General features: G+C 41.1%; 1 protein-coding gene across 1 annotated transcript; it reads left to right on the forward strand.

Moving 5' to 3' along the window:
* The first annotated feature begins 8,569 nt into the window (after positions 1 to 8,569).
* SPON1 (spondin 1) lies at positions 8,570 to 222,148 on the forward strand. Its single transcript, XM_075837782.1, has 16 exons — positions 8,570 to 9,226; positions 32,277 to 32,383; positions 55,567 to 55,700; positions 89,708 to 89,781; positions 91,641 to 91,763; positions 103,886 to 104,034; positions 173,791 to 173,855; positions 185,728 to 185,929; positions 197,552 to 197,692; positions 199,023 to 199,098; positions 202,832 to 203,014; positions 203,315 to 203,485; positions 205,051 to 205,218; positions 208,194 to 208,358; positions 209,390 to 209,653; positions 210,752 to 222,148. The coding sequence occupies exons 1-16, from the start codon at positions 8,794 to 8,796 to the stop codon at positions 210,913 to 210,915; spliced, it is 2,619 nt and encodes an 872-aa protein (XP_075693897.1). The 5' UTR covers positions 8,570 to 8,793; the 3' UTR covers positions 210,916 to 222,148.
* The last annotated feature ends 66,210 nt before the right edge of the window (positions 222,149 to 288,358 follow it).

The raw sequence follows: 288,358 nt of genomic DNA on the forward strand, positions 1-288,358 counted from the left end.
CTCCCTTCCACCTGCTGTACACCCCGGCCCTGCCACACCGTGTACAGCGATGCCATTCGTCAGAATGGCATCAACTCCTCCTCCTCACATGCACTCTGCGCTGTGAGGAGGAGGAGATAGAGAGCAAGAGCCGGAAAACCCGGCCGTCACTCGGGACACATCCCGGTGATGGCCGGGTATTACCCGGCCCCATAGACTTCTATGGGAGCCGGGCGGCCGGGTACCCAGGCGAAAATAGAGCATGTCCTATTTTTTGACGGGCGGTTTTCCCGGCCGTCAAAAAATCGGCCGTGTGAATAGCCCCATTAGGAGTCTATTATTCCTAATGCAGCCGGGTGCCGGCCGATTTATGAACGGCCGGCACCCGGCCGGGAAACCCTGCCGTGTGAATGAGGCCTTAGACTGTTAAACAAATTTAGGCTATATTCCCACGACAGGGTCCAATTTAAGCCGATAACAATGTCCATTTTGGTCAGTTTTTCTCGGCTGTTTTGCATCCGTTCCGGACCAGTTTTACATCATTTTTTTGCCTGGTTGTTTTAAATTTCCCCTGAATACAGCACTACACAGCCCCGTTGAACACATCGCTACATAGCCCCGCTGAACACAGTGCTACACAGTCCACTGAACACAGGCCCCCTGAATACAGCGCTATACACCTCCGTCCGAAGTCAGAATGGCAATCTCCTACTCCACACTGCCCTTTGAAGATACTGCCACATGTAGATAATGCCACACCACGCACCTCTATATAGCGCTACACAGCCCCCCTGAACACAGCCCCCCTTGAATACAGTGCTACACAGCCCCCCTGAACACAGCCCCCAGAACACAGCGCTACACAGTCCCCCTGTACACAGCCCCCCTTGAATACAGCGCTACACAGCCCCCCTGTACACAGCCCCCCTGAACACAGCCCCTCTTGAATACAGTGCTACCCAGCCCCCCTGTACACAGCCCCCCTGAATACAGTGCTACACAGTCCCCTGAACACAGTGCTACACAGTCCCCTGAACACAGTCCCCCTGAACACAGCGCTAAACACCTCCGTCCGAAGTCAGAATGGGAATCTCCTCCTCCTCACGTGCACTCTACGCTGTGAGGAGGAGGAGATAGCTAGCCGGAGAAATCACGGAGCACATTCAAGTGATGTCCATGTTTTAACCGGTCCGATAGACTTCTATGGGAACTGGACGGCCGGGAGGATGCCCCTGAAATAGAGCATGTTCCATTTTTTGACGGTCCGGATTACAGGACCCTGGAAAAATTAGGCCGTGTGAATAGACCCATTTGGGGTCTATTGCTCTATCTGATGGCAGCTGAAAAAACGACCATCGCTTGGCCGAGGATCCCTGGCATGTGAATGGGGCCTTATATCAACTTCATGCTCTCTCTCCTAAATTTATCTGCCTCTGTAAATGTCAGTCTTTGGGCGGATTTACATGAACGTGAGAGTTTTGCGTGCGTGGCAGCAGCGTGACAGCTCCGTGTGTCATGTTCATATGGTGCGCGGCTGCGTGCTTTTCGCGCAGCCGCCATCATTATGACACTCCGTTTGGATGTTTGTAAACAGAAAAGCACGTGGTGCTTTTCTGTTTACATTCATTCTTTTACTGCTGTTGCGCAAATAACGCGTGTCCCACGGAAGTGCTTCCGTGTGGTGCGCGTGATTTTCACGCACCCATTGACTTCAATGGGTGCGTGATACACGAAAAACGCCGAAATATAGAACATGTCATGAGTTTGCAGCACTGCCCCATAGACTTGTATAGGTCCGTGCGACCAGCGTGAAAACCACGCGGGCTGCATGGACGCAAATCACGTTCGTGTAAATCCGCCCTTTTATGTACTTATAGAATTTTATTCATAACCTAGGAAAATTAGCCAGATTGAGGTCTGTTGGGACAAATGGACAGTCATACTGCCAAAATACTGTTCTACACCGTGGCCATATAATACCGCCAAACAGTGCCAAATAACAGTATTATAAAGCAGAATATCGTAAAGCAGATATTGGCTACACATTAGTGCCATAGAATTAACACATAATAATGCCATAATGTGCCATCATATAAGTGACATAAAGTGAATTCTTAACACTGGTCTACCATGCCTACATAACGCTGCCAGACCCTGCCTAACAGTGCCATATAGTGAACACATGGCACTTCCTTATTGTTCCTACATAACATTGACTAAACTATCTTAAATAACACTGCCATACCCTGCCTACATTACACTGCCATACCCTGCATGCTTAATAATGCCATACAGTAAACACATGACACTTCCATATTGTGCCTACATAACACTGCCATACAGTGGACACATAACACTTTCATATTGTGGCTACATAACACTGCCATACAGTGGACACATAACACTTCCATATTGTGCCTACATAACACTGCCATACAGTGGACACATAACACTTCCATATTGTGGCTACATAACACTGCCATAGAGTGGACACATAACACTTCCATATTGTGCCTACATAACACTGCCATACAGTGGATACATAACACTTCCATATTGTGCCTACATAACACTGCCATACCTGCATGCCTAAGAATGCTATACAGTGGACACATAACACTTCCATATTGCGCCTACATAACAGTACCATACTGTGAATACCTTATAAAATAGTGTATGGTAGAAAATAAATAACACTGCCATACAAGACCTACATACATGCCATACAGTACCCGCATATACTACCATATTTTGCATCTAAGACCACAGCTGGGCTCGTGACATGACCTAAAATCTAACCTAAATATCCATGGTAAACAATGTCTCTTTTGAGGCTGCAATAAATGAGGTGGACTCTTCTAAAAATGCTCATTAATTAAATATATATATATATATAGCGCGAGAGAGAGAGGATTACTAAATATGAAAATACATAATATGGTATCTACATTCTGGCTTGCATTACTCATCAGGGCACTTTTTCTGAATAATATATATATATATATACTTCCAGTTATACGAAATGATCAACATCAACACCCACTTAATCGAATTTGAAAGTTTAACCTACAAAACATCATGAAGCCCTGTTAAAAAGCGTACACCTAAACTGACAGGTGTTCTCCCCATTCTGACACAGTAGGACAGGACCCATGTGACCTTTCTCCCAATCCCCTTCTTCCCCCATTGTTCAATGCTTGGGTAGTATTGTAATAATGTAATTAGCCTGAAGGTAATTGTATTAGTGCTTAGAGTGCAGCTGCCGGTATACACCTAAAATACCCGACGGCGTTCTTCAGCAACACACAGTTATGTTTAGGCTACCATATTCTTCACAGCTGGCTAGCAAAAACATATAAGCCATACATAACATGGCCTAAAATGATGGGGGCACGTGGGGGTGTATTGAACTCAGGGGCATTTATAGTCACTATCAAAATAGTTACATAAAATTTGCAAAGGACACTTGAGAGAGAGAGAGAGAGAGAGAGAGAGAGAGAGAGAGAGATTAGATAGATGATAGATAGATAGATAGATAGATAGATAGATAGATAGATAGATAGATAGATAGATAGATAGATAGATAGATAGATAGATAGATAGATAGATAGATAGATAGATATGAGATAGATAGATATGAGATAGATAGATAGATAGATAGATAGATAGATAGATAGATAGATAGATAGATAGATAGATAGATAGATAGATAGATAGATAGATAGATAGATAGATAGATAGATAGATAGATAGATAGATATAGATAGATATGAGATAGATAGATAGATAGATAGATAGATAGATAGATAGATAGATAGATAGATAGATAGATAGATAGATAGATAGATAGATAGATAGATAGATAGATAGATAGATAGATAGATAGATAGATAGAAAGATAGATAGATAGATAGATAAATAGATATGAGATAGATAGATAGATAGATAGATAGATAGATAGATAGATAGATAGATAGATAGATAGATAGATAGATAGATAGATAGATAGATAGATAGATAGATATGAGATAGATAGATAGATAGATAGATAGATAGATAGATAGATAGATAGATAGATAGATATGAGGTAGATAGATAGATAGATAGATAGATAGATAGATAGATAGATATGAGATAGATAGATAGATAGATAGATAGATAGATAGATAGATAGATAGATAGATAGATAGATAGATAGATAGATAGATAGATAGATAGATAGATAGATAGATAGATAGATAGATAGATAGACAGACAGATAGATAGATAGATAGATAGATAGATAGATAGATAGATAGATAGATAGATAGATAGATAGATAGATAGATATGAGGTAGATAGATAGATAGATAGATAGATAGATAGATAGATAGATAGATAGATAGATAGATAGATAGATAGATAGATAGATAGGCAGTATGGACGCTACCGGTATAGGGGGGGGGGGGGGACAGGGCTAGAAATGGATGTAAATTGGTCATAACAGAGGCGCAGACTCGCCTCAGGCTTCCTAAATCATTGCTCTAATTCAATTACTTCTTCCAAATGTATAGAGAGACAAGTAATACGAGTTTGTCTTCTGAACTAGATGAATGGCGGTATTTATCCGCAGAATAAATGTAAAGAAAATGGATTCCTGGCTATTCCGTGCTTGTCAATTCCTTTGCTGTAAAACACGAAGATGTTTCAATTACACTGTATGCAAGTTTATTATGCTCCTCTCTGTACGACCTTGTGGGCAGAAATTAAAAACATGCAATGAAGGGGAAGCAGATGCCAAGAGCTAGGATTACTCTAATGTATTTAACTCTTGAGATAGAGATAAATAGTTGTCGGTATGCCAGAGGTTCTGAGACGATTACTGATGTCTTCTTAGGATATGTTCACACGGCTTATTTTCGGCCGTAAACAGCCAAAAAAACGGCCAAAAAATCGGAGGCAGAACGTCTCCAAACATCTGCCTATTGATTTCAATGGGAAAAACGGTGTTCTGTTCAGATGGGCCGTTTTTTTACACGGCCGTTTTGTAAAACGGACACTTAAAAAAACGGCCATGAAAAAGACGTGCAGGTCATTTCTTGGGACATTTTTGGAGCCGTTTTTCATAGACTTTATTGAAAAAAGTTCCAAAAACGGTCGTCAAAAAAGCAGCGAAAAATACGAGTGGTTTAAAAAAACTTCTGAAAATTATGAGCTGTTTTCCCTTAAAAACAGCTCCGTATTTTCAGACGTTTTTGAGTTTGCGTGTGAACATACCCTAAGCGTATTGGGAGCTTTTAATCTTCTGTATTTTTTCCCTATGGATCAAGGGATCATTGATCCCTAAAAATAAAGCCCAGCACAAAGGTGTGTTCATATTTTGCCACCAGATGGCGATGTCAGCTCTTTTTTTTTGTGTTGCTTGCCTTGTTGCATACATATAAGAGAGGGGACTCCATGGCAAGGATGAAAATAGGTCCCCATTATGGTGCTGGGTTTTGCCACCCTACAACAGAATGATCTATTGTTTGTTTCCCCCTCCACTCCCTTTCCATGACTCTTGGGCCAGCTCCGCACCATCATGTGAGTCATTGGAGTCCTACACACTTCCATGTGACCCAGTGACAAAGGGGAACGGGCCACCCAGGACTTGCCGCCTTAATCGAAGGCCCCATAGCATCCATATTGATGGGCTGAACGTCTTTCAACACAAATCTCCTCGAATTAAGGTATAGTTTGGACAACACAGATTCACTCTGTTATGCCTAGTGCAAGACATGAGGGGGCGCTACACCAAACAGTCATTCTCTCTTTGGTGTTCTTTGAATCCTTGTTACATGTGATGCCCCCTCAAGCCCCGCAGTAGGCATAAAAGAGTGAATCAGTTTTGTCTGGAGTCTTCCTTTAATAACACTAAGCTGGTAGGTGTAATAGCATCCATTGAGCGGCCCCCTCCCCCCATCCAAAACACCAGATCAGGGGGCTGTACGGAAGCTGGCGCTGTACGTTAAGAAGAGTAGTGTTACAGCTGGCCTACAGCTGTTTCGCGTTGAAGCTTTCCCAAGCCCTCATGGGAGCAAACATATTGACGTCATATATTAGAGAGTGTAGAAGCAATAATGACATAGTTGCATATACGCATACAATATATCAATAGGTAGATGACAATACAAAATTACTAAACGCACAAATGCTTATAAAAACAATGCGAAATCATTCAAGCCCAAGGGGCCCAATGCATTTACTAAACTATAAAAAGTTACAGGGGCCAAAAACGACATAAACAGCAAGGTCTGGGCGACATCTTACAAAGTCCGTAACTTTAAGATACATTCTACAGATCTGTTGTTGTGAGACATTTCTCATCTCTGGACAAAACTAACAATGTCTATATTCTTTTCGGGATAGAAATATTTAACCAAGTGCCACACGATTGCTCACAATCTTTCTTTTAGCAAGTCATCCTTAAAGAAGTTTTCTGGGACTTTGATATTGATGACCGATCCAGCTGATTGAAGGTTCTAGTGATTGCTGCGGCCTCCACATTGCTTATCAGGCACAGCTCCGTACATCCAGTAGTGGCTGTGCCTGGTACTGCAGCTCAGTCCCACTCAGTACTCATTATTTTTCCTTTCTTTTTTTTTTTTTGTATGTAGCAACGCATTACAATCCATTTTCACTGCATTTTCTAAAGCCTCGGCAATAACAATTTTTGGATATCCCCTTTCTCATAATCTATCCATTAGATCTTGTGATTGAAGGAGGAATTCATAGCCTGTTTTAAACACAAAAATTCAATATGTGATTTGGATAAATTTATATGTGATGATGACTATTATGTAATAATGGGTTAGTAGCAATCCTTGTTTTTATAGTCCTGTGTAATAATTCTACAGTCCTGAGCAGAAATGGTGACATTCAAGAAATAAATCTCGGAGCCACGAAAATCCATTTTAAATGTTATTCAAGTTTTTGAAAATTCACAAATTCAAAAAATTCTTCTTTCGATCCAGTGCACATCATCATCATCACATCAGCAATAAATCTACTACAATATTTTCATGTTTGTTCTCATTGAATGCCGAAAGAAATGCCTGTGGTTATTTCCTGTGATTTCCATCTTTGGGAACCTTAAAGGGACAGTGCCGATTATTATTTACCCCCTATATATGGAACTTTTACAGCCCCCCCTGCTAGGAGTATGTGGAGTTGCTCAGTGATCAAAGTAGCCCCCACTAAGGAATCAAATAAATTTTCCTAAAGGAAGCTCTGACTTTAAGACAGATTCTCATAATAAGGCCCCATGCACACGGGCGTAAAAATCGTCCACAATTACGGACCCATTCACTTCTATTGTTCCATTTATTTACGGGAAGGTGTCCAGACCGTAGAAGGGTACCGCAAGAGATTGGACATGTCCTATGTTTCGCGTTTTTCGGGCTGTGCTCCCATACTTTGTATGGGAGCACGGGCCGAGAATGCTGGTGGCTGTCCGCAGCCGTCGGCGGCCAGCAGTGCCCGCAATAGCAACCCGTGATTATGGGTACGACCGTGTGCATGGGGCCTAACTAAGGACTTCCACAATCCGGGGTATTGCTACCGTAGCAAACTGTCCATCACTCCAACCCCCCATGGTTCTGCTGATCTGAATTTGGGTCGCCATGGTATTCAATGGCGACCTAAGTCTGGTTATGGATAGACCGTGTGTTAGGTCTGTGATATGGGCTATTAAATATGGGTGGGATACGCCCAACTGTGGAAGCCTAAAGAAAGATACTTGTAAGTACATATTAGGGACCCGTGATCCTGAGCAAAACTGATACAACAGGTAGATTAAAGGGTTGCTCCCATCCAAGACACATTTGAGATATCCACGACGTATCACTCGACCGCCAACGCACTCAGTGAGACGACCACCGGTCACCAAATCCAGGCGGATTATCAATGGATAGGTGACCACGCACATGCACGGCTCTCTCTAATGATTTCCTACAGAAACAGCTGAGCAGCCGAAAACTATGGCTAATTTTGGAGATAGGTGAGGGTCCCAGCTCTCCCGGTGATGGGAATACCCCTTCAATAGTAGATGACTTTGACATATCTGACCTGCCTGGACTCACCCAATGCTCAACTCAAACTTAAGAAACTTGTCTTCCGCACTTATTGATGGGATTATTGCTGTTCTATTAGTATTGCCCTAGAGGAAAGCCCTATCTTACCCAAATTCTGGAATTGGAATTGGGGTCAGATTCTGTATGGCCAACTCTGTTTCCTAGTATAAAATTGAACCACGCTTAATTTGCCTGAATGGTCAAAATATAACAAAAGGAACCTATATAAGAACCTATGGGGAAAAAAATCTTTCACATGAACCTTTCTGAACCACATTTCTTAAATTTACAAATGTAGCAGAGCTGAGTTTATCAATGCTGTAGAGATCTGTGATTTTAGAATTGCAGCATTATTACAATTCACAAGAAACAATTCCAGCCCTGCTACATCTCTAGGCTTTATCATGCATCCCCCCCCGGCGTTGCTATAGGCGGGTGTGAGAACAAACTTTTAAAGTTCCTCTCGTCCTCCTTCTATTGATGACAGCTCAAGCTAAACTCAACCTCCTTACAAATCAGGTTTTCTTTCGGAATCCTACATAGTAAATAGGTTGCTATGTATCCTTCGCTTCCAAAAAATTGGATATAAGGGACTGTATGCAAACCTAAAGTCGGAAAAGCAAAATTGACCTAAATCTATATAGTAACTATAGGCTCTGGGAGGAATGTGCATGATTAATTCTCAGTCTGTTAGCTCAGTCCATCTCCAGCAGATCTTTGCTGGATGTCTAGGAGACAGCAGCGTCCCCTGTGCTCTGCTATTTCACCAAACCCTGTGAATTCTGCTGGGCTAAGTAAACATTACATTGCTGCTAATCACATCCAGGGAAGGAAAGCAGCACTTCAGTCCAGGATCTGTGAGGATCACAGCTTTATTCCTCCCTATTCCCACTTGTGGACCCCTCTCATTCTTGCAGATTTTTGGGTTCCTGAAATGGGACTGTCTATGCAATCTTTATTGTTGCATTATGTGGCGGTGACTTGTTTAGTGGTCAATGGATTTATGGATGAAACTGTAGAAAAAGCAGTGAAATCTGAAGGATATTGTAGCCGGATTCTAAGAGCACAAGGAAGCACGAGAAAAGAAGGATACAATGAATTTTCCCTGAGAGTAGAGGGAGACCCGGAATACTACAAGCCAGGGAATACTTACAGGGGTAAGTGATAAAGGGGGGATCCTACGCTGAGGAGCTCAATTCTTTTATTAGGTTCTTTCCCCATGACAATATATAAGCCGGACCATTTATACAGTCTGTATGTTAGTCAAATAGCCTTTTCTGTATGCTTTATTTTCTCTGTAGAGATTTCATACATGTATATGAATGTAGCAGAGCCGAATCTGTTATTTTCTCGTTTTGAGTTACGTCATCATTTAGTTATAATAACTGATACTAATGCCGTTGGTTAAACTGTAGTGCTATGCATGAAAATGTACATTGTGATATTCTGATGATTTAGCCAAATGACAAACTCTACTCTGCTACATCTGACTTCAGCGGAGCAGCTGGTGGAGGGGAGGTCTGCATCTGTTATATGCCAAAAAGACGCTTTGACTTGTCCAGTATTTAGATACAGGGCTAGGGCAGCAAATTGATTATTGACAACCTAGCTCCGACCTTGTTTGACTCAGCTCTGCTATGTTTGTATGTGGAAACTTTATAATAACATCTTCTATGAAAAATATAATTATCCTGAGTGAATTTAGAAAAAGCCGAAATGAACCTACCATCTCTTTCCTAGACTTAGGTCATCAAACCTAATCTTTTTTTATTGAATCTATTGCTCTCTGTTGTCAGCCATTCCTTTCGGATGACAGGCTGCTGTCTGTAGCGTTCTCCGAAGGAATGAGTCCTAAAATGTGTCTACCCCCATGATCTCTACTTCATCTGACATATCTCCAGTTCTGAGACCCTCCTGGTACATTTCCATACATGTGAGTGAAGGATACTGCTCCTTTAAGAAGCATTACGGAACTTTAGCGCCTCTTTAAAGCAGGTGAATGAAGTATAAAGGACTGTTCCTGAGATTTTAATTACTAAGACTCATCGCCACCAGATATCCTAACAACGAGACGTCATCGATAGATGGTACAGCCATGATGGTTAGAAACCGCACATTTCTGGTCCGACTCTACACCCCTCACCTGATGAGCTCCAGAATGTCATCCCTTCTAAACTCTGACTGCCTATGGTTAGACATATCAGGTGCATTTGGGTTAATATAACTTGTATTTAAAGGGACAATAAAGTTTTTGCTGTGTAGCTGTATGCAATCTATTATTCTCTGTTATCAGCCAATCCTTAAGACTGCAGAGACCTCAACTAAATCTTATCTTAGTCAGGTCCCAAGAGGATTCCCCCCCCCCCCCAAGAATCTTAACCACTCTTTATTGCTTACAAGTTGGGGTTAATACCTACCGCCACTGGCAACCTATGCCCATAACCGGTCACCCGGTGACATATCGACGCCCAACGGACTGATCTCCTTTTACCGCCAGCTGTGAATGAACTCGTCAAATGACAAATGAGATCAACCACGAAAACCAATTGACAAAAAAATCCAACACATACAAACAATCAAATAGGGGAACGCGGATGGGCAACCTTTAAGTTGGCAACCATAGGGGATGGTATGCAGCTGGAGTGAGGATACCCAACCCCACTCACCCACCTCTACTACTTAACCCCTGCTTTACCATCAAGTCAGAGTCATCTATAAATCACATCTCCAGAGCTGAGAACCTTCAGAAACCTTTACATACCTAGATGCGAGGACGGAAAAAAGGTTTCTCGGTGCCCCGGTGAGGGGTCTCAGTTCAGTTTTTGGGACTATTAGCCCACAGCTCTGATTTACCTTTTAACAAGCATGTTTGGCTCTGCTATGTCAATGCTTGTAACATTCATGAATGTATATTATCCGCTGCCAAGACACTGTTATCGAGCGAATCTATTCCAAACTAATCAAACACGGTCGGAATTTCCCCAAAGTTTCAGATTTGGCGATGACGTTCAGCGCCCATATCTTCCTCGGCTCATGTTCTGAACACAGCCACTGACGGCACTGCACATCCACTAGTTTCTCCTGCCGTGCCCAGTGCTATTCAATGGAGGCCACCAATGGACGTGCCAAGTCACATGCCCTTCCATCACCGGCCATGTTCAGAACGGGAGCGCCGAAAAGTCAGTGGAGAAGGATGTACTAACAAGGGGGCGGCGCTTCACAGGAGAAGACATCGCCCTTCAATCGAATTGGACCCGAAACATATTTCTGTCAATTCGCTCATCTCTGTGTATGTGGCTGTGGACAGGAATATAAAGCAGTGCCATAACTGGGGGCAGGCTGGTGGGTCATGTGGCCCAGGTGCCACGTAGGATACCGACAAACTACTTCGCCTTGTCCAGGTTATTTAGATGGGCAGCAGACTGAATCTTTGCCCCCGGTGAAGGAAAGCCTCGCCACAACACTGTAAATAATCAATTGCACCCTATAGCGCCCTAGGCAACAGCCTACTCTGCCTACCCGGCACCTATATAGATGTGATATTAGCTGCTCTCCCAATAAGTCACACTTTTATAAGCTGTTGCTTTAGGTTTAGGGCTCCTTTAAATTCCTGATTACAATCTGCTAAATCCGGAAGAGAAGGTTGATGGATTTTTCTTTCTGGAGATGAGATAAAGCCGCAGCCCGAGACTTTTCCCCAGCTGTTAATAACCTGTTAATGTTAAGAGTTCACTGTTCGCTGCATGTCTTTCTGCTTGGTGTCACTAGATGCCATCACGCTAGGATTTCCCATTTCAGTATGGCAATTTGCCCTCTTTTACGGAGAAAGTCTCACCACTTTGTGACTAGTGAGGCTGCTGTATGGCCGCGAAGAAGAATCCCGAGCCGCAGTCAGAGCCGGCAGTGAGTTCCTGTGTCATTCCGCGTGATTGTAGATTATTATTCTCAATTTGGGTATAAGTGGAGCCGATGAGTAAAATGATAACTTTCTTCTGTGTGAGTTTAGGTGGAAGAAGAAGGAGCTGGAAGTCTTAGTGCAGTGGAGCAGGGACTCCCGAGACAGACATAACGTTGATGAATTTCTTCAATATACTTTTTAATACTGAAAATCATAAAGAACTTGATATTAATCATAAGTGCAAAGACTACTCCAGGCCGGAGGCAAAACCATGATTCAGTATTAGCACCCCTAGAGTCTGTCTCAAATATATTGCATTTCATCCAGTTCCCAGAAGCTGGAACGATAGAACCAATATCGGGTTCTTAAAGAGGCAGAAGAAAGAATAGATTCCTATGGAGTACTAAACCTCGCCTGACATGTCTACTTTAGTACATACTTGTATTTCCCATGAAATAACAATTCTGGAGCATCTTTTCTTAGAACTCTGCATTGCGCCGCTCCTCTGTTATTCCTCCTAGAAAAGTATGAATAAATTGACAACTGGGTGTTACCATTCCCCTTGTCAAAGAGGCGTGTCCCTACACAGTCTCACTCTGTCAGCACTGATTGGACATTATTTGTCTGTGTAGAAACACGCCCCCAACTGGTAACTCATTTTATTCATACATGTTTAGGAGGAGTAACAGAGGAATAGCATAACACAGACATCTAAGAAAAGATGCTTCAGCATTGTTATTTGATAGGGAATGCAAATATTTAAAAAAAAACATTAAGAAAGTTTGAAAGGGACAGTAAATGTAAATATAAAGCTTATTAAAAGCAGCAAATATTGGGTCTTGGAACTGGAGTGATCATGGGGGTAGGAACTTTTCTGGACTCCGTCTCAGTAATCCCATTAAAAAACGCTACCGTCAAACTAAAGGTAGCTTATCGGCAGGGTAGGCAACTCAGGGTGTCCCATATGGGTAGAGGGCACTTAAATAGCCCTGACTCTCTGCTACATTAGCGAGCAAGGAAGGAGGAAAAGCTTCTGCCAACTCTGTCTCCCACAGCGGAGGGATAGTGAGGTTGGTGAGGAAGCATTGGGAATTCTTGCCCCCTAATGGGTGACATGTGATGGCACGAGCTATACCATGGAATGAGTCCCAGGTAAATTTTTACTAGAGCGCTCCCTCTTCTATGTGGTCAAGCTCTCCTCAGATGAAAATGGCTGATAACAAGGAAAAAAAGATTGCATTCAGCTACCCAAGAAAATGTAGATAGAAGATACACTTAGGCTGCACAATTTCGACAGGTATTACCGGCAAAATGGTGCGGCCATTGGCCACTGCAAGTGAGCAGGGTTCCGGCTACATGGAACCATTCCCTTAAGGGTCAGCTTGCCTTTAAATAAAGGGATATAACTAATTTTCGGATGATGAGTCCACTGAGGTGTTGCATCCGGGTTGATATATAGATAAGCAATTAAAAGGTTAATATCATGCACTTGATGCATTGTTTTAAATACAAGAACTACTGAATTAATTGGGTCATTAGAAGTTAAGCCGTCGGACATTAAAGATGAAGGGCAGACCCCCATCAATGACCCGATGCACCTGGTACACTACGTATTGGATGCGAGCTTCCTCATTGATTTTCTATTGCCGTTAGCAGTGATGTATGAATTAATTTGCTGGAAAACACCTTCTCTCATCAATTAATTTGGCGCGGCAAACGGCAATAGTAAATGAAGCGAGAAGTTCATAAGCAGCAGAGCCATAACTATAACCTATTCCTGCAACTTGAAATCACTATCCATCTGTGTACTGCAATATAAGGCAACTCGCTCCCTAAATACGTGTTCATGGCCGCAGCCGGCTCCGCTAGTAGATTACACGTATCAGCCGCCGCTCCGAGTTCAACAGCTGAAATTCATTCTTAGTTCCCAGATGAGTGAAGCAAGAATATAAGACGTCTTGTGCAGTAAAGTTTTGCTGCGTTTTTTGGTGGCGTTTTTAATGGCATTTGGGTCAAAAATGCTGCGACCATAGCAAATTACTTGCAGGATGCTGGAATAAATTGGAGGTGCCATAGATTTCACGGACAGCACAAGATGCAACTAATTTATTAAGACGTCTCTTAATAAATTTCTTGCATCTTATTCCTATGGGCTTATGATATCTAGCCCTTTGTGTGTAATTTCTTACCATATTTAAGATCTCTGCTTGCTGTTAGTGTATAAATCAAGTTTGAATCCATAGATGGAAAACCTGTCCTGATTATGTCCAACACTTAACAAGGCATAAACCTGTGAGTTGGACCTGACCGGGTGAGGCTTTCAGTCTTTAGATGTAAAAAAAAAAGACTGCGTCTATTCAATGACAGCAGGCAGAGATCTTTAAAATGACAAATTGAGATACAAAGTGTATTAAATCCACTAGGCACCGATGATTGGGGAAGACCTAAATGACACGGCACATTTCAGAGGACCGAGTGAGTGGATTGCAGCCCTTGGGGGCTCTGCCCCTGATATTCTAGATGGCTGTATCTAACTTGTCCCTGCTTCATGACAGACAAGAATGGTCTTTGTTCGGGATCTTTTTTTTTTCTTCTGTTGCTCATATAGCACCAACATATTTTGCAGCGCTGTACATAGATTATCACTTTTCTCATCAGTCCCTGTTCCCAATGGGGTTTATAACCTGTAGTCCCTATCTCAGACAAATCCAGTAGGGACAATTTCACAGGAAATTTAAATAGCCAAACTACTATGTTTTCCGAGCATGGGATCCCCTTCTATTAGCCAAACTAGAAGTCATTTTTTCTCTGGAGGACCTGACTAAAGGACTTGGCATCACCATGTAATACATAATCCCCCATTAAATGGGCACCGATCGAGTAATACAATATTTCCTCTGCAACTGATCATTTGGGGTTTTAGCAGCCGGATCCCCCATCTATTACCATTAGTGGAGCTGTTGCATTAAAGGGGTCGTCCGGACATATAAGCAACAAGTTTGCAGGTAATCTGACTGCACCACGTCAAATCTACCCAATAACATAATAATATACGTAATAAAACCTAATACTAATCATTATCATACAGCAGCAGGAATGTATTTCATGGACTATAAGACTCATATAGTATATAGGGTAATAGTAATGTAGAAGAAAGTCCATCTGCAACACACCAGGTTCAATGACAAATGACGCAGTGCTGGCAACCGACAGTAAAAATTGTTAAAATGTGTTATCATATAAAATGATATATAAAAAGACATAAAGATTTACACAATTTCACACAATGGTCGATCATGGTTGTCTGCTGAAGGAACTCCACGAGCCTTGTAAGTCAACCGTCATCAATATCCCCTGCTCCGGTTTGCCCCTTTCATAAAGTGATGGCATATCGCTAGGATTTGCCATCAATGGGGGTTAGACTGCAGGGACCCTGGCCGATCCTGAGAATGATATATATCATACAGGAAAAAACAGGGATTCACAGGACACTACCATATCAAGGCCGGACAGGCTATCTGGCAGTTCTGGCAAAAGCCAGATGGGCCGATAACCAGCATCGGATGGTGGTCCCTGCACAACGCCCTTTTGCTGAGCTGCTTACCGCAACACAGCCCTGTTGAGATGAATAGTTCAGTGCTGTAGTTCCCCCGCTGTTGTGTAGAGAAAAACTTTGAAGGGGATGGAGCATCAAACTAGCTCTGCAGCCCCTTCATTCTCAGGATCCGAAGGGGTTTTGGCAGTCAGACCCCGCCGATCAGAAAGTGATGCTTCCTCAAATCAGCTACATAGAGTAAAGAAGCACTCCGGCAAAAAAAAAAAAAATTTTTTTTGCCAAACTGTAAAGATGTGTAATTATTACCAGCGCTACTTTCAGCACAAAAATCTGGGTTTCTGTATAAGCCGGGGGTCACCATCAGCCTGCGACACCCACTTCCTGTTCCCGACCGCTTAATTTGGTAAAATAAGACTTACTGCAAATGCATCCATAAGTAGTAAACATTTAACTCTTTCTTTTCTAAATTGCTAAACTTAAAGGGACAGCATCTCATCTACCCTTATACATGTTACAGTCTATAATCTCTATTGTCAGTTTGGATGCATAAAGTATATTATAAAGTTGAATACATTTATTGGAAATGTTTCTTGGGTTCAAATAAAACAAGACATTATGGAGAAGAAGAAAAATAAAAAATGCCCGGGGATGGGGAATGTGGGAAGAATGGATGTGTTATGGTAGGAACTAGAGATGGACGATTATATAACCAGGATACCCACAGTGTGCCCTGCCGTTCTTTATCATGTGGCACCTGGCATAGGTAGATAGGGCTACATTAAAGGGGTATTCCGGTTACAACAAGTTACCCCCTATCCGTAGTGTAAGGAGTAACTTGCTGATCGTTGGGGATGAGGAAAAACCTTATAGTTCTGAAACCATTTCTAGATCTTACAAGCTGATCAAGGAAATGGCCTAGGGAATTGTGTTATTCTTGGTAAGCCACAGGGCACATCCCTGGTCATACTGAAGACTAGGGAATCTGACAAATGTATTTGTGTACCTGGCAGCATTGTCAGGATAATTCAGGTCACAACTGAGGACACAAAGAGGTATGAAATCAGTAGTCGGCATGGTACCAAAATCGAGGATCATCAAGGATCAGGCAATGAGGTCATAAACTACAGGGCAAGAGGCAGAAGAGTGGTCAGCGAAAAAAACTGGGTCAGAAAAGAGAATCGCAGATGAGACATCACAGTTTAAACTAATTTTTGCTAGGATTTGATTCGCAAACCAGGCAAACTGCCCAACTAAGGGTACTTTTATATGGTCTGGCGTGGGCCGTGTAAATGAGCGCCGATCAACGAGACAGCTCGTTGATCAGCGCTCGTTTGCTCCTTTCATAAGTAGCTAGTATGGTGCCGATCGCCGATTGCTCATCCCTATACATTTCTATCTTGTCAGCAGCACATCTCCCTGTTTACACAAGGAGATGTGCTGCCGACAACGATAATAATTTGGTCGTTCAACGGTTGATCGTTGCCCTGTTTACACAGGGCAATTAACGGGAACGAGAGTTTTGTGAACGCTCATTTGCCTGATAATTGGCCGGTGTAAAAGGGCCCTAAGGTAACTATGCATAAATCACAGAGGGGGTCGTAGCTGGGCATTAAGCTGCATACACATAAGATAGCTGTAAAAGCTGTCTCCCCTGAGTTCTCTATCCAAAGGCTTCTTTTTGGGTCCGTTTCAGCATTAAACGTTAATATTATCTCATTACTGCCCTCTGCTGGTGATTTAGGTTGTAAAATTAAAGATCTACAGTGATAATATGTGATGGCCGTGGCAGACAGTAAAATACATAGTCTGATTGTGGAACTGAAATATCATGAACTTAAATGAGAGAAAATAAATATAAAGTCGAGGGATACACTGTGGATACAGTACCCACAAAATCCCAATGACGCTTATATCTATCGATGAGCGGGATTAAGCAACCGCCAGCAACGGATATATTTTTCATTGGTCATAAAGGGGTTAGTAAAACTGGGTGGTTTTAGTTTGCTCCTGTGGTTCCCATCCTCGGGGGCCTTGCCCTACTTGCCACCTTGTGTAGGGCAGGGCCTAATTCTTCCTATTCTGGGATGGTACAGGTGTCGTGTTGGTGCTTAGAAAGCCCGGTCATGTGGGTCTCTAAGGCGTTAGGCACACGACCGTAGTGGTGTGCCCGGGCCATGACTTGCGGCTCGGACGGCCGCGGTGTGACACCCGCGGCTGCCCGCAAATCACCGTGGAAACTACGGTCGTGTGCATGAGCCCATTGAAATTAATTGGGCCGCAATTCACCTGTGAATTTTAGGGCATGTTCACACAGCAACGCCAATTACGTATAAAATTACGGAGCTGTTTTCAGGCGAAAACAGCTCCTGAATTCCAGACATTTTGACAAGTGTACGCGTTTTTCATTACAGACATAATTGGAGCTGTTTTTCTATGGAGTCAATGAAAAACGGCTCCAATTACGTCCCAAGAAGTGACATACACTTCTTTGAGGCGGCCGTCTTTTGACAGCGGCGCGTAAAAAAAAGTCCGTCTGCACAAGAACACCGTAAGACTCATTGAATTCAATGGGCAGATGTTTTCAGACGGTTTTGAGCCGCTTTTTCGGGCGTAATTCCAGGTGTAAAACGCCTGAATTACGTCCGTAAATAGGGCGTGTGAACATACCCTTACTGTGCATGCGCTGCTTCGTTCTCAGGCCGGCCATTACTGCTACTATATGTTAAATATTTGCAGTTTTAAGGCACTTTTACGTGGGCCAATGATCAGTCGAATGAGCGCCCATACAAACACTGTTTTCTGATCATTGTCTTGTGTAAACATGGTCAATGAACCAGCAAATGTTAGTTCGTCGGCTGATCGTATATTTTATGCAGTAAGAAAACAAGGAATGTGGTGCCGACAAGATGCAAAGTGTATGAGGACGAACAATCGTAGTAATAATCGTTTGTCCTTATACATTTCTTCCACTGCTCCATGTAACTGGAGCTAAACAAGTGCAAATCGACGTGCTATACCGTCAATCGGTGCTCGTTACCGGCAAGAAAATCCAGCCATGTAAAGCCATCTTTAAGCGGTTTGTCCTACTGAAGAAAAATCATGGGTAGGTCATGCTCCAGTTTGAAAAAAAGACAAAAAAAACCCACAAAAAACAAATAGGGGCTGTACGGGGGCGGTGCATGACACAAGGTTTGGCTCTTTGGTGTTCTTTGAATCCCAGTGTCCTGTTTCGCCCTATTTAGGCATTAACCAGTGTATCCGCTTCTCCACGAGTATTTCTTTAGAAAGGATCCGTCACCTCTCCTGACCTGTCTGTTTAAGAAAATACTTGTATTCCTCATGAAATAATAATTCCGGAGCATCTTTTCTTAGAACTCTATGTTATGATGTTCCTCTGTTATTGCTCCTAGAAAATGAAGAATAAATTGACAACTGGGTGTAGCCAGTTGGTGGTGTGACCCTTCACACTGTCTAATCAGTACTGACACGGGGAATAGTAACACCCAGTTGTCAATTTATTCATACAATTCCAGGAGGGATAACAGAGAAACGGTACAACACAGAGTTCTAAGAAAATATATTACAGAATTGATATTTCATGGGGAATTCAAGTATTCCCTAGAATAGACATGCCCACTTTTATGTAATAATTTTGCCTTTAGACTAATAGAAAACCCCACATTGTGATGTCAGAAAATATTGTGCCAAATGACAAACACAGCTCTGCTACATTTATATAATATATATGAAATTTAACTCTTTACTCTGAGCTAAGAATTACAACTCCTCTATGATATATGTACTAACCCCACAGCCTAAGATTTACCACATTTGCAGGAGGCAGAACTACTGATCAGAACTCAACAAACTACTCCCTTTTCTTAAGAAATACATTTTATAAATCTTTTTGATTATCCCTTAAAATGACTCCTCACATTATGCCGGGAGTTTCAGAGCTCTCTTAAAAATCCATTTAGCCTTTGTGCAACAGCATGGCGAGGAATAACAATATATGCCAGCTATATAAATCAGCCATTACTTGCTAGAGTCAATCCTTCAAATCCTTCACTGGTAATAAGGTCCCCTGCCCACATATAGCAATACCCACAGATTGCTGATCAACTCGCCACTAGGGGCAGAATTGAGCAAAAGAAACAGCAGCAACAAAATATTCAAACATAATTATTATATTCTTCAAAAAGAAAAAGACGTGAAATGTTCGAGTATAACGCTAGTATTTTCGCCCAAGGTCTGCAGAGTTTGTCATGAATTTATCTAGATTGTCATCTTGTTCCTGTGATGGAAGGACATGGATTCAGATCATTATCCTGCGCTAGATGTTTTTCAGACAGTCAAGACGAGACGATTCAATGGCAGTGATTTATTTTGATAAAATCACAAAGCGAGTAAACAGATTGATAAATACACTGCACATGACAAGTAGAGGTCACTTGTATCAACGGAGACGTAATTCACAATTAAAGTTAAATGAGATGGATGTGGTAGAGTGCACCCATTACACAGACTTAAAGAGGAATGGGGAACGTCCCTATGGAACTTGTCAACCAATATAATCAAGGTTGCATGGGGCAGATTTGTTAGATATAAGTATTTTTAGATTTCTAGTCAAAAATATTAAAGGGGTTGTCTCATTACGACAACGCGTTCAGCTGATCACCAGACCGGCGATCAGCTGATCACATGGGTCTGTAACGCTTGACAAATATGGGAAATAAAGTATTACATTCTGGCTATTAACACTAATGTCCGGCCATGTAATACACCGCCAGAGAGCTGCTCTCATCTCCACTCTGGCTAATAGGGAGTCAGGTCACAAGCAGCGGACCCGCTATATCATGTCCATGAATATACAAATGTCCAAGAATAGATAATTATCACCTATCCACAGGACTGGTGATAATTGCTTGATCACTGGGGGTTCCCACCACACTGAGCCCCCATTTCTCCTTACTGCTCAAGCGCAGTGAGGAGGAATGTAGCGGTGGACGAGCATGCGCGGTGCCGGTCCATTCAAAGTCGATGGGAATGACAGAAACAGCCGAGTGAACCGCAGTCCCATTCATGCATGCATGAGTGGGGTGTAGTGGGGAGGAACGGGGGATTTAGAATCCCCGTTCCCGTGATCGGTGGGGGCCCCAAGCAATCAGACAACTATCACATATCCTGTAGACAGGTGATAATTGTCAATTCTTGGACAACCCCTTTAAAGAGGCTCTGTCACCAGATTTTGCAACCCCTATCTGCTATTGCAGCAGATAGGCGCTGCAATGTAGATTACAGTAACGTTTTTATTTTTAAAAAACGAGCATTTTTGGCCAAGTTATGACCATTTTTGTAGTTATGCAAATGAGGCTTGCAAAAGTCCAAGTGGGTGTGTTTAAAAGTAAAAGTCCAAGTGGGCGTGTATTATGTGCGTACATCGGGGCGTTTTTAATACTTTTACTAGCTGGGCGCTCTGAAGAGAAGTATCATCCACTTCTCTTCAGAACGCCCAGCTTCTGGCATTGCAGACACAGCGTGTTCTCGAGAGATCACGCTGTGACGTCACTCACAGGTCCTGCATCGTGTCAGACAAGCGAGGACACATCGGCACCAGAGGCTACAGTTGATTCTGCAGCAGCATCGGCGTTTGCAGGTAAATCGATGTAGCTACTTACCTGCAAACGCTGATGCTGCTGCAGAATCAACTGTAGCCTCTGGTGCCGATGTGGCCGACACGATGCAGGACCTGTGAGTGACGTCACAGATCTGCACTGTCACAAGCTGGGCGTTCTGAAGAGAAGTGGATGATACTTCTCATCAGAACGCCCAGCTAGTAAAAGTAGTAAACACGCCCCGATGTACGCACATAATACACGCCCACTTGGACTTTTACTTTTAAACACGCCCACTTGGACTTTTGCAAGCCTCATTTGCATAACTACAAAAATGGTCATAACTTGGCCAAAAATGCTAGTTTTTTAAAAATAAAAACGTTACTGTAATCTACATTGCAGCGCCGATCTGCTGCAATAGCATATAGGGGTTGCAAAATCTGGTGACAGAGCCTCTTTAATGTAAGACGGGGACACACATACTTGTTCTTTGATTGGGCCAATAGTTGGACCATGTATTTGGAAATATTGAACACGTCAGATAATCAGAACAGCTTGATTATAAGGGTATGTGCACACACACTAATTACGTCCGTAATTGACGGACGTATTTCGGCCGCAAGGCCCGGACCGAACACAGTGCAGGGAGCCGGGCTCCTAGCATCATACTTATGTACGATGCTAGGAGTCCCTGCCTCTCTGCAGGACAACTGTCCCGTACTGTAATCATGTTTTCAGTACGGGACAGCAGTTCCACGGAGTAGCAGGGACTGCTAGCATCGTACATAAGTATGATGCTAGGAGCCCGGCTCCCTGCAGTGTGTTCGGTCCGGTACTTGCGGCCGAAATACGTCCGTCAATTACGGACGTAATTAGTGTGTGTGCACATACCCTAAAGAGATCAACAAGAGATCTTTTGCAGTCTTTCCATTTCTACATAGAAACAGAAAGAAACCCACCCCTTGTGTACCTCTTGCACCAGAAGCACAGGGGGTAATCTTAGAAAAGAGCAATGAATGTTATAAAAGATTGGTTAATTTCTCAGCAAAATTTACTTTTTGGAGGTTTTAATGGTTGGTATGATCCTATAGAAAATATTTATCCTTTACAAAGCTCCAAAGCCTCTGCATAGAATACTGTTAAATAATATTCATTCTGCCTGCACCCACCACTAGGGGGAGCTTAGTAGTTTAGACAGAGTTTGTACTAAATAAACAGTATTCAGCAAGCTCCTAAGCTCCCCCTAGTGGTAACTTCAGGCAGACAGAATTGCATTGTTTAGATTGTATGAAGGCAAGCAGGGGGATTTGGTGCTCTGTTTTTGTAAACTGGACCTAAAATTTACATGGTGTTATAAAGTAGATATTCACTGTGAAGGGAATAAGTAAAATGTAGTGATTTGTAGAAAATCAAATACATTTACAAATTAACTCAATGAACCCTTCCAAAAAATTATAAATGTCTCAGTGTCCTGACTTTTTCGGCCATTTAGATAATTTCTTCAACCTTACAAATGATAAAGCACAGTGTTGTACACACTTTATGTGCACTCAACTTATACTTAATATCGAGGTCAATAAATCAATGTCCAGCAGCAGGTATTCTGTAATTCATTCAGAGAGAACATTACCCATGGACAATGCAAAACCTTGCAGGGCTCCTCCACTCGGGAACTGGTCCAGGGTCATAACACTTTTCTCTCCTATAATGGATGTGAAGGGAGTGAAAAATAGGGACACAAAAACTGGGTTCTCCTGCTCTGCCTTTAAAGTTAACAACCAGTCAGAAGCATTGCTTAATGTGAGTGTCCACGTTTTGACACCTTATACTTTTTAGGTCCCAACATTCTGTGCTGATTTATTTCTTGACATATAGATCAATGGTAAAATCATGGTTGCCTGCAGCCTCCTCTAGGTGGAGCTTACTGCATACAGTTTTACTATTGAGTTCAATTTATAAATGTATGCAGTAAGCTCCTAAGCTCCCTCTACTGGTGGCTGCAGGTAGCCAGATTTTTTTTTATTTTATTTCATGCTGGGGATTTGGAGCTCTGCATAAAAAAACAGCTCTATATAGGTATAGTAAGATTTCATTGGTACAAAATGTTGGACCTATTTAGATTAATAAAAGTTAAAGAAACTAGTGGTCAAGGGTGGACATTCGCTTTAAAACTGATGCAAAAGGTTGCCTGGGTGCAACACGTAATAGGCAAAAAGGCTGTATAGGGTTCAGATACAATACAACATTAAATATTTTTGTGTATAGTGAGAAGGTTGGTATTCCATGACTACATCACTGTATAATTAGCATTGTAAGTCATTGTACCTCAACAGTCATTATACATAGTGCTTTTGCTTTTTTACATTGGTAGCCTACATGTTCCCCTAGAGTAGAGCATGTTGTGTCTGCTACCTCTATATCCACTATAGCTTCAGCATAACAATCAGCCTTTTTTTCCTTAAAGTTGTTGTCTCATCCCAGAAAACCCCATTAATATGAATCAACTGATTGCCTTTGGTGACTCATTCACCATGCAGCGGCCTCTACAGGGAAAATGTAGTATTACATGTAGCTCATAGAGGGTTACCCGAACAGGGCATATGGAAAAGGGTTTGTTTAGATGAGGACACTCCTTTAATTAAAAACAATATTTAGTAGTATTATATGTAGGAGACACAAAGATTAGACAAGGGTATATATAGTGTTGGCATCTTCAACAACCTCGGCCATAAACACAGCTTTAGTTACCTTACATGGAGGCATCAGCTGTACAAGGTATTTCTGATTTTAGGAAATACATTATTCAACCATCCTCATAGGCAGTGTCTCCCTAAAGCGTAACGTACACAGCCAGTGAGTTCATATTAAACTCATTAACTATTTCACATATTTCATTTAATTCCATAACCTGCCTGCCAAAAATTCTGAATATAGTGCACAATTCTTCCACCGTTCACTCATCGATAAGGGACTTATTCAAGAGAATCCCCATAGATTGCAGCTAGAGATGCGACATTGATGATAATTACTTTTTGCTTCTTTTAAAGTCACCTTGCCATTTAAATCCATGAACTTCAGCATTCCCCTACATGGGAGAGATCTTGAACATTGTTCATCCTGCTCCTCCTGGTTCATGACTAGAATGTCCTCCAACTAGCAGAAATATTCTGACACCTATACAGATAGGAGAGCAGCAAACGCGGTCAGGGGTGGAAACGCAGTCAGGGGTGGAGCGAGGGGACATGTAAATTTTTAACACTCTCCTATAAGTGTAATGTGTATAGCACTCGTTATCCCGAGGTCCAGTGTCATGTACTGCATGTAAAATTGAAGTGAATACTTCCATTTACAGAGGCAAATTTACAGTGGCCAATTTGTTAGCATGGTCCTCTAATGATAAGCAGATGACAGGAACAGACTGGGACCCCAGTAATCATCTGTAATCTATGTATGAAGGAATCTGCTCAAATCCAATGCAGCGCCATCACAGGGCAAATTAAGTATTACACAGTTCCAATTGAGATTAACATGTTGATGGACTTGTTGGGTCCTCCAGAGCAAGAGACGCTCTTTGTAGATGCTTTCCATTTTAATAGATGAGGATCCTGAACAGTGGATTTCCCTCTGAATACCCTCATAGGGTATTTAAAAATAGGTTTTCTAAACCAGACAACATGTTTGACTGCACAGCAATTCAGATTCAGCTGTCATTCAGAATCTGTGGGAAGTTGGAAGACAACCTCTAGGGGCAGTGTAGTGCCAATTTACCTCCATGGTTGTCACTTTTGCAAATCTATCATTAGAAGAATATTAGAAGACTTCACTTTAAGAGACTCGAGGGTACATATTTAGAGGGATGTGCTCTTTCATTTTCGGGAGGTATACCAAAATACAATAGACATTACAGCAGATTGCTGTAAATTACAAGGACTATTGATTTTGTCTGAAATCTCATAGCTCATAGTTGGTGCATTATAAGATTTTTGCTCACACAATATTCCAATGATACATGTACAAAGATAGGCATTTCAATTTCCAACCAGTGATTACAATTTTCATTAGACTTCGCTTTGATGAGGCTTCTTTTTTTTATTGCACATGTAGCGGTAGATAAGAAGTTCAGTGTATCTTACCCATGCTGCGTTCAGCTTTCTGAATATATTATATTTCTTTAGATCACTTCGTAAGCAGCAAGAATCCTACAGCTACAGATACGTTACTGTTTATACTCTTAGGGATGAATCACGGTATTATAGCAAATGAAGACAATGCAATCAAAGTTTTCCATGAATGTATAATTTCCCGCTTATGGACCATATCTTAAAGAAACAGACTCTTTTGTTTGTATAGCGTGAATGTATGGAAAAGATCCTTTGCTATCTGGTCAATGAACAGTACCATAAATACTGGCAAAACATGTATTAAAGGAGTTAACTTCAGTCCTTATTAGGACATATGAAGATAAAAGAGCCTCTTAATTGTTCCCCCCCTCTATGAACAAGGACAGTGAACGCCTACAAAAATCAGCTCATGTTTTAGAGGACCGGCCTCTTTCGACATTACGTAGACAGCCTTTTTTATTTGGTGTTTTTTGCAGTGGAAATGATCAGTCAGCAGAGCACCTATCCCAGCAGTCATATCATCAAATTGATGATTGTCCAAAAAGGGCCACCAATCTAAAGTGCAGGTTCACTTTAAAGAGTTTTGTGAAGTAGTAGCTGGTAAACCTAAAACTACATCATATATCGTTTCTTTAGGTTTTGAGCTTTGTTTGTTTCCTGCAGAAATGAGAAAATGTTAAATGAGTTTGATTGCTGTACAGCTTTCTGTTTTTGTAGTCTGGACCGCCCCTCACAACTGTTAGAAGTAAAAAAAAAAACAGTTAAATAAAAGAAGTCAGGAAGGGGGCGGTCCAGACTACACAGGCAAACTGATGTGCATCAACCAATTGATATTTTCTATTATTTTATTTCAGAGGGTATTGCATAGACAAAAAAAAGCTCAAAAGCCAGGGATGAAGCTAGATTTTCATTCACCCGGAGCCAAGAATATGTTTGGTGCTACAAATTACTGTGTACTGATCAGTGCATACATGGATCTGTAGTTCAGCAGCTCAATAATTACCCTGCCCTGCTCCAGCACTGCCTCTGCAGGGTGGTGGCTCTTCTCTTTTCCACCATGCATAGTGAGGGCTGGATTATAGGGAGGGCAAAATTGGCAATTGGCCAGGGACCTCCACCGCCCAGTTTCTTCCAGTTCTTCAAAAAAATGTTTACTAATACAGTATACTGTTTATTACTAAGGGTCGGAGCTCTGTTTTTGTTTTATTGCCATAGGGAGAAGGTGATAAGCAGCTGAGAGATAGCTCCGGCTTCTCTTATCCATTTAGGATTATGCATGTGAAAATCCAACGGGCCGAACCTTGTTTTCCCCTACACAGTCATCGAAGGACCGTGGGTCTGCTCGCATACGTTTTTGATTGAATGATCAAATATTCATGTGCAGCTTTAGTCAGCCAAGTGTTATATGGCTCCGGTCCTGGGATGGGGGGCCCCACCACATATTTTTCCTTAATGGTCCTTTTACACTGGGTGATTATCGGGCAGACAAGCTTTCATTGAACACTTGTTGCCTATAATTGCGCTGTGTAAACAGTGTAGCGATCAGCAGATGAACGAGCAAACTCTCAATCATCTGCTGATCATATCTGTTTAAAAAAGTAAAATATTATCCTTGTGTAAACCTTGAGCCGTGCTGCCAACATGATAATAACGTATGGGGACGAGTGATCGGAGTAACGACCGCTCGCCCCATCCATATCTCCGTGTGACAGGAGCAAACGAGCGCCGATCAACGATGTCTCGTTGATCGGCGCTCGCTGCATCGGCTTCTACCAACCTTGATCTGCCCCTGTATATTACTAAAACTTTATTACTAACTCTAGCTGTGGATGCCAGTGGTGTCCCCCTACACCCAGTCTAGGGGAAAATGCCCCACCAGGTCCCCTTCCCCCCTCTACACCCTTGCATAGACTTTAGAAAGTATATTAAAAATATTTAGATTTTTTTAGTTTTTCCTACAATTTAACTAGAAATTTTATAAATGAATTTGCCTTGATTCAAAATGACTTTCGTATATACTGAAGGTGTTATGTTGTGTTTTGAGAGTCAAATACTGCTCCATGCCTCTTGAGGAGAAACAGCAAAAAGATTCTTCGGACAATAACATTGTTGTCATATTCAATGGAAGCAATACAAACTAGATCAACAAAATCATTGTGACAACTTAGAAGGATAAAATAGTTTAGCTATCCGCAGGATCAATGCTATCCGCAGAATACTTAATGGAGTCTTCGTGAAATAAACTAATTTAGTCATAGCTAGAATATTTGATGTGCGCTACTAGAATGAAACCTCCACATTTAACCCTAAGACCCCCAGTAAGAAAAACAATCTAAACAAGAGATTGCTTTGTGCTCGGCAATAAGTTATTGTTCAGCTAGAGAGTGCTTGATAATTGGAGGTTTGTGGTCTGTGCGATCCTTTTTGTGATACTTTTTGGTGATCTCCGTGTTATCGTCCCTCGGAGTGCTGTCAAGATGGAAAGAGCTCTGTAAATTATATACTGCTTCCATACACCTGGCGTCTTTATATAGCAAGTGTAGAGATAAATTAAGGTTCATTATAATGCAGGGAGCTTGAATCATTGTCGTGTGTTTTGTTGCAGTAAATTCGCAGTCAGTTTTTGTTTTTGACATTTTTAGCTTATTCCTGCATAGATTGTCTATTTCATAAGAAAAGGACATTTTTATAGAAAATGGGGCCTGACGCAACAAGCAAAGTATGGCTCGCCATTTTTAGACGACTTTTCTGGTTATTTCAAAAGCTGCATATATAAGTTAAAGCATGCAATGCATAAATAATACCTCCATACAGTATCCAAATAAAACTACCATTCAGTGTCCAAATAATACCATCATACAATGCCTAGACAATGAAACTTGTACTCTGCCGACTACTGTAACTGATGGCGGAGAGGAATGTTTTTCTGCTCCTCTATTAGGTTGCTCGTGCGGGTCCCAGTCCTTGAGGACCTCTAGGACACGGAGGCCCAGGGCAGTTGTCCAGTTTGTGACCTCCTATAACCGATCTATCCTCTAAGGGATCATACACACCGCAATGCCATGTGTACAGACCCGGTCCGGCAGCACTTGAAGTGTTTTTGGGTCTGAATTACAAGACCTATAGCCACTTTGTTTGCTGACGTAAAATGCTTCCACGAGGCACCGCATTTTCCCTCCGAAGCAATAACTATCTAATACAGAATGCACATTTTTTTACATGGATTCAGTAAAAATTGTGTCAAATTAGTGGTACAGTATGGGACTACAACAGGCTATTGGCACCGCATTTGGGATCCATGTAATACGAAACCTGAATACAACCGTGTGCATGAGGCCTAATTTCCCTACGTAAGGCACATGACAATGCCTACGGGTTGGGCCGGTTTAATTCGATGAGATTTTAAATACTGGGAAGAATCCATTTTAGTATTCAAGTTGTTTCTTAACTAAGCATAGACCTACATTGTTCTCCACTACAGGTTATATGTACTGTATACAGCTAATTCCATTTTTAAAGGTAAATGCTATCTAAGGTACATTTGCGTTATGCTCTATAAACAAAGTAGAAAAATAAATCTGGGTTCCTATAGCGCCCCATGGGGGGCAAAGCAGGAAAAGGCAGCTAATTCTTAAAGCGGTTGTATGAGGCTAGGGAAAAATGTCCTTTTGTTCCACAAACAGCATCACTCTTGTCCATGGGATGTATCTTATATTGACTTGAATGGAGCTGGGCTGCAATACCAGAGACAGACCACGGAAAAGAGTGGCGCTGTTTCTAGAAATATAATACTTTTAATATAACCTGTAGCTGTTATTGTTGTAGAACTTTAAAGCACTATGAGTGTATGCCTACAACATGCGATTCTTGGACTTTGTTCTTAACATGAGGCATCTTGAAGATACAGGGACCTTTTCATTCTCCTCTCATACAGGATATGCTTATCAATGCCTTCAAAAATTCCCCTATATCCCAATTTAATAACGTAAGGGTCTGCTGGAGAATTGCAAGAGTTTCAAAGCCTTTTGGTTTTGGGAACAAGCAAAGGAAAAATATCTACTCACATCCAGATACTGAGGACCACAATTATATAGTGTAGTTTGATTCTGCAGTCAATCTGCCTTCCACCCATCCCTTACTTTTTTAGCCGACCAAATGTACATTACTAAAAAATAGGGGACAGATGGAAGGGAGGGTAACTAAGGGACCAGACTACAGAGGGTTTGTTTGTAGTCTGTTTCCATGGAGACACTTATGTTTGCATAAGAACTGTAAACCTGGCACGGTAGTAGATTTTTGAGTTTAAGACTCTTTGCAAAGTTGCTTATTAGAAATTATCATCAACAACCTACTTAAAAAAGTGTGTTAACATCTTACTCACACGGCATCACAGAATTATTTTTGAGGTTGTCATTTTTACTGGTTTTTGGACGGAAGACATTTGTTTAGTAGATTTTTTTTCTAGCCATCTGGATCAAAATGCATCCGATAATACTTTGTGTACACATAACATTAAATAATCCACAGTGGTAGCCAAGATGCTAGATCACCCGTTACTGTTTAACTGGAATTAATGTTTATTTAAGTGGTAGTAACGGTTCTGTAGGACGTTGTGTGATGAACCGTAAATTATGTGAGCGCTGACAAACCATCGCCCATTAAGCAGAGTTGCTGAGCTCATTTTGGATCGTACGCTATAGGGATTTTATTTTGCACAGGGGTAAATTCTATCCTTAGGAAAACTAGAAACGGAGCTTCAGTCGTGTTGCTTGGATGACTTTTTTGAAGGCTTCTGTTTTGAGAAGGCTGAATGTTGCCTGAATGAATTGCTGTTCTTACAAAGTTACACTTCACAGGTCCTCCTCCTCATTTACTTATAATTCACTTTTATAGGTCTCTGCCAAATTTGACAGGACTGTCCAAAAAATTCACTCACAAGCCTCAGTGGGACTTGAGCATACACACAATCTAAGCCAGTTTTATAGGAAGTCTCATCATCAAGCACCATCTCAACCTTGTTGGACTAATGCCTCATACCACTAGTATCAGGTGGACTGGAGCATACACACAATCTATGGGTCCTCTTACACGGCCCAACGTGGGCCGTGTAAACGAGCGCCGATCAAAGAGCCTGCTCATTGATTGGCACTCGTTTGCTCACTTCACAAGGAGCTATGTATGGGGACGATCGCTCGTTACTACGATCGCTCGTCCCCATACATTTCCACTATGTTGGCAACACATCTCCCTGGGAATTGTGATGCCATAAACGATGCAATCAGCCGATGAACGAGCCTATTCATCGGCTAATCATTGCCCTGTTTACACAGGCCAATGATCGGGAACGAGCATTCTGTGAACCCACATTTGCCCGATAATTGGCCCGTGTAAAAGTTCACATGTGGGGTAAATACTACGGATTTTAGTTGCCGAAAATCCGCAGCATAATACATTGAGCAGCAAAGTGAATGAGATTTGAACAAATCTCATCCACACGCAGTGTAAATGATGAGTGGAAAAAACGCTCAGAAATTGACCTCCAGTGCGGTTTTTTAATCCGCAGCATGTCAATTGTATTTGCGTAATCGCTGCTTTTTTTGTTGCAGGTTTTCCCCATTGAATTCAATGGGGAGTTAAAACCTGCAAGAAATAACAGATGTTGCGATTTTTGCAGCGGAAAAGCTGCGATTCTCCCACCAAAGATCTTATACTTACCCAGAATTCTGTGCTTCTTCATCAAGGCCAGCCTCCTGGAATGACGTTTCATCCCATGTGATTACTGCAGCTAATCAAAAGCAGCGGTCACATGGGATAAAACATCATCCCAGTATGCCGGGCTGCAGGATGGCAGAGGGACGCGTCGCCATGGCTACGTAAGTATGAAACTTTATTTTTATGCTCAGTTTTACGCAGCGGACATTCCGGCTAAAAAGCTGCACCACAATTTGCTGTGGTTTTTCGGTCGGAATTCCCTGCTGCACCCAGAGCGGATAGGCTGTGTGCTTTCATGCAGAGTATCCGCCCTGTGTGAACATAGCCCTATAGGAAGCCTCAAAATCATCAAAAGCCTAATATCACTAGTATCAGGTGGACTTCAGCATACACGCAATCTAAGCCAGTTTTATAGGAATCCTCATCATCATCATCATCATCAACCATCATTTCAACCTTGTTGGACTAAAGCCTCAAGGCCCCATAACATCGGCCAATTTTGGCCGGTGCAATAAGTGCTGATCAATAAGACATCGTTGATCGGCGCTCCTTTGTTCCTGTCACAAGGAGCTATGTATGGGGACGAGCGGTCGTTACTACGATCGCTCGTCCCCATACATTATTATGATATCGGCAGCGCGTCTCCCTGTTTACACAGGGAGATGTGCTGCCGTCAACGATAACATTTTACCTTGTTAAAACGATGCGATCAGCAAATGAGCGTTTGCCCGATAATTGCCCAGTTTAAAACCCCCTTCATACCACTAGTATCAGTCAGACTTGAACAAGCACACAATCTAGGGACTAGCCCCCTCCCTCACGCCCCCTCATTGATTGCTGTACAGAAACGGTGGAATAGATGTGGGAGGCGGCTGTCAATCACAACCATCCTCTAGCGGGTGATCGTGTGGGCACAATTTCTGATCCCCACATGATCACCATCACGTACATGTACGTCAGGACATGGGAAGGGGTTGAAGATGGACCTTTGGATCCTTCGAATAGGCCCGCTGGATCTCAGCAATGAAATCCATGAATTTTTGCACATATTCTTATCTTCACTAGACAGATTGGTTGAGATTTATCAATAGTGTCGTATGGGGCAAATCGATAAAGCAGGAGTAAAAAGTGTAAAAACAAAAACACAAATTTTGAGCTGGCCTCGTACTTTATGTTTTTTATGCAATGTATGATACAATGGTGGCCCATTTTGCTTAGTAAATCACCGTCATATGCTTTGTAATACTTTGTGTTATACACTATATTGTATAGGTATTTTCTCAATGCATTTTCTTTATCTTTCAGTAACACTTGCTGCTGCTACTCCTGCATACTTTAGAGGATTTACTCTCATTGCACTGAAGGAAGGTAAAGATGGAGAAAAAGAAGAGGATCATGCCGGGTCTTTTCAGGTAAGAAGTTCCTGTTGTCATCAATGTCTTGACAGTCAGTGCTCGTCCTATTTCCAGTCAATCATAAGTGCCTCGGCTACACTGCAAGATGCACTTTACATTTTTATGCCCAGCTTCAATTCAGTGGAAGAAAATATTAAATGAGAGATTGTTAGGTTGCAGTAAAGTCTTATCTTTCCCCTGGCGCTTGACGCTGTTTCGGGGCATTTGACTGGCACTATGACATTATTTGGGATAGCATTACTTATTTTAAGCCTTTTTATATATTTTAATGCTAGAATATATACCGTATGGAAGTAATGTTCATATTTTTTTTATATTTTTTGTAGTATCAACAACAAGATGATTGTTCATAAACTAAAACTACCAGATATGCAATTTTTTTATTAGCTTCTTTACATTTCTTTCGGTACTAAAGCCTGAAGAATCTATGAAAAAATAAAAAACAAATGCTTAAAGTGAATTTTTTTTCAGAAGTGATATATGATACTCATTTTACTCTCAACTAAATTAGCTTGGGTAATAGACTTGATTCTGAAAAAACGATAAAGTTCATTGTCCCCTTTGGAAAATGTGCCAGCACTGGAGCCAAACTGTCCTAGTTGAAAACGGGTGAAGATTGTCCTACTGAGTTGGTCCATGATTTCCCTCAGAATAATCCATTATTCATAGAATTTGATCCCATTTCAATCAGTGGCATACATAAAAGAGAGAGGGCCCCATAGCAATGACTGTTCTCGGTTTTGCCACCCAGGACAGAAGGCTCCAATCCACCTTGAACCATGACCTTTAGGCAAATTTCACACTCCTGTGTTTGAAAGTAGTTCCTCTGGAGAGGAGAAAACTGAAAAGGTTCTCACCACTCGAGAGTAGCGAATTTCCCGAAATTTGTTTCGGGTCTGATTTGATCGAAGCGGACATCCGATTCAATTCAGTCCAAATCGCGAGTGCCCCGGTTGTCCTGAAAACTCGTGTCTGACTCTCTAATGTCTTCTATCCAACCAGTAGCATTTCTTGGTTAGGCTTTTTATAGTGGATATGTCATCCCCCTATACTCCTCATGATTGGCTGAGCTAGAAAGATGCATAACCGCCGTGCATTTTGGGAAGGCTGCTTGCAATACATTATGAGGAGGCGCTTCCGAGGTCATGTGATCCTTTTTCTAGCCTGTAAAATAATAGCCGGTGCTCACAGACGGCCACAATTTTGCCATGATCTGTGCTCTGTGAACCACAAAACTTTTGGATTTTGCCATATCCGAAACATTTGGGGAATTCGGACCCTTAAAGTTCAACCCCTGGCTTTATATGTAAAACATCAAAGTTCATTGACATGTACTGTAAGGAATATCAGATTTTAATAAGAAGTAAAGCACTTTAAGAAAAGGGTTGGGACCACTCTTGGGCTAATGAATAAGGGCCTGAAATTAGAAAATACAAGTGTATTTGTCCAATGCATCAGAAGAAAATGAAGAAAAATGTATATTTTCCATCATTGGGGACACAATTATAGTATGACGTCATAGACTCCACTGTGGCTAAGAACATGCTTTTGCGAGATTATCTAGACTTCTTCATTCTTCCGACTGGAACTATGTTTCACCACAAATAAACCACAAAACCATCTTCGGCGTGTTGTTTTAGAGATGGGAAGATATTGAAAGAATTCTTTGGCAGGATTAAGTTATTTTCAAAGAGAACTGTAATGGGAAAAGTAAAAGCTATAGTATTAAATGGAAAAGCCTCAAGCTACAGAACTTACTGGAAACACAAGGAAAATAAAAAATTTTTTCCATTTCCTAAAGCTCTCGGGAAACAATTGTAGATCGAGGAGGCAGAAAAAGTCATAAATATCCATCTTTGTCTAAATATTTTTATTAAAGAAATTTGCAATGACAATGTAAATCAATATAAAGAATGACTAAGAAGCATTGTCATGTCGGTGCGGTGTAGCTATTAAGCCTGCAGTGGGTCATCTTACAGTTCAGTTACATTTTAATTGGTAGTGCGGCAGCTCGAAGACTATAAGTGAACCTACTGAGCTAACAATAAAATCCCATGTGAGTTGGCTCTAGTCAAACTACTTTAAAGTAGGCCCATATATTCATACCCACCACCCTCCAATACAGACCACATTGTAACAATTAATGTTTTCTATTTTTCCCCATGAATTCTCTAACTTGCATCTGAGGTTATGTTCACACGCAGTGACCAAAAACATCTGAAAATACTGAGCTGTTTTCAGGCGAAAACAGCTCCTGATTTTCAGACTTTTTTTGTAGCAACTCTCGTTTTTCGCGGCGTATTTTACGGCCGTTATTGGAGCTGTTTTTCAATTGAGTCAATGAAAAACGGCTCCAAAAACGTCTCAAGAAGTGACATGCAATTATTTTTCGCTGCGTTTTTTTACGCGCCGTATTTTGACAGCGACGTGTAAAATTACACCTCGTGGGAACAGAACTCCGTAAAACCCATTGCAAGCAATGGGCAGATGTTTGTAGGCGTATTAGGGGCGTTTTTTCAGGCGTAATTTGAGGCGTAAAATGCCAGAATTACGTCTGAAAACACTGCATGTGAACATACCCTTAGAAGAGTATTGTCCAGATTTTGTCCACGATCTTGATTGTAGAAATCCCTGTCTACAGGCTGTAGCTCTGATAACTGTTACCTTGCCCACGTCCCAAGGCTGAGAAAAAAAGCACAGGAGAGGCTACCTGTGCAGCAGCCTGTGCAGCCGCATGCATGTCACAGGCACAGAAGAAACTCTAGCCCAGAAGGTGTGAAGTTGACTGATCAGAAATGGATGTACAGGATTTACAGGTGGGAGGCTGACAAGATTCATAGATAACAGCAAAAAAAAAGACAGGACAAAGCAGATTTATAGTTGCCTCTCAATTCTTTCCTAAATTTTTCCTATGCAATGGCCCAGACACATTCTGTCTGATATTTTATTGTTCAACAACCTACAAGAAACAGCACTGACATTAGACATCATGATTGCAGAAGAGAAAGGAAACTGTGATTTTTACTGGAGTTTCCCTTTATTCATTAGTTATCTAGCTTTGGAAACTTGTGCCGTCTTCACTTTTTAGCAGATAAAATCCAGACGTGCTGATGGTAGTTCTGTATAATTTAACCTCTGTAGGGTCCTAAAATGCAGTTATTGAATTCATAAGAGAGATGCATGCATATCGTGTCAAGCCAGAGATTGATGGATAGGCATATACACAAACACATATACAGAGATACACAAACACATATACAGAGATACACAAACACATATACAGAGATACACAAACATGTATACAGAGATACACAAACACATATACAGAGATACACAAACACATATACAGAGATACACAAACACATTTACAGAGATACACAAACACATATACAGAGATGCACAAAAACATATACAGAGATAAACAAATACATATATAGAGATACACAAACACATATACAGAGATACACAAACACATATTCAGAGATACACAAATACATATACAGAGATTCACAAACACATATACAGAGATACACAAACACGTATACAGAGATACACAAACATGTATACAGAGATACACAAACACATATACAGAGATACACAAACACATCTACAGAGATACACAAACACATATACAGAGATACACAAATACATATACAGAGATTCACAAACACATATACAGAAATACACAAACACATATATAGAGATACACAAATACATATACAGAGATACACAAACACATATACAGAGATACACAAACACGTATACAGAGATACACAAACTCATATACAGAGATACACAAACACAAATATAAACAACGTGTATACATGCATTCAATGTATAAACCTACACCCTGCCTTGACCCAAAGTGCATAGCAGTCCATGTGGGCCACACGGGTCTTTTGGACTACTTGTTGGGTATCATCACGCTACTGTATATCCTGCTTGCATATTTCCTCTAATGATAAAATGTCTATATTTGTGGTCAACCCTATCCTACAATTACCTCTCAATAGCAAACTATAATACCATGGTTCTTTGGCATAATTGTATGAACACAAATGTGCCGGAACCCAAGCTCCAAGGGCACAAAGGCTGGCAACACGACATTAACTCCCACAGAAGCAGAAATGTTTTCCGGGCTTTGTATACTGGCTTTTCATGCTCTGTATCTCACTGCAGTTGGAAACATGCAGAAGTGCTTTTCTTCTATACGCTCTTTAATAGGATTCTTATGGATTGAACAAATGAACTCGATGAGAAAATATGTTTGTTTAGTTGGCAGAATCCGGTGGTATTGCAAGGTGGGAGGCAATAGACAAATTGATTAATGGTTTAGTGAAATCACAGAAAAGCACAAAGGTGCAGAAAATACAATTTAATAACAAAAGTTCAAAACAATACAATTAGGTCACACTAATCCGGTGGCACAATGGAGGATTAATGGCAAAGTTGTAACCTCGGCAGTAAAAATACAGTCATTATTTCAGATGGATTGTAATACTGAAATACTGCAGAGGGAACCTGGGGGATGTTAAGTTGTGTATTGTGCTGAGCAGCAAAAAGGGAGGATTCTGAATTCCAAAACTAAAATGAGTCTATTATATGTCGTCCAATGGGACATCATGAGTTAAATTGAGTTATAGTTTAGCAGTAGCTTCCAAGTGTGCTCACAGCAATGTCAAATGACCATAGGGGGTTAAAGTCAAGTCAAGCTTGAACTTTTTGAGAAACAATTTTTTGGAACTGGTCATTGGTCAGTCATAGACACAGTGCTCCTAGTGTTTCATGCTGGAAAGCAACGTGTGACCTGTAGGCCTCATGTTTTTGTATTAATAGACCCAACTTTTCTCCATTAAATGGGTTGTGGAGGATTAGAAAAACTGCTGACTTGGTAAAAAAAAAAAAGTGCCACAGATGTTTAAAAGTTGTGTGTGCTAATGCAGCTCTGCCCCACTTAATTCAGAGGAGCTGCAGTACCAGGCACAACCTGTTTAGAGATGTGGCACTATTTCTGGAAGAAAGCAGTCAAGTATTTCCGAACATGTACAACCCATTTAAAATCAAACTTAGCTATTTAGCTTCAGAGCCATAATACAGCTAAATAGCATCAACCACTGTGTTGCGAGCAAATGTAGAATACCTAAAAACGGTGTATTGACGCTTGTCCATATGTAGCAAAGAATAGCTTCCTCTTGGGAGGACTCTTGGTCTTCATTTGAATGGGTATCATGTAATACCCCATTTCCCCTGTAGCGGCCACTGCAGTATAAATGTGCAGCCACCCTAGCGATCATGACTGATCACCAGGGGTCTCAGTTGCCAGCCCTGCAGTGATCATTTTATCACCACCAGGTCTTCATTTAGAGAAAACCTTGTGTAGATGAGACAATACCTTTAAGGGCGGGTTCACACATAGCGGAATTTCACTTAAATTCCGCTGCGGACACTCCGCAGCGTTAATCCGCAGCGGAGCCGTTTCTCCATTGACTTTCACTTTAATTTAGCAGTGTTCGTTTACACGATGCGTACAATTCCGCTGCGGAGCATAGGCTGCGGAGCGGAATTTGGTGTCCGCAGCATGCTCTGTCTGTTGCGGAGCAGTGGCGGACTCATGGCGGAATTTCTCCATTGACTTCAATGGAGATTCAAAGTTCCGCAATGAAGTCCGCAGCTGTCATGCACATGTCATGTGTGCTGCGGATGCGTCTTGCTTTTTTAACTTGACATTTCTTCATTCTGGCTGGACCTATGTATTTCTAGGTCTACAGCCAGACTGAGGAAGTCAATGGGGCTCCCGTAATGACGGGAGCGTTGCTAGGAGACGTCAGTAAATAGTCACTGTCCAGGGTGCTGAAAGAGTTAAGCGATCGGCAGTAACTGTTTCTGCACCCGGGACAGTGACTACCGATCTCAATATACATGTATCTGTAAAAAAATATATAAGTTCATACTTACCGAGAACTCCCTGGGTCTGTCTCCAGTCCGGCCTCCCAGGATGACGATTCAGTGTAAGTGACGGCTGCAGCCAATCACAGGCCAAGCACAGGCTGCAGCGGTCACATGGACTGGCGCGTCATCCAGGGAGGTCGGGCTGGATGCCGAAAGAGGGACGCGTCACCAAGACAACGGCCGGTAAGTATGAAAGTCGTTTACTTTCACTAGGGAAAGTGCTGTCCCTTCTCTCTATCCTGCACTGATAGGGAGAAGGGAAGCACTTTTCCCGCAGTCCGCAGCAGCTAGTCCGCATCAATGTACTGCACATTTTGTGCAGATCCGCAGCAGAATCTGCAACGCAGATTCTGTGCGGCATGGATGCGGACAGTTGCGGAGGAATTCCGCCATGTGTGGTCATGCCCTTAGAGAACAATACATTTACTTTCAGTCCCTTTGCAAAACCAAGCCTCTGCCAATTGACAAGCTCAACTTTGCTGCATTGACAAACTTAGCTCTACTATATCTGTACTTTTATATAATTTAGCAATAAAATTGCACTACCTGAATATATTTTTCATGGATGCCGGGAACTTGACACACTATATATCATAGACTTTTATGTACCCTGAACAGCTGGAGGATAACTCGATCATTAACATATATCTTGAGTTCTCATTAGATTCAATATTTCCATGTTACTAACAGTAACTCAAAGATAAAATTAATGTTTATCTTGCAAATGAGTATGTAAATTAAATTTGATGCCCGTTCCTTCATAATTTAATTTTGTCCATTGCAATCTTCCCATGTGTGTAGTGCACGTCCTATTCTTATCTGCTCTCACGGTCTGGTGCAATTCATCCTATGTCCCATTTAGTGTTGCATATATGATAATATAAGTGTGTTAGGGTATGTGCACACACACTAATTACGTCCGTAATTGACGGACGTAATTCGGCCGCAAGTAGTGGACCGAACACAGTGCAGGGAGCCGGCTCCTAGCATCATACTTATGTACGATGCTAGGAGTCCCTGCCTCTCCGTGGAACTACTGTCCCGTACTGAAAACATGATTACAGTACGGGACAGTTGTCCTGCAGAGAGGCAGGGACTCCTAGCATCGTATATAACTATGATGCTAGGAGCCCGGCTCCCTGCACTGTGTTCGGTCCGGGACTTGCGGCCGAAATACGTCCGTCAATTACGGACGTAATTAGTGTGTGTGCACATACCCTTAGGGGTCACTGTGCTTGCTCTTCCTCTGAATATTTCTAGGAACTGGTAAACATTCTTTACACGGTTTCTTTTGACCTTACACAAGTCATGATTTTTCCCAGAGAACATCTATGTAATATGGAAAATGTTATTCTTGTAACAGAAGAATATGCTCCAAGTTCTGTAAACTGTGTCTACCTCGTACATGACTAATGTTATTATAATGAGATACAGAGGTTGTAATCGCATCCTGACAAAGTTCACATTCTACAGCTCCACAAATGACGGAATATTGGAGTATTTCTTCAATGCACTTGCCCTATAATACCATTCTGGTCACATCTAAAATATACTGTGTGTTTAACAATAGAAGATAGTTATGTCTACTGAGTAGTGAGAAACCTAAAACTAAGAATAAATCTCCACCTTTTATCACCATGTCGTTTGTAGGTCCAACAATCTGTGCTAATTCATTTCTTAATATATCTTTAACGCCACCAGAGCTCCGTATTTCTGATACAGAGCTTTGAAGCCCTGTATATAGATAGAGTTACATGATAAATTCTGTCTGCCTGTAGCCACCACTAGGAGGAGCCTAGGAGCTTTTATCATACTGTCTATCGCAGAGTTAAAAGTATAGAGTGTATGCAGTGAGCTCCTACACTCCCTCTAGTGGTAGCCACAGGCAGACAGAATTTCATCATTTAATGCTATGACTATGCAGTGGATTTTGGTCTCTGTTACAGAAAATTGGAGTTCTGGTTGATATAAAAATATATTAAGAAATTAATAAGCAAAATGTCATGTCACATGATTGCATCATTTTTCTGAGTGATGCCCCCTTTTGCGCCAAATGATGTCCTCTTGTCTACGTCTGTCAATTAAATGACATCACTTCCTGTCTCAGTGACCCCAGTCTTGTTTGTCTCCTTACAGACATAACTATCGTTACGTCGAGCAGGTTGTGGACCCAATGGGCTACTCCACCGCTTTGGCTTAGTGCCAACTCTAAGGGCTTTATCTAAGTAGCCTCCCCAGTTCTCAACCTTTAACCCCTATGCAGGGATCTGGTCTTCGGTCCGGGGAGGCTACCAGGTCGCTGGAAGCTGTTAGCGGATTGCTGGACACTTTTGTATAGCAGATGACTGGACATAGGCAGACAGTTAACTGGATACTGGCTGACAACAAGCAGCAATAGCAGACTGGATACAGACTGGTAGCAGGTGACTAGCTGAAAACAGGCAGCAATAGCAGACTGGATACAGGCTGGTAAAGGATGACTGGATACTGGCTGACAACAGGCAGCAATAACAGACTAGATTCAGCTGCACACAGGAACCTTCGTAAGATAACACTAGGTTGTTCCAATATTGCTCAGGGACAAGGTGGATAGTGAAAGTGCCTTAAATAGTTCTGGGGGTAACAGCTATTGGTTGGGTGACTTTTGAATATTGTGTGCTGGCCCTTTAGGAGACGGTGGGACAGTGCGGCTGGCAGCGTAGGACAATAGAATACACTGACGACCTGGGAGAGAGGCAGGCCGCTGGAGGAGGTACAAGACCCGGCTGCGGGGACCATCGGTAGGACTACAACAATTGTGGTCACAGACAATAGTTCACATAGGGGCCTGGGATGGACCAGGGCAGGGAATCCACTTATGAAACCATAGGTAGTTATAGACGATGAAACCATGGAGACATATCAGTCTGCATAAGAGCTGTAGGCACAAAACAGGTTCTTTTTAAGACTATTTGCAAAGTTTTTTATTTTTATTTTTTCCTATTTTGATGCAGTGGAATAATAAAAAATAGTGTTGCAAAGGAGGACGTTCCCTTTAAATTAGGAATAAATGATCAAAATCAATTAATTCAGAACCACATTGAGAAGAGGTTGGTAATGTTCACCATGACTATAGAGGTCATCATATGGAAACTAAGTAAATGAAATCACATCGCATTGTCTGTTTAGCACCTAATTCATCCAGACCCACAATGTTTTCTCCCTCCGGCACACACAAAACATTTTGAAGCAGTGGGGTCAATATTTCGTTGGCAGAAAGTTGTCAGTGTCTGGGATTTAACGACAAGCTTGAACTTACACTGTAATTTATTTCAGCCGCAAACATCCTGAACCAGAACATGTCACAAGATGATCCCAACCCTGCAAATTGTGAAAACTTTGTTCATTCTAGAGAAAGATGACTGCAGTTAAAATAAAAAGTGTATTATATAGTGAATGGGGAGATTCTTCATACTCAAGAGGTTATTGCCATACATTTTCTGCGTTACAGATAATATCAGGGTGGAACTTTTTGGGTGGGTTAAGATAGGAGATGGGCCCTGGTGTCTGAGAGGGCACAAAGACCCTTCTGCCCATAAGAAGACACCAGTATTATAAATGGCACCTGGTATGTGGGGCCTCGTTCACATCTGCGTTGAAGGCCCCGTTAGGGGCATCAGTCGCAGATCCGGCTGAGAATACAGGAAACAACAGTGCAGCATGCTGTGCTATTGTTTCGGGTAAAAACAGGGATATCCCGACAGAACCCATTAAAGTCAAAGGGTTCCGTCGGCTGCCGGCTGTGTCCGTCGTGCAACAGACCCGGCAGTTCCGGTATTTCCGTTCTGCTCGTCTCATGGAGCAGAACAGCGGAAAGCGAATGCAGATCGGAACGAGGCCTAAAACCCAACTCCACGGCAGTAGTTTCTTGAGAAAATATCTTTGTTCATAAATAAGACATAATGTCCAAACCTTGGCAATCCGTCGCTTCCCACCGTCTGGCTCACTTCGATTGACAGGTTTCTCTCTTCCTATTTGCGTCTTAGAGTTACAATAAAGCTGATTATAATCATCAGACTGTCACTATGGGTTCTTTTATACATGCAGATTTACTGGCCGGCAAACGAGTGCCGACCGATGATTTACATGGAGAAATGATGGATATGTATGGGGATGACGATCATTTATACAATCGTTCGTTGTCATATATTTGCATCTTGTCCACAGCACATCTCCCTGTTTATACGGGGAGATGTACTGGAGACTACTGACCATTTTTTTTGGCCGCATAAATGATGCGATCAGCCAATGAACGAGCTAGTTCACCCGAGTACAGCCATTAGGCTGGGTTCACACGTGGCGGAATTTCACTTAAATTCCGCTGCGGACACTCCGCAGCGTTAATCCGCAGCGGAGCCGTTTGTCCATTGACTTACACTTTAATTTAGCAGTGTTCGTTTAGACGAGGCGTAAAATTCTGCTGCGGAGCATAGGCTGCGGAGCGGAATTTGGTGTCCGCAGCATGCTCTGTCTGTTGCGGAGCAGTGGCGGACTCATGGCGGAATTTCTCCATTGACTTCAATGGAGATTCTAATTTCCGCAATGAAGTCTGCAGCTGTCATGCACATGTTATGTGTGCTGCGGATCCGTCTTGCTTTTTTAACTTGACATTTCTTCATTCTGGCTGGACCTATGTATTTCTAGGTCTACAGCCAGACTGAGGAAGTCAATGGGGCTCCCGTAATGACGGGAGCGTTGCTAGGAGACGTCAGTAAATAGTCACTGTCCAGGGTGCTGAAAGAGTTTAGCGATCGGCAGTATCTGTTTCTGCACCCGGGACAGTGACTACCGATCCCAATATACATGTATCTGTAAAAAAAAATGAAGTTCATACTTACCGAGAACTCCCTGCTTCTGTCTCCAGTCCGGCCTCCCAGGATGACGTTTCAGTCTAAGTGACGGCTGCAGCCAATCACAGGCTAATAACAGGCTGCAGCGGTCACATGGACTGCCAGGGAGATCGGGCTGGATGCCGAAGGAGGGACGCGTCACCAAGACAACGGGCGGTAAGTATGAATTTCTTTGACTTTCACAAGGGAAAGTGCTGTCCCTTTTCTCTATCCTGCACTGATAGGGAGAAGGGAAGTACTTTTACCGCAGTCCGCAGCAGCTAGTCCGCATCAATTTACTGCACATTTTGTGCAGATCCGCAGCAGAATCTGCAACGCAGATTCTGTGCGGCATTGATGCGGACAGTTGCGGAGGAAATCCGCCACGTGTGGTCATGCCCTTATACTGTGACCGAAGTCTTCTGCCTCCGGCACCGACCATGCAGACTAAGAAATATTATATTGTAGTAGTTCAGACTTTTATAGATGTGGCAATACCAATTGTTTTTCTTTTTTTTTTACAATACTTTAACTTTTAATATTTCTTTGTATATAACATTTTATTAACTGTTTTTTAATAGTCTCCCTAGGGCACTTGAACCAGCGATCATTGATTCACTTGCACAATGTACTGTTATTCTTATGTATTGCAGCATATTGTGTTGCCTCTGGCAAGGCTTAATAGGAGCACAAAGATGGCAGACCTGGGGGCCTTCTATTAAACTGCTGGGATTGGAGTTATCTCTGACCAGGCGTTGCAGCCCTGAGCCTGCTCCATATTTCTCCTTCCCATCTATGATGTAGCTGTATGCCAAATGTCGTGAAGAAATTAAGGCAGCATGATTTTAGTGACATAATTAAAAGGGGTTTTCCAACATTTTGGACTCAAATAAAAAAATGAGAAAACGATATAATAATAGGGCAGTATGGTGACTCAGTGGTTACCCTTGTTACCTTGCAGCACTGGGGACCTGGGTTCATATCTAACCAAGGACAACATCTGCTACTATTGATCCTATAAAATTGTCCCTAGTGTGTATGACTGAGATTGGAAAATCAGATTGTGAGTCCCATTGGGAACAGGGACTGATATATATATGTATAGCGGTTCTCACCGGTTTGTTCGTGGATCCTCGGTATCGTCTGGGAGATGGTGCTTGGAACCCAGGCAACGATTGGCACAGCGGGTAGAGGCGGTCGGATGGATAGGCAGAAGTCAGGACAGGCAGCAGGCGTCGTAACGGGTATGGCAGCAATAGGTCAAGGCAGGCGGCAGACAAGGATAGTCAAGTTCAAGCAGAGGTCAGTAACGGGAAATCCAGACAAAAGGCAGAAGGGATGGAAACAGGGAACCAGGGCACAGGGAAATTCACGGGGAACTTGGTTGAACAAGCAGGGATGCAAGGGAGGAGGATCCTAAAATAGGAAGTCTTAGGAATTAAGGCACGCGCTGGCCCTTTAAGACAGGACGAGTCAGCGCGCGTGCGCCCTCTAGTGACTGCAGAGGGAGGTAATGTATGCACTCACCTGACGCTGTCCAGGGCCAGTAGAGCGTCCGGATCGGGTAAGTGGAGCCCGGGATGAGCAGCTGTTGATGGAGGGCGCCGGAACCGGAGCAGAGGCCGTGGGGACGGCGGGGAACGGCGCGGCAGCCGTTACAATAGGATAATACATTACTGCAGAATATAACGCTATATAAGCAACAGATATAAGTAAATCGATAAATAAGAATACCTACCTTACCGATTCCTCTCTGGTCCTCCGCCGCTCATAACTGATGCAACATTATTCTCGTTTAGACTCATCAATATTGAATCTACACTTTATAGTAGATGTATTAATAGTTGTATGTTTCGAACGTGTCATTATTTGTTCTATAGAAACTGGTACCATAGGAACCAAGCGTTACAATTTACACTGTAATGTAGGTAGCTAAGATACCGTCCCTTTAAGCAGAAGTAATGTACAACCTTTTAGTGGTACGAGCAGAACATTAAGTCAATAATTAGTGTGTCGCGTTCCAGAATTTGCTGTAAATTACTTCCCAGCTGCTGCGGAGCCAAATTTCCAGGGAGAGTCCACTATCCAGATGTTGCCTGTTTTCCCAGTGTCTGCAACCTTTAACCTCCTTGCTGCGAAGAGGTCTCGGAAGTACAAGATAATACAAGCTTAGCATAGTCCTTGTGAGTCCCACAATCTGCCATCGCCAGATTCACCTAAATCCCAAGCGTCTGAATCCAGAAATAAAACTGAACTTGTCATTAAACAATTAACTGGAACAGAATAGTGGCCTCATGGTTTACATAAAGGATTGTGTTCTTAGGAAGCTAAATATTTACCGAGCACGTCTACCCTCCCATCCATTCAGGGGAATCTGCATATGATCGTTTTATAATAATCAGTCTTAGAATTGGGATAAGGCTGTTTTTACAAGTCCGCATTTATGATGGCCACAAATCCTGCTCATCATTAATGGTCCGGGGGTAACAGCCATAAAGCGGCTGTGAGAAATCTGCCTAGGGTATGTACACCTTTTAATGCAATTTATTGTTATTAATATCAAATCAATGTCTTTTCCGTTTATTAAATCACTTTTCTATTTGACTTTTATTTTCAAAAAATCATACTTTTTACGATACAGCTTCTATGTATCCTGTATACATAGCAGCTCTATCGTTCTCTCTCAGCCGATTCCGTCAGTTCAGCTGAACCGACGGTTCGGCTGAGAGGGGGTCCTGCGCGTCTCTGTTCTTTGAACAGAGTTCATTGAAATTAATTGGCTGTAATCCACGGACCTGTTGGTTCCTCCGGATCGACTTTTTGTAGCCACTTTCAAGTTTGCTTAATAGATGAGGGTCCTAAACTGGTGACCCCTCTTTATAAGCTCATAATTTTCTCTTTGGATTAAATCTCTAATTGGATATTTGCTTTTTTTTTTTGAATCACTAACAGCACTTTTTTTGTAGGCATTAACATAATTATTTTTAGGGTAACGAAAAAAAACATTTGGCTTGTCATAGTGACATGTCAGAAGCTTTCATCGGTGGGGGTCCGAGCACGGAGACCCCGACTGATCACTAAAACAAAGCAGTAGAAGCGCTCGGGACAGCACTGTGCCATTTTATTTCTGAGTTGCTTTCTTCGGAATGCTGAGCGAACGGTGTACAGACTCAGAATTTCTATTGAGCCCGTACTCCGCTCCGAGGAAAGCCAATCACAAACAAAGCAGCACAGCGCTCATCCGAGCCATTCTGTTGCTTCATTTTAACGAATCAGTGAGAGTCTCAGTGCTCGGACCCCCTACCGATCGATACTTCTGACATGTCACTATGACATGTCAAAAGTTTTTTAAAAGTTTAATTACACTTTAAAGAGGCTCTGTCACCAAATTATAAGTGCCCTGTCAATACTGAAGTGTTTAGACAGTGAATAGACATTCCACGGGATGTCTATTCACAATCCCTGCACTATGTTACTCTGTCTGTGGTAGTTACAGCAGAGGAAGCGTGATCTCGCGAGATCTCGCTGTAAATGACAGGCTACAACGAGATCTCGCTTCCTCTGCTGTAACTACCATAGAAACAGTAACGAAGTGCAGAGATTGTGAATAGACATCCCGTGGAATGTAATGTCTATTCACTGTCTAAACACTTCAGTATTGTTAATGTGTTAGTATAAGACAGCACATAAGGATCTAACAAGATCCCTATGCGCTGAGTAAATGAATGGAGAGGAGTGCATGAGGCTGATTGGTCAGCGTCATACACTCCTCTGTACAACGCCCACTTGGTCTAAAGTAAAAATACGCCCACTTGGGCATTAAGCAACTCATTAGCATAAATATAAAATCGCTAATAAAGTGGTAAAAATAGATCGCTTTTTTAAATAAAAAGCATTACTGTCACCTACATTATAGCGCCGATCTCCTTATGTAGGAGATAGGCCACTTATAATGTGGTGACAGAGTCTCTTTAAATGTCTTGCCACAGATTCATCGAAAATTGTAAAGATTGTGATGATTTCTGGTTTAAATTCTTTGTTTCATTTTTTGTGCTGCACATGACATATGCTACAGCTGAACATACTAATATGGAAAATTATAAAATATCACGAGCTCCTTTGAATCGTTCTGCTATAAAATGTCACGAGCCACATTGTGGGAAAGTTCTGCTTGTTGGTTTTGTATGACAACATTTTGCCTTTTCATTCTCTCCGGGATATTGCCAATTTGGCAAGCACACATTATAATAAAAGTAATCCTAAGTAAACAACACGGAGAGATAGATTGTAGGGTTTTTTACGGAACAGGCCTGGATGGAAAACTCTGCTAACAGAATGCATTAATATCTTGTAACAAGAAAGGCTTTGAAAATAATGTTTTAACTGGCTTCACAATACAGATGTAGTGCACTCTAGTGCTACATTATGCTGAATATTATTTTTTATTCTTCTTTAATATTCATATATGCACCTATCCTTCCGAAAAAGACAAATTAAACCAACAAAAAAAGTCTCAAGGGGGAAGACTATATACTGTCCCATAACAATGTGTCTATAATAGTGTGTAACTATAATTACCCTTGGTGGAACTGTAGACATTTTATACAGGGATATTCGGTTGCATTCAATATGAGATTTGGTCCAGAAAAAATTAGAAGAGGTAAAATGGAAATAATATATTGAGTGGTTTGTTCCTTCGATTTTAAGGTACAGATGACTAGAATCTGAACACTGGGATATATTCTCTGACATTGGGGCTGCCTGCAGTCACCACTAGAGGGAGCTCTTAAGAATTCTGCATACTGTTTATACATTGAACTCTATAATAAAAAAACTGAATTGTGTGCGGAAATTGTGCAGCATTTACAGTAGCTGCGGGGAAAAAAACGAGAAAAGTCTTGCGAGAAGTGTCCTGCGGTGCGACTTTCAATTCCGCAGCATGTTAACTTATGCTCCGGGTTCTGTGCAGAGATGCTGTGTATTTGGCCCATGGATTTACCAGTGTTTTTCTTGAGACTCTGCTGCAGATTTTCTGTTTCAGAAAATCTTCAGCGTATCTTGTGTGTGGGAACATACCCATAAGCTCCTAAGCTCCCCCTAGTGGTGGTTACAGGAAGCCAGAATGTTATCATTTAACTCTATGTCTATGCAGGAGATTTGGAGCTCTGTAAAAAAAATGTAGTTCTTACTCCTATAAAGATATATTAAGCTATTGAAATAACGCAGAATTTTCGAATTGGTGTTTAAAAGGTGGAAAATTCAAGTGGAATAGAACAAACAAACATATTTAGGCTTTAATTCAATGTGTGCCGCTAGGGGTGTAACTAGAAAAGGCTGGGCCCCATACCATACTTTTGAATGGACAGCATCAGGATGTTGTTTCCTAGGCCATACAGGACCTGAGGTGCCAGGGGTCCTGAGGGTCCTCTTAAATTAATAAGTGGCCCAGTCGCAACTGCGCCCGCTGCAATCACACGTGATGATGATGTCATATGTGTGGTGCCAAAGCCCATGGCCCAAATTCTGCAAAGCATCAATTATTTGTCAAATTATATCTGTGACTGTCACTTACCAGGGGTTTGGCTGTAATTTATTGGGGTTGTGGCTGTTGTGGGGACGCTGGCTGTTATGGGGGTCTTGTGGTTGTCGCAGTTATGGGGGCCCTTCTACTTTTACTTATATGGGAGTCATGTGGCTTTCACAGCTGTATGCAGTTCTGTAGGTTCTGTGGCTTGCATCGTTATTAGGGTCCTGTTGCTGGCATTCTTATGGGGGTCCTGACCTTAAAAGTTATCCCATGTCATCATTTTTGTGTTTATTTTTAAAGTTACTTGAGGGAATTTTCCAGAAATAGGATCGTCAAATTAGGTATACTTAAAAGGGGGCCCATTAGCCAAAATGCACACAGCCATGTGTGCCGCCCGAGTCCCATAGAGAAAATTCTATCATTCCACGTATCGGAGAGTCGAGTTCATTTTCACGGACCAAATTTACCCATTAAAGTGAATGGGTCTGTGAAAACTATTGGGTGCCACTCGGATGCCATGGAAAATGGCCCAAGTGGCACTCGTTCGTGTGCAAGAGGGCTTATTGTTTTCACATTTTGCCACATACCGATCAGTACAAAAAGTCCAAAAACTAAAAAGTTCAAAATTGCTGCATAAAAGCAATACAAATAAGTAATAAAACAAAAACAAAATCATCCACATGTATAAAACGTCTGACTAATATTCTCAGGTATGGTAACTATATAAAATATTAGTGGTCCTATAAATCAACAAAGGAGACGTCACATTTTGGAATAGATCCTCAGCAGAATCCACGCTTCTATAGTTTCACCTCTCAGGGCCATAACTAAAGACTTATAAAACCCAGAGGCAATCTAATCCTTTTCCTTGCTGCCCTCCCTCTGTTCGCTGTGGTTTTAATACTTGCCATAATGACTCCTCCTTGGGATATGAACACAAGCCAGAACGTAATATACACTATTATAGACAATTTAAAAGAAAAAGTCCCTACACTCGGCTTCCATGTGGAAACGGCTGCCTGTAATAGCCTATTTGATTCTAATGCCTCTCTACATATTTATGAGGAGCTCATTTGCGATGTCATTTGATATTTTTCATACAATCAGTATACAGAACATGATGAAGATGTTGGTTCACACAGCACCCATACCAGTGCTCATATATTACCATATGATTTGGAGAGAGGTGCCAGGCTTTGTACAGTGTAATTCCACATTCTGCAGATGTAATAGACCAGCAAACGAGGCCCAAAAAAATTGGATGGGATTACTAATCTCCGGCATCTGTACCAATTGCTCTGTCCTTTTGTCTTGATATCGCCCAACGTTCGAAATGTATGGCTGGAAATGAATTCAGCAAAATGCTAGAAAAATTTTACAAACCTGATTCCGGGCCGTGCAGTACTCCACGCAAAATTCAGGACTGCAGATAAAATATACAGACGTAGCAGAACTGAATTTGTCATTTGACTCTTTGGCTCTGCATTTTTTGTGCATCATAGTTCTCTAAGTTAAGATAAATAAGTGGTTGTTTTACTAAGGCAACCCCACGCCATATACCCTATAGGGCATAAATAGGTAATAGATGAGGGGTCCCCCTCTACAAGCCAGAGTGCAGAGCCACTTAGAGTTAGTGGTTCCTGCTCTGGTAGGCCCGTCCAATCAGCTTTGTTAGGTAGCGCAGTCCAAGCAAGCAAATGAGATTAACCTGAAATACCACAGTCCATGGACAAGTGTAGTGTTCTTTTTGGCTGCCATATTTTTTTTATTCTAATACCACCCTCTTTAAAGGGACACCACAGGTTAAACATATAGACTAGTTATGCATAGTGTCGGGCCTGCGGGGGCAGAGCAGAACACAGGGATTCAAAGAGCACCAATGAAAGAATCCTTGTGTCACGCTCCGCCCCCGAGGAGCCTGCACTAGGGTAATCACATTGTATTACTTTTACCTAGAGTGTTCCTTTAAAAAATAGGAATGAGTAACCATGTTAATATTGCTTTCTTTGAATCTCTGGAACTACATCTTGAATCAGGTGCATCCAAGTAGAAAGCAATTCATCATTTTGATTAGACTCATTCCATAAAACAGAAGTTATGAAGTTTAGTCAATAATTGTATAATTCTGGTTATTGCTTCTTTTAATTGCATTGCAGAGATAAGTTATAATATATTTCTTACTGAAGACATCTACCGCACAAGTAAATATCTAATCATAGGCTAATTGTTTTCAATGTACATCATTTATTGTCCGGAAAATTGAAGAAAAAAGCTGTCTTCTCTATTCTCTTATGATCCATATGTTCAAGAATTTAATTTAGTCTTCCAAAATGAAAATTCATGTGATAAATTCAAATAATTGAATCATTTAAATGTCATTTAAAGTGGCATGCTGTAAAAATACAGATGTCATAGTGTAAAAGCTGGTTTAATGAAAACTGGAGATGAGCAAAAGTTTGAAAACTCTCTTCTCCATTGAGTTGGTTTTGTTTGGTTACAGGGGTTGGTCACTTTAGGTAAATTATTTCCAAAGTATGTTAAACATTAAATAGGCAACTTACTAATAAATTATTTTTAGAAGTTCTGCGTAGTTTTCACTATCTGTGCTACCACCCCCTCCGGCTCGTATATCCTGGGATGTGAGAACCAGGGACAGGGTTGCCAAACGTCCGTTAATTCACAGACAGTCCACAAAAACCGTGTGTTTTTTTCTGCAGTCCGTAGTGTCCAGCAGAAAAAACGCCGTCTGTGAATTTTTTTTTCCTGAAAGTTTGCACTGCGCATGCGCCAAATTGATATGTGCAGTGTAAACAAGAAAGTGACTCCACTACATTAGAAGGCCAAGCACGGACCGCCGGACTCCTCCTCCACCACCGTTAAGACTGTTCTCTGCCTTCTTCGGATTCCGCTGTCAATCATCTTACTGGTCCACAGAGCCCTCAAACTCCAGCCCATTTACTCCTTATTACCTCAATGAACGCGCGCCACAGTGAAGGACAGTGCTCCCGGATGATGGGAGTTATATACAGAGATGCTTGGGGGGTTAAAAACATGTATTATAGAAGTTATATACAGGATTGAGGGGGTAATATACGGGGATGATGGTGGTTATATACGGGTATGATGGGGGTCCCTGCATATAACCCTATCATCCCTGTATATAACTGCCACCATCCCTATATAACCCCTATCATTCCTGTATATAACTCCCGTCATCCCTGTATATAACCATACCTCCAAACTTTCAAGTATCACAAAGAGGGAGAACTGATGTGGTGCATGCAGTGAGTCACGGCAATTTTCTTTCTTTTAAGCCAAGCCTTTAATCACACCCAATCCCCGCCCATACACACCCGTTTCAGTCCACACAGTATCATGCTCTCATAGTGCCTCCCACACAATATAATACCAAATAGCTGCCCCCACACAGTATAATGCCCCCATAGCTGCCACCATACAGTATAATGCCCCCATAGCTGCCATCATACAGTATACTGCCCCATAAATGCACCCATACAGCATAAAGCCAACACAGATGCCCCCATACAGTATAATGCCCCATAAATGCACCCATACAGTATAAAGCCAACACAGATGCACCCATACAGTATAATGTCCACACTAATTCTCCCATGCAGTATAATGCCCATATAGATGCCCCCATGCAGTATAATGCCCACACAGATGCCCCTATACAGTATAATGCCTACACAAATCCCCCATGCAGTATAATGCCCATACAGATGCCCCCATGCAGTATAGTGCCCAAACAAATTCCCCATACAGCATGCCTCATAACTACCCCATGCAGCATATTCTCCCTATTGCCCAAACAAATTCCCCCATACAGCATGCCTCATAGCTGCCCCATGCAGCATATTCTCCCCATTGCCCAAACAAATTCCCCCATACAGCATGCCTCATAGCTGCCACATGCAGCATAATGCCCACATAGCTGCCCCATACAGTATAATGCAATGGGTTATGTGGAGGGATGATGGTGGTTATATATAGGGATGATGGGAGTATATACAGGGATGTTGAGGGTAATATACAGGGATGATGGGGGTTATATACAGGGATGATGGGGGTTATATACAGGGGGGATGATGATGGGGGTTATATACAGGAATGATGGAGGTTATATATAAGGATGATGGGGGTTATATGTAGGGATGAAGATGGTTATATACAGGGGTGATGGGGGTTACATACAGGGCTGATGAGGGTTATAAACAGGGCTGATGATTATATACAAGGATGATGGGTGTTATATATAGGGATGATGGGGGCTACATACAGGAATGATGGGGTTATATACAGGAATGATGGGGGTAATATACAGGGATGATTGGGTTATATACAGGGATGATGAGGGTTATAAACAGGGATGATCGTGGTTATATAAAGGGATAATGGCTGGTTATATACAGGGATGATGGCTGGTTATATACAGGGATGATGGTGGTTATATACAGGGATGATGGGGGTACATTAGGTACAAAAATTTGGTCTGTCCGTGATTTTTAGCTCAGTTGTCCATAAATTACTGAAGTGGAGGTTGACCAGGGGGCGTGGCTTCACAGATAGCAAAAACGCAAAAGAACTTCTAAAAATCATTTATTAGTAAGTTGCCTATTTTAATGTTTAAAATACTGTTATAGAATAATGTACCTATATACACAATATATACCTATATACCTTATATACACCTATATACCTAATATATACCTATATACCTAATATACCCTACACGATTTTCCAGATTTTTTATTTGTTACGTATCCCTCATATTTATGAAGAATAAAGCTTCGTTCAAATCTGCATTCGGTATTTCCATTGCTCTGCTCCGTCATAGCAAAGCAACAAAAATATTGAAAGCACTGGATCCATTGCCATTGACTTTAGTGAGTGCTGTCGGGTTTTCGCCACGTTGTTAGACTTTTTACTAAAAAAGATAACGCATAATGCTGCGCTATTTTTGTCCCGCATTTTGACCGGATCTGTGACGCAGGCTCCAGCGCCAAACTTCAAGCATAAGAAGGCTTTCCCATTATATGTTTTAATAAATAAGACCTCCCTGCCTCCAGCGTACGCTGACGTGACTACCGCTGCATGTAAGCGGCAGTCTCATAGAGGAGTGTATCCCTGTCCCATATGTGTCAGTGGGGACACTCTTTATGCCATGTCCCCTTCTCAGAGAGTGAGTGCATTGCACAGAGAGTGAAAGTAGAGAGACCTGAGCTCCACTGCAATGTTAAGTAGGCGCTGCAGGGAGGGAGGGGATAGGCTAGCATATGTTTTAAAATGAAAACTTTCTGTAATCAAGGTTCCAAAATTGACAGCCGATTATCTTCAATTAGGGGCAGACAATCCAATTGTTATGGGGTTGTCAGAGGGATCCACACTAAACTGCTTTTCTTCCCTCTCAACACACATTCATAGTGTTTTTCTGCAGTCACCACTAGAGGGAGCCCACTTTTATAGCTACCATTGAGTTCAAAGTGATTGTTTAAATCTATATGCTGTGAGCTCCCCCTAGTGGTGGCTGCAGGAAGCCAGGGTTTTAGAGAAGCATGTAATTTAAAGCTCTATGTGTGAAAAACAGAGTTCCAGCCCTTTACGAAGATATCTCAAGATGGACATTAATTTTCTGTTTCAATATGTCTTTATTAAACAGTTGAGACATCAGAAAATATATGTGAACAGTTCTTTCTACTCGCAGGTAGAAGAAAATAGTTAGTCTCAAATAATAAATTAAATCGTTAATTTCTATAAGTTTTAACATTTTGAGAAAATGGGATTCAAAATAATATGGATAATAAAAGAAAGGTAAATAAAATAAATGTTGTGAAGAACGTATACAGGTCATAAAGAAAAAATAAAATGTATACAACAGACAACGTATGATCTCCCACTAGAAAGGGAGTGGTACGGCATATACAGAATTATTCCAGCACATCCAATCTTTACAGAACCGGTCATGTCTTTGTCTGCTACAGGCATAAATATATTCATGTTGATAGTTTGTATTGACTTTTTTAATGATGTCTGTGATGGTCGGGACGTTAAGGGTATGTGCACACACACTAATTACGTCCGTAATTGACGGACGTATTTCGGCCGCAAGTCCCGGACCGAACACAGTGCAGGGCGCCGGGCTCCTAGCATCATACTTATGTACGACGCTAGGAGTCCCTGCCTCGCTGCAGGACAACTGTCCCGTACTGAAAACATGATTACAGTACGGGACAGTTGTCCGGCAGCGGGACAGTTGTCCTGCAGCGAGGCAGGGACTCCTAGCATCGTACATAAGTATGATGCTAGGAGCCCGGCTCCCTGCACTGTGTTCGGTCCGGGACTTGCGGCCGAAATACATCCGTCAATTACGGACGTAATTAGTGTGTGTGCACATACCCTAATTTTAATAAGTAATACACTTTTAGAGATTTGAGTTTTGCTATGATTTTTGTGTCCTGGCCATTGACTATACTTTAGTTCCAAAAAGAGATTGACTACTAGTGATTTTAGTATTACGCTGCTCTACTGGAAATCTTTCATGCAGCTAAGACCAATTATAATCAGCAAGGGGTTAAAATAGAACTATACCTTTGGGTCTGATTTGACACATACATTTCTATGATATATTAAAATTTTACTAAAGTGAAAAGAATATAATCAGTAAAAGCAACAACACCCGAAAATGTATGTATGGCAATAATACAGGTTACTTCCCATCATCACAGATACAGTATTACTGATGCTCAGCAGTTCAATGTTCAGTAATGATCAAGTCTATTGTCAGTATGTAATTAACCAAGAACTTTAATTTGCAGATAATAGATGATGAAGATACTCAGTTCATGAGTAATTGCCATGTAGCGGTCACAGAAAGCACTCCAAGGCGAAGAACACGGATACAAGTTTTCTGGACAGCGCCTTCTATTGGTACAGGCTGTGTAGTACTCAAGTGAGTACAGAAACATAAAAAAAGTTTTACGTTTTTATCATTTCTAAAATCTTTGATTGCTGTCAGTGATTGTAATTTTTCATGTTTACATCCAGCGTCTAAAAACCTGTCCTGACCCATGTCTAACTGACATAAGTGCATGCTTGTAACAGGAGAGAACTCTGATATATACAACATGCCATGCATTTGTGTCATCAGGACATGATCAGGACCGGTGTTCAGCTTCCATGAACAGGAGACCTGCAACTTTTGCTCTCAACATGTGAGAAGGTTTCAATATATCAATGACTCCACTTTCAATACCCAAACACATTTTGGGGGATAAACCTTTCTTCACTGGAATTGGGAGTAAGATGATTTATCAGACTATATAGGCCATTTGACCTTATCCCTAAAGAAAATTTATAACCTACAGATGTATCCATCCTTACCTTTACTTTAATTTGGTTAGGGACTCCAAGTTCTCATGAAAGAAATTCAATACAATATTGCAACATGCTAGCAAAACCCTTGATAATCTGTAATTCACATCACAACCACTGGGTGGCCAATCATAGATACATATAACATAGACATCTCGTGACAGAGTATGACAAAATCATTTTCTTTTAAAAGGGTCATCTCATGCCATAGATTTCAGGATATGTTGAGATCTGAGAAAATGTAAGAAACAATATATATACTAAATAAAGGCAGATACAGATACATATTCATTTTTTCTAACCTGTTTTTATTTTTCGTTTTTTAAAAAAAAATTATATTATGCCTTACAGCAGCCACATGGACCATAGGAAACATTAGTCTAAAACGGACCCCTTGACTTCTATGGGAGAGTGTTTGTGGGCATGCTCTGTGACCTGTGCAGAGAGAGGGAGGAGGGGAGCGGTGACCAGCACCTATTTTCAATGTTATCTATATATATGTGTTACCTGTCAGTGTAATCCTGCCTGTGATGATAATGAGATGACTCTTTAGAAGTAATCTCTACAGAACAGGAGGGGTCAGTCTATTATGAATGGTGGATCCTGTGTTATCTATATAGAGGTGTTACCTGTCAGTGTAATCCTGCTTGTGATGATAATGAGATGACTGCTGAGAAGTGATCTCTACAGAACAGGAAGTGTCAGTCTATTGTGAGGCTCAGTGGTCAGAGTGAAAACTACAAGATTTTAGGATTTTTTAAAATATAATGACAGAAAATAAAAATAAATAAATAAAAATAGCCACAAATTATTGAAAAATATGTTTAACATAAAACTTGATACAGGACTAGTGCAGTGAACTTTATCTTTGCCCCGGGTGAAGGAAAGCCTAGCTATGATTTTGTTTAGTACTGTTCGACACATTGTACTACTGTTATGGTTTACACTATGGGCAATAGTTGCTCAAGTGGGGTTTCCCTTTGAATGGGTAACATTTTTTAAACATTCGGCTAAGGGCTCATGCACACGACCATTGTTTTTGTCATTTTTCTATCTGTTTTTTGAACGGCAAGCAGACTGACCCATTCATTTCTATGGCCCCATGCACACGATAGTGGTTTTCACGGGGGCCGTGGGACCGAGCCACAAAACTCAGAGCATGTCCTATTCCTGCCCGTGTTTGCGGCTCAGTCTCACCCATTTAAGTGCATGGCGAGGTGAAAATTACGGACAGCACACGGATGCCATCATTGTGCTGTCCGTGTCTTGCGGACCCAAAATACAAACAGTCGGGTGCATGTGCCCTAACTTCTATAATTGATAATACAGCATTTCTTAATATGTTCATATGTATCCCGACAGACAAAATATTTTACAACAATTTGACATGAAAATAATCATGGAAGCCCAGTCTGGTCTCCAGATGTTGAGCAGAAATAGTGTAGCATTCTCTATTCATTTTGCTCTCACTTGTTAGCAGCGGTCATTGGTTTTCTATGGATCCCTGGAGTTAATAGGATGTGTTTATACATGTACACAATAAAATCTTACAAAGGCACCACCATCCTCTCTGTCTTGCCTTAAGCAAATGAAAACCACTGTGAATGTACAAGTCAGACAGCTGGATGGCATTTCTCAGTCTCGAGCATCTGTCTCCAGGAGCCTGGTTTATTTCACAAACAGATGTTTAATGCGACTTCACTGATATAGTCAGATAGTTACAGAACAGAGAAAGAAATAATCTGAATATTCATGATGACTCCTCTTTTCAAATCATAAATCAAAGTGACAAATGACATCAAAAGTCCTTTTTTGTTACCGTGTGACTGCAATCTCCATCATTTCTTCCCCGTGGTTGAGAATTTGCATGTCTACTGGCAACCAGTGAGGAGTCGTTTTGCAATATACGTAACTGGGAAAAATGAAATACAATTTGTGTCAGATTTTGTAGGGTGAAAATGTTCACTTTAATTCCATCATAAAACCAAGAAATATTCTATTATTTTTGTGGGATCATAAAAAAAGATTTTTTTTTTTATTGTTCAAAAAGTTCCCCATACACAAATGGTATCATTAGACTTTCTGCAAGGTGGGAAAGTGGGAGAGTAGAGTCCAAAGGGTGAACGAAAGGTTAACTTCTTGCGTGCATGGGTGAGACATCTATGGCATCCTTCTTCTGGGGTCTCTCTTGAGTGACTGTATGGAGCTGGCCGCCGCACATGTGCACTCTCTTCCGTGTTGTTTAGCGATCACAAAGATGAGGTCTCCAGCAGAGGAGATCCATTACTGGCATCAGTTTTGATAGAGGGCAGCCGAAAAGGCTTCAAGTACAACTATACGGGGTGCAGATGTAGCAGTCGCACCAGAGCCCCTGTGTTTGAGTGGCCCAAAGGTCCCTCTGCCACATAAGAAGACACCCATATTATAAATGCCACCTGTTAGCTAGGGGCATTGTGATAGACTCTCCATCTAAATTCCTCTTATACAGAGTCTGCAATAGATTTTACGTCATGTTCCATCTGATGCCATATACCGGACTAGGTCCTCCCTTAGAAGCGCTGGTTTCCAATATTACCCTACACTGAACTATACAGCCCGTAATTTGGTGTGTAATATGGTCCCTGACACAAGTCCATAATAAATGTGGAGCAACCATCAAAAGTTATTTATCCACGTCCATTAGGTTTTTCTTTTCTCAAGTCTCAGAAAAAGGTTTTAAAACTTTCTAATATACTTACCTTACAAAGTCTCAATGCACGTTTTTTATTTGGAAAGCCGCGTCATGACATGTCGTCCGGCCAATCATGGGTTGTGATCTCCCCATAGATAACATTTCACTGCAGCAGGCAGCAATGGGCGACATACTGTAGTAGACATGTCATGACAGTGAGAAGCGAGGAGTTTTGTTGAAAAAGACACCACTTGGACAACTTATTAAAGAATGCCTAGAATAATAAAGTTTCTATGTACCAAAGCAGCTATGGGGCGAGGGGTAAACTGGTAGCATGCTATATATAAGGAAGCAGCACCTGGTCCTATTACTAGTCTTGGAGCACATTTTATTTTGTATAAAACCCCAAAGGGATATCTAATCAAGACAAGCACTTTTTAAAGTGATACCGCCCCGGGAGATCTGCTGATTCCATGTCTTTACTTGAAGCTCCTGGCCCTCAATGCAAAAATTTTGTAACATGGTACAATCTTTATAATACTGGAGACTTCTAATGCGACAGAGGGACTTTTGGATTCTCTCAGGCACAAGGGCCCAGGTGTGACTGCTACCTCTGCCCCCTTAAACTGTAGCTACACCCTGGTCACCACGAGTCTTCCTTCAGAGACCCTGTAAATCGCCTGGGGAATCTGAGGCTGTCCATACATCATATGCAGGGGAAATGTAGTATTACATGACGGCCATTAAATGAATGTCCGAGTCCGACTATGTAATATATGGAAGGGACAGGTGCACCAGTATGAAAAGTGAGAGTCTTTGTTAGCGGCTCTCTGTTCTAGCTAAGGCTGGGTTCACACGTGGCGGAATTTCACTTAAATTCCGCTGCGGACACTCCGCAGCGTTAATCCGCAGCGGAGCCGTTTGTCCATTGACTTACACTTTAATTTAGCAGTGTTCGTTTAGACGAGGCGTAAAATTCCGCTGCGGAGCATAGGCTGCGGAGCGGAATTTGGTGTCCGCAGCATGCTCTGTCTGTTGCGGAGCAGTGGCGGACTCATGGCGGAATTTCTCCATTGACTTCAATGGAGATTCTAAGTTCCGCAATGAAGTCCGCAGCTGTCATGCACATGTTATGTGTGCTGCGGATCCGTCTTGCTTTTTTAACTTGACATTTCTTCATTCTGGCTGGACCTATGTATTTCTAGGTCTACAGCCAGACTGAGGAAGTCAATGGGGCTCCCGTAATGACGGGAGCGTTGCTAGGAGACGTCTGTAAATAGTCACTGTCCAGGGTGCTGAAAGAGTTAAGCGATCGGCAGTAACTGTTTCTGCACCCGGGACAGTGACTACCGATCCCAATATACATGTATCTGTAAAAAAAAATGAAGTTCATACTTACCGAGAACTCCCTGCTTCTGTCTCCAGTCCGGCCTCCCAGGATGACGTTTCAGTCTAAGTGACGGCTGCAGCCAATCACAGGCTAATAACAGGCTGCAGCGGTCACATGGACTGCCGCGTCATCCAGGGAGATCGGGCTGGATGCCGAAGGAGGGACGCGTCACCAAGACAACGGGCGGTAAGTATGAATTTCTTTGACTTTCACAAGGGAAAGTGCTGTCCCTTCTCTCTATCCTGCACTGATAGGGAGAAGGGAAGTACTTTTACCGCAGTCCGCAGCAGCTAGTCCGCATCAATTTACTGCACATTTTGTGCAGATCCGCAGCAGAATCTGCAACGCAGATTCTGTGCGGCATTGATGCGGACAGTTGCGGAGGAAATCCGCCACGTGTGGTCATGCCCTATTAGAGGTAGGGTCCAAATCCAAGTTGGGGACCCCTCTATGATGTCCATATTCTCATTAGACAATCCCCTTAGGTCAGGATCACACACACACACAGTTTTGATGCAGTTTTTGGCTCAGTCTTTTGAGAAGTGGATCCAAAAGGAAGAAAAGTTATAAAGAAAAGATGGATGCATCTCCTTTCTTTTGTTTCCACTCCTGTGTTTGGCTAAAAGAAACTGCATCAAAACTGCATGTGTGATCCAGGCCTTAAGATGCTTTTCAAAATGTTTCCAACATGTATCCTGCGTTGGCCATCATGAAAATTGATGTTCATTTCCACACAAATCATTGCTATGCCCCATAATTATCAAATGGAATTATAACATAGTAAGTTGATAGTTGCAGTATAAGGCTATGTTCACACGCTTAACAAAAAACGGCTGTAAAATACGGAGCTGTTTTCAAGAGAAAACAGCCTCTGATTTTCAGCCGTTTTTTATGCATCAAGCGTTTTTTGATATGTTTTTTATGGCCGTTTTTGAGCTGTTTTTCTATTGAGATAATGAAAAACAGCTCCAAAACCGTCTCAAGAAGTGACATGCACTTCTTTTTTACGTGGTGTTTTTTTTATGCGTCTTTTTACAAACGGTCGCGTAAAAAAAAACGCCCTGTGGGAACGAAACACAGTTTTTCCCATTGAAATCAATGGGCAGATATTTGGAGGCGTTCAGCCCCTGTATTTTCAGCCATTTTTCGGGGCATTTTACAGGCCGAAAAGCGGCTAAAAATAGACTGTGTGAACATACCCTGAGGCTAAGTTCACACGCGGCAGATTTTGTTGCAGAAACTTCTGCGACTGAAAATCAGTTCTATTAATCTGAATGGAATTTGCAGAAACAACCACACGAAGAACTGATTTTCAGTCGCAGAAATATCTGCACCAAAATCTGCCGTGTGTGACTGTGCCCTTACACTCCACAATAAATCTAGAACAGACTACAAATTACACTGATTAACAGCAGATTTAATAATTATGTTACGGATCTAATACTTGTTGTGGAATGGCTCTAAATGGAAAGAAAGAGCTCATCGTTCCCCATAATTACTCTTAATGTAATCATCTAATGGATAAAGAGATTATTATCATAGGTACGAGGAATGATTATCATCTTTTCAAAATCCTTCTAAGAAAACACAATTATAATAAAATTACTTTTCAGAATAAATTACTAAATGCTCCTGGAACTGTTTAAGGCCCATGAGTTCATGGTTTAGCGTCAGACTCATTACAATGTTGTACATCTTAAACAGGTGCACTACAGCAACATGGGAAATTCTACAGGTTACTGTAAAGGATCTGCCAGGCACAACTTCTGTGTATACGCCCATAGGTAATCAGTTTGCACCTGAGTCTATGTCTCTGAGACTGACTCCATCTTCCACCACTCAGGATGGCAGGCTTAGGAGTGGGAGAGCCTATCGCAGCCTGGCCAGACGGAGCTAGCTCCCGCCCTCTGTCTATTTATATCCTGCCTTTCCTGTTCCTCCTTTGCTTGTGATTCTTCTCGTGTGGTTTCCTGGCCCAGCTACAGCTTCTACTATTTATCCTGCTCCATACTGACCCTTGCTTACTGACTACTCTCCTGCTCTGCGTTTGGTACCTCGTACACTCCTGGTTTGACTCGGCTCGTTCACCACTCTTGTTGCTCACGGTGTTGCCGTGGGCAACTGCCCTATTTCCCTTAGCTTCTGTGTACCCTTGTCTGTTTCTCTTGTGCACTTATTGAGCGTAGGGTCCGCCACCCAGTTGTACCCAGTCGCCTAGGGCGGGTCGTTGCAAGTAGGCAGGGACAGAGTGGCGGGTAGATTAGGGCTCACTTGTCCGTTTCCCTACCCCATCATTACAGTTACTATACATTAAGATTGAGGAGTAAAGAAATCCACGGATTCTACAGCTGGCACCTGGAAGTGTAACGTAGGCTTGTGGACAGGATGCCACAGCTGTATCTAGAGCTGCAAAAGACTGGGCACCACTTAAAGGGGTTATGTGGGGACCAAAAATAATGAGCAGTGTACTCCCTGCAATATGTGAGTGCACTCACTAATATACATTCCGGTCTCCCGTAGCACTGATTCTGCGATTTTCATAGATTTTTATAGCGCTGCCGGGGGAGCAGAAGTCTAGTTGCACAGCCTTTTTTGATGACAATACGACTCTTTGTCATGTGACCAACCCCCGCTGTACTCTATGTACAAGCAGGCGCAGTAGTAACGAAGGTCACGTGACGAAGAGTTGTATCGTGATCAAAGAAAACTCTGCAACTAGACTTGTATAATGTATATTAGCGAGTGTACTCACATACTGCAGGGACTACACTGCTAATAATTTTTGGTCCCCGCATAACCCCTTTAATAAATTATAAGACAGTGAGCGGTGCAAACTAACAATGCCCAAAAAAGTATGCGACAAAACTCAAAAAAAAAGGTGGGCATTTTATAAGAAGTTCCTCAACTTCTATTGTGTCTTATCAGCAAGGACAATCTTTAGTCATAAAGCAAAGAACAAACAATTTAAAAACCTACATAGTTCGGGGTCTATCATAATAGGAGGGAACCTCCCCTGAAAATAAGTTTTGTTGGTAAGTTATATCACAAGGATAAATACAAAAAGTACAAAGAGAATAATAAAGTGCAATATGCTAGGAAGCCTGAATAGGCTCTAAACCCAACAGTTAAAAATATCTGCAAAAAAAAAAAAAAACAGCACCAGAAAACACACAGTAGAAACAACAATAAATAATTTCATGGGAAATATAACAAATATATAAACCACAGTGTGCGAAAAAAAAAAATGAGCCCGAACAATACGTCACCACATGTATCTAGAGATAACGTGGATCTATAGAGGGTGCTAAGGTAGCAGTTGAATCTGGCCCTGATGCCTAAGGGGATCCAAATGTCCCTCTGCCACATAAAAAGGAACCAGTATTATAAATGGCACATGGTAAGTGGGGGCCCTGTTACACATTTTGTATTGGCCGGAGGAGCGCTTGAGTTACCCCTCTGGATGGCACTATGAACAATATTATTGTTGTATCTAAACAGTGGAAGCTGGGAAGTGGGTGTTCTATAAATGGTGGCTTCCAAGAGTCTATCTTTGATTGGTTTGCACAGAATGGCCACTATATTAGAGACACCTGCCCTTCCACGATTGGAGTTTTGCTCTATTAGACCCCGGAGTGCAGCACAAAATCAAGTGAGAAAGTTTTCAATGGATCAATTTCAGTGGGAATCCACATTAGAATGGGAAAATCCAGAGATCGGAGCGACTCAGAATGATACATTGTCACCGGTGCTCGAATAGCCAGGGCCAGTATTTCGAAGTCTGACAACCTTGGGTGATTTCTCGTACAACGGTGTGTAGCGTATACAGAGAATGGTGTGATCGAGGAAAAATATCCAGCGAAAAGAGATACTTTTGGACGTCAACAACTCGTCAACGAAAGGGGTCAGAGGAAGATGTCAAGAGTTGTTCTGATAAACAGGATGTGCACATTCAAGCAAATTGCGGCTGAATACAACGCTGGTGCTCCAACTCATGTGTAAGAATGCAAGACTTGACGTTCCTTAGTACTGATGTGACAGTTTGAGTGCCATTGCTGTCTAAGGGAAACAGAAAGGGAAGATTCCAGTGGATAAAAGAGTGCAAAAATTGGATCAGTGAGCAGTGGAAAAAAATCGCCTGGACAGATGAATCCAGATTTCTGTGTTCTGTGGCACCATGCCGAAGGGAGGGTCAGAATTTGGTGCAAGCAGCATTACTTGATAAACCCTTCTTGTTAGGTGTGGACAGTTCAGACTGGTGGAGGTGGAGTGATGATATGGGGAATATTTTCTTGGCACACCCTGGGTACCTGTGGATGGACGATTGATCAGTTGGGCTTACCTAAGTATTGTGGCCGACCAAGTTCATCCCTTCACGGCATCTGTTTATCCTATGGCAGACATTTCAGTGGCAACTCTGAGAAACTATTATGTCCGCATGGATCAATATTCCTGCAGAACTCAACACCTAGTGGAATCTATGCCACATCGATTTGCTGTGCTTCTGAAGGCAAAGGACGTCCAATGTGCTACAAGATGGATGTCTCTTATAAATTGGGCACTTAAGGTATGTTCTTCATTGGCATAATTGCCTTCATAATCACCCTGTTTAGCATACAGTGGTAGTATACTTTTCATACGGTATATGTTCTCAACCTGTAGTCACTCAGACAGGAAACAGTGGTTGCTAGGCAACCTGAAGATCTCTCAGAGGAGACATTTAGATAGATTCTATAACTGAGGCAAAAATTACTCTCTAGGCCTCATGGAATCTGAACATAGACACACGGAGTCCCTTGCGGCTTCATACTATAGAGTTGTCAGCACGCCATGTGCCACCATATTATGCTTCCAATTGGATGTTGTACTACGATAGTGTGCATAAGCCCTTGTTGGTATCATAGCAGTGTTACGTCTACTTATATGTAACAGATAGTATGGGTACGGTCCTATATAGTGGCAGCCGGAAGCCACGGCCACGTCTGGTTTTGAAAGACATTGTTAATTGGCTGCACGATTTTGCAGGTAAACAAATTGTTAGTGGACGCTCGGTTTTGCGCTTAAAACTGCTGTTCACCTGCAAAGTCGTGTGGAAAATAAACATTCTGTTTGTAAACTCCACCCTCCGCATGTGGCCGCGGTTTGCTGCTGCCGCTATGTAGCACCTTGCCCTTATCAGACACATAGCGCATTTGTTAACACCATGAAATACTTATTTTAATTAGACATTCAGTAAACATCTTGGAAAGCAGAAACATCTGGGATAGAGGTTTAGCTGCAAGTTTGTTTGGAAAAAAATTACTACAATTCTTCAAGATGTTTCTTTTCTCCTTTGTTTTCCACAATTGCGCATCATTTGTTTGAATAAAGCAAAGCTGGCCAGTGTTTATTGCAGGAATTTGTAGCTTTCGTGTGTTTGCTATAGTTTTCTTCACACTTTTGCTACTGTACTTTTTGATGTAGATATCTTTACTCGGTCACTGAATTCGCTGACTTTGGTTTTCTAATTAGAATAATAATTAACCCCTTGGTGTACATTGACATTTATATGTCAAGAGCCTAAGGTAGAGTAGTTGATACCACTGACAATGTGACCATGTGATCACCGGTGGGAGTGCAGCTATAACAGACAGATGTTCTTTTAACACAACTACTGGGATTTGACTAAACTTTGATCCCGACTGTTGACCCCTTAATTGCCACAATTAAACCAGAGCTAGAGTGTCCCACTAAACGGAGCCAGCTTATTAATACTACCAGCACAAAAGTGTCCCAATATACAGTCCCTTAGCTAGAGGGCATCTTCATAAACAGTCCCAGGAAAAGCCTACTTTTTTAGGCCTCATGCACACGACAATTTTTATCCACAATTACCAATCTGTAATTGCGGATAAAATACTCAGCATTAATTTCTGTTGGCCACAGACACCTTCCCGTATATATACGGGTGTGTGTCTGGGCAGAAAAATTACCCGCAAAAGTAGGACATGTCCTATTTTTGGCATTGACGGACCGCGCTCTTATACTTTTTAATGTAAGCACAGCCCGCAAATGTGGGTTACACTACGTGGCCCACCCACGGCCTGTCCGTGCAGTATTTACTGACCGTAAATACTGCACTGTTGTGTGCATGAGGCCATAAACAGTGTTTTGTTCATAGAGGAGCTCAATAAAGAGTACCCCAGCCGCTATATGGTGCCTTCAAACCGCACTGTATTATGGGGGTATCCTCCTAACAAAACCTATACTTCCATGGGGTCCAAACGAACATGGCACTTTTTTTTTCTGTTGGATTCATACCCAATGTGACTGAAAAAACAAAAATCAGTATGCCTATATATGAAATATGAGGCAAACAGAGCTACAGTAGGGCCCCATAGAAGACTATGGGTGTCATATTTCGGCTGCGTACAACTTGGGGGTTGTAAGGAGTCATGAGCCCTAAGTCTTGACCAAGGTTAATCAAAATGAAGTGGAAACCGAGGGCAAAAACTAGATATGCAGGCCTGGTCTTTTTTGTTTGCAAATATTATTTTGCTAGCTTGGGAGTTAACACAAGGATATACCGTTTTGGGTTTTTTAATGCATGCTGGGAAGTAAAACAGTTTGCAGCACATTTCTTTCATAATGTGCTGATCTCTTGGCCCTTAGGAAAAGAACAAGCCAAGCTTTATATATCACACATTTATATAGAAGAAACTGAGCATATGGCTGAATTTATATAATGTTCCTGTGTTTCGAGACTATCGCAGTTTACTAAGAATTTTTGCATAAATATGGCTTTTTACAGATTATATCCTTTGGAATGATATTGCCATTATTTGATTTAAAGACTTAATGATACTTGGAATTATTGATGCCCGCTCGCATAAAATGACTTTTTTCCTACATAATGAGAGGATTATAGAAATTGTTTTTGTGCTCATGAAGTAAATGCATTTTATTTATAATGATCGGTGGAATTTCAGCTGCAGCAATCTCACACCTGAGCGTCCTTTAAATCCTCGGCTCTATATTATGAAAGTGCTCCAGGGCATTTAGAAATGTGCTTTTGTAGAGAACAGCTAGAATGAGCATGGCTTAAACCATCAGGATTTAAAGAAGAATTCCATAAAATGGTCTGCAGATTTAGAAAGTAGTGTGTAAATGACAGTAATCTGGATTCTCTATTAGTTCAATAATTATGAGTATATGTAGCACTGCTTAATGGAATACTTTTATGTGTGTATTATCTGTTTGAATATCTCTTAAAAACTATGTACACTCTTTGAAAACTTTTTTTTAAAATAAAACAGTGTATCAGTGTATTTGGTGCAACTTACTAATTACTTTTTGTTAAAAATGATTTTTACTTTTTGAGATACAGCTTCTTTGTATTCTGTATACAGAGCAGCTGTATCTAGCGCTGAATCCTGCATCCGTCAGGCAGCAGGACTGACGGGTTCAGTGACATCGGGTCCTGAATGTCTCTGACGCAGCACCCGCTGTCACTGAACCCGTCAGTACCACTGACCTGACGGATTCAGGTCTCAGCACAAAATATAGCTGCTCTGTATACAGGATACAAAGCAGCTGTATCTCAAAAAGTAAAAATAATTTTTGATAAAATGTAATTACAATGTTGCATCAAACACACTGATACACATTTTTATTCTAAAAAAAAAACAACATGTTTTCAAAGATGTACATAGGCTTTAAAACGGGCCATGATAATAAAGCATAAGGCATTTACACAGAAGTAGCACAAAACAGAGTGAAACTAACAATTCTCCCAAGCAGTGGCATAGCTATAGAGGATGCAGAGCTTGCAGTTGCCCCCAGGCACCAAAGAAGTCCGAAGGCTCTTCTTCCACTGTAGATGCCAGAAGCATCAATAATGGCATGTGACAGTTCAGAGAGCACTGGTACATTTTGAATTAAGGTCAACGAGCTTGGATTGGTGACAAGTGCCGTCATATGCCTCAATGTGCAACACTCAACTGATCAATCAGTGCTACAAACAGTCAGTAGAACAAAAATGTATCTGCTCCACTGACATCTCTGATCCTCTGACAAGCTCCGCCGTCTGTTGGTACACCCTTCTGCAGTACCTGATTTCCTAAAGGCTTATTCACACGACAGGGATAATCGGCACATGGCTGCATTAAAATCAATGCACGTCTTTGGGGCTATTCACACAGCCATTTTTTTTACGGACCATGTGAACAGCCCGTAAAAAAATAGGACATGTCCTATTTTTGCCCGTTTTCCTGGATCCCTCAATAGACTCAAGTCTGAGGTCTCCGTGAAAACGGGTCCCGCACGAATGCAAATCGGCCGTGTAAAACGGCCCTTTTTCACAGCGATTTCACACTCGTTTGTGTGAATACGGCCTAAAACTTTCTCTCCAACCTGTCAGCATATACACCATTAATAAAATCCTGCATTCTCCTGGTGTTCTAATTCCTGGTGGGGAGTTGGTTTTGTATAGCAATGTCCTGCTCTTTTATCATTTCACTCACACTCAGAAGAGCAAAGGCGATATTACATGGCCCAACGTGGGCCATGTAAACGACGGTGCTCGTTTGCTCCTTTCACAAGGAGCAAGTACGGGGATGAAAACTCGTTACGCCAATCGCTCGTCCCCATACATTTTTATCATGTCGGCAGCGCATCTCCCTATTTACGCAGGGATATCGCTAGTGCAGTGTAAATGAATGGAGAGGAGTGCATGATGCCGATTGGTCAGCGTCATGCACTCCTCTGTAGAACACCCACTTGGTCAAAAGTAAAAGTACGCCCACTTGGGCATTAAGAAAGCTCATTAGCATAAACTTAAATCGCTCCTAACTTTGTGAAAAAAGATCGGTTTTTAAAATAAAAAGCATTACTGTCACCTACATTATAGCGCTCCTTATATAGGAGACAGGGCACTTATAATGTGGTGACAGAGCCTCTTTAACTGTCCTTTTTATGGTGAGCCAGCCATCACTGTCTACCTGCCTGAACCAAGTCAACAAGTATGTAACGTGGCTAAGAAAAACTGTGCCTCTCATAACTGCTAAAATTTTTACTGTGTTATTGCTGTGGCCAGTTGCGAAGTAACACCGGTCTTAGTAGAGAATTTGTTAGACGTCATACGTGGTTCTTCCTTCCATCTTTTTCATGACTACCCTACATAGGCCTTATACCATCTCAGGCCTCACCTTACAGGCCCATGGTGGTCTGCGTACCCATGCTGTATTGTTGTGATGGTAAGAGAGGCATATATAGGGGGTCATACACCTGCCCCTAACCTTTATTGCCTGAGGACCCAGACTGCTGAATTCCCATAATAGTGAATTTTCATGTAATAACAAGTAGATCAACAACAACATTAAGGTTTTCTCAAATCCTTCTTTGGCTGGCCCACTTATCCAGTTAAATCCATATTTTTTGGACAGATAAAAATTTTGCGGCCGCTGCTTTAGGGCTCATTTTGTGACGCTGGCAGCATAAACTGTGAATATGTCCATGTTGTTTTGAGATGATTACAGTAGAATAGATCAAAAGACCAGGTGGAAAGTGAAGCTTAGCATTAATTAATAACGATTACCCTGAGCTTGCGTTCCCTGTTCTGCTTTAAAGGCTCCGATGTCTCCATACTGACATTTAGATGAAGCTGAAAGAAAAATTAGTACAGGAATGGTGGCAACAAACAGAGCTTGTTAATGAAGATAATGATGTTCCTCACAATTTCCCAACTGGAACAATCAATTGAAATGACTGTATTGTTGATAACATTTAGAGCGGACACAATGATGAATCACAATATAAGTTATCTGTCTTCTCCTTGCCAAAAACATCTCTCCGCTGACCCTATCTACGCACATGACATGAGATGGACATACAGAAGTAGACTTTAAATGATGACATACCTGAGTCCTTTTGCATTATAACATGGCAACACACCACAATTAGTGTCATGGAGCGATCATAATGAAGGATGGAATGTTAATTATCATTAGCATTTTACAACTATAGTTAGATGAGTGTAGACAGGAATTATTTAATATAGATCATAATAAGGAATAGGTTGGCTAATAATTCTTACAGTGAATTGACTTAAATATGTTTTATTTATTGTATGGGTCATGAAAAATTAACAATGTTTACTGGTGTACATGCATGCTCAGTAAATCTCCAGGTCTCTACATAGTGATTTTCTGTTCACTGCAGAGCAGCCAATAGAAATAGCTTTTTGCCCTTCTTGTCAGGGAAGGAGCAAAGCCTCTGTAAAAACATGGCAGTATATCAGAGGAGACTCCTTCTGCAGTGTAAGTAAGAAAGGACTATATAGTCAGCTGCCATAGAGGGAGAAGAGTGATTCTGCTTAGCGCCTCTACCCCCAGTAGAACAGATTAGCAGCAGCACCAAGGGGGCACATGGAAGAAAAATAAAAACTTTTCTATTATTTTTTTTATGCAAGAAACAATGCAAATTACTTTAAATAGCTATTAGCAGCATTTTAGGACTTTTAGTATGAAAGTAATTAATAGGATAATCGGTTTAAAGAAAGTACCCCCCCCCCCCTTTCCCACCCCTGAAATATTGTCTACACTTGGGACTCCATTCCAGACATGGACAGAATGACAGTGCTCTGGGCTTCCTGCCAATAATAGTCTTAGGTCCCTTACCAACCCCAATAATTACCAACCACAATCATTACCAACCACAATCATTAAATTAAAGCATGCCATGGTCTCTTATGCACAACCATGTTGCCCGAATAGTTAGTCCAAGCCTAGTTATATGAGACCTCCCGCAGGGTAGTCCTGCTTATTCACTGTGCCAATGTGTGGGGACCACACCTGCCTGAATCTATAAAATTATGTAGGCACCACTTCTGCAGCAATTAAAGGTCCCCCTCCCAATGTCATGTCTTACTTCACTACTGCCCTACACTGGTACAGCTGGACAGTGAACATGCAGGGGCTGCCGCAGCCGTGGAGCTCTAGATAAGCGCCACATCAACAGCTAATACAGGAGTTCTACCTATAATAAAATAAAAATCTAAAATGAATGGAGAAATAAGCCTTTGAATAATCCTGATATGTGAAGTATTTTAATATTCATATCAGATGTGTCTGTCTTTGTTACCTACACTGGTAACAGATGCTGGATGACAACCACTAATGACCGCCATTACAGTGCCCATAGGGGTTGTCATTGTCATTTGTCACCCACTTCCCTTATACAGCATATAAATCTGCATTGCTATGTATGCTTTCCTTCTGTCTACTCGTAACAGTCATGTATAGGCCACAAGAGAGCTGCAAAATTTATATTTCATGCTCCATTTATTTGTTCTTCCCACTTAAAAGAGGATTTTTCCTACAACTCTTTATTCAGAGAAACAACTTAAATCAATTGACTGAAGTTTTCCAGGGCTCTACGTTATAAGCCCGCCATCTAAGGAGGCTGGAGGAGCATCACATGTTCTACAATGCTTTAGAAACTTTTGCATTTCAGAGGCAGTAACATATGTTCTTGCAGATGTTCTCATGCACAAGGGTAACCACTAGGTTGGCTTCATGGTTCTCCTTTGGCATCAGATGAAAGAAGATTAATGTCTACCTGTCATGTTGCAGCTTGCAAGCAACGTTTCTTAGACCTGACACTACTTTATCTCTATCGTATTACACTCCTTTGTAATCCAACACTGGCTACAACACAGACACACTGTGCCGCAACTGTCCTACAAATTGCATAATCTGGTCAAGATTTTCTTGATTATCATAAAATATTTCAGAAGTTTTTGTTTTTCCCAGGAGACTCAATCAACCACTTACATGCCCAAATAATTGAAAGCTTCTAATCATCAGTAATGGTCAAAATTATATTGTCAGATACCGTGCCAAGGGCATTTTTTTTTGCATGCCACTATATAAGATCTTTTGCAGGTGTCTGTATGATAAGATGAACCTACCTTTTGCTTTATATGTCTTAAATTCTATATGGCAATGGCTATGGAAGGATGGGACATGTACCACAGATTTATGTAAATTTGGACTCTGGAAAACTGGGTGAAATCCCCTTTGGTTATTGTAGAATAGTCAATTGTAATCTGTGGTGAGAAACGGCACCAAGTTTCCAATTTCCACACAGTGCCATCGCAGGTGAAATTAAGTATTACACAATTCCCATTTAAATCAATGGTCTTTCCATGTAATATATGGATGTTTCGGGTCCTCCTGGAGCATTAGATTACCTTTGTAGATTAGCGCGGGCTAATATATAAGGGTCCTGAACCGGGGCCCCCTGTATTAACTCAGAATTCCCTAATAGAGTATTTTAAATGGGTTTTCTGAACTAGACAAACCCTTTAATATGCTGTATGTAATACTTACACTTGAGAACCCGTAGTACCCATTTCGTCACAAGTATAATAAGGCAAAATGAACTTTCATCCCCAGCAAAACAGCTAAAATTTTTAAGTTGTCACTGACTATATAGTGGGACACCTCTACATTATATGCCGGTGTATTGATGGTACTAGAGTACTGAGCGCCTGTTTTTAATCAGTCAATGTGAAGAGGTTTCATCGCACTACCCAGAGCTCGGTGAATAAGTCTCCCTAGAAAATGGAAAGCTCTTGTCAAACAGTTTGATTTAGACTTCCAATCTAATTATGAAATTGAGATTTCTTTTCACTTCAACTCGAAAGATTTAATAACTTCTCCACATCCACAATTTCAGGCAAATCCCAGAGTGTTAGTTCTCAATGGAAACTGCAGAACAACAGCGAGTGCTCCGGGGTTCATACATTTTCTACCTTCTCTGAGGATGCTTAGATAAAATAAAAAAGTCGTACAAAATGACAAGGAAATATCAGACCATACGGCAATTAAATCAGAGCAGGATCTTGCTTATTATTTGTTAAACTTTATATTCATTTTCTATTATATATGGCAGCTGAGGACAAGCGACCACGAAGTCCCAGCACTGGCTGCCAGGAAGCAAAAAGAGATAAAAATGTTATCTTCCCTATAAGATAGTTAGTTACTGTAGAATACATCGCTATTCCAGTTCCCCCATACAAAAAGTATGTCCCAGTAGGGACCTTCACAGCATATAAATGCTGAGTACTTTAACCTTAAGGACTACCCTAAAGAGGCTAATTTTGGACCTTCGGACCAGATACATTTTTTGGGGTAATTTTACCCTTTGTCATTCCATACCTTTTTTTCCCCCCATATAGGTAGCTGTATTATGTTTTGTTTTTGTAAAAACAATATGTGCATAAAAAAACAATTCTGGCAATGTTTTGTACTTTTTATTTTTATACAGTTTACTCGCTAAGTTTGTTGGAACTTTATTGTTATGTTAACAATAATAATAAATATGTGTATGCTATTATCTGCCATAGCCACGCGATAAAAAAAAAAAGACAAATATCCATCAGATTAAATTTCTTACAGATTTAGCTATTTGATCTAGAACAGCACAAAACAACTCTCTGGGCAGTTTTTGGTCAATCTACCTTTTGGAGGCAAAAAAAAATATCTTATTGACCCCTCTGGTAACTGAACAAACTCTTTGGAAGCTTCTTACGGAAGAGGCGTAGCATGCGATCTAAGCTGTTTCCATAACTACCATTCGGTTCTATGGGACTTACGGAAACAGCGTAGCTCAGCGGTCGGAAATCACACTTTTCAGCTACAACACAGAGCAGTAGAATGTGGTTTAGGGGGCCCCATTTTAGAGATAGGTGCAAGTCCCAGAGGTGGGACCCGCATCTATCCGACATTTATGACATATCCTGTGGAGAAGATGTATATAAATACAGATGGAAACCAACCAAAATCAACTTTAATCTGCTTATACTGGGTGCTTAAAATAACTGAAAATTCCAAGCAGAAGGATATTATTTAATGAAAAATTGTGGTTTACTTGATCTTCAAATGCTATATTTTGCCATTTCTAAGGGTTTTATGGAAAACTTTCAAAGGATAACCTGGACTATTTTTTTTTTTTTTTTTTACATCTTGACAGTTCTTATAGTATAAAGAAATTCATGCAATTTATTTTTCTTATAAAAAAAAAGAGATTTTTTTTCCCTTAAATTTTGCTGCTATATTTTCCCCAAGTCAAAGAAGAAAACGTTTCATATCACTGGTTGCACAAATGACACATAACCTCTATCCACAGTTTTCTCTCAATGAAAGACTTTAAATCAAACAGAATGTTTTCTTTCATCTTCCAAAAGGAGTTACCTAATGCCACCTGGATGGGGATCACAGTGGAGAAATTTAAAGAGAGAATAAATATGAGAGGAAAGCTATAGAAAGGGCAGCTCAAATTGGAAATAACGATCTTCCCGGGCCAGATAACAATAGGAATGTTCTATAAGGCATGAACCACTCTTACCGGGGAAATATCAAACTGGTAATTCCCGTGTCACGTCCCCTTGGTTCTCATTTTTCTGCATGGCTTACGTGAAATTGTGTGTAGGGATTTGAAATGTGTATTTATTCTTTATCCTATCGGTTTTACTTTCATGCATAACTTTTCTAAGTTTTCTGTTGATTCATGAGGTCGTTTAGGGCTATATCTGAGTTTATGGTCACTGGACAAGTAAGACTGATGAATCTTTTTTGCACACCAGTAAATCTTTGATTCCGTTCCCATTTTTGCTTCATCCATTACATTGTGTCATTTATATGCTGTACTTTATAGCTATCTAGATGTTTTACTAAATAAATGCTAAAGTAAGAACATAATACATGCATATAATTTAGCAGTAATTCCTTTTATTATTTCATGGTAGCATTTCTTGAATGTAGAACCTGATGGTCCAGATGTCTCGGTAATCCAACATTGGGTAATAAAATGACTCCTAGAGCGAACAATAGTTAATTTGTCGTCAGTCCATATTTTACATATAATATCGGCAAAGAAGAGCGACAACACATTCCAAATTTATCTTTAAAGTGGTTGTCTCACCAGAGACATCCCCTCTCAGAATGGCGCTGCTGCAGCAAACAGCTGATAGAGCTAGGAAAAGCTGTGGCCAGCCCGGCATTTCTTACGGACCGGCTCTCCATTTTGGCTCATAGAGGGGTCTCAAGAGGGAGGGGGCACTCTATGACATTCATATGCCCTTTAAGGGAATACAGACAAGGATTGTCTTCATGGGACAACCCCTTTAATTCATCAAATTAAAAAGCCAAACATTAAAACATTAAATACAGTGAGTAAACTCATCGCTCGAAGACGGTGTTACAGAGAACAAGTGGAATATGAATCCATATCGCTAAGGGTCAGTTCGCTCGTTGCGTGAATACTGCGGATTTTCCGCAACGGAATTCATTACAGCAGAGTCGATGAGATAATACAAATGTCATCCACATGCTGCATAAATTCTGAGCGGAAAAAACGCTTAGAAATTTACCTGCGGTGCGGAATTTTATTCCGCAGCATGTCAATTGTATTTGCGTAAATACTGTTTTTTGTTGCGGGTTTTCCCTATTGAATTCAATGGCGATTCCGCCGCAAAAAACGCAACTGAGATAAAAAAAAAAATCATACTTACCCAGAAGTCTGTGTTCCCCCCTCCGGCGCGGCCTCCTGGGATGACGTTTCATCTCATGTGACGGCTGCAGCCAATCACAGGCTGTAGTGGCGGTCACATGGGATGAGACATTATACCAGGTGGCCGGCTTGGATGACGTCAGAGGGCCGGCCTCCTGGGATGATGCTTCATCCCATGTGACCACCGCTGCAGCCAATAACGGGCTGCAGCGGTCTCCTGGGATGAAACGTCATCCCAGGAGGCGAGCCTGCTAGCAGGCCGGCCTTGTGCTGCAGTTTTCCGCAGCGGACATTCCGGGCGAAAAATTTCGCCACAGTTTGGTGTGGTTTTTCACCCGGTGTTCCCTGCGTGATTTTATGCAGCCTCGTGTGAGCCTAATAGTCACTTTGGGTACCGTATATGCTGAGTACAAAATAAGCATTTTAAATAAGCATTTAGTAAAGTGATTCTTAAAGGGGGTACCTTGAAAACTTGTCAGGGGTTTCAGAGAAGATAGTAGTAGCAATTGTTGTTACTTTTAAAGTAGGGATGGTAAATTTAGTCTGTTCATGTATGAGTGCCATCTGTACTGGCAAAGCAGTCAACATCTCTCAGCCAAAATATAATAACTGTAAACCCCCCCCCCCCCCCCCCCCGCCCACACACCTAACACCAAGGTTCTTTTTAGGCAATAATGGGAAAAGATGTTTGAGGGAGTAAAAACAGTTTTCAGGGCTTCCCCCACAATAACAAGGTTGGAAATCAATGCCTTACAGTACAACCTGATATTAATCATTATATAAATTGTCAGTGCAAGCTCGTATCAGGTACAAGACCAATCAAGATTTCTCAAACATCTCCCTGTCATTTTATCATTGAAATTATCAAACCAATTTACAAAAATTCACTGGTCCTGGACCATCGCTTACTGTGTTGCGTGTTTCCCTTTGTAAGGGGTTAAGTTTACTGTGTCCGAGTGCCCTATTTAAACCAGGTGCCCCTAATCTGAATCTAACCCCCATCAACAAACATGACAAAATTAGTCTAATGGCTGGAGTGCCTAAATATTACCCAATGGTTTTGAAGGACCATGCTGAAGAACCTCAGTGGACAAAGTTAGATAAGTCCCTAAGTGTTGCCTATCTTTCCTTCATGGCCCACTTCTCGGGATTCTTCTTCCACGGAGACGTTGCAGTCGATGCCTCCATGGTGGGGAGTTTTAGATCTTAGGCAGGGCCCAAATAAAACATTAAGGACCTGGGTATGTGTTTTCCACATTGTTCTCATGTACAGTAAATACCGATTTTGGTCCTTTCTGTTTTCTCCCCAGGTCGGTCTCCCCACTGCTACACTGAGGGGGAGATTTAAAAAAGCAAAATGCAGGAGAGTTCTGGCTTAAATTGTGACAAAAAAAACTGCGCACGTGCACCAATTTTTTTATGTGTTACGCACTTTTTACACCTCACTCGACAGTGCCTATAAAACGTGGTGTGGCTAAGAGGAATTGTAAAATTATCTCGTTTTAATGGCGTTTAAAAAGTTATTGCTCAAAAGTATGCCATGAAGTGCCGTAAGGAAAAGTGCCTAACATTTTAAGCCAGATGCACCAATTTTATGATCTAGCGTGCGCCTTTGTGATGAATTTGTTGCAGTTTCTGACTGTCTGGTCTAGTTTTTAGTATTGACAAAATCTTCCCCTGTATATAGTCTGGCATTTTTTATAATCCGGCATCTTGGTAGTCCTAAAATTGTCAGATTATTGAAATGCAACTTTTTCTGTTATTACGGTGAATTAAACTCGCCATAAATTAATGTTTTTATTTTTTTAGTCATCTTCCCAGTGGCAATCGCATAGTAAACTCCACTCATTTCAAAACTAGTGGCACATTTGGTATGAATTTTCTAACATCAGTGACAAAAGTTGGTTGCTTAGGCCTCCTTTACATGACAGATCTTCCATGAGGAAAAATCTGACATGGATTTTTCTGAAATTCTACAGCAGAAATTCTGCCACGGTTCTACCGTACAAACATGCAGATTAGACCCATTAAACGGGGATAATCTGTGTGTTGCTACCCAACGCTCACATACCACTTCTTTTTATTAGCGAGGCGATTTGCAATTCTGCCCGCTGGAAATTCTGCCCTGTTTGAACAACCGGGCGGTCTCCAATTTAAAGCAATAGGAGACTTTTCACAAGTGGAATTCTTGCTGATTCCGAAGCAGAAAACACGTTAAAATCAGCGTGGTTTTTTCGTCATGTGAGCAAGGACTTAGAGTGGTCCCCTGGCTTAATTTTGCAATACTTAAAGTGACCCTCTGGCCTCAGGACAAAATTATAAATGTGATGGGGTATATGGAGTGATATTACCTGGTACCCTCCAGGTGTATCCCTCCGCAGTGGATTCGCCGGATTAGGGTCTCCTATGTGTGGTCTCAAAATGGCTATAGCGCTTTTCAGACTGTTCACGGATTGGACAGAACTGTTCATGTGAGCAGCTCTGGCCAATCCAAGGACAGTGGGAGTGTCTCAGACTCGTAGCCTAATAAACACTGAAGCAATTTTGGGACAGCACATAGGGGACCCTAAAACAGTGGATCCAAAGCAGAGGGGCACAACTGGAGGGCACCAGGTAATATTACTCCATATAGACCATAATATATACGCCATATACACCTGGACTGAAGGGTCGCTTAAAATTAAATTCGGTCTTCTTATGATCATCTGAATACCCATTAAAACCCTCATATCTGTTATCAAATTTATTTAACCTTTTTTCTAATCTTCTATTTGTCTTGAAAGATACATGAAAGATCTTTCTGTGTCAGCTACTCAAGTATTTAGCTGCTCTGCCCTTGGTGAAATGTTAATTCCAGCTTAGATTTTTACATAATTAAACACACCTCGATCAGAAGATCTTAAATACATTAAAAAGTGGAATTTTATTGAGCGGCATTGAGGTCACCCGTTACAGCTTCATGAAATGATACGTTTGGGAAACAAATTGTGGAAACATTAAATTTATGGAGTTTTCTTCTATCGCAAGACTAGAGATGTCTAGAATGGAGTGGTGTGTTTCCCCATAGGATCACTAAATATAGTAAAAAAAACAAGAAAAATCCCAGCAATTCCTCCCTTCATCTCCTTCTCTCCCTTAGTTATTTTTGTCTCATTTTGGAATCAAAACTCATCATGTAAGGCTCTTAAAAAAAATCCATAAACTTATCAGAAGTTTGATGCAATTGTAAGAATAATATAAATTAAAGGTTATGTACACCTTTAAACATAGATGTGATCGCTATTAGCTAGATCCTGCGTGTCAGCGACACTCAGGACCCACTTTCAGCTGAGCCGTCAGTCCAGCTGACCTGACGGAATCGGTTTTGACGGCAGCATATAGCTTCTATGTATACAGGACACATAGAAGCTGTATCTCAAAAAGCGGAGAAAAAAAATAAAATGTAAAAGTTGCTTAAAATCACTTAAAACATTGTTTTATTAAAAAATTTATTTTAACATTTTTGAATTTCAATGTCACCTACAAATGTTAACAAATTAATTTATATATTTCACTGTTTCTGACTTGCCAGTGAGTATGTGGAATGAAGAGTTTTTCCTTTAGCCCCATACATATGGAAATTAAGACATCAATTCTGGCCCAGTTAATTGTTGTTTCAGGGTGACATGTGAGAGTTTGCAGTAAAACATGAAAGTGTGTTATTTTCTCCCACTTTATGAAATGTCTATTAATAAATAATCTTGACTTCCAGTGCTGTTTCAGGATAAAGGGAATGTGCCATTTAGAATTTGATTGCCATATTAATAATTCTGTGTCATAAAAAATGAGTGGTAAATTATTGAGGAGACATTTGAAAGGTTAAGTAAAGGCCCATAAACATTAAAGTATTTTTGTGGGATATAAAGTAATTCTGGTTAAAGCACTGTGCAGTGGGATCAAGATTTATGAGGATCTACTATTCAAATGGCTTCCTTTTCTACATTCTCCGTGCTACAAACCAATCTCCCCTTTATATCAATTAGATATACTCAACAACAGCTCCTCCTGTCCTACCAGGTGCAATCTCCTTCAGACCAGGTTCTCAGTGGAAGGTCTATCAGATAGCTTTACTTAATGTAGCTCCCACTTTCTCATAGACCTAATTGACCACTACTCATTTAAAGGGATTATCCCAAGATGAATTTTCTTACCAAAAGTACAGAAATGCTGTTGATATCTGTTTTAGAGTAATTTTCAGTGTTTCTAGCATGTGAAATACCTTTCTCATATGTTGTGCTTCCCTGTGTCCCTTTTGGTGCTGCTGCTAAGGGAAGGGGCCGTGCGCAGAATCAATCTCCTTCCACCTCTGGCAGCTGATAATATAGTGCCTTTTTTCTATCCCTGCAGATAGATAACATGGGATACAGAGAAGTGATGATATATACCGTGTGACATCCACAGTATGCACTCCTTTGAAAGCAGTAATATAACAAAACAAAACAAAACAATGAAGGCGAAGTGGGCCTGTGCAAGGCAGGAAGTAGATCTTTACAGTCCTAACAAGCAGAAAAGGAGTAGTCATACAGCAGGAATGGGGAAAGTCCGGCCCGCGGGCCGTATAAGGCCCACAAGGTCATTTGGTCTGGCCCAACCTCAATCAGACCGCGCTGCCACCGCGTCATTCGCTACTTGGCTCCGTCTGCCCCACTCACTCACATTTAGGAGTAGGAGGAGGGCAGGCTGAGGCAAGTATGGCGGCGGCGGTCTGAGTGAGGTCGGTGAATGCCAGCCCGAGAGTGGACCACTAGTAGTGAATGACAGTACTTGGCTCCATCTGCCCTCCTCCTGCTCCTGAGGCTGAGGTCTAAATGTAGAAATTTAGCTGTAGTGTAGACATAGGACCTGTCCTAAATGCATGAAGTGAGGTCAGGTGACTTAAAGGGGTTTTCCAGTCAAGGACATTTATGATATATACACAGTGTCACGGTGTGTGGGTATGTGGACCCATTAGGCCGCACCGCCGTAGCAGGGAGGCAGCTGGCTAAACAACAGGGTACCCCAGCAATACAAAGTCCCGCACAAGGGTACCTGGATAGTCCAGACAGTGGCTGCAGCTCTGGCACAGATGGAGGTTGGTGCATCAGGTAACGCCAGACGTGGCGGATGTCAGCAGGTGCCGCAGGTTGCGCCAGATGTGGCGAATCCCTCTGGACGTGGCAGATGACACAGGATGTGGCGGATGACACAGGACGTGGCAAACAACAGCAGGTACAGTAGACACGACTCCAACTAGTAGGCACAGGAAAAAGAACACAGCACGGGATACAGGAACAGGTAACAGGAAATGGGTAACAACTGGAACGGGAAACACTAAGGGACCATTTACAAGACAAACTTGGGATATACTAACAACGCTCAGGCAAGGATCAGAAGGGCTGGGGCCTTATTATAGACCAGGAGATCATGTGAGTTGATGATGATGATGATTTCCTTCATGTGCATGCGCTGGCCCTTTAAGAGCGGGCACAAGCATGCGCACGTACCCTACGGGACACAGTGGACCGGAGCGGAAGTGAGTGCTGGCGTCTCCTAGGAAGGAGATGGGGACCAGCGCTCACAGATCCATGGCTGCGGCCGTCAAGAGGTGAGTAGACCTGACGTCCCGCGGCCATGGACGCTACATACAGGATATGTCATAAATGTCAGATATGTGCGGGTCCCAGATCTATCTCTAGAACGGGGCCCCCTAAACCCCATTCTACTTCTTTGTGTTGTGGCTGAAGCTTGTGATTTCCAACCATGAATAAGAAAACAGCGTAGCTAGCTGAGCTACGCTGTTTCCGTAAGTCCCATAGAACTAAATAGTAGTTACGGAGACAACATAACTCGCATGCTACGCTGCTTCCGTAACTGCCATTCACTACTATGGGAGTTACGGAAACAGCATAGCTCAGCGAGCTATGCTGTTTTCTTCTTCATGGTCAGAAATCAGACGGAACACAGAACAGCAGATCAGGGCTTAGAGGGCCCCATTCTAGAGATAGTTGCATGTCCCAGAGGTGGGATTCGCATCTATCTGACATTTATGACATTTCCAGTGGATATGTCATAAGTGTCCCTAATGGGAAAACCCCTTTAAGCAGTGGCGTAACTACCACCGTAGCAGCAGTAGCGGCTGCTCGGGGCCCGCGGCATGAGGGGGCCCGTGTCGCCCGCCGGCACAGGCCCCCACCATGACCGGAGGCTCCGCTAGCAGCCGCTATGGCTGCTACAGCGGGACACCACTGAACAGTACGGCAGAGCAGGGAGGTATCTCCCCGCTCTGCCATTAAACAAAAGACATGTATCCCCTATCCACAGGACAAGGGATACATGTGTGATCGCTGCCAGCGATAGGGAGAACGGGGGACTGAAAGTCCCCTGAAGTTCTCCATCACAAACCTCGGACTTCCGGGGTCTGTGTCGGCAGCTCCGGAGAAATGAATGGAGCGCCGGTCCCGCTTGTGCGCATGCGTGACCAGCGCTCCTTTCATTTTTAGTGAGCTGCGCAGACGCCGGAAGTCAGAGGTTAGTGATGGAGAACTTGGGGGGACTTTCAGTCCCTCGTTCTCCCTATCGCTGCCAGCGATCACACATGTCTCCCCTATCCTGTGGATAGGGGATACATGTATTTTATTAGGACACACTGTAGGTCGCATTTTTTTGGGAGGGGGGACGCTGTATGGCGTTCTCTACAGGGAGGGGCTGTATGGCGTTCCCTACAGGGGGGTGACGCTGTATGGCGTTCCCTACAGGAGGGGGGGACGCTGTATGGCGTTCCCTACAGGGGGGGACGGACGCTGTATGGCGTTCCCTACAGGGGGGGGACGCTGTATGGCGTTCCCTACAGGGGGGCTGTATGGCGTTCCCTACAGGGGGGGCTGTATGGCATTCCCTACAGACCCCCCTGTAGGGAACGCCATACAGACTCCCTGTAGGTAACGCCATACAGTCCCCCCTGTAGATAACGCCAGACAGCCCCCTCTGTAGGGAACGCCATACAGCCCCCCCTCGTAGATAACGCCATACAGTCCCCCCTCTAGATAACGCCATACAGCCCCCTCTGTAGATAGCGCCATACAGACCCCCTGTAGATAGTGCCATACAGCCCCCCTGTAGATAGCGCCATACAGCCCCCCCTGTAGATAGCGCCATACAGCCCCCCCTGTAGATAGTGCCATACAGCCCCCCCCTGTAGGGAACGCCATACAGTCCGCCCTGTAGGGAACGCCATACAGTCCCCCCTGTAGGGAACGCCATACAGTCCCCCCGTAGATAACGCCATACAGCCCCCCCCCCCCCCCGTAGATAACGCCATACAGCCCCCTCTGTAGATATCTACAAAGGGGGCTGTATGGCGTTATCTACAGGGGGGCTATATGGCGTTATCAAAAGGGGGGGTTTGTAAAAAAGGCACTATCTACAAGGGGGGGGGGGTTGTGTGACACCCGGGAGAGGGGGGCCCCAGTCAAAAGTTTGCTATGGGGCCCTGTCTTTCCTAGTTACGCCCCTGCTTTTAAGTAAGTAAGTCTGAACAACTTTTTTTCAAAACTTACCTTTGTGAAAAAGTCGACTGCGCTCCAGACTGACCGACGCAGAAGCAACATCATCAATACCGGCTGACATCACACGCCTCACCAAAGAGAAGCAGTTCCAGCCATCACATTAGGGGAGAGTTAATTAAATGTTTAACCAAATATAGCAGGCAAATTTTTAAGTTGATCATTTTGTATGGCCAGTGAATGATGTTATGAATATCGAAATGGCCCTTGGCAGAAAAAAGGTTCTCCATCCCTGCCATACAGTAACATGGCTATACTGCCATGTTACTGTACTTGCAATGGCTGTGCTCTGTGAAAGTGAGTAAAATGTGTTTAAAGAGGCTCTGTCACCAGATTTTGCAACCCCTATCTGCTATTGCAGCAGATAGGCGCTGCAATGTAGATTACAGTAACGTTTTTATTTTTTAAAAACGAGCATTTTTGGCCAAGTTATGACCATTTTTGTAGTTATGCAAATGAGGCTTGAAAAAGTACAACTGGGCGTGTTGAAAAGTAAAAGTACAACTGGGCGTGTATTATGTGCGTACATCGGGGCGTGTTTACTACTTTTACTAGCTGGGCGTTCTGACGAGAAGTATCATCCACTTCTCTTCAGAACGCCCAGCTTCTGGCAGTGCAGATCTGTGACGTCACTTCCCCAGGTCCTGCATCGTGTCAGACAAGCGAGGACACATCGGCACCAGAGGCTACAGTTGATTCTGCAGCAGCATTTGCAGGTAAGTAGCTACATCGACTTACCTGCAAACGCTAATGCTGCTGCAGAATCATCTGTAGCCTCTGGTGCCGATGTGTCCTCGCTCGTCCGACACGATGCAGGACCTGTGAGTGACGTCACAGCGTGATCTCTCGAGAACACGCTGTCTGCACTGCCAGAAGCTGGGCGTTCTGAAGAGAAGTGGATGATACTTCTCATCAGAGCGCCCAGCTAGTAAAAGAAGTAAAAACGCCCGATGTACGCACATAATACACACCCAGTTGTACTTTTACTTTTCAACACGCCCAGTTGTACTTTTGCAAGCCTCATTTGCATAAATACAAAAATGGTCATAACTTGGCCAAAAATGCTCGTTTTTTAAAAATAAAAACGTTACTGTAATCTACATTGCAGCGCCGATCTGCTGCAATAGCAGATAGGGGTTGCAAAATCTGGTGACAGAGCCTCTTTAAGTGTACATCAGCACTCAGCTCATTAGGTGGACCTGAACATTGCTATACACTTCGAACACTAGGTGGCACCATACTTTGTAAATAAATGTCATAACTCTTCTCTGGATCGTTTTTTGTTTTTTTACAGCATGTAAATGGATAACATTGTTAATTTTTTATAATCTATACAATGTGCATGATAGTTAATGGTGAGACAATCCCTTTAACCCTAAGACTTAGCTATCTAAACAGGTATATGGAGAAAGATAACTCCTAGGCTCCCAGCAAAACAACTGGTGCAGAAGTAGTAGCGACATTAATTAAACGTATCAGAAATGTTGAAGCATCTGGGATTTTCACCAGTACCCTGAACTTTGCAGTTGCACAGAGACCCAGTACATACAGCAAAGGGAGTCCACTCTCGGTTTAAGAGCAATTTCCTAATCTTTATTAAACTTCATGTAAGGGACTGGAACTAATTAATTTTATAGTTTACAAGTACTGGTGGATTGTGGTTTGAAAAAAGAGACTTATGGAGGGTATTGTATGTTGACATATTCGAAAGCAAGGGTTGATATACTGATCTTGCACTGGGGCCTGCTAAGGGGTTTGGGCAATCAAAGATTTGCAGACAATGCTTCTCTGAAATCAATGGGTATTACAGACCAATGGTCATCCCATAATGGAGAAACTGTAACAGCTCCTGGATTCCCATGAAAATCACTGTACAAATCGGTGTTCATATCTGTCCTTTAGGTTGTTATTGTGCCTTAGTGCCACCACTCTACCTATTTGGCCCAGGGGTTTTTAGCAGGAGACTACATAATGGCTTAGCATTAGCATTTCTACCTACATGCTCTAAGTCTGTTGTGCGGTCACATGGAAAGGTGATCTTTTTCATCTGTTCACATGGTTGCAGTGCTGTTTGGGGGTCTCCGTTGCTGCAATGCAAAATCTAGCTTAGAGCCAAAGGGTCATAGCCTGGCAGCAAGGATGCTGTTGTGCTATTTCTTCTACAGATACTTTGTTTAGGTGGTGCAGTTCTTCACCTAATGTTAAAGTAGGTACCCCGGGCTAGCCATAGCGGTGTGCAACAATTCTAGTCGCACAGGATGCATTCCCTATCATTACTGAAGGGGGAGCCACTGGCTTGCCTAGTTTATTGATTCAACAATTTTATTGTGGCACTGTTTTATTGTATTATTTTGACACTATACGGTGCACCATTTGGGGGAAGCATCAATGAAATATACTGCACAGGGCACCAACAGGCCTAATGCTGGCCCAGTAGGTACCCATTTACTTGAGGTCCACGTGAAGTGGCAAGTGGGCTTCTGTAGTTTGATTAAACCCTTCCCGCGAAATTATGTGCCAGGTACGTCATGGTGCGGGCGGTAATGTATGAAGGGGGCTCACGCACTGAGCCCATGCCATACGCTGCGGATGTCATCTGTGTAATACAGCTGACACTCGGGACTAACGGCCAGGAACAGCGATTGCACTAAATTGAGCTGTATTTGTACTAGTGCTGTATTTATGTAGAGAGCTTGGTTCTGGTGTTGTATTTATATACTGAGCTTTGTTCTGGTGCTGTATTTATGTACTGAGCTTGGTTCTGGTGTTGTATTTATATACTGAGCTTTGTTATGGTATTGTATTTATGTATTTATGTACTGAGCGTGGCTCTGGTACTGTATTTATGTACTGAGCTTGGTTCTGGTGTTGTATATATGTACTGAGCTTGGTTCTGGTGCTGTATATATGTATGAGCTTGGTTCTGGTATGGTATATATGTATGAGTTTTGTTCTGGTGTTGTATATATGTATTGAGCTTAGTTCTGGTGCTGTATATATGTACTGAGATTTGTTCTGGTGCTGTATATATGTACTGAGCTTTGTTCTGGTGCTGTATATATGTACTGAGCTTGGTTCTGGTATTGTATATATGTACTGAGCTTTGTTCTAGTGCTGTATATATGTATGAGCTTGGTTTTGGAGCTGTAATTGTATAGGATATATTTATAATAACAAAATGGAATTGTTTTCAATTCATTGTATATTTAATGGAATCTGTCAGTTAGTTTTAACCCCTTGAACCACCACCATGCAGTACTACATGACCTGACAATATTTCCAAACATTCTCTTGTATGGTTTTTTTAGATGAAGCAAAATCTATAAAATCAACTTTTAAACCGGCGCACACTATATACTAATTATTTATTATAAAGGGTCATAGGGTGGTGCCGCTATCCTGAAGAGTCACATAGTCCTGCCTCCAAACCCAACTTCCCATGCTTGATTGAGATCCCCCTGGCTGTTATACATCACTAGCAGCCTCCTACAACTTTCTCAGATTCGCGATTGCCTTTTACTACTTGGGCATGCACCCTCTGGAGAGATGTACTCTGCCCGGCTACATCGCTGCACCACGCATGCCAGGGGAGTACAATGCAATGGCACATTCGTAAAAGTTGGGGGGCGCCATTTCAATTTTCGCCTCAGGCAGCTGAAAAGTTAGAATCGGCACTGCACTGATAAACCCTGCCTCTAGCAGGGCTTTTAGGGGTTGTCCACGACGGGACAACTGATGACCTATCCACTGGATAGGTCATTAGTATATAATCAATGCAGGTCCGACACCCAGACGACGCAACGATCTGCTGATCCGGCTGCCTCTGGTCGCCGGATGATTTGAACGGTATGCTGTAGTTGGGCCTGGAAGCAGATGGCTCTGGTCCCGGAATAGAATTTGAGCTGCAGTACTGCATCTCTGCTCCTACTGAAATGAATTGGAGCAGAGCTGCCGTTCCGCAGAACGGCGCTATGGAGTGGTCGGAGCCATCTGCTTCCGGCTCCAACTACTGCATACCATTTAAAACATTAGGCGCCCGGAGGCATCCAGAGCAGCTGGATTAATTGAGAGCCAGAGAAGCTGAATTAATGTTCATTTTTCCAAACATTTGCTTAGCGGCGATAAGTCACTGTTGTATTTGAATCTGGGACCACGTCTTTCTATTTTTTGTAATTCCCGTCAATATGATTTTCTGAAAATTGTTAGTCTACCAAAAATGGAAAACCCAACGCAATTCTTTCAATTGATCACACTACATTCTGCATTGTTGCAGTTTGTATTGATAAACCATCTAGAGATCCAGAAAGTAAGTTGGAAATTGAGAAAGGTGGCACAATAGGCTAGATAGAGGTCATTAAACAATTCCAACTTAAAGCGTATCTGTAATGATGGGGGTAGGGAAACGGACAAGTGAGCCCTAATCTACCCGCCACTCTGTCCCTGCCTACTTGCAACGACCCGCCCTAGGCGACGGGGTACAACTGGGCGGCGGTCCCTACGCTCAGTAAGTGAACGAGACAAACAGACAAGGGTAACAAAGCTAAGGGAAAAGGGGCAGTTGCCCACGGCAACACCGTGAGCAACAAGAGTGGTGAACGAGCCGAGTCAAACCAGGAGTGTACGAGGTACCAAACGCAGAGCAGGAGAGTAGTCAGTAAGCCAGGGTCAGTATGGAGCAGGATCAAATAGTCAGAAGCTGTAGCTGGGCCAGGAAACCACACGGGAAGAATCACAAGCAAGGAGGAACAGGAAAGGCAGGTATAAATAGACAGAGGGCGGGAGCTAGCTGAGTCTGGCCAGGCTGCGATAGGCTCTCCCACTCCTAAGCCTGCCAGCCTGAGTGGTGGAAGCTGGAGTCAGTTTCAGAGACATAGACTCAGGTGAAGACTGATTACCTATGGAAGTTAACCCCGAAGCTGTGCCTGGCAGATCCTTTACAGCATCTGTAATTTCATCAAAAACCATAGAAAAGTATGGGCTTGCAGCAGGGGCGGCTTCATGTTTATGTGGGCCCTTGGGCGACTCAGACTCTGGGCCCCTTTGGAGGGGGGAGTCATGACGGCAGAAATCAGCAGTTTGCGCCCACCATATAGAAGTTAGGCCCTGTTTATGCCCCCATATAGAAGTTAGGCCCCCATGTTGTGTCCCCAAATAAAAGTTAGGCTTCCTTTATATCCCTATATAGAAGTTAGGCCCCCAGTTTGTGCCGCCATATATACAGTCCCCTCTGTATATAATGCCACAGTGCCCTCTGTAGATATTACCACCCCCCTGTAAAAAGATACATGGTCAAATCTGTTCTGTCGATATGGTCTCTATGGTGCAGATCCAAATGCCTAGTGCTACACACACCCCCTGTAGATAGTGCCCTACACACCCCCTAGTAGATAGTGCCACACACACACCCCCTTGTAGATAGTGCCACACACGCCCCCTGTAGATAGTGACACACACACACCCTTGTAGATAGTGTCAGACACACCCCCTTGTAGACAGTGCCACACACGCCCCCTGTAGATAGCGCCACCCCCTGTAGGTAGCATCATTGAAGCTCCCTATAGGAGTGGAATTCCCATCCAGAGCATTGCAGACGCTCTGGTTGGGGATTCCTCTGCTGCAAGAGCCCCCGATGTCACTGTCCATATATGGATAGTGATATCAGGAGCTTCTCCAGGAGCGGAATCCCCGGCCAGAGCGTTGCCAACTGGCCGGGGATTTCGGTACCGGTGGAGCCCCTGACATCACTGACCTATATGGACAAGTACGTTAGTGGATCCCTCTAGTAGCGGAATCTCCGACCAGAGCGTTGGCAACACTCTGGGGGGAATCCACTCCTATAGGGAGCCCCAATGCACTATCTACAGGGAGAGGGGGCTCCCTCTAGGAGCGGAATCCCAAACTTGCACTTTGCTGTATATTCCTATGCATTTCTTTCTATATGAGGTTTTTAGTATTTACGTGTGAGGATTCTTGCATCAGGGGTTTGTTGTTCCATTTTATATTCTGTATTTTATTTTTCATCTAATAAAAATTTTATATTTTGTGGTCATCTTGCCTGTATTTTGTGATAGGAGTATATAATTTTTGATCAATAAAGTATATTGCATTTTTGTTTGTAGTTACATCACCCATAATATCGGAACAAGTTTGTTGAAACGACAGTGACCATTTAAAATAATCCTTCTGCATTTATGTTTGTAAATGTTACCAAACTTGGAATTTGTTGTTTTTGTGCATTTCTTGTCTAATCTTGTACCTGAATTATGTCATTAATACCCAGTGAACTAACGTCATTGCCTATGTGAAGATATAGATACAGTAATATGAACTCCAACCAGTAATGAATATGTACCCCTATTCCCCTATGTTCATTCAATCTTTTTTTTTACTTGTAGAGCAAGCATTGTACAGAAGAAAATTATTTATTTCCAGGATGAAGGATCACTTACGAAAAGAATGTGTGAGCAAGGTGAGAATAATACTTTCATACATCTTTATCTTTTGAGTTCAGTGTGATATATGGTGCCAAAATAGATCTTGAGAGCGGCACATCCAATAAAACGTACCGTTTATTCCAAGAAATCCATTAAAACAGGCAAGCGTTTGCTCTATTTTTTACTCTATGTTGTAATGCTGCTTGTTGTAAAGGGACTGTGTCATCAGAAAATGACCTATTGTTAGAATTAAGTTTTTATTTTTTTCATTATCAGTTTCTATGTCATTTTATATATAGGTATAGATATATCAATATATACATATGTATATATATATATATACTGTATATATATTTATACTGGAATTTTACCATTTTCCCTCTGGCTACTGAGCTTCAGAATAGACTGATCCTTCCTGTTCTGTAGAGATCACTTCTCAGCATCTCATTATTATCACAGGCAGGATTACAATGATGTGTGACGCTTTCATTATAAAGCTGGAGGCAGATAACCACGGATCCACTATTCACATTAGGAGAACACAGCTCCCCTCTTCCCCCTCCCTGCACAGTGACCTATGCACAGGTCCATACTTAGAACACTCTACTATAGAAGTCAATGGGTGAGCTCCAGACTATTGTTTATTGTAGCCCATGTGGCTGCTGTAAAGCATATCTCTTAATGCTGCTAACAACAGGAAAGATGGCTGCCCCATAATCATGTACAGAATATAGAATAAAAAAAAGTCTAAAATAAAAAATTAAAGCCATTAGAAAACAAGAATATGTTTGACGATCTGATTTTAATTATATAAAAAGAATATAGGCAATACATGCTCTTTAATGGATTGATTGGAATAAGCGCTACTTTTTTGAAGTGCTGACCCAACAACCAATGAAATCGTATGTCTGTGCACTCCAAGTAGAAATATGGATCTGGCTTGAATCGAGGGTGTAGCATGTGTGAGCAGATGCATGTTTGCCATATGCTACATGATATTTAGGCACATTAGGACACATTTATTAGATTAAATGCACCAGAATATGGTGTAGTATGATTTCGAAAAATAAGTGACGTGCACCATATGTATAAAAGACTTGTTCCATCTACAGTCTTAAAGGAGTATTCCCATCTTAGACATTTATGGTATATTTAAAGGATATGTCTGATAGATGCAGATCCCATCTCTGGGACCTACACCTATGTCCATATCGGGGGGTCCCCTGATCCCATCCTGCCTGGTGGCCAATGGCCGCTGCATCCATGCAAAATGTCAGTGCAGAGATGACCTCAAGATGGCCTCAAGTGAGCTATGCTGCTTCCATAGTTCGAATACTAGTGAATAGGAGTTACGGAAATAGCATAGCACAGCGAGCTGCGCTGTTTCCGCATCCCTTGTAACTATTGACTAGCACCATTTTTTGGCTAATATGCAGGGCAGTCATAAGGTGGAGTAGATGTGGCTAGTATGCCATGAGTTGCAAATATAGGACTAAATCTGAGACAACCTCTTGCCAAACCCCAACAGTAATGTGTTGCCCATAGTGACGTCACTGTTCCGGCCAAGGTTGGCTCCTCTGGTCACATTGTTGTGGACAAGAGATTTGATGGGTGGCCCTGGTACCAGAGCTGCCGGGACACCATTAGATTTAAACATTAAATATATAGAAATAGTTTTTTTAGGCATTTATAGCCAGGCATATTTCTTATTGGTGGAAAAACTAAATATCTATGGAAGTTTTTGTGTTCCATAAAGTGAATCTGTCTCTAGTCTCAGCTACTATTGCTCCATTTCTTTGATCAATCTGAGTAGAAACTAGGCAGTCAATGTCTGGTGACGTAATCCAATTAAAAAAATCACAGTATGAATTAACATTTTTGTTGCTTTTTTCAGATGCAACATTCGATGGCGGAAATGAAAAGGCAATCCCAGAGTGTTGTGCATGTGGAACAGCTAAATACAGATTGACTTTCTATGGAAATTGGTCAGAGAAGATACACCCTAAAGACTATCCAAGTAAGTTCACTTATATCTTGATACTTTTCTACGTGGTTCAATAATGGCCGGAAATGTTTGAATTGAATGGATTTTTTTTCATCCAAGTCGAGTACGTAGCTATATGGATGCAGAGATGCCCAGGCTATGGTGCCTGAGGTGGATCAAAGTCTCTCGACCACATAAAAAGATATTAATATTATAAATGGCAAATGGTAAGTGGGGGCCCTGATACAGGAGCTTTGAGTTATAACTCTTATCCAAGCTGGATATTAGGAAAAATGGTCTGTGCATCAAACAGGCAGCCACAACAATATCTGCTTCCAAAGGACTATTTGATCTCTTTCAGTTGTGTTATAGAACAAACAAACTCTTGTATGATGTATTCTGTAGAGCTACAAAAGTGGTCCCAATGGGTCATCTGTCAGCCAAGGGCTCTGCTCATTGAAATATCCATCCATGTAATTACTACCCTCGAAAATATGATTCATTGTTGCCCATAACAGTTCTGACCTTCCATTCTTAGGAAGGCAAAAGAAACTCTTTAATGAAATGTCTTATCTATAGACTTCAATATTGGATGACAGAATCATTTTCCGACACATTTTTTTTATTGGCCTTTTCTTTCAAATCGCCAATTACACACAGGTCTCATATAACAAGAAATCTACTGCTGGGAACACGCTGACAGCGTTTTTTTTATGGAAGAGATTTATTTAAAAGTGCGATAAGGGATTTGACAATAAAGGGACATTAAATTGTCAAAGACAATATTGCACAAAAAGCACAATTTAATAAACTTACATTCACGGTGTTGTGAGATGTCAGAATAAAGCGTGCTGAAGTATGTGTTCTCTTATTGTAACTCCAGTATTATTTTCTCATCTCTTTTTGTTTTTTACTGTGTCATTTAAAACGAAGAAACTATCATTTGTGTTGAGTATTTGAAGGAGTTTTCTAGATTAATAAAAAATTGTTTAAATCCACTGAATAGTTGGTTAAATTAACAAAATAGTTGAAGATACTTTTCAACCCCATCGCTGTTCCCATGCAGATCGTTCCCTAGTCCCCTGCCAGTCTTTCTTTACTACCATGCAGCGATGATGTGTGATCTTGAAATGCGACTGTGGCGACTAGTAACCTTACTGATGTCACTACAAGGGCCAGCGATTGGTTTTCATGATAATGTGTTAAAACCACGTGTCATCACTACAACAGAGTAAACAAAGACCAGCATGAGAATGGCTGAGAGTTTAAAAATTAAGTATAACTTCTTGTTCCCATGGTCATCTAAGTTTGGTTCAGTACGACCACAGTTCCTGTATCACACCTGTCGGAAAGCAATCTTTACTACATTCTGTCATTAGATAATTTTTAATACTTATCCATGCTTCATTCAACTTCTGTATTGTACCATTTTGAAAAACAACACATTTTAATAACAAAATCACAGCAATACCTTGTTTAATATGCTCTTCTAGTTTGATCCTACCCTGTTTTGTATTGTAGGTAAAATCATAAGAAACATATAACTTATTCTTGTATATGAGTCCCAGGAGATCAAAATTTTTTCCCTCCAAATTTTCCTAAACCTGTGTCTAACTGTCAGGCAACTGGCTGCAGCAAGAGCCCTTCTCCATGACTTTGTCTGCAATAGGAATACTTATCCCCTCCCTTTCATTAATCTTAATCCCTCAGTCATTTGCAAACCAAAAATGTAAAGAGATCAGAAGGAAGTTAATAGCTGTGCTCTCTGCAAGATTTTTATAAGACTGTGGCCAAGCTCTTCTGTCTACTTTTATCATTTATTTCTAGGTTTAGTTTCCCTTTAAGGAAGGTTAGTGTTCCTTTAAGGAGTATAGCTTCTCATTAATAATTATTTGATTAGCTGCTTTAACAATCAGTATCTACACAAATTTAGGCCACAATATTTACAATCCTTAGTCTACAATGCAAGCTGTGAAGAACCATGGGACCCCAGGATGCAAGTGGGGTTCCAAGCCATAGTTGAACACGGCAAATTTGCAGTCTTTGAAGCATGTGAAATCAAAACTCAAATGTGTTTGTGAAATGAATAATTAATAATAAATCTCAAAAGTAAAAAAAAAAAATCATCAGTCATGCTGTATAATGTTGTAATCTGGATATTTTTCTATATAATTTCAAATGGGAAATTTTACTTGCTTTGTCGTTCCAAGTAAGAATTTATTTTATTTTCTTACACTGAACAGGTAATATATCGGTCCAAATATGTATTATGTGGATTCTGTATTCCTCAAGAAGGGCTTCAAAACCAGATGCAATGTTCTTCTGGGCTCTGTCGGGACAGGGGATCTCTTGTGGCTGTCTGGGATTTTAAACATTGCTCCTGAGTCAGTGCTTTATAAACCCCAAGATTGCAGTTATTCTGGTCCTTCCATCTCAAAGATGTCATCAGGTCTCATTCTAATATTTTTGTTATGATTCATGATTTCAAAAGATTCCTAACATGAACTAGTACTCAGGGTGTGGAGATCTTGCTTTGATCTTTTTTTATATTTTATTTTTTATTTTATATTTTATTTTTATTTAAAAAAACAAAAACATAGTAAATGTTTCTACCATCTCTGTGCAGGTAGATTTAGATAGTAGCTACCTTTCTAAATATAGTGGATCTAAGCATTTGAGCTATGTGGAGTCCTCATAGCTATGGAGTCCTTACACTGAAAAGCTGGTGGTCACTAATTATTTTCTTCCACTAAGATACCATATAGCTGTGCTGGGTCAAAAATCCATTTAACCCCCTAAAGGCAAATAGTCATAAAAACAGGTTCTCATTGTAAATGTTCATTAGGGAGTCCTTCAGCAAAATCAGGACTCCATCGTAGTTCTAGTTCACCATACTTGCCGTTGTATTCAGATACCCCCTTCTCACCATTTATAGGACAAAATGTGTTACCCACCACAGATTCTCCTCCATAACCTGCCAACATAGCATTCTAGTGAATAGGGGGAGGTCTACACAGGTTTACACCACCCATGGGTATTTGGGCAAACCTGAGTTGTACTCTACCTCCCCATGGGCAAGATTCATTTATGCTTGACTTAAGCAGATCATGAAATATAAATTCCCCTCATCTTATCTACACATAAAATGGTTTTTTTTAAATTCTCCTATAACTGGTATGGTTTATTCTTCTCTTTTCTTTGGGCATTCATTTTTGACATGCTTAAGAAATGTGTGAAATTATCTTTATGATCATTAAACCAGGGTCAGACTGGCTGACCATAGTACAGAGGGTCTTCCGGTCGGCCAGGCTCTGACACCATAATGAACCTCAAAGGTCCAGCAGAAGTCAAACCCATTTAGAGCTGGCTTTGTCGCCAAGGGTCTACTTCTTATGGGATGATTTGCAAATAACCTATTAGACCTTATTAATGGCATGTCCTGTGTATGTGGAATGATAAAGTTTACGATGCAATTAAAAGTGGATGTACACACGTTCTGAATAGGTGGACCCTAAGAATTATTTCCTCTTCGGGACCAAGGAACCTTAAGGTACTATTACACGACCCGACATGGGCTGTGTCAACAATCGCGGATCACCTCGTTGATCAGTGCTTGTTTGCTCCTTTACTAAAAGAGAAGAAAAAACACACGGCGCCACATAGTGCAATTATCCAAAGGTCAAAGAACAACAATACTAGGGTATCTTGCTCTCACCTAGTCGGGTTATGCTGACCAAGCACAACAATGTTGAAGAGTATGGAACAATCTCCAGAGAGCACAACGCTGTGGAGATGCGAGATAAGGAGACACACCCAGGGTGTGTGCAACCAAGTGAGAGCTGAAGCTGCTGCCAAGGTCCAGAGGCCAGTAAACGGAGTTCACCGTCAATAGGTAAGTGGGAGGTAGAAAAAAAGGGGGACCAATGTGAGGCGCTGCTTAGTAACAATTGGGGTGTTTATTGAAGGTAGGCTACGCGTTTCGACGCAGGAATTGCGTCTTCATCAGGCCAACCGTTTGCTCCTTTCACACGGAGCAATGATTAGATATGTGTTATATTGTTACTATACTGATTACTACGATCGCTCATCCCCATACATTTTCATCCTGTCGGCAGCGCATCTCCTTGAGTACACAGTGGGATGTGCTGCCGACAATGATGATTTTTAATTCTGTATAAAAGAGCAGATCAACCGATGAAAGAGTGTTTGCTCATTCATCGGCTGATCGTTGCCCTTATTACACAGGGCAATGTTCAGGAACGAGCGATCATATGAACATTCGTTTGCCCGATCATTGGCCTGTGTAATAGGGCCTTTAGTCCATCACTCCTTTCAAACCAATTAATAACATGTTTGATCATCCTTTAAATTGATGCAACAAAAAGTATAGTTATACCACGACACTTCATCCATGTTGATTAAAGTTGCTTCTTTAACGTGCAGCACATACTGCTAAATCAAAAAGAACCTAAATGTGTTTCGACTTATTCTTTAAAAATGAATGGGTGAATCAGGACCCGCATTATTTGCCATTTGTGTCTACGTTCATTGGAGAACGGATCAGAGCCTGTACATATTCCAGTTCCTCCTGCTTGGTACAGAAGAGAACAAAACAAGCAGCAGTTGCTGAGAGGCTTTGAATAAAAACTCTGAGGATGTGCTCAGCAAATGTTGTTTATCACTGAAACCTTTATTCTGCTTGTTTCTGCTGCCTTCCACGTACCTACCGTGCCTAGCGCAGGCGATAATCGCTGGGTGCCTGGAGTGCTCTTTGTTCTCTGAGTCTTTTCCATTGTGTACATAGAACATATGTTCTGCTAAATGGGATTCTAGTCTGAGACTAAAGAACAATGCACTCCCAAGTCCAACTGCTAACGGTGTTTATCGGTCTTCATTACCCATGGTACAATATGGAAGATATTATGCAACGATTATGCACCAAGAGCTGGATAGGATAGACATAGACAGAGTGCTTTGTGCCTCTCATTATATTTGCCTGTGGTATACAAGCCTTGCAATATTCCTATTATACAAATAAATGTCCATGCCCTCAGCTGCAGAAGCTGTTCAGGTACCTGAAATGTATATCGTAATTACAAAATCTTACTTTCAGACCTTCAGGTCTCTTTCAAACTTATGTCGAATTGAGGTATATGATATATCATAAATGTAAATATGTTGCACTATTTCATATGGATAGACACAAAGTACCTATGTGCATTATGCTGGTGGACCATTCAAAAAACAATATTTATTTATATATATATATATATATATATATATATATATATATATATATATATGTGTGTGTGTGTGTGTATATATATATATATATATATATATATATATAAATCTATAGCCTAAAACCTATAAATGTAAATATACCTGAAGTTAACCCCAACATTCCTTGAATCCACAAGGATTCATCTCTCTGTCACTTCATACTCAAAGGAGTCCAGGAAGCTAAGTTATGGGGTTATTATTATTTGGGGTCCTCCTACTGTAGAGCTCCTTAGTTGAACCTGTGCCTGCAGTTAATATGGAAAAACACTATTGTAACTAATTAATTTCTTTCTGTAACAACAAAAATGAAAACAAAAAACATACAAATTGATTAATTTCTTATTATATCTTGATAGCGGTTGGATCTCCATATTGTTGAATCAGAGCTCCAAATCCCCTGCATAGAGTTAAACAGGGCCTGTCATCTCTCCTGATATGTCTGTTGTTGTAGTAAATATGTGTATGACGAAATAACAATTCTGGAGCATCTTTTCTTAGAATTCTGTGTTTTGCTGTTCCTCTCTTATTCCTCTTGCAAATGTATGAATGAATTAACAATTGGGCATTACTATTTGGATTGGACCGTGTCCAAGGACATGTGTGTAAGGACTTTCGACAAGGAGTTTCCAGTTGTCAATTTATTCAGACTTTCCCAGTAGGAATAACAGATGGAAGGAAAGATGCTCCATAATTGTTACGTCATGGGGCATACAAGTATTTACTACAACAGACATTTTAGAAGAGCTGAGAGACCCTTTTTAAATGCTAAAATGTTTACTGCCTGCAGCCACCACTAGAGGGAGCATAGGAGCTTACTGCATACTTTTATAAATTGAACTCAAGAATAAAACAGTATGCGGTATGCTCCTAAGCTCCCCCTGCAGGCAGCCAGAATTGTATCATTAACTCTACGTCCATTCAGGGGTATAGAAAAACAGCTGCAAATGCTATAAAGTTATATTAAGAAACTAATTAGCTTAGAATACTGGACGTAATAAGAGCATGATTTTAAGAAAAGGAGAGTCACTTTGTGATAAAATACTCATTACATGTCTGGCACGGGGCTAGCTACTGATTCGTGTATTTGATTTGTTATAACAGTTATGGTGTGCAAATATTTGGAAGAAATTTAAGATGATAATTGGCATGCATGAACCCAAGAAGATTTGCGTTGATTATTTTGGATTTATAGTTTTAATTGCTGATCCTTTGCTTTGGCTTTTAGAGTCTATTTATTGTAATAATGTGTAAGCATACATAGAAAACGGTGAGCCCACAGTAAAGATCAAAATGCCCCCTCCCTTGTTTCGGTTACAAGTTTTGTCACTTAAAACAAAATTTCATCTAGTGTGATAATGTGTGAGCATACACAGTGGCAGACATAGTAAAGGGGGCATGCCCACCCCCGTTACGGTTCCAAGTTTTGTCATTAAAAACAACGTTTATTTTCTTCCTTCTCACTTTTTTCATCATCCTTGGAGCATTTCCCCACCTGCTTGTTTGAGAACAATGCAGATCCTCTGGACAGGGGAGTCCTGCATAGGTTCTCGTCACTCAATAGTAAAGGCGATGGGACCAAGGGCCCATAGCAGCGACATGTTCGGTCACTATGATACGCATACATACAACATACACAATCACATATTTTTATAGTTTACAGTGACCAAGCTGTCTAAATATCCATTTTTATGAATTAGCCAGGTAAATATGAAACAAACATCCCCCCAACGAATCATACAATAAAGGGACCATGTACCTTTATAATATACAACTTATTATATTAGTTAGTGTAATTGCGATATTTATTTATCCCCAACTGATTTTTAAACATCTGCAGTAGACTACAGTATGTTTGTTCCATTCCTGGTATTAGAACTAAAGTTAGAGTTTTTGCTCCTTGCCAGTAGAGTAACATTTTAGTTGTCTGTGTAAGTACAGACTCTCAAAGGTATGTAAAATATCTCTCCTCCAGAAGGAAGAAAATTGTCTCATAGGCTGAATTGAGACGACCGTAGTACACATCCGTGTGTCGGCCGTTAAAACAACGACCAACACATAGATGCATGTATTTCAATGGGGTAGTTTACACGGACATTGTTTCAACGTGTCCTATTTTCTTCCATTTTCAGGGATCCCTCAATAGACTCAAATCTATGGAGATCTGTGAAAACGGGACCCGCATGGGTGCAACTTGGATGTGAAAAATGGCCGTTTTTCAAGTCCACGTTTCCCCACATTCATCTGAATTCGGCCTTTGAGAGGTTTTCCAGGAGTTAAAAAAAGTTGCCTCACGAGGAAATGTAATAAAATTTAAAAATACCCAATACTGGATCATGTGGATGAACGGCACATCTACACTGCAGGACAAGTAAACAAAGATAGGCGGGGACCAACAGAGCATCGGCGTTGGAGCAGTGGGGGATACTTAACAATTGAGCAGGGTTATTTTTTTTTAATTTTACCCCATTTCATTCTGTCAGGCTGATTTCTCAGACTCCTGGAAAACCCCTTCACCTACTCAGAAAACTCCTCTATAGGAAAAGTTTTTTTTAGTTCCCCATTATAGATCTTCATCTAGCATCTCCTACCTTGGCCACCACTTGTCAATATACTGTATCTTGAAACTTCCAGTCATTTGATCTTCAGCAGATCAAATGGGTTGACTGTTGGGGAGCAAACTTTGGGTTCTCATAGGAGTCAACCAGAATCGGATATTTTTATGTCTAATCTGTTTAGCAGAAAGTATTTTCTTCTACGTGAATAAAGCGAAGACCGGGATTTTATTGGCTACTATCTCACCTCCATTGGCATACACAAAAAACAGGGGGCCTGTAGCAAAGATGAAAAAAAATTTGACACTATCATACTCCTAACTACCAGGCACAAGAGTTCCTCATCCCATTTTCATAAATCACATTTCCCGCTTGCTAATATTGCACCCCCTGTGGAGACCACATCTGTGTACAGGTTCTCACCACCCAACATGAGGGGGTTATGACCAATCTGGAATGGGTCCCCTCTCTTCACGACACCCATACCAGCCTCATGGGCTGTCTCTATGGTACATATGCTCTTACGGCGAGTAAGGGCATATGTACCATAGAGACAGCTCCTGTAGCAGTATATCAGAAAAAAATATTCCTACTGTTTCTCAACCTTTAAAATACTGCTCAATTTTGTTATCTAACAATTTTTCAAATTTTTAGGATTTGGATTATCCAGTTAAACATGACACTGTTTAGACGTTTAGGTAGCAGTTCCTCCATCTCAATTAACCTTCAGAAATGTTCCTCAATCTTATATTCCATTACACTATTACTCCCAGATGAGGAACGGTTATAATAGGATTAATAAACTAAAAAATGTTTGTATAAATATCCAAAATCTCACTGAATATCCAAACTCTAACTCTATTCCAAGGTTGTAATTCACAATGACAAGAAAGGATGGTTAATCTTTTCATATTTAGCCTACAACATATTACTGTTTGACTGGTACTCGAAATATTCCAATTTTTTTAATGTAAGTAATGAAGTAGATCACAGAATGTAATTTTTGTGTTAAATCACTTGTAATACTGGAACAGTATATTACTGGGAGAGATGAGCGTGGCACTGCAGAGGTAGCAGCTGTAAAGATGCCTCTTATGTTGTGCCAGGTTAAGAAAATTAATGTCTTTGCAGATGAGATGAAAGCAAAGAGAATCTGGAGGATTTTTTTTCTGATTTTGTTTTCTTGGCTTCCCGTAAGAGAAAAGGAGTTATAATTTGGCTTCAAGGAGGTCCAACAGTCGCAAACTTGCTGTTTATGAAAAAGTTCTTTAGAGGTTGTTTATGTCTGTCAAAATAAATTTTTGTGGTCAGCTTAAAGGTTGTTCGGGCACAGGGCGGTTTTACATACTGATGATCTATCCTCAGTATAAGTCATCAGTACGTGATCGGTGAGGGTCTGACACACGGAGCCCGCACCAACCAGCTGTTCCAGCTGATCCCGGGCACCGGATGTTATGCAATGTTCAGTGCCGGAAGTAGATGGCTCTGTACACTGTATAGCAGCCGTGCTACAGTACTGCAGCTCTGCCACTATTCATTGGAATAGGAGCAGAGCTGCAGTACTGCAGCATGGCCACTGTACTGTGACCGGAGCTATCTTCTTCAAGCACAAATATCCGGTGACCGGAAGCCGCTGGAACAGCTGATCAGGCGGGGTCCAGGGGTTGAACCGCCACCGATCCAACATTGGTGACCTGTCCTGTGGATAAGTCATCAGTATGAAAAACCGCTCCATGCCCTGACAACCCCTTTAAAGAGAAACTGCATCTGAGAAGAAAGTTTACATTGAAAAATCTGCAGGTCCATCCAAGAGAAAAAAAGTGGTAACTGGTCTGGACACCATATTATTCAGTTGAAGAGGAATGGATATCTCCTAGCCTGGTGAATGTTTCTACTTCAAAAGTTGTTCTGTAAAGGGCTGCTGTCTTGGTTCTGTAACTTCAAATGGATAAATACTTGTGTTTCCAATGAAATAACAATTCTGGAGCATCTTTTCTTAGAACTCTGCATTGTGCCGTTCCTCTATTATTCCTCCTGAAAATGTATAAATAAATTGACAGGTGGGCGTTACTATTCCCCTTGTCAATAGCAAGTGTGCCTACATACTCTGACATTGTCCAATCTATGCTGACAATTTCAGACTATATAGAGACATACCTTACGAACAGGGCCGCCATCAGAGGGGTATTAGGGGTACTACTGTAGGGGGCACGGCCAAACTTAATTGAAAGGGGGGCCTGTTATTTTCACCAAAACAATGTCGTGAGCTGCGGGCCCCCCTCTCGTCAAACACCGCCGTGAGCTGCGGGCCCCCCTCTGGTCAAACACCGCTGTGAAAAACCACCCGCTTGCGCGCGCGCGCTCGACCGCAAACTCGCGCACGCGCGCACTCGACCGCACAAGCACGCACGCACGAAGGACCGCAGAAGCGCGCCCAAGAACATCGCCGAACTACTGGCAAGGACAGCCACACAGGGAGAGCGGCGCACAGACTAGTTACCTGCTGGCCCTCCTTCTCCTCCGCCTCCGCCTCCACCTCCTCCTCCGCCTCCGCCTCCTCCTCCTCCTCCACCTCCAGAGCGTAGCTGCGTAAGGAGAGGGGGAGGAGTCCAGTTGTTTTGCGCGGCGGCATGAGTTCTACGATCCCCGCCATTTTCTGGAGCCTGGAGGTGAAGGACTGGACATCTGGACATAAGACATCGCCTGACGAGGACTGGAGTGGGAGCAGCTCTTCTGACAGTGAGTAAAGTGTCTCAAAGTGCTGATCATGTATGGCCCTGTTCACACATAGTATTTTGCAGGCCGAAAAAATCTGGCTCAAAACAACTTAAAGAATTTTGAGGCAGATTTTGACCTGCTCACACTATCTTGCCACGTTTTTGGCGATTGAGGACAGCAGACAAAAAACGCAGCACGTCCTTTCTTGCCGTGGTTCCGCCTCTGACCTCCCATCGAAATCAATGGGAGGCAGAAAATGCATTTTTCGGTGTGTTTTTTGTCTGCTGTCCACAATCGCCGCGGGCAAAAGACGCGGCAAGATAGTGTGGGCAGGTCAAAATCTGCCTCAAAATTCGGTGCGCGGTTCCAGGTGGTCGCGGGTGCGCGGGCAGTCGCAGATGCGTCCGGTCGCGGGTGCACGCACGCGCGGGAGTTTGCAGGTGCACGCACGCGCGGGAGTTTGCGGGTGCGCGCGATCGGTCGCGCGGGCGAGCGGTGTTTGACGGCCCCCAGGACGACCCCCATGCTACCAAGGGCCACTATCAGGGGGGGTATTAGGGGTACTGATGTGAGAGGCCCGGCCAAACATAATTGAAAGGGGGGCCCGCAGCTCACGACATTCTTTTGGTGAAAAAAACGGACCCCATTGCAGGGGCCTGTTTTTTTTCTACCAAAGGCAAGTCACGGCACTTGCCTGGCCCCCCTTTCAATTAGGTTTGGCCGGGCCTCTTACATCTGTACCCCTAATACCCCCCCCTGATGGCGGCCCTGGGTAGCATGATATAGTGCTGGACAGAGTACCGTTAACAGGCGGTGCCACGGTAGGGGGGCCCAGAAAATTTAGCTGTATGGGGCCCTGAAATTCCTGATGGCGGCCCTGCTTACGAACAAGGGGAATGGTAACACCCAGAGTCAATTTATTCATATATTTCCAGGAGTAACAGAGGAACGGCACATTGCAGAGTTCTAAGGAAAGATGCTCCAGGAATTGTTATTTTATGGAGAGAAAAAATTACCTAAAACAGACAAGTCAGGAAATCTACTGGTCTTCTTTAACAAGGCCATGATTTCCTAGGAGCATATATAGAGAAAGCAAGTTTCCGTAACAAAAACGAAGATGTTCCTCAAACCCCAACCTCATAACACCATACTTGCTGCCCTAGGTAAGGGATTAATTTGTCCTTGTATCTTCATGGTAAAGGATGAGGTACACCAAAATGGTGTCTTTTGAGAGATGGAGCAATATAATGGTTCTGGCCACTCATGGGAAATGGGGTTAAAGCCAACCTGGCTCCAGCCCCCTCTTCACAGGGACCAGGGCCTTCCTTGCTTGGCTTTAAAAAACAATGTATGAGTTTATAGTTGTTGGTATCACATTGACTTCATCTCAACTTCTTCACTCTCATCCCTTATATTCCTATAGTAAATAATTTTACCATCGACCATTCTAGGGCAACAAAATAAACTGCCTTGACTTTTTCCCTTTACAGTAGATGGTATGTGATTTTACATTCAGATTTATTCTTCTGTTGTGCTTGTTTCTTTCATCTCTCAATCCGTACGTTCAGTTGAAATGAGATCAAATGCTCTTGTTTCTTTCAGGGAGAGCCAATCACTGGTCTGCCATTATTGGTGGGTCACACTCTAAGGAATATGTACTGTGGGAATATGGAGGATATTCTAGTGATGGAGTCAAACAAGTAGCAGAATTGGGTTCCCCAGTCAAAATGGAAGAAGAGATACGTCAAAAGGTAAGATGTAAATGCATTCAGTTAACCGTTCCATGTTGTTTAAAGAGGACCAGTCACTAGATGATACAATGCAAACTTATCTGACCTGAATCAGGATCTTGCCAGAACAACCTCATCTCGCGAGACTATGCTTAGTCAGCAAGTTTGAAGCTGCCATGCACTGATTGGACAACGTCAGGGGCTGTGAAGCTGGATCCACCTTGGTAGAATCATGGGCTAACTACATGGAATTAGCATATTTTAACATATAGAGCGCCAACACAACGAGGAGCCATATCTCAGAAATGGGAAGGGGGGCAGGAACAAAAGAATAATGGTGCTGGCAACAGGGGGACAGTAGGATTCAGATCAAATAAACAGTTTGCATTATATGACCTATTGGCTGGTCTTCTTTAAGATAATTGCACATGAATCGATCGAGGAATCTACCACAGGATCTTTAGTATTGAGGGTCTTGATCTCTGTGTAGGCTCTGTGCAGTCTTATTTCATTATAGTATATTGAAAATTGTATCTATTTTCTTGAAATCTTTTTGGAAAATGTTCAAGGTTTTGGGATACCTGGTGCCAGTTACCCCCCTCCAATGTTATTAGTCACTGCCCCAATGTCAGAGTAGGACTATTGAATGTGTCATACATTTTCCCACATGGTTCCAAAGACTTTTGTCATCATTTCTAATACTTCTCTGCTCATTGAATGACTTCTCCCCATGTTTGTGGACCAATGGACAGCTTTAGTACACCACGAATGTGACCAATGTGGGCAACCTTTGTTTTTTTGTTTTTTTATGGACCAGCCAAAAAAACAGATGACCAAAATTTTAATGAACAAATTTGAACAATATCAAAGCAATCAGATGCAATCACATAAAATCTTTTCAAATTGTTAGGAAAAGTTAATGGATGTGATTTTACAATTGTAATTGATCACGTAAAGTATTTATGTAATTGCGACGGATTTTGCAATATTTTCAGTCGTGAACGATAACTCACTGTGAGGCACATTGAACAAACCACTCATTGATCTGTTGTAATGAGGTTCTCTAGTTTAGGACTGGGCCGGTGTCAGCTACGTCCTGTGTAGATTCTCTTACGCAGGACATTAGGAAGGGGACCCTTCTGGCACTGGGAATCAGAAACACTGAGGCCGAATTCAGACGACCATAGAATACGTCCGTGTGATGGCCGTTAAAACAACGGTCGTCACACAGACGCATGTATTTCAACGGGACCATTCACACGCCCGTTGTTTCAATGGACCGCGTGTTGGGTCAGTTGAAAAATAGAACATGCCCTATTTTCTTCCATTTTCACGGATCCCTCCATAGACTGAAGTCTATGAGGAAACAATGAAAACGGGTCCCACACCGGTGCATATTGAACGTGAAATACGGCGGTCATCTGAATTCGGCCTTACAGTGAGCCACCGGCTACACTGCTGTCTATGAGAGGATTTTCTCTGTCTAAATACCTCAATAGTGGTTACTAAAAAAGGTGAGAAGTTATATATTTTTTTCAGTAAAGTTACCAAAAATTAACAGTGTAAAAACAATTACAAACATTTTTTTTTATACACTTTATTAAATGAATGTCACAAAACAGTAAATAACATGGACATATTTGATATCCTCATAACCATAACAACCCGTACAATACAGTGAACACATTATTTATGGTGATTGGTAAAAATGGCGCAACTGCTTTTTTTCTGCAATTGGTTACTTATGTGTATAGCAAAATGGTGCCTAAAAACTACAGCTTTTCTGACAAAATACAGGACCTCATATAGCTATGTTAACGTGAAAAATGTAAAAATGTAGAAAGGCAAAAACCAAAAAATTATTTGTAGCCATCTGATCAAGTATACAACCGCATTTCCACAAGTAAAAGGATTAAATGACAAACTTTACAGCATACAGCCTCTCTCTTTCTTAGAGTATGTTCACACATGGTGGGGTATTTTTTGGTGTTCATTAGTGGAAATGATAAAGAGATATATTTGTGGCATTTTTATAAAAAAGGAACACAAAAAAATGCAACAAAAACCATGAAGAAAATGTCACTGGTGCCATTATTGGTGTATAGTATACAAGATGGATGAAAAACATTGAGACATAAGGGGGCCAATGGTAACTCTATTGCCTAAGGGCCTATGTAAACCGGGAGACGGCCCTGCTTTAGGAACCCTATTTTCAAATATCTTATTAGGGAATTCTGAGTTAATAAAATCAGGACCCTCTTCTATCAGCCATAGTAGAGAGTGGTTACAAAGAGCTTTGGAGGACCCGACACATCCATTGATTACATAGACAACCCAGTCATTTCAATGAGGACTGTTTAATACTTAATTTCACCTGTGGGGGCGCTGCAGAAAAATGAAACACTTTCTGCTGGATTCCCTCACAGATTACAGTTTATCTTTGAGGGATCATACTAACAAAAAATGAATTTTCCAAAGTGGACAACCTCTTTATGTAATTAGTCAAGTTTTTACAAAATCCTTTATATTGTTACAAATAATTATTTTATTCATGGGGACAATTGATTATTATCAAATACCAGATTTAAAAAAAAAAACAAAAAAAACTTTTTACATCTGGCCCGATCTATGGTAGCTAAAGTAAAAAATAGTAACTTTTTTAACCCAATACAGATTGGTTCCCTTTGATTAGTTAAGTGCTGGACTTACAGTATAACCTACTTTCGTCTCCCATAATGTACAATAAAAGCCGCCTGGATCACTTACAGACATAGCTAAGGTACTCTCCCTTAGGCTTTATTCCATCTTACCCATCACTATAAATATATTGTTTGTTTGTACCCAAAGGCAGTGATTATCTATAGAGTAGCGCTCCATAATAGACTGAGTTCTAAGTGAGTCTGAATCTCGAAGGAACGCAGGAGAAGCCAGCTGCATTTCTACGTCTGTAATTGGTGCTTTTAGTAAAGTAAAATCTGTATGTAAAAGGCGCCTGTTGTTATAAAACAAGTTGTAGGCAGTGTCCTATAATGGAGCACGTCCTGAACGAGACAACTGTGAGATTAAAATGTTCTTTTTATTTATCATTTAGCTTCTGTGAGTTCTACAATTTGAGTCATTCTGCATTGTTACACGGGCTTTGGCCTGGATAAAATGTACAATTTAAAGAACTTGAGGCACAATAATAACACACTTGCCGGACGAACCACTTTTTGAAATTTTAAGCAATAGTTCTAAAGGGCTGCCATAATGGAAGGTGTTGGGCACAATACGCCATTCAGAGCTATTGTGCGGGATAAAACCCATAGAGATATACGGTAATGATAGAGCATGTGTGGTAGTCGTTGAAAAGAGTGTTACCTTTAATCCTACTCTGAGAAAAGTGTTTTTGTATTTTGTGATGGAAAGTGGGAAAACGTAAAAGCAAAATGTTGTACGGAGTTGTAACACAGCACCCATACAAGTCTATTGGTTCATAAAAGAATGTGTGGCATGCTCCATCATATGTCGTATTATGGAGGTATTCTCTTGCTTCGAGGAGAGAGTACCACCTTAATAGAGTGCCGAAAAGAAGCACCATATAGTGGTAAATAATGTTGTAGGATTGTTTCTTTTTTCTTTTTTGTTTAAGTGTTCATTTCTTTCTTTAGTGTCCTTTTAAGAGTACTAGACAGACAAAAAATGGACAGAGGCAGCACTTCCAAAAAGTATCAGCAATTTATTCAACCATGCTTGCACGGGTGAATAAATTGCTGATACTTTTTGGAAGTGCTGCCTCTGTCCATTTTTTGTCTGCCTGATATTGAGGACCGTGGACCAGGTCCAATTGAGGCGTGCACCCAGTTGCGGTCCAGTGCTGTGGAATCTCTTTCTTTTAAGAGTACTAGACACCTTTCTTAAACTGGTTTCTCACAAAACAGTCCCTTTCCACATGCCAATTCCATATGGACGTCATAGAGGAGAATCCGCTGCTTTGGATATACCCCTTCTTTGAGTCAGAGAGAAGTTAACAAAAAAGAAACTCTCACTCTGGTGGACCCAGCCAGTCCAGGAAACGAGAGTGGGGGGAGATTATCCTCGATTTCTCCCTTCTGGTTACAATACAAACCCATTCAAACCCACAGATGGACAAGTAATTTAGCCAATATGGCCAATATTAAGTATTTGTAGTAATAATCCAAGTGTCAATTTTAACAAAACCATCAATCTAAATCTATAATGCAGAAACAACTAATTCTTCCTTTAACCCCTTTGGCAGTCCCTTTTATTTGAAGGGTTCACTGAAAATATAGTAATCATGTCCTACTGCTAGAACCCTCAAGAGATCAGCTGTAATCTGTGTGGGCAAGTGTTCAATATCCCTTCAGCGCCACCACAGGACAAATGAAGCATTACATGGTCACCATTTAAATCAATGGACTCTACATGCGATGCATGGAAAGTTGTGTCCTCTAGAGAGGGACGAGCTCTGTCTAAATGATGGATTTGTATTGAGTGACTCCCCTCTATTAACTCTTCGTCACTTTTTATTTTTAGGAAACTATTTAATTTCTAGAATTTTTCATTTTATAGATAACTTCTCTCCCCAACTCTTCCAACTCATTAGTGACATTTACGTTATGGCATGCATGCATACAATTTTTCAAATATTTTATCCATGCAGCCTACATAACATCGAATAATCCAGAAAAAAAATTTGCTAATTCTATTCAGACTGTGGTAATAAATGGCGGCCAGAAACTCTTGATTGTAATTGTGTCATGCGAAGCCTGCAGTCGTATAACACCTTATGTTAGCTCTGCTGAGGCAGCATTTCTTTGTGGGCAAAATCTGTAAAACTCTTTACAAATTATGTCCGGCGGATGCTTAGACAGGTGATAGGAATGCTGGTCAGACATTTATGAATACTACATTTTTCTTCCCTACAGGCAAAACCACTTGCTTTACTACTTGCTTTGCACATTTAACCATATGGGATAAACGGAATCTTGTGCATATTGCAATTTGAAGATGGAGCAGACTTTATATTAAATGAGAGCGCATGATCCAGGGATTGATTTTTTGTTTTGTCCCCAGAGATGACCTACAAATTCACAATTCTTGGTTCAATCCATAGAAGAGAGCGTGGATATTGATTTAATGATATAACGTAGCATCAAATGTACAATACTGAATCGCAATTCTCTGAAATATATTTTTGCAATGGCCTCTAAGTCTGACGGGTGTCCCCCTGATCCTCTGCCGCATTATGTCGGTGCTGTTAATGGCAACTGCTGCAATAACACATGATGGTGATTATACAATGATTTCATTATGCCAGACCGGACTATCCCATTATGTTCATATATTTCTGTAGGAGAAAGAGCAAAAAGAGCAAAAACCACGGCGCCACATAGTGCAGATCAGTAGGGTAGGCTGATGAAGGAATAAGAAAAACATGCTCACCATTTAGCCATAGGTAATACGCAAAATAGGTCCACAAGTGCTGCTGCCAGATCCGGGCCGGTTTCCAACGGTAACCGCTTGGTATGATATATTTCTGTGTATTTGTTACAATGTAAATTTTTCATATACAGTGGTGTACTAACTTATCAGCACTGGTGCCAGGTTATAGCTTTTATACTGGGGGCGAACAACTTTGGGCTACTTCTCTGTATACTCAAGAACCATCATGAATATTAATTGTTTTTCACACAGGTAACAGCCCCTGCCCAATCGATGTGCAGCCGGAAACTGTGCCATCATGCTTTTTTTTTTCTGCCAAATCGGCACAGTTTCCTAAAAAAAAAATAATGTCTGCGTCGTTTTTGCAGTATTGGCTGAAAAAATTGCACCGGTTTATGGTAAATCCTCATGTCAGCGAGGTTTTTGGCCCACAATTTGGCAGTACCGGGCCGCTAGGTTTGTCTGTACCCTCTAGAAACCTTGTACCAGGTTAAATTGCGTTAAAATTTGAAAATGAGTATGGGTAAATATGTCCTAGGTAGGTTAATAGTTTTACCATAGAGATTTCCAATGATAACTATGTCCACTTTCTATGGAGGGTCCAGGCTAAATAGCAACTTTGAATGTCCTCTGATATACAACATCCTATATTACGCCCATAGCAATGCATGAAGCCACACAAAGTGTGCAACTCGATTTGACAACTGCAACTTCTGTGCAACACATCCTCATAAGCGAGTAAGGGGCAACCCATGTGGCTGCTATGGGGTCTTGGAGAGAAGGGCACAGTCCTGGTTGGTCTCGTCCCCTTTGATATAAGTTGGTAAGAAGCTGTGCAGGACTCCCCTCTCTAGAGGGACTACATTATTACCAAAAAGAGAGAGGGGTGAAAAGGCCCAAGTGTCATAGAAAGAGCATGAAACACCAGGACCTTCTGTCCTTCGTGGCATAACCTGGCACAATAATAGGTGGTCTAGTTTTATCCTTGCTATGGGGTCCCCTATCTTCCATGTATACCACTGCTTGCAAAACCTCAATAGAACATAATTGTAAATGTCGGAAGACGAAGACAGTTATATGACAATCTCATGAGTTTATTACATGAGTAAAGGTGTACAAATCTACTTGGCAAAACTGCCCAATGTATTTTATGGCTGATATTGCTGTGTACACATGGCCAAAAAATATTTCCATAAAAATACGGATTGCTGATATTTAAATTGAACTTATAATTGGCTGGTTGGTTTATGCCACCTTGTCAAAAAAGTGTCCAGTGGGTAAGCGCATGGGTATGATGACGATATATCGGGTTATATTTCATAATAATATAATTACACTAGAAATATCATCCTCACTATGCAAATGAATTCTTCAATTTTATAGCGTATATAAGTGCTATACATACTGTATATTGGCACGTGTAATTCTTGGGTAAGGGATCGTTCCTTATACATGGAGTAGATGCCTTAGTACTTAGCCCAATAGTATATACAGAGGATAGAAGGGTCCTTAACACAAATCAAACTGGGTTGATGGTTCATCACACCATATACTACCAATCCTTTTAAGGAAGAACGGTTGAGTATGTTTTAGGCCTACCATGTTCGCATAGGCTGTGCCACCGCACGGTGCTCCTGTATCTTATTATGGAGACATTCTCTACTAGAGTAGATTTGGAGGCAAATCTCTTGGCGTCATATTACGTATCTGTACAGCTCGTGTGATTGAGGTCTCATTTCCCCCCTACTGTATCTTGTTTTCTAATTTTGCTTTGCTTGTAGAAAGGAGAATCCCTATGTAGCTTCACAGTGTCCATAGAGATGAGGATAGGGCCTAGAAAAAATACCACTCCCATCCAAACGGCCCCTTTGCGTCTGCAGGGTTCCCTAGTATGCTATGTACATCCTCAATATAGTTGAAACATTTACAAAGTATTTTTTATGGTCCATGGTTTGAATATTAGTTTAAAGGGAACCTGTCACCAGCAATTCACCTATTGAACTCTCCTCAACCCTCGCTGGCTGCTGCTGTCAAAAGACAATTTCCGTTATCCCCGCTCCTAAACTCCTCCAACTGTAAATAACGGTTTGCAAACATTTTGCGCATTTTATGGTAATAATCTTGCAGTGTCATTCGTTCCCCTTCTTATGCCCGCCCACCGCTAAAAACTGTCCTGCCCAGAATGCAGAAATCTTGTCTGAGATAGCGCGCATGCTCCCATCATGTATGGTCCGACACTCTTCCCTGCATTGTTCCGGTCCTCAAATCTAGTTACTGCGCATGTGCCACCATGGGGTCCCGTTGTGCGCACGCACCAGAACAGGACATCGATGCGCAAGCGCAGGATTTTGTGTGCTCGGGAGAGGCGAGGAGCTGCCAATCAAAAGAAAGGAGGCGGGGTTACCTCGGAAAGGCTTGAGGAATGAAGGTATGACTCTTTTCAAATGAAGATATGACTCTTTTATGCTCATTAGCATACGGTGCAGGAACACTAAAAAACGGAATACTAAAGGTACAGAGACTACTTAGAAGATAATTATAGGTTACATAAAAATGATTTTTCACCCACTACCACCAGGTACTGCTGATTTAATAGGTGAAATGCTGGTGACAGGTTCCCTTTAACTCACAAAGTATATTCTTCCGTCGATTTTTGTTGACAGATGCACATTACAAAAATGTATACAAGCCATTCAGATAGTGGTGGGTAAACTTGGGGCATGAGATTAATTACTTTAAGGTGATAGGTTACAAACTTTTTACTGATCAGGACCATTCAATGATCTGAAAAATATAACAATTGCTTCTAATTCCCCTATTCATTTCATGGTGCGATCATTCAGCATAAGTCAACATAACACAAAGCAAAGCTCTACCGACTACATGACACATTAGCAGTTAGAATAATATTTCCAATCTATACAGAAGCCTATAAAGCCCTGAAAGGAACCTGCTGGCATTGAACCAGTCTGAATGAAAATCATTTTAAATGTCAAATCAAGTGTATTTTATGCATGTAACTTTGAGAACCAATTTACTGGAACTCTGATTGCGTGATTATGGTTTGTCATTAACATCAGGAGTGAAAAACAGATAAACAAAAAAATTGCTAAATTTTAACACAACAATAGATGAATAAGAAATGACGTGATATCCTGCTATATAATATTTAACTACTTTATGACCAGAGTGTTACCTTCTTCAGTTTTTAGTTTGGGAATTGTTCACTTAACGAGTGATTTTAAAGGGAACCTGTCACAAGTTTTCAGGCCCAAAAACCGCCACCATGCCATTATACTAGACGGTAATAGTATTATAATGATGCCCCGGTATAATCCGCCTGATGCTTCCTTCATAATGTATAAAATTAACTTATAAATAAAATAGGCCCTGTTGAATGTAAAGTCGTTATTCTAGACAGTAATAGCATTTTACAGATGTCCCTTTATAACTTGCCTGATGCTGCATAATGTAGAAAATATACTTATTAAATAGCGCTCGCTGTATATAAATTACCGTTCAAGAGTCATCTGGGCGGGGCTGCTATCCTGAAGAGTCATACAGTCAAGCCCCTAGCACACCCTTCCAGGCTTTATTAACATCCCAAGGGTCATGGCCCTTGGTAAAGGTAGGCCTTTACCCAATCGATTACAATTGATTACCACATCAGGAATTTTTACAATTTCCTTATGTTTCGTGTTTTTAGTGTTTGAGACATTTGTAATTATCAATATGATGAGGTCTTTGTAATTCCATATGTGATCTTTCAAAAGTGTATTGTTCATCCTTTAAGAAAGTAGTCTCCAACCTGTGGCCTTCCAGCTGCTGTGAACTACAAGTGATTCCCTCATTTGGGCCTCCAAGCTGGGGAGCAGCTACAAACAGTGACTCTCTTTCTTTGGAGGACCCAACCTGTATGAGCTTTACATGGACAGCCCATTCATCTCTATAGGCTACATGCAATGCATTATTTCTCCTGTGGTGGCACTGCAGGGAAATCCAACACGGCGGGATTACAACTGATTGCTGTTGGTCCCAGAAGCAGGAATCTTCTAACAAAAGTTTTAATAAACCGCAGTGTTGGCCGCTTTAATACTGTAAGACCTGCAGCAAATCACAGTACAGATTATATAGAATTAGAAAGCACTTTTGGATGGAGTAGCTCTTTAATTGCTGACGTCTTATTAGGCTTTTGATGGCATGGGACAGTTTACTTAATCATTTCATTGGTTTTAAGATTTGAATAACATGCAAGAAAGTAATTATTTTCATCCATACCTTTCTATTTATAATCAATTTCTTCTCTAGGGTCTTTAATCTTTGTTTTTCAATTTATCTTCATTACCTTCAACTTCATTCATTGCAATATGAGAGCACTAAGATAAATGATCTGATTTTTAATGATCTGCACACCTACTGGAAAACCAACGTACCAACTCTCATAGGAATGTTTATATAGAGCACTGTCCTGAACTCTAAGTAGGAATGATTTTCTATATTCGAACACCTCAGAAGATCTAATTGGTCTTTTTGCTGGTTGTTGTTCGTTGTATTTGCTAAAAATGTTGTCTTTTCTGATTTGCTGTAAACAAAGTATAAAAAAAAGCTAAGTCTGCATAGATGATAACTGCAATATCTACCACGTCAATCAATTATGAGCAGTAGAAGACTAACTGTTGACCAAGGTACAAGTCCCACACTTTAATGTAGTGCCACCTATGTATTTACCAATGCAAAACTTGTAATAAGATAGTTTAGCAGATTATTGTTTTAAGTATAAAGTTTGTGAACCCTTAACAATGTACTGAATATTTAAAAAAAAATTGGCCCAGCATGGGATCAGATCTTTATCTAAGTCCTACCGCTAAAGAGCACCAAGTAGATGAAATAGCTCATAGAAGGACATACCTTTTCATACATTTATTGATCCGGCATAACATATATTTGCTGTAAAACATTTATGTAAACCTATGGTTTCAGCAACTTTGGAGAACGCTTTAAGCAATGATGACTTCCAAACCAAATATCTGTAGTAGCTACTGAACTTGCACATTGGCTTGGAGGAATTCTGGCTCATTGAGTCTTACACAACTATTCAAGGCATACATGTTGGAAGGCTTTATGTATGGACAGGATGCTTCCGGTCCTGCCACAACATTTCTGTTGGATTAAGACCTAAGCTTTAGGCGTAGCTAAAGGTTAGTTTCTACTGGACTTTTATGTGTGGGTTCTCTTGACTCATAGTAACGGCAGCCAATGAATACTAGCAGATGTAGAATAGAAGTGACATGGGCCCCTCTTCCAATCACTATAAATACTCCATTGACTTTAAGTCAGCCATGCCAATAGTTTTGATGCAGAGCTGTGTACACGGAGACTGTATGGAGGCACAAGGAATTACTTTTTGCTCCTTATCACAGTACCAGCCGCTGTATGGTACATGCTTCTAGAGGAGAATATTTTCGTAATATGTCTTCCGATTTTTTTTTGTCCTTTCCATACAGAAACTGACTGAAAAAGACTCCGTTAGTCCCCTTTACAAATCAGAGGCATACGCAGGTACGGTAAGGCTCCAGAGAAGTCTATGCGTTATTATTATGGCTCCATACAGCTCAAAGATTGCACAAATCCAAAATACACCATTTATGCTTAAGGCCTAAGGAGAAACAAGTAAACTAGTATAAAACTAATCATTTCCAATGAGCAAATTGATACTACGCAATTCGGATTCTCTCCGAATTTCCCACAAGTTTTGGATTCTGCGACTTCCGAAACTTTTGAGATTTGTGATGCACGGATTGTGGCCGGCACATTTTACAGAATAGAAAAAGGATCACATGGCCTAGGGTGGGCTTCTCCATAATGTCTTGCAGGTAGCCCTCTCAAAATGCACTGCGGTTGTCCTTCCCTCTACCCATATACTGTATGTTGCAGTTGCTTTCACATTACTAATGCTCTCTTGGTGTTATGAGCTTGAAACAGTTTGAATACAGTTCTAGAACATATCAGCGAGTCAGACACAAGATTTCAGGGCAATCTCGGCATTTTCGATTGGTGGCAAATTTATTCGGACCAAATCAAAGCAGACGGCCGATTCGAACAAATCGGACCCGAAACCAATTTTTGGAAATTCACCTCATCTATACTAATAATACTTATAATACCTATCAACTGTAACTAATAATTGAAGTGTATTTCCATCTCAGACAATTATGGCATATCCACAGGTTATGCTATAAATGTCTGAAAGGTGCATGTCACATCTCCGGTCCCTCGACTCCCGTCTGGATTGTGAGGATGTGGCAGAGGACGCCACGGCTCCTCGGCTGTTTCTGTAACTCCAATGTAAGTTAATGGGGAGAGCCACAAGGCCACCTTGGCAATAACTCTCTCCGAGAGAGAGAAGCCTACCCCACTATGCCGGACGTGGGTCAGAGGACAACCGATAGGTGCAGGTCCAAAAAATGTTAGACATTTTTAGCATATTCACTGGTGGTAGGAATATCCTTTTTCATTACGGTTATCTACAGCAAATACAAGTTTACTGGTTTTGCATAAGGCTTCGTTCTCAAGAGCGTATTACGGATTCGTACAACCACCGAATTAATTTCTTACATGCAACTTGTAACTATTCCATAACGAAATAAAATGAAATGAATAATTGCAAACACACTCGCACTCCTTTCTGACAAAGTTACTCTTTTAGCGACTACTTTAAATTCACACCTGATTGATACTGCCCTTCAGCATTGACTTCACGGTGTATTTTTTTTAAAAAGATTTATTCTCGAAAATGTCAAAACTCTCCGAATCTGATGAGTTCCATTTCCTCACCTGCCCAGGCTTTAGAATTTAAGTGCAAGCTGCCAAAGTGCCTAACGGTGAGAACTGGAAAATGGCAAACTATAAGACTTAAGCAAAATGACTTTATGGCATTATCGATGATAAAGTAAGCTGCCAGGTGCACAAACACTGATATATTTTTGTCTTTAGACTAAAGTTTTTCAAAGATTATATGGTCTTCAGATGAATTTTGGCGACAGACATATTGGCAGATTTATCAACTTTCCGCAACTGTAAACCTGCGTGAAGGTCCTGCATGCTGACACCCATGACCTTCATTAAACAGATGGAACATTTATAATGGCTTAATCACACTGTGTTGTCAAATCGTGGTTTATTGCCATGATTACCAAAGAATCGCGGCATAACACAGCGTTGTTTTTGCAGTTTAACCATACCATTGTGCGCCTCCATACAGTCTCTGTTCACATGTTATGTCATGTGCAAAACCATACTGTGGATAGGTGATAAATATATGATCACTGGGGACACTGTTGACACCACACAATCACTACAATGTGGGTCCAGAGTCGGAGTCCACCTTCCTCCTCACCGCATGACTGGAGCTCGGCGGTTTCCATCAGTCCCACATCCTCTACTGCCTCTCTATTCACACTCCTCCGGTTGTATGGTGAAGAGAAATGGGGAACTCAGGATCCCTATTTTACTGATTGTGGGTGCCCAGTGATCTTATCTTATGTTCTAGCCTGTTGATAGATAATGCATTTTTTGTGTGGAATAACCCCGAAAAACATGACTCGATCAGTACGGCAGGAAGCTGCACCTCTAACACAATGAAAAGGATGGTTTTCTCACCGTTTTGCAATGACCAGTGGCTAAAATTTCTGCAGCCAAATTTTTTTCATTTTTATCTGTACACTTTCCAACAACCATACCTTTTTTTTATATTTTTATTGAGGTCTCGTTTTTTGCAGTTGTATTTTTATTTTTTACATCATTTTTGTGTGCATATGACATTGTGTTTAATTTATATGAAATTATTTTGGGGTTAACGCAAATAATAAAGCCTATTCCGCCATTTTTTAAGTGCAGTACACCGTGCTCATCGGTTCTTACGTTTTTGGGTTTTCTTTGTCAACCAAACTTTATTTTTATTTAATTTTTTCAAAATTCCACTTAGAGACTTTTGCTCTTGATTGTTATTTTTTTTAACTTAATCATGTATTGGAATATCTGTGTAGTCCACAGTGAAGTCTCACATAGGCAGAGTATAAGGAGAGAGGGTGTAGGGACATAACACTGCATAACAATGCAGAGTTCTAGGCTTCACAGGGTTTATAAAAAGCAGGGTGCCAACCTGCATTTGGCACTGTAATAGCCATCTTTAATGGTGTCACCTTTGGAAATGCCCCAATATACTGCCTGTCAGTTTTACACTGACAGGCATACTACATTGCAATACAGAAGTATTGCAGTGTATTATGTAAGCGATAAAACGACCGTATGGACAAGTCCCATAGTGGGACAAAAAATAAAGTTAAATAAAATGTTTCGAAAAAAATTCCAAAGTAAATTAAAAAAAACTAAATCTTATTTCCCCTAACAAAATACTTTATTATCGACAAAAATAAAAAAAAGTACACATAAATGGTATCACCACAACTGCAATGACCAATGCTATAAAATTAACACCTAATTTATCCTACACAGTTCCTCCCCCTCCCAAAAAAATAGCATTTTATGGAAGTTAAAGGGGTTGTCCACTACTGGACAACTGATGACCTATCCACTGGATAGGTCATCAGTGTATGATCTGTGGGGGTCCAACACCCGGACCCCGCACCGATAAGCTGCTCCGGTGGCCTCCGGGCACCGGACGACCATGACGGAAGCATTTGGCTCCAGTCACGGAGTGGCATCCAAGCTGCAGTACTGCAGCTCTGCTCCTATTCAAGTGAATAGGAGCAGAGCTGCAGTTCCGCCCTATGGCCACTATGCAATGTACGTAGCCAACTGCTTCCGGCTCTGTACATTTCATACTGTGCAATGACATTCGCTTCCTGCAGGTCACTAGAGCAGCTGATCGGTGCGGGGTCCGGATGTCGGACCCCCACAGATCATATACTGATGAACTATCTGGTGGATAGGTCATCAGTTGTCCGGTAGTGGACAACCCCTTTAATCAGTAAGTCGTATGTACCTATGTAAAAAGTGTTTTAATTATGCAAAAGTAGTAAAACATAAAAAAAATATAAATTTGGTATCACTGTAACTTCAACAACCCACACAACAAAAGTTAACAATCATTTATACCGCACGGTGAATGCTGTAAAAAATAGAACCCAAAAAAATATGGCGAAATTGTTATTTTTTGAAAAAAAATGTAATACTTTATATGCATACCAAAATAATGCCATTAGAAAATACATTTCGTCCCGCAAAAAACAAGCCCTCATACAGCTTCAAGTACAGCAAAATTGAAATGTTATGGTTAGCAGAAGACACTAATAATAAATTATAAAAAATTGTAGCGTCCTTTAGGCCTCATTTACACGAGCGTGTGCGTTTTGCGCGCGCAAAAAAACGCTGCGTTTTGCGTGCGCAAAAGGCAATTGACAGCTCCGTGTGTCATCCGTGTATGATGCGCGGCTGCGTGATTTTCGCGCAGCCGCCATCATAGAGATGAGGCTAGTCAACGCCCGTCACTGTCCAAGGTGCTGAAAGAGCTAACTGATCGGCAGTAACTCTTTCAGCACCCTCGACAGTGACTGCCGATCACAATATACACCAACCTGTGAATAAAAAAAGACTTTCAAACTTACCATGAACTGCCTGCTTCCTCCAGTCCGGTCTCCCGGCCGTTGCCTTGGTGACGCGTCCCTCTCTTGTCATCCGGCCCCACCTCCCAGGATGACGCGGCAGGCCATGAGACCGCTGCAGCCTGTGATTGGCTGCAGCCTGTGCTTGGCCTGTGATTGGCTGCAGCTGTCACTTGGCCTTAATTGTCATCCCGGGAGGTCGGACTGGAGGAAGGAGCCGGGACTTATCGGTAAGTCCGAACTTCTTTTTTTTTTTACACGTATATGTATATTGTGATCGCAAGTCACTGTCCATGGTGCTGAAACAGTTTAAGTCTTTGAGCACCGTGGGCAGTGACTGTCTCCTGACGTCGCGTACCCGAACATTTTTTGCCGGGTTCGGTCGAAAAGAGTTCGGCCGAACCCGGTGAAGTTCGGTGCGCTCATCTCTAATTTGACACTCCGTTTGGATGTTTGTAACCAGAAAAGCACGTGGTGCTTTTCTGTTTACATTCATCCTTTTGACAGCTCTTGCGTGATTTTCGCGCATGCAACGCAGGACCGTCCGTGTGGCATGCGTTGTTTTCACGCACCCATTGAAGTCAATGGGTGCGTGTTGCGTGAAAAACGCAAGAATATAGAACATGTCGTGAGTTTTACGCAACGCACTCACGCAGCGCAAAATTCACGCATCGTCTAAACAGCCCCATAGACTATTATAGGTGCGTACGACACGCGTGAAAAGCACGCGCGTCGCACGCGCGTATAATACGCTCGTGTAAATGAGGCCTTAGGCTCAAAAAAGCTGCATCATTTAGGGGTTAAAAGGAGATAAAAAAACAAACATACAAAATGGTGTATTTCTAGAAATTGTTCCACTTTTTAATTAAGATCACCCACATCTTGTAACATATGAGAGAAACCATGATGAAAAATGATGACCAGTTCACACCTGAGTTGGAGGCTCTGATAGGGACCTCAGTTGCAGATCCAGCCGAGATTACCAGAAAAAACAGTGTAGCATGCTGTGCTATTGTTTACGGTAGAATCACAAGATTCCCCTTTCCCATCCCACTTCCCCTTTCCCATCCCTTGGTTGAACTTGATGGACATGTGTCTTTTTTTAACCGTACAAACTATGTAACTATGTAACAGACACCCTGACGGAAAGCCGACGAAACCCATTAAACAGGACAAAACAATGGAATGGCGAGCGCCATTGTGAGCGGGCCCTTATACTGTAATTATAATGACCAGAACCAGGGATAATGAATAAACAAAGCAATAACAATTTCATAGACCAGAAGTGGACACTCAGCTCCATCCTCATCCCACGAAGCAAATTTCAGTTCTTAGTAATATTCTTTTCTCAGCAGCGATGAAGGTCACCATATTTTACTTCTCATCGCACATAGACCCATTATCTGTGAAAACCTCTGCACTCAGCGACCTCTTAGTTTAGCTATTAAACTAGAGAGCACATAAGCTCCAATGTATGATATTATACAACGAATGGTAGAAACATTTTATTTCTTGTTGATGGAACTTGTCCCCACCATAGGCAATGATTCTGAGAGCGCACCTCACAATTATACACAACTGGTTCATGGCGTTGTCCCATTGTACTGTAATACTGATAGGTCGGATATAAATGATTATAATCCAAAACCTTTTTCGCTTTTAAAGGCAACTCATATGCTCCAAGGTCAGCTTCAGAATGGGTTGCCTTCTACTGGACCTCATGGGCTTTGTTGTTGCGAGCCCACTTACTGTGTCAAGACATTGGTCCATGGATTGATGATTTGGTTCTCTCAAAAATCAGTCTGGTCCTAGTGTAAAAATCCTATAAGCCTCTAAAATGATTACAATAGTTTGCTATAAACAAAAACAGTTTTTCGACTTTATTCGGCAATAATGTTGAATGATATAAAGTTCGATTTGCTAGCGCCATACTTTCATTTTAATATATAATATGCCTGTATTAATATACGTGTAATGTATACCAATATGTGTGACGTCTGTGTGTATGTATGGATATATATATATATATATATATATATATATGTATATATATATGTATATATGTATATATATATATATGTATATATATATATATATATATACATATACATACTGTGTATATTTATTTTTATTTTAGCTTTTTCTTTTTTCTTTTTTTCTTTTCTTTTTTTACAGTATCATTTTACTTAGTGGATGAACCCATCGTGTGGACCATATCAATTAAATTAAAAGTCATTAAAACTTAGTGGAATTACTAGGGCACATAATTCACTTACTTCATTCCCAGATAGCCAACACTGTTTCTGGCAGACTAAAAGGACATATGGATATCTTAGAAGAGTTTTTCCTATTTGGGACATCAATCTTTTATCCACAGTGTAGAGACCCTAAGTTTAGAGCAGCTCCCGATCTGGTGGACTTGGCCTCACAGCATATTACATGGTTGCCCATCCATTTGACACTATATTCTTGGCCGGACTAAACTTCCCTCAGCGATACCTACTAATTCATGAAGCTGGACCCCTGTTGATCACTCATTGCTTGGGCAGCTGTTTTTAGAGAATGGGTTTTCTTGATGACACAACCCCTCTAAGATCATTGGAACCTTAAAAACTATAGGCATTTTAACCAGACATGGAAGTGGGGAAATTTTCAAAAATGACAAAGTTGAGCTTGTGATGCTTTATCTCCAGTTTTACATAGTACTGCAGGTAAATTTACATCCATTTTACAATGCCCAACCAGTGGTGTGCTCAGTATGTTGGTATCTTAATACTGCAAGCCCTAAGGTTAGAATATAATAGTCAAACGTCTTATTGTTCTCTCTCTTTGATAAATCTTTTTAAAGTTTTTGAAACAGAGGAACATATGCTCTGGAGGATATGGATCGCTCTTGAAAACATATTAGAGGAAGCTTAAAATAGCAGAAATGTAGAAGTAACGTGAAATCTGTATTTATTGTGTAACACTACATGAGGTAATAGCTGCTCGGAGCATTGACTGCATCTGTTCGGCACACTTTATCCAGACCTTCCCCGGGCTACTATGATACTTAGCTGCCTCTTGGGCTACCAGCATTTTCAGGAGAAGGGTTTAGTCTGACAAGTTTAAATGTAATTTTGGTATCTTGACTCATAATCATTCAACATAATGTGAACATCTCAGGACCAGTATTGTTATTTTCTTGGTAGTTTTTGTCTGAACTCGAGTAATATCTTCAATAGGGTTCTCTGTGGGGATCTTTGAAGTTGTGCCTAAAACAAATAAAACATACCCATAAAACAAAATATTAGATTCACTTTCCAAGAGAATTTAGTGTTAGCTACAAAGTGAATACTCCATGTGCCGGTTCTCCGTGTGAAGATATTAGCTCCGTAATATGGTGTCCGATAGAACGTGGCACAATTCAGTATAACTCCAACAGAAAAAAAACCTCTGTTAGCCTTCATATGAAATCAGAGCCATACAGAGCTACAGTAAAGCCACATAGAAGTCTATTAATCATGTATTACAGCTCCATACAACACTGAGGTGTCCATCTCTGAGGTGTCCACCTCATCTTACTGAGGTGTCTCATATAAAAACTACAATCAATTCACCATGTTACATTACTGGTCCACCTGTAGGATACTAGTGATGATAGAGATTGACCCATCCAATGTCCTCTTGAACCTACTAGTTGTCAACCATCTTGAGGACCAATCTAAAGCGCTGTTCACATCATGTTTTTTGCCTACGTTGATGTATAGGTCATAAACTCCCGGCATATACGATAAACGTAAACTGTGCCGGGTGCCAAAACAGTGGCATTTGTCACCATAGATTTTAATAGTATCTATTAAGGAGATAAGTAGCGAACTGGGCTCACGAGAGTTCAAGACGTATCCGTTATACATATACCATTATAGCCTATGCGTGATGGATGCCAATATATGGAATCCATTTAACGGACCCGTCACCCATAGACTATAATGGTATCCATTTAACAGATACATCATAAAAGGCTATAGGAAAGCTCATGGCGTATCTGGTAAATGGATGCTTGTGACGTATGTCATATAGTGACATACGTCACCCATTGGCTCCCATGTTAAAAAAAAACATATACAGCATGGTACACATATTTTGGCAGGATCCGGAGGGATAGAATAGCTTAGTCTACTATGCTTTTCCATCTTTTTAAAAAAAAAAAAGGAGTCAGTCGGAAGCTAAAAGGATACACTTTTGGGCTCCGTCAGGCTAATGGAACCCTATGGACATGTTAAGCGTGTACGTCAGGAGCTCTCCTAATGTACACGCCTTAGCTAGCAGCACACCCAATAGCCTAATAGTAAAGGTCCCTAAACCCTCACTAAGGAAAAAAACAGCTACCCCTGACTGTATCCCATGAATATCTAAAATAGACCCATTAACTGAATTTTCCCCATGACACACAGCCCCTGAAGTTCAGCATGATAGCTGTCAGATGGACAATTATTTAATTAATTGCTCCCCGTGTCTACCGTTATTTTTTTTCCCAAAAAATCCCTAAAGTTCTTATTTATAAAACCTACTCCCCATTCTCATGCACCCCATATCCTGTGAATGGATAAATATACACTGACACCAGGTGCTCACTCTTCAATCAGCAGCTTCATTCTACGGGGGAGCACCGACTGGGTTTTATTGTCGCCTCTCAGACTGTTAAAGTCTATTCCTATGTGATTGGCACCTTTTCTTTAGCAGTAGACTAGAGGGACGTGCTCGTCATACAATGGCACTTACGGTCAGCTATATCAGCGGGTTGGACAAAGCATCCAATTGGTTATACAAAAATTTTTTAAAGACGAAGAATGTTTTTGGTTTTTGAATTCCACTCACTGCCCCTTCTCCCATGTGCACTAGGCAGCTGCCTACTTTGCCTGCATCTATAGGTGATGCTTATCTACTATTTATTCACTTTAGAACTGGCTGTTCAGCAAATATTAGCTCCAGCTTAGCTGCATTATCTAATGAGAGTCTGAGATAATCTAAAATTGCCCTCCTGTCTTCTTAGAGGTTAAGGTTTCTGCTTTGTCCTTCCCCTATGCTTTACACTGCAATTCTGCTTTTTCAGATTGGATTTAATTTTTACAATTTGCAAATACACAACAAATTTAATCTCTATACAGCAGCTGATTTATAATAAGTCTTTGTAAAGGGATAACCATCATTATTATGTTTGATAATTGTAGCGTTGGTGAACCCTTTGCCCTGAGTAACCTAGTGCAGCTGAACAGCCTGCACATGTGGCACGTCCCTCCCTCGAATAAAATATTGAAAACAGTAACAACTCTACCCAACTGTAAATATAGTATACAAACTCTGGAAAGCTTCTACGTTTTCATTCGCTAGTTTGTATATCTCAGATATGATTTGAGGACATCTCATCAGAGTTAGGATGATTGCATACATCAGGCTGTAATTGCCGTATCACTCGAATAAGGGACATGCGTCATGGGTTTAAATTAATATGGCAATATAAAAAAAATCAAAAAACATCAGTGTTGAGCTTTACCTACAATAAAGTGCTCTCAGCCAATTGAAGTCATTTTAAGCCAGGAAGAAGCAGCATTTCATCGATGACAGTAATCTTACACAGAGGCAGACCACCATATTGCTGCAGCCATTATATATGTATTTTTTTGTTATTCCCAAATGCTCAAAGGAAGGATAATTGCCACATAAACTATCAAAGTGCATAAAAGTAGCTGTACCCAGGAGACATTGTTATCTAAGAGGCACTGCAGGGACTCTATTTATGCCAAGTGGAGGAATCTTTGCAAAACTAAAATAAACCAGCAACTTTTTGATTTATGTTTTGTGCTTCAGTGGAGGAAAGAACTCCTTTTTAAACAGTAGAACCTGGTGCGACGTGACCTATTTGGATCGCAGTTCAGTACATATAAGCATTCCAAAAAGTTTTTCCAATTCTAATAAAATGTACGTTGTTGAACCAAACAAAACCTCTATTTTAATATAGTATCTAGTACTTAAAGAGGATGTCCGAGACATTTAATAGGGATGTGATGAAATAACAAAATAGGTGCGGGTAGTCGTAACGTCATCACTGCTGGACACCAACAGAGACCGGCGGGGATCATCAGGGCAGAGGGACTAGAGTTGTGGGGGATTTACCAGGTGAGTACTTTTTTTTATATTTTATCACATTTCCTGCTTGCTGCCAGTCTTTTAAATGCCCTGGGTAATCCATAACTAGGGTAGACAAAAAAGGTGTAAGTACCATAGATTTCGCTCAAGAAGCTTCTATGAGGTCCATGGCGTCCCAGCCCTGGTTGAACCCATTCCTTTGCTGTTAGGTGTCCAGAACCTGTGCATGATTCCCCTCTCCACAGTAACAGCATCGTTAGCAAACAAACGGATGAGGAATCGGCTCAAGGATCATAGAATGGGTGTGAAAAGGAAATGAACACCAGACTTTTTTGTCCTGGGTGGCAAAAACCCAGCATCAAAATTGGGAATTTATTTTGATCTTTATGAGCAGTTTGGATATCCAGAAGGGGGTTGGAAATCACATCCTCTGTATGCAAATATGTATTCCACAGTTTTTTTTATGAGGCCAGTCAAAAGTGCTTATGAGACACCCCATTACAACTTCAAATGACTTTTTAAAGAAGGACTCCAGCAATGGGACTGGATTTAAGATACCTTGCGTCAATATATTAGTATAGGACCCCTTTAAGAACCAATAAGTAAAACGTACAAAAGAAGTTCTTTACACTGATGTAAATAATTAGCATGACATATTTTCATCTTCCTATTTTTGGATTTTTACTGGACGCTTTGAACAAATTTGTGCAGTATTTATTTAGGATTTATCTGTTAAGAAATTCAGTGCATCTCGTAGAAGACGATTTGCTGTTTCCTGGACTAGGCAGTATTCAGTATTAATATATACATTACAAATGCTAAGGAAATTAGTTACAGAATATTTCACCAGCAGGACATGGATTACAAGTGGTGCCAATTAGCAGAAGACAATTCTACCATTATATTACAAATGTTAGAGAAGCATTTACTCTATTGAAAGCGAGGCCACCATAATAAATGTCGTTTCCTATTGTAGTTATTAATAAAGGAATGTTTTGGACTCCTTATGAATATTCTATGCAAGCACCAATCCTGCAAGGTAGTGCTTATGTGGATGCTAAGCCATAGACCCGGCTGCCAGAAGCAAAAGTGCACTACTTGGCTCCTCATGAATGGCTCAGCGGAGGGGTTTCAGGCACTAGGACCCATCCTCCCTCAGCCATTCTTGAGAAGCTATGTTAAAAAATAAAGTCACTAGGAGGAGCCCACTGTATATACGTATATTTATTAAAGGGTTCAATAGGAGCTTAAAACGCACAATGCAGTGAGCTCCCTCTAGTGGCGACTGCAGGCAGACAGAATTATATTATGTAACTTTATAGCTGTGACAAGGGATGCAGGGGATCTGGAGCTCTATATAAGAATAACAGTTATTTATTATTTATTTATTTCAGTTACTTATATAGCGCCAACATATTACGCAGCGCTGTACAGAGGTCCTTTTTTTTACTGTCCCCATTGAGGCTCATAATCTAAATAGATAAAATATAATTCAATTATAGGTATCACAAACCACCAGGAAGATTAGATGTTAACCAGGGTTACCAACCTTCCAGAAATTCCTGGTGGGTCCATCTAATGGAGGAATAGGTGGCAAATTTACATCTCTGCGGGCAATAACTTGCTGAGACGTGAGCATGTTGGATCTTATTTATTACAGTGCCTTGTGGGAGATGGTAGGGAAAGGACAAGAACTAGATACAATATATCCCTGCCACTGGTTTTTGTGTTTTTTTTGTCCGAAATTATTTTTAATCTAAATAGGTTCAAAATTCTGTGCTGATTTATGTCTTAAGATATCTTTTTTTGAAACGTAATTTTTCTGACACAGAGATCCACATTACCTACAGTATATATAGACATAAGGTTAAATGGATAAAATTCAGGCTGCGTGCAGCCACCATTAGAGGGAGCTTTGGAGCCATCTGCATACTGTTTATACATTGGACTCAATAATAAAACAGTATGCAGTAAGTTCCTAAGGTCCCTCTAGTGGTGGCAGCAAGCAGACTGAATTTTATCATCTATGTCTAAGTAGGCGAAAAACGATAAAGCCTATAAAGATGTATTATGGAATTAATCAGCACAAACTGCTGAGCCTAAAGATGATTAAATGCGTCCATTCACTTTAAGTATGGTAACGTTATGTAGCTATAGGGGGTGCAGAGGTAGTAGTCACAACTGAGCCCAGGTGACTTAAGGGGTTCAAAATCCCCACTACTACATAAGAAGACAACAGCATTATAAATGGCACATGGTAGGTAAGAGGCCCTGTTACAGATTTTGCATTGTGGCCCCAGAGCATTAAGTTACCCTTCTGCATAGTAATGGGGTTACCTAATAATGAAAAGGATACATTTCTTCCAGTATAAATGGAAAATTGCCATTACAGTGCACTATGATGCAGAAGAGGTGACACATTATGTCTAATGATGAAAATTGTTACTCTGTGTGACAAGCTGCAGATACAAAATGTAATGGGTCTCCTGGAGGTGCCTTAAATGAAACTCTCAGGAGGAGAAAGTCTTAAATGGTTTTCATTATATGGAATTACTCTTGCAGTCTGTTGCAATCCAGTGCTGTACGTGGTCTATATGTATTTTTGTAAGGATCACTTTGAAGTAAAAAGAACCTATAAAGTAACAGTCGTAGAACACCTGGTGAATTTCAGAGAAATTGTTACAAAAGACCAAGAATGTCCGTGCTCAGAACAACTGAAGAACTGCAATGATTTGTGAATAAAACCATCTTGAGTGCAGCTTTGAAGATGACAAGGTGTGAGAACACGTAGGGAAACTCTGATCCAGCAAAAAAATAACTTTTAAAGCGGCAGTAACCAGCTCTGGTATAAATGTTAATGATTTCCTATAACACATTCTGGTGCTGCAACATGCCAAACTCACTATAGTCACTCGATATCCCATCATTCTGCGATCTTCTAATGTAAACCTGTGTAGCTGGCCATGTACATCAGACCTCTATCTCCCCTAACCTCCCCATAAGCATGGACGCCAGGACAACAACGCATGCCTATTTCAGTTGGAAAAGGAAAACAAGCCATGGCGAACACCTCCAGCAACGTCTTATCTCCCGGCAGGACAAAGGATCGGACATATTGAAATCCAGCATGCCTGATTTTCATTTCCATGACATCCGCCATTGGGGGACATGAGGGTGCCCCACAAAGACATTAGATTGTCGATGAATCCCAGGCATTATTCCAATGTGTATGGACAGCTTAGAGTATGTAAACCTTTTTTTTAGTACTTGGAGAATAGTTGGAGAAGAGAATTTGCTCATTGTAAATATTATAGATGAGATGAGATTTACCCCTTTTGAGATCTGGGAGGTTGAGAAGATTGGTGAAAATTCACTGGAGGCGAATCACATGAGCCAATCAAAAGTCACTTTTCAGGACATGTGATGTATAAAGTCGGTGTAGCCCAGTTCTAGTGCCATTTCCAACCAGTCAGTTCAGATACTATAAGTCCTAAGGTCAAAGATCAAAAGGCACACATTCACTAGCACAACAAAAGTACTATAACTGGTACCATCAGCGTACCCTTTAAATAAAGGGGCCAAAAAAAGGGCAAAAATATAATTGGTTAGATGAGTTGTGCGAAATGCATAGGCATAAACCGCCAGACCAAAGATAACTTACCAAATGTAAAATTTTGTGCCTACAGCAACTCTGCAGACTTATATGTACCAATTGTGACTGAACTCTCTTCTTTCTGTCCTCTAATAATTGCTAACCCACCTAATATATGTAACCAAGAAATAGGGGATAGGTAAAAGGGAGTTTGCTGCAGTATCAGACTACACAGTGTTTGTTTGTAGTCTGTAACCATGGAGATGCAAAGACCTTCCTAGGCCAAGTAGACATAAAATAGTAGGAGATTTGTAATGAAAACTATTCGCAAAGCAGCTTATTTTTTATTTCACATTTATTGATGTCAGATGCTAATGATGATAGATATTTGTAAATGGTCAGAGTGACTAGATAATCTGTATTATCTAACCTGTAGAAAATCTTCTTAATAGTTTTGTTCTTTATATGGAGTGCCAAAAAATGGACTAAATGGAAAGCCCCACTAGCACGGATATTTTGCTTTAATGGGAAATCCTGTACCCATCCTGGCAAAATATATCTGTTTGAATGGCCAGCTCAGACTTGACTGCGACTGGGGTTGTGTGGCCCCCACAGAGGCAATGATAGTGAGGGCCCACCCTTGCACTATGCAGAACATGTGCACATCCATGTTTAATTGCATAGTAAATTAGTGGTTATAATTATACACACGGGACATATCATCAATTATAGGTCTCAAATATTATTTGTGGATCAGTCCCTTAAGAAATAGGCCCTAGTAGCAAGTCATTGGCCCCAAAGTTATCTTCTGCTGGACCTTTGTGTCTTATTATTGTATCAGATTGGGTCCAGTCCATGGCCGAGAAGTCTGTTCAGATGTTTTTCTGATCATGATCAGCATCGTCACATACAGTATAACCCCCACCATTGACTTCATATAATTAATAAGGTCAAAGATTGAATATATAATGAATCTGTGCAGTACAACTGCTGGGTAGGCAAAATCCAAGCTCTATGCAATGTAAATTATTAATGATATTTGACATTTTCAAATTATAACAAAAATGTATAAATTATATATTAAACAAAAGCAGTATTAAGTTGCTAATGTTCCTCCAAATTAAATGCTAATTATTATTCAGCGCTGTCTTAAATTGGAAAATTTTCTGTCAAAGGCAGTTGGATTCGTTTTTATAACTTTTAGCTCCCATAAGTAATTTGAGCAATTGACATAATTTTTAAGAGAACCGTTCATGTCTATTGTATTAATTTACCATAGAAATGGCTGTTGTATTCTCTTCATGCCTGTAAGTGATTAAATATGTGGATCTTATTTTACAAGCTTGCAATTCTATCATACAAATTGATTCAGCTCTTTAATAATATAACAACTTATTATTCAATTTCGCTTCCCAAAATCCTTTGTTCTGATGATTCCATTGTCATGGGATGGTAAAAACCAATCAACGGTGGAATAGTATTTGTCACCGGTAAGACCAAAAATGGTGGAGACTCCTGGGTGAAAAAAATAAATCTATCCCTATGTTTTTTTAATGGGGGATAACTTACTTATTACATAATTCGATACTGAAATTATTAGAAGATTCCTTATGTCAACAGGATCCGACAACAATCTTATGTCTATGAGGGAAGCCCCACCGTTCCCTGTTGTCTCCTGTTGAAACAAGGTTCAGCAACATGCCCACTCCTTTCTCCAACCAGGAGATAAGGACTTCCAGAGATATCTTGCAGCTGGACTTCCGCCTCTCCCTATGGCAGTAAACATTGGAAGTGCAGACAGGAGAATGGACCCTTAGTAATAAATATTAGTAACAGTTGTACAATCACCTCTTGTGCCACTGTAAAGGATCTGCCAGGCACTACGTCTGTGGATACTCCCAGGATTAATCAATCGACACCTGAGGCCAGACCTCTTAGACTGACACCTGCTCCCACCAATCAGGGTGGCAGGCTCAGGAGTGGGAGAGCCTATCGCGGCCTGGTCAGTCGGAGTTAGCTCCGCCCCCTGTCCATTTATACCTGCCGTTTTCTCTTCCTCATTGCTTGTGATTCTTCCTGGTTTCCTGGCCCCACTGCTGCCTTTCTCCAGCCTGCTTCTGCCGTGCTTCAGCCTTGCTTCAGTTCCCGCTTATCCTGCTTCGCTCTGCCCCCGGCTTGCTTCCTGCTCCGTGCTCTGCGTTTGTATACTTCATTACATCCTGATCCTGACTGCTCGTTCACCACTCCTTTCCCTCACGGTGTTCCGTGGGCTACTGCCCCTTCCCTTGCTTGTTCCCTGTTTGTATCCCCTTGCACTTAGTCAGCATAGGGACCGCCGCCAAGTTGTACCCCGTCGCCTAGGGCGGGTCGTTGCAAGTAGGCAGGGACAGGGCGGTGGGTAGATTAGGGCTCACTTGTTCTCTTCACCTCCTTCCGCCATTACATAATCACAAGCCAATACCTAGTCTACCATTTCTCCTACGCTGACGCTATCATGGACCCCCTTGAGACCCTGACCCAGCAGATGCAGGGCCTCTCCCTACAGGTCCAGGCCCTGGCTCAGAGGGTCAACCAGTCTGACGCTGCCATAGTAGTACCACTCACCTCACCTCTAGAACCTGACCTCAAGTTACCTGACCGGTTCTCAGGGGACCGTAAGACTTTTCTCTCCTTCCGGGAGAGTTGCAGACTTTACTTCCGTCTAAAACCTCACTCCTCAGGTTCCGAGAACCAGCGGGTGGGAATCATTATATCCCGACTCCAGGAAGGGCCCCAAGAGTGGGCCTTCTCCTTGGCTCCTGACGCCCCTGAACTTTCCTCCGTTGATCGTTTTTTCTCTGCCCTTGGACTCATTTACGACGAGACTGACAGGACTGCCTTAGCCGAGAGTCAGCTGGTGACCTTACGTCAGGGTAGGAGACCTGTTGAGGAATACTGTTCTGATTTTAGAAAGTGGTGCGTAGCTTCTCGGTGGAACGACCCGGCCCTAAGGTGCCAGTTTAGGTTAGGATTATCTGACGCCCTGAAGGATCTGCTTGTTAGCTACCCCTCTTCTGACTCCCTAGACCAGGTTATGGCCCTAGCAGTACGACTTGACCGACGTCTCAGGGAACGTCAGCTTGAACGTTTCAGTGTTTTCCCCTCTGACTTCCCTGCGATCCCCCCGAGGTCCCGTCTCCTCGCTCTTCCACGCAAGACTCGGAGGTACCTATGCAACTCGGGGCCTCCATGTCCCCTCGACAACGTAGAGAGTTCCGCAGGAAGAATGGTCTCTGCTTCTATTGTGGGGATGACAAGCATCAACTGAACACCTGTCCCAGGCGAAAGAATAAGCAGCCGGAAAACTTCCGCGCCTAAGTGATCATCGGGGAGGTCACTTGGGTGCACAGGTATTTCCCGTTAATATGAAACGCAATAAAATTTTGCTTCCCTTTCAGGTCTCGTTTGCTGGCCGGTCTGCCACTGGCAGTGCCTTCGTGGATTCTGGCTCATCTGCTAATATCATGTCTGTGGAATTTGCTATGTCTCTAAAAATGCCTTTTATTGATTTGCCTTATCGTGTCCCGGTAGTGGGTATCGACTCCACTCCTCTTGCTAATGGTTATTTTACGCAGCATACTCCTGTTTTTGAACTCCTTATTGGCTCCATGCATTTGGAGCAGTGCTCTGTACTGGTGATGCAGGGATTATCGTCCGATCTGGTATTAGGTCTTCCCTGGTTGCAGCTGCATAATCCCACGTTTGATTGGAATACTGGGGATCTCACCAAATGGGGTAGTGAATGCCTGACGTCATGTCTTTCGGTTAACTCTATTTCTCCCCGTGAGGAGGTAAACACGCTACCTGAGTTTGTTCAGGACTTCGCTGATGTTTTTTCTAAGGAGGCCTCCGAGGTGTTGCCCCCACATAGAGATTACGATTGCGCCATCGATTTGGTACCAGGTGCTAAGCTTCCTAAGGGTAGGATATTTAATCTTTCATGTCCTGAACGTGAAGCCATGAGGGAGTATATCCAAGAATGCCTGGCCAAGGGTTTCATTCGCCCCTCGACTTCTCCTGTAGGTGCTGGCTTCTTCTTCGTGGGGAAGAAGGATGGTGGTCTTAGGCCATGCATTGACTATCGGAACTTGAATAAGGTCACAGTAAGGAACCAGTATCCCCTTCCTTTGATTCCGGATCTTTTTAATCAGGTTCAGGGGGCCCAATGGTTGTCTAAGTTCGATCTACGGGGGGCGTATAACCTTATCCGCATCAAAGAGGGGGATGAGTGGAAGACTGCGTTCAACACGCCCGAAGGTCATTTCGAATACCTGGTCATGCCCTTTGGGTTGTGTAATGCCCCTGCTGTCTTCCAGAATTTTATTAATGAAATTCTGAGAGAGTACCTGGGAAATTTTCTTGTAGTGTACCTTGATGACATACTGGTGTTTTCCAAGGACTGGTCCTCCCACGTGGAGCATGTCAGGAAGGTCCTCCAGGTCCTCCGGGAAAATAATCTGTTTGCGAAAACCGAAAAATGTGTGTTTGGGGTACAGGAGATACCATTTTTGGGTAAAATCCTCACTCCTCATGAATTCCGCATGGACCCTGCCAAGGTTCAGGCTGTGGTGGAATGGGTCCAACCTGCCTCCCTGAAGGCGCTACAGTGTTTTTTGGGGTTCGCTAACTATTACAGGAGATTTATTGCCAACTTCTCGGTCGTCGCTAAGCCTCTTATGGACCTTATGGCAAGGGTGCTGATGTCCTCCACTGGCCTCCTGAGGCCGTCCAGGCTTTTGAGACCCTCAAGAAGTGCTTTATCTCGGCCCCCGTGCTGGTTCAGCCCAACCAAAGGGAGCCATTTATTGTGGAGGTTGACGCGTCCGAGGTGGGAGTGGGGGCCGTCTTGTCCCAGGGTACCAGCTCCCTCACCCATCTCCGCCCCTGTGCTTACTTCTCTAGGAAGTTTTCGCCCACGGAGAGTAACTATGATATTGGCAACCGCGAACTTTTAGCCATTAAATGGGCTTTTGAAGATTGGCGTCACTTCCTGGAGGGGGCCAGACACCAGGTAACGGTCCTTACTGACCACAAGAATCTGGTTTTCCTAGAATCTGCCCGGAGGCTTAATCCTAGACAAGCTCGATGGGCGCTATTCTTTACCAGATTTAACTTCTTGGTTACCTATAGGGCTGGGTCCAAAAATATTAAGGCTGATGCACTGTCACGTAGTTTCATGGCCAATCCTCCTTCTGAGAAGGATCCTGCTTGTATTTTACCCCCTGGTATAATCATTTCTGCCACTGATTCTGATTTAGCCTCTGACATTGCGGCGGATCAAGGTTCAGCTCCCGGGAACCTCCCTGGGGACAAGCTGTTTGTCCCCCTGCAATACCGGCTAAGGGTACTCAGGGAAAACCATGACTCCGCACTATCTGGTCATCCTGGCATCTTGGGTACCAAACACCTCATTACCAGGAACTATTGGTGGCCTGGGTTGCCTAAGGACGTTAGGGCTTACGTCGCCACTTGTGAGGTTTGTGCTAGGTCCAAGACCCCTAGGTCCCGACCTGCGGGCTTACTACGTTCTTTGCCCATTCCCCAGAGACCTTGGACCCATATCTCCATGGATTTTATCACCGATTTGCCTCCATCTCAGGGCAAGTCGGTGGTGTGGGTGGTAGTAGACCGCTTCAGCAAGATGTGCCACTTTGTGCCCCTTAAGAAACTACCTAACGCCAAGACGTTAGCTTCTTTGTTTGTTAAACACATTCTGTGTCTCCATGGGGCCCCAGTCAATATCGTTTCTGACAGAGGGGTACAATTTGTTTCCTTATTTTGGAGAGCTTTTTGTAAAAAGTTGGAGATTGATCTGTCCTTCTCCTCCGCCTTCCATCCCGAAACTAATGGCCAAACGGAAAGGACTAATCAATCCCTGGAACAATATTTAAGGTGTTTCATCTCTGACTGTCAATTTGATTGGGTCTCATTCCTTCCCCTCGCCGAATTTTCCCTGAATAACCGGGTCAGTAACTCGTCAGGGGTCTCCCCGTTTTTCTGTAATTTCGGGTTTAATCCACGGTTCTCCTCCGTTTCTCCTGGTTGTTCCAATAATCCCGAGGTAGAGGAACTGTGCACAGTCTGGGCCCTGGTTCAGAAGAACCTAGAGGCGTCCCAGAGCGTACAAAAGATTCAGGCTGATAGAAGACGTTCTGCTAACCCCCGGTTTGTCGTCGGGGATCTGGTGTGGTTGTCGTCTAGGAACTTGCGCCTTAAGGTCCCGTCCAGGAAGTTTGCTCCCCGATTTATTGGGCCTTATAAGGTCATTGAAGTCCTCAACCCTGTATCCTTCCGTCTGGAGCTGCCCCCATCCTTTCGCATACACGACGTCTTTCATGCCTCCCTCCTTAAACGCTGCTCCCCGTCCTGGTCCCCCTCGAGGAAACCTCCTGTTCCCGTCCTCACCCCTGAGGGTGTGGAATTCGAGGTGGCCAAGATCGTGGACAGTAGGATGATCCAGGGCTCCCTCCAGTACCTGGTCCATTGGAGATGATACGGGCCGGAGGAGAGGACTTGGGTACCTGCTCGAGATATTCACGCTGGGTATTGGTCAGGAGGTTCCACCTTCTCTTCCCCACTAAACCGGGTCCTCTTAGTAAGGGTCCGGTGGCCCCTCATAAAAGGGGGAGTACTGTAAAGGATCTGCCAGGCACTACGTCTGTGGATACTCCCAGGATTAATCAATCGACACCTGAGGCCAGACCTCTTAGACTGACACCTGCTCCCACCAATCAAGGTGGCAGGCTCAGGAGTGGGAGAGCCTATCGCGGCCTGGTCAGTCGGAGTTAGCTCCGCCCCCTGTCCATTTATACCTGCCGTTTTCTCTTCCTCATTGCTTGTGATTCTTCCTGGTTTCCTGGCCCCACTGCTGCCTTGCTCCAGCCTGCTTCTGCCGTGCTTCAGCCTTGCTTCAGTTCCCGCTTATCCTGCTTCGCTCTGCCCCCGGCTTGCTTCCTGCTCCGTGCTCTGCGTTTGTATACTTCATTACATCCTGATCCTGACTGCTCGTTCACCACTCCTTTCCCTCACGGTGTTCCGTGGGCTACTGCCCCTTCCCTTGCTTGTTCCCTGTTTGTATCCCCTTGCACTTAGTCAGCATAGGGACCGCCGCCAAGTTGTACCCTGTCGCCCAGGGCGGGTCGTTGCAAGTAGGCAGGGACAGGGCGGTGGGTAGATTAGGGCTCACTTGTTCCCTTCACCTCCTTCCGCCATTACAGCCACATTGGATGAACTTGGAAGTTGGAGGCCCGTTGTTGTTGAAGGCCACTGGGCTATTGCCCAAAAGCTGGACACACAGTGATCAACTGATCGCTGGACTGGCTTTATTTGGTAAAAGGGTTATCATGATAGAGCAGTGAGGGGAGAGCTCCTTATGCAGCTAATTGTATTATAGACGGAGACAAGTCCAATCTTAGTTTTTTTTTCTTTCAAGGAGTGGGGAAAATGGATGAAACACATGTGAAAACAATTCGTTCTATATTTCTCAGTTTTGATTGCAATATGAGACAGAATTGGATTAAAATAAAAGAAGATATTGAAGGAGTTGTTCAATTAAGAACACTCATTATCAAACACCCTATGGGGGTATTCTGAGTTAATAGAGGAGGTCCTCTGTTTAGGATCCTCATCTCGTCGGCAGATTGGAGAGCGGTTACAAAGAGCATCTCTCATTCTGGAGGACCTGTCCTGTCCTGCATTACACATTAATTTCCCCTGTGGTGGCGCTGCAGGGAAATTGAACACTTACTGGTAGGTTTCTCCACAGAAAACAGGGACACTTTATGATCAATTTATTGTCAAGGAACCCTTCTAATAAGGACTGTCAAAAGCGGAGAACCCTCTTAAGGGAATAATTTCTGGGAATTTTTTTTGGTGTGTGTGCATTTGCTATATTTAGTGCAGACTTATTTAGGTAGCTACCCATCGGTGGCACTGGAAATATAGTTTTCTTCTTTCTGGGGGAGAGATATTTTTCTCACTTTTTCCAGGAAGTAATGCCTTAAAAACTTCCTACCGGCTGAATCTTCGCTTCTCAGAGTTCAGGTTCTAATTTTTTTTCAGATTGTGTTTCAGATTAGAATGATGAACTTAAACAAGCTGGAGTCTCTGATGCAACAAATGCAATTTTTGGCAGAGCATTTCTCTATGCTTTCAAGATAAATGCTTGTTTTATTTACTTGAAAATCAGATACCAGGAAAACAATTCAATTAGTCTTTGCTTGATGGTAAACAGACGCTCATGATTGCCTTCTATCCCTCTACTGCACGGATGTAGCACTAGAACTAGATAAAAGGAAACATCTGGCTGAATATGTCTGCTAAGAGGATCTCAGAAAAGCTATTTTGTGTGTATGTGGACACATAGCGGAATCAAGGGATAGTTATCGACCAGGATGTAAACAGTGAGATGTACTCATCATAAATGCTTTATTCCTTTTTACTCCCTTTCAATTTTCATGGAACCACGTACGTAGAGTCAAATCTGATCCAGAAAATCCAACATCAAGAATCTCAAAGCACAAGAAATAGACGACTAAGCAGAGATAACAATATTATGGCAGAATATTTTATATTAGTCATTTATTTGGGTTTGTTGTTCTAGAGGTTCTCTATGTGCATCTAATAAACTGGAATGTACGATAATCTGTCAGGTTTTATTAAGGCCATTTAAAGAGGACCTGTCCCCTCTCCTGACACGTCTATGTTAGTAAATATTTGTATTTCCCATGAAACAACAATTCTGGAGAATCTTTTCGTAGAACTCTGTGTTTTGCCATTCCTCTATTAATCCTCCTAGAAATTTGTGAAGGAAATTCACAACTGGGTGTTACTAATCTCATTGTGATAGGGGCATGTCCCTACACAGTCTCACTCTGTCAGCGCTGATTGGATAATGTCAGACTATGTAAAGACACACTCCCAACTAGTACTGTAATGACGGGGGTGGGGAGACAGACAAGTGAGCCCTAATCTACCCACCACTCAGTCCCTGCCTACTTGCAACGACCCGCCCTAGGCGACGGGGTACAACTGGGCGACGGTCCCTACGCTCAATAAGTGCACGATAGACAAACAGACAAGGGTACACAGAGCTAGGGGGAGAAAGGGGCAGTTGTCCACGGCAAAACCGTGAGCAACAAGAGAAGTGAACAAGCCGAGTCAAACCAGGAGAGTAGGAGGTGCCAAACGCAGAGCAGAAGAGTAGTAAACAAGCCGAGTCAAACCAGGAGTGTACGAGGTACCAAACGCAGAGCAGGAGAGTAGTCAGCAAGCCGGGGTCAATATGAAGCAAGGACAATGGTACAAGAAGCTGCAGCAGGGCCAGGAAACCAAACGAGAAGAATCACAAGCAAAGGAGGAACAGGAAAGGCAGGTATAAATAGACAGAGGGTGGGAGCTAGCTCAGTCTGGCCAGGCTGTGATAGGTTCTCCCACTCCTAAGCCTGCCACCCTGAGTGGTGGAAGATGGAGTCAGTCTCACAGACATAGAAGCAGGTGCAGACTGATTATCTATGGGCGTTAACCCCGAAGCTGTGCCTGGCAGATCCTTTACAAGTACACCCAGTTGTCAATTTATTCATAAATTTCTAGGAGAAATAACAGAGGAGAGGTAGCAGGTCCTCTTTAAGGGAATAAGAGTAGCAGCATTATAGAACACTAAATCCTTAAAATACACAAATGAATTAGTAAAATCCCAGCAATTCATCCCCTAAAATCTTTCTAATCTTTATCCTATTCTGTCTCAAATTACAATGGAAACTGAGAATTAAATAAATAATTCTCCTATATGTGGAGGACATTCACAATTTTCCCCTACTCCTCCTCACAATCCTGTGTCTGGCTGTAAGGCAACTGGCTGCAGCAGGAGCCCTCCCCCACTGCTATGTCTCCTCCCTGTGAGCTAAAACATGCCTTCTTAATCATTTGTCTGACAAATATTGAAGGGAATAGAAAATTAACAACTGTCTTCCCTACAATACTTCTAAAAGACTGTTCTCTTCAGGAACATGTAGAAATCAAAACAAGTGATAACAATGGAAGATATAAGAGTAGAAAGTACAAGTTATCTTTAACGGTTTTGCCTCAGCATAGAGCTCCCAGACAACCGATTTTGCCGGGGACCAATAATTTCCGCTCAGATAAATGGTCATCCATGTATTGCCCAAGACCCTCAAAACGAGAGCCGCAGCTTGTTAGCATCTCTCTGCTCTGGCTCATAGAGAATAGTCCAGAGTGGGAACAATGCTATTGGTCAGGAGCTCTCAGCAATGCTGTGGTTGAAAGTAATGCATGCTCTTTTTGAATAGTGAATGATCGGGTAGATTAATGAGTAATGAGTGAAAAGTTGGTCATTACATCTATCTTATTTTGCTTAGGCTTCATTCACATCTGCATCAGGGCTCCGTTCATGAGTTCCGTCTGACCTTTCCATTAGGGGAACCCATGAACGAAACCCTGACTGAAACCATAGGTTTCCGGTTGCATCACCATTGATTTCAATGGTGACGGATCCGGTGAAAATGGTTTCCGTTTGTCACCGTTGTTTAAGCGTTTCGTCATTTTGACAGAATGAATAGCGCAATCGACTACGGTATTGATTCCGTCAAAGAGATGGAACCCTTAAACGGTGGCAAACGGAAACCATTTGCAGCGGATCGGTCACCATTGAAATCAATGATGATGCAAACAGAAACCTACGGTTTCCGTTTGTTTCAGTCAGGGTTCCGTTCATGGGTTCCCCTGATGGAAAGCTCAGACGGAACCGATGAACGGAGCCCTGACGCAAATATGAACGAAGCCTAACCAGGGCAAACAAATTTCAATTCAAGTACCATCCTTGGGAAGGTGATCATGGCTGGTACAGGCTCCCGGAGCTTGATAGGTACAGAAGGTTGGTTGTAATTTCCCGTACGCTGTTAAGTGGTTGCAAGACATACTCATTCACTTGTAGCTGTGGGCTCCTGGTTTTCTTACTATACTCATACAGCATTTACAGACTAGCTCTCAACATAAAATGCACCACATCTCTGATGTTTGGTTAATGGAGATTAATTTGCTAATTCACTTAGGAAGCTGCTAAAACTGTTCAGTGCCAGTGAGCATTTAGGTTCATTCCTGTTTTACAAAACCCTCTGGCACTCTGCGAGTGAACAATCAGGAACAGACATTTGAAGAATGTTTTTCACATTAAAGCTGTCAGCTTAATGATCAACAAAGGAAGACTATTGGGGATATGGCTTTGTAGGCAGAGAAACCTCAGAATAGTCTTTCCACTAAATCTCAGTCATCTCTTCATATGTCTGCCGACGTCTTCATTGTCTGCTCATCCATTCCATAAGGCTTCAAAGTCTTTTTTGGCCGCATTCTAACTCAAGTATGTGGAATCTGAAAGTATAGCTAGAACACAAAAGAGGATATATCCAAAGTACAAAGAAATGTTAGCCAGTAAGTCATAGTTCTCATAATTATTATATAATGTAGTCATATAGTGTGTGCACTGAGCATTGAGAGTCAACCCTCTGTCTTTTAACCGATGCTTGTTGGGAGGAATCTCAAATTATCTAATGATCTACAGATGTGTCCACCCTTACTTATGCTTCAATATCCTCAAGGACTTCAATTTCTCATGAAACTCATTCAATACTATATTGTGACATGCTAGCGAAACCGTTGACAGGCTGCAATTCACATCAAATTCACTGGGTCGCCTGACATATACACATGCAGCAAATACATCTTGTTTTTGCCTTGTTTATGGATCCTATAAATGAAACATAGTGTACCAGGGAGCACTTTTTTAAGATTAGCTGACTATTCTTGTCTGCATTCTGGTTAAAAAATATGTGTAGAGATCAAATAACTGGAATAGTTACTGACACCACCAGCTGGTGACACGCCACTCATACTCAGATCACCTATTCGCCATTAGTACTCACTCAGATGACAAAGCCATTTGCAGAAAACCTGTATGGTGGCACATGAAGTCCCTATGGGTCCATGAAGCATAAAGTTGGGGGAACATTATGTGCACTAAATTATGGGCACATTGCAGGCTATCTTACAACTCTTACAACATGAAAGAGTAACTAAACTATAAAAAACTTGTCATAGTGACGTGTCATAAGTTTTGATCGTTGGGGTTTTGAGCACTGAGACCCACGCCGATCGCTAAAATGAAGCTGCAGAAGCGCCCGGATGAGCTCTGTGCTGCTTCATTTTTGATCGGCTTTCCTCAGAAAGCCGAGCGGGTGGTGTACGGGCTCATAGACTTTCTATTGAGCCCATACACCTATCCGAGGCAAGCCGTACAGAGACGAAGCGGCACATCGCTCACTCGAGCGCTTCTACCTCTTTGTTTTAGCGCTTGATGGGGGTCTCAGTGCTCGGACCCACACCTATGCTTTACTCAGTTCACCTTTACACTCTCCCTGCTGTCATCATCCATACCCAGTTTCGGACTGAGGTTCCTTGGGCCCACCAGAGAAGATGTTTTGAGGGCCAAGCCTCCACATATACAGAGCATGTGCATGTCCACTTCTCAATTGGGGTTGTCTTCTACTAGATCATTGAGGCTCATTATTGTGTCAGTGCCAGGGCCCACTAGGGATTTCCTGGTACCCTTGAGGGCCAGTCTGAACCTGTCCGTACCTATCACTAACTTTTTCTTACTTCGGAGGCTTGTTTAACAGTAAAGTTAGGCTCCCCTCAGCTGCTAGACCCCATAGCAGCTGCTATGCTTGCTAGATGGTAGTTATGACTGTGGCTAGTAGGAGGTACTGTGACATCCTTGCTAATGTTGGATCAGTCCTCAAAATTTATGTATGCTGGCTGTAAGTTTATGATAAGCCTTCCTTAATCTACTATACAGAGCTTAGTTTTCCGGCGAATCTCATGTGATTTGGGATTTGACTCAAATGACCAACTCCCAGGGCATGATAAAAGTGTATTTCCCTTCTTAGGGTTTTTAATTAATATGTCTCGTCTCATTCAAAAATTCAATTCTGGCGCAAAGTAATTTCAACTGGCTCTGCTATCTTCACAAATACTTCAATTTTATGCTAATGGACCAGCAAAAAAAGTGAAACAAAATAGTGTTAAAACACTTCTCATCTTAACAGACACTGAATGGGAATAAAGTGATTTTGTGGAGAATATCTAAGTGATGGAAAGTTCTTATATACCTAATAACCTCATCTCTGTTAAAAAAAATAAAAAATCAATGCTACTAATAGGTTGTGCTAGTGACTGATGGGGATAATTGTCCTACGTTATTACATGTACAGTAGGCAGCCTTCTGAACACGAGAGATAGATGAAGGTGCTTTAATTTAGACAACCCCTTGTAATAAGTCCTATAAGGGCATATAATAGAGATTGTTCTTTTGTGGGTCTTGAAGACTGCTTTGTTACAATAGATGTCTATAGATTACAGTCAACATCTGTTGTTCCTGTAGTGCTCCAGAAAATACAGATTCGAGGGGGATTGCAAGGGGTCCTTCTGCAGAGAGCCTTTTACTACATGGTCAAGCAATGACACCACTCCACAATGACTTGTCTAAGAAAGACCTTTAAAACTGTTGGGTAACCAAGACAATCCCTTTTCAGATCGAGCCTGGCCCAACAATAAGCTAATCGTCATTGGTCCAGCTTCAAAAACTTCCCATGACCAGCTGTTATAACCGGGGACAGCTGGGACCATCCATATATTTCCCCCATTTCTCCTGGAGCAGCCACTGTCTGAGCAATAGACGCGTTTTGGGAGCAGCACTTAGTTTTGGTTAAAAAAAATGGGGAACCCCTCACTGTGATGGTCATATGCCCTGATAGGTTTGTCTTATGCCCTAATAGGGTTGTCTTATGTCCTAATAGGTTTGTCTTATGCCCTAATAGGGTTGTCTAATGCTCTAATAGGGTTGCCTTATGTTCTAATAGGGTTGTCTTGATGAGGCAACCACTTCTTCCTGAACTGGATTGTCCAAACTGGCCAATGGAGCAACCATTGTTTTCATGCCATTAGAAAGAAAGCATTTAAATAACTGGAACCTATTATTTAACACGACTTTGATCGTGTTGTGTAGTGTTCTCACGAATTTCAAATCAATGGTGGTATTTTTGTGTCAGCACTGAGTCAGATCAGCAGAGGCCGACAAAACTACCAACTTATTTTATCATTCTCTGGAACACATCTCAAGGCTTAAAGCTTAGTCATTAAGTCTATATGATCAACTGGAGTCCCCAAAGTGTCCACAGTAATCGCATATGCCACTGTGGTAATTACTCTAATCCATCTGTTTGACACAGGTGCTCCGCTCATGATAGCCAGTCTGGTGTCTTGTTTTATGGGAAGGATGAGAGCCAGGCTCAGCTTGGCCATCGGTCAATTCTAACATTTGTCAGAAGAGCTTGAGTACAAGGGTAGGATGAATTTTAATAATGCTGGTTCAGATATATCAGTCTCTATGACCTACTTTCAAACTCTTTACTGAAGATCTACGTCAATTTGATACCTATGGATTCCATAGTACAATGTTTTATGATTGTTGGAGCCATTGCTGCCATTGGTAGGCTTAATATCTGAGTCTTGTCTTGTTCTGTCACTCAAGAACTGAGTCCATATAGGCTGTATTTTATTTGTAAGTGCTTCTTTACGCCCCAATTTGCAACCCCGCCGGTTGAGTGTTTAGCTTGTCCTGCTTTTAGCAATACTACTATTACAATTTAGTGGCTCTCATATGAAATTTACTAAGAACGATGTACTTGACGTCTACTAAGCCATTGCATCAGAGGTGAAGAGAACTAGTAAAAAGAACATATTAAAAGAGAAAGACATGTGGTCTGTGAAGATCATATGGTGTAAAGATATTTAGGGTCATCAAATGTTTTAGAAAACCATGAAAATTAGCAAATATGTTACTGGTCTCTCTACCCTCTTGCTATACTACCAAATGATATTGGTAGTTGTGGCAAAAGACTATTGTTTCATGGTTGAAGCGTATGGTCATGAGAATATGGGTCATGATAGAAGCACAACTGATCTATTATGATGACCTCCTGTAAAATAGATTCACAATAACTTGTGCAGTTAATGGGATAAGATGGTGCCATTGTATGCCATAACCATAGTAAGCCAATTGTTATAATTGTTAAGTTGCACCTGTAAAGTTGAATGCAACACAATGTAATGGGGCAGTTTCTGGGAGTTGTACTTTGCTGTGTCAAAAATGATGGGTGGACAACCTCAAAAAACAACAAGTCGCTCAAATAATACTTGCAGATACTATGGAGATCTGTTATAACTAAATTTTCCATGTCAACAGTGGCATAAATAGAAAAGAACAGAGCCCTTTAAATATGAAAATTATTCTGCCACCCATTATCGTGCGGGGCTTTGAAGTTTTTTTTCTCCCTCCACAAACATGTTTGCTAGTATTGCAGGTCCTCCGGAGAGGAGAGTCTTGCATAGGTTCTTGCCACACAAAAGCAATGAAAATCGAACCCACCAAGGCTGGGCCCTCTCCCTCCATGGACCCCAAGGCAGCTGGATGGCCTGCCTCTATTGTTTGTACGCCCTTGCATCTCGGAATACAAATGTTACATTTGCAAAACATTTTCTGAAAAAATCAAACGTGAAGAAATACAAAAATATCCACATGCTTCAGTTTAATCTGGGAATGTTGCCATTCCTGAGTTGTATAAATTACTTTTAGATTTCCATTTTACATTCTGATTTTAAAGCTATAAATCTTTATACATTTCTGGACCGAGTCCCTAGCTGTGTTATTGTGACATTAGGTTGTTAGGCTGTCCAAGGCCGGTGCACATAGAGCCAAGACCTCACTGGTGGATGGAGCAATTTCTTGGCTATTGCTCTATTAGAGTAGGTGGAACATGTCATGTTGTACGACGCTGCCTGTGCCTTGGGTTCTAATGACTTACTCGGAGGAAAAAAGCAAAAAAGAAACACCAGTCGTGCTGTTTAATGTATAGTCTCCCAGTAGAGATTAAGTTTTCTTATCTGTTCTACTTGCTTAAACATGCGTTCTGTATGGGAAGGTTAATTTGCTTAAGTGTTTTATGATTGCCTTATTAATTCTCAAAATTGTTTTGAAATGTGCTATTTGTAGATAATGACCCATATATATGTATATAGAGGATTATGACTACCTGCATATAATGGATAGAGGGGTTTATAGAGTTATTGACAGTCATGGCTGGTTTGTTTCTTTTATATCCATTGGGAATAACTAACAGAATGAGAGCTAATCACATTATTCTTACATGCAATCTTATGATATCCTCTTCAAGTCTACGGCCTAATGTTCTGACTTGATTAATATAATCATCTGGTTGTCGTTCGCTATTCTCTTGAATACGGTAATTTTCCCCCACCCCTATTCCTACCATCAACCTGCAACCACATTCCCAAAGATCAGTGCTCAGTGATAGTGGCCCTTGAGCATTCACTCTGTGGCCCCTGACTCCAGTTTTTAAGCTGTATTCACAGCTCAATCCTCCCACTTTGCTTTCTTTGTGTACATGCACTACTTTCTACTTTATGCCATAAATATTGGATCATTGGGAAGCCGACTACTGGGATCTCAACCAATAAGGAGAAGAGGGATCCACATTTCCCATCTGCAGTGGAGAATTGGCTACACATATGCAGTCACCCTCCATTATATTGAATGGGAGACATAGAAAAAGCAGAGCATCCTCACTCGGCTGTTGCTGTATCCATAGCCTATAATGTAGAGTGTCTGTCCAGGTTCCGCAACCTATCCACTGCAACGGGACGTTGAATGTGATGCATAACCCTCGAATAGGGTCAAGGGCCACCGCTAAGGCTCCTATAATGGGATATGTTGACCATTACTGGTCTAAACTTGTTTAAGGGTCTATCCACAGAGATGAAAGAGATGGAGTTTATCAACTGTGCACCTACAATGGGTAATCGACTTCTGAATTATCGCTTTCTGTAGGAAACGGATACAGCTAGTAATGCAATCACTTCAATGTCTACTACCATACCTACGACATCATGAGGGTGCAGACAGAAGTTTTCATGAGAACTGTAAGTGTGGAACGGCTGGGGAAATAAATGCTAATTTATCTCAAATAGTAGGAACACTTTTGACTTTGATCAATTGTGACTCATTTTGGCTCTACATTAGTGAATAGCTCTTGTAAGCCGGTATTATTTAGGTGGTCTACTGAGAGTCACCTATCAGAACAGCACAATTAGCCACATAAACTCTACAGGGTGCGAGGTCGAAGGACTGTGAGCAGTGAAATTAAATTGCTAATTTTTTTTACCCCCTAAATTACGCTGACCAATCAGCGTCATACACTTCTCATTGTTCCAGCCCAGCTCCTTTCACTGCACAATCACACTGTAACAATGGGCTGGAACAATGAGAAGTGTATGACGCTGATTGGTCACTGATTGGTCAGCGCCATACACTCCTCTGTACAACGCCCAGTTGGTAAAAAGTAAAAACACGCCCAGTTGGTCATTAAGAAACTCATTAGCATAAAGCTAAAATTGCTCATAACTTGCTAAAAAATTATCGTTTTTCAAAATAAAAACCACTGCTGTTATCTACATTCCAGCGCCGATCATATTATGTAGGATATAGTGCACTAATAATCTAGTGACAGAGCCTCTTTAAGGTCATTTATACTGGGATGTGAGGATATACTCAACATTAGCTAGATTCACTTTCTAAAACACTCTTGTGTGAGTGACAACCCCTATGGAAGTAAAAATGGTGCCCATAGGTAATGTCACTGGGGAGACTTATGCTACAGTTTAGAAATTGCATTGTAGAATAATAGCACAATCTGCCCCTAGGTAGCCATGTACCATTAAAGCATGAATCTTTGTGTATGCCAGTTTGGGGATATTTTCCGTAACTTACCATTTTACCCCACTTGCGAGGTTTAGTGCATATAAGGCTGCTTTCACATTTACGTTGTGGTTTTCATTCATAATGTAATCCACAAAGCTCTTCCAGATCCGTCGAGAAATGGATACCATTGGAACCAAACTTACCCCATTGACTTACAATGTTGGGTTTTAATGTGGTTACAGAATTCACTGTCTGCGGGTAATAGCTGCATGTCCCATAATGCCCTGCTCAAGCGTCACATTGGGAGTTGTGGCCAGATCACATCTATTAGAAGCAGGAACGTGGTGTAGGTGATGCAGAGGAAGCAGTTGCACCCAGATGCTGATGCCTGTGGGAGCGCAAGGGTACCATGAAAAGCCCAGCATTATAAATGGCACATGGTAGTTGGGGCCCTATTACGGATTTTGCATTAGGCTCAGAAGCTTTGTTATGCCTGCGATCAAAATCTGAGACATTGGAGAGGCTGAAGTGCCTTGTGCAGCAATCTGAATGTGCCAGTGTGCAAACTCTTGCCCACTGCAGGAAGAGGCATGGGTGACTGGTTGACAATAACCTTCCATGTACAGGAAACAGGAGGCAGCCCGGACGAGATTCAGTGACAACAGCAGAACACACGGGACTATGCAGATTTGCAGTTGTCACTCAGCCCAGTGCATTTCTGGATTATTGCTATACATACAACGGTGTAGGCACATTTTGCTTGATATCTTGAGAAAGCTGCAATACACAACAGCGCCATCAGACTTTATCATCATGATTATAGACTAGAATTTACATGGGAAACTACAGTTTTCACTGGAGCTGCCCTTTAACCCTTTCAGGATGCAACCATTTTTGGGATTTTTGTTTTCATTTTTTCCTTCCCACATTCCAAAATCCATAACTTTTTTAGTTTTCCGCTGATATAGCCATATGAGGGATTGTTCTCTGCGGGATGTTTTTGTAGTTTTATAGGGAAAATGAAAAAATAATTGTTTGTGGGGTGGAATAGGGGAAAAAACTTTATTTTATTATTTTTTACACATTTTTAAAAAAAATTCATTAGTCCACTTAGGGGACTTCAACCGGCGATCGTTAGATCGCTGGTACAATACACTGCAAAACCAATGTATTGCAGTATATTATCACTTTTAAAGGCCAGAGGCACGGCTTAACAGGAGATGAAGAAAGGCAGCCCTGGGGGCCTTCATTAGGTCCCTGGGCTGCCATGACAATCATTGGCACCCCCCAATCTCATTGCAGGGGGGCGATGAGCTGTCAGAGGGGGAGCCCCCCTCTTTCTAACGTCTTAGATGCTGCGATCGTGCTTAATTAAATGGCCAGGAACAGTGCGATCGCTGTTCCTGGCTATTAGTCCTGGGTGTCAGCTGTAAAACACAGCTGACACCTGCTGTGTACGGAGCGGGTTCAGCGGGTGAGCCCGCTCCAAACATCACCTCCATGACGCGATAGTACGTCGTGGTGCGCGAAGAGGTTAAGAAAAAGCCGATCATGATAAAGAGGTTGTCCAGTATTCCCTTTCCGGTCTATGTTAACAGTAATGACTGTATACTGGTATGTGACTGCTGCAGCCTATCACTGCAGTGGTGATGCCGGTATGTACCACACATGACTACTGGGGTTACTTCTCATTGTATACTGATTGACAGCGATGAGTTCATCAAGTGTCGGCCGCAGCAGTATAAATCTGCATTATCTGTATATAGATAACCTGTACATTAAACAGAGCAGCATGTTCTCTATATACATTGTACAGATGCTCAGCATCAATTGACATTATACATATTAAAAATAAAAATCAGTGGTTTCCAACGCCAGTAAAGGAGTCCTTAACAATGCAAGAATAGCTGCAACGATCACAGGTTGGCACAGCACGTCATCACTTCTGTGATATAAACGGAGACCACCTGGGCACCATGGGACCATCGGCTCTGGAGCAGCGTGGGATTTTTACTAGTAAGTATAGCCTTTGTTGTTACTTTAGTCCCATGTTCCCCAACCAGTGGTTCGGAAGTCACATGTGCCTCTCAGGCCACCTGTATGAGGCTGCCCAACTTGTAACAGCCATAAGTCATTTTGTCCCCTATGATGTCATAGTATTACTAAATCTTGGCACTAGTCAAAAACATATCCTGGGTTGCAAATACTGCTGTACTTTCAATTCATAGGAGCGTTTGTCTTATAGCAAGTGACCAGATGCTTGAGGGCCATTGCCTTGTTTAAAGATAACAACGTGTAAATGTCCGGAACAGGCAAAGATTGATCTTAATATTCTGCTTATTTTTTCAAAGTTTTGTCACTATTGCCTCATGCAAAAAAAGTTTTACATACTTGCTATATCACATTAAAAATAATGAATACAAATGATGTGGCGTACTGTTAGAATCACAGTGGTAGAATATTTCAGTTCTGCTCACCATCTGTTAGAGCTGTCTGCGTTCGCAATATTTCGCATTGAAGGCACTAGATGTAATTGAAGTCATTTTATAAAATCTGTGGACAAAAACTTTGTTCTTTGCATGATATAATTGTTTACAATGTATTCAGTCTTTTCTGAATTTTCTAAAGCCAGTGATTAGGATTGTGTAGTTCACTGATACATTAAATATTATGATTTTGATGTTTATTCTAGAGAGGTTACACAAAAGAAGACTAGCCAATCAGAATCATCCTTTACGGCTCTCGCTCCTCATAGGCGGGGTTCCAACTGTTCCCTTTTCCACACATGTGTAGCTCTATTTCCTTATGATTCTGTCTGCTACCTTATTTTTTGCTCTCTTCTCATTGTTTTGGCTGTGCCTTCACATTTTGTCTCTATTCATTTAATGTTTTTGACTGTTTCTCTACAATTTTAGCCCTATTCTTAACAAGGTTTGTGCTCTGATCCACTCATGATTCTGAGACTGTCCCATCATTGTTCTATTCTAGGACCTTCTTCTATTCTTCTTCTAATCTTCTGTCTATTTTCACTTTTGGTTTTGGCCCTATTTAATTAATTGTTCCCTTCACATGTCTGTCTATTCCTTCATATTTCTGCTTCTTCATATTTCTATTTCTGTCCCATTTATGATTCTCACTGTTCCTCTACCGTTTTACCTCTATTCCCCCCATGATTCTGAGACTATCCCATCATTGTTATGTTCTGTGGCTTTGTTCCTACAAGGCTCTGTCTATGTTCACCCTTGGTTATGACTTAATTCTCCACTACTTCTGCTTCAGTTCAAGTTGACCCCTTAATTTTCTATTTCCTCATAATTCTAGATTTGTCCTCACAATTTTGGTTCTATGTCCCTTATGGTTCAAACTCTGTTCAAACCCTATCTCCTCATGATACTGACTTTTCCATCATGTTTCAATTCTGTTTTCCGGTTCTGGCTTTGTTCCCTCCTGGTCCTGTTTCTGTTCTTTTTTTCCTTTTTTGTCTCAGTCCCCCTTCTGTTTCTGGCTCTGTCTCCTCATGGCTCTGACTTTAGGCTTGCTCAGTTCTAGGTTTTCTTATATTTCTGGCTTTGTTTCCTCACAGTTCTGTCATGGTTACCTCACAGTTATGCCTATGTACCTGTCTCTGCTTCCCATCCATTGTACTCTTGTTTTGAGCTTGTCCTGCCAACAACGTTCTTTCCTTCAGGTCCATTAGGAGTATATTTTCTTTCTACTCCTGAGACAATTTCATAGAATATGAAAGCAATATTAGCTTTCAACCAAAAAATGGCGCATGGCTGGTACATTGTGTAGATTTTCACTATATATAAGATCCATTGATTTCTGGACAAAAAAAAAAAAAAAAGCAGAAGCAAACAATACAAACCTCTCCAATTCCCCGCCGAACCAGCGCAGACGGTCTGGTGGCCTTTCCAGTCTTTGTGGATGCCACATGACCACTGCAGCCAATCACTGGCCACCGCTGTTGCATGCCGTACTACTGGCATAATTTCTCTCATCACTGAACGGTGATGCCAGTAGTATTGCCCGTGGCCACTAAGGACACTGATAGACTGCAGCGGTCACAATCTGGTCGATTGTAAACAAAGACCAGGTGGACCGCCAGACCATCTGTGCTGGACCGGCGGGGGATTGGATAGGTGAATATTGTTTATTTTATTATTTTCTAGCATTTGCTGATGTTATTATTTTTTAAGAAGTCGAATAACCACTTTAAATATAATAACACAATCTCTAAGTAATACTCAGAGGCATTAGCACTTCTATCTATTACAAAATCGCCATTACACACTCACTAATGAAACCAATTAAAAAGTTGAAAAACTTTAATAATACATAAAGTACCCTGCAGCCAAGTTTGACTTGATGAACTAAAACAGATTATCACTTATTTCACCGTCAGCATTCTTCAGTCTCCCACAACTAAGTAATTAAAGTATCCAACATTGGTTTGTAGCTGTAAGAGCGGGCGAAAAAATATATTTTTGTTGTCTAATGAGTAATTATTCTAGTTAATAATAAAAAAATAATCTGTAGCAAACTATAATTGATGCAAATTATCTGACACAAAAGAAACACAAATTCAGTAACGATGCCAAAATTCATTAATGTGTTAGCTTGAGTATTTCCGATTACATTTTATTATTGCCATGGGAGACTAATAAAACGACTGTACTATGTGAGTATATTAAGCAACCTACAGGGGATTTTAGCAGTTAAACCATTCAGTTGGCTGATGACAACCGGATATATTTCTACTGTTATATAACATATACAGTGAAGGTCACACATTTATTTCTGAAGTACTCTACTTCATACTGTATATAAACCATTGCTAATCTACTTAATCTATCAGTAATGTTCTCGGAGAGACCCTGAGAAAGAGCCCTATCGAACAGTACAATTCACCTGTAGGACCCCTTTTTTTCATGACTATAGTTTAGATCCCAGTACTCTTGATGACTCTCGACTTTGGTGTCTCCAGGCAGTGGCGTAACTACCACTGTAGAAGCCATAGTGGATGCTATGGGGCCCGCGGCATGCCCGGTGGCACCGCTAGCAGCCGTTATGGCCGTTACAGCGGTAGTGACGCCACATTCTATGGTGTCTGCATCCTTAGGACGCAGATACTATTGAACACTATGGCAGAGCAGGCCTATGCAAAAAAAAAACATTGGCGATGAGGATGCTTTGGGCAAGCTCCGTTGATAGCGGGAACGGGGCATAGGTGAGTATAATTGTTTTTGTTTGATTTGTTTGGGTGGCTATTTACAAGGGGCTGTATGTCACTATCTTCAAGGGGGAGGTGGGGGCGCTATCTGCAAGGGGAGCTGTATGGCACTATTTACAAGGGGGAGGTGTAAGCACTATCTACAGGGGCAGCTGTATGGCACTATCTACAAGGGGGAGGTGAGGTGCCCTATCAATAGGGGGCTGTATGGCACTATCTACAAGTGTGAGGTAGGGGTCACTATCTACAAATGGGAGGTGTGGGGCAATATCTACAGAGGGGCTGTATGGCACTATCTACAAAAGTGTATGACACTATCTACAGGTGGCTGTATCACACTGTCTACAGGGGTGCTGTATGGCACAATCTACAGGCATGGCTGCATGGCACAATCTAGGGGGGGCTGTATGGTGGGGTCTATGGTGGGTCTGTATGGCACTATCTACAGGAGGGCACTATCTACAAGGGGGGGTTGTGTGTGGCACCCAGGGGAGGGGGAAGACTAGTCAAAAATTTGCTATGGGCCCGGTCTTTCCTAGTTACGCCCCTGTCTCTAGGGATTAATGTAGTTGGGACCAAGGCAAGAAAACTCACCAAAGCAAAGGGTTACCAGTGGCAATGGAACAGCTCATATTCATTTCTCATCGATCTAGCTCATATTTATGTATCTCTCTCTCTCTCTCTCTCTCTCTCCCTCTTTCTCTGTCTAAAAATTATACAAGCATAAAAGACACAAAACTAACAACTGCATAAGAAATACAATTTCTATTAACATAGGTCATCTTATTATTATGTAAATTACTACTAGTTTAGAAGTTGTGGGTACCCCTGAATGTTGCTTTTGAGAAGGAGACACAGTTCTATGTTGAATCTTGTTAACAAACTTTATCTTGAAGAGAAGCAGGGAATACTTTTCAATTGCTCCTTCTATTTAAACTCTTAAGGACAAAAGCCAATTTTGCCATTGAGGACTGAACAATTTTTTCATATTTCGCTCTTTGCATCCCAGCGTTTTCATTTTTTGTCCGGCGTAGATGTATGAGACTTTGTTTTTTGCGGGACAAGTTGTACTTTATGTAGGTACCATTTTTTGGTACATTTACATTATCGTTTAATTTCTATAAATTTTTATTTTGGCAAAAATGTAGGAAAAAGAAGCAAATCCGCTGCAGTTTTCTTTATTTATTTTTTTACACCATACACCGATTATCATAAATAACATTATACATTTATTGTACATGTTGTTGCGGACGTGGCGATACCATATATGCATATATTATTTCATGTTTTGGGACTTATATCCTGAAAAGTTTATTTATTGTAAAAAATGTGTATTTCTGTGTATTTTTTTTTACTATTTTATTTTTAGTTAACAAAACTTTTCTTTTTTTTAAATTAACTTAACTTTTTTTTTTAACTCCGTAGAAGGATTTTTCATTTTGATTTTGATTTTTGAACATTAATGCACTGGCATATATCTTTATGCCAGTACATTAGCCTGTGTACTGATTGTACACAGTCAGTTGTTAGGACATACCTCAGTATGCCCTAACAACAGGAAATATGGTCAGACAGTCCTGGGGTCCTTCAATGGACCCTGGGCTGTCTGCCCATACTAGGTATAACCATTGATCCCATCACAGGTATTTCCTGTGACGCAATCAAAGAGGAGACCCCCTTCTCTTTAGATTTGAATGCTGCGATCAGGTTTCTCTTCTCTCCACCGATATAGTGGGGCTGCTGCTGTGTATTACAGCCGATGCCCCGCTCATCATGGCGCGCGTACACTGGCTGTCACACAGGACGAGAATACTCGTCCTGATGCGCCAAGTACCCGTCGCTCAGGACGAGTATTCTCATCATGGGTCGGCAACCAGTTAAAGACGATCAGTCACTTCTCCTGACATGTCCGTTTTAGTAATAACTGTACTCTCCATGAATTAACAATTTTTAAGCATCTTTTCTATGTTGTAACCTTCCTCTGTTATTCCTCCTTACCAGTTGGGGGTGTGTCCCTACACAGACTGACAACGTCTAATTAATGCTCACAGAGTGAGACTGTGTAGTGACACTCCGCTTTGACAAGAGGAATAGTAACACCCAGTTGTCAATTTATTCATAAATTTCTAGGAATAACAAAGGAACTGCACAATGCCGAGTTCTGGGAAAATATGTTCCAGAATCGTTATTCATGGGGTGTATGTTATGGAATCGCTAATTGAGCAATTGCCAGAGTGATCATTTATGCAATTACTAATGGATTCCCCAAAAGGCTGCTAGAGACTGTCAGGATGAAGCGAGCAAGTAAATCCGCAACCTCAAATCCATCACAACTCTGATCAACAGAGTCTAAGGCTACTCTATGGTTTTTGCCAGAGCCTACCGCAAGGCGGGATGGTTTTTGCTGCATATAACCAAGGTTGTTTTAGCAGAGTTCAGCATTGGATAAGAGGTGCAATGCAGGCAATACCAGGACAGGTAACAAGACAGCCAGAGGGTAAACAGATAATCCAACTCACAAAGCTAGGGGATGTCAGGAATAACAGAGGTCAGAATCAACCGGAAACAGAAAGTCCGAGGTCCAGTTCTAGGAAGTCAAAAGCCAATGGTACAGGGGATAGTCAGTAGCTTGATCAAACACAGGAAACCAGGAAATTCACAAGCAAAGACACAGAAGCAACCCAGGTTTAAGTACTCCACCCTTACACCTGAAGTGAAGAGGAAAATGAGATTTTAACCGCCTGTTATACCATGTATTACATTCTCAGGTTACATAGGCAATCAGTCACATTCCAAGGTAGGGGTAGACTACTTCTCCAATAAGATTAATTAGTTAGAATTTGGACAGTACAAATGAGTTTGGTCTAGTGAGACTGATGTGAACCATATGTTGATCATGAGAAGACCACTATAGAATCACGAGCTGTGCATGCATGTATGTGTCCAATGGGATAAAGGTATTGATGTTAGCCACCCAATCGGGGAAAGAATTTGATGTACAACTCAAAGTGTAAATGTATAAAAGTAGAGGGGCCCTCCCCCTCTGTGAGCATTTAATTGAAACTGTATTAGATGGAGAAGTGCTCCCGCCTGGTCGTGGATACATTTTATATTTCCTGAATAAAAAGTCTTTTGTGAGTGGTACTCTACAACAATAGGAAAACAGACAGAAATGGGATAGGCTCAACACTAAAACCAGAACTGCCTAGAAGCTTGACTAGTAGTCATGGTAATCTTAAAAGAAACAGACGTTTCCTAAATGTGTATTTACAAAAATAGATATGTCAGGAGAGATAACAGGTCCTCTTTAACAATAAGAAAGTGCCAATCAATAGGAAGAGAGAAGGAAGAAAGGGATATGACATAAAGGTTGGTGGGGCATGGAGACAAGGTGTATATACGGTGAAAAAAACGATGCACAGGTTTTCTTTGTTTTTGTTTTTTGCAGAAGAATGACTAGTAAAGATTAGGTGGGTTCAAAGACGGGCAACCAAAGTAATGAATGCAATGGGTGGACTGCAGTACCCCAAAAAATTACCAAAATTGGGGCTTTTTAGTTTAGAAAAAGACGGATAAGGGGTGACCTAATAGCTATGTATACAGTTAATAGGCAGATTGTAATTATTTATTTTGCTCCTGTCTGTAAATTAATAAAGAGCACAGAACATTAAGGAACAGGAATCTGCAATCTTTACATTTTCATATATTCTGTGTGGTGGAGTCCAGTAACCATAATATACAGTATACAATAAATGTCCCACAATACACACAGTAGAGTTGGTGGGCAACAGTCTTAGTTGGTTCTAGTTACAACATGATGGCTTGGCCATATTAGTTGAGTATTAAAGGGGTTGTCTTATCATAGACAACCTTTTTCAGAATGCGGCACCTGGGGCGATCAGCTGATCGCTCCTGGTCCCGCTCTTGACAAACAGCTGGTTGTGCCAGGGGAAGCCATGGCTAGCCAGAAATTTGTAGTATTACATGGCGGCCATTCAGATGAATGGCCATCCTTGTAATACAAGGATGGTTTGAGTCCACTAGAGCAGGCGTCGTTTGTTCAACTCTATATTTAGCTGGGAGGATCATTGCACAGTAGGAGAGGATCCAATGTCTATCTCGAAGTATAGTAACCATGTCTTCCATTTCCATTGTAGATTGTTGTGTGGTCAAAAATTATATGATATTTCTCTCAAGTCAACTGCATTTATCCACCATACCACATAAACGTTCGCATTTGGTTTAGGATCACAAAAGTTTTTAGATTTTTATTTGACAGTGACTGTAATATTACTGTGTATATTGTCAATTATAGTGTTTGAAGTCACAAGATATTGAATAAATATAATTCAGAATAAGGTTTTCACCTTTTCTATCACTGGGAGCATGCAGCTCTTCAAGTTATTTGGGGAGTAAGAAATGAGCTGTTGAATGTTCCCAATCTAAAATGTTTGTTTAGAAATATATTAAATATTGTGCACCAAATTGCTTCATCTGCAAATTAATTTTGTCATCACAATGCAAGATGTAATCACTGAAATAACAAACAGCTCAATATGGCAGCGTGCCTGTCGGCGCCTATGAAAAGTCTGCTATCTGGTACGCCGGAAAATGTGCTCACAATATAGCTGCCTACATCCCCTATTAACCTGTGTATGCACTCACCGAACAAAAACACTAATGGGCCGCACAGATGCGTGGCCAGCTCCCAAAACTGTCTTGACTTTTGGACAGCCCTGTCCTGTATTAGCGTATATTTTTATATTTATTAATTCTTGAGATTATTCATATTCTTATCAATGTAACTCATGAGTGTAAGGTAGCTTAGATTAAAGGGTGGTGCACTATAAATGTAAGGGTTTTGTTTTACAAAGACAATCTCTGTCCATATGTCCTTTTAGGACATATGGATATCATAAAGAGGGAACCCTTGCTTGGGACCTTTCTCCATGAGTCAGAGAGGGTAGCCGCTAACTAGCAGCAGCTCTCACTCCGGTGGACTACAGCCATCCATGTATATGGTTGCATGAAATGCAACGTAAATCAGGTGTCAAAAGTCAGACCCACAATGATCAGCTTAAAGGGGTTGTCTGTGCATGTACAACTGATGACCCACCCAGACCCCTCACCGAACAGCTGCTGGATGTTCTTCAGGGTATGCAGTGTTCAGAGTTAGAAGCAGATGGCTCCGTACACTGCATAGCGGCTGTGCTGCAGCTCGTCCGCTATTCTGTGACCGGAGCCATCTACTTCCGGCATGGACATCCGGTGCCCGGAGGCAATCAGAGCAGCTGATCGGTGCGGGGTCCGAATGTCAGGCCCCCACTGATAATATATTGATGACCTTTCCTGTTGACAGGTAATTAGTTGTCCATGCCCAGACAACCCCTTTAACATTATGGCAACTGCAATTTAAATAATGTTGTCTTCGTGTGGTAACCCCTCTTAGGCAAAGTCTACATTGTAAATCTATATTTCACCGATGTGCAAGATAATGAAAAACCATTATGGGTCATCACATCAGTCCTGCAGAATTTCAAGATGAATCTCATGGGTGGACAACAGATGTGTGGGTCATGCTTTGCCACAATAAAACATCTAGCATAAAGCTACATTCACGAGAAGGGAGTATATAGCATAAAGCTACATTCACAAGAAGGGAGTATATAGCATAAAACTACATTCACGAGAAGGAAGTATATAGCATAAAGCTACATTCATGAGAAGGAAGTATATAGCATAAAGCTACATTCATGAGAAGGAAGTATATAGCATAAAGCTACATTCACGAGAAGGAAGTATATAGCATAAAGCTACATTCATGAGAAGGAAGTATATAGCATAAAGTTACATTCACGAGAAGGGAGTATATAGCATAAAGCTACATTCACTCGAAGGAAGTATATAGCATAAAGCTACATTCACAAGAAGGGAGTATATAGCATAAAGCTACATTCACAAGAAGGGAGTATATAGCATAAAGCTACATTCACGAGAAGGAAGTATATAGCATAAAGTTACATTCACGAGAAGGAAGTATATAGCATAAAGTTACATTCACGAGAAGGGAGTATATAGCATAAAGCTACATTCACGAGAAGGAAGTATATAGCATAAAGCTACATTCACAAGAAGGGAGTATATAGCATAAAACTACATTCACGAGAAGGGAGTATATACATACATTAGTCAACAACCAAAAAGCTAACAGAGTGTAATTATATAAAGTAACACTACAAGAGTGTCAAGACCTCCTTCGCAACCCCATTTACTTTAATGGTGCTGAGCTGCAATACTAGACACAACCCATTGATATGTGTGGCGCTGTTTCTGGAATAAAGCAGACATATTTTTCTGATCCTGTATGACCCCTTTAAAGTCAAAAGTCTTCCCATGGGTATTTAAGACCACTCCATGCATATTTCTATCTTGACTAGTAATGCCAATAAATATACCTGTAATTCTTCAATTTCACAAGCTTTTTAACACGCTGGGCTTGACTGTGAAATAAGCACTTGTAATGTGATAAATATGGTACATTATTCAAGAATATGTCTGGGCTTATGAAATATCTCCTCTGACGCGTGCAGCTGGGTGTCAAGTAAAAGACTGGAATTGAAAATAAACTATAAACTTGGCGGTAGGGATTGAGATGTTTCACTTAACCGATGCTTCCCCACTAAATGAGGCAGAGAGCGCTACATAGGCAGTATACCGTGGAGTAATAGGTAGATTCTTTCGACTTTCCGTGACCCCATATTTATAATGCACGGTGTTAATATGACTAATGAGAACGGCTTAGTAACCCTTTCCTGGATGCTGGAGATGTCATGTGAAACCATCCATCCCTCATAGTAACTGATACATCGGTTTTATAGCTTAAGAGATGGAAGCCAAGCATGTCAAAAAAGTCAGATAGGTAGGAGTCCGGCAGCTGGATCCACCACAAACCCCAAGAACGGGTATGTAGATGCCCTCACACTCTTATTCGTCACTCATAGGTTTCCATAATTTCCATATATTTCAGTTGAGAGTTGGATTCACTTGTACTATTTAAGGTGGGATAACCCCCTTGGTGCTGGTTTTCTACACCATCATAGGCAAGAGTGATAAGTCCTTTTTGACCCTTTCTTCCCATTGTAGGAGAAAAAGGCACATGTAGTGCCTATGGTCCCCTAACTAATGCTCATAATAAAAAGAGGATATGGAGAATATGGACTAAGACCTCCCATATCCACAGGCCCTATATCATCTTAAGGGTGCAGGAAAGGTTGTTTGTACGTGGCACCCTGCTGTAAAGCATCGTGGTCCCATATTTAAATTTTTTAAATCACCTTTAATGCAACATGCAGGTTGCTTTATTAATTATATATTTTCTAATAAAAGCTAATCTAATTTTTCTTTTAAAATTTTGGGCATTGTGACATAATTATATGTATCTATTTTTTTTTCTTTGACTATGGTTTTATATATATATATATATACTGCATAATTTTACCAGGGAAAATTTTCCTGAAGACACCCTACCAGCTGGATCTCCACAAGGAGGATCAGCACTTTCAGAGTGTTCGTACATATGGCATCTCACACAGCAAGCCAGAACCCTAGTGTGTACTGATGAGGTGCAACTACTCCAAATAATTGCTGGCTGCAGATGGGTGGTCTGGTTTGGCTGATAACATAAAAAAAAAATCAATGCTCTGTAAGGGATTGGATGTTGACTTGTAAGGTAATTACTTATAGGTGGCACTAGAGAGCTTCCTTTCTTTCTGGAGGAGAACTTTTTTGCATTATAACATATTGAGCACAGTACTAGACTAACTTTTATGTGCTCTATTTCAAGCAAAAAAAGAGCGTACTAGATATGCCTATGAACATGTTTTTGTTCTGAACATCTATTAAGTAAAAAAATACAGACCACTGGATCCACTGACATTTTGGTATTCTAAGTATTAAGACAAGAAATCACCACATTCCAAAATTTATATTGTTTTCGATAGCACCGTGTGAGGTGTATCAGGGTCTTCCTCATGATGGCCAAATCTTTTGCTATTAGTCCAATGCAATGTACGAATGTTTAACCTTTTGTATATTTGATGTCAATTAAAGGGTAACTAAACTTTTAAAAAGCTTTTAACATGTCATAGTGACATTTTAGAAGTTTTGATCGGTGGGGGTCTGAGCTCAATAGAAAGCATATGAGTCCATACACCACTCGCTCGGCTTTCCGGGGAAAGTCGATCAGAAGCTAAGCGGCACAGCACTCATCCAAGCACTTCTGCGGCTTCTACTTAGTGATCGGTGGGGTCTCAGTGCTAGGACTCCCAAGAATCAAAACTTCGGAGATGTCACTATGTCATGTCAAAATATTTTTTTTACATTTTAGTTACCCTTTAAGGACAGTTGGGTTCTTTTCAGAAAATTTTATGACATTTTGCATTTATAGAGCATTTCTCATAAGACATCCTCTTCTCTAATAACAGCCACCCCAACATTAAACTGATCACCATGGGTCTGGCTGCTGGGGAATCACTAGTAGTAACTCTATGCTCTAGCCCAAGCAGGAAATCCCCTTCTATGATGTCCATATGCCCTTATTGGTTATATGAAAATAAGAAAAAGGGTTGTCTTAATGAAGAATACCATTTAAAGGAACATTAAACCTTTAACTGAATGATAAACATAAACAAAATTAAACCTCATGAATTGCGATGAAAGTTTTCTAAATTTAGCTGAAACTTTTCTACAGAATTTTTCTTTTTTTATCTTTACTGTTCCAAAATGTTTGAATATGAACAAAAATATATAATTTATTTTAAGTAACCCTGTTCTTATTTATGGGACATTTTATGTCATAATAAATTTGATAATACATTTTATAATTAATTTCTCCCCTTTAGGAATATCTCAAATCTTGCATAAATTTCTGATAAAATCATCCTTACTGCAATAATAATGACTATGTAAAACATACAAATAGATGCTTAGCACAGCAGTTTAGTAGACCATGATCATCTTCTCACATAAATTAGTGCTTTGACACGTTAAACCATTCACATAGTCCAAGGTTTATTTTATCCCTTGTGTGTCTTGTAATGTTTATTTTATACTTGCTTAAGGTTTTTTTTGGCTCTTCGGAGAGATACTGCTCTGTTTATTTTGTCATCTGGGAAAATCTGTGATATTAGAAACAGCATTAATCTCTTCTGAAATGCATTGCATGCGGTGTGCCAAAACAACATACTTTGTGCTAGTTATTTAGAATGAAAACTTAGTGAAACATCAGTATAGTAAAGGAAATATAGATTCACCATTGTTGCAACACTGTAGAAGTTTTCTGTAGATATAAAAGATCGAGTGTGTGTCCAGTGGTAAAAGCTTTAAAAACAACTATAGAAAAATAGATCTCAGAAGACTAGGGAATCGGCAAGGGTCCACAAATCTCGGATACTCATCAAGGTGATAGGGCTTGGGTTCAAGGTGATACACACAAAGTGTAGGGTGTTGCAGCTAACAACCGAGGTTGCACAAGTGAAGGGGGCCCCCCATGGTTATTGTGCTGTTGCACTCCTCCTTCACACAATACATCTAGAAATGATTATAAGGGCTATAAAAAAAATAATATTACCCTTCTGGGATACAACAACATTTCTAAAGCTGGCCATACATATAAGATAAAAGTCAGCCAAATTCACTGATATAGATGGGATCCGCGGACTCTCCACCAATGGCAGATGACAGAGGTGGGCTTTTTGGATTTAAGCATGCCCAATCATTTGTTCCCCTCTACCCATTGAGATAAACATGCATGTTTGGCCAACAGTTGCAAATGATAACAAATGATAATGAACATGGTGTGTTAATATTTGTTTTATGTTAACGAAATATTAGAATGAAAATTAGGGAAATCTGAAAAATGTGGTGCCCATATATCAAAATCCAACCCTACCAACACACTAACATACTTTTTTATTTACAAAATGTAATTTGCTATGGCAGCCCCAGTTACAGAGGTAAGATGTAGTGTAAAAAATATATATAAAATCCCCCAAAGGTTTTTTTTTCTGATTTCTGGATATACACATTATAATAAAAAAAAAGAAGTTAATAAAACAAAATAAAAAATGTCCTAATAAATAAAATCCAATAACACCTTCCAACCATAGCCAAAGCCCAAGCCCCAATATAGTTCCCCTAACTAGTCCATTTTATATGTCAAACTAAATGACAGACAATTACAGACAAAAAAAATACATTCTAAAAAAATTGTCTGAAATTACAGTTCAATAGTTTTTCAATAGCAATTACCAAGTATCCAAAAATAATAATAGAAAATAAAAATAAAGCCCTACTTTATACTTTAAATAGTTAAATCTATTTAACCAACCATAAAGGTCAAACTTAAGGGGATAATTCAAAAAGTTAACGTCTCAATTTTGAAATTCACAAGTAAAAGAAAAGAAGACCGGCTAGATCCCTTTGGGGCTACCCTGTATTTTTTCATCGTAGTAACTCACAACATTGGTAACCCAGTAGTGTTTATTGTTGATATGTTTAAAGACTATGCTTTCCGAAGCTGAACTGGCTTCTTCCTCAGGCCAACATATATAAAACATTTGCTAAAAATGAGGGTTAATTCGATTTTGAAATTAGCTCTGTTGTAGGGGAAGGAAAACCATCTCTCTAGTGCCACCTATTGAAGGAAGCTTCCCTGTGGTGCTATGTCTTAGGCCTCTCACCCAACCAGCCAGCACCCTATACTGTACTGAGGAGGGGCAAAAAACCCAAAACAGCTGTCTACAGATGGGTCTCTCTTCTTGGCTAAATTTCTTAGTTGTGTTTCAAGGCTCTTCTATGGGCCGGACTTTGACTTACAGGGATGCTACCTCCAATAGGTGGCAATAGAGGGCTGGTTTTCCCTCTCCTGAAGGAGAGCTAATTTGCATACCTTTTTTCCCATGGAGCACAGCCTGTAAGACTTCATACCAGCTGCGTCTCTTCAATGAGAACCAGCACCCCCGGAGTGCTCAATTTTGAAAGTGTTGGAATGTGCAATTGTCATTAAAGGTAAACACTGCTACATATAAGGATTATGTCTCTCAATGCAAGCTAATTATATACCGCCTGTTATCAGAGTGTAATAAAGTGTGACTAATATGAATGAGAAATGTTTATAAAGGTTGCTATTTTTGGATACGCACTACCTACTATGCGTTTTCCCTTGGCTTATCCTTAATGTTTTCTATTCCACTGGTTATTTTGGCATTAGAGGGATTAAATGTGATGGAATTATTGCTCTGTTGGGGAATAAAATTCCTTCTTAAGATGTAAGTACATGTGAGCATCATGTTTCTGTAATAAGCTCCTGTAGGTCTAAAATGCTAATCCCATAGTATAAGAGGAAATAGTGAAGTTCGGGATACATAGTCACTTATATAAAAGTCAAGCATTTTTGCCATATTCACCAAATAAGTTTGGTTTTCTATCTTAGAAAAGATAGAGGAGACAGAGTTAGGCCCCATACACACGACCGTACAATTCATCCGTAATTGCGCACCCATTCAGTTTTATTGCCCACGGACACCTTCTCGTATATTTACGGGAAGGTGTCATTGCCGTAGAAAGGCTCCACAAAGATAGGACATGTCCTATTTCTTGCTTTTTATGGACTTTGCTCCCATACTTTATATGGGAGCATGGCCCACAAATGTGGCTAGCTGTCCGCGGCCGTCCATGCCCGTAATCACAGACTGTGATTACGGACACGGTCGTGTGCAGGGGGCCTTAGGATTGTGAGGTAATTTTAAAAATGACATGGTTTGAATGTTTAGAGTGTTAAGAATTACGACAAAAAATAAAACAAATCAATATCGGCAGGTGAGTTGAGAGTAGCAAAGTCTTAGGAACTTTAAGTTTACTGAAGTTAGTGGGAGATGGTTTAAGCAGACTATTAGTTGTCCATAGGTGTCTTCTCATGTCTTCTTCATGTATAATTCTTAAAAAACATTTACTTAGTTCAATTAATTGGTAAACGCCGCAAGTTAAGCTGTCCACCACCACTCAGACTGTCCTCAAGAATGTTCTGACATATTCTTCACTAAACCAAAAGGGCCTTGTAGCTTTCTCAGAGAAGGAGTCCCCGTTACATTTTCCTAGACGCATTAAGGATAATGAACTGGAACTATGATGATTTGTTACGGAAAACAAAATTATTTATAATCTGAGATAATTTTTATACATGAGGGCACATGGTCTCTGACCCTGGTGTGGTTTATAATAATGTGTCTATTTTAGAAATGCAGATACATAGGAAGATAAATATGCTTTGAAAATGTAACTGGGACTCTTTCTCTGATAAAGCTATAAGGCCCTATTTGTTTAGTGAAGAATATGTCAGAACATCCTCACAGGTTGAGGACAGCCTATCATTCCAATAGGGCATAACATTCTCCTACTTATTCATATTTTTCCTCCTTTTTCCTACTTCATCTTCCTTCTCTCTTCTTCTCCTATTTCTTCATCTTCTACTTTACCTTCATCATCGTCTTCCTCTCTTCTTACCTACTCCTTTATCCTCTTCTTTACCCTCTCCATCATCTCCTTTCTCTCTTCTTCTCCTACACCTTATCTTCTTTGTTTTTTTCTTCATCTTCTTCCTCTATTGATCTCCTGCTTCATCTTCTTCCTCTCTTCTCCTGCTCCTTCATCTTCTTCCCTTTTTGTCCTACTCCTTCATCTTCTTCACCTTCGTCTTCATCTTCTTCCTCTATTATTCTCCTACTTAATCTTATTTCTCTCTTGTTCTACTACTCCTTAATCATCTTCTTTACCTTCTTCATCATCGTCCTCTCTTCTTACCTACTCTTTTATCCTCTTCTTCCCCATCTTCTCATTCCTCTCTTCTTCTCCTGCTCATTCATCTTCTTCTTCACCTTCTTCTTCGTCTTCTTTCTCTATTGTTCTCCTATTTCATCTGCTTCCTCTCTTCTTCTCCCACTCCATCTGCTTTCTGTCCTCTTCTCCTACTCCTTCATCTTCTTCACCTTCCTCTTCATCTTCTTTCTCTACTGTTTCCCGGCTTCATCTTATTCCTTTCTTGTTCTCCTCCTCCTTCATCTTCTTCTTTACCTTCTTCATCATCTTCTTTCTCTATTCTTCTCCTATTTCATCTGCTTCCGCTCTTCTTCTCCTACTCCTTCATCTGCTTCCTTTCTTCTTCTCGTACTCCTTTATCCTCTTCTTCACATTGTATTTAATCTTTTTCCTCTCTTTTTCTCCTAACTTTCATCTTTCTTTCTTTCTCTTTCTTTCTTTGAGAAATTAATCCGAAATATAATATGTGTTGAATAGGAAGCTGCAACTCTAATTTTGATACCTGGAGTAATTAGCTGATAATGAGCTGCTGAGAAATTCTGATTTATCTTTAGAAAGAATAACAATATTATTTTAAGAATTTAGCCTTAGATGCTAAAAAAAAAAAAAGGTTCTTTCAATTAAGGGTAACATAACATTGTTTCAACCACATTAAGAAAAATCCACAAAAGAAAATCACAGCTTGTACATCAGTAATAAAAGAGTAAATCATGCTTTGAAGACAGGGACCCATAGCATGAATCTGAATGAGCAACCCTTCCATACACATACACATTTAATTGGCCCCTCTTTACTTCTTGTTCTGTGAGTCGTAACTCAATCGTGACCCATACGAAACAAACATGATGGCCAATGTCACCAAATGCAAGTATTTGGCAATAACAGTTACCCAAATTCCAGCCATCCACCAAAATGCCACTTTTATTATTCATTACTGTTGTGGAGTTTCCATTTCTACCAGAAGTGGAAAGACCCATTGACCCATATTTAATGCATTAAATTAGTCAAAAATTTGATGCAGACAATGTTTACGGGAGGAATGGACCCATCTCTGCTTATTGGAGCTGCAGGCAATAGATGTTGCCATATACCTCCAGTATATGGTGTCCATTTTTTTAAATAATAAATATAAAAATAATACATTATTCTTGCACCAAGACATTCCAGGTCCCCCCACCAGTCCTCAGTTGACCTCTGTCATATGATGATAAGTATATTCAAAGGTTTATTATTTCTACACTTTGAAGGTAAAGGAAGCTTTTTTTTTAAGACCTGGGCAACCCCTAGATTTGTTGATTATTTTTTTGTAGACCCATCAATTCAATTCTCTTCAGTTTGCTCAGAATACCTGAAAGGCGTTGCGGTTAATTGAATTGTGGATGTGACCGTGAAGTCGTGATGATGGTTGGTTGGATGAATAAGTAGTACGGTTGTTTGGCTTGTGGTGTATTCATTTACAGAACGTTAAGCATGACAAACAGTCGAGTACCTACATTTACTATCTATTCATGCATAAATAACTAGTTTGGTCAAGTCTGTCATTAAATTTTAAGTCTTCTCGGTTGCATAAATTATCACTCCCCTTCACTCATTGTCCTTTGAAATATCCATCTGGCTCCTGAATTCTGGAAATGTAGTGTAATAACATTCACCCTTGTGTGTATTAGTCCTTTGGAGTGTTTGTGGCTTTGAATAGTAAGCTGTATTTTATGTTAATTGGTGTTTGAATGTCTGCCAAGGTGTGTGGGTATGCCTATATGCCATTTACAAAGTTGCATTAAGAAACATTTATTCTTCACCTTTTTTTGAAACTTGCGGCAAGTAAAACTTTTTAGATGGAATTTTAGCAGATGCTTTTGTTGAGTTTTTGTGAATTAATATATATGAATTAAATAGAAGCTGCTAGCTTCAGTCCTGACAACAGCCATCAGACTAAGGGCTCATTCACACGAACGTGAATCTCGTCCGTGTGACGGCCGTCACACGGACCCATGCATTTCAATGGGGCCGCTCACACGACAATTGTTTCAACGGAAGATGTGAATGCTCCGTTGAAAAATAGGATATGTTCTATTTTACTGTGTGTCACGCATCCCTCCATAGACTGCAGTCTGTGGGGGCTCCGTGACAACGCGTCCCGCACGGGTCCACCTCGGACGTGGAAAATGGCAGTTTTTCACGTCCGAGGTGAGCTACTTTCGTGTGAATGTAGCCTAATATATAGAAGAGGCTAGAGCAGGAAAAGCAGGAAAAGCTTAATGTGTCATAACCTTTGGTAAAGGAGTCTACAATCTAAAAAAAAAATCCCAAAAAAATAAGCTGGTCAAAGGGTCGAAGAGCCTGGTAGCAAGTGCTCAATTCCCCTACAGTGCCACCGCAGGAGAAATGAAGCATTACATTCCCATTGAATAAATGGAGTGCCTGTTTAATGTACAGACATGCTGGGTCCTCCAGAAAGAAATAGAAGAGGGATTTCCCTCTTTTAACCCAGAATGTCCCAACAGGGAATTTGAATATGGGATTTCTAAACCACTTAAAACTTTGCATGTGCAGAAGCCCCACATAATGTACTACTTTCTATTAAACAGTAACACAAAACAATACTCCATGGTATAGCAATACATACTGTTTGAGTAGTATAGACTAACATTTCATGTTGACCTAGTCCATTCCTTTGGGATTTAGCAGAACATCCTTCAGTTCCTGATGAATGGTTGGCATAATAACCAGTGTTAAGGGCTTAGTATCTAGGAGGAAACAGTAGTGTAGCGTTCATACAAGTGGCCCAATGGCACACTTCACTGTTCTTGTTGACGTATCGGTATAGCTTTCAAGTCCCAATGACCTAATTGAGTAGTGCTTGCTTTCTGGTAGCCTAGTGGCAGGGGAAGCCATCTCCAAAAGTCCCCTCTGCCACATAAGAGTTTACTAAGATTAAAAATGGCACATGATAGGTGGGGGCGGCCCTGTTACATATTTTGCATTGGGGCCCAAAGCTTTAAATTACTCCTTTGCCTGGTGAATAGCGCCTAATTGTTAATATTTATTGATCGCTTATCTGTCTCCATGATCATAAAAAGCTTAATAAAATCTACTATGGGCTGAACATGTATAGCTTCCCGAAGTTCCCGTTTGTTCAGGAGAGAGTGAATAGACCGGATGTCCGATGCTATTATAATATGGTAATTGACCATATATCTCCCATCCACCCCATTGTTTTCAACAAATGCCAGCAGAGATATAGGCAAGGTAAATGCACCCCTATATGTGAACGTATGTATATAATTCACACACGTTAATGAATTTTAATACATGTGTAATGTGAGATGCTGGCTATTAGAGATGGAAAGACAAAACTTGCGCCAACATTTTTTAAAAATAAGAATATTTTTCGAAAAATTTCAATTAGTACCAATAAGATCAAGAAGTGGGTTGACTGACTCTTCACATAGATCTTAGTCCTGTAAAACAATTTTTTTTTAGAAACAAATGTTAAACATTATCGCCCCCATGTACATGGCATATAGTACTGCTGAGTGAATCCGTAGAGAGCGCCGTTCTACGACATTAATGATCTCATTGTAAGCGAACATCTGTTAGAGAATGATAAGCAATAACATTTTATGTGTTGCCGAATGTAACTATTTTCTCTCCTTACAAAATAAGCGGCTAGACCTTTCCTCTCGGAAAAAAAACACACAATTAATTAAAACATTTTGTAGGTTTCAATTAATAAGTAGGGATTATTAATTACCTTCGCTGCTATAAAGAGTCATTTATTACTATTGTAATAAAGTAGAAGCCGTTTTCGTTTTTCATTTTTTCTCCCGTTTCTTTTTTTCTTCATTACAAAAATATAAAATATAAAAGGCAACCACTGTGGTTAAAAGGACAATTAAATGCAAACATTTGCTACATCAGCTGTATCCTAAGCAACTACGGGTAGAAATTATGTCTATGGAATTTTTTTTTATTTTTTAAAAAGACTGTATTGTTAAGTGAAAGCAGCGTGGGATGGGCGATTTAGATGCATCAAATGTGACATAATTGTTAGGGAAATGACTAGAACCGACTACATTTTACTTTTAATGCTTCAGTAGTGAACTAGAAGACATATTACTGAACCATTTTCTTCTCCCTTGAATACTATGTAGCACTAATGGGCTTTTGAGCCCTGCGGGGAAGAGTACTTGATATCCACATATATATTAATAAAGTAGTGTTTAATGGAGGGCGAAAAAGTCTATCTAGATCGAATTGTTGGCGCAATGTGGCATCTTCAAGTTATCATGGACAGATAGACAACAAAAATCAGAAATATTGAGTGTATGATAGTAGTGCAGTAACTGTTCAATGATCTGCTGTTTACTATAGAATTCTCAGGCTTCCTGATGTGTGAGTTGTTTCTTATTGTCACACCCCAGGGCGAATGAATTACTACACTGTAAGATCACTGTGCGATAGGCCCTATAAGGGCTACTGTCTGCTAAGCTACAGATGTAGAAGAGAGGACAGATAGGGGACATGTTACCACAGGATCTGACTACACACAGGATTTGCTTGTAGTCTGTAACCATGGAGACACATAGGTCTGCATAGGTGCTCTATGCACAAAATGGGAGATATGTATAATTTGGTGCACTGGAAATGCCAAACAGGGGATTTGTATGGGTTAAAGAAATTGTAATGTATTCCATGGAACTTTCATCTAGCGCTCGGGAATTATTTTAGAACATAAAATAAAAAGTCTCAATTCTGCACTTAATGTTAGGTCACATAGGATTAAATCTAGTATGCAAACACAACACCTAGAACATGTCCGGATGTAAAGAGCCCGGAATTAGACTTTAATTGCTTTAGTGTTGTAAGAAATAAAGCAGCAATTAGCTCGTTGGATAGACTATTTGTTTAAACAAGGTCATGTGAAACAGAACAAGGACATCAGTAGCACTGGTAGAATGTAGTATATCTATTTAATCCCTGCCCAACACAAGGAGAAAACCCAAGTACTCACAGTCATTCATAACTTCTATTTGTAGTGTAATTGAAAAATTGCAAATGCAGCTAAGGGCTCTTTTACAAGGTTAGATATTCTGCCCGATAAATTAACTCTGATCAACAATAAGGGTATGTTCACACAAGGCGGATACGCTGCATAAAAGTACACAGTGTATCCGCCCTGGTCGCCACAGGGAATACTTGCCAAAAAACTGCACCAAATTGTCGTGCGTTTTTCAGCCGGAATATCTTCTGCGGAAAACTGCAAGTAAAAAGTTTCATACTTACCCAAAGCCATGGTGATGCATCACTCTGCCATTCTGCAGCCCGGCCACCTGTCATTGGCTGCAGCGGTCGCATGGGATGAAAAGTTACCCCAGGAGGCCGGCCTGGACAAAGAAGCACAGAATTCTGAGAAAGTAAAATATTTTTGCGGCGGAATCGCAGCTTTTCCGCCACAAAAATTGCAAAATCTGCTAATAGTTGCGGGTTTTACCTCACCATTAAATTCAATGGGGAAACCTGCAACGCACTGCAGGTCAGTATCTGAGCAGTTTATCTGCTTATCACTTGTGCAGCGTGTGGATGAGACTTGCTTAAATTTCATCCACTCTGCTGCTACTGTATTATGCTGCGGATTTTCCGCAACGAAATCCACAGTATTTACGCTACGTGTATCATTCAAACAGAGTAATGATCGGAATGTATGGAGATGAACGTGCTGCTGAAATGCGACCATTTTTTTGGGCTGTATGAAAGGTCTGCTCAGCAGGCTTAGAAGATCACTCAGGAGCATAGAGGAGTGGCTGCAGACCGAGCCGTCAGTCCAGCTTACTGACTGATCTGGCTGACAGCGATGTTCTGCAACGTCTTTGTACAGTGATACTGTTCATAAAAGCTGCATAAGTGAAACAGTACAACATTTTATACAAACTGAAATACAAAAGTGCTTTTTATGCTAAACACATACATTTCATAAAACAATACATACATAAAAATAACAGCCTTTAAGACAAACACGCGGTCAAAAAATAAGATAAGCAGAGATCGACAACAGATCCTTAGGATAAGCCTTCAATGGGACGCCCATGATCAGTAGAATGTAGGAGTCCCGGCGCTCTCGGTTTATCCAGGTACAATAGTGAGTCTATACAGTAGATGTGGTACTGCAGCTCAGCCCCATGTATGTTCTTCTGATTGGTCATAGTACCATGGGTCAGACCCACTTCAATCACACTTTAAAGGCTTGCCTTCAGCATTATACGGAATGAGAAAACCATTGACGGTGGGTGCAAAAAATCAAGTTACCCAAGCTGTGCCTTGTGGCCTACCGGTCCTGAAACACAGGATCATAATCACATCATTGCACCCGCCTGAGTCAAGCTGCAGGCTGTGCAAACCACAGGCTGTAAGCAGGGGTGCACATACCATATAGAAAGACCATGCGACTGCTATGGGGCCCTTGGAGAGAGGGGTCCTATTTTGGTTGGTCCTATACCATTTGTTACTGGGTGGAAATAATCTGTGCAGGAGTCTTCTCTCCACAAGGGGTAGAAAATTGTCCCAAGGGTCATGAAAAGGGCTTAGAGGCCTTTCTGTCCTGGATGGGAAAAATTGGCACCTAAATGGCGGGAGCAATTTAATCTTTGCTATGGGGCACCCTCTTTTCTATGTACGCCACTGGCTGTAAGAGATATGCACATCCATGCATGATATAGAGCGAGGATAATGGCCACTATGTTAATTCAATGGCCACTACTGGGCATAATGTGGGGCAATACTAGACTGTAACAGTACTACATTTTATTTAAACATTTTATTTTTGGTTTCTTTCTGAATGCTCTTTACTCTTACAAGTCAATTTTATGATTTTTTTATGACTGATCTGATAATCTAGATTATTTTGATAATTTGACATCTTTAATTTGGTCCCATTAATACCAGATTAAAGGAATGTTACTATACCAAGAAACAGAAACTAATGCTTTAAAGCTCAACACAAGATACATACTGTATATTTATTAAAATAATACCAATAAAAGAAAAGAAAATACTTCAGTTAATAACGTTTCAGCCTCAGTTGACCAGGATATAAAATGATGAACTTCCTTAGCAGATGAAATGTCTTATCATTTCTCAAGTATATTATCATCTACATTTTAAGGTCAGTATGAAACTTCTTCTGATCTCCAACTTCAAACTTCCCTCCAGGTGCATGACATTTTTTGCAGTATCCTGAAAAGCTTTGTTGATCACTGTTAATGGTGGCTGTCAAAAGCAAGGCGAGAAGTAGCAATGAACTTTTTATTAAATTGTCGCCCTAGGCAAGGTCCTCACCTTTCCACACATTCAGCATCACTCATAACGCAATGCTGTATAGAGTACGATTATGTGTAAAAATACCTCATGTTCTCGGTGCCAGCATTTTTATTAATATAAAAACAAATAACTATTGGATTGTACATTTTTTTCTGAAAGGAATGTAGTTCCTAGTAGCTAAAATGGTTTCTATTCGTTATTTTTTATCATTAGATCAAGTGAATCAGTGTCTTGCCATGGTTCCTTCGAACCACCAAAAGAAATTGGCCCACCGAAACAACAAGTGGCTCAGTCTACTGCCAACTTCGGACTGTGCTTTCCACTACTGCACTATTGGACCTCATAGGACCTGTTATTGCTGAGCCCATTATTATCTCAGATCATAGGCCCATTGGAGAAGCATCTGGTGGGCCAGTCCAACCCTGAAGTTATTTGACTTTTTCCAGTAGCCAAACCTGAGATTTAGTTGTGTAAGGAGAGGGTGGAAGAGGTGGAACAAGACACTCACTTAGCTTTCGCTCAGTGCTGTGGAAAGAAGTGCCCAGGCCACCGGAGCTAATGAGTGCAGAGGGGGGGGGGGGGGGGTGAACCAAAACTCCAAGGAAAACTTTTTCAGTTTTGTCCAATATTGTTTTATGTAGGCCCAGCATTGGACTGGGGATCCTTGGCCTCCGCCAGATGATATGATTCTACGGGCCCCCCTCCATCTATATAGAAAATGTACATGTCCACTTTTAATTTCATCATAGTCCTTGTTGCTATCATTGTACACACAGGACAGATTATAAATACGGTCTAATATTGAATTTGTGAATCATCCCATAAGAAATAGACCCTAGTGGCAAGTGATTGGCTCCAAAGAGTTCCAAATGGGGTTGTCTTCTGTTGGACCTTTAAGGACCATTATTGTGTTAGAGCCGTGGCCCACCAGAGGATCCTCTGGTTCTCAGGTGGGTCAGTTTGACCCTGTGTGAGAAATAGACATCTGATTTTAGCCTGGATCTTCCAACAGTCTAATATCTTGGCAGACTTCTAAAGAGTCTTCTCATATCTCCCGTCTAGGAAGCAAGGACTTGATGAGTTTCATTTTTTCTGTCTAAGGGTACTTTTACACTGGCACATTATGGCCGGTGCAACGAGCGCCAATCAACGAGACTGCTTGATCAACGAGCGTTTGCTTGTTCATCAGCTGATCGTTTCCCTGTTTACACAGGGCAATTATTGGGAACGAGCGTTCTTTCAACGCTCGTTTGCCCAATAATTGGCCAGTGTAAAAGGGCCTTAAGCCTATTGTTTAGCCCCAAATTAAGTGGTGAACAAAGTGTCTTGCAGTTTTCTCCTTTAGTCTCTTCCCACTGAGATAATGTGCTTATTCAGCCAAGCATGCATATTAATGGAGCAGTCGGGATGGTACCTGTGGGCCAAAACATTGTTTGTCCAACAACTATCAATTGTCCATGTCCAGCTTGATTGAAGTTGATTTCATTGTCTATATCACGTTTTCCGATTGGTAATGTAACATTGAGTTGATCAGTTACCATATGTTTCAACAACTTTTTCTTTCCGGTCCCTAGATTCCTCAAATTTGCTCCTTAGTGTATACTTGTGTTTCAAAAACTACTTTACAATCATTGGGTCTAGCAGTAAAGTATCTGACAGCTATTATTTTCTCTTACAGGGCGATGAAGTGTTAACAGTCATCAAAGCCAAAGCGCAGTGGCCGGCCTGGCAACCCTTGAATGTGTAAGTGTGAAAAGACAGATGTTCCTCCTGAACTCTAAGCTCTTCCTAATTTCAATCCTGACAAGTGTTATACCTGCTACATCCCAGAGGTAAAGTGATAAACTGAGTAACACGGAGGCAGCTCGCTCTGACAAATCTACTGCTAACATTCACATCAGGTTTTTTTTTTAGTACTGGAAATGTTGAAATTGCCCTATCGATATTGTAATCTGGACAATGAATTACTCTCTCAATGGGACACAGAATAAACCCGAACTATTTGTCACATGTAGTGTGTGTGTGTGTGTGTGTGTGTGTGTGTGTGTGTGTGTGTGTGTGAAGAATGGAATGACAGAGCATTATGTTTTGCTATAGTGTCTTTAGGGATAAAAAAGAACAACAAAAAATGGCAAATTGTAAATATAATAAATAAAAACACGCCAAAAATCATTAACTGAAATGTATTGGGTCTTCTGATGAAAAGCCTTGATTATATGTGAACTGGACAATAAAGCGGTTGTTTCATCTGGAAAACTTCTTCTTAGAATGTAGTCACCCTATTGATCAACCGACCCTCATGGGTCCAGCATCTTCAAACCAGTGATCAGCTGATATCACTGCCATTTTTTTGTGATGGGTCAGCCATGTGACATATGGTCACATTGAGTCCTTCAGAGCGTGAGAAACTCTGTGCAGTGGCTCTCCACTGAAACTTATAAAGGGGGGCCTCTCTATGACATCCATGTCCTAATTGGCCATATAAAAAAGAGGTTGTCCAAATAAGCAATCCGTTTAAGTAGTTGGGATGTCTACTGATCTCGAGAATAATGGTGTCCCTTTCACCATTTTTTGAGGAGTTTCCAAACATGAATGGCCATACGCTATGAAAATTAAAGTTATGGAAATCTCCAAGAACTCAGAAATCATAGTCAGTGGAGAGGTGGTCACATATAAGAGGTAATGCTCCTATGAAGTCTAGAGAAACTCATTAATTACCATGGTGAGTGATTGTGCATGTTCTGCATTTCCCCTGAGAACAGGACCATCTTGTTCTTGAGATCAGCGGAGATCCCTCAGCTAGTAGCTAACCATTCATTTTAATGGAGAGCAAATCAGCATTTAATTCATTTCACTAAAGTGTGACCACGCATGTATGATCACCTCTTTACTGAGAAAAACAAATGAGTTATAAGTGCTCTCTCATTCAGAAGTTTCCATTTCATTAAAACAGTCCCTTCACAGCCACAACAGTACATATTAGCAAGAGAGAGCACCACACGTGCTGTGTGATGTGAGCCCTACGTATGTAGTCAGTCCGAATTTCCCAAAAGTTTCAGATTTGGTGAAATCCCAAACTGTTGAGGTGTACAGTCCACAAATTGTGGCACAGTCCCAGAAGACATCAGATATACAAGACACAAGTTTTCAGGGCAATCGGGCACATTACGATTCATTATTAATTAATTCGGTCCGAATAGAAAGAGACCCGAAACAAATTTAGGGAAATTTGTTCATCTCAAACACCACATTAACTTAAAGGGGTTGTGCGACACAACACATGTATCCCCTATCCGCAGGATCACAGGGGGTCTGACTGCTGGGACCCCCAGTGATAAGGAGAATGGGAAACCGAAAGACCCCGAAGTGCTCCATGAGAAGCATGGGACTTCCGGGTTCTGTGTCCGGCAGCTCCATAGAAATTAATGGAGAGCCGGTCGCACTTGTGTGCATGCGTGACCGGCGCTCTATTCATTTCTATGGAGCTGCTGGACACACAAGCCAGACACTCAACCCGGAAGTCCCAAGCTTCTCATGGGGGACTTTCGGTTCCCCATTCTCTTTCTCGCTGGGGGTCCCTGCAGTCGGATAGGGGATGCATGTGTTTTGTGGCACAACCCCTTTAATTTTCTTGTAAATAATTTGTGGAAGCTCTTCCTTCCACTTCTTTCATGTGAGACCTGCTCACAAACAGTGGCTGACGTAGATTTCCTGGATACATAACTGATGGCCATGAGTTAGAGAAGCAAGACCCATGGTGTTCAGCTAAACTCTGGGCCGGCCTTTTATTTGAAAGGGGTTGTCTTCATGAGACAGAGGTCACTTTACAGTTCCATGACCTGTGTACAACCACTTGGCCAGTGGCCTACTGGATTTATATGGTCACCGAGCTTCTTCTTGCTTATTTAGAAGAACGTGCATTACCCATATTTACTATCCATTAATCTTGAACAAAACTTTTAAGAAATATGGCTGTTTTCTTCCCACAGCCCTTTCCTTACATCGCTTACTACCCTGACATTTGGAAACACTTTGCTACAGTACATTGCTCGTCACCTTTAAGTCATCTACAATAATGACTCCCAATCCAGTTTAGACTAGTAGTTGACATTTAATTTTCTTTATACCATCATCGTCTCGGTCTCCGTGGTGCAAATGCAACATTTTGTACGTCTGGGTATTAATGTAAAAAATATCCTCAGAATATCCTTCTCTTGCTTCACAATCCTGCAATCTTCACCCATGTTTGTGGTCTTCTTGGCCTGCTTCCTAATATTGTAGATAGGATGTGGTCTCCTAAGGAAACTTTTATTCTCCTCTTCAAAGTTCCACCGGAAGAGTTCAATTGAGCTCCAGAGTTCTTTGTAAGATTTTTTTCCCTTTGATTTCTGACCTCTAGATGGAAAGGGTTGAACAGAAACCAAGTAAAACTCGGCTGTTATTTTTTTATTTGCTAGCAAAATATCAAGTTTAAATGAAAAAGGCCATTAAAAGCCCATTAGTTTAACAAGGCCATTTTCTCTGCTCCTTTTATTTTACAAAAACACATTATTAATAAGTGCAAAGGTCGTTAATTTAGGTTAATAACATTTTACTCATACGATTCATTAAGATGCCAAAGTGACCTAGTTTAAAACTGCACTGCCTCACTTTTCAATGAATATTTTTCTATTCGCAGAGCCAATTGATAAAAGTGTTAATCATGAAAGGACAAATTAGATTGCTAATTGTTGTTTTGCTCAATTAATTAGGCCTTGACGATTCATCTAGGAACTTGTATGAGAATAAAAATAAATGTATAAAGTATTTTCAGATCTCAATTTCTATAGATCAAACCATCCAAGGAAAAAGAACTTTCAAAAACAAAAACATGTAATGCCACGAATGTTGTTTGGAGATATAGTCTGATGTATACATTGCGGATGCCACGGGTGGCGTTTGGAGATTGCAGAAAGGAAAGCAAGAAGAGACTTTCTTCTGACTTCAACCTTTCTAAATCAGTTCTGTAGTTATTCACAGTATAATGTGATTATATTAGATACATCTGAAACGTGAACTCAGCAGGAGAGAAGACATTTTGATGTTCAAAAAGTTGGCTGTTTTTGATGGAAATGGTAATGTTGTAAAGCACTGAAACAAAATAAGCAAAGAAGGTTTTATGTTAGATAATTATAGCGGTAAAATATGTCCATTGTGTTTGTACTATCAATTATATTTATAATGTCAAATGAAAGATTATGTAAAGGGTTGAGGTTATGAGGTTGTGTTCACACTTGTGTTAAGGTTATGTTCATACTTGTGTTGTAACTTCCGTAATGAATAGATCATTTTCTTGCAGCACCCCCACAGGAGAAATTGAGCATTACACAGCGCTCATTCAGGTCAATGGGTTGTCTGTGTAATGCAGGTCAGGACAGGTTATCCAGAGCAAGAGGCACTCCTTAGGATAGGTCATCAATATCATATTTGTGGGGGCCCGACTCCCGGCAACCACCACCGATCAGCTGATTGAAGGAGCCGTGGCGCTCCAGTGAGCGCTGTGGTCTTTTTATTGCTGCTCTGTACATTTAGTAGTGGCGGTGCCTGCAGCTCTTTTCAGCTCAGTTCCATTCAAGTGAATAGAGTAAAATTGAGAGAGCCATTATCATGAATAACCTGCTCTCACCAGGTTTTCTGCTGTTAGTGTCACGGTACCCTGCTTCTCCCGATAGACAGAGCACAAATAGTTGGGACCCCCCACCTAGCCGACATTTATCGTATATCCTACAGATATGCCATACATGCATTTGGCTGGAGTACCCCTCAAAAGATGTCTGTCATCATCACACATCCTGCGTCTTTCTAGAAGCCACCCACTAGTTCGGCTTTGTTAGGGCGCTCGTTGTAGTGACAGTTTCCCTTTAAAATCACTAGAGACAAGCGCAAATATCATAATATGACTACATTCCAGTTTAAATCTAACCACATGAGTACTAACATTAGTAATTATCATAGGAAAAATAATATATAATTTATACTGGCATCAAAGCAAATCCCCGTCTGGTGTCCAATGTGGGCTGCCAATGGTAACTGCCAGCTGTGCCCACAATCTAAATTGGGTTGTTCTCCTGATCACTATTTTATTTTAGTCAGCGTGTTGTATTTATGTTTTATTCTTCCTTTGATTAACATATTACTCTGTGTTTTAGTCTCTTGTGAAGCCCTGAGAGAGTCTTCTGGGTTATTCTCTTAAGTGTATGTTTATTCTGTTTCATAAAATGATAGGTAGACATTTTTTTTTTTCATTTCCATGGCAACGGATCTGCGTTCCAAGGTTTCTGTTATAGCCCTTATCAGGTAACAGACAGCCGAGATGTATCCAGAGCTGAAACAGTCTTTTGATGTTGTCGAAAATTGAACATTTTTACCCCCTGGATCAGCAGAAAAAAGGAGAATGTACATCAGAGAAGAGAAGCGCTAGAAATATGTTAAGGGAACTTGTCAGCAATTTAACGTCTTCATCGTTTTCTTTACTCCTTACTTCAGATTTGGAAATCCATAACTGGCATATTTAAAAAAAAAAAAAAGCTGCAGTGAAAGTTGTTCAGATTTCTATAGAGAATTTGCTTACATACAACAGAACTCTGCAAGTAGCATCTCACAATCATAAAGCATAAGTTCATCTTAAAAGTTAAAAATCCCTATTTAGAAGGGTCCCTTAACAATAGGCTGATTACAAAGTGTCTCCGTGCTGGAACCAACAGTGATTAGCTGTAATCTGTTTGGAAAGCTTGCAGTAAGTGTTCAATTTCGCCGCAGCGCCACCACAGGGGAAGCAAAGCATTACACAATGTTCACTCATATCCATGGGCTGTCTGTGTAATGCAGGACAGGACAAGTCCCCTCAGGAGTGAGACACGATCTTTATAACCGCTCTCTACTTTGGCCAATAGAGGAGGATCATGAACATGGGATCTCCTTCTTTTAACTCAAAGCTCCTTTATATATGAACAAGACAATCCCTTTGAGAATATATAACAAAGTTGCTTAAACGATCACTGCAGGCATAATAGATATACTGTATTATGCAGAGTGTGAGGGGACGGGGCATGATACAGGGATTCAAAGAACACCAAATAGAGAATCCCTGTGTTATATACCTCCTCCTCAGGACTTGCACTAAGCATAACACAGTGTATCAGTTTTGCCTAGAGTGTTCCTTTAAAGAAGGAGTTCCCAACCTTATTGGTCTGAGGGCAACATTGTCAAAATATGCTAAATCAAGGGGCTTAAAATTCTTACAGTTTACAGACATGTAGGGTGGCCCATGCACAAAGGTTAATATTTTTTGTGGCTGGCTTTTTCAGTGGGGCAGTCTGGGTGGCACTTTTAATAATAGGGAAAACTCTGTTGGCACTATTAATAACAGGGGGAACTCTGCTGGCACTATTAATAATGAGGGCACTGCTGGTCCTATCATTAATGAAGGGCACTCTGCTAGCACTATTAACAAAAGGGATCACTCTAAACTAACTATTAATAATAATAGGGGGCACCCTGCTGGCATTAATATTAGGTGGCACCCTGCTGGCACTATTTATAATGGGGGAATTCTACTGCATTATTAATAATGGGAACACCCTTCTAGCTCTATTAATAATCGGGGGCATTCTGCTGGCAATGTAAATAATGGGGGGCACTCTACTAAAACTCTAAATAATATGAGGGAACTCTACTAGCACTATTAATAGGGGCACTCTGCTGGCACTATTAATTATGGGGGCACTCTGTTGTCATTATGAAATCAAAGACACGCGGTGTACAATAGGGCCCATAGACTTCGATGGGTGCCCTATTAGGATCCGTGTTGTACCATTTGCAGGAGGCCTACCCCTGATATCCCCAAACATTTTCTTGACAGCTATCTCTTATCATATCTGTTATGCAAAATAGCTCTACTTTAGAAGGAATTAATTCTATAGGTGGCAATAGAGAGACAGTTTTCTTCCAACCTGTAGGTGGCACTAGAAAGACAGATTTCTTCCCGGTTTTGCTAATGAACATGAGCTTTGACCTTAAGACTTCCTACTAGCTGGATCTCCGCAGAGTGAATCAGTTTCTTCCAAGAATATCTGTCATAAAATGTCATATTGTATTTGCTCCACAAACAAAGCTCCTTACTGGCCATAAAATCACGCAGACAGTTGTTAAAGGGCAGTGCTCTGCTTTTACATCACATTCATACTGTAGAGAAATGTCATTTAGTTGTAGATGCTCTTTCAATCTGGGACAAGTTAAATTTGAATAAAATGTGACATCAAGTACACACGCTCATTATCGTGCTGCTAGTTAGCATAAAATAATGATAACGAGCCCAACATTATAAAATTTGCAAAAATTTTAATGAGACCCAAACCATTTAGAGCTGTTAATGTTTTGCCCAAAATTCATGATTTTAATTGGGCTCTTCAAGGAAAGCCTCTAGTGCATTTACTCTCAGCACATACTCCTGTACTATACTCCCCGTCTATCAGAGAGATCAAGTGTTTGACAGATGGAGCAGCACTTGTAACAAAGATGAATATGTCCTAATTAATTCTGATGAAGCCACAGAAATGTTTTTATTGCTGCAAGAAGAACATATGCAGATGACATTTCTTTTGTTGATGAACAGCCACTAATTATGCAATCCTAGCAACTGTTCCCTATTTTCTTTACTTAATGCTTAAACATTGACAACACGTCTTCTGACCAGTAGAACGTCTGTCTCCTCGTGGAAATCACTTTTTAAGCGTGATAATGATACATTATTATACAATATATTTAGAATTCTGCTGGGACTCTCACCTCTGATCTCACATCTCCTAGCAGCCCCTGTTGGTTCAGGGTCTGTAGAGAGCATACTCTGCTGATGTCCATAGTGTGAGCTAAACAATAGATAAAAGTGGGAGCTCAACCTCGATAAGTTATCAATCAGAATATAACAAGTGCTACCAGATAATAATTTAAATAATTATTTACTTTTAGCTTCGGATATGACTAGAGTAGAATTTATGGCAAAACTCAAGATCAGTACAAAAAAAGGTAATGCAAAGTGTGGGCAAAGTCACTTTGTGTAATATGTAGTTGATCTAATTGCTAGCTGTAATGGTCAGTCCAAATTACCATCGCAATCCATTTAGTCGGGCATTCAGTTTTTTAATGGCAAGAATACCGAAATCTGCAGCACCGTGCTTACCATTAAAAAAAAATAAAAAAATAGAAACTCATTATAGGCCACTTGGACCTGCCAGGACACATAGGATTAACAAATCTAACATGGCTTCATAGCTCCGTTATAAACAGAAGCCATAACTCTAAAGTGAACAGAGCCGGAAATGATCTTCACCAAAATGCATTTAGGCCTAACAAAAACATTAACGTCCAGAAAACTTGACTTAGCACCTAGCGACCAATTAGAGCTCAGCTTTCATTCCTTAAAGGGGTTGTCCACATTGGACAACACTTTTTATTAGAAGGATTCCCTACAATAAGCTAATCACAGCTTTCTGCTCGAACCCCTAGTGATCAGATGTTATCTATGTAAGAACCCAGCAATAAGTGTTCAAATCCCCTGCAGCGCCACCACAGGGGAAATAAAGCATTACATGGTGCAGATTGAAATCAATGGACTTTTCAGAAAAAAAGATGAATGTGCCAGGTCCTCCAGAACAGTAGACGCTCTTTGTAGTAGCTCTCTGCTCCAGCTAACACTTGAGGGTCCAAAATGAGGGAATCTCCTCTAAGCTGTGATTGTTTTTTCTGTGACACAGATTTGATAAGTGAGGCTCTTATTGTTTTTTTTACCGGTTTGAAAAGTTGATCCCAAAAATTTGCGACTCATATTGGTATCCAATGTCTCTATTAAAAAACATCTGCAACACTACGGCTCCACCTTTAACTCCTATCTATCTATGAATAATTCTGTTACTTTGTCTTGTAATGTGCAACAAAGCCCAAGGGACACAAATGAGTTGAAACAAACCTTTGAAAATGAAGACCAATTTAGGAATAAATAGTTTATAACCAAGTGGGACACGGAGGCTGCTCAGACCATTGCATGCATTTTAATATGTTACCTCAGAGCAAGGTTTATGGTCTCTGTGGCTATAGTCAGTGAGAAGATTAGAGCCGGGATTAATTGCCCGAGCACGTAAGAATTTTGTATGTTTTGTAAAAGTAATTATTTGTAAAGAGTGAGTCTTGTCTTTATTGGCTCCAGATATTCTCATCACAGAGGCAGAGTACAATTGTATTGATCTACTGCTGCAAATGATGAGAAGGTGGCCTCCTGTCTACTGTAATTGCCGCATGAATTCACCTCATGTATTCTGATATAGACTTTGCTTTGCAAGTCGGGGAATGCAGAGGGGTTTATTCATTTGAATGAGGATGATTTTTAACACAGATTTCCCGTTAAAATAAAACATTTTTTATTAATATGTGAATGGGTCTCCTGTACTGTTAGGGTATGTTCACACGGCCTATTTTCGGCCGTTTTTCAGGCTGTAAGGGCCCAAAAAACAGCCAAAAATTCGGAAGCAGAACGCCTCCAAACATCTGCCCATTGAAATCAATGGGAAAACGGCCTTCTGTTCCGATGGGTCGTTTTTTTAAGCGGCCGTTTTGAAAAACGGTCGCGTAAAAAAACGGCCGCGAAAAAGAAGTGCAAGATACTTCTTGGGACGTTTTTGGAGCTGTTTTTCATAGACTCTATTGAAAAAAAAGTTCCAAAAAAGGGCGTGAAAAACTTCTGAAAATCGGGAGTGGCTTAAAAAATTTCTGAAAATCAGGAGCTGTTTTCCCTTGAAAACAGCTCCGTATTTTCAGACGTTTTAGGCTCAGCGTGTGAACATACCCTTATAGAGTTTGGGTGACATCTACTAACAACAGCTGTTACAGTGCCCATAGTGGTTGACACCCAATGTATAAATCAGTGTTGTTTTACAGAATTTAGAAAATATGCTACACCGTATTTATCAATCAGTTGCACCATTTTTGCTCCCTAATACCAACAGCACAGACAGGCAAGTGCCTATCAACCTGGCCCCTAACCCTCTAGGACCCAATTAGACCAATTTGCCATTGGAATCACATGATCATAACCTGTTGCTGGTGGCCCAAACTCCACCATACCCAGCCTCCTAATAGGGGGTGTTTTATGCTATTTGGGGCAAAGCCACTTGATCCCACCCCAGGTAGTCAGAGGTGGGCCTACTCCTTTCCTCCACTGTGAATGTGTCGCATCTGTTAATATAATAAGCGGAGGGCAGAAGGAGGCAGGGAGAGTGCTCGGCAATCCGGGTAGCCATGATGTACACTTGTCAAAAAGCTGATGGGGTAGAGAAGGGGCCCATTGTAAGTCTGTCACCCAAGGGCCCTCATACATCTGGCTGGCTTTGTGCTCTCCTTATGAATATGGCAAAATTATAATCATGAGCCCGACCAATTTTTTGTCAACAGTTTTTTAAGCAAACAGCACAATATTTTTGGGCCCCTTATCCTATAAACCTTTAGACCTGGAAGTGTAATGTGAATTCATAGTTATATCTATAGGTTGTTTGATGTCTTCATCATGACATCTGAAAGCCGTTCTGGACTTGTACCAATGTCATTTAACTTTCTAGCACTGATGAGAGTTTAATAATATCTACTTTCCATTGGAATGGTGACAAATGATGCGGAAGCGGCTGGTACCTTTGCACACCTTCTGCAAGAACAAAATGTTCTACTATAACCTACATTAGATTTGCCTATGGAGATAAGTGGGTTGTAGATTTATTGCAGTCCAATGAGCAGCTTTTTAATTTATTTCTTGGCCTTGATAAATATTTGTTGCCGTGCTATGTAATTAAAGTTTTCCTCGTGCCTTGACATTTTTCAGTGCTTTTTTTGTGTCTTCCCAATATAAGCAAAATGACAGTCCACAACCTAAATTCGCATTATCCTAATTACCTTGTAGTTTGATATAGTGACTACATCTAAATTGCATCTGGTGATTTATAGCAGGGATGAATTTGTTATTTATAGTGTATTGTGTTCTGTCCAATTCTTTAGTCCTTTTTGCCAGCCTTATTGGGTACATCTGCTTGTTAATGCACATAAAAATGGGCATCCCATTAGGGTACTAGATTTGCTACCCAGGACAGAAGGGGCTGGTGCCCCCCCCCCCCCACTTTACACCCCATGATCTTTGAGCCAATTCCCCACCTCCTTTTTTGCTAGCAATGCAATTCCGTTAAACAAATGTGTTATAGAATGTGTTCACAAGGGGCGGATAAGCTGTTTAATAGCACGCAGGGTATCAGCCATGTGGGCCGCAGGAAATTCTGGGCAAAAAAGCGCACCAAACTGTGGTGCAGTTTTTTTCGCCCGAGATGTCCGCTGTGGAAAACTGCAGCACTTAGCCGGCCTGCTAGACATTGCATCCTAGCCTGTGATTGGCTGCAGCGGAAGTCACATGGGATGAAGAGTCATCCCAGGAGGACGGCCCTCTGACGTCATCCATGCCGGCCTCCTGGGGGTGATGTTTCATCCCATGTGACCACCGTTACAGCCTGTGATTGGCTGCAGCGGTCACATGGGAGGAAACGTCATCCCAAGAGTCCGCGCTGGAGGGAGGAACACAGACTTCTGGGTAAGTATGAGATTTTTTTCTGAGTTGCGTTTTTTGCGACGGAATCGCTGCAAACTCGCAGTAAAAAATGCAACAACTGCTATTTATTACAGGATTTACCTCCCCATTGGTTTCAATGGGGAAAACCCGCAACAAATAAGCAGCGATTCCGCAAATACAATTGATATGCTGCGGGGAAAAATTCTGCACCGCAGGTCTATTTCTGAGTGGTTTTTTTTGCTCAGTATTTACGCAGTGTGTGGATGAGATTTGCTTTATCTCATCCACTTGGCTGCTACTGTATTTGCTGCGGATTTTCCAAAACAAATTCCATTTTGGAAAAAACGCAGTATTTACGCAACGTGTAATATAATAGGTTCTTGCTACCCGAATAGCAAATGTGATGGGACCAACCCCAGGGCTGGGCCCTCTCTCTCCAAGGGCCCAACAGCATTGCATGGCTGCCTCTATGGTACATATGCCCTTGATTAGGTGGGAGCAACTTAATACATAAAAGTGTGCAGACAAAAAATAATAGGATTAGCTCAGATTAAACAGGTGAATGGTGAAGATCTATGACTGTATTGTTGGAGGCAGACTTGTGTTTTTAGTATATCAGGAATTGTTAATTTTTGGAGATTTTCACACAAAACAGTCTCTAGAGTTTACCAAAAATTACGGGCAAAAAAACCCAAAACACCCACAGAACGCTAGTTTTGTGGGAGAAAACACATTGTTAAGCTTCACGTCAGGCCTGTATAGTGGCACACAGAGTCGACACGGGTCCGGTTTATGAACCCGTAGGCATTTTGTGTCCCATCGTATATGCTGCTTCCGTAAACTCCCATAGAAGCAATGTTTGGGCATACAGAGAACTTTACACTTACTTCTTAAACAAAAATATACTAAGACGTGAACATTTTTTATTTAAGAGAATATTTATGGTTGGACTTCATTTTAGCTTGTTCTTGTTTTGGACAGGAGAGCTGCTCCATCTGCTGAGTTCTCAGTGGACAGATCTCGACATCTGATGTCCTTCTTGGCCATGTTGGGTCCAAGCCCAGACTGGAATGTTGGACTCCCTGCCGAGGATCTCTGTACCAAAGAATGTGGCTGGGTCCAAAGAGTCATCCAGGATCTAATCCCATGGGATGCAGGCACTGACAATGGTGTCACTTACGAGGTATTTCATGTGTTAAGATAGTTGTCGTTTTATGTGTATTTTACCATTTGTAAAGAACATTCTGGCATGATTTTGCTTCCAATCCTCTAGTAATCTCCATACAACTATCCAGCAATATTTCACAATAAAGAATAATTATCTAGAATATGTATATGTATTTGTATTGCCTAAACAAATATTTTCATTTGATCAATGAATGTACAGGTCCTAAATATTCAGTTGATATCTTATCTGTTCTTCTTTTATATTAATGTATTTTTGTTGATTATTTTAGCTTCTTACAAGGCTCTATCACGGCCAAAAACTTCACTCTTCTTCTTTTCACAAGACCTGTGCCTTCTACTATATATATTATCTACTTAAAGGCTATGTACACCTTTGGATGGCAATTTATTTAATTTTTTTATTAGTAAAAAGGTCAGCCTGTGTGATTAGTGGAATGTTCTAAATAGTTTTTATTAAAAATTATTTTTACTTCTTTAGATACAGCTGCTCTGTATCCTGGATACAGAGCAGCTGTATCATTTGCTATGACGAATCCATCAGTCCCCCGGACCTGACGGGTTCAGTGTCAGCGAGTCTTGCATGTCTCTGACAAGCAGGATCCACCTGTAATCTATCACATCTAAGTTATGAATTTAGATCTAATAAATTACAGGTGGATCCCGCATGTCAGAGACACGCATGACTCGCTGTCACTAAACCTGTCAGTCCCGCGGACCTGTCGGGAGCAGGATTTAGCGAAAGATACAGCTGCTCTGTATAGAGAATACAGAGCAGCTGTATCTAGAGGCAAGGGTAGGATTTATTTTCCCTCATGAGCTAATGAGAGCGTAATCTTTCATTCAAGATCCAACCAACTATCAAATATGTCTGCATCTACCTGAAAAATAATCGGACCTCATGGTGTGTCCATTCAGCGTTTGTTCTCGCAAGGTTTGACCTCCAAATGTCAACTTTACGGACACTTAAAATATTAGAAAGAGTTGTCTCGTCCAGATAAGCACATTTCAGGTTGAAAGTGGCTTGTCTTTAGAAAACCCCCATCGGCTTTATGAAGCTACAGCCAGCCATACATTTCACCTGCAGCTCCACTCGGGCTAATAATGGTGGAGCCCCAAGCGGGACCCCCCTCCAAGATGTCCATATGCTCTAATTAGGTTTACGGAAAGGACTTGTATTGGTACATTGGGGTTATATAAGAATCAGGTCTTCTGCTGCTATCAGTATATTTGACCACACTGACTTATTTGAAGTTTATTTTATAGTACAGATGTTTTGGTTTTTTTTTGTCTGTTTTTATTCTATACTTTTCCTATTATCACAGCAACAGCAATCACTCAATGTGTAACCAGAGTAACAGATCTAGGCCATCTCCAGCAGACACAGATAAATTTATTGCAAGTGTATTTGGTTAAACTCAAGTGTTTTTTTTTTTTAGATGGGAGACAGACATAGAATTGTGAATCATTAGTAAATAGGTTGTCAAACATTGTTTAGATAGCTCCCCGTAATACTTACCTTGTGATTGCGGCAGCATTACCATTTAGAATGTTACATGAAAGGAGAATTATTTAAGAAGGTCCAGCTCCTCGCAGCTTATTTCCATTCACATTAAGTCAAGCATTTCTTCTAAAGAATACATTAGTGGAGGTCAGTAAACAGATATTTCCAGGAGAGCATTAAAGACATAGATGTGAGAAATTTACTATGTATTAGGTGATACAATATTTGCCGTGAATTATGTATCATAACATTTTGTTAGTGTTCTCTACTGGATTTTTTTCTTTTCAAATGGAAAATAGTTTTATTGTAGTGAAATGTACATCATGGCTATGGATCTGATGGGGAGTCAGTGCTGTCTTGTCACACATCTGTCATCAGCGTTGAAAATCTTAAGATATTTCATATCAATTTAAAGGGGTCTCATCAAGACGACTCCTCTATAAATTGAAGCAGAACAGGAGAGCAGCTCACCGCCGTGCATCCGGCCTCAGAACCTGCAACTGGCCATACCTAAATACTCTTAAAGAGGACCTGTCACTAGGTCATATAAGTTGAGCCGGATAACAGACATGGATAGCACTGTCTCCCTGATTCCAGTGATGGTATTTTTCCTGGACCACCCCCCCCCCCCCATGTTTCAGAGATTTGGACCACTGTTGTGTAGTTTCCTTTATGCTAATTTGCTGTAGTTAGCCAATGGGGTGGAGCTAGCTTCCCTGCCTCTGATTCTGACCAATCATCGTGAGGGAGCTTGAGGGTAGTTCACGCCCTGTTGGCTAACTTCAGCAAATTAGCATGGAGGGAGTGGGCCATATCTCTGGAATGGGGGGTTCAGGAAAAACAGAAAAATAGCGCTGGAGTCAGGGAGACTGCGCTATTCAGGTCAGTAAACCAGTTCAACTCATATGACCTAGTGACAGGTCCTGTTTAAGCCAGAACTGCTTTTTTGTTAGCTGCTTTGGCTCCCGAGGTCTCCACTCTATCTCCCTCTTTTTAATGTCCAGATGCCCTTTTAGAGTCCTGACAAAAAAGAGAAAAAGCAACAAAGCGCACATAGTGCAGGAAACGGTATAAAAGTTAGGTGTGTAATGGGTTCAGGTTATGCGAATGAGCCACTCTTACCGTGGATGATTCACCGATCAGCTGCGCCAGAGAGACACCCGTCCTGTTTTTATATCCTTTTAGAGTCCTGGTAAGACAACCCCTTTAAAATATTATATATAGAATAATGCGTCCTCGACTGTAAATTATATGATGCTCAGTGAGAAGTTGCATGGCCATATAAAAGCAAGAGAGTGCAGGACAATAATAGTTAAAAAAAAATCTGAGTTGCTGCAGAACCTCTTTTCATTAGGAAAGTCTCATTCCAATTTTGCTGAGAAGTTAGTGAGGGGGAGGAGAGGCAGCGATTTGGAGGGGTCTTATAAGGTATATGAATAGAGGTGGAAGTAACCAGCACCACTCAGATAATGGTAATTGCATAGATTTTAATAATTGGTAAATTTTGACTGGTTTTATGACAAGAAGATTATACAGATTATATATCCAAACAACATAGAAACTGTCCATTGGCGTGTAATGCAATAAACTGTATTACATGATTACGTCAATATTTCAGATGTCTCTACTAAAACATATCCTGAAGAGAACCTATCAGTTCTGAGTAAAAAACACAATTAAAATGACAGCAGTCCCTTAAGGACGCAAACATTTTATTAGTGTTTTCATCATCGCATGAGGGTTTATTTTTTGCGGTGACGAGTTGTATTTTTTAATGCCCCCATTTTTGGATACATCTAATGTTTTGTATATCATATATAAAATAAAAAAAATCTCAATTTCTGTTTTTGGGAGGCAGGATGAATAATAATTTTATAGCACAAGTCATTACAAATGCGGCAATGCCAATTTTGTATGGTTTTTTTTAAATAGTTTTTTTCTAATGCAGGCTAGTTAAAGCACCCAACCGCACCGTAAGTACACGATACAGGGCGGGAAGGGGGTAGCTGAAATTACCAAAATTATTTCCTATACATTTCATCAGCAGCAGTGGAGAATCAAATCCGTGGCAAAATCCGCACGTATTAAATACGGATTTTGTGGTAAATTTTACTTTGGATTTGAAAGGGGAAAATCTACTATGAAAATCAGAAACAAATTCGAGACAGAATTGAGATGCTGTGAATTTCAAAAAACGTGGATATGCCATAAATGTCTTCGATGGGAATACTCCTTCAAAGGCTATGTACAACTTTGAAATCGTTATGTCTTTTTAGTGTTTTTTTTAATAATAAAAATGTCTATCAGTGTGTTTGGTGCAACTTTCTAGATACTTTTTATGAAGAATTATTTGTACTTTTTGAGATACAGCTGCTTTGTATCCTGTATACAGAGCAGCTGTATCTAGCGCTGAAACCTGTATCCATCAGGTCTGTGGGACTGACGGGTGCAGTGTCAGCGGGTCAAGCATGAGCTATTACTGATCATATGTAAGTTCATAACTTAGATGTGATCGATAACAGGTGGATCTTGCGTGTTAGAGACACACAGGACCCGCTGGCACTGAACCCGTCAGTTTCGCTGACGGATTTAGGTTGCAGTGCTAAATACAGCTGCTCTGTATACAGAATACAAAGCAGATGTATCTCAAAAAGTGAAAATTATAGTTAATAAAAAGTATTTATAAAGTTGCACAAAACACTGATAGACATTTTTATAGAAAATAGTTAAAATATGACTCCTCATGGACAAAAAACATACAGTATAACGTATACACCTCTAGTTCTCTTGTCTGAGAATACAAGCTTCTGCAATTGCTTTGAATTTCAAAGACATATTGATCTGTGCACTGTCTTCCCTGTTCTTTTTTTTTCGGTAATGTGATCTGAGAGTCTCAGAACGAAAATAACACCAAATTCTGTCTCTCTGTGAAAGACCTTGGAGTTTGGAATCAGCAAGGAACAGTCATATCCTCTGCAATTTGAGTCAATGTGGAGAACACGTCTATTCCCAATGATCCAGGGCAATGATTTCCAACCAGTATCTCATGAGCCACATGTGGCCAGGAGATATTCCCTCTGGTGATCAAGGCAAGACGTCCATTCTTCATTTCTTTGATCTAAACATAGTACTTCCAAAACTTTCTAGGGCACAAGAGAATTTTAACAATAGGAAGATGTAAGGACTTATAAGAGAGTATTATAGCTCCATATGAGCTCCGGATTGTACTGCGGCACCCATAGAAGTTTTTGGGGCCGTACCGTACTTTTGTATATCCCCGATTTCATACGGAGGCATAGAGAAGTTTTTGTGGCATGATCCATCAGATGCCGTATTACAGAGACATTCTCCCCTAGAAACATTGAGGAGCTTTACAGATTCCGTGTGCGGCTGTAAGGGTCTGTGAACATGACTCTACCTTATGCTGATGTTTGGACCCCAAAGAGTTATGGGGATTTATCGGAACTCATGTAGTCTTATATATATGATATGTGATTTTGGAAAAAGTGTAGTTTAGCTCATTTCAGATTTTGTAAAGTTAAAGGGATAGTTTGTTTTATACAACCTTTTATTAATATATTTAGAGGAAATGGAAGAGGGTCTTTGATTCTTCTGTAGGCCAGAGTATAAAGCCATAACGGATACAACTCTCAGTTTTGGAGGACGTTCAGGTTCTACTGAAATCCGTGGATCCTAGAAGTGGAATTAGGATTTTACTTTTAATTTGCTCAACAATAACAACTGATCATCTGGTCATCGAGGCAACTGGGAAATGAAGTTGTCCAAATCAGACCCTTTAAATGGTGGTAGATATGGTTTTCATTACAACATCATATGAGCTGATACTTCGCTGCTGGGTAATAAATTAGAAGAATTATCATAAATCAATATTTTCTTGTAAGACGACTCAAAAAGAACCATGAGTGCACAAAGTAATCTGGTAATGCAGCTAAGCTTAAGGACAAGAACATGCATTATGTAAAATGTAGGCAAATTTAATCTATGACAACCAAGTATTACAGTTGATGAAGTAGAAACAAAATATATTATATAATATATAATAATATAACAAAAATATATTCTTAATATTTTACATGTTACAGCAGCAGTTTGTGCTCCAGATCTGCGCATCCTACTATAACTGGGGGCAGCAAGTTGCAACGATAAACATTTTCTGCCCATTTTCATGCTCTTGCCTCTCTATTGCTGTCAATCTACTTGTGTAAGGCGCTCCCATAGTCCCACATGTGACTTATGCTCTTACATAGATTAGTACGCATTAGAAAACACTCCTACACTGATTTAAGAATGCCCGCTTGACAATACACATCATTGGCATAACTACCAGGGTGGCATGAATTGCAGCTGCTATGAGGTCATCAAATTAGGCTGTCCACCTTTACCTTGTGCATTATCTCTGTACTGTGGCATGACTTTTTGTATTATCTCTATTCTGTGACATCACCATGTGCATTATTCCTGCACATTGCATCGCTGTGTGCTTTATCTTTTGTACTGTGACATCACTGGGTACATTATCATTTTACGGTGACACTACTATGTGCATTATCCTACTATTGTGACATCACTGCATAATTCCTTAGCTGTAACTTTGCTCATTTTATAAACCCTGTACTTTGTGAAATCACTGTGAAACTTTTCCCACTACTGTGTCATTACTGTGTGCATGATTCCGGTGATGTAACTTCATTAAGTTAAAGGCTATGGACACCTTTGCACTGACATTTTTTTTTTATCATTCATTTGCTTCCTAAATACAAAATTAAGGACCTTTCTAAATAAACTTTATAATCTAAATAAACTTTATAATCTAAATAAACTTTTTTCACAAAACCTAAACAAACACTTGTTGTAAACCCCCCTTAAAGTATTGCTACATTTTTGCTTTTAGCTGTGTTGGCTCTCTCTACTCTTCCCTTCCTTCTCTCAGTGTAAGAGGGCATCAAGGAGGGGGAGAATATGTACATGGAATATCAGAGTGTTGAAGCATCCACAAGCTGTCAGTTTTAGAGTGTAAATAGGTAGGGAAGATTACACATGGCAGTTAGCAGGGGCAGAGGGGGGACAGATCCCAAAACTGTGTAGCAGCCACGGCAAAATCTGCAGCGGATGAGAAAGAAAACTCACACACTCCTTAGCATCAGTGTCTGCCAGCACAAGGGAGAAAAAATACATAATGTGATGTAGAAGGTGAAAGCAGTACAGGAATGAAGCTGTGCTGATACATAATAGCTAATAAAAACAGCAGCTTCTTGTACAGACAAAACTCAATTCCAGCATGTATTACTTGAAGGGACACGCCAGCATGAGAAAAGTCTGAAACTAGGAGAAAGATGCAAAACTGCATATCAGGGGTCTGTAAATTAATGAAGTAATGAGGATTGCAGCCTGAACCCTAGCGCAACTTTTTTAACTCCCAATAACCACTAACATATTGAAAAATCATTATTTTCATGTCATAGGTGTCCAAAGCCTTTAATTATCCCTTTACCGTGACATCACTGTGTAAATGATCCCTGTACTATGACATCACTGAGCATTATCCATGTGCATTAGGAGAGGACACATCACATGCATTTGCTTTTTATTTTTAAAACTCACTTGCTGGAGGGGTGTTCTAGTTCAAATTTTGCTATGGGGCCCTTAATTACTTGTTATGTTCCTGGTCCAAGTGCTTTTCCTGGGCAATAAACACATGGAAGGAAAGAACATTTTTAAACCAAAAACTGTGTTTTTATATGTACCCTCAAATATGCTTGAAAACTAATAACAATTACTATTATATATGCCAAGTTCACTATTATAATTAAGGTTTTTTAGTTCCGTAACACACAATGTCACTTTAAAAACAAGACTGTAAAGAAGCAAATACAACATAAGTTGAAGTGAAGGCCCAGAAGTGCTGCTGGGTAGTTTGTTGATCTGTTCCCTTAGGGGCAATGACATATCCAGCTTGTCATCATGGTAACATAAAATAAACTTATCTCGAGGTTTCACTGTTGCTTTTCAAAATTCTTGAAAATACGTCCTTACATCAAAAGTATCAATCAAAATATACTGCAGATTCCTGACTGTGTCCAAGAAGAAAGAAAAACTCCCATTATGCAATATGACCATTTAAAATGTGTTGTGTCGTTTAGAAACCCAATTTTTTTAATACCCTTTAAAGGGTAACTAAACATTCAACCAACTTCTGACATGTCATAGTGACAGAAGTTTTGATTGGTGGGAGTCTGAACACTGAGACCCCCACCAATCGCTAAAACTAAAAAATGATAAAACCCAAGTTTTCCAAAAAAATGAATACTGTTCCTACCCCAATTCGTTATTGTCCAGCAATATCTTTTGGGTAAATAACTTTTTAGGTCACATCGGTAAATTATTATTTAAGCTGAAATGGGACAAATAAAATAAATAATTGTATATACATTCTACAAACAGCACTGTCGAATGAGGAAAATACATAAAGAATATCTCAAATAATAGTTCCTCTTTAACATTTAAGTAGGTTATTTAGTGTTTTTTCCATTATTGCATTATTTAGTATTATTGCCTGAATCAAGATCTATCTATCTGTCTGTCTATCTGTCTGTCTGTCTGTCTATCTGTATGTATGTCTGTATGTCTGTCTGTCTGTCTATCTATCTGTATGTGTGTCTGTATGTCTGTCTGTCTATCTGTCTGTCTGTCTGTCTGTCTCTGTTTGTCTGTCTGTCTGTCTGTCTGCCTCTGTCTGTCTATCTGTCTGTCTGTCTGCCTGTCTCTGTTTGTCTGTCTGTCTGTCTGTCTGTCTATCTTAGCAAAACTTGGACCACCATGATCACCTTAAAGGGAATGCCAACTTTTTAACACCGTGTTGTTTTTAGGTCCAACATCCTAATTCATTTCTTTTTATATCTTGATAGAAGTCAAAGCTTTTCTTTTCTAATACGGAGAGCTAAATCCCTAGAATAGACATTAAAGAGGTTGTCCAGGTTGGGGGGCGATTTTTTTATACTGATGACCTATCCACAAGAAAGGTCATCAGTATATGATCAGTGGGGCTCCGATCCCCGGACCCCGCACCAATCAGCCGTCCTGGCTGCCTCCGGGCGCCGGGAGCCATGCAGGGTCGGTACCAGAAGCAGAAGGCTCCAACCATTGTATAGCGTCTATAGAACTGCATTAGGCTGCTATACAGTGGTCGGAGTCTTCTGCTTCCAGGACCGACCATGCATAGTTTCCGGTGCCCGGAGGCAGCCAGAACAGCTGATCAGAACTGGGTCCAGGTGTCGGACCGCCATCGATCATATACTGATGACTTATCCAGTGGATATGTCATAAGTATAAAAAACAGCTGGGCAACCCCTTTAATGATAAACTTTTGGTTGCCAGCAGCTACCACTAGAGGGAGCTTTGGAGTTTTCTGCATAACTGAATTCACAGGTTTTTTCCCGTTTCTTTACTCTCCCATTGATCTGCATCACATTTTCTAATCATCCCCTCCGATCGCTAAATGCACCTCAACTCTGAGACCAGTTGGGCCTTTGTAGAATCTGAGCCCATAGAAGCCGCTCTGTCTACTACCCTTATACTTACCCCCATGCTGGGATCTATACAGCATCCATACAGTATTGCAGATCTAACGTATATAGTCCTTCTGCATTGCTACAATATCATTGTACTTGTTCAAATCGAGGATACTGCGTAAAACAGAACATAAATTGAGAGTATACCATTGATTTTCTGCTCTCTGTAAAACCTGCGATTTACAAATTAAAATCAATGCACACTCATTCATCAGCCACACACTCCATCCCTTCTGCAGAAAACTTTTGCCTGAAATAAACTCTTTTATAGCATTCAGGGTTAAAACGGAACTCTGCATACTATGTATTTCCCCTCAAATGCCAGAAATCGAAAATATTTTTTTAACTATTGACGATTAATCCCGGAATACTGATCCTGCAACTTCCCGGACCGTGAATGGCGGGCATAATCCCCATGATCACAGCTTCGTAAAATTATATATAAGATACAAAAATTAACGCTGCCTGTTAGGGACTTATTCTTATATGTGTGTCAAGAAAGATGATCTGCTAATCTCTTGTACTGATCTATAATTCTCCTTTTTTTTCTATTGCGCTGTAGTCATATATTTTGGAGCCGCTTTAGACAAGTTTGTGTGATGACTGCGAGGCCTGTGTGATTATACTGCCACCTAATGGACACTCTCATTATTATATATTCTGAACGCTTCATGGTTTATTCTTAGAGAGATCATTACTTGATATAAAATCTGTCAATTGGAGTGATTTTAAAGTAGTGTAGATATAGAACCATTGTATGGCATCAAGACACCCCTTCCTTTCCTCCCGAAGTGTCAATCCAGGATCTGGAATACAGCATGCCTTGTATTCTAATTGTACCTCTTTGCCAATTACTTTAAATAAAAAAAAATGATGTAAGAGAATCTTACTTTTTCTTATTATTTTACAGTGGAAGTATTATTCAGAGCCCACCATGTTTGGCCACATTGGGACTTTCTGACGAGTGTCCCTTTAAGCAGTTAAGCAGGACCAGTCTTAGGGATGTGTCATATAGACATTAATCATATAGCAGTTTTATTTAGACATGTAGCACTGTTATTAGATTTCTTTATGTATAGAGCTGTTATTTGGTCACTGTATGGTGGTAGTATTTGAGCACTGTTTGGTGGCATTCACATAGGCATTGTGTAGCACTGTTACTTAGGCTTTGTATAGTAAATTTTATTTTTACAGTGTATGGTGGTGGTGGTGGTGCTTCCGTATAGCATTGTTAGGCTCTGTTCACATCTGCATTGGGGTCCCGTTCTGAGGTTCCATCGGAGGTTTCCGTCAGAACAGGACCCTGAGCAGACACAAACTGACACTGACGGAAACTAGGGGTTTCCGTTTCCATCACCATTGATTTCAATGGTGACAGAGAGGGTGCCCGTGGTTTCTGTTTGTCTCTTTTGTGCACCGGACCCGTCGTTTGCAATAGCCTAAACGATGGGTCCTGTACACAAAAGAGACAAATGGAAACCACGGGCACACTCTCCGTCACCATTGAAATCAATGGTGATGAAAACGGAAACCCCTGGTTTCCGTCGGTGTCAGTTTGTGTCTGCTCAGGGTCCTGTTCTGACGGAAACCTCCGATGGAACCTCAGAACGGGACCCCAACGCAGATGTGAACAGAGCCTTAGTTAGGCAACTGTATTGAAGTGTTATTTGGCCAAAGTATGGCACTATTATTTGGCACCATACTGTATGGCACATATAACTGGGCACTGTATGGTATGGTTATTAGAATACTGCATGATCGTACATACACTATATGGGAGGATGGGAGGCAACAGTAGGTACCAGACAGGGCATCTGTCTAGTACCTATATAAGGTTAGCATTTTCCTTTAGAGTAGTGTCACAAAGATATAGATCCCCTTGAAATGCTGCCGATTTTTAGGTCATGTTCAAGTAAGGTTACAGTGATGTTCCAGGTTATTCTTTATTTATGATTAGAATATTTTTTTCTGCTGATTTAGGCCAAATACAACAAAACAGGTATGTCCTCTGGGTCAGCATATGCAAAAAAAAGTCTGAAAAAAGTCTAAAAATATAGGAGTCAAATTATATTATTTGGTTGCCATATTAAATATCAACATTTTTATTGGACTTACCGGCCATAGCTTTTACAATGGAATGTGGACTGATTGACTGACCGAAGCGTTTACAGAATATGATATGCTCTATGTTGTATTACTTACTGTTGCCACTAGAGGGAGGATAGGAGCTTACTGTATAGCTTGAACTCAATAATAACGCAGTATGCAGTAAGCTCCCAGGCTCCCTCTAGTGGCAGCTGCAGGAAGCCAGAATGTTATTTTTTGAATCTATGTCTATGCAGTAGGGCTCACTTGGCTGCCTTTGCCAAAAATCTAAAAATTTAGAAGCCAAACTATATTTTTTGGTCGCCACCTGGAGCCTTGAAAGATCAGTAATAATCAAACAACTAGAGTTAGATTAGGTCAATCATGTCTATGTAAACTTCTTTTCAGTAATATATATTTTCAATGTTCTCATTGTATCTAGTCACCCAATAAACCTACAATACCACAAGATAAAATTCGGCCACTGACCAGTTTGGACCACCCACAGAGCCCATTTTATGATCCAGAAGGAGGTCCCATCATTCCAGTTGCTAGAGTTGTTATTGAGCGAATTGCCAGAAAGGTATGTAAAACTTATCATGAATAAGGATATTAAAGGCTTATTTGTTTTTTAAATATATAAATAAAGCTGTTTTTTCATGCAATAAAATAAAAGTCACTTTTATTATACAAACACTTTTCTTTTTAAATATACATCTCCTGTTCAATTCTCTAGTTCAACAATGGATTGTTTTTTCATGGCCATGTCCAGGGATATGTGTGCTGTATTATGGACTCCCTGGATTTGCCCACAGCTTATCCTCTAGTCTATACTACTCTATAATGCCCTTTATAATATTGAAGATTTAAGGGGTTGTCCAGAATTTGAAAAAAAGTGTTGTTTTTTTTCTAAAAAAAAACAGCACCACTCCTCTATAGGCTGGTTCTGGTATTGCAGCTCAGCCTTTTCACTTTGGGACAGCCCAAGAGTTTTCCGAAAATAAGGCAACACTTTTTATAATCCTGGGGAACCCCTTCAATAAGAATGATCATGTTTTAAAATGCAAACGAACGCCTCTCACCAGTAATGTCATGGCTTAGCGAATCCTATTCATCATGGAATAAACATCACAATAAAGTAAAGTTGTCCTCAGTAATAGATTCTCTGCTAATACTGTATATTCAATGTTGCACTTTCTGCTGTTCACATATGGCGAGTGGTATAGGAGATGTAGGGTTAAAACTTAGAATTACAACCAGACCTCTGTTCTTCATGGACCAGCCGCAAGTAGAAAGGTATGATCACTTGTCACAATGATGTAACCATACTTGCTTTTTTTTCAGAAACAGTGCCACTCCTATCCATAGGCTGTGTTTGGTACTGCAGTTCTGCACCATTCACTTGAGTAAGGATGAGCTGCAATACCAGAGTCAACCTATGGACAGAGGTGGCACTGTTTCTGTATAAAAAAAAAAGTTGACCGTTTCTTCAAATCTTGGACAATCCCTTTAAGGAATAATGCATTATTTTAGCATATATAGTTCATGTTTAGTGTGAAAATATATGAAGACATGGATGGTTAGTTTGGAGGATCAGGTAGAGTTTTTGCACTGGGTCCAAGGCACAATAAGGTACATCAGTGTCTATGGTAAAGGTTTTTTTTTGTTGTTTTTTTGTGTACATAATTGGATTGAATAAGAAAATGTAAATGATTCCTTGCTCCACTTTCTCTAATTGAACGGCATGAACTTAGCACTTACTATATCGTGTGACGTACCATGGCGTTGTGTGAGTAATGTATACCGAGTAATACTCAACCTTACCACACGGAAAAATCCGCCTCTCATTAGATCAGTAATTGGCCGAGCAGCACACCCTTTACAGCCCATTAATTATGTATTATGTCTTACAGGGAGAGCAATGCAATATAGTCCCGGACAACGTAGACGACATCGTAGCTGATCTGGTCACAGAAGAAAAAGATGAAGGTAAAAAAAATATTTTGTGGGGGTTCAAATAAATTAAAGACTATTTTAGCGCTACATTTTAAGGCTATGTTCACACAGAGTATTTTGCCGAGTTTTTTTACGCGGAAACCGCGTCGCAAAACTCGGCAAAAACGAACCGAGAACGCTTCCCATTGATTTCAATGGGAGGCGTCGGCGTCTTTTTCCCGCGAGCAGTAAAACTGCCTCGCGGGAAAAAGAAGCGACATGCCCTATCTTCGGGCGCTTCCGCCTCTGACCTCCCATTGACTTCAATGGGAAGCAAAGAAAGCGTATTTCGCGCTGTTTTATGCTCAATGGCCGCGGGCGAAAAACGGCGCGAAAATCGCCGCGAAAATCGGCATGCAGGGAGAGGAAAATCTGCCTCAAAGTTCCAAACGGAATTTTGAGGCAGATATTCCTCCCCCAAAATACTCTGTGTGAACATAGCCTGACAGTGCCTTGTATGAGAGATGAATCCTGATTGGCTAATGTACATAGGCACGAGGAAAAGAACCCACAATAGCAAGAACTGGAGAATATTTTTTATCATACAGCATGTGATGAAGCATTCTATGTGGTTTTTTTTCTCTTGGATTTATACGTAATCTAAGAGAAAATAAACCTTAATACGCCTCCATATGAAATTGTAGGTTTTCTGAGGTACATTATAGCCCTATGAACGTCTATGGGTGCCCAATTATGTCTCTATAAAACACGGAGCTGTAACACCATTATTTTCAGCATAAGGTCTAGTGACAAGTGAGTTGCGAGGCATACTGGGAAATAAATCCTCTATAAAGTATCTCTAACCAATCCATACACATTTTTGGTGAGGCCTCAGGACCCCAGAGGTGCAGCTGCTATGAAATCCATGAAAAATGGGCCAGTGGGTTAGTTATAGTGGGTGCAAAGGAAGCAGTCTCACCCGGGCCCTGGTGCTTGGAAGGACCTCAGAGCCGCTCTGCCACAAACAGAGACATCAGTGTTATGAATGGCTGATGTTAGTTGGCGTGCCCTGTTGCAAATTTTTCACTAGGGCCCAGGAGCTTCAATTTACTCCTTCAAAAAGGACCATATGTCTTTCCCTATAGTGGTTTATATTTTGTTAAGGACCAACCAGGTGGTCACAATGCCCTTCTTTCTTACAAGGGTAAAAGGAGCGAGAACAAGTGGCAGCTACATCAGTCCCGGGTTGGGGGTTAGTGGTTGTGTGAGCAACAGAAGAAGCTTCATAGTGATGCAAAGCTCAGGATTATACTTACAGTTAAATCTTTAATCTCTTTAATTCAGAACGCAATGGTCTAGAAACTCTGATTCTGTTACAAAATTGTATGAAAATTTTGAATTTGACAAGACCAAAAACAGGCGATTAAGTAGCGAGGACTGATAAGGAGATTAGTAGCAAATTTGATATCAGCATTTTTATTTTGAAGGGACTTCCCCCGAGGTTCTCTACCCTTACATACATTGTATATACTTTTCTATGTCTGATAATCCAGACTATTTGCCAATCCCAGATCTATCTGACCCTTTTAATGCTGAATTAAAGACATATTACTATATTATCTTCAGAATATCCAGCATCAGTTTCAGGTTGGTTTACAGTTTCCATATTTCGAATAGAACAACCCATTAACCCTTTTTCTTCATGCTACATTTCCCGGCATAACCTCTTAATGTTATTTTACATACATCTATTTGTAATATATTATTCTTGTTGGAAGGAACATGGAATCTGTCTTCCCAAGTTGCACACAAGATAAATTCCCCAATTTAGAAGCAGCCCCTATCAGCATTGCCATATCTCTAATGTTTAAAATAAAGCAAGTCTGCCAGGAGCCCTGATTCCGCAGTGAGCCGATGACAAGAATTGATTGCGATTATGCATAAAGAAAGCTTTGTTTGTCTTAAAATCATACTGACGCTTTTTTACTCGCAATCACTCATCGGCGCTGCCACCACATAAAAGGGAAGGAAAAATTAGTACTTTATTTGCCAGTCACTGCCCTCAAGTGGTCCCTGTAAGATCTGCAAGATGTATGATTAAAGGGTTCATTTATCAGGCTCAGCGGGGGCAAACAAAAGGCAGGAAAATGGCACTTGATGGATTTTCTCTTTTTGGGAATTTTTAAGTGATTTATCAGAATACATTGTGCTGCCCTCACAAAGTATTTTTCTTCTCTATCTGCTGCTGACTTAAATTACCTCAATATATTCAATGTGTTTTAGTTCCTGCCCCGGTGGAAATTCAAAGTATTTAAGAGATAAATCAGCAAAGTGACAGAATCTAAGGTGTAGATTTTCAGATATGAATATATAAGGGGATTGCTTAAATTGCAATTCCATAAAATAATGTTATTAATGGGCCAGCTTTAGTGAGAACTTTCTGGTAATAAAATAAAGGGCTGTTTTTTGAGAGCCTAAGGTCTTGAGTACAGGTTGCCATATAGAGCAGATTCCTAAAGGGGTTGTTATCAGGACAGATAAGGGTGGCATATTACTAGGATGTTTGAGTGGCGAGAGTCCGGCCAATATGACCCCTACTGATCAGTAGAACGAAGTGGCAGTCTCGTGACATTACTCCACTGTTAGATGCCGCATGGTCGGCCCATTATAGTCAGTGAGTGACCATTCAGCCACCTGGAAAAAGCTGAGCGGAATCAATAGGAGACGACGTGGCAACTCACTTTCCCAGTCATTTTGCCACTTTGTTTTAAAGATTGGCGGGGTCACAGTAATCAGATTGGACATTGGTATTATAGCCTACTGATATGCCCCTGTTGTATCCGAAAAAAATTCCTTTAAAACAACAAAAATTTGATTTTTCTCTCAGCCTTGCATAGATAGAATCCAAATTCTCCCACTCCTACTAAGTGAGGAAACTGCTATTTAATCAATGATTTACCTTAAAGGGGTATTCCCATAATCATAAACTGTCACCTATCCCCAGGAAAGGTTATTATTTTCTGATCCCTGGGGGTCACACTTGTGGGACCCAACTTATCGTGAGAACAGGGTTCCTAAGCCCCCAGATCCCCCTCACTGCACCCCCGCAGTGAGGAGGAACTTCAATTGAGCGGTGGTCGAGCATGCACCTGCCATTCCATTCACTGTTTATAAGAGTGACGGAAACAGTCAAGCGCTGCACTTGTCTGTTTTCTGTCATTCCCATAGAATTTTAATGGTGCGGCAGCGCACATGCTTAACCCCTGCTCCATTCAATGTCCTTCTCACTGCGGTTGAGCAGTGAGGAGGATCTGGGCATTTGGGACCTAGATTTTGCGATCGGTGGAGGTCCCAGCAGTGGGGCACCCAGCGTTCAGAAAATTATCACCTATCCTGTGGATAGGTGATAATTTATAATTTTGGGACAACTATTTTAATCTTCTTTATTTTAAGGATAGAGAATGCAAAAAAGTATTATAAGAGTAAGCCCTAAATTATCCCTAACGTGTGCACTTCCTCTCCATTTTCTTTAATATCATACTCCATTATTTTATCTGCAAGTCGTTTCAAATATTTTAGAACATTTCTTATACTACACTACAATCTCACTGACGAATCATATGCGTCCTAGTGTAGCAAAACTGTTCCAGATGTGAAGATCCTAATAGTAATTTCCTGCATTACACTGTCCCCCAATCCTGATTATGGAACATTTCCAAGAATGTACCTACAGAATAAGTGCCTGAGGGGGTCAAGATGCTTCTTGATTGTGTTTCTTGTCTTTTAGATGACACCCCGGAGACTTGCATCTATTCCAACTGGTCTCCATGGTCCGCTTGCAGTTCCGCTACCTGTGACAAAGGCAAAAGAATGAGACAACGTATGCTGAAAGCACAGCTGGATCTCAGCGTCCCATGTCCAGACACACAGGACTTTGAACCTTGTATGGGACCAGGATGCAGCGATGATGGTAATTTTGCTAGAATATCGCGATATTGTATTGAAATGGTTTCATGAGAAATTGGAGTCCTTGACTAAATAAAAGCAAAGGTAAGGGTGGACACATCTGTATGCGTCTAAGTTGAAGGCCTGTAACAGATTGTGCAATGGGGCCGAGGAGTTTCAAGTTAATTCTCTGACGCATTGCATATTTGCTATAAATAGTTTGCTGTCAGTGTGCAACCTCATAGTCACTTTCCACTCATTACTACAGAGAGTGTTATTGCTCTTGTTCTGCCATGGTGTAATGCGTGGTTTTGTTTTCTTTCAGATGCGTCCACATGTATGATGTCAGAGTGGATTATGTGGTCCCCGTGTAGCGCCACTTGTGGAATGGGAATGAGATCCAGGGAACGATATGTAAAGCAATTTCCAGAGGATGGATCTATATGTAAAGTTCCAACAGAGGAGACAGAGAAGTGTATAGTCAATGAGGAATGTGGTAAGTCATATTCTCATCTAGATGATGTTCAAAAAGCTTTTCCTGTAATAGAAATCCCTTTGAGGGTGATCATCGACTCTGATTGGAATGATTAGTCAATGAATCTATGAAGACCAATTTATAGATATCTAATCCATTGCCCATATTTATTCTTGGTTGACTGTTGGTATTACCACAGTGGTAGTGCCTAAAGAATATGTTCATCTTTAATATAATTAGTCGCTGATTTTCCCAGTGGATTTCTGTGGCAAAATCCCTGGTGGACAAATCCGTACGAAATGTGAACACAGCCTTTTACATTTTATATATATACATATATATATATATATATATATATATATATATATATATATATATATATATAGCTATAATCTGCACAGGTTGATCTCCTTTGTAAACTCATTGCTTACCTGATGCTAATCCTAAATTACAGCCTGTATTACAGTTCAGAGCTGCATTCACAATTCTGCTGCTTGTTAGTGGAAACAGTCAACAAAGTTGTCACCAGACCCACTCCTAACAGCTTAGCTGCGCTCCAATAATGCAGAGCTAGAGTTTTCTTATTCATACACCAGATTTCTGTACAGTACTTGGTGAGGCCCCATTCACATCACATTTTTTTCCCTTTGTGTAGCGTATGCGCCGGGAAAAGCTCCCAATGTACATGTTAAATGGAGGGTGTGAAGGATGCCCTAAAAGTGCCAACCGTCACCCAAAGACTATTATGGCATCCATTTTACGTATACGTCATGAACTTTTCATGACACATACAGTACGTTAAACGGATGCCATGATAGCCTATGTGTGACGGATGTCATAGGCATCCATCCGTTACATGCATCCGTTACCCATTGACTTTTATGGCATTCATTTAAGGTATACGTCATGAAAAGTGGCATACGTCACTCATAGGCTCCCGTTTTAAAAAAAAGTCTACCGCTTCCTATACATTTTTTACAGAATTCCGTTGTATAGCATGGTGTAGTCTATTACGCTATTCCATACCTCGAAAAGAAATGTAAACCAACGTGTACCATCCCGATGGAGGCCAAAAGGACACTCTTTTGGTCTTCCTCGGGCTCATGGATCTCTATGGACATGTTTAGAATATGCAGTACATCGGGAGCTTTCTTGGAGTACACGCTTAACGTAGGACAGAAATGTGAGGTGAGCAGGGACTTAGGCTCAAGATGCAAATCACCACAGTAAGCTCACCACAGCAATGAATGCTGGGAGATTTCAGCTGAAAAGCTAAAGAATTATGAATGCAGCTCTGAACTATCACACAGACTGTAAATCAGGATCAATACAAGATAAGTTTTGCAATGCAATTACAAAGATGAACAACTCACATTTAAAGGCAAATTTTACATTTGGTCAAATGCTAATGTCAGAATGATCTATGCTACTATCAGAAATATTTCTCCATGGGTTATTTTTTTGTAGGAAAATCTCTTATATTGGAAAATGTATTACAAATCCTAAAATATTATATATACTGTATAAATATATATTATATATACATGAATGAAAGCTGACAATTCCTTGTTTCATTCAATGTACAGAGCCGAGCACCTGTATTGTAACTGAGTGGGGTGAGTGGGAGGAATGCAGCGCCACCTGTGGTATGGGAATGAAGAAGCGGCACAGGATGATTAAAATGACACCAGCAGATGGATCCATGTGCAAGGCCGAGACTTCTGAAGTGGAAAAATGTATGATGCCCGAGTGCCGTAAGTAGTCATCACATTAAATCCGTTCAAAAACAGGTTGCTTATATACTGTGAAGACTTTATTAAGACTTGGTTCTTGTCAAAGTGGATGAGATGGTGCAGAACCCTATAATATTTTATTGTAAGCAAGGGCATAATACCATAGAAGCAGACTGTACGGCTGCTAACGAGCCATGGGAGAGAGGGGCCCAACCCTGGTTAGTCACATCCCCTTTGGTTCCACCACCCATCTATATACAACATGGCGTCCACTTTTAATTATATTGTCATTTCTCTTGTTATCATTGTACACAGATAATCAATAAGGTCTAATAGGTGATATGTGATACAACTTTATACCCTAGTTGCAAGTGATTGACCTTGTATTAAGAGCCCATTTTTGTATCATAACCAGGGCCTACTGGAGGATCCTCTGGATGTTGGTTGTTCCTCTTCTAAGTACGCCCCTTACTATAAAGTAGTCAAACCAGGAGCAAAGGAAATAATTTCAGTAAAATAAAGGAAGGAAAATACATTTTTAAGCTTCTATTATACCCTAATGAACCAAACAAGTCAAAGCCTCTTTTAAATGTACTAATGTTCAAGTGCAGCCATTCGGGAGAAGCCCTGATGAACATCTCTCTGTAGTCCTTCCTTAGCTGTCCTATTATCTGTTATAATGATTCATAGACCATTGATTGTTCTTTTGTAGCCTCTGTCTGACCAGTCTAGTGATCGCAGTACAATTCATCACAAAATTTAGCATAGTGCCCTTTACAAACCGCAGTGAATCATTATTACTAGTTTATGAAAGGAGTCTGAAATGGGCCATTATCCTCGGGTTGTACAAAGTGATGTATGATTCATGTTGGCAGTGTAATTCATTAGAAATATAAAAATCCATACATCCTATGATCCCGCTTCATTGCTTAGAAGTAGAGCACCAAAAACGATTGGCCCATTATTGGCAGATACATTAGATGAGAATCTGACCATTACTATAAGGCCTCAACCTTTTGACCATTAAACAGCTCCAAACAGGCGGTGAATTGTACATAGTTGTAATACGGCACCGGTAGAAAAGTATGGGGCGCAGGAGTGGACATATAGCCTGTACAGTCTGTTCAGCTACACAGGGGTCGAGCGGGGGGCAGGAGGCCATTCTGGCCACAGTTCCCTCCCCCCGTTTCACTTGCCCACACTCTTCCCGAGTTTCTCATTACACAGACGCTGCATCATCCCATTCAGTAAATTTTATGATTAACCCCTTCCATGTCCTAAACCACCAGGGATGTTACCATTAACGTATGCACTGCCCTAGACCACCAGGAACATTACAATGAGCCCTTTCACTGCCCTAGCCCACCAGGGATGTAACCATAAACTTTTTTCACTGCCCTAGACCACAAGAGATATTGCCATTAACCCCTTCACTGCCATAGACTGCAAGGCATGTTATAATCATCTAGCTGTTTTGTGGAGAAAATTATTCTTATTCAATTTGAGAAGATGTAATTTGCAGGCATGTTGGCATTAAGCAGCCCACACAGTTTTTATGCACAGGGGCCCTCAGTTGACTGTGCCCATGCCCCTGTGTCCGCCCCTGATTCAAACAGTATCATGGCAAGCTACATCCGATTCTGTATTATGGTCAAAATTCTGTAGCACGGTACCATAGGGAGGCATTGTATGGCAGCACAAGGAGTGCCTATAGGACTCTAAGGGGTAAGGTCGCTATCGACATACATTTGAATATGGAAATTGTCCATTTTAGGTAATCAGAGAGGTGGCCAAATAAGTTGTCAATTGTATCAGTGGACCAAGAAACTTACAAAACTATACAGATAAAGATCTCGCAAAGTGGACGATAGTGGTGATCATCTGAAGACATCCGTCTACATGTTCAAATTGACTAGCACAGAACAGACTCATTTTGAACATTATTCGGAGCAGTAAATGAAAGAGGGAGGTAAAGCTCCAACAAGTCTTGCACGGAGTTGGTGAGGCGTGATGAATAAGACTGGCCATACACATTAGATGTATGTTGGCCGAACTCGGTAAGTGTAATGTATATATAGGCATCCGGACTCTCCTTCGACAGCAGATTTTGGGGGAGAGAAGAGTCGGACATGTTGAATTTCAACATGCCCCATCTATTTGTTTGCGAATAGATAAGCCTTTATTATAAGGCTTTCTCACTTCTCCCTCTTGACAACCCACGCATGCTCAGTCGAGTCTACCGTGCATGTGTGTGGGAGTGTCGGGAGGAACAGCTGTCGGCCAAACAATTGTTCGGCCAACAGCTATCGCAAGTATATGGCCAGCTTATGTTGTAGCTACAATAATAGACTAACCGAAGAAAAGAACCAGATAAATGAGAATGAATACATTAAGGCACTCTCAGCAGACTTGTCTATATAATTTACTTAATCCGAAAGCAGGGGCTATTCATTTTTAAGGAAATCTGGATGACTCTGTGACAAAAATTATATTTCTGCAGCTGCAAAAATGGCCGCTGTAACTTCCCAATTCCTGTAGAACCAGCTCTGAGTGAAACACAGCATATAATGATAAAACTATGCCATGTATGCCCAAAATAAGTGAAAAACAATAGTAAAGAAACCCAAAGATTTTGTTTATACTTACCTAATTTCTAAATCATGGTGAAATCTTTGCTGATGTCGGTAACTGCTAGAATGTTAATTTTGCATAAAGGAATACTCTAGGGAAAACTAATACACAGTGTTACTATTATTAAAAAATGACTCCCGGCAAATTCCATGTACTGCGTCATGCCTGGCACCGTGCCTGAGGGGATAATACTTGACACAGGGATCCTCTTTTTGGTGTTATTTAAATCCCAGGACCATGCACCTTCCCCCCTGTGCCCTGTACTAGATATAACATAATGCATTATTTTGCACAGAGTGTCCCTTTAACAATAGTTCACCTAACAGGTGATAGATACACTTGATATTCTTGCCTGTACCCCACAGATACTATCCCATGTATGCTGTCACCATGGTCTGACTGGAGTGATTGCAGTGTAACATGCGGCAAGGGAACCAGAACACGACAGAGGATGTTAAAGTCACCGGCGGAACTTGGAGACTGCAACGAAGAGCTAAAACAAGTGGAAAAATGCATGCTCCCAGAATGCCGTACGTACAAGGGGAAGAGATAAAAACTTTATAAATGGTGCAGAGTAAGAAAATTGGGATCATAAATGTAATAATCAGCATTGGACATCTTCATTGCGGTTAAAGACCCCAAAAAAACTATGTCTATGCACCCCATTTGAAGATCCTGACAGTGTCTATCAATTGATCGGGTTTTTAGCTAAAAAAACAACTCGTTTAACTATCACAGTTTGTTGTTTTATTTTGTTTTTGTTTTGCTATTGGCCTACTGTATATGCAGTATATAATCTTACGAAACAGTAAAAATTACAAACTCAGCTCTGCTACATATGTATTAAACATTAATGTGTAGTCTTTAATTTATTAACTGAAGCATATAGAAGAATAAGAGAAGTATATATCAAATATGCCCATTCGGAGACACAAACCTTTTTGTTTTACCTCTCCTGACGTCCATTTTAGTAAATACTTGTATTCCCTATGAAATAACAGTTATGGAACATATTTTCTTGAAAATCTGTATTGTGTTGTTGCTCCTAGAAATGTAGGAATAAAGTGACAACTGGGTGTTACCTCTTGTTAAAGGGGCGTGTCCCTACACAATCACGATCTGTCAGCCCTGATTGGACGTTGTCAGTCTGTGCAGAGACACACCCCCTAGACCCCATGTACACGACCATAAAATCGCCCGTAATTACAGGCCCATTCATTTCTATGACCGACGGACACCTTCCCATACGTCTACGGGAGGGTGTCCGTGCCGTAGAAACCTGCCGAAAAAAATAGGACATGTCCTATTTTTATATTTTACGGACCATCCTCCTATACTTTATAATGAGAGCACGGACCGTAAAACACAGCTGGCCGTTCCTCGGCTGGTCATGCCCGTAATTACGGGTCGTAATTACGGGCACGGTCGTGTGCATGAAGCCTTACTGGTAACACCCAGTTGTCAATTTATAATTGTTCAAAATAAAATAAAACATTAACTTATTTAAAAAAATTGTCTTCAGAAGTGTACATAGCCTTTAAGTGTTGTTTTTTCTTTCTAGCCATAAACTGTGAACTGACGGAATGGTCTCACTGGTCAGAATGTAACAAGTCCTGTGGAAAAGGACATATGATTCGAACAAGAATGATCACATTGGAGCCACAGTTTGGAGGTGGTCCCTGTCCGGAAACTGTGCAACGTAAGAAGTGTAGAGTCCGAAAATGCCAAAAAAATAATGGTGCTGAAAAGAGACGTCTTAAAGATGCCAGAGAGAAGAGGAGGAGTGAGAGGACGAATGAAGATGCAGATGGGGAACAGTATCCAGGTATGTCAGAATGTAGTGCAGGTTTTATTCAGGTGCCCCTAAAATGATTAAATATTGTTTGGGTTGTTATTGGGTAGAGGGGCCCTTTCCGATTCTCTTTACTTATAGAAATGTATCTCGTAACAGTAGAGCCGGGGACACATCTGACTGAGCTGAATTATAGGAATATACGAGAACAGAATATGTAATGTCCAAGTCCAACTATTCACAGAACACAAAAAACAATAAATTTAATGGTGTAGAATCGGGGGATTTGCAATTAATTTCAGGTGAAACTCCACATTTGGATTTAATTTATAGGGATTTTCAGGGACTTGAATATCCACAGCCTATCCTTGTTTGATTGGTTGGGGCCCAACCATCAGGACACCCACCAATAAGCAGAATTAAGCAGCTGGAGCTGCGTTCCTTTCATTGTTTACATAGGCATAGCACCATACATGTGGCTGTGGCTGTGGCTGTCTATTCTACTGCAGCTCAATCCCCTTTACTTGAATGGACTGAGCTGCAGTACCAGACACAGATGCCGTACAGACTAGCTGCTGCGCCTCTGTAAAACAAAGCAGGGGGTTTACTGAAACACTACGGCTCTTCAATCTGCTGATCGGATGGGGTCATGGGTCAGACCTCCACCAATCATACCGTGATGGCCTATCCTCAGGATAGGCAATTAATATTAAATTCCCAGACACCCCTTCAAAGACAATATTAGGGAATTGCTTCACTAGTATATGACATCATAGAGGGGGATCCTGGTTCTGGTGCCCCATCCATCAGCAATTGCAAGGAGTAGTTCCCACAATGGTGTACTCAGTGCATTCAAATATTTTAGTTGCCCATTTATAACAACTGAATGTCAAGGATTTTGCTAGCCAGACCCACGACGATCAGCTGACGGCTTGCTTTAGAGAAGGAATTATCCAGATAGGACAACCCCTTTATGACCTCTTTAGGAAACAATCTAAACTCGGGAGGTCTACTGATCAGTCAGCAGACTGCAAGCCTCTATTTACAGCAGCCCCTACGTAGCTAGTGGTGGGCAAGTCCGACCCATGCTCTTTAAAATGGAAATGCTAAGACTTTTTTTTTGTTTTGTAGTTTGCAAAATGAAGCCATGGACGGCATGGACAGAATGCACCAAATATTGCGGTGGTGGCATTCAGGAGCGGTTCATGACCGTGAAGAAGAGGTTCAAAAGTTCTCAGTTCACCAGCTGTAAAGACAAGAAGGAGATCCGAGCTTGTAACGTCCACCCATGTTAGCAAACACCTCACATGGGATACTCCTCAAGTTACATGGAAAGTCAACCTTTATTAGATTTTTTTATCATAGGATATATACAGTGCTTTTCATTTTGCAATGTACTTTGCTTACTATTCTTGCGGGTGCAAGAACTATATTTTCTAAATATTCACATGTAATAATAACTGAATCATCTGGTTAGTTCAATAAATAATGTCTGACATCTTGGTCGTTTAGCGAGAGAATGTGACTCCGGACAATATATCCTCCTAATTTCGGCACGGACTTAAATCTTAACAATATGACATGCATGCAAGAGAAAACATGACCCAATAGGACAACCCGTTACTGCCCGTTGTTTTTCATATTGCTAGACCATAGACAAAGACGGTCGATAGCAAATTCCCAGCTGCCACCTGGAAGACTCCGAGCATGTTTGGTTACAAGTCATTCTAGATTATTTAGCCCACGTTGTAATGTGTTAAATCTACAGACTGAATGAGTTAAAATTTCCATGAAGTAAGTTTTTGAAGAGCTGAACACACAAAAGTAGTTTCTTGAAATGCACTACAGCAAAGAAAAAAGTCGTTATTTTTGGATCTGTCCTAAAAAAACAAAATCCAATAAATTTCTACCATTTTTGTTTAATTTTATGCTGGATGTTAAAACCCATTTGCCAATACCTTGTTAGGGATTTCCGTGTTAATAGAGTGGGTACCCTGTAAAAAGACCCTTATCTATTAACAAGGGTAGAAAGCCGCTACAAACATTGCCCGACGCTCTGGAGGACCTGCCACGTCCATGTATTACATTTACAATCTATTGATTTTAATACTTAATTTGGCCTGCGGTGGTGCTGCAGGGAAATGGAATACTTCCTGTGGGATACCTTACAGAATCTCACTGGGAGTTCCATCAATGGGACACCTTATACTCTGCTTCTCATCGGATGACCCTTCTAATAAGACGGGATTGTCCAAAATAGATAACCCCTTTAATGGGGTAGTTTGGTTAAAAAGTGAATATTTTGCTTTTGTTCTAGTCATATATATCTTTGATGAAACAGGAGACAAGTCAAAAATTAAACTCTAGATCTACTATTCCAATCATGTCAGTTGATTAGAGGTAAGTCAAAAGAAAAGGTTGTATAACACCAACACATTCACTATTAAAGATGCACTATCGTAAAATCAGCAACTATGGGTGAAGCCTATAGAAAAAACTGCTATTATAATTTACCCATATGTATGTAAATGTTTCTGGAGGGTCTCAGAACTGGAGATATGTGAGATAAAGTAGTAATCTTGGGGGCAGACATTTTTCTGGCCTTCCTGACACTCCTCCCAATTGAGGGAATCTATAATAATCCTTTCCCCATCTCACAATGGCTACTCCCAGGAACTAGTAGATAACTGTAAACTGCATGGTATATAGAGATAAGACAGACTGAATGTTTAGTGTCTCTTTGATGTCCTTGGTATTTAGCAAAATGAAGGCTCCCTTTATCATGTCTTGGTGGCAAATACATTTTTTGTTTCTTTTTGGCCATCTGCTGCTCACTTTCATCCAATATGGCAACCATTGATCAATCTCACTGCACTTTTATGATAAACCGTATGCTCTGCAAAGTGTTTGCTAGATAGGACGAACAAAAATGTTAAAAAAAAGTTGCAATTCCCATTTGATATTCGTCACATCTGTTGAGTTCTGATCTTTCTCTGTCAGTTGCGTGATTCATATACGTACGTTCCTGTTCCCTAACTTCATACTAATGCTACCAGTGACATCTGTTACACATATGCCTCAGCAAAAGTATCCAAGTATTTTTATGGAAGCAATCGGCCATTACAAGCCCAACTCAACACCAGTTCACACCCATTAAAGAAGCTCTCTGTTTGTTTTTTTGCCCCCTCCGTTTGCAAATATAATGTAGTGTAATGTGGACATGCGTATTGTATTACCTGGTTCATGGGCCTCCGTTCTGGCCCGCCGTTGGAGTCACATGATCTTCATTTTTACTCCCTGTATGTAGGGACCATAAGTCAGGCTCTCAATTCAAGTCTATGAGAGCTTTGACGGGAGTTTCTCAGAGTACAGATCATGTGACCCCCACGCAAGGCTAAATTGCAGCGGCGGCCTGTAAGATACAGCACAAGGTAAGTCAATACACATGTCCACTACATTGGCAAATAGTTTATTTGCCCTTACTCTCCATTCCACAAATGAGGTTAATTCCCGCCATCCTAGTTTGGTAACGATGTAGGACCCGTGTAGACAGGATCCCATGACAGGTTCTAACCACCCATTATAATAAGGGATGTGCCCAACCTGGGCAGGGCCCCCTCTCCTGTTGTGATCATATATGACTAAATATATATATCTGACATAAGCTCAAAGCCAGACTCATAGTCTTCCTCTATGGTACCTTCGACCTTGGCTGAGCGTATGGCCAGTGAAAGAAATCTTAAGTTCCCAGATTGTAGAAAAAATTAAAATTCTGATCTATAAATTATAACATGAAATTATACCTGATAACTGATAATAATCATGCATTTTACTGTTAAATGTATCTTTTTTTATTACATTTTTTTCTCCTTTTAGTAAGTTTAGGCTCTTTTTATGTTTTTAGGTATATATTTTTTTATTTTTTTTATCTTAAACAATCACGTATCTAAGTCATGAATAATATGTGAATTAACCCTACAGCAGTTTGGACAGTGATAAGTAAAGAGAAGCATGTTAATAGCTATTTATGTTATTTATCTATTTATAGCTGTAAATATATTCACGGCTGTTGCCATCTCTCAGCAGTAAGCAGCTACACGTCAAAGAATATAATAAACTGGTTTGCTCAAAAATGTACTTACCCATTAAGAATTAACTAAATTTGGCTTATAAAACTATCAGGTCCGAGTGCCCTTTAAAGGGGTTGTATAGAATTAGGAAAACATGGAATGTTTTTCTCCAGAAACAGCTCCACTCTGGGACAGAGGCTTTATATGGTATTGCAACTCAGCCCTTTTACTTGAGTTGGAATACCAGACACAGCCCATGTCCTATTGTCCATCTCAACCACTATAGTCTATGGTTCCCCACCAAAAAATGGACAACACACGGAAGCCACTAGAATCCGTTTTTTACGGTCCACAAAAGAGAAATGGATTTGCCAATGATCTTCTGGCCCGTGTGTAAAGGATTTGAAAAGTTTGTGAATTTTTGAAAAGCTATAAATGTCCAATGCCACTTTAAATGTAATTGAATTTGCACAAATTTGAAAACACTGAGATGGCATGAGGGTTTGACAAATTGGAATATATGAATCTTTTCATGCGACCAATTATTAAAATTTGATCTTGTTACATAAAAAATCAACAAATTTTAATTAGGCCTTTGTAATTTTATTGTCGTCGGAAAAAGCCAAAAAGGCCACATGATTGTTTTAGTTCAGTGTTTCACATCTGTAATAGTTCAGACTTTCTTTCTCTCTTTTTATTTTTGTTTTATAATTTTTTGAATTGCTATGTAACATTTTCTATAGAACGTTTTACTTTCCAGTAAAAAAATTTTAGCAGTAATAAAATTGCAAAAATATGTTTTATTCTCTATCACGTGCATGGATCTCATATAGTCTAGTAAAAGTTATAATATATATTAGACACAACATTTTTTTTAATATATCAAATTCTAGTTGGATATAGATTATATTTATTACAACTAATACAATGTATATTAATTGAAAACATGTGTGACTTATTAGTTAAAGTTCATACCTGATCTTTTAACAAAGATCGTATAAAAAAAAATGTTTCTTATATTTTTACAATTTTACTAATATTTTACCGATTGCGCAGCTTTGTGGATTTCATTTTTTACATTTTAATTTAAATACTTCGTATCATAAAACTTGGTCAAAATTAAATTTGTTAAAAATAATTTTTTCGTTTGAAAATTTTTGCATTTGGAAGGAATTCCAGTATATAATTCCCGAATATGTAGTGGGATCCACTTTAGCTTAGCTTATATAAAAAAAAAAATGCAACTCAGCTACATGATCAACAAAGGAAAATACATTAATATATTAATAGACAAAAAGATTTATCTTGTGAGATATTTTTGGAGTAATATCTGTTTGTTCTATAATGCAAAGCACAGGCATTTTTTATAATTATTTTTCTCCATTGTGAATCTAATGATTTTAATAATTGGTCGATAGCAACTTCATTAATAATTCAAATTATGTAGGGCTTAATGAAATAAAACATGTATGTGCCTCACAAGAATGTTTCGTTTCCGTTCTCTATATTTTTTGGTTGTTTTGCTGTGGACTTTTTGATAAATCTGTCATAAATATATTTCCTACCAAAGTCTTGTGTATTGTTTTCTAGTTATATGTCTAACACATTCTAATTTTGAAATAAAATACATCTTTACAAGAAATATATATTTTTTTTCTTTATACACTATGGAATGTTTTTTTTTGTTTTTTAGTATATTTTTATCTTTCTAAAGTATATACCGGACGCTTTTTAGTTCCTTTTGTAACTCAGCCAACAGCCAACCATGCAACGGAAGAGAGGCCTAAAGGGCTCATTAAAGGGATATTCTTATCTCAGACATTTACAACGTTTCCAATGCGCCACCTCTGGGAGCCACACAATCTGGAGAACAAGCGTCCCCCGACCCCGTCTTGCCAAGTGAGGTGGCCACTGCACCCGTGCCGAGAATGAGTGGATGGGTGGCCGAGCACGTTCATGGCTCTTTCCTTTTACTTGGGATTTACGGAAACAGCTAAGCTTGCTTGGATTTTTCATAAATGTCCGAGATGGGAATACCCCTTGGCAGCTGCTTTGCTGTTACCACAGTAGGTTTATTCCAACTTTTTTTTTTTTAAGATCATACGGAAAAAATAACTTTTGTAGTATGCTTTTCGCATCATGAAGCACATGTACGTTATCTGCGGGAGGTACGTCCGGTTTTAATGTCGTATATGTACGTCACCACGATTGCGTGGGCACAACAGCTGTATCCCATTCGATCACTAGCAGTGTGGCTGTGATTCACAGAAAAAACTGACCTCAGGTCAAGCATCGCGATCACCAGGACCGATGGATAAATACAGGCAACCCGGGCCTAATAAAAGACACCAGCGTTATCTAATATTACTGCCGGTCAGGTCACACCGGCAAGAATGTAATGTCAGACAGAAATATGATAGGACATAATGGTTAAAAAAAAGTCCCCTAACGGGATATACATTTTTTTTTAAAAATAATAAAAATAAGAATTATAAAAAATGAATGTTGCAACACAAAAAAATACAATGCATTGGATTTTTGAAAACCAGTAACTTTAATTAAATACAAGTCAATAACTGTTTAAAACATCAACATTAGGTTTACCCACGCTCGTAATGACCCTTACAATAATGTTATGGTAAATGGCGGACGCCATAAAAAAAATAAAAATGATGTCAACAGTGAAATTGCTTTCTTTATGGATTCTGCCATTATAAAAAATCCTATAAGTTAAAATAATGTACGTCTTGTGCCTCAAAAAACAAGAATAACTATGTAGCCTTAGGGTATGTTCACACAGGCTATTTTCGGTCATTTTTCAAACCGTTAACGGCCTGAAAAACGGCTGAAAAATCAGGAGCAGAACACCTCCAAACATCTGCCCATTGATTTCAATGGGAAATACAGCGTTCTGTTCCGACGGGACATTTTTTACGAGGCCGTCTTGAAAAAACGGTGCGTAAAAAGACGCCCACAAAAATTATGTGCGTGTCACTTATTGAGCTGTTTTTGGAGCCGTTTTTTATTGACTATAGAAAAACAGATCCAAAAACGGCCGTAAAAAAACACAGCGAAAAGCGCGAGTTGCTAAAAAAATGGCTAAAAATCAGGAACTGTCTTCCCTTGAAAACAGCCCAGTATTTTCAGACATTTTTTTATTAAGCTTGTGAACACACCCTTAAAGGGATTCTTGGACAATACCTACTTATTAGAATAGTGCCCTATTGAAGTTCTGTCCTTTAAAGGGAGTCTGTCAGCACTACGAGCCCCCCAAACCGCTAGATAGCTAAGGTGGAAAGCACCGTGCGCCGTATGAAAATGAGCATCGCAATGTCCGACAACCAGGAAGGGTCCCGCATAGGGAGCAGTAAACCCTCCTCCCTGCTGTTGATTTATGGCTCTGCCGCTCTCCTGCGCCATACGCCGTTCTCTTCACCTTACATAGAGCGGTATGATAACATAACTGGCATTTTTTATTGACCTGATGATTATACAGAGATGAGCGTGAGCTGTGTTATATAAATTCTGCTTATCTCTTTCTGCAAGATGTTCCTACTCCTGTGCCCAACCAGTGAATGGCTGACATCTAGTGATCCCATAGTTTTTGCAAAAGAAGATGAATTGTATATTATGCAGTTCTGTGTCCCAGCTGGTGCAAAACATCATAAAAAAACATCTCAGCTGCTGCAGAACATATTATAAGTGTCAGGTCTAAGATACAAAAAAAAAAAAAACTGCATGAGATTATTGTTGCGCTAAGGCCTAGTTCACACTGTGTTTTTTGCAGACGGAAAAATCTGTCTCAAAATTTCTCAAGGAATTTTGAGATTTTGACTTGACGGCAGAAAACTTGCTGCGTTTTTCGCTGTGTTTTTTGGCTGCGACCATATAGCGCAACGGGCAAAAAACGCAGTGAAAACCACTTTCTCTGCCTCCCATTGATGTCAATGGGAGGTCAGAGACAGAAACGCCTGAAGAAAGGGCATGACGCTTCTGTTTGTTTTTGATGGAATCAGTTGACTGCGCTATTGATTCCGTCAAAAACAACGGAACCCTGTCACAACGGCAGTCTTCGGCCTTTTTCACATGAACGTGTTCGTTTTGTGCACGTAAAAAAAAAAAATCTGCATTTTTCTTGCATTGCAGTTCCGTGTGGCATCCGTGTACGGTGCGCCTGCGGTTTTTACGTGCGTATGTCATGCGTTTTTTACGTCAGCAAAAAAAACTGAAGGAGGTGTTTTTTTCCCCTCATCACTTCTGTAGCAACCGGTGCGTGAATCACGAACAGACCACGGATGACGTCCGTGCGCTGTCTGATTTTTCATGCACCCATTGACTTCAATGGGCTGCATGGTGCGCAAAAACGTATCAAAATAGGACATGCGTGAAAGACAACGCATGTCTGAATAGCCCCATTGAATTTCATGGGTCAGTGTGGTGTCCGTGAAAAAAAATGGACAGCACACGGACGTGAAATACGCTCGTCTGAATAAGGCTTTCCTCTGGCATGGTGTAAAAACTACAGTCCCCAAAATACAAATCACAGGAATACGTTTTGTGTAGACGCTGAGTAAGGAAAGCTGAGAGCACAGAATGTGTATAGCGACAAGCAGAGTGATACCGGTTTTTATTACGGAGTATTATGAAGCGTGATTTGGTGATTCCGGGTGACATCGTACTCACCTCAATGCAATGCTTCTAGGGGAGAAGACCTCTGTAATTGTCACCTTCCCTCGTTCCAGCGATGGCTCTAATGGCGACCACATCATTTCTGTCTCCAGCCGCCCGCCATGTCAGGTTGCTATGATGAACATAAAATGTTACTGTATTTATTTTCTGTTTAGTGACATCATTGCATTTATTATCACTGTACTGTAACATCACTGTGTGCATTATTTTTGTATAATGATGCCGTATTTATTATCCCTGTGCTGTGACATCACTGTGGTACTTGGCCATTAAGTATGACATTGTTTTATTTATTAACCCTGCTCTGGCACATTAGCCTTGGTCTGTGACATCACTGTGTACAAAAACCCTTTCCTATGACTTCAGTTTATTATTTATGTACTGTGACATCACTGTGTTTGCAATTTCCATTTTGTGACATCACTATCCATGTATAGTCATACACCATGACAATGATTACTGTGAAATGATATCAATGTATGACTATTATTCCTGAGTCAGGCTTCATGCACACGACCGTGCCCGTAATTACGACCCGTAATTACGGGCATGGCCGACCGCGGACAGCCGGATGTTTTTACGGGCCGTGCTCCCATTATAAAGTATAGGAGTACGGTCCGTAAAATTAAAAAAATCGGACATGTCCTATTTTTTTCAGCAAGTTTCTACGGCATAGGCACCCTCCCGTAGACATACGGGAAGGTGTCCTGTCGGCCATAGTGATGAATGGGCCTGTAGTTAGGCCCCGTGCATACAAGTATTTTTCATTGGTAATTACGGACAGTAATTACTGACAGTAATTACGGACCCATTCATTTCTATTGGCCACGGACACCTTTCTGTATTTTACTGATGGGTGTCCGTGCCGAAAAAATAATAGAACCTGTCCTATTCTTGTCAGTAATTACGGTACGAACTCTCCCATAGAAGTCTATGGAAGCTTCCGTACATATGGACGGCTACTGATGTGCATCCGTAAAGCGTCCGTATTTATGGAAACATTGCTAGGCAACATGTTGATGACATAATTTGCAATCTCCCTCCTTTTTGTACGGATCCGTATATACGGTTGGAATACGGATGCCTACTGATCCCTATTTATGGACAGTATTTCGGGATAGATGAAAATACTGTCGTGTGTATGGGGCCTTACATCACTGCCTTTATCATACATGTGCAGAGATATCACTGTTTATTATATCTTTATCCTGATTTCCCAAAATTTATTATCTCTGTACCGTGACATCGTTGTGTTTACTACGGGCCTAGTTATTGGTTTGCATCAGGTCCAGGAACTTTAAGTTACACCCCTGGGGGTGACATTTCACTTCCCTCCTCAGGAAGCTGCAGAAAGGGTAGAAACACTCGTAGTGCTCTAGGTGGAGTTGAAATAATACTCTGTGCACCTGTCAAATAACGTCTGTGTAGAGGAAGGGAACATTTTCTGGCCTACTAACGTTTGTGTTATGGACGTGATCGCCTCTGGTTGCCATTATATTGAAACCACACTGTTACAATTAATTCACAGAGCACAAGGAGAGCAATGGAGCGGGGTGAAACCATAGCGGACTGTGGCTTGACTGGGGTAGAAGTAAGTAGGATCAGTAATTGGCTTAGTGGGAATAAGTGATAGGGGTCTGCACTATCAGTTTAGGCCACTAGGTGGGGGTATGGGCATGGTGGCCCAGGTAGGGGATATATAAAGGAGGTGTATTAAGGGGAGGGTACCTCAGTTGGTGCCATTACAGAGAAGTTCCCGCCCACCCGCCCGGTAATGGTATAGGGGGTAATTTGTTGTCATAGCAGTTTATTAGGAGCGGGGAGAAGGGGTCCTTGAAGGCAGAAATTTTATGGTCAGGTGCACGAAAATGGGCCGTGCATCTGAATTTATGGTGAAATACAACGTTAATGGAGTCCTGGGGGGAAGGAGCCCCCAGAAATAGTTGGATAAGTTATATCCGGTGCCCTTAGTCCAGGTTTGGACGGCTAGGGGTAAGGAGTTTTACCTTACTTGGAAAGTAGGGGTCGAAATGGAGACTGCCTCTAAGGATCGTCCCGTCCCCCCCCCCAAGAAATGGAGAATATAGAACAGGGTATTATGTTCTAGGTTATTTTTTGATTACCTGTCATTTTATATTGTATTTTTATGTAAAGTTTTTATTAAAGTTATTTATGAGACTATTTGTTCAATAAATATGGCTGCTATGGCCTTGCACCATAACGGTAGTTGAGTTTTTATTTGAGAGAAAAAGGTGGGGCCATGGTTGAGACGGGTGTCGATCTTCTGTTCTTAAAGTCAAGTAAATAACATACAAAAACACTATGTAACATGGTCCCCGTCTGGTCTGGCAGCATCAATGACAAGCCGTACCAGCACACGATTACAGCAGCCAGCAGACATGTGCCATACATACTGGCATCACCGCTGCGGCCAGTAATCATGTGACGGTACGGCAGGTCATCGCTGCTGGCATGTAAATAAGGACCAGTGGCAGACCACAGGAACATCAGTGCTGGATCGGCGGGGGATTTATTAGGCAAGTATTGTCTATTTGGTTATTGTAACATGTATTTTGTTGCCATATTTATTTTTTTACACCTGGACAACCGCTCCAATTAACTTATGTACCTGGTACAGGTTAATATACAAAGCCCCTGCACCCCAATCCTCACTTTGGACCCTGTACAGGACAATCCCCCCATCACACTTTTCCCACAGTTTAAATACAATGCTGAGGCAGCAAATGACCTCTGAAATCTGTTCAGCACCGCAGAGGGCCGAGCTCTGAACCAAAACTTTTGGAGATGATGAAGAAGGAAAAGTAACATACCTACCACTGAAAGTCCTTGAGATTCCTTGTGAGCTATTTACAGTGCCAGCGATAGTGTTCCAATAACAATAACATCCACAGTGTCCCCAGAACAGTGCAATTAATGGTATCCCCATATCAGTGCAGACCAGTGTCACGATAAAAGTGGCATCCATATTGTCTTCATAACAGAGTCATCTACAATGTCACCATGATAGTGCCATCTACATTGTCCCCATAACAGTGACAGCCACAGTGCCCCATAACAGTGCAATCCACAGTGTCTGCCATACCTCCCAACTTTCAAGTATCACAAAGAGGGACAACCGATGCAGCGCGCGTATGGACAGTGACATGGACAGTAACGTCAGTGGCTACTCGAGTGGAATCCCCATTGTTGACTCTGGCCGGGGATTCCGTTCCAGGAGGAGCCCCTGACGTCAATGTCCATATATGAACAGTGTGAAGAATGGTTTATTTGCTTATATTCTCTGTATTAAATGACATTATGAATTATCAAGCAGGATGCCGAATTACTAAAATATCTATTCTCCATTATTTTAATGACTTTTCCTCTACATAGTTCTGCTCGAGTCTCAAAGAAATGTGTTATCTCTATGTGTTCATCGTGTGGCCTTCATAAATCTATGCTAGTGGGTTGGCTGAACGCCCAGACATAAAATGCAATTATTTCTCGTTATCGCAACAAACTCCCTCATGGGAAAGAACAGTTAACAACACCCCCATTGTATGTTTGTCTCCAGGTGTTACCTGATGACAGCATTTTTAATGAAGAATTATAATTATGTACTTGAAATATTCTTATGTTCTGCTATTGGCTGAATAAGAAATATTGTCACATTGTCTCTGATTGGTTAACCTCAAGCCTACACCCCTTTTGAATGATATTGTTGTAATTGAGTTTGGCAATAAACCCCCAGAGGAGTATTTTGAGCATATCAGAAGTGTCTGCGTGTTATTTCTCCTCTCTCTATATATTAATATGAAATCTCCTGATTAGGATGCAGAATAAAGTTCCTGGCGTGAGTGTCTGTTGGAACACTCGTCTAAATTTCAGTCTAATATATTTTGAGCCATTGACTTCCACAACAACAGTGACCTCAGGGGTTTTCTCTAGGAGCGGAATCCCTGGCCAGATCCTTGGCAGCGGGTATTCCGCTCAATCAGCAGCCACTGACATCACTGTCCATATATAGTGACGTCAAGGGCTTCCCCGGGCACAGCGCTTAAAGTAGCGATGTGCCCAGGGAGTCCTCGGTGAGCAGAGGAGCTCCCTCTCCTTCTCCGCTCTGAACTAATACTGTAGAGGGAGCTGATGGCTCCCTGCTTCAGCATTGGGTTCAACTGTATCTGCGTCCTGAGGATGCAGATACAGTTGACAGCGGGACATACCCCTGGAATCTGGGACTGTCCCGCTGAATCTGGGACGGCTGGGAGGTATGGACTGTCCACATTAAAGTTCTCTCCATTGTGTCTTCATAACAGTGTCATCCAGTGTTTTCACAACAGTACTATCCAAAGTGTCTTTATAACAGTGCCATCTACAGTATATCCATAGGAGTACTAGCCACAGTGTCCCCATAAAAGTGTCATTCAAAGTGTCTTCATAACAATGTCATCCACAGTGTCCTTGTAGCAGTGTCAACCATACTGAACTAACAATATAACACACACCCTTTACACTTTTGCACTGTGGTCATCTTCTACCATCAGGAAGCGGCCAAATAGTGGACAAGTCTCTTGTGCTACTGAGAAGGAGGCGAAGATATTGAGGGTGCAGAGGTAGAAGTAGTTTCCGGGCTCTGGTGCCTAAGGGAGTCCAAATCTTGCTCTGCCACATAAAAAGACATCAGTAGTATAAATGGCACATGGTAGGTGGGGGGACCTGTTGTAGAATTACGGACGCATTTACTCCTATTGTCCACGGACACCTTCCCGTTTATTTACTGGAAGGTGTCGGGCCGTAGAAGTGTACCGCAAAAGATATGACGTCCTATTTTTTGCTTTTTATGGGTTGTGCTCCCATACTTTATATGGGAACACTGGCCGAGAATGTGGCTGGCTGTCCGTAGCCGTCGGCGGCCGGCCGTGCCCGCAGTCACGACCACTGATTACGGACACAGCCGTGTGCATGAGGCATTAGACTGCAGTATTTATCCAGCCAATTCCTTCTATGACTGCTTGCTTTTGCTAGAAAATAATAACCATAGACATATATGTAGACATATCTGTGTCTAGAACACAAAATAACTAATAGTACACAATTTTGTACCATACAAAAATCTAATACTTTATTAGAGAAGATCATAAAAATTGGCCTTAAGACCTAAAATTACACACAATAAAACACAAAAACGGTTATTGGACCACAATGTATGCAGTAAAATTCTCAGCATTAAAGCATGGTATAAATAAACTTCAAGAGAAACAACATATATACAAGTCATAAATCACTATTTTCTTTTACATGTCCACAAGAAATATATATATATATATAGACAAATCCAATACACAGGTCAGCACTCCAAAGTAAAGTGAAAAATAAGGATCCTTTATTCACCACAAGCGCAACGTTTCAGCCCTGCTCAATGGGGCCTTTCTCATCGCTTGAGAAAGGCCCCATTGAGCAGGGCTGAAACGTTGCGCTTGTGGTGAATAAAGGATCCTTATTTTTCACTTTACTTTGGAGTGCTGACCTGTGTATTGGATTTGTCTGCGGATTTGTGACACTGGTCGTGTGTCTGAACAGGCACTTGCACCCCACACTGGCAGAACGGTGCTGCTTTTACTTTACTTGCTTATATATATATATATATATATATATATATATATATATATATATATATATATATAATATACATATATATATATATATATATATATACATATATATATATATATATATATACATATATACATATATATATATATATATATATATATACATATATATATATATATATATATATATATATATATATATATATATATATATATATATATATATATATATATATATATATATATATATATATATATATAGAACAAGAAAAAAGCCTGGTAGTGGGGAAAAAAACACCTGTAACTATTTACATCACGCAAAGGCCTCCAGCCATCAATCTGACAAGAGTCCAGGTACTTTTTGGTGTATTCTGAAAACTCACCACTAGATGGCAGAAAATACTAAAATATGAACAATTTAACCTAAATGTACTCAGAATAACCACGAACTGGAGATGTATATACAGTATATAACATAGGCAAATCATTGTTAAAAGTATAACCATTCTAACAATTCCCATGCTTATTTGGGATTGCAAATGACATCTGTCTGTCTATCTATCTATCTATCTATCTATCTATCTATCTATCTATCTATCTATCTATCTATCTATCTATCTATCTATCCCATATCTATCTATCTATCTATCTATCTATCTATCTATCTATCTATCTATCTATCTATCTATCTATCTATCTATCTATCTATCTATCTATCTATCTATCTATCTATCTATCTATCTATCTATCTATCTAAAGTCCAAATACAATGTCAGCCGCACAGCCTTGTAAATCGTAGGTGGGTGCCGACTTGCCCAGGTCAGGGCTAACAGACCTGCTGTAGTAGAATCCAAAAATTAGGCAGCACTCCAAGGTATAAGCAAGGTTGAGAAAGGCTCCAGTGTTGAGCTGAAACGTCGTGTGTATATGGACCAATAAAGCACCTTTTTCTACCTTGCTTATACCTTGGAGTGCTGCCTGATTTTTGGATTCTATCTATCTATCTAAATATCTCACAATAGTAAACATAATAAATACTGGTTTTGAAGAAGATATCACTGTCATATCCCCTTGATTACTAGGAGTGTGTAAATCCATCGGCCTGCCGCATTTTCCAGTTCACTGGTTAATCTACAATGATAAATTAGGGGATTGTATGTTTAGCAGTTCCCCAGGAAATTCTAATCAGAATGGCTCTATTCACAAACTGGACACCCAATAATAAACCAGTTGTAATTCCAGCAAGCACCAGCAGGGGGCACTGTTAGCTGAAGACATAAATAATAACATGAGATTGTGTAGTTTATGTGAACATATGACAAAACTATTAGTCTGGTATATATACACACATATAGTGCTACTGTAACATGTAGATAATTGTTTATATAGGTAGGATCCTGTTACATAAAATATGTGCTGTATAATAAATATATAACGGTATAAGATAACAAGGTAAAAGTAGTGTTTACACTTTGCAACAGACTCACTTATAATGATGACCTGTCACTAGGTCATACTGTATAAGATGAACTGACCTGACTTAGCACTGTCTCCTGATTCCAGCGCTGCTTTTCTTTTTTTCCTGGACCCCCTCATTCCAGAGATATGGCCACTGTTGTTTTGGTTCCCTCTATGCTAATTTGCTGTAGTTGGCCATCAGGGCGTGAACTACCTTCAAGCTGCCTCGTGCTGATTGGTCAGCATCAGAGGCAGGGAAGCTAGCTCCAACCTGTTTGCTAACTACAGCAAATTAGCATATGGGGAACCAACACAACAGTGGCCATATCTCTGGAATGAGGGGGTCCAGGAAAAAAAAAAAAAAGACAGCACCGGAATCAGGGAGACAGCGCTATTCAGGTCAGTAAACCAGTTGAACTTATATGTCTTAGAACAGGTCCTGTTTAAAGGTGTTGTAAAGGATCTGCCAGGCACAGCGGGGTTAACTCCCAGAACTAATCAGTCAGCACCTGAGAATACATCCCTGAGACTGACTCCTGCTTCCACCATTCAGGCTGGCAGGCTTAGGAGTGGGAGAGCCTATCGTAACCTGGCCAGACTCAGCTAGCTCCCGCCCTCGGTCTATTTAAGCCTGCACTTCCTGTCCCTCGGTGCTTGTGATTCTTTCCTTGTGGTTCCTGGCCCAGCTACAGCTCCTTCTATTTTTGATCCTGCTCCATACCAACCCTGGCTTACCGACTACTCTTCTGCTTTTCGTTTTGTACCTCGCACACTCCTGGCTTGACTCGGCTCGTTCACCACTCTGGTTGCTCACGGTGTTGCCGTGGGCAACGGCCCCTTTTCCTTGCTTGTGTTCCTTGTATGTTTGTCGTGTTTGTCGTGCACTTACTGAGCGCAGGGACCGCCGCCCAGTTGTACCCCGTCGCCTAGGGCGGGTCGTTGCAAGTAGGCAGGGACAGAGTGGCGGGTAGATTAGGGCTCACTTGTCCGTCTCCCTACCCCCTGCCATTACAGGTGTATTCCAATTTCTAATTTAATATATTAATCCTTTTACATTTTCATATTCTTTGCACTAATGTTGCTTCCAAACAAATGAGATACATAGATTATTATAAATGTATCCTATTTCCATGGATGAGCATGTCTAATTTTCAAAAATTTGTGTATGCAGCTCCTACGCAAACATGTGTGTCTCCATGGTTACAGATTTCAAGCAATAACTGTGTATAGTCTGTAAGAATGTGGGGATGATCCCGATCTCACAAGACCTGTCCCTAAGATCATTTTGCATTTCACTGTATGCACTGTGTCCGAGATGTTGTATTTATTTATGTAGGTACTCTATTACTCTGCTTACCTGCTTTTGCCGCCTCAGGAGTGTTGATCCAGGAGAAGCATTTTATTTTGAAAAAGCTGCGTATTCTATGTTGGCAATGGTGGCTTGCTACTGTAACTTTAAGTCATTTAGAGCCGAAGAAAACGGCCCGGATGCCGTATTCGTTTTAAGGTATTGCCTCGTCATAACAGCGTTGGGGATGTGACCAATGTGTGGATATGCCGCGATCTCATGATGGGGGCGGTGCTTTGTGCATAGAGGGCGCCTGTTCCCCCCAATGGGGTCGCAGGGGTAAGTACCATTGGTGCAATCTCTCTTCCTGCACGGGAGCCCATTAGATAGAGGGGGCACTGCCACCTTAAAAGCAGCTTTGTGCTGTCTATTGGATTGGACTGAGCTAATGACAATGGCTGACCATTGTTGGTGGATTGTTAGGGAGACATAAGGGCAGGGTATTTTTTGATAAGCTATTGAAATGTAAAGGCCCTTTTACACCGGCCAATTATCGGGCAGACAAGCGTTTCATAGAATGCTCGTTCCCGATAATTGCCCTGTGTAAACAGGGAGACGCGCTGCCGACATGATGATAATGGATGGGGACAAGCGATCGGAGTAATGAGCGTTCGTCCCCATACTAGCTTCTTGTGAAAGGAAGAAACGAGGGCCAATCAAGGAGCGTCAGGCCGTGTAATACTATCTAAGGGGCCCGAATACGTCTCTTGCATTGGGCCTTCTGCTGTCCGTGTCCGCCCCGGCAGGGTTCAGTATGCAGAGAGAAATAGCAGCGTTATTGCTGAGTGCTGTGAGCTATGTTGGTGCCGGATGGCATGAGCAAGATCCCTGAGCATATCTTGAGCATCGGCGGGTGACGAGCAGGAGCCTCTCGAATATGTCGCCGGGAATGTTGGGTGACGAGCAAGAGTCTACCTGAGTTAAACAGCAGGGAATGGCAGGTGGATAGGCAGGAGCCTCTCCGCAGAAAAGTCATTAGGCAACTCTATAGGCGGTGGCAGAAGGGCCCACAAATGTTGGGGACATGCCCTGTTTCCGGGAGGGGAGCATGCTCTAGGTGTGGCACTTTTTTAAGGCATTTTTCCATAGGTTTCTTTATAAGAAATAAAAAATGGCCCAAAAAAACATGTAAAAAATGTGCGAATAAAAAAACACCACCTATGTAGTGCTTCTAAAAAAGACATAAAAATCATGTTTTTTTTAAAAAGCGAAAAAAAAATATGCCCAAAAAAAGAAGCCTTATGACAAGGAAACCGCGTCGGAAGAAGTGGAAAAAATGGCCGAAATCTCCCCCTATTTCAATGGGAGGCAGAAGCGTTTTTTTCCGGGGCGGCTTTTGGCTACTCAGAAAAAAAAGCGGCTTGTCGTTTCTTGCTATGGTTTCTGCCTCTGACATCCCATTGAATCAATGGGAGGCAGAAAAAACCTGCGGTGCTCGTTTCTGAGCGTTTTTCTCAGCGTTTTTTGCCCATGGTCGTTGCATGAAAACATGATTACGGTACGGGACAGTTGTCCCACAGCGAGGCAGCGACTCCTAGCATTGTACATAACTATGATGCTAGGAGCCCGGCTCCCTGCAGTGTGTTCGGTCCGGGACTTGCGCCCGAAATACGTTCCGTCCATTACGGACGTAACACGCTCGTGTGAATCCAGCCTTACAACTGGTATTTGATTCCTCTCCTCCATAGAGAGCTGTCAGCCGAGCATTATACAGCCAGCAAATATATTTCCAATAATAAATTGACAAAATTATTATTCTTCCATCTGCTGTATTGCAAATAAAAGCGAGCCGCGCGGTGCATGTGTCAGGACCGCTCATAATTACATGGCAGTGCCACCAATCAGTTTGCAGCCTACTCATTAAAAGCTGTCACACAGGTCTAGACGGCAGTGCCGGGATTCTGGGGTTGACGCCATGAATGACATCTGTGATAAAATAAAGCATTTGAGTCAGAGATTTCTCTATCTGCTTACGTTGCCGGTGGGTATTATTTCAGGGACAGGAGCCCAGATTTTGTGCCTCCTCTGCCTGCTGTGTGATTACTGTATCTCGTCCCTGGTGAATGGGTTAAAATAGAATCCTATTTATAGGAGCCCAGCAGGTTCCATGTACAGTATTGGCAGAACGCTCACCAAGGCCACATCTGTACATATTGCACTGAATGTATAATGAAGCCTCCTGCCATCAATCAAATAATGACTATTTGCAGGATGCTCGGGCAGATCCAGCTCTCTTTTTCCACTGCTCTATCTGATTCTCGCTCCCTCCACCCGCTATCATTTCGTAAGAATGAGATTTATTTACAGAAGAAGCTTTTGTCCGGCTTCCTGAGCATGCTTTTAATGTCACCGCTTAGAAAAATCTGATCAGATCTGATCTGTGCTATAGGATTGGATGACAGAAAAGCTTCCATGTCATCAGTAAATGTAAAATAAATAAATATATATATATATATATATATATATATATATATATATATATAATTATATACACTAAGGGCTAATGGGTCGGATGGGCTTTCTAGTATTTTTGACAGAATAGCGCGATCAGCAGCTATTAGAACCTCTATTAAAGACAATGAGGTCAGTCCTAATTCGCCGGTTTGTAAGAGGGGTAACCAATGAGGTTAAATTATGTACATGTCATTGTGTTTTCTACATTCAGGTGGCGATGACTTCCCCCATGGACAAGGTGCTTTATTGGATGGCCGATCATGGATACCTTGAGTGTCTGGTCATAAGGATGAAGAAGGGAGACACCGCTAGGTCCAGTGCTGTCTACTTTGCTTGGAGACGTGCTGTGTTGAAGGTATTTTAGGTCATGGGCTGTGTTAGTCTTGGGCACAATTTTGGGGGAGGTCCCTAATACTCTAGGGCTGTAACCTGTGAGTCGCCCAAGCGTGACCACGTAGGTGTAGGTCCCAATAGGAGGGTGAAGCCTCACCAAATAGTTAAAAGTGGTTGAGTCTTGGAGCCAAGGGTTGAGCAGTTTACCGGTGACAGAGAGTGACTTGTCCTCCTCTCTTGTAAGCTAACGATGGGCTGTTATTCCTGAGTTTTGGGTGAAGTGACCTACATAGATGCCCTGGATCTACAGATTGAAAGGTGTGTGCAGTGCCAAATTGCCAATCAGGGCAGTCAAAACCCTCCACCAAAAAACAACTTTTTTGAAATGTAGAACTTCCTCAGTTCCTTTATAGCCTACATATGGTGACCCTTTTTTTTTTTTAGAGGACTAACCATCTAGGAGGCCATTTTTTTCTTGCAATTTTGAAATGTTCTCTTAAACAGGTTTCTAGTTATTTGCAAATATCTGTAAATCCAACGGCTGATGGTACAGAATCCTCTATAATCTTACATCAATCCAAGAAAAAAAACCAATTACCACAATAATATGAATTTTCCTTATAGTCGGGGGCAAATTTGAGCAACACTAAAGAAACCATCTGGTGTGATGGTCGTGTAGCTGAGAGAAGGACATGCTAGAGGAATATTATACCATACTGTCACTTTCTCTGCTGTTCATTCTAGTAGGTGATATTTCGGCCATCTGCCATGAAACGGGCACTCGATACGTGACTCATATATTACACGTAGCGAATAGCAGGACTGCGGAAGCCAAATGAATGTTACAGTTCTGTTGTGTGAGTAACATGGCTTTATTGAACAGATTTAGTCTGAGTCGGGGGAGTCAACTCGAAGCTGAATATAAAATACACATATTTGGGAGGATAAACACTAAAGCACTTCATGGATCTTCTGTAAAATCTCATTTGTAACTTCAGGTCCTTGTTAAATGAGGACAGATGGATACATTTGTGAGACAATCTGTGTTCAGAATGCAGAAGAGAATCATAAGAAAATTTTGACTTTCATATGTGTTTAGATTGGTTGGTGACCATTATATCTCTTTATATCAGGCTTGCCGAAACGTCTGTGAAACTCCCGGAAAAAGTTGATTTCCCCAATTTCTAGAAGAGAAAAAAAATCTCCCATACGCTGAGTATACTTTTTGTCTCCCCGTTCTTGCACTCCTGGGTGCCGTCGCAAACAAAGTCGTGACGCTGGCTCTTTGATCAGGACGTTGTCTGCAGCGCCGCCCGAGAGTGCAGAAATGAGAGGTGTTAGTGTCTGGACGTCTGGCGTCTGTATAAGGGGATAGTATGGACTGGGTCTGATCACCATTTTCAAAATTGCTGACGGTGATGTCTTTGTTTATAAACTTTTTCCCAACTGTATAAACCCTTCTGGAAAGGAGCTACAGACGGCACAAATATGGTATTTCATATCGCCCATTCACATGAGTCCTGAGCGGGAACCTCCCTGTCTTAATAGGGACAGGGGTTGTCCTGATGGGACAGTCCGATGACATACCCGAATGTCATGGAGTGCCTTAACTAAAGCCTCCACACAGCAGCTGTGCCTATGTGATCAACAGCAAAAGCCCAGCAGTGATCGACAACTGGGCTACTGTTGTATCGGCCAGAATTAGAGGAACCCCTGATTCTGGGCTGCTAACCCCGCTGCATCTAATCAACTTTACAGCGCCCTATTTCTGTCCATTAGCATCTTGCAATGCGATAGTGGGGTGCCGAAAAGTTTAGCATGGCAATTGGGGGCCTTACAAAGGCAACTAGGCAACTAGGTCTGCCATTGGTATCTGCCTATTAGTCCATTCCAGAGGACAAGTGTACTATGTATGCCGAAGTATTAAACAAGCGATCAAATGAGCAAGAAACAAAAAATACATAATGAGGGGGTTGAGGGCAGGGACATTTATTCATCATGGGCAGACTTAGGAGGAGTTTCCTAGTTCCTGGAAACACTTCCTCCCAGCAGTAGCAGTTCAAGAAAACATTAAATAAAAAAATAAATCTGTCACCACTAGGGGGAGCTTGTTGCATACCGATTTATTATCAAGTTCAACCCCTTTCCACCGAAGCCAGTTTTCATTTTTGTTTTTTCATCCCCGCCTTTCAAGAGCCATATTTTTTTTCCCGTCGACATTTGTGGAATGAGTTGTATTCTTAATGGCACCCTTTATTATACCATATATTGTATTGAAAAACTTTTACAAAAGTACTTTTTGGGGTGAAATGGGAAAAAAAACAGAAATTCCTCTATAGTTTTATGGGTTCTGATTTTACGGTGTTCACAGTACCATAAAAATGTTAACTCTATTCTGCAGGTCAGTATGATTACGGCGATATAAAATGTATATTTTTTTTATGCTTTACTACTTTTTAAAAATATTCATATTCTAGTACCCATAACTTATTTATTTTTCCCGCGGATGGAGCGGTGCGAGGGCTTGTCCTGGTATCACCACTAAGAGAACATAACGCATTAATAAATTAAGGGCAAACCTACAGAAACATTTTTTGCTTGAACATGCCTATATATTAAAATAAATAAATTAAAATAAATCCTTATTAAAGTTCCCTTTAAAAAAAAAAAAAAAAAATTCACATGACATTTAAAAAAGTTTCACAAACCAACAGGAAAATCGGACAGCTGACTGTGTGGCTCACTGATGAAATAACAACCATGACAAACCACCAAAGTATACAGTACCATTCAAAACAAGTTATATGAAAACACCCAATAAGAGCAATAAATGAGTATATAGTACCAAGATATTTAGTGCAAAAATAAATATAGCAGTCTGGTACTATTATGTATATACTTTTTGTATATACAAAGAGTCACTAACATACCCTTTGTATTACAGGAGCAACAACACAGGGAGCATCCGCCCCAATGTGCGTTTCGGCGCAAACTGCCTTAGTAATAAATGAAGCTGTTATCCAATGATATTTTAAAGACAGAGATTTTAAATGACATCTTACAGAAGTTGTCCACTTTGGAGATTTCTTATATGCTAGAATGGTCCCTTAACGTTACACTGACCAGAGGGTGCCTTACTGCTGGAACCACCAGTGTTTAGTTGTAATCTGTGGGCAAACCAACAACTGTTCAATTCCTCTGCAGCACCACCGCAGGGGAAAAGAAGTATTACACTTATTAAAATCAATGGGCTGTTTGTGTAATGGAGATGCTTAGTCCTCCAGAAGAAGAGACACTTTTTGTAACCACTCTCCTCTATGGCTAGTAGATGACGGTCCTGGACGGGGGATCTCTTCCATTAACTTAGAATGCAAACCAGACACCCACTTTCAGCTGGCCAGTATAGAGAATCGGCAACCAGTCTCCTCAATGTAACGTCCGCTGTCGCAGACCGCAGACCCCTATCATCCTGCAGACGTCTTCCTCCCCAGAGATGCCAGCACATGTGACCGCCCTGTTCCGCAGTGACCACTAGGGTGCGTGCACGAGCTCATTCCCGTCTTAATGAGCCAGAGCACACACATGTTTTAGATTGACTGATTGCTCCCATGATCACCCTGGACTATAAGAAGGGCCCTGCCCCTTCCTTCATTGCCTGAGCTTTGTTTGTGTTACCCGTGTTAGTCTTTGCAAATGGTCCCTTAGTGTTTTCTAGTTCCCAGTGTTCCCGTACCTGCTACCTGTATCCCGTGCTACCTTGTTCCTGTGCCTTAAAGAGTTGGAGTCGTGTTGTACCACCGATCTGTCTGCTGTGTTACACCACGCCTGGTGTCTGCTGCCAAGGTCGCATCTGAGCCTAGTCATCGCTACTGTCTGAACCACCACAGGTACCCTTGCTTGAACTATAGACTTTACTTGGTACTCTGTATTGGCCAGCTGCTATACCGCTACGGTGGTATGGCCCAGTGGGTCCACATACCCACAGATCGTGACGCTCAATTTATGTCTCAGGTTTTTTTAGACAGAATATTGAATTAAGAGTTTGTCTTGGAGATTGTACACAAACATGGCTTTATTAGTGTAGTGTAAGTGCAAGTCTCTGTTTCTTTTCTTCTTTCCGACTATAACCTACTGACTACAATTAGAGCATAAATTGTATTTGGGGGCACAAAAGTAAGGGACACAGAAGTAAATCCCTTTGGCAACACTGTATATATATATATATATATATATATATTACTCATGCAATGAACAAGTTCTTGTCAGCTCTATTAATCATTCTAATGCAAAATAAAGAGAATGACAAGAACGAGACTGTTGGGGCATTTAAAGACTTGTGAGGGACAGGACTGTTCTGTTTACACTGAGCATTTATCACTCACATCCACTTATTATCTAACAGACAGGTCAGCAGTATGCACGTAGGTCATTTATACAATACGGCCATTGTACAAGAGTAGCGGGCAGACTTATCATTTGGCAATTAGGGCAGTGCCCAAGGGCCCACTGCCAGAGGTAGTTTAAGTGCAGGGCCAGTAAAATAAATGCAAGTGATAAGTGTCCTGTAAAGTGGCGGAGGCAGGGGCAAGAGGGAGGATAACCCGCAGGGATGTCGCCGAAAAAGTTAAAACGAAGCATGAGTTGGAGCACCAAAGTTAAATAACTTTGCTTGCACTATTAAAATCTATACAATTTTGACCGCCGTTGATGGTGCATGCGGTCATATATGATATATACAGCTATTCCCACTCTAGGAGGCAAAACTTAGTTATTGTATTTACTATTTTTATCACTGCTGAGAGGCACAGACTTAGTTACGGTGGAGTCAGGCAAGATGGCTAGCATTGACCGGCAGACGCAGAGTCAAATACATCCTCCCTGATACAAGGACTATCTGCTTCAGCCTAGTAGGTCGTAAGATGATGGCCTCTACTGTGTACTTCGGGCCTAGTGCCACTTGAGCTGGTGACTACAGCTGCTTTGTAAATAGGCCTTATAAGCCTCCACATGAACCGACTCTCCCCCTACTGCTGCCCGCTACCGATACACCTCTCACTGACTGTCTCGCGGCAACTTATGTGCTACGTCCTCTTCACTGCCTAGCCCTGCTATCCATACAATGGGACCTCAAAGACCACTCCTTCTCGATCTTTAGTACCTGTCACCACCCTAGACCCAACAATGGATACTGACTAGTTCGGTCTTCACCAGGCCAACTGTTCTTTTATAGTACAAGCGCCACCCACGGCGTGATGAAGCATGCCTATGCCTCCGTTATTGTTATGTTACAGAGCAACATATGCAGTCCAAAATGGCATACAGGCCGTATATACTAGTGCAAAAAATTTGGAATTTGAACAAGCTAAGCACTTTACTTTACCTTGCAAAAATAGTCAATAAATGCAACAAGTTGCAATATGTACACAACGTCTTCAATGGCCACATCAACCCCCCTTTTCTACACTGTAAAATGTCGTAGTATATCTACTCTCATCTTTATCAGACAATGGCCATTTACACCACTGTACAAGTGGCACCTAGTGGAGGGAATAAGAATACAGCTCCAACAACAACAACAACAACAACGACGAGACGTAACAGCGGGACAATAGCACTGAAAGGCCAAAAAATTTAGCAAATATTGTTTATAATGCCATGGTGGTCATGAATGCGATTCTAAGCCCTTTACTACTTCCACTTTTTTTACTTGGGGATTAAGTCCCAGATGTTCCAGCTCCTCAAATGTTATCAAATTTAAAACTATATCAAGTGTAACAAGGTGATAGTGGTTGGTAATGGACTACACCCAACAGTTTGAGAAGCACAGCACTACCGAGCCCACCCCCCCCCCCAGTCCACAGTGAGCAGGAAAGTTTAGTGTATACGCAGATTGTAAGCCGATGTGAGGAGACCCAATTAGGGTCCCATCTAAGCTCCTGACAAAATAGATGATTTGACTGTTTTTGCATGACTACACTTCCTGATCCTGTAGTCTGGCAGTGTTAATGTAATGAATCGGGGTAGGGAGATGACAGGTGAGCCCTAATCTACCCGCAACTCAGTCCCTGCCTACTTGTATGGCCCGTCCTATGTGACGGCATACAACTGGGCGACTGTCCCTACGCTCAGTAAGTACAAGACAGACAACACAAGACAAGGGCACACAGAAGCAAAGGGGAAGTAGGGGCAGTTGCCCACCGAAAACCGTGAGCAACAGGCAGTGGTGAATGAGCCAAATCAAACCAAGAGAGTACGTAGTAGCAAAATAGAGCAGGAGAATAGTCAGGCAAGCCAGGGTCAAAAAGTTACAGCGGTCAATCAGGTAAATAGCAGGAATAGCAGAGCCAGGAAACCAGAGAATCACAGGCAAGGAACATGCTGCAAGTGAGGGTATAAATAGACCAAGGGCGGGAGCCAGAACCGTCAGGCCAGGCTGTGATAGGTTCTCCCTCTCCTCAGCCTGCAAGCCTGAGTGGTAACAGATCGCGTCACTCTAGCAGACCTTGGAGCTGATGAAGGCTGATTAACCCCGGGCATCGTCACAGAACCTGTGTCAGGCAAAACCTTTACAGTTAACATAGGGACGCTGAGACTCTTGTTAGCCAATCAGATTGTAATGGCCACGGTCGCTGACCGCCGGCATCTTCCACTTACCGGCAGTCACGACCGCAGACCACTGAAGACTTGCGTGTCCTCCCTCAGAGATGCCGTAATGCACTACTCTCCTCTTCGGCTGATGCCCGTCCCTGCTCTTAAAGGACCATCACGCTCACGAGGAAATCCTTCCTCAACCTTTTCCAGCACACCTTGAACTTTAAAAGGAACTCTGCCCACTCTTTTCTTGCCAGAGCAATGTTGTGTCTTCCCTACATTTGTCTTGCAAATAGTTCCTTAGCTGTGTCCTGTATCTCGTATCCTGTTTCCCGTATCCAGTATCTTTGTCTAGTTCTAGTGCCTAAGTCGAGTGTCTGAGACGACTTCACGATCTGTGTCCGGTGCCCGTGCCAAGCCGAGTGTCCGAGACGACTTCACCATCTGAGTCCAGTGTCATAGCCAAGTCCAGTGTCCGAGACAACTGCACTATTCCAGTCTAGTGTCATAGCCAAGTCCAGTGTCCGAGACGACTGCACTACTTCAGTCTAGTGTCCTAGCCGAGTCCAGTGTCCGAGGCGACTGCACTACTCCAGTCCAGTGTCCTAGCCAAGTCTAGTGTCTGAGACGACTGCACTACTCCAGTCCAGTGTCCTAGCCAAGTCCAGTGTCCGAGACGACTGCACTACTCCAGTCTAGTGTCCTAGCCAAGTCCAGTGTGCGAGACGACTTCACCATCTGAGTCCGGTGTCATAGCCAAGTCCAGTGTCCGAGACAATTGCACTACTCCAGTCCGGTGTCCTAGCGAAGTCCAGTTTCCTAGACGACTGCATTACTCCAGTCCGGTGTCCTAGCCAAACTTCATCATCCTGCACAGGCCTGCTTCCTCCTGACTGGCATATACTCACTTCTGACTTTCCAGGTACTTTATCATTATTGACTCTCACAGACTCTGCTGATCAGCAGCTGCTCCATTATGGCGGAGTGGCTCAGTGGGTCATACCTGCCAGTTGTTACACGGATTTCTTCTCTTATTTTCTTACCTGCACTACAAAATGATGGATTCTCAATGTTTACATATGATAACAAGAAGCTGCTAAAGCAAATGGGCAGAAAGGGTTGTCATGGTGGCACGGCCACAGAAGTTCTTCACGTCTGGGCACTGTAACTTCAACCTTGGCTCAGGATTAAGATATTTAAAATGTCCTTTCAAGTTTTTAGGAACATATTATACTGGTTTTCATAAAGATATTGTAATATAAAGTTAATATTTTCTAATAGGTCCAAAATACTGATTAATGCTTTAATATCTCTGTATAGTGTTAAAGGGAATTTAGAGCTCTATATCAGAAAATATAGCACCAAATCCCCTGAATAAGCATATAATTGCGTGATAAAATTCTGGCTGCATGCATCCACCACTAGAGGGAGCTTTACTGCATACTATTTATACATTGAACTTAAAGGGGTTTTCCCATGAGAGACATTTATGACATGTCCACAGGATATCTCAATCTCATAAATGTCTAATAGATGTGGGTCCCAACTCTGGGACCCGCACCTATCTCCAGAATGGGGACCCCGCTCTGTGTTGCAGTTGAATGAGGTGAATTCCGACCATAAAAAAGGTTATATGGTCGCGAGTTACGAAAAACGTGTAGCTCACTGATCTACTCTGTTTCCGTAAGTTCCATAGAACTGAATGGTAGTTATGGAAACGGCGTGGCTTGCATGCTACGCTGCTTCCGTAACTCCCATTCACTACTACGGGAGTTATGAAAACAGCATAGCTCAGCGAACTACACCATATAACCAGGAAGTGGCCATGAGGCAGCGAGATCAGACAAAGCTAAAACGGGGGTTAGGAGGCCCTGTTCTAAATATAGGTCCGGGTCCAAGAGGTGGGAACCGCATCTGTCTGACATTTATGACATATCCCGTGGATATGTCATAAATGTCTCTCATGGAAAAAACCCTTTAATAATAAAAAAGTATGCAGTAAGCTCCTCCTAGTGGTGGCTGCATGCAACCAGAATTTTAATATTTACCCCTATGCAGGGAATTTGGAGCTCTGTATCAGAAAAACTGAGCTCCGACTGCGATAAAGATATATTAAGAAAATATTCAGCGTAGAATTTTTGACCTGAAAATGACATGATGATAAAAGGTGGAGATTGACTTCAAGATACATTGGTTTATTCAACTATAAGATACTCAATGATCATATTCACATAGAACCAGAGATCTCTCTCAGCCTTGGATGTATGACTGGTGTCGTGTTCTCTACATGTGTCACTTTGTGACTCACAATCTCCTTTAAACTCTTTGTTCTGTTAATATTTTATGTATATCACACAGGAAGCCTCTGGTAGATCAAACTTCATTTAAGAAAAGAATGAAGCATTAGATTTTTCATTTTTTTTTAAAGTGACTTTTTTTCTTTAAGTGCTCCTTTTTTTGCTTTTCAAATTTCTTTGTTGAATTTCTTTTTTTTTTTCAGCATTTATCATTCATTTTCTCGGTTGACTGCTATCAAGATAAATTTTTCTTTATCCTACAATAACAGTGGGATTATGATCTATAATGAAATCAAGCTGAGTGAACTGACTCGACTTTGCTACAAAAATGGGGCTGTTTAAAATATTTATATGTTAGAGGATATTTCACAACGGGTATCGGAGATGTTATCTTTGCATATTATTATTCCTGTATTGATTTAAAGGCTTGACTCACTTTCTTGATAAATTTATGTAAAAGAAAATATTTAGGAATTGCAAATAAGATTTGTGTAAAGTCGTTCCCTATTGCTCAGTCTGACAGAGATAAACCTCCTACCAGGGATAATATATATTTGTTCTTCAGTAGTAAGGATGATATATTTTCTTATGCATCAGCAGAGTTTCAACCAAAAGGGGTGTAACTAGAATTCATAGGTCAGGAAGGACCCCCATTTTCTTGACCATGTTGACATTTATATAGCAACCATTGAACTTGATACCAGCTGCATAAATCTGCATGTTAAAGAGGCTCTGTCACCACATTATAAGTGGCCTATATTGTAAATGATATGATCGACCAATCAGTGACCAATCAGCGTCATACACTTCTCTCCATTCATTTACACAGCACATAGCGATCTTACTAGATCACTATGTGCAGCCACATAAACACACTATAACGTTACTCAAGTGTCCTGACAGTGAATATACATTACCTCCAGCCAGGACGTGATGTCTATTCAGAATCCTGACACTTCGCTAACATTTCTGTGATATTTACAGCAAGGCAAGTGTAATCTCGCGAGATTACGCTGTAAACTGTAATTTAAAACGAGATTACATTTGCCTTGCTGTAAATCTCACAGAAACGTTAGCGAAGTGTCAGGATTGTGTATAGACATCACGTCCCAGCTCGAGGTAATGTATATTCACTGTCAGGACACTGCAGTAACGTTATAGTGTGTTTATGTGGCTGCACATAGCGATATAGCTATATCTCTATGTGCTGTATAAATGAATGGAGAGAAGTGTACGACGCTGATTGGTCACTGATTGGTCAGCGTCATACACTTCTCTCCACAACGCCCACTTGGTCAAAAAGTAAAACACCCCCAGTTGTCCATTAAGAAACTCATTAGCATAAAGCTAAAATAGGTCATAACAGTCAAAAATGATCATTTTTCTAAATAGAAAACACTGCTGTAATATACATTACAGCGCCGATCACATCATGTACAATATAGGCCACTTATAATGTGGTGACAGAACCTCTTTAAGAGCGCCCCCTAAAGGCAACTGTAGTCAGAATAATGTTATTTTATTATGGCTTTGTGGCTTTTTCTCCTTAACAGTATTATAAGAAGGTGTCCCATAGATGCAATGATTACTACATTCTAGATGGAATATTAGATGCTATAAGTGATATAGATTCTATAGAGCATGTCATCATTACATAAAGTGGCATCAGTATATGATCGGTGGAGGTCCAACACCCGAACCCCACACCGATCAGCTCTTATGGCTGCCTCCGTGCACCGGAAGTCCATGCCGGAAGCAGATGGCTCCAGTCACAGTATAGCGGCAGTACTGCAGCTGTGCTCCGATTCAAGTGATTAGGAGCAGAGTTGCAGTACTGCAGCATGAGCGCTATACTGTGACCGGAGCCAACTGCTTCCGACACCGTCCACTACATAACATCCAGTGCTCGAAGGCAGGCGGAACAGCTGATCAGTGTGAGGTCCGGGTGTCGGACCCCCACCGATCATATACTTGACCTATCCTGCGGATAGGTTATGAGTATGAAAAGCCACCGGACAACCCCTTTAAGTGCTGGATTAACGGCATTTTACAGTTCATTTATTTTATCTGCCACATTTCTTTAGAATTTTTTTGCTTCATATACCAAAACATTCCTTAAACAAAAATTCTGAAACGTGTTTCAGAAGTCCGAAAGAACCAACTACCGTATGCGCATTGAAGAAAGAACAAAGGAATTCTGAAGAAGCCAGAGAAGATCTGATATAAAAGAATCACCTGCTCCCTATGTTCATCATTCGGAATAGAAAGCCTGGCTTCTAGGGATTTCAGATAGTTCTCCAGCTAGTACAGTACATTATTGTCATATACAAAAAAAAGAGAGACAAAGCATTATACATTCAGCGTTAACCTTGAGAGAGGCTGAAAGAAGGAAAATATTATTATGTTCTGCCGGAACAGAAAATGAAAATTATCATCTGCTTCTTGGGATCAGGTGTTCTAATACTGAGTCTCCTTGATCATTTCAACCCGGCTTAAAATGTGGTTCCTTGAACCCAATGATAAGAGGGTCATGTGCTCATTTTTATATATTGTTAGTGTTATTGCTTTAAAATTCAATGGTCGGATCAAAGGGTCTTATGGTAAATTGAAGGCGTAGTATCAACAAAACATTTTTTTTAAAAAGTCCAAAAACAGTGAAAATCTGGGAAATTAAAAAAAACGAGTTATTTCAACGTAGAAACAATATAGCCGATATCTACTACTTGCTATAAACTTACAGCATATGTACACTCTATGTATATGATAGGACATCTTTTGATATCTAAAGATTGAAAATAGTTTTTGTAACTTTTTGTTTTTCGTTTTCAATGACTTGTCAGCTAGTAATAGTTGTTACTAGTTGCTAGTTATAGTAATGGTTTTCATACTGATCGGACTCTAAATGATGACTGACAAAGTCCACAATCTCACGTCTGCTCTCCCACCCTTTCTTTTAGCACCCTATGTGCGATTTTAACCTCTTCATGTTGCCAATCTATAGATTTACCTCTTAATTGCTAATGTACTTTACATCAATGGCAGATTTGCCTGTATAGCCCACCGCCATTAAAGAAATGGGGCTGACACTATGTCTGCCTCATCCTATTGAGGTGAAATGACCGCAAAAAGTGCTGAACATAACGCTCACATTTCAGCAGGGTGGAAAATACATATATATGTCATAGAGGGGTGTCTACTGCAATACCTAGGGTTATGTTCAGATATTTGCGCTCTTGGTTTAAAGTGGTTGTGTTGGTTGAGAAAACCATTACTGTATTCTTCCGGAAACAGCTCCACACATGTCCATGGGCTGGGTCGGGTACTGCAGTTCATCCCTATTTACTTGAAGGGGACTCAGTTGCAATATCAGACACATCCCATAGAGAAGAATGGCACAGTTTCTGGTAGAGGATGTTTCCATACAACCCCTTGAAGATAATACAGACCATGACCAGGGACCCCTCTTTGAGCCAAATCGGTCCTAATTTTGGCGGAAAGCAAACATCCAGCTCTGGTTGTTAATTCTTCAAATGATCTTTTAGTACATCATTTAAATGAACTACGCAGATCACCTGCCAACTAATGTGAACAATATGCCTTTATATACATGTTTACCCTGATAAGCTATTCAGGTTTGCATTGAGATTCCCTTTCATTCTATTTCAGATGACTGGCGCCAAAATATCATGCACGTCTCTTTTATGCTCAGCTTTAGGATGTGGCCTCTGGGTCTGTCAAATCCTTTTCAATGCAAAATGCAGATATAAAATTCTAGAATAAATCTCTAGAGTCTAGTCAAAAATCAAACAGAATAATGGCATCATATATCAATACAGTTCTTGTTGCTTGGAAACTGACAGATTTTTGCATTCTCCATCTTTTTGCACATTGTCCCTGGCCAATCGAAAGAAGAACCACTGAGGTTAGACCAGACAATGGCCATTAGATCATGCCATGTGTGCCAGGCCAGGTCTTCTCATTAAACTGCATATTAATCGAAGCTTCTAATATAGAAGTTTGCACGGAAGAGAAGTGTGAGGTCTTCACCGTCCCTTGTATATCCATTGGTCATGGTCTACTATGTATAATGCATTAAACTGCTGGTAGACACCTCATGAAATATGCGGTGCAACAGGGTATGGGAAATGTAAAGACTATGGACAGTTGTCTTGTATGTGTGATGTTCATCTCCCTTGGCTTCCGATACCACAACACGACTTTAGAATAGATCAACCCCTTAATGACCACCAACAAGACTTTTTGGGTGGTCATTAAGGATCTTTATTCCAGAGCGCCGCCTTTTTATGGTACTCTAGAAGAGCGACTGCACAAATAATCATGCAGTCACAGGTCAGGTGCCCACCTGTCCGACACCCAGATGTGAAGGAAGACATTTTTTGTTTAGCATTTCTGCTTTCTCGATGGTTAGCTACATGTTGTATACAGAATAAAGGAAGCCACAGTCATGTTAACATTGAGAGAGCTGTCATGTGACAGAGCTGCTGGGTCTTGAAACCCCCGCTTTGGGCACCAAAAAAGCCTCCCCACCCCTGCTGCTCATAGTTACTGCCTAAAAAGATTCAGGAGTCAAGTTTATATTTTTAAGGGGGCATGTGCCTCGAGTAGTGGCCATTGGTTCTAGCAGCAAGAGTTAATGGGGTTGTCCCAAAATTTACATTTATCACCTATCCACAGGATAGGTGGTAAATGTCTGATCGCTGGGGGTCTCAGCAGTCACTATAACGAGGGTCCTAAGTGTCCTTACAGTACCCCCCACAGTGAGGAGGAGCTTGAATGGAGCAGAGGTCAAGCATGCGCCCTGCCCCTCCATTCAATGTCTAACGGGGTGACCAAAACATGCTCCATTCAAAGTTCTCACTACAATTGTGCAGTGAGGAGGAACAGGGGTCTCTGGACCTCTGTTCTAGTGATCGGTGGGGGTCTTAATATTGGGGCCCCCTAAAAATCAGACATTATTACCTATCACGTGATAAATGTTAATCTTGGGATAATAAAGTTTTAATAATAATGGGGATACATACCATTTTGTCAGTAGGTTATTTTTGCATGGTGGAGGAGAACCAGGTCATCGAAGGTTGATGATCGGGCTGCTGAACTACAAATCGATTTATACATGTGAACATACAGGAAATGTATATAATTAATGTGCAAGAAAAATGGAACCAACTGAATCTTAACGCTGGGTCAAAAAAAAAACTAACACGTAAGGTGGCCAAAACTGGTCCATCTAATACCCGGGAGGGCTTAATCAAAATATAAAGACAAGACAACAACTAGACCTCCACAGCACAGCAACATCTGAGGCCGGGGAAATTAATCGAAGATGTCTTTCTGACCCTTGTATCTCCAGTATCTCCATGTGTATGTCCAGGTTTGGTACAATATTTTGGTCCTATATCTGTAGTTTTCGGCTCATTAAGTATCACCGATCAAGTTCTTGTTACAGTATGACTACTAAATATGTGGGGATGAACTATTTGTACCTTATTGTGGTAGGACAAATTGGGCAGAAATATGAAAATATGAAAATCGAAAAAAAGATGTTGAGGTGCTTCAGCATTTCTAAATTCTCGATATTTGAAATTCTTCACATTTTTGAAATTTTTTTTATATACTTTCCCTTTAAAATGTAAAACTGAACAGCAGGAGCTAATTGTGTTTGCAAAATCCTGTGTATTATTCAGCATTCTCTATACATATTGTAAATGAAAAGATAAAAATGCAATTATCACATACACCTACACAGCACGCATTCTCCTAACCCATATGCATTTCAATAACACGTCTAATGTTCGGTACTTTTCTACGTGCATATATCTGTATCCGTAATAACCTGGTTAAAAACTGAAGACATTCGTGATTCAGATATATTAAAATAATTATGGAGCCATTTGCAGTCCTGCGACATCTTCCTCGAAAGCCGAGACGTGCAGACCATCACTCAGAGAGCGCTTCGGAAATGAATATCTGCTATCTACATGCTATACATAATCATTAACATTAAACCCTGTGTTCCACCTAAATACAGTGTTCATCTATTATTCTGTTACTTAAATCCAGGATCATTCAATTTGCCTCACAGCTTCGGTTCGTTGTATCCATGGCAACGGAATCTTTGCAACAGGCCGACAGAAAAAAGGAAAGTTGCTTCTATCTGTATAAGGCTGGATTCACACTCATCGTAACTCTCATCTTCGGTGCTGTTTTCACAGTTTTTTATTTTAGCATTTTCTTTAACTTAAAAATGCTGCATCCAGATGTTAAAGTCTATGGTAAAATATGAGAAAGCCTACGTTCACCGTGTTTTGGTTTGTGGTGTTTTTGTAGCATTTTTGGGATCAGTGGTGTTATTTTCAAAAACGCAGTATGCTCTAGGTATGATGTTTTTTCTGGTCTTTTTCCCATAGGGTTCTCTATAGAACTTCAAAAACATCACCAAAAACGCACGGGGCAAGGCCATAAAACTCATGAAACTCGTGTTTTTTTTTAAATGTGTTTTAAAATGCTGGAAAAAAAAAGGCCTTGAAGGGTTTTCCCATAATCAATATTTATTACCTATCCACAGGATAAATACCTGAACCATGGGGGTCCGACCGCTGGGACCCCACCAATCCCAAGAATGGGCTTACCTGGTCGTCCCCGTGTGCCCCATATCACTGTTTGTGTTTATTTTAAATTCCACCCCACAAATACAAATGTAAATGTTTTTAAGTACATTATAGGGAACGGTACATTAAATTGTGCCATTTTCAATGGATTGCATAGAAAAAAATCACTCCTTCATGAGGCGCTCCTGTATATGCAAGGTATAATTCGAGATGCCCCTTCCGTTCAGGTAAGAACCGATCCACTCACTTCCCGTTTGGGTAAAATTTCAGATTTATTCCATTTGTATAATAAAACGGTAAATGCAATTAAAATAGAACAATAAAAACAATACTAGTGTGCTACGCGTTTTGACCTAGAACTTGGGTCTTCATCAGGCTTATAAATAAGAACAAACAAATACAATCCTTTTATGTTCACACGGAGGAATTATTTCCAGGTCAAAGTTTCGGGTGAGGGATCAAAGTGGGAGTGGCAGGCTCCCATTCCTCTGCCAGGAGTTAGTACACGTTATTGAGTAATTAGCGTTTTTTTCAAGATGACATTAAAAGTTAATACAACTCATTCTGCAAAAAACAAGACTTCATGCGGCTATGTTTATGGAAAATAAAAAAGTTATGGTTTTTCGAAGGGGGTAAATGAAAAAATGAAAGCTAAAAAATTATAACTGGCTGTAGCAGGAAGGGGTTAAATGAAAAGACCAGAGACAACCGGAGTCCCTCTTTTTATTATTCATTATGTAGTCCTTAAAAATTCATAATGAATCATTTTTGGGGATGCTGTTTGTTAGGCAACTATCCAGTTAGGTTTGGGCCATTGCACAGAAACATGGGCTATCTCTAGGGGATGAAGCACATTCTCTTGTGGAGATCTTGACGTGACATCTACATTCACCTAAGTTGCTGACACCATCTATTGATACACACCAACAGCACTTCTTCTTCAGGACCAAAGGGATCAAGAAGGCCACTGCTTTCCAGTACTGGAATGACATCAGGGTAAGGATTCTGGACGAGATGGGGGATCCTTGAGTGAACTTGATCTCTTCAGACTTGGCCTGTAACTATGAATGTTCACAATGTGGTCATAGCCTCAAAGAGGCTTTGTCGGGTATCCTATCATCTGAGAACACCATAAGATAGAGTGGAAGACTTTGAGCTTGGAGATATATAGTTTTCTATCATATAATTTAGTATTTTATGTATAAAGCTGTGCAAATGTTGCCAGGACTCATAGAGAAAGCCTGTGAGTCCTGCTTCTCCCCGCCCACACTCAGTGATTGACAGCTCTCTCTATATACCAACTCACACAAAGAAACCTGTCAATCACTGTACGTGGTCGGGGAGAAGCAGGACTCACAGGCTTTCTCTATGAGTCCTGGTAACATTTGCACCGCTTTATGATACTGAATGAGATCATGGAACTTCCAGCCCAACATTTCTCTATCCTGTTATTCATCTATCCTCTACTGCCCTCACATAGGGAAACATGGGAAACTACAGATCCAGTGATGTTATCACAACCTGCATAATAGTAGATATAATAGAATTGAATGCTTCCATCTGAGTTAGCCAAGTTAATAGATAAGACCTTATTCACAAGTATTTCACGTCCGTGTGCTGTCCATTAAAATAATGGACAGCACACTGACCAATGCAATTTAATGGGGCTTTTCACACATCCGTGTTTTTTCATGGAACGTGTGTCCGTTGCGAGAAACTCTCTGTGTGTCCTATTCTGGTCAGTTTTTGTGGACCTCTTCTCCCATTGAAGTCAATGGGTGCTTGAAAATAACAGACAGCTCATGGGTGACACCCATGTGCTGTCCGTTTTTCACGGACAGTTGCTAAGGAAATAGAAAAAAAAAGTGAAACCAGAAAGCAGACAAAAAACACAGATAACATATGGATGCCATATGCATGTAAAACACGGGCACACTGAATGCAGATGGACATACACACGGTCCATTTTTTAATGGGCGCACATTGGACACGCTCATGTGAATAAGGAATAAAAAATAGGATTTTAAAAATGAAGATAAAATAGGTCGGAGTCTCTAATTTGGGACCAAAAGTCCAGAGAGAGGAGCCAATACTGTTTGGCATTCCAGATTTATATGAGGGAGCCTTATAGCACATACGGTATTAAAATAGAGCCTTCTTCTGAAGCTGGTTTAAATTACCACACCCCTATCCACATGGGACAGGAATAGGGCTGGTTTTAGAGGGTGGCAAACTAGGAACTTGCCCAGGGCCCCCTTATCATAGGGAGCCCTTCATGAACATGACCCCCAAAAGCAACCTCAATTTACTATTGACCACATTCACTGCTCTAGACCATGAGGGGATGGAAAAAAAAAAAACCTTTACTGCCTTTGACAACCAGAGAATTTACATTTGGGGTTTTCCGTACCTTAGACAACCAGGAATTTTTTACGTAAACCAGGAGGACGTTGCTTGTCTGCCTCCAACTCCTTTCTATAATCTTTGGAATAATTTCCCACACACCTGTTTCCTCTATTGTAGGACCTGTGGAGAAGAAAGTCATTAAAATATGTTATACAGCCAACCTGGTCTAGGCCTCGTCTTCAGGTCCACTTTAACAGCTGCATGCTCAACTTCCATGGTAAAGACGCTCATGACTGCGTCCAAGATAGATCTCTATGGAAATCTCTGATGAGTTGGCATTATGTTCTCAAGAGATATTGTAATGCTAAATAAACTGTTTCCATTGATGCCCTGAGCTTTCAGATGGCTCCCATGGCAGCTGCCTGTTCTGCCTATTCCTAATCCTGATCCTACACAAAACCAACTTGTTTTATAAATCTCCTCTAATTTATTCCTGCCAACAGTATTGCACATTTAACATTCTCACAGCTAGAGAGAAACCCGGATAAATCTGCGATTTAATGAACTGAAATACTTTGATGTTTGTCTTTTGCATGGGCACGTACTTAAAGCAATAAATTACAATTATGTAAATATTAATGCCCCAAGGGGAGAAATGGCTTTTTCGAGATGATTAAAATATATAGGACAACTCAATTTGCCAACGACAATGACTTTGTCTTAAAAATTTCCATTTGATATTCATCATGGGGAATGCAGAAATCTGTAATATAATTCATTATCAAAATGTATTGAAAGAGAACTATTTACATTGTATTAACAAAGCTGGGTACTCAACATAGTCAACCTACGTAAAGATACATTTATTTTTAATGGCCTCTTCCATTTTGTGTAGATTTACAAATTTAGTGAAACGAGATTACCGCTTTAGTAATAACGCAAAGTAGTAATAAATATGAATTATAGACAATGGAAGTAAATTTACTTAAAGTGTATTTGTCCTGTCCTAGTCTTCTAACTCGAGTGGGAGGAGAAACTCGTTCCTTCCTCACTGAGGTCACTATATTTCCCATAATTCCTTGTTTCTAATTTTCGTTAAAATAAGTCAATGAAATGCATTCTTCTCTATGGGCTGTATGATTGGGTGAAGGCCTTAGAACAGTGATGCCCAACTGGTAACCTAGAACCGGATGCGGCCATTACGTACTTGTTGTGCATCCTCTAGGGGAAGGAAAATGTATACGACATGACTGCCTACCTAAAGGTAGTGATCAAGCATAAGTGCTCCTAAACACTGAGCGGTCTACCCAGGACAGAAAAGCTACTATTTCTATATAAAAATAGTTCTTTGCATATTTACCTGACGATTTATACCAGAATACTGCTGCAGAAAATAATACTTCCATACAATCCTCACACATACAGACATTTATTGCCCATACAATGCCTAAAGAATACATCTGGACAGTATCCATATAATACTACCAGATAGTGCCCACATAATACTGCCGTATATTTTCCAATAGTTCCCAAATAAAAATGGCATTCAATGTCCAAATAATTCCACCATACAATAATACTCCCATACAGTATCCACGTAATAAATACTCCATTTACAGCCCAAATATTAGCGCCATATAGTGTTTAAAATAATACTGCCGTAAACATGTGGAGCAAAATGGTTTTCATCTCCACTCTCAGGTTGCTCCTGGCGGTTACTTCCTCAGGCTCCCTTAGGAAAAGTGGGCCCTGGGCAATTGCCCAGTTTGCCATCCCCTAAAACCAGACCTTTATAGACTTTTTTTTATATACCTGTGGTCTGTGTTTCCTCCACTTCAATGGGGTTGAGCTGTTCTACCAACGCACGAGCTGATGTGCCTTCATAAACATTAAAGGGGCCACGGATCGCACATCCATAGGATAAGTCATAAATATTTGATCAGTGGGACTTCGACTGTTGGGACCCCACTGATCACTCCAGTTAACCATTCCTCAGACGGCCCTTATGGGGGATGTAAGGAGCGGTGGCTGAGCATGTCCCGTCGGAAGAAGTAAAAGAACCGCAACACTCGTGTATGGTATAACAGCTAAATATATTTATTGACTGAGCAATGAGCATGTCCCTACTCCATACATCTATTTGGGAGATATGGAAACAGCCAAGTATGTTCACATGGATAAGTGATGAATGTTGACAACTGGTTTACCCCTTGAAGTCAAGAAGCTCTCGTCCCTGCATTAAACTCTACTGGATCTATAAATAAATTTACTTAACAAAAGTTGTAAATGATGCAGAAGAGAATAAGTTCCTTAAACTTGCAGAAATAAAAGAAAATAGATGTACATAGCAAAAGCACAAATATCCCTTCCACATTATTTCATTTTTCACCAGTATCAAATAACAATAATGGTTACAGAGCAATATAATGTAGATGCCTCCTTCCTGAGATAGATATGAAAATACATATGTGAATTTTCATGCCCTGATGCAGCGCTATTATGAATTATGTTTTTTTTTGTACATTTAAAATTAGATTGGAGAACAGATGTGAAGGCTTAGAGGCTTAATTTTGAGTTGTGCCTCCATTAACGTAGCCTTGGATGCCCCATCACTGTTTACTACTGAAGAGGATTCTTTCGCTTTAACTGGATTTCAGTTCCATTAAAATGCAATGAAGAGAGTGTAGTAAATGTATTTGTGCCTGGATGTACAGCACGGCAAATGCTGATGAAACTCAGATGTAATGTATCACAGTAATCATTGTTTCCCCGTCATTAACACACTACATACTGGTGGAAGAGGATATTCAGAACAGTTAATGGTAATCGTGTCAGCATACTAGTGCCTTATACAAAGCCAAAACAGGGTTACTAAGGAATCCCCTTCTCCAGGGGTGAAACCGGAAGCTCCCTGGGCCTAACACAAAATTTATAACAGGGTGCCCTCCCCCCATCATGTGCCATTTATAATACTGGTGTCTTCTAATGTGGCAGTGAGTCCTTAGCTATAGTTGATGCAGGGGTAGTAATTGTACCCGGGCGGCTTAAGGTGGCCCAAAGGCCCCTCTGTCACATCAGAAGACACCAGTATTATAAATATGTTTCATGGAACAAATTCGATACAAAATCGCGACATGCTAGCAAAAGCCTTGACAGGCTGCAATTCAGATCACAACCACTGGGTGGCCACACATAGACACAAATAGCATAGACATCTCGTGACAGAGTATCTCAAAATCAAATTTTTCTAACGTTTCTCATCTTTCGCCATACATCTCAGGATATGTTAAGATATGAGGAAAGGTAAGGAGCAACACATCGGTATAGCGCTGTATGCTACACTATTCTTGTCGTCAAAAAGAAAAAAGAAACCCCAAGCATCAGAACCCCATGCAGGTGAACAGAGCCTTAATGTAATTTTAAAAATGTCTTACAAATCGTGGCAAAAACCCTTTAAATACCCAATGTGGCTCTACGTTACCTGTCCTTTTTGGAAGTGGCTCACTAAAAAAGGTTAGAGACCTCTGCTCCACAGACAAAAAGACAGTTTAGCTATATTTCTCACTCTCTATTTTCTCTCTCAGTCAGGAGAAATGCAAAGGTCTGCAGTGATTTAAGTCTCTTCCAACTCTGCTCTATAATGAAATGAATTGAGTATGCCGTCTGCAAGAGTATGAAGCTACCAAACAGCATAGATCACTCATTTTTAATTTTAAAAGTTTGCTTTAACTTCTCACTCCCAGGCTACCTCAGATCCTACACTGTATTGAATACAATGTAAAATCGAACACAAGGGACCACAAAGGTATTTAGGGAGGGGGTATGCATTTCTATAAAGCCTGGGTGACTCTGTGACTGTATGAAAGCTCCATAGCTGCTAAAAATGGCTGCTGTGACTTAGATACTTTCTGGACTGCTTAACTGGTTGTCATAGGAAAAAAAAAAAACTGCAAAAAATCATAGAACAAGAAGAGTTTTCAGCAGTTTTTAGGTCTTAACGAATAAATAATTGCACTCATGTGTAGATCACAGTATTATAAATTGTGGCTATGATTAAAAACAATAATTAGTTAAGTTTCCTCTTTACCTTGTGGCAGTAACACAATTCTAATGGCAAAGCAAAACAATAAACCATTTTAATTCTCGATGCTGCTATTTCAATATTATTGAACCGGAGTTGTGTGCTCATTTTGCAGACAAAGTTCAGAAGGAGCCTTTATAATTGAATATTTCATAGATACAGAATTGAAAGCTGTAACACCGGCTCCTTCATCATTTTAATTCTGACTTGACTTTAGACTAGACAGTGAAATATCACATTTAATCAATCGCAACAGCCAATTATTCTGCTCCCTTTAGTATCATTTAGGTTCAGTTCTTTCCTGCTGCATTGTCTCTGGTGTCCATACAATGATTTCTTCTAGGTAAACACACTAAATCACACTTTGCAAAACTTTTCCAATCGCTTGAGTCCCAATTTATTTCCATGTTTCGTTAGTAGTTTTACAATTTAGTCCCGAAGCTGTGAAAGTTGTCTTCCAAAATCTATCCAAGTTGATGAAGAATGTTTTTATGCCAGTTTATAAATGTAAGATTTGATAATACCTTAACTGTTGAGAAAATATATTATTTAGGGAACAGTTCCACGCTTAACTTTAATGCAACTTAAAGGGACACTCCGGCCAAAACTAGACTTTCTCATGTGCTCCATTCTGGTATTTCATGTGTCCGTCTCTCTCCTGTTATTTATCTCTATATATATCAGACCGGGGTGGTTGCTTAGCAGCAGTGTGGATCAGGCCCGGTGACTACTTTCGCTACTTGAGTCTATGGAGATCTATGTGTCACCCATCACAGGCTTCAGCAGTTCCTGTATCACACTAGTATTTCACAAGGGGGGGACAGAAACTTCTATCATCAGCCACCACTGATACTTACACAGGTTCCTGTCACACAGGTATAATGTAGAATAATATAGTGCAGCCTCCCTAGCTGTATACTTATGGCTTCTCAGCTTTTTTTTTAGGAGAATATAGAGAGAGAATGATAATCACAGTGTTCCCCAGCATGTAGAAATGGTATGGTCTATAGCTGGTCATGTGATGCTGTGCTGAAGCATCATGGGATTGATAGCAAAGCAGAGAGGAAGAGAAAGCTGGGGAAATCTAAGAATCAAGATGGAGACTTTTTTAAACAACAGACAAGGCAGCAGTTCAAAAAGTAAGTACAGTATACATAAGTGTAGAGTGTGGTATACAGTCAGGTGGGGGGTGCAGACATGGAAAGTTGTGTTACCACTGGAGGTCTTCTTTAATGTTTCCCTACAGGGAAATGTCTTGTCCATTATAGGCAGATATAGGTCGTGGTATCCCAAGACCAAAAGTCACATGGAGCCTTAGCCTTGCTCTCTTGTTTTTTCCAGTGTATTCATCTGCTACCAGTGGACCAATATTGGGTATTTCAGTATTTTCTGACATGCCAAGCAGATAGGCCACATTGGTGGAGATCTGGCAGCCAAACCAATGTCTTGAATAAATGGATCCTAGCACTCAGAGGCGTAACTTGAAGCACCTTTGCCCAATGCAAAATCTGTAACAGGGCCCCCCACCTATCATGTGTAACGTAGTAATTATTTCACTTGAGAGACGGCTGCCCACACATGGTCAATGTCTCAAATAAAAGGAGGTAAAAGGACATGTCCACCTTTGCAACCATTTACACTACTACAATGCATCTCAATTGAAAAATGAACCAACTTTCGAAAAATACTTGAATAAAATAAAGCTACCAGTTAGTGTACAAAGCTCCCATGCAGAACTATAGGTCTACACGATTACAATATAATCCTGCAATCATATATTAATCTCTTGAATCTGAATCCTCTTCCTGCTAACGTATAGACAGTAGGACTTTCCACTGAATGAGTGTCATGGCCTTTTATTTGGAACATTGGTTCTGGTACCAGCTCTGTGTCCTCGCACCAGTATGTCCTTCTATAGTGACTACGTAATATGACAGAAAAAAATACTTTAGTATTGTCACGGTCACAGGGTATGTGTACCCACTAGGCCACTACGTCGTAGCGGAGAGGCAGCTGACCAGGTCACAGTCTATACGAAAGTCTATAGTAGTTAGTAACACTTGGGTACCTGAACTAGTCCAGACAGTGGCTGTGGCTTCAGCAAGGATGGAGGTCAGTTCAGCAGGTAGCGCCAGAGGTGGTGGGCAGTATCCGATGTGGCAGAAGACACTGGACGTGGCAGAAGACACTGGACGTGGCAGAAGACACTGGACGTGGCAACGACAGCAGGTGCAGTAGGCACGACTCCGACTCTAGTAGGCACAGGAACAAGAACAGAACGGGATACAGGAACAGGTAACAGGGCACGGGTAGCAACTGAAACGGGAAACACTAAGGGACCATTTGCAAGACAGACTTGGGATAACTAACAACGCTCAGGCAAGGATCAGAAGGGCTGGGGCCTTCTTATAGACCAGGAAATCATGTGGTTGATGATGATGATTGTTTTACAGGTGCGAGCGCTGGCCCTTTAAGAGTGGGCATGAGCGTGTTCACCCTACGGGACACAGCAGACAGGAGCGGAAGTGAGCGCTGGCGTCTCCTAGGAAGGAGATGGGGACCAGCGCTCACGGATCCATGGCTGCTGGTGTCAGGAGGTGAGAAACCTGACGGCCCGTGGCCTTGGACGCTACAAGTATATATGGGTAACCCATTTACAAGGGAAACCTTTTTATGATGCTTTTGCACTTTAGGCAGGTCACATTTAATGGGAAATTTACATTGTATCTGTTATTGTATTTTTCTCTATAAATACAAGGCATTATTAATTGATTGCCTTCTTCATCATCTTTCTTAACCATCCCACCCAGATTATTTTTGATAGGGTTAACACTTTAAGTTTTGGCAGGGCCGCCATCAGGAATTTCAGGGCCCCCTACAGCTAAATTTTCTGGGCCCCCCTACCGTGGCACCGCCTGTTAACGGTACTCCGTTCAGCACTATATTATGGTACCCAGGGCCGCCATCAGGGGGGGTATTATGGGTACTGATGTGAGAGGCCCGGCCAAACCTAATTGAAAGGGGGGCCCGGCAACTGCCGCGACTTGCCTTTGGTAGAAAAAAAACAGGCCCCTGCAATGGGGCTTGTTTTTTTCACCAAAAGAATGTCGTGAGCTGCGGGCCCCCCTTTCAATTAGGTTTGGCCGGGCCTCTCACATCAGTACCCATAATACCCCCCCTGATGGCGGCCCTGGGTAGCATGGGGGTCGTCAAACACTGCCGCCCGTGCGACCGATCGCGCACACCCGCAAACTCCCGCGCATGTGCACCCGCCTGGAACTGCGCACCAAATTTTGAGGCAGATTTTGACCTGCCCACACTATCTTGCCGCGTTTTTTGCCCGCGGCAATTGAGGACAGCAGACAAAAAACGCAGCGAAAAATGCATTTTCTGCCTCCCATTGATTTAGATGGGAGGTCAGAGGCAGAACCGCGGCAAGAAAGGACGTGCTGATTTTTCTTTTTTCCGCGACTGGCTCCCATTGATTTCAGATTAAATCAATGGGAGGCGGTTTTGGAAGTTGTTTGGTGCTGATTCTGACACAGTGTCCGAGTCAATATCAAGGCCCAAAAACTCTGTGAACTGGCCCTTATTGTTAGGGCTTATTCAGACGAACGTGTAATACGTCCGTGCAACGTGCGTGATTTTCACGCGCCTCGCACCGACCTGTGTTACTCTATGGGGTCGTGCAGACTGTCAGTGATTTTCACGCAGCGTGTGTCCACTGCGTAAAACTCACGACATGTCCTATATTTGTGCATTGTTCGCGCATCACGCACCCATTGACGTCAATGGGTGCGTGAAAATCACGCCCAGCACTTCCGCAGCCGTATAAACTATGAATGAAAACAGAAAAGCACCACGTGCTACAAACATACAAACAGAGTGTCATAATTATGGCGGCTGCACGAAAATCACGCAGCCACACATCATACGCTGCTGACACACGGAGCTGTTATGGACCTTTTGCATGCGCACGCAAAAAGCACACGCTTGTGTAAATCCGGCCTTAGGGTAGGAACACACTAGGCATGAACACTGCAGATTTTATGCAACACATTTTATTGTGGATAATCCGCAGCGTATGCGTATTACAGTCGCAACCGAGTGGATGAGATTAGAACAAATCTCATTCACACGCTGCAAAAATAATGGACCTGCAGTGTGGCTTTTGGCTTTTTAAGCCGCAACATGTCAATGTATTCTGTGGAATCGCTGCTCCTCTGTTGCGGTTCTGCCGCAAAAATCACAAATGAGAAAAAAAAGGTACTTTTTTACATTTATAAAAAAGTTTAGACTTACCCCGGCCGTAGTCCTGGTGACGCGATCCTCTATTCCGGGCTGCGCTAATAATAGAGGATCGCGTCACTTGGACTACGGCCGGGGTAAGTCTAAACTTTTTTATAAATGTAAAAAAGTACCTTTTTTTTCTCATTTGTGATTTTTGCGGCAGAACCGCAACAGAGGAGCAGCGATTCCACAGAATACATTGACACGCTGCGGCTTAAAAAAGCCAAAAGCCACACTGCAGGTCCATTATTTTTGCAGCGTGTGGATGAGATTTGTTCATATCTCATCCACTCTGCTGCGACTGTAATACGCTGCCTAGTGTGTTCCTACTCTAAGGCCGGATTTACACGAGCGTGTACTTTTTGCGTGCGCAAAAACGTGGCGTTCTGCGCATGCAAAAGGTCCATAACAGCTCCGTGTGTCAGCAGCGTATGATGCGTGGCTGCGTGATTTTCGCGCAGCCGCCATCATTATGACACTCTGTATGTTTGTAGCACGTGGTGCTTTTCTGTTTTCATTCATAGTTTATACGGCTGCGGAAGTGCTGGGCGGGATTTTCACGCACCCATTGACTTCAATGGGTGCGTGATGCTCGAACAATGCACAAATATCGGACATGTCGTGAGTTTTACGCAGCGGACACACGGACACACGCTGCGTGAAAATCACTGACAGTCTGCACGGCCCCAGAGTAACATAGGTCCGTGCGAGGCGCGTGAAAATCACACACGTTGCACGGATGTATTACACGTTCGTCTGAATAAGCCCTAACAATAAGGCCCAGTTCACACAGTTTTTGGGCCTTGATATTGACTCCGACACTGCGTCAGAATCAGCACCAAAAAACTTCCAAAACCGCCTCCCATTGATTTAATCTGAAATCAATGGGAGCCAGTCGCGGAAAAAAGAAAAAGCAGCACGTCCTTTCTTGCCGCGGTTCCGCCTCTGACCTCCCATTGAAATAAATGGGAGGCAGAAAATGCATTTTTCCCTGCGTTTTTTGTCTGCTGTCCTCAATCGCCGCAGGCAAAAAACGCAGCAAAAAACGCAGCAAGATAGTGTGGGCAGGTCAAAATCTGCCTCAAAATTCTTTAAGGAATATTGAGGCAGATTTTTTCGGCCTGCAAAATACTCTGTGTGAACAGGGCCATACTTAAACAGCACTTTGACACACTTTACTCACCATGTCAGAAGAGCTGCTCCCACTCCAGTCCTCTTCAGGCGATGTCTTCGGTCCAGATGTCGTCCTTCACCTCCAGGCTCCAGAAAATGGCGGGGATCGTAGAACTGCCGCTGCGCAAGAACTAGACTCCTCCCCCTCTCCTTACGCAGCTACGCTCTGGAGAAGGAGGAGTCGGACGAGGAGGCGGACGAGGAGGAGGACGAGGAGTCGGACGAGGAGGCGGAGGAGGACAAGGAGGACGAGGAGGCGAAGGAGGACAAGGAGGAGGCGGAGTCGGAGGCGGGCCAGCAGGTAAGTAACCGTGCGCCGCTGTCCCTGTGTGGCTGTCCTTCCCCGTCGATGTACTTGTGTTGCTCCCTCTCGGCGGCGCGCCTGGTCGTTCGCACGTGGGCGCGCGCTTGCGATCGTGCGCGCTTGCTGTCGTGCGCGCTCGTACGCGCGCAAGCGGTGGTGTTTCGCGGCGCGGCGGCGGTGATGAGAGGGGGGCCCGCAGCTCGGGGGCCCGCAGCAGCTCACGACATTGTTTTGGTGAAAAGAACAGGCCCCATTGCAGGGGCTTGTTTTTTTCTACCAAAAGCAAGTCGCGGCAGTTGCCGGGCCCCCCTTTCAATTAAGTTTGGCCGGGCCCCCTACAGTACTACCCCTAATACCCCCCTGATGGCGGCCCTGAGTTTTGGTCAGGATTTGTATAACTTTCCGGAGCAATACATCTCTCTTTCTCCTGCTTTGCTGCCTTTATTATTCATATTATAAATATTATTTTTTTTTTAAGTGTTCCATTTATCATGTGGGTGCTTATTTTTGAGGACATTGTCTCGGCCTATGAGCTTCAGGATATCGCTAAGATTTAGGGTAACTTATTAAAGACTAGTGTATCTACTTAAAACTATATTCCCCAATACTGCATAGCAAAGTAGTCCTCACTACTGAACAGCACCAGGTATACAGAGGAAGAATAACATACCGTATACTTAGTAGGTTAAAGGGGGGTTTGCCTTTGGGGGTGTTTGACCTGTACAGCCGCACAAGGCGCATCATTTACTTCTGCTAAAATGGGAGACCCAGTACAGTATATCCGTTTTATTTAGACATTGTACAACACTGATATTGGATTACTTTTGTATTATGTTGCTATTATGTATGGAGCTGTTATGTGCTCACTGCATGTTGGCATTATTTGAGCACTGTATGGTTGCATTTACATTGTTTTGTTTTGCTACTTTGGCGCTGCACAGTATATTTATTTGCAGTGTTTGGTGGTGGCAGCATTGTATAGCATTTTTATTTGGAAACGATAATTGCCCAACATTTGCACTGTTATTTGAGCAATTATGTGGCAGTTATAATCAGACATTGTATGGTAATTTGTAAAGCAGGTGACTCTACACCATAAGGCCCCATGCACATGATGGACAAATCCGGATCCGTAGTCACACGTAACTTATCCGCATATACGGAATGGTATCCGCAAATACGGTCCATAGTGCACCCGTATTGCATCCATATGTACGGATCCGCAAAAAGTAGAAAACCACAAATGATGTGCAACATCTGCGAACCTGGTGTCGCCTAGCAACGCTTCCGTAATTATGGACGGCTACGGGTGCACATCCGTAGCCATCCATATTTTACGGAAGCTCCCATAGACTTTTATGCAGAGTCCGTGCCGTAATTACAGACAAGAATAGGACATGTTGTTTATATCACGGATCATTTCTACGGAACAGACACCCATCCATAAAAATACGGAAAGGTGTCCGTAGCCCATAGAAATTAATGGGTCCATAATTACGGCTCGTAATTACGGATGAAAAATACGGTCGTGTGCATGGGGCCTAAGAGAGAGGGGACACCAACAGAAGGTCATTCACAGGTCTTCTACCAATGTAACGCCGGCCCGGAGAGAGTTCTACCTCTGGGACCCCAATCTATTGGGAGAACCAGGTCAGCAAATGCTGCTTCCAAAAGGTTGCCACATATGTGCGTGGTTCTTTCTATTCGAGTCAATGGGAGTTACAGAAACAGCCGAATTTGTGTTCTCAGTTTATATCCAAGCTTTTGACAATGAACAGCATTTCTACTGCTTGCAAACAACGCACAGCATGTAATTCCTGTGTTGCTAGAATAATGTATACCCTGGAGGAAACACGGGCCTGGATCCATGTGTAGAAAACAATGAGGAGCTCTGAGCACAGGAGCTCAAGATACCGCACAATTTACATTAAAATTACCTAATTGATAGACTTCTTCAGATAATACTAAGTGTGTTAGATATTTGTTATGTACTTATACCTTAGATCTCCCTTTGTCTTTTTTTATTTTATTTAAAAAAATTCTTACAAATTTGCGTTAGTATCATTAACACTATTCCCATTCTCCATTCAAAGCTTTATATGTCTTTTTTCTATGTGCCAAGGATGATCCATGAAAAATGGGCAAAGCTTGATGCTTCCAATCAAATAGCTTTGGACCATCTGCAAACTGGTTTTCCTTCCAGGTTTGTCCGTAATACCCCGGACTTGCGCCCGGACTTGCACTAGAATACATTATTTAATAAAAACCCAATGCATGAATTACAGTAGACATGTCTGTGTATGCTAATACAGAAGAAAATAAAAATATCTTTATACAGATGGAGTATAGTTTATTGTAATCAGCAGACCATTATAAAGTCAATATGGGAATTGTGGTAGCTTGTGAACCATTGACTACACCCATGTATGAACTGTATAACGAGTGATGTTCTTTAAAGTTGAGAATGCGTACTCCATGTAATAATATGTCTTTTATCCCTAGTAACTACTTTTATATTACACTAATAGTATTGTTTCTACTGTATCTTCATCATTACAACCTCTATAAGCTATATTCTTTAATTTGCTGCATTTTCTGTTACATCAGATGCGCTCTTTGACTCTTTGACAGTTCACTTCCACTTGGTTTCTAACAGGATATTTTAGCACTGAAAATTGCAGTGGTGGAGTTTAAAAAAGTGTCACCTCAATATTAATCAGGACGAATTGAAGAATTATTTAATTGACCATGATTGTGCTGGGTTATGTGACTTCCTGTGACAGGTTAGACATTAAACAAGAGTGGCATGGCTTGTCACAGCAGCTCAGCAATAATTATGACATCTTGCCTGTTCACCTTGCTTGCTGCTTAAACGTTTCAAGAAGAAAAAACATTGGCAAAGAAAAGAAGACTGAAATTATTTTACGCTATTATATATGTTTTAGCAGAATTTGATGTATATACAACTGTAAACCATATTTTAGAGAAAATAAAGCGAATAACCATTTTTTACTGCTCCAATGCATCTAAAATAAACCATGAAGCAATTTTAGAAATACATTTGATTAATAATATCGTACCTATGTGTCTCCATGGTTACAGACTACAAAAATACCCTAGTTGTAGTCTGATTCTGCAGTCATGTGTGACTTCACATATCTGTTTGTATTATGAGGACAATTAGCTGTTTTTTTTTTTACTTGATTTGAATCAAAACATTAATGAATTATTTATTTAACTAATTTATTTTAAATGATTAGTTATGAATTAAAAAAAAGTACGAATAAAATGACAAAATACAATGTACCACAAGTTGAAAGAAAGAAATTACCCATGATATTGACATAATATGTTGGCTTTGAATATCAGGGTACTTGACACCAAAGGAGCTTCTGCATCTTCCAATGCTAACGTTTATTTTTATAAGACAATTATTCCATTTTAACCATTTCATGACCAAGGGCCATTGATGCACCTTTGTCCAGGTCAAATGTTTAATTTCTGATATGCATTATTGAAGCTCGCTCCAAAAGTACAGGATTTACAAGGGTCTGAGCCCTGAATGCCTTACTTCACATATGTAATAGCGTTAAATGATAAAATTCTGTCTTCCTGTAGCTGCCACTAGGGGGAGCTTACTGCATACAAAACAGCTACTGTAGTACTGACTGCGATGGGAGCAGTATTAATCCTTATGTAGCGAGCACTACTTAGTGGCGGCTCCACAAAGACAAGGAAAGCTCGCAATTTGGAGCTTTATTAAAGAAAAATTAGAATATGTGCCATATAAAGTAATATGGTACATTTTCTGGCACCACAGAAACCCTGCCAACCGGCAAAAACAAAGATGTTTTTGTCCTAATTGTATATGCCCGATGTTCCACACTTGTAAATATAACTTTATTATTTTAATGGCAGTTTACGCTGTATACTATGTTAATGTTGAAGAAATATGGCTGACACTGTGTCTTTCCAATCCCGTTGTGGCAATGGGGAGAAACAAAACTCTTTCAAATTCCTTTTTGGTCTCCCATGTCCCAGTTTTCCAACAATGCCACAATGGCTGTGTCCATTGTGCCATAATGTCATGGTTGTATTTTTCAATGGCTGTAGGCTGCGGTGATGTTGGCAATAGGGCCACTTTGTCAACAGGTATGGATGCAGCATTACTACAGCCTAGTTGATACACCGGAGCACAGAGGACAGGCGGCTAGGTACCAGTGATGAATTTAGACATTACGTTTATTACTGTAAGAGGCCCATGACCATTTTTACCCAAGGGGCTGGGACGATTCTCAAAAAAATGGGCAATCATATAATGCGATCTGTTTTTTTTTAAAGTACATCTCCTCTCTGGCTTAAAAAGGGGAGAGGTCCCAAGTAGGGAACACCCCTCTATAATGCCCTTTACCAATCATTCCCATGGTTGGTATTTTTTCTAAAAACAAGAGTGCGCCTCATCAGCGCAAAGCAGGGAAAAGTTTTTTCTTGATCCTCTTACTATTCATTTTTCATGTTGTTGTTTATGATATTAAGCATTGATCATTATGATATGAATAATTACCATCGCCCTATGACATGCATAGTTGATGAAAACTGTTCTATTGAGCATATATGGCGTTTCTTTAATGCAAACTACCAACTGTGTTGACTTTTTACATGAAGCACATTTTGTAAGTATTTCCGCTTTGCATACAATATCCTTTAAATAACGTCATATTATTTAGCTATATATATCGTTGCCTGGGGCCCCCATTGTAACAATGGCATTGTTGTCTTTCCCTAATGAGGTCATGAGGTCTAGAACATCAATAATACAACACATTACTTAGTCAGGCATCATTTATGCTTATCCGTAAGTAGCTCTGTTGGAGTTTTGTATTAATGAGTTGTCTCTAATTGTTTTTCATTCATTTATCACAAAGGATGCAATTAACGATTAAAAAACACCCGGATGTGATGTTTTTCCCATTCTCTTTACTTATCTATTGTCTCTGGTGTGCAGCAGATTATTCCTTTATGGAATGGGTTTAATGTCTAATTCATAAGCGTTCTATCATAAATTGATGTTAAAATGTTAAAGGCCCTTTTACACGGGCTAATGATCGGGCAAACGAGCGTTCATATGAACGCTCGTTCCCGATCATGTGTAAACAGGGCAACGATCAGCTCGTTCATTGGCCCATCTGCTTGTTTATGTAGCACTAAATATCATTGTTCTCTACATGCAAATCTTTCTGTCTAAACATGAATATGTGCTGTCGACATCATGGAAACGCATGGGGACAACTGATCGCAGTAACGATTGTTTTGTCCCCAGCCATAACCAATCATTGCTCCTTGTAAAAGGAGCAAACGAGCGCCGATCAACGAGCTGTCTCATTGATTTGCGCTCGTTTTCACGGCCCATATCGGGTAGTGTAATAGGACCCTAAGACTTTACACCTATTTAATTATTTTCATTAGCATGGCATAATACCTAAAACCATGACTTAGGTCTCATCCGGAGTCGGTTTGGTTGCACACAGAGTCCCTGCGGTCTCATTCACACATCAGAGACATGTGCAGGGCCCTGTTTGAAGGCACTTGTGGAACCAAACTACTATATGATACTGCTGTACGTCACCATATCATGGAGATATATGTTCATAATACATGCAACAATGTTTTGAAGCTGTTTGAAAATGGAGGCATATGGAGGTACAGTAGGGCCCCATAGACTTCTATAGGTGAAGTAATAAGGCTCTGTACAACTCAGAGCTTGTATAAAGTCGTAATACCGTAGAGTGCATGAGCCCTTAAAGGGTTGTATAGGTCTTGCAGAGATGAGATGATCATGGATCTAGCGAATAAAATCCTCTGTCATTGGCTACCATCGTCAGGGGAACCACAATATAAATCCTTACCAGGCTTGGATTCGACTGCTACCTCCTATAACTACAGCCCTGTATTTCAGTTTAGTTAAAATTAATATTTGCCATATGTTTTGTTAAAGTCCATTTCATGCATTCTCTCTATTTCAATGAACAGAAACCCCGGGTTATATGACTTTACGTACAAAATGCGGCCAGTTTTTAATTGCGCAGTTTCAGGAAAATAGGCTCATCTATGAAATCACCTGCTTTTTGACAAATGATTACCTATGTGACCTGGCACAGAATAATGTTTTAATCTCTTCTGAGCATGATCATCTGTGTAATGCTGCAATTTAATCTCATTGTGTACACGTAATGGGATTAATCACCTTCATAGAGTGAAACGGGCCAGATGATAAATCATGAGACTCTAAATCTTTTTCTAGACTTTCCTTAAATTTTTTCTACCCTTACATTCAATGAATCTTTACATTTCACCCATAATTTTATATCTTTGCATAATGGATACTATTTGTATGGAGATATGAAAATGAGATAGAGTAAAATGACTTAAAGTGAAAATTCACCTTTTGCCAAGTTGGGGTCAATAGCTATAAAATCTAATAATATTCCACTTTGTAATATATCTTCTTTACCTAATAGGCCTAATTAGCCCTGTTTTGCTGCTGGGTTTGTTTGCTACATTTGTACACAATCCTGTAGTTAACTAATAAATGCAGACAACAAACAGTCTCCTCTGTAGTCAGGTTCAGTAGAAGATCCTCTTACACGGTCCGATGTGGGCCGTGTAAATGAGCGCCGATCAACGAGACAGCTCGTTGATCGGCACTGGTTTGCTCCTTTCACAAGGAGCTATGTTTGGGGGACGAGCGATCGTTATTACGATTGCTCGTCCACATACATTTCTATCATGTGGGCAGCACGTATCACTGTTTACAGAGGGAGATGTGTTGCCGACAACAATAATATTTTTGGCTGCATAAACTATACTATCAGCAGATAAACAAGCTCGTACATCACCTGATAAACGCCTGAACGTTGCCCTATTTACACAGGGCAATGATCAAAAATGAGCATTCTGTGAATGCTCGTTTGCCTAATAATTGGATGGTGTAAAAGGGACTTTAGGCTCCTCAGCACACACCTTTCTCTCAAGATATTGATCCTTCAACTGCATCCTCCCTCAGATGTCACACAGCAGACTGCAGTGACTGTAAAGAACCATCTCAGCATCAGGGAGAAAGGAAGGCTAAGGAGATAATACAGCCTAGAGTGGTGAGAGAGGGTAGGAAGAAGATCTAACAAAGAGGTGGGGAGACGGAGAGTGTGTTATATGTCCCACAATGCAGTTTGCTGTGATGAGACAGTGATCCCACAGGGTAATGGAGTCTTTGCAGCACATAGAACTGGGTTCTAAAAGTCAGAGTACCATAAAAAAATCAAGATTGCAAAAAATAAACTAACGCAACTTTTTTAGTTACTTTATGACCTATCCAATAATGCAATTTTAAGTGCAAATCTGAACCTTCATTTTAAGAATTGCCAAATTAAGAATTCAACATTTTTTGGAGTTGTTTTTAATATCGGATAGATGGAAGTGTTTTAAACAGCGTAAGTAAAAAAAAAAAATCAATACTGGACTATATAGGACTGTCAGTAGTCCACAGTAATTAAAACATTCAACTTTTTATCCTCTGTAAATACTTTTTTAATATGAAAGATTTAATGCCTTATTTTCTGTCAATCAAAATTGACTTTTTGGCAGAGCACGTTCTATTGACAAGGGTTATTTATTGTAGTAGGTGAAAACTAGCCTGGTTAAATTTCTTTAGCTGTAGCTACATTTAGAAACAACATGTTAACATAAGGGCGGATTTACACGAGCGTGTGCATTTTGCGCACGCGTCATGTTCATATGGTGCGCGGCTGCGTGCTTTTCACGCAGCCACCATCATTATGACACTCCGTTTGGATGTTTGTAAACAGAAAAGCACGTGGTGCTTTTCTGTTTTCATTCATCCTTTTCACAGCTGTTGCGCGAATAACGCGCGTCCCACGGAAGTACTTCCGTGTGGCGCGCGTGATTTTGACGCACCCATTGACTTCAATGGGTGCGTGATGCGCGAAAAATGCCGAAGTATAGAACCTGTCGTGAGTTTTACGCAGCGGACTCACGCTGCGCAAAAATCACGGACAGTCTGCACTGCCCCATAGACTTGCATAGGTCCATGCGACCCGCGTGAAAATCACGCGGGTTGCACGGACGTAAATCACGTTCGTGTAAATCCGCCCTAATACTGGTAAATAAAATGTAATTAAGGTGCTGAATAGTCCATCAGATTTTGCTGTGACTTCCTGCTAAGCTAGAGGCAGAAGTGAGAGGAATTTTAACACAGTAGCAGATACCTTAAAACCTGATACCTTTTCTTCAGGATCAGAACTAAGCATTAAGCACATAACAGTATTACTGCTCTATACAAATTCCAAGTTGTAAGGAGCCACATTATGGCACCCATAGAAATCTATGAGCCCATACCGTACCTCCATATGTATCCGATTTAATGCAAAAGCATAAAGAGATTGTTTTCTGCATAGATTTATATCGAATCCATGGGATGTTCCATCAGATGCTGTATTACGGAGGTATTCTCTAGGGTAGGCATTGCTTCTAGGGGAGAATACCTCCATAATACGTTGCTGTTTGGAGGCACTAAGTAGCCTAGGACTCGATAATACAAAAACATAGGGACACAAATCTGCGGTGTGCATGAGACCTCATTCAAAAATGATTATTTATAATAGTATTTTTACGTTTACTGAGGGGACCTCGACATTTATAGGCACTATTTATGTTCTGTTGTTCTTCATTTATGGCAAATGCCAGAGATGACGGTTTTGTTCATATTCTTTCTTGCATTAAATTTCCATAAGATAACACTATTGGCATTGCGTTGTATCCCTTTGTTTCTTTCATAGAAAACAATAAAACAATAGTACTTTGAATTATTAAAATTTCAGGGCATATTTTTAGTAATAGTCTACTGTATATAAAGAATCATTCTAGAACAGTCATATGTGCAGCTTATCCAATACAAGACCTGTCGTGTTTTCGACATAAATCAGACATAATGTTTTATCTTCCTTGAAGGATTTCACTGGGAAGATGGACAGGAAAGAGAGCCAGGCTTTGAAAGTGAATATAAAATATGTAGATATATAGCTGAGACAACATAGGAACATCAAAGACGTCAGAATCAAAGAGGCCACATAAAAACATGATCCGTTTTTGTTGTATTTTAATATGAGGATAAGAATCATTGCTAGAAGAAATATCAAGCTGTTAATATAAACACACATAATATGGGATATACCATACTCAGAGGCATAGTGTTAGGAAATGTCTGTCACTTTTAGGTTGTCATGACTACTAGTCAAGCTTCTGGGTGGCCCTGGTTTGAGTTGCAGAGCCACTCCTATTTCTCATTCTGCACCTATCAGGGCTAAGGGTGGAGTATTTGAATCTGTTCAGTTTTCTCATTGTTGCTTGTGATTTCTTGTGTATGCATGTTTCTGATCAAGCTCCTTGTTACACCCTGAATCACCTTGACTATTTGGACACTTTGAATTGGACCTTGGCTTTGTCTTTGGGTTTACCCTCTGCACACTGATTTGGACATTCTGCTCTCGGCTGGTTTTGACCTCTGCAAATCCTGGTATACTTCTGTTTTGCAATTTGGACTTTTAGTATCTCCTGGTTTTGAACTCTGCTTGTTGATTACCCCTCTGGCTTGTCTGGTTATCCGTTCTGGTATTGCCTGCATGTGCACCCCCTGTCCAACACCTTATTCTGTAAAAGCAACCTGGCTTCTATGCAGCCAAATCCAACCTACCTTGTGGCAGGCTCTGGTGAAGACCATAGAGTAGCCTTAGACTCTGCTGACCAGAGTGGTGACTTACTTGAGGTAGCTGATTTACCTGTACGCCTGATCCAGACGGTCTCCAGCTGCCTTTGGGGAATTGCTCGTATAGCAATTTCAAAAACTTGCACTCTGAGGAATTGCTCAAGTAATGATTCCTTGACACATTGATTGAAGGTCATGGGCCCCAACGCAAAATCTGTAACAGAGCCCCCACCTACAGTACCATGTGCCATTTATAATACTGCTGTTTCTTTTTGTGTGGTAGAGTAGCTATTGACCCTCTTTAGGAACCAGGACCTGGGTGCGACCCCCTATAGCTATACCCCTGTCTATACTAATCAAAACATTACTATCCAAAGGGTTGTCTGGATAACACTAATGTTATGTATTGGGTCCCCTTCAAATGAGCTGACTGCTGGGGTTATTTTTAAACTAGCAGCCCCTTCTGTCAGCTGTTTTTGGGGGAGTAAATTATAATGTTTATGCTAGTCCACGCTTTACATTGCTTACTCGCTCTCCTGTAGTATTGGGCAGGGCTGTTTGTATGCTTGGAAAATGTAATAAAAACCGATGTTTAAAAAATAAAATAAAAAAAAGATGGCGAGTATTTGATGGTGGACCCTTATCTGTAAAGTAATGAGACATAAAAAAACAGTATGTCTGAAAGCAGTGGCAACCATTGTATGAAGTGAATAAAAAAATGTAATACACTTTCCCAAAATAAGAGCATCCCTAAATAAAAATCCTCTTCAAATATATAGTTAAATAAGGTTTACAACTCTATGTGAATCAGTTTTCTTAATGTCTTTACAGTAAACCTATTAGATGGTTGAACCCTTAAAGGGGTTATCCGGGATGTGAATTTTTTTTATTAGGGTCTGGAAATGAAATAAATAAAGCAAAAAAGCGATACTTACCTATCTTTGCCCCTGGCGATCCGGCGCTGATGCTATGGCAGCACTCCTGGTGGTTGTTTGCATGCACGTTGCATGTGACCACTGCAGCCAATCAGAGGGCTCAGCTCAGTGGCCGTATTTTGTATTTCTGGCATTATTTGTCACCAGAGAGCCCCACTGAGCCCTCTGATTGGCTGCAGCAGTCACGTGCTACGTGCATGTAAACAACCACCAGGAGTGCCACCAAAGCAATAGCGCTGGATCACCGGGGGCAAAGAGAGGTAAGTATTGCTTTTTTGGTTTATTTATTTCATTTCCAGCCCCTAAAAATTGACATCCCGACTATCCACGTTAAAAAGACAAAAAGATTGAGAGAAAAAGAACTTGCAGTAAGATTTTTAAATCATTCTCACGTTTTTTCCATGTGGTTGCAATTAATATCGGATTAAATATAGAATACATTGGTTTTATTACTTGTATGGGACATTATAAGCATTTAGTATATTCATTAGCTCTTTAGATACATTGGGTTATTCCTAGTACACGACCTAATGGGGTGGTGCGTGACACGTGAATCTAATGACGCCAAAGAGAAAATCCCCTATATCAAGCGCTATCCCTTCAGACCATGCACTAAGCATAACACAGTGAATCAGTTTTGCCAAGAGTGTTCCTTTAACTGAAAACATGCCGCGGCCAATATTTCCCAGCATTGACCTATATATTTGGGCCATATAACAAATGGTAGGATCTAGAACTTACTCAGTAATGAGCTCAAAATCTCTGTCCAGTTCTTGTGGGGGTTTCCCTTTAAAAAGCTGCTGATAATAATTTCAGTAACATCAATGACCATTATAAACTATGCTCATAATTCTTTGAATTGTTGAGGATCTTGTATTTCAGTTTATCAGCTATTAAAAAAGCATTAATGTTAATGTGCTGATTGCCCCGTTTCTTAGTCAACAAATCTTCTTGCTTTTTGGTTGAAGAAGCCTTGACATTAGTTTTGCCATAGGTGCTTTCTCATCTATCGTTACCTCTTGCCCTTTGCCGAAACTTTTTAACATCTGATAATTATTCTAATACTTTTTCTTGTTAAAGCCCATGGAAGAAACCGAGAATTAATATCTCATGAATTTCACAGTAGAAGTCCAATGGATGCCAACTATGAGCTGTGCCGAGAAAGGATTTAGCAGAATGATTTCAGATTGCTTCAGAGATAAATCCTTTTTGTCAATGGAGGACAACATTGATTGCCTAATAAAGATGTAAATTTTAAAATAATGTTACCTTTATTGGAGATATTTTTTTTAAAACTCTTAGGCTGGGTTCACACGACCATGTTACGTCCGTAATGTATGGAACGTATTTCGGCCGGAAGACCCGGACCGAACACACTGCAGGGACGGGCTCCTAGCATCATAGTGATGTACGATGCTAGGAGTCCCTGCCTCGCTGCAGGACAACTGTCCCGTACTGTAATCATGATTACAGTAAGGGACAGTAGTTCCACGGAGAGGCAGGGACTCCTAGCATCGTACATCACTATGATGCTAGGAGCCCGCCTCCCTGCACTGTCTTCCTGCCGAAATACGTTCCGTACATTACGGACGTAACATGGTCGTGTGAACCCAGCCTTAAGGCGCATAGACACATTAGACAAACCTCAGTCGAACTTCTGGGTCATACATTTCCGGGGCCACTCCACTCTTCCTCGATGGCAGAAGAAAGGGGGATCGAGCATGTTGAATTTCATCATACATAATCCTTTGTTTCCCTCATAAGACAACTCTGGCCGTGGCTTATACCTCTCACCTCATTGAAAGCAAGAATGTTTATGGAAGAGTTGGGAGAAAAATCTGTCGGCTGAACAAGTGTTCAGCTACCAGTTATTTAATATGTATGTTCGCCTTTACGTCTTGTAATATATGTATTGAATGAAAAGTATGGAAGCATTGTCAAATTGAATCAGCAATTTATTTAATTTTATAGGTGGCATTTAGAGACAATTAAAATATATCTAAAACGGAATGGAAAAAAAAAGGTATACTAGCACTCACAAGACTCAATCAGCTAAATAGTTAAAAAATACAGTATCTGTACCAAACAATACCTGGCGTTTCAAGGTGTAAGGGTCTTAGCTTAGGCCCCTTGGACTGCTTCCACCGTTCTACTGGATTCTGACTAGGTAATGTTTGAGATACTTTGTCCTTATATTACTATTTGACATTCAATTTAGCAATAGAAATTAGTAAAGTAGTACAAATAATACCACTAAAAAGTACATAAATAACATTGTTATACAGAGCCCTAATAATACCACCATATACTACATGAAAAACACCATGCAGAGCTCAATACCACCATACAGTACCCAAATAATACCACAATGTAATGCTTACATAATGCTGCCATATGAAGCTAAATTGATATTGCCATACACAGCTCAAATAATATTACCATAGAGAGTCTGCATTATATCATCATTCAGTGCTCAAAAATACCGTTACCAAATTTTATGAGCAAATATACTGCCTTCCTTACATAATTACACCATACGGATCCTTAATAATACAGCTATAAAGTGTACAAATGAAAACTCCGTAAAATATACAAATTATACTGCCACATAGTGCTCAAATAATCCAACAAAACCATCATACAGAGCCAACATAAATCTGACAAAAGAAACAGTTGACATCCTTATTGATTGTAGTCAGTTGCGTCCTCTTCTTCCTCAAATTGCCAAGGAAACTTCTCGCAACAACTATTCAGTGTAACGGCCGTAGTCGCGGACCACCGCCTTTAGTCAACTCCTGAAGACCCCTGTCTTCTTGCCAGCGTCTCCCTCCTCGGAGACGCCAGCACATGCGGCTGCTCTGCTCTGAAGTGTCATCTAGGGTGCACGCGCGCTGGTGCAAATGCGCATATGCAAACTATTACCAATTATCCCCAATTCACCCTGGACTATAAAATGAGCTCTGCCTTTCCTCTCCTTTCCTGAGCGTTGTTGTTGTTGTATTCCCATGTAAGTCTTAGCAAATGGTCCCTTAGTTGTATCCTGTTCCCAGTGTTCCCACATACCCACAGATTGTGACACTCACCTGTCAAGTTTGGAATACATTTTGTTACAGCAAAATCCCTCAACATCTGGCAGCACATTTTCTTTTTTTATCCTCTTTTCATGGACATTTTCTCCCATCTACTCCTGCCCACCCCTTTCTGGTAGCACATTTTCTCCCTCCAACACCCCAAAACACATTTCTTGTTCTGATAGTCGTCCGTACTTGACGCTCTGCTAATACCTCTGGCTCAGAATGCACTTACAATAGTCCAAAACGCCATTTTAATCCAGAATTATATGATATATTTGAAATCCCAGAATCCAGATTTAGAAATAATAGGTCAAAGACAGCAAGTGTTTAATGTGCAGCCGAAGAGATGAACACTGCAACTTTAAAGGAGGCTAAAAATGACCAATACAGACCCAGACTTTCTTGAAGGATACCACACCAGGAATCCAATGATTAAAAAATATGCACTAGTTCAAGTTAACACTGGTAATGGTAATGCCGAAACTTCAGAACTTTACAATATAACCAGTATTGGATTGACATCTCAGGAGCCTATAGGTCAGTTGCCTTAGACTCTGCCCATCACGTAGGCCATACCATAAGTAATGTATGGCTTTAAAATGTTTGTCTGCTCTTACAAAATAAAGCAGAACATTGTGGTGCGCTCCTCGCAGCATCCGGCAGACTCGGCAGCCTTCCCCTTGTACCTCCCCTCTCATTCCTCCTCTCATTCCTACAGCATGCGTACCTTATTAACATATACGTACAAAAAATGTACACATGAATACTCGTAATTTAGTGTATTCATATGAAAATTCACCATTTAGCGGGTGCCCGTCTCCCAGGGTCTCAGGTCTACTGTGCCTATAGGTAAATCTAGCCCTGCTAGGGACCATCCTGGCAACGTGCTGACTCAGTGCTTAGCACTGTTGCCCTACAGCTCTGGGACTCTGGGTTCAAATCCAACTGAGGGCAACTACTGCATGGCATTTGTGTGTTGTCCTAATTCAATATATGTAACTAATGTAAAATAATTACATTTTGGGCACTAACTGATGATTTTCAAAAGGATAGTTTTAAAATGAAACTTGTTTAAAAATAATTTCTTATTTAAGAATTACAAATATAAATCAAAATATTTCATTAAAATTTGTTGACTTGTAATTTACTTTTTTTCTTGGAACTTTAAGTGAGCAGAGACCGTTCACATTAAAGCTGCCTATATTTCTGAAGTCTCTCTGAATTTGCAATGTGTTCCCTAAAGCGTCTTTGCTTTACATCCAGTAGTTGAAGCCATTTTTTTTTCATGTTGGTTTCAGACAGCTATTAACATTGGCCCAATTCTTAGCAGAATCGAGTTTTCCCCATGCAGTATTTCTTATTCATTTAGACTGTTTTAATAATTGATGTCTACTAAAAAAAATGTGTCAAATAAAGTGAATTGTAAGCTTAAAGCATTTCAGAAAACATATTTGAAGTTCATCACTGTAAATATTAGAACAGTAAATACGTTCTTTTATTAGGATGTTACAAGTGGCATCAAAAGAGTAATCATTGTGCCCGAATGGCATAAGCCTAGATTTAACAAACATGGGGAAGACTGCTTCCTTACCTATGATTAAATTATATATGTATACAAAACACCATGAAAAAGTATCTGCCCGTTCCTGTTTATTGCATATTTGTCACACATACAATATTTGTTTCGGAAGTTTTAAAAAAAAATGTACATAAGACAAAAACAAGTTAAAGAGGCTCTGTCACCAGATTCTCAAATCCCTATCTCCTATTGCATGTGATCGGCGCTGCAATGTAGATAACAGCAACGTTTTTGTTTTTTTTAAACGTTCATTTTTGGCCAAGTTATGAGCTATTAAATATATATGCAAATGAGCTTTGAAATGGACAACTGGGCGTGTTTTTATTCGTATGTCCAACTGGGCGTGTATTGTGTTTTTAACTGGGCGTGTTTACTTGTTTTACTAGCTGGGCGTTGTGAATAGAAGTGTATAATGCTGACAAATCAGTGACCAATCAGCATCATGCACTCCTCTCCATTCATTTACACAGCAGCATCGTGTTCTTACTAGAACATATATATATATTATAATATATATATTCACACATTCATAATTTATTGTATAAGTGGAGTCATTTTTCTGGTGAACTTGCACTCAGCAAACAATTCGCAATGTTAGAGCTCAATTCTATGGTGTTAATGTAATGTAATTTCACTACTTTCGTGCCACCTTGTGAGCTTGTAACTCATTTTATAAAAATAACAGAAAAAAAAACCACAAGTAATTATCTGCAACCAAGAATTACATGATATAAAACAAATTGGTGTACAAAGCATTTTTTGGCCCTTGGGCAACAAAGGGATTATTGCCTCATCATTAATGAAGCTTCCTGTTTGAAGGTGCAGCTAATGTCCTTATTATTTTAAAGTTTACCTAATGATGAGCCTGTGGAGATTAGATAGGGTTGAGAATTCAATTAACTATGGCAGAGATACATTCATTGCTGCTTTACATGATTCTTAAATTTAAACTAAACTACTGCATATAGAAAAACATGGGCAATATAAAATATACTGTAGATGAAGTGGACATCTTTTTCATTGAAGGCCATGTAGTCATGTAGGCCACAGTGGTTGCCTGTGATATCTTTGGAACTTGAAAATGCTAGTCCAGTGGTTATCATACTCTACAGTTTGTTTGCGTGGGGATCAGTTACCCCAATGCCTTTTGTTATTACACCATTTTGCGTTGTGAATGTCAGAATTTGCAACCTGTAATATTATACCAAAGATTAAATAGGGCAGGGCAGGCGTCAGACAAACGTGGGCCCACTGAGCTCGGTGTACAAGAAGCCTGGTTCTGTGATATCCAGAGAAAGAGTTTTAACTTGTAGGACCCCTTTTTCAGCAAAACCTCAGTTTGGGTCTTGATCTTCTGTTTGTCATAACAATTAAAGGGGTTGTCCGGGCATGGGGTGGTTTTTCATACTGATGACCTATCCACACGATAAGTTATCACTATTTGATTGGTGGAGGTCCAACACCCGGACCCTGCACCGATCAGCTGTTCCGGCAGCCTCCGGCACCGGAAGTTATGCAGTGTCTGGTGTCAGAAGCAGATGGCTCCAGTCACAGTATAGCAGTCGTGCTGCAGTAATGCAGCTCTGCTCCTATTTACTGAGCACAGCCAGAACAGCTGATCGGTGCGAGGTCTGGGTGTTGGACCTCCACCGATCTTATACTGATAGCCTATCCTGTGCATAGGTCTTCAGTATGAAAAACTGCCCCATGTCCGGACAACCCCTTTATGTGCATAGAAGTTATCCAATAACTATTTTTTTTTGGGATAAATCTGGTAGAACAGAGGATAAATAACATAGTGGAGTGTGTAGTTGCAGGCAAAAGATTAGTTAGGTTTAAATAGTCGAGTTCAGTACCAAAGGGCACAGCAAAAGCTTAGTCAAAAACTAGCCTGAGGTATGGAAAAGTGCAGAACAAGGGGGCCCAGAACTATTAAAAAGGCTATGGACACTTTTGGGATAGTTTTTTTTTTTAATGCCCTTATTTAATGATAAAAATCACTTTTGCAATAAACTTTTATTTAAAAAAAAAATCCTAGTTTTACTTCTGCTGCTTCTATGTATCACAGTACGTAGAAGCTGCAGAAAGACGTTCTAAGCTGAATCTGTCAGTGTACTGCACTGACAGCTCGGCTGACAGCTGCTTCTTTGTGCTTCTGATGGATTTTCTAAGCTTAGTTCTGATCAAGTTAAAGTGCACCCTAGAACCTGGAACCGAGCCCTGGACCAGATACTTCATAATTTTAATTTATTTCTACCAAAAACAATTACCTATAAATAGAGCTGATCAAATAAATTCTACACAAATCTAATCCGGTCAAATAGTTCTCAAAGTTTTAGGGGTTGCGGTGCATGAATCGTGGTAGAATGGCGACTGTTGGCGAGCGCTGGCCTCCATTTTACTGATTAGAAAAAAGATCACATGACGTTGAACGGGCTGCCTATAATCCCTTGCAGGCAGCCTTCACAAAATGCACTGCGGTTATTACTGCTTTTACCTATATACTGTATGTTGCTGTCCCTTTGATATTACTAATGCTGGCTTGGCATTAAGAACTTGACAGGGTTTTCAGGGCAATCGGGCACTTTTTATTTTCGGCAAATTTATTCGGACCAAATCAAACCGATAGGGCATATGGAAAGGGGTTATATTATGTTTTCTTAAAATTGCAGCTGCCGTTTTCATCTTACAAATGATGATAAGATTATTGGCCTATATCATCTCTGTGCTGACAAGAAACATTCGACTATAAGGTAATTCATTTATTTTACATTAGAAATGTTAGATTTATTATGTAGATATTCCTAACGTTAGCTGGCCTACAATTATAAGCCTAAATATTCTTATTTTCTGTCGATTCAGCTGTATGATATTAGGAGTATTTTGTAATAATGATATGTTACAGATATGATATGTTATATGAACTTGGGAGTATTTCTCACTTGCAAACTGTTAGCACTCGTCTTAAGAATTTCTAACTAGCAAGCAGAGCATGGAGGAGAGAATCCTAAAAATAAATCTAATTACAAGATGTAAGAAATAATTAGAATTTAGAAAAAAAAATGTTTTGTAATTGGGTAAATGCTTTAGTGATTACAATGAATAATAACCATTTCATAATAGGAAAAAAGCAGGAGAAGTTGAGAAACAATTCTTTGCCTCTGTTTATGTCTTATCCTGGTCTCACCCAAGCTCAATGTCAGGTTTTCAAATCTAATGTTCTCCACTGCTTATGATTGACACAGAGATATGGACAAGAATTGTTAGCATTTACTATTAAGGTAAGGGACAGCTTGAAAAATCCTATTCTTTTATGCCTTGTCCACATAATAGATACTTAAAGGGGTTCTCCGGGCATTTTATATTGATGGCCTATCCTTAGCTGATTGATAGGGCCGGGCAGTCATTGCTGCAGCCTTTTTACAGTTTATAGGCACACTTCCGTAGTTGCTGTGTCTGGAATTGCAGTTCCAGTCCCATCACGTGAGTGGGACCGAGTTGCAACTTCAGGCACATTAGGTATGGATGTGTATGGTGCTGTGCCTAGTAAAACCTGAAGCGGCCGTGGTAGCGAATGCCACAGCTCCTTCAGTGAGCTGATCAGCGGGGGTACCGAGAGTCTGACCCCCACGATCTTATATTTATAACCTATCCTAGAGGCCATCAATATAAAATGGCGGGAAAGCCCCTTTAAATCTTACCACTCAATGTCCCATATCCTCCACTTCAATGTCCTTACTTGAAGCGGAAGAATAAATGTGATTCATAGAGCTCCCATTGACTCTACCAATCAATATTTCCCTAGGTTACAATGTGCAAAACGGAAACATATTGCACATTATATTGTTTGATGCTGTATCTTGGACCAAGTTTTCTTGTTAAATTACTGAGCAGTGCTTTTAACAGTGAACAGTGCTTTTAAGGGAAAACTCAGATATGCGGCATCGAATAGAACATGCAATTTTTTATACGAATTCTGGAATTTAATGCCAAATTGAAATGCATTACCACTGTGCTAAGTAACTACGTGAAATGGATCCCAAATATAGTCATATTAATGATGCCTATCTCAATAGAACGGAAGGAGGATCGTGTCTACCATCTGTAAGCAGGGTTTACAGACAAATATATCTAAACTCCTTAAAGTAAGCCCTGAAAATATCATGATATACCATAAGAAGTATGTAAATGGCAATTCCAGTGCCCCTCCGGAGCAGTGTTATTTTCTAGATGGTCATCTTGCTCATCTAAACCTTATTAGACACAACCTGACCCTTGTGTAGAATGCCAAACTCGAAATACTCTTTAATAATCCACCACAGAGAGAGACTATGCCATATTCTAATGAGTTAAAGGGTTTTCTGGTCTAGAAAATTAAATTTCCGGATACCCTATTAGGGAAATTTAGGACCCTCATCTATCATTCAGAGCAGAGAGCAGATACAAAAAAACTTTTCTCACCCAGGAGGACCCAACGTTCTCAGTGCCTTACACAAACAAACAATTGTTTTCAGTAGGCACTTGTAATACTTAATTTCCCCTGTGGTGGTGCTGCAGGGAAACTGAGCACTTGTGGTTCTCCCATTGTATTACAGCTGATCACTAGGAATCCGAGAAATAGGATGTTCTCTGATCAGTTTATCATTGGGAACCCTTCTAACAAAAACGGATTGTCTACATTTTGGTCCATTTTTCGATCAAATAAATTTCTATGCTGTGCAGTAGAATATACATCATCAACATCCAATTTATGCATACTGGAAACCAATATCTACATATTGTATGAGTGAGATATTTTAATCCAACTTAACTTTCCCCTTCCCCACCATTATTTTGATTAGTATTTGCTCTAAACTGACCAAGATACAATCCTCATGTATATGCTTTCAAAGGCCTTGATCTATGAAATGATCACCTCAAATAACCATGTTGTTTACTCCAACCACTGCAGTACAGAGCTTTGTAATCCATGAATTCAATCGAATGAAGAAACATGCATTATAAACACCACTGTTTTCATTCATCCTCTGAGAAATATGTGTAAACTCTTTAGAAAATACTAAACGGCCATGACATTCCCGTTACCAAAATCACAGGTTAGACGGATGGCATAAACATATTTAATTGGTACAAAATTCTACACACACATTCTATTTATTCTGCACATCCAAGAACAGTTTTGTTGAAAACAACCCATTATAATATTTTATAGAAGCCATTGTCCTTCACACCTACGGTAGATAATTGATGTAAAGGACATTCAAATGACAATGGAGATCTTGCAGCTTATGTTGACGAGATAAACATTGAATATTCAGATGACAATGTAGATGGTGTATTATATGTTTCGATGTAGAGACAAGCAAAACTTTCACCATGCTAGAGATTCACTGAGAAATGGAGCTACTTGTACAATTTGGAAAAAGTAGGATATTTTCAAAAAATTGTTGGCGTAGAAAATAAGAGCAACAGGAGCAATGATCAGGTTAGGTGCAGATATGGCCTGCAATTTGTCTGAGGATCAATAATCCCCTGAACAATAAAGCGGATCATGGTTTTGGGCCAATTCTAGAAGAATGAGTAGACTAGTTCCTGCTCATCCCTTCCAAGTACTTTCCCTCTGCAAAATTATCTGTCTGCAAATTTTACTTCTAAATACTACCTCCTATGTTAGCAGCCATTGAGGCAGAGGAAATGGAGGAGGTTGTATTGTAAAATGAAAATGTTGACCAGGAGACTCTTAGTCAACAGTTCGAAAAAAGTGATGACGTGGAAAGTGCACAGCCACAACCACTTGGAATCGAGGAGTAGTACAAATGCCACAGCAATAAAACAGGCAGTGAAGGGTTGGACAAAAGTGGTGCCCACTACTTTATCTGAGTTAAGGCCCTTTTACACCGGCCGGTGCAGCGAGAGGCGATCAACGAGACATCGTTGATCGGTGCTCGTTTGCTCCTGTCACACGGAGCTATGGATGGGGACGAGCGGTCGTTACTCCGATCGCTCGTCTCCATACATTATTATTATGTCGGCAGCGCGTCTCCCTGTTTACACAAGGAGATGTGCTGCTGACAATGATAATATTTCACTTGTTTAAAAGGATACGACCAGCAGATGATCGAGCGCTTGCTCGTTCATCTGCTGATTGCTCCCCTGTATACACAGGGCAATTATCGGCAATGAGCGTTATATCAACTCTCATCTGCTCGAAAATCGTCCTGTGTAAAACCCCCTTTAGAGGTGGATGGTGAATGGTGACAAGGGTGTATGTAACTTAGAGGCAGCCCATGAGGAGATAGGGGGCCCAGCCCTGGTTGACTGCATCATGGGTGGGGAGAACTTATGAAGAAATCCCACATAGTGTAGAAGGTTGGAGAATAAACCATAGGATCATGGAAAGGAGATTGGGGTAAACAAGCATAAATTCGTTCTGTCCAAAGTGGATAGGCCTGTGGTGGTGTTAACCAGTACTAGATGAGGGCCCCTCTCCTTTATGTACAACTCTGGGTGGCAACATGATGATAGTGGTCTGGACAAGGCCTAGATACCAGATCCTGGTGATGAAGGAAAGGGGATTCGGAGGTGAAGGGAAGAAATGATAATGATAATGCTCAGCAAAAAAATGTTGAGTAGCAGGAAGAATGACTCCATGTCAAGCAAGCACCTTCAGTCAGGTATGGGCAATTATACTGCAATCACCCACATTGAGCTAGTCAGCCTTGCAGAAATTGGGCATAACACAGCAGTGGGCAGTACCACTTGTTAGTATTGAAGTCTCTAATTTAGAACATGCAATTTATGGGCTTATCTACCATTTTTCCAACCAAAGTTTTTCTACCGTTACCATGCTTGGTTGTAATTTTAACTAAGCATAGTATGACAGGAACATCAGGGGAAGGGTGCTGATTTTTCATTACATTTTTTTGTTCACTGCATACATTTATTTTTAACAATACCTTTTGTTAAACTATTAAATGAAACAATATAAGACTTTACAACTTCATTCCTGAAATAACCTTCTTCATGTTTAAATTCTCCCTTGGAAGATTAGCCCTCATTGGCCTAGAAAAGACACAAAGAAATCACAACTAATTAAAGAATTACCATATCGTTCTTTAAAAAGCTTTAACTATTGTTAGGTTTCACAGTATTTTTGAACTGCTCCATATTAATTGGGCTTTTGCTGGTCAAGATAATTACAGAGTTTGAAATATCGCTTTCTAGTCATTGAAGTCAGTAGAGTATGTCAACATTAAGACTTTGCTATAAATAGAATACTCTATAAATATATTAAATATAGATACACATGAATTTTTTGAACAGTTTTCCGGTTCAAAAAGAAAATCAAAGAGGATCATAGACACTTGAAATCTACAAATTTCGGCTCGGTTCTATTTATGAAAACTAAAACAGGCAAAAATTTAAGCCATAGCCCATAGCATGCAGTCCCATTGCATCCGTAATTTTTAATTGTGCAGGTTTGAAAATTATAGGGATTGTCTCATGCAGACAGCACCATTTTATAGAGTAGCTAGCCCTCCAAACAGATCATGAATCCAGCTTCCTCAACAACTCGGCAATCAACTGTTATCGGGAGAAGCTGCATCTGGCCATACATTTCCAGTACAAAAGTAGCCATTCAAAAGAATGTATAAATGCATGGACAGGTTGAGAGCCTCCTCTATGATGTCTACATTGTCACTGTAACACCGGCGGCGGGTGCCGCTCCTTCCGGTGGGCCCTGCTGCCAGGTAACTCACCCCAGCCTCTGGTGCTCCTGCTCTGCTTCCCGTGGCAGTGCTCCTCCTCTTCTCTATGCTCGCTGCCGCTATGTAAGCATGACCCATAGGGAGCGCATGTGCTCCTGGGTCGTCTCTTAATGGGCACATTCACAATCCTTTCCAACCAATCCCTGATGCTCTGTTCTTATCTAAGGCAGCTCCTCTGGTCTTCTGGTGCCTGAGCAACTTTGATGCAACTTAGTTTGTTTCCTGCAAAGGTTCCTATCCATATCCTGTTGCTTACTACCAGTCTATATCCCGCTACATGCTACCAGTTTGTATCCTGCTACAAGTCTGCATCCCGCTACCTGCTATCAGTTTGTATCCCGTTACCCGCTACCAGTCTGTATCCCGCTACCAGTCCTTATACTACCAGTCTGTATCCTGATACGTGCCTGTGACCTACTGCCTGTTGGCAACCTGTATCCTGCTACAAGCCTGAAGACTTGCTACAAACCTTCCTTCTATGCATATTGTAATACACTGGTCTAGTATATTTACAGTTCAGTCCTGTTGGGGACTATCACATGGGTTGGTACAGAAACTTGATTTTAGAGGTAATATTTATATTTTTTTATATACTGCCTCACTAAGGCTTCATTCACATCTGTGTCAGGACTCCGTTCATGGGTTCCATCTGAGCTTTCCATCAGGGGAACCCATGAACGGAATCCAAACTGTAACAAATGGAAACTATAGGTTTCCGTTTGCATCACAAACCTATGGTTTCCATTTGTTTCAGAATGTTCATGGGTTCCCCTGATGGATATCTCCGACGTAACCCATGAACGCAGTCCTGACGCAGATGTGAACGAAGCCTTAGCATGTTCCTTTATATTTGAATTAAATTATTTTGATTTGGGTTTTTGGGTTTATTTAGAGAAAGGGTATTTGTGTAATGTCCTTTGCTGCGGGCTGTCAGCTCCATTCCCCTCCTGACAGCCGCAGCCACGAGTCGGCAAGCGCTGGCCCCAGCCTCCTCCTCAGGAGATGCCAGCGCTCGCTTCCACTCACCTCAGCCGGATCCAGTAGGGTGTGCGGGCACGCCCGTACTCACTCTTAAAGGGCAGCGTGCACACCGGACATTGTGGATGAACTTTGACACGTGAGTACCCTGGACTATAAGAGGGGTCCAGCCCCCTAGTTCGATGCCTGAGCGCTGTTGTGTTCCCTAGTTTGTCTATGTGATGGCCTCCTAGTGTGTTACCTGTTGTAGTCCCTGTACCTGTTCCTAGCATTCCATACCTTCCTGGTCTAGCACAGAGCTGTGCCACAGTCGTGCCGTGCTGCATCCACGTCTGATCTGCTTCACCTTGCCTGACGTCCGCCTGCTACCTAGTCCCAGCCGAGCCTGCCCTGCTGCTGTCTGTGCTGCCACAGGTACCTATAGAACTATAGACTCTCACCTGCTCCCTGTTGGCCAGCTGCCATACCGCCAAGGCGGTACGGCCCAGTGGGTCCACTGACCCTTCGTAACAATTTGTATACATTATACTTTTTTAAGTATACATCATGTCTTTAACCCTTTAGTGACCAGCCTATCTTAGGCCTTAATGACCAAACTATTATTTAAGTTTTTCCATCGTCGACGTTTGCAGGATAAGTTGTATATTTTAATATCACCATTTTGGAATACATATAATTTATTAATTAACTTTTCTAAACTTTTTTTTTTGGGGGGGACAGCAATTTCACCACTCTATTTTGAATCCTATTTTTATGCCGTATACCTAGTGGTACAAATAACATGATAACTTTATTCAGCGGATCATTACGATTGCGGCGATACCAAATATATATAGTTTTCTTATTTTTTACTGCTTTTACACAGTAAAAACACTTTTTATTTTAGATTATTTGTTTTTGTGTCGCAATATTTTAAGAGCCATAAATGTATTTATTTTTTCGCCGATTAAAGTGTTTGGGTTTTTGTTTTTTTGCGGGATGACTTGTTGTTTCTATCGGTACCATTTTGAAGTACATGGAAATTCTTGATCACTTTTTAGTCATTTTTTTTGAAGGCAGGATGAACGGAAAACAGCAATTCTGGCATTGTTTTTTGTTTTATCTTTTACAGCCCTGTGGGTTGAATAATGTAATAGCTTTATAGTTGGGGTCATTAGGGACGTGGTGATACCAATTTTTTTGTTTTTTTTTACTTGAGATTTGTATTTATTTATTATTAACTGTATTAAGCGTGTTTAACTTTCTTTAGTCCCACTAGGGGACTTTATTGTGCGGTCATTTGAGCTTTTATAATACACTGCAATACTTCTGTATTGGAGTGTATTATGCTTGAGTGTAAAACTGAGAGGTACCTGGTAGGCCATGCATCTGGCATGGCCTAACAGTCACTCACTAAAGACACACCTGGGGGCCTTTGTTAGGTCCCCGCCGGTCATAGAAATCATTGGCCAGTAGGGTGAAAGAAGAAGCCCCCTCCCTCTAAAACCACTCACATGCGGTGATCACTATTGACAACAGACTAAGACTACAGAGCCTAAGACTACAGAGGAAGCCAAAATATTATTGATGTTGAAATGCATATGGCATTGAATAGCAAACAAAACTTTAGGCCCTATCTCTGCATTTGTGCCCACTTTGTCTTTTACGGAGTACTCTTGAGGACAACCTATTTTAGAGATCATGCTCTACTGGTTGTACCTTCCAAATGGTCATTCTTATTCTTAAAGGAGTTGTATACTTTGGGTTTCCAAGTGATAAGCTGATAACAGGATGTCCTACTACTGGGACCATCAGTAGTAGACAATCTGCAATCTGTTGGGGAACTTGGAAGCAAGTGATCAATTACCCTGCAGCACCACCACAGGAGAAATGAAGCATTACAGAGTTCTCATTAAAATCACTGGGCTGTCTATGTAATGCATGGACTATCAGGTCCTCAAGAGAGAGAGAGAGATGCTCTTTGTGGCCGCTCTGAACTCTAGCTAATAGATAAAAGTCCTAAACTGGGTATCTTTCTCTATTAACTCAGAATGTTCTAGAAGTGTAATGGAAAATGGGTTTTCCAAACTAGACAACCCCAGTAATTGCAACACATTTCAGTATCCGAATGGCTGTGGGGTAAATTGGTTATCTTTGTGGTCGTTCTTTTTTTAAAAGAGAATTACTCTTCAATACTTTATGTTTTCTTGTGTATTCCTACATATTTGCTTCTCCGGTGAGAAAGAAAAATAGATCCGCTGACTCTGTACAGTAGTTTTATCCATTAAGTTTTATTACACCTTCCAACAGAGCAAGTAATGAGAGGAGAGGCTATAAAGAGCTTTTTTCAGAGATACAACTAACGTTGTTGATGTCACTTTAATTTACAGTCTTCTTGAAGCTACTGAGACATATGAGTAGTGCAATCACCAGATCTTCTAGGAGATGTTAGGGGAAGATAATGCTTCAGCATTGGATTACTTACCACTAATACTGCCCATACAATGCTATTATGACCTGAATGCTTGTACCCTTAGCTCAAATAATTCTGCCATTAAATGAAAGTTGCTAGTGTTTTATGGTCGAGTTGTAAAGGGGTAAATATTGGTTATATTGCACATAATTAAAAAAAAGTTATAGCGGGATTTCCATTTTCACTAGATTTTATGCACTGCTCTCCAGTAACTGGAAACCAACAAAATTCTAACTAAAAAGCGAAAAAAAACAAACAAAAAAAAAACCAAGTAACTAAAATAGGTCCTAGGTTAGTAAATCAAACAATTTGAAAACTGACTTTTTGTGTATTATGTATTTCATTTCAGTTTTTCTGTAAGGGTCTGTTCACATTAGCATTGCTTTTCCGTTCACGGGTACCGTTGCAGCTTTCCGTCGGAGGAACCCATGAACAGAAAGTCAAACCAAAACTAAAGCTTCCGTTTGCATTACTATTGATTTCAATGGTAATGCTTCCGTTTGCCTTGGTTTCGGCTTGTTTCTGTTCCGTAAAGTTTCTGTTTTTTTTTAGCGGAAACAATAACGCAATCAACTACGCTATTGTTTCAATAAAAAAATGGAAACTTTATAACAGAAACAAACAGAAACCATGAAAAACAGAAGCATAATGGTAATGCAAACGGAAGCTTTAGTTTCCGTTTGACTTTCCGTTCATGGGTTTCTCTGACGGAAAGCTGCAATCGAACCCATGAACGGAAAAGCAACGCTGATGTGAACAAACCCTAAGTCTGTAGAGTAAAAATAATGTTATTTTTCTTTTTTTTTAAGGTTGTAGCGATTTATTTTTTATTTTGAAGAACTCCCCTGAGGGTGGCTATATTGGAAGGATAGACTTCCTACCTGCAATGTCTGTATAGACAGTGCAGCATGGTGTGTGTGTGTGTGTGTGTGTGTGTGTGTGTGTGTGTGTGTGTGTGTGTGTGTGTGTGTGTGTGTGTGTGTGCTTTATGGCAACTGCTTATCTGTGTGTATAGTGTTGATATCCTGCCTTATCTAAGCCTTGGTCAGTACAATAAAGTTGCCATCTGTCATTAAATCCCTTGCTCTCTAATGGTAATGAGATGGCTCTGCTGACTCTATCCCAGTCTACCTATCAAAGCTGAAAAGTGAACTTCAGGAAACAGGAAATGTCAACTTTGTGTGTGTGATACAATAGTTAGCATCAAGATTTAAATATTTCAGGACTTTCTTATATATGGATAGTCACATAAAAAAAACCAAAAAAAACACAATAAAAAAATATGTTTATAATAAAAACGTGATTTAAATATGTCATTTTCTGTTGATGCATTGCCTTTAAACTGTGACATATTACAGTGTCAAGTCACATTATTATGACCACCAGCTAATATCCAGAGAAACTGCCGTGTACAGCACGGACAGCAGCTAGACGGGCTGGGAGTAACTCAATAAGGAGCTCGTAGGTTGTCTCAGGTATCTGGCGCCATGCTGACTGCAGTACATCCCACATTTGTTGGAGGGTCCATGGGGAGGATCTATAGAGCGAACAAGAAGATAGAGGTGGTCCCACAGATGCTCAATTGGGTTCAAGTCTGGCAAATTAGGGGGCCAGGGAAGTACTTGGAAGTCTTGGTCGTACTCTTCCAACCACTGTCAGGCATTTCTAGCCGTGTGACATGTTGCATTGTCTTGCTGTAAGATTCCATCTGCCCCAGGGAAGACAGACAGCATATATGTGTGGACATGATCTGCAACAATGGATTCATACCCAAATCGCTTCAGAGTGCCTTCCAGATTGATGAGTGGGCCCAGAAAATGCCATGAAAAAATTCCCCAGACTATAGTGCTGCCGCCACCAGGTTGTCTTCTTCCAGCAATGGTTGGAGGGTGTTTGTTCTCCGATGTTTCTCGCCTGACACGCCAACGTCCATCCGTTCGATGAAGCAGAAAACGTGACTCATCGGAGAAGGCAACCCTTTACCAATCATCGGTGGTCCAATTCCGATACTGCCGTGCAAACTGAAGCCTTTTTTTCCGATGCACCTTTGTAAGCAGAGTAGCAGTGACCATCCGTCTGCTTCAGAGCCCCATACACAGTAGGGTTCGCTGAACTGTTATGTTAGACACACGTCTGGTAAGCCTCTGGTTGATATTCACGGTGAGCTGCTCCACAGTATTGTGTCTTTTTCGGCCCTCGCGCACTTTCGTAGCCGACGTTCACTTCTCACATCAATGGCATGCGGTGCTCCACAGTTTCCACATCGGTTATTCCCAATGTTGCCATTTGTCCACTCACAATACACAATCACCACAGCAGCACCCCAACAGTTCACAAACTGCACTGTTATAGAAATACTGACACCCTTTGCCCGAAAGCCAATAATCAAAACTTGGTGCAACTATGATAAATCGCCCCTTTTACCCATGGCAACGATGAGTGATATGTTTTCAGAAAGCCTATCGCCCACCTTATAGCTAGGCCTAAGCACATCACTTCCTTCATGGGTTATGTACTGCCGACGTCAAAAGTAGGAGGTGGTCATAATAATGTGACTCGACTGTGTATAAAACGTCATTCAGGAGAGGAGTTTTCCTTTAACGGAACAGATCTGTCAACAGATTCCATTATATAAAATTATGCTGTAATGATGGGGGTAAGGAAACAGACAAGTGAGCCCTAATCTACCCGCCACTCAGTCCCTGCCTACTTGCAACGACCCACCCTAGGCGACGGGGTACAACTGGGCGACGGTCCCTACGCTTAATAAGTGCACGACAGACAAAAAGACGAGGGTAAACAGAAGCAAGGGAAAAGGGGCAGTTGCCCACGGCAACACCGTGAGCAACAAGAGTGGTGAACGAGCCGAGTCAAACCAGGAGTGTATGAGGTACCAAACGCAGAGCAGGAGAGAAGTGAACAAGCCGAGTCAAACCAGGAGTGTACGAGGTACCAAACGCAGAGCAGGAGAGTAGTCAGTAAGCCAGGGTCAATATGAAGCAGGGTCAAATGGTTCAAAAAGCTGCAGCAGGGCCAGGAAACAAAACGAGAAGAATCACAAGCAAGGAGGAACAGGAAAGGCAGGTATAAATAGACAGAGGGCGGGAGCTAACTCCGTCTGGCCAGGCTGTGATAGGCTCTCCCACTCCTAAGCCTGCCATCCTGAGTGGTGGAAGATGGAGTCAGTCTCACAGACATAGAAGCAGGTGCAGACTGATTACCTATGGGCGTGGATACAGAAGCTGTGCCTGGCAGATCCTTAACAGTACCCCCCCCCTTTTATGAGGGGCCCCCGGACCCTTTCTAGATGGACCTGGTTTATTGGGGAAACGAAGGTGGAACCTCCTGACCAATACCCCAGCGTGAACATCCCGTGCGGGTACCCAAGTCCTCTCCTCAGGCCCGTATCCTCTCCAATGGACCAGGTACTGGAGGGAGCCTTGGACCATCTTGCTGTCCACAATCTTGGCCACCTCGAATTCTACCTCCTCAGGGGTGAGAACGGGGACAGGAGGTTTCCTCGAGGGAGCCAAGGACGGGGAGCAGCGTTTAAGGAGGGAGGCATGAAACACGTCGTGTACTCGAAAAGATGGGGGCAACTCCAGTCGGAAGGAGACAGGATTGAGGACTTCAATGACCTTGTACGGCCCTATAAACCGGGGAGCAAACTTCTTGGACGGGACTTTAAGGCGCAAGTTCTTTGACGATAGCCACACCAGATCCCCGACCATAAACAAGGGGTTAGCAGAACGTCTTCTATCTGCCTGAGTTTTTTGTATGCTCTGGGACACCTCTAGATACTTCTGAACCTGGGCCCAGACTGCACAGTTCCCGATGAACGACCTCTACCTCGGGATTGTTGGAACTACCAGGTGAAACGGAGGAGAACCGTGGATTAAACCCAAAATTACAGAAAAAGTGGGAGACCCCTGACGAGTTACTGACCCGGTTATTAAGGGAAAATTCGGTGAGGGGAATGAATGAGACCCAATCATATTGACAGTCAGAGATAAAACACCTTAAATATTGTTCTAGAGACTGATTAGTCCTCTCGGTTTGGCCATTAGTTTCAGGATGGAAGGCAGAGGAGAAGGACAGATCAATCTCCAACTTTTTACAGAAGGCTCTCCAAAACAAAGAAACAAATTGTACCCCTCTGTCAGAAACAATATTGACAGGGACCCCATGGAGACGCAGGATGTGTTTTACAAACAAGGTAGCTAACGTCTTAGCATTGGGTAGTTTTTTGAGGGGCACAAAGTGGCACATCTTACTGAAGCGGTCTACTACAAACCACACCACCGACTTGCCTTGAAATGGAGGCAAATCGGTGATAAAATCCATGGAGATATCGGTCAAAGGTCTCTGGGGAATGGGCAAAGAACGTAGTAAGCCCGCTGGTCGGGACCTGGGAGTCTTGGACCTAGCACAAACCTCACAAGCGGCGACGTAGGCCTTAAAGTCTTTAGGCAACCCAGGCCACCAATAGTTTCTGGCA

The sequence above is a fragment of the Rhinoderma darwinii genome, chromosome 9 (assembly GCF_050947455.1).
Source record: "Rhinoderma darwinii isolate aRhiDar2 chromosome 9, aRhiDar2.hap1, whole genome shotgun sequence".
NCBI classification, from domain to species: Eukaryota; Metazoa; Chordata; class Amphibia; order Anura; family Rhinodermatidae; genus Rhinoderma; species Rhinoderma darwinii.

Excerpts from the sequence above, each read along its gene's own strand:
- SPON1 (XM_075837782.1), top strand. The coding sequence starts at position 8,794 with ATGTCTAGGAGACAGCAGCGTCCCCTGTGCTCTGCTATTTCACCAAAC. Across the intron at positions 55,701-89,707 it reads ACAGGCTGTGTAGTACTCAA|AGCAAGCATTGTACAGAAGA; the intron begins GTGAGTACAGAA and ends TTTTACTTGTAG. Across the intron at positions 104,035-173,790 it reads AAGAAGAGATACGTCAAAAG|GGCGATGAAGTGTTAACAGT; the intron begins GTAAGATGTAAA and ends TTTCTCTTACAG.